This window comes from Typopeltis vanoorti, chromosome 24 (genome assembly GCF_054136105.1).
Source record: "Typopeltis vanoorti isolate ZY-2024b chromosome 24, IOZ_Tvanoo_1.0, whole genome shotgun sequence".
NCBI classification, from domain to species: Eukaryota; Metazoa; Arthropoda; class Arachnida; order Uropygi; family Thelyphonidae; genus Typopeltis; species Typopeltis vanoorti.
In genome coordinates, this window is record NC_143572.1 from 44,759,634 (window position 1) to 45,003,426 (window position 243,793).

The 243,793-nt window shown below is 35.1% G+C and overlaps 1 protein-coding gene and 1 non-coding gene across 2 annotated transcripts; one reads left to right on the plus strand and one right to left on the minus strand.

Annotated features, from left to right (window-relative positions):
* Nucleotides 1-116,010: 116,010 nt before the first annotated feature.
* Nucleotides 116,011-243,556, minus strand: LOC150093144 (uncharacterized). Its single transcript, XM_090413293.1, has 6 exons — nucleotides 243,418-243,556; nucleotides 197,155-202,359; nucleotides 164,906-165,121; nucleotides 139,296-139,513; nucleotides 130,241-130,319; nucleotides 116,011-118,768 (listed from the first exon to the last, which is right to left on the minus strand). The coding sequence occupies exons 1-6, from the start codon at nucleotides 243,451-243,453 to the stop codon at nucleotides 118,580-118,582; spliced, it is 5,943 nt and encodes a 1,980-aa protein (XP_090269419.1). The 5' UTR covers nucleotides 243,454-243,556; the 3' UTR covers nucleotides 116,011-118,579.
* LOC150093145 (signal recognition particle RNA) lies at nucleotides 120,567-120,855 on the plus strand. The gene has a single exon (XR_016550473.1).
* Nucleotides 243,557-243,793: the final 237 nt, after the last annotated feature.

Genomic DNA, 243,793 nt, shown 5'->3' on the forward strand with positions numbered 1-243,793 from the left:
TCAGTAACATAAAGATGACGATGGTGAGACCTCGTTTAAGAGTAATAAATATTTCTGTGAAGTTTCTGTCTAAGAAAATATATTGGTATTTGAAAACATAGGAGAGTAACTAGATTAATAACCAGATTGATTAAACAAGATAGTAAGGGGAAGAGTTTCTGAATTTTATGCAGATAAGGAGCGAATAAACTGATTTGTAAAGAATATTTTTACATCTTATTAGGAATGTTATATTGAGGAAAGCAGTTTTTAGTCCTTATAAGGACTGGCTTAAAGGGGCGAAGCAAGAATGCTTTTCATCTTCCCCGTTATCTGTAGAGGACAGTGTAGGGATAAGTGTTGTTAAGCTATTAAAGCTCTGATCATGGCAAGAGGGTAACAGCAATAGCCGAGCCTCGGTTAGAACTTCATTGGCTACAGCATTGCCATCCATTACCTTCCAAGGGTACCAATTTTAGTCGCCTCGTACGACATGCTTTAGCTAAATTGGTGCTCAAGCAGTTTTTAATTAAAGAAAGGTCACCATAGGCTAGACTTATACAATTATTCTTTTGGTGGAAGAGCAGTTATCAGTGCTATGAACGTCAGGATAGCTATTTAAGGAACGATACCAGAGATGAGACGTGAATTCAGAAAAACGCGTGTATTTGTGGTACTTATTATTACTTAAGGCTTTTGTTAGGGATTATTAGTGTGCTAGTTCATCAAACGGTATTAGGAATTTTATGTGATCTAAATCAATCCCTTAAAGATTAATTCTTGGCATCATATTTAATATTGACACTAACCGTCATTCTTTCCTAATACAATAATACATACGCCACGTATGTTGAGGTGCATTTATCTTTTACACAAACCTCTAAACATTAAACTTTTTTTGTCTATAAAGGTATACAATATAATATTTTATTCTCCAATAGTGTTATGCATCTTATTCGATGATATAAATGTTACTGTAGTTGTCTGCTTTGTCATTGTAACTAAATACTAAATTCTTATTGCTTAACTCACTTCCTTTTTTCGTATTCGATTATTTTCTAAGTGTTCCATAACTCTGAAATTTAAATATCAGAGTTATGGAACAGTGAAGTTGTCAACTTTCTGTTTATGAGGTAATACTGGAATGCTATTTTTCTAGTCATCAGATACATTTCATCATGTCTTATTTGTCATGCGACCTCCACGTCTTTAATTCGTTTATATGCATCCTAATCTTCATTCTGGTAGCTCGTTTGCTTCTCTTTGTCTGGTAGTTCTTTGTTTTCTGCCACACTGGACAGTTCTTTAAAATTCGTTTCTACCTTTTTATATGCCCTTAATTATAATGTCTTCCTTTCTATCTTGTCGTTATTCCCTACTTTATCATTCTGTTTCACATTTTTTAAATTTTTCTTCTCTTCTTTTTTTATAAAAAAATTTGTTTTCATTAACTTGATAGACACACGTTGGCTTTCGCAGATGCTCAATTTGTTCGATGATATCAAGTAAATATAATTTACCGAACTTGTATTCATGTACATGTTTAGAGGGGTTCTGTGTAAAGAAATCCTGCCAGTTAAGCATCCTTACTGTATACCATTCATGAAAATATTTGGTAAAGATTGATACAGTTCTTGCTATGTGATTTGGAAAAGTCTGGGCTTCGAATGGGGAAAAAGTAAGTTTCTTTCACTGAAGATAAATCATCCCAACTTCTGTTTTTGTGAACGATGAACACTAATAAGGAAGCTAGCTGGTTTCATGCTGCCTGAAAGAAGTGAGGATGATATCTTCCTTCATCAGTTACACCACCACCACTGAGAAAATCTAGCTAGTTTACCTCTTGAAGAACATCCCTTTATAAGAGTTCAAATTATTTATTTTAATGTTTTAATCCTCGTCGCAATGCCACACTTCTTTCCATCTTGCCATGGACAGGCATTTCATAGTAAATTTAAATAGAGTGAACCGCCAGCTCTTGTCCGTTATCATTCTTGGTTCCAATCAAGTGACCCTCTTACAATTTCATTTTATTTGACTCCTTTAGTACTTCAACTAAACGTTATTTCAATTCAGTTTGGCTGTCATCCTCTAACTAGTACTTGGCTTTTTACCAGGGGAAAAAGTAATAAGAAACATTTTATTTTCAAATATAAGGGTGCACTCCTCTCTACGTTTTAAGCGTTTTTTTCCTCAGCAAACAAATGCCACGTTTTGTTGTTATAGGTGTATTTTGTTTATCTGAATGCATGTCCTTAGGATCTAAAAAACGATTCTTCTCATCAGTATTTTAAATTCTAGAAACAAAAAATCCGCAGACTGTCTAAAGAGTCTAAACTTTGAAAGTTCATGGACTTATGTGAAAACTCTTCCCATACGAATTCAACTATGGACTCAAAAGAGCACTATTACAGGGGAAAGAAAAGAAAGAACTTTACACAAGAGTATTAGGGAGAATTTCACTGCATTTAGAAAGTGCTTCGAGATTATTAGTTTCACAAGAAGGCTTCAATGCAACCTGAGACTACACACTGACATAATATGTTTTATTATGTACTAGCACTAAGTCGGGAAGACAGACTACAGAGAGAGTGAGAGAAGGGTAGGATGTTTTCGGCGAAGAACCTTTGCTAATGGATGTTATAAAATGATGTACTTGCAAAAAAAGAAGCAGGTAATATTTAGCCTGCGAGTTATTTTGATGATGGAAATAACACTTTTATTGTGATGGGTTCAATAAAATGTTTATTTTCAATAAACAATAGAAAATGCATTAAGCAAACTTTAGGCCTAAGTAGCTGCAAATTTTAAAAAACGTTTTTGTTTTTAAATATGGAATTTTCTTACAGCAATCTAAATTTCACTATTAGGTGTTTATTATCACGTAGGGTATTTTAGTATGACCAAGTAGTGCTGCTCATTTGAAAGAATTAAAACATACATTTCACGCATACAGAATTAGCATTAGTTAAATCATTAGTTTGAAGAATATTTGAGGATTAATATATCTTATATAGGTTTATGTTTAACCCGTCATTCATTGATTATATCAATGTTTCGTAAAAACTTAGAGAAATATTGATATAATTTTTATACAATATTACACTATTATTCTCTCATTATGTATGTGGGTGCTCGTTTAAGGCGTCCTGTAACGAAGAAATGTGTTTGTACTAACAGAGTTAGAACAGCCAACTAAGAAACAAATATCTGAAGGATTTTACCGTGGAAATAATAACTAGATAGCTAATTATTTTGACATGTAAATTATCGCACTTTCAAATAAATTAAACAAGCACTATAGTTATGTAAAGAAAACTACTCATTGAGGCTAGATACCCCTCATATCCCCATTTCCACTCTATTTATTTCATGCAACATTTTTGGTATATTTAGATGCATGTGTGTGTGTGTGTGTGTGTGTGTGTGTGTGTGTGTGTGTGTGTGTGTGTTTATCGTTTTTTTTTTTTAAATTTTGGAACTACAGTGGAGGAATTCATTTAAGAAAATATTCAAAGCAATATGCTGTCATTATCAGAATTTTTCTTTGTTCTTTAATAGAATTTTGATGATTTTAATATGCTGTCATTACTACAGTCTTTTCCTTGTTTTTCATTAGTTTTAGGAAATAAAAATGAAGTAAAGTTATTATCGCAATGATTTAGAACAGCACTTCAAATAGATTAGTGAAATAAGAGATGTGACAGCACACTTTTATAGTCAGATAATCTTTATATTTTCCATCCATATTAATTCACAATAATCTTTATTCATTTTCTTTGTGTCTTCTATCCCAATATGGGTTGAGGTTCCTAGTTAGGAGTTTATGGTCTCATTTTAATGCAGCTGGTTAGTTCTATTGCATTCCTATAAATACTGGTGTATAATATTTGTATGTGTTAATGAAGTTCGCCTGCTTACGGGGCGAAAAAACCCAAAAAGAGAAACACTTTCCACCTTCAGATGAGACTAGGTAACTCGCCTTCAGATGACAAGTCTTATCTAGCGTCATCAACAAGAAGATAGACCCATCTTAATTATATTGCCCAAAAGAGGGAAAGTTATTTCGGAGAATAGATGTAAAATTATTTGTTATATCAGCATATCTTTTCTAAATAGATGTTTATTCCTCTCTTATAAAATAATCTGAAGTTTTTTTAGTTACGAGGGATTGTCAAGTTTTGCAAAGGGCTTTTATCTGTATTTCAATATATTCATTAGCCAGTATTTGGTAGAGTCCTATTTTCTGTGAATTTTCATTCCATTGGCATTTCATAAGATTATGTAGTCAAACTATATGGACTCAGAAATGGTAAAATTGTGTTGTTAGCAAAAATATCAAAAAAGACAATGCTTAAAGAAGCTACTGTTTTCTTTAAAAGTATTTTCTCTTTTTTTTTTTTTTGCGTTGAATTAACCCACAGAGTTTAGACATTATTGTGTTGAAGCATTTTATATCCCTTATCAGCTATTACAAATTCCTTCCACTGATTAAAATTTCGAAAGTTAACTGCATATCTTTAACGAAGATAATCGTAACTGATTATGTTAAGCTTTCAAAGGATTTTTATATATTTACTATTATTGCTCTTTAATTCAATCAGTTACGATTATCCGAAACTAACTTTTCAACATTTATCGCCATTTATTTAGCATAATAACTCAGTTAGAATAACTGAATAACAAGTTAAAATAACTCAGTTTTAAATTTGGTTGTTCATCGTCTGCGCTTTTTACTTCCAAAATAAAGGAAAGTATGCCCAACAAAAAAAAAAAGAAAAAAAAACATCTGATAAGCATTATATATGTATATAATATGGAAAACAAATACGCAATTAAATGTCCAACACAAATCAATGCCAAATAAGATAAAAAAAATTTTGATTACCAAGACACACACACATTTAAAATGTCGATTTTCAGTCGAAGAAATTATTAAAAGTGCAACATATGTATTTCGATGGCAGAAATTATTCGCAATCGGGAGAAGATATACTTTATTTGATTTCGTCTGATAAACCTGAGGTATTAACTTTTAGTTCTATAAATTAAGATTTCACGTGAATAACTCAATTCTAGAAAATTCTAGATATGAACATAGTTATCTGAAATCATAACATCAGATAAGTATAGGTACATATTTTACATAATGTTATAAAAGGACTTGATATAAATACTTTAATAATATTTTTTATTATTTAAAAAATTTGTAACTTCAGAATTCACATCAAGCGAACATTTGTAGTTATATGATAGTTGAAGATACACATATTTACTATGCTTGTTTGCCATTTAGTTTCATTAGCTGATACTGCTTTTTTTTCTTTCGTATTTACGTTTATAAAATAAAATAAAACAAAACATAATTTCGAATTATCAGAGCTAAAAATAGACTAACATATGAAATAACAAGGAATAAGCATTAATCTAAAGACGAAAGAACTTCGTATTTATATTTGTTTATTTTCTTTGGCGATATTTTAAAACTGCTTTGAAAACATTATCTGTATATAGACTAACAAGGAACACCAGCTTTAGAAATAAAGTGGACTAAGAAAAGAAGAGGGAAAATAACGGGAATATCTGAAATCGGGAATTCTTTATCAACTACGCAGCAACGACAGCTGCTATTTATATATTGTTTTACTGAGTGTATAAGGAGAAAAATTATGCTTTCGTATAAATATGTGACCTTAATTAATAAGAGGTAAATATGAAATCCAAGTTAGTTATCACTGTAGCTTACTTAGGCCGTCATCCGACTTTTAAAGAGCAAACTTTGTGGATTTGGCCTGAAATACAGTTGTCGTATTTTAGGCTAGATTATAATGGTTTCAAACGTAGGTAAAAATGAAACGTGTTGCTTTTGCAAGCTACCTATAAAAAAAGAATAAAATGCTTACCGCTGTAACCAGACATTCATGATAGAGACAAATTTCGCCAAGCGTTCTTAATTCCCGACTTTTTTCTTCGTTGAAATTTGCTTCGTCCAATTAAATGTCACGTTTTAAGTATCTTAAAAATGCATAATTCGGTTGGATCAAAATAATGATTTTATTCGCAGACGTGATGAAGTGTTTTATTATTATATCACTGATTTTTTTTTAATAATCTCTTAATCCCTCCTGCCTAGGTTAAAATATCGCTGACTCGACGTCTCCAATCAGTTATTCAAAAATAACCTGTGTCCTCATTTTAATCTTTGTTGGCAATAGCAGCGTAGTTAGGACTATCTAGTACCGCCTACACCGACTTTCAAACAACAGGAGGGAGTGCCTTCGGCGAAAGTAGTTTATTATTGACTTATATAGTTAAGAAACGTGTCAAACTATTGCAACAAGAACTTCTGAACAGCTAAGCAGTAATCATGCGTCAAGATACATAATAAAAAATCACGCGTTGGGAGATTTCTCTTTAGACACACGTGTATTGTCCACCGCACATGTACAGTTCTGCATGCCACGGACGTTTACGAGTCTAGTACTCAGGTTGGCCGCTAGAATGCGTGGTGTATGCTATTTTCCGGCGCGTTTATCTACGTTTGATTTAAGTTAGAAATAAAGCACAAAAAATGTAATTTACGAAGTTGTAATGAAATACAATAACAGAATAATTAATATAACTAATATTAATGGTATGATAATAAGATGAAGAACTCTTACATTATACAAAAACTGATGGTAAATTTAACTTTGTTCATAACATACAATGTTTACAACGATTTCCCAAACGAGCGCATTTCATAATGTACTAATAGTTACAAAGTGACAAATAGAAGCGGAATTTATTGATTTCATTATATTTAGTGTTTAAATTTTTTTAAAAATATTTTAATACATGTACTTATTATATTTTAATTCAAATATGCGGTAATAGAATATTTATAATAACAGAACATAACAGGCAGTTTTGGTTGGAATAAATCCTTTAAATCTATTTTATATTTATATTGCCATTTTTCTGGTCTCAGCAAAATTCAAGAAATAATAATAATAATAAAAATACATACTTCAAAGTGTGCAAAAATCTTTTTTTTTTTCATATATAATATTATTTGGATTTACTAAATGAGCTGATAGAACTGTAGCGTATACAAATTCATATTTTTTTAAAACCTACTTAGCGTTAAAATTTATAGGCACAGTTCTCAGCTCGTATCTATTTATACATAACTATTTATGTCTCTTTAAACGTATTTATAGCGAACTATTTATATCTACTGATACCTGAATGACCGTCTCTTCAGATTAAAATAATATAACAGTTCGAGGTCTTCTGACTTCTTTGGTATGGCATATTCATTTGTTTCTGTCGCTTTTTTTTTTTGACACATGTTAATTGTGTAAAAAATAACACATAAATAGGTGCTATTTTTTATTTTCACTTAATCATTCATAATGAAACATTATTTTATTCCCATCTTCTTAAAGATATATGATGATATTTATAAATCAATGTATAACATCCAATTTACACATGGGAGATGAATGGCGGGAAGAAATAAAGAAGACACATTCAAATACTGTTATTAAATATCATGAACGATATTTTAAATAATTTATGAAAATAAAAAGTGTTACTTTCATAATAAATAGTGCCTTTAATATGAGAACAATGGGCTGGTAGTTTGTTGTAACAGAGTTTTAAATTTAGATTTGTATGGGATTTTATTTTTCTGGGATGTTCTTCCAAATTTTATTTCTTAAGACCTTCTGTAGTTTCCGATTTTTTTCCTGTTCTTGTGAATCGAAAGAATTATGCTCTTTTTACTAAATGCATTTCTATGCAAACTTGGTTAGATTGTAAACGTATGTATTCTAAACATTGGTTTGCCTGATTTTTAAGGTAAAAAATCGGAGATTAGGAAAAACTCTTGATACGATGCCACTTGGGGCACTGGGCGCAAATCCTGGGTCACAATACAGATACAGATGACTTATATATACATATCAGATACATATTAGATCCTCCGTAGCTCAGTCGATATAGACGAAATCCATTGGTTGAAAAGACCTGGTCTCGTGTGGTACGTAAAGAACCTTTATCAAGACTTTTCAACGGAAGGTGAGTTAGGTGGTCTTATATGGCAGTGGAACTTTTCTGAGAAGTTTTCCCTCACGTAAACTCGGGTTTTTCATCCTACAATCAGGCAAAGATAATACACCCAATTTACATACAAAGAATACTTATAAGCATAAGACTAACTGCTTTATCCCAGAATTATGGTTATGAAATCCAAGGATACGTGGAAGGTCGCTTGAGTGCCTGTTAGAGCCGTTGATTAGATGCATATTACATAGCCAACATGACTGGATCTAATTTAATTGAATTACATATATAGATCTGCGTACTAAAGAAGATTTAGATTTTCAGCTTTCATACAAAATTTCAAAATTTGAGTTCAGTTTAATAACAAGAATGAATACTAGATTACTGTGAAACAAAACAATGAGAATAAATCATGAAAGCAGTCAGTTTGAAAATTACTGAAGTATTTCAGAGGGAAAGAAAAGAGAAAAAAAAAAGTAGAGACGCTAATTTTATCAATATTTTCAGAAAATGTAGATAAATGATATCAACTAATTGTAACCAGTCAGTGTATTATTTAATGACATTTAAAATGCAATTAAGAAAAACTTTTAAATGTTTATTTTACGAATCAGATGCCGTTGATAATAGAAGTAGAACCATAGTTACAGAGAGCCAAATGTTCCCCTAATGATTGTTCTGATGAGTAGTCAGCTCCAAGAGTACCTGAATAAGGGTTGCAAGTATCAGGCACTACAATAGCCAAATATTAAGCGATGTACCATTTGTAGAAGAAAGCCGTAGGTTATCTTTAACCTTTAAAAGTTCCCCCCAGCAGTCTTTCCTAGTGTTATATGGATAGATCCAAAATTTTGAGTATGCTAGGGATAGCTAAACACTCTTTTGCCCCATTTTATATAATTTTTGGATTATGTCATGAGAATCGACACACTATTACAAAAGTTTTCATGCCTTCTCATTATGATGGAAGAACAATGATTCATTCATTCTTGGACTAAGTTTTGACTCCTTTGGGTAGTTTACCTAATTTTTTTAGGTTTTAGCTTATATAATGATAACTTTAAGGGGATTTTGTTTCGTTTTTATTTCTTTGCCTTTCAATTTTGTTTCAATGGATAAAAAAAGTCATATTTTATTTTTATCATTTGGAAAATCTAATTTAAAAAAAAATGTACGTACTATTTTGAAACAAATTAAACATACTGAGATGGGCATATGTAAGTAATTTTTAATAAAAAATAAAATTGGTTTTGCATTCCTGTGTAGAAAGTGCGAGAAAAATAATTAATTCTTCAAGAACAGGCAGAATTGAAAACTTTAAAGAAAGACCTAATTAAAATCGAATTAAAGACTCGAGAAACATCCAGTAATCTTCCAGTTTCATACAAATAAGATTTTCTATATTTTCTATCAATATTTTAATTTTTATTTTTAGAAGTATAGTAACAGAAATATCAACGCTTCACCCCCCCCTTCCCCCTAAAAAAATCTTTATTTTTAAGACATCACTTTTCTTAACATGTACATTTAGTATCATAACTCTGCATGGTTCCTGATGCCATTTCTAAATAACATTGGAATAGTTTTCTACCTGACTATATCATTTGACATCAACAAATTGATCAGAACTGTGAATTAGAAGACAGTCACACTTTTATCACAAGGAAATTTGCTTAAAAATATTTCTACATTAAAAATCTCTAAGAGCGTGTCTACCACGTAGAAATAGATTAGAAACGTTTAAAATATGAAACTTCTCGATGACTAAAAGAATCCCATTAGTGTTAATCACCGATGATCTAGAAGCATTTGGGCTTTTTTCCTACAAGAAGCTTTGCCAAAACTTAATCTTCCGAATACGATTTACTGAAACGCTGTTGGTTATTAAATGCATTGGTACCAAACTAATTAACCAAGTTGTCATATCTTATGTCTATATAATGTAAGCAGAAGTTACAAACGAATCATCATCATTTTATTTTTAAATCAATCATTGTCTTGAAGCAAAGATATTTCCAAACAGATTACATCACATGTAGCTAAGCAAAACAACAATCCACCCTTTATCATATTTCAGAAAACTTATGTTTAGGATCTATGATCCAAAATTTGGAAACAATCTACTGTAGTAAGATATCCCTAAATCACTCATTCAGTTATTTAGGATTTGAAAGTTTGAACTGAGATAGAATTATTGTATATAATAAAAAGGACTAAAATCTAGTTCTGAATTTGATTCGTTTCGATAGGATTTGGAGGAAAATGAAAAAAATTATCGGTGCAGTTAAGTTCAGCAATGCCCATGAGAATACTTATAAAAAAATACACCGAAACCACACATATGCATGAGGATCAGGATCGAATCAGTGAGAACTGGATCAGTAATTAACAAACTGCTTTCTTCCAGATCAGATTTTAATATCTCGATTTAGCAAACAAACCGAAATGTAGAACACCATTCATAGTAGAACAGAACGATTTATTGATGTGCACCGAGTAATTTTCAATGTTTTATTTTCTGAAAGAATCCCAGTAACTTTTTGATACTGAAAATGTCAAGTTCAAGATCTGTGAAGTGTTTTTTGTAAATGGATAATAAATAATTGTTAATTATATTTATCTATTATATTGGAGATAATATTTTTATTCATTATTATTAACAAAATTAATAATAATTTATTATTAATATTTTTGCCAAACAACCCATTTTAGAGATTGATCATCAAATTCTGAGGTAATATGAATAAAGCAAAAAATTATGAATCTAGCCAAAGTCTGGAAATATGTTCTTAGGGATCACTAAGAAAGGGAAGGCACGGAGAGGAGAATTCTTCTTCTTGTGCTTGCTGAGGACACCAACTTACCTAGAGCCAATTTCTCTTGTAATCATCGACATTAGCCCCTTCATAATTTCTTCTACAAATTTTGCGAAACAAACGACATATTCGTTAACACGCTGATGCCAATCAACTAAAGTAATATTTGAACGTATTGCCATAATTTATTGGTAAAGTAGTGCATTTCTTTGAGAATGAACCTTTACCTGCCTGTGTTGTGAAAGATAAATCTTTCGAAAATAAGACTTGCAAGTTATGGTCCTCCCCCCCCCAAAAAAAAACCTAAATGATATATGCACGTAAATACAAGAAAGATATTTAATTCACCAAATATTTCGGTTTGGAAATAACAGACCATCATCAGTGGTATTACGAGAACAGTTTTAAAAAATACAAGCTAGAATACTAACAATAGATCTTTAAAAATAGAACACGCCGCGTGATGTTATATCACTAAGTATGAAACGGAATATTTTGAAGTAGAGACATGATTGAAAAAAAAAAATGAATGAGTAATCTTGATTAGACTTTCCCAGATTTTTGATATAGATATACAGTCATTACGATTCAGGTTGGGACGATGGAGCAAGGTCTCCACGCTTTCCTTGAACAAACGTTCAAACCTATAACCGGATCTATGCAAGAGGCGAATCCTGGACCAAAGGATGCTGTGGTCAGTTTCAATCCCGTGTTGAGCCAATCCAGACTTTTCGGGTTTGTTGTGAAGAATGGATGATTGATGTTCTTGTATTCTTTTTTCAAGAGAACGTCCAGTCTGTCCAAAGTAAGAGAGATCACAGTTGCAAGGAATTTGATAAACTCCAGGAAGAGATAAAGTTGAGCGTTTGTCTTTAAGAGAAGGAAAATGAGAAGACAATTTGTTAATAGGTGAATACGTAGCTGTTAAATCATATTTCTTTAAAATTCTTGTGGTAGGTTCTGAAATACCAGAGATATAAGGAATAGGTACTCGACGTATTGAAACTTTGTTGTTTTGTGGAGGATTATAAGAATTGAGAAGATGTTGAGTACTTTTTTCAGAAAAGCCATTGAGTTTCATGTGTTGTTGGATAGTAGAAAGCTCTTTCTGTAGATAATCAAAAGTAGAACAATTAGTTTTGGCTCTTCTGATGAGGCATTTCATAGTTCCTGTTTTTTGACATGGATGATGGGCTGATTCTTTAAGAATATAACGACCTCTGAACGTTGGTTTCTGTATACTGTAGTTGTAAGAATATTTGAAGGTGACCGGATGAGGAGAGCGTCTAAAAAAGATAACTGGTTGTTTTCTTCTATTTCCATAGTAAACTTTATACGATGATGCAAGGAATTAATACTGTTTAAAAAAGAAGGTAAAGAGTTTTTGCTGTGAGGCCAAATAGTAAACATGTCACCTATATTATGTCGTACCGAAAAAGATGGTTGAGGGAAAATAGATGAGAAGAGGACTTTTTCTAAATGTTCTAAATAAACGTTGGCTAAAGCAGGAGAAAGAGGACTTCCCATGGCCGTTCCTTCTACTTGGCTGTAAAATTGATTTTGACATACGAAATATCCAGAATGTATTACGAAATCGAATAGTTTTATAATGTCTTCAGGAAAGATGTCAGCAAATAATTTTAAAGTTTCCTTGAGAGGTACATTGGTATATAAAGATTCTATATCAAAGCTAACCATAAGATCTGTAGGTTATAATGAGACATTTTTTAATTTTTCTAAGAAATCTGAGGAGTTTTTTAAAAAAGAATTAGAGTTGCCAATGTAAGATTTCAATAATTTAGCTAGATATTTGGTAATTTGCTATACGGTAAGTAGGAGAATCATTACAATCTACTATTGGACGAAGAGGATAGTCAATCTTATGGATTTTTGGAAGGCCATAAAATCTAGGAGGTCTTGCAAAATGAGTTTTAAGTCTTTCAATTGTGTCTTTATCTAAACTGATGACTTCATCTAAGAGAGAATTTAATTTCTTTAGTCGTCTGTTGGATTATAATCAATTTCTTGATATGTGGAGCGATCTCGAAGCAAAAGAAACTGACCACAGCATCTTTTGGTCCAGGACTCGCCTCTTACATAGATCCCGTTATAGGTTCGAACGTTTGTTCAAGGAAAGCGTGGAGGCCTTGCTCCATCGTCCCAACCTGAATCGTAATGACTGTATATCTATATCAAAAATCTGGGAGTCTAATCAAGATTACTCATTAAATTTTTTTTCAATCATGTCTCTACTTCAAAATATTCCGTTTCATACTTAGTGATATAACATCACGCGGCGTGTTCTATTTTTAAAGATCTATTGTTAGTATTTTAGCTTGTATTTTTTAAAACTGTTCTTGTAATACCACTGAGGATGGTCTGCTATTTCCAGACTGAAATATTTGGTTAATTAAATATCTTTCTTGTGTTTACGTGCATATATCATTCAGTGTTATGTCACAAGTATCCTTAAAACAGCAAAAAAAAAAATAATAATAATAAATAATAATAATAATAATTTCCCTTCTTAATTTCTTCTGTTTTTTATCTTCTTTATGGGAATTTTTTCAGTTCTGTGTAATTCTATCTGAGCCTCCGTAGCTCAGTCGATACAGATGAAGCCCTTTGATCGGAAAGACCTGGGTTCGATTCACTTCCAAGACATGCGGAACCTTTATGTGGTCTCTTTCGACCACACAAAGGTGAGTTAGCCGGTCTCATATGGAATTAGGGGGTTTTTTCATCTGGAAACTCGGGTTTTTCGTTCCCCAGAACAGGCAAACCGGCCCCGTGAACACACGCATCTACAAACATAGGAACACTGGGAGGCATAAGGCCGACCACTTTATCCTCGAGACGGTCGCGGTTGTGAAGTCCACAGCTAAGAATCTTAATGGTTCATGAGAAAGCTTAAGAAGAATTTCTTAAGTAATTCTTTCTATATCTCATTTTGTTTTTCTTCAAACTTCATTTTGAGTAAATATATTTCCCCCATACTTTCATACTCGATATATAATAAAATGTATTGGACTATAAGTTGCCTAATGTGAGATGACACTAATAAAAGGAATGAGATAAAACATACAGATAGGAGTTGCATTCTACTGTTTATAAATTCGGCTGTTGTGTTCAGTATATCCAGTTCATCAAGACTCTTTCCACGATAATTTTAGATATATTAATTTGGAAAGTAATAAGTTCTTCATTTGTAAAGAAGGCCTTTACAATATCAGTAGTTACTAATCATTAGTATCGAACAATATACCAAGATCTTTGACACAATGATTAATATGGATGATTATACCAAGAAAAACTTAGAATTTGACTTCTTAGAGTTAAAATATCTCTTTAGAAATATAAATACAATGATTTCTCGTTCTTCTAGAAAGTCTAGAGGTCACAAATCTGTTTACAAATAACCAGAGAGGAAACTTTAGAACTGCTTCAAAATCCTTTTCCACCGGACATATCCAACTGTTTAAAGATTGCATAGAAACACATTCCTCCAGTTTCAACAAAAATACCACGAACAATAACACGGTATTGCTATAGGCTCACCTATATTTTCACTTCAAGCCAATTAATTCATCTGAAAGAAAAACCATAGAAAACTATTGTCATAAACCCGAAAGTTGGGTTATATGAAAGATACATTCGACATCTGGGCAGGTTACGAACCAACTGAAACAATTCACAAACTACCTGAACGGCCTACATTCAAGCATCCATTTCACTTTTGAATTTGGAAACAACAGGATTGTGTCGTTTTCGACATATTCCCCCCCCCCCCCCCCCCGAGAGATCGCCTATGAGAACAAAGTCAGTTATTCGGTATACAGAAAACCCACTTATATCGGAACTTAAAGATCTAAGCCACAGCGTACATCAAAATGAATATAAGTACAAGATGATCAGCAAGAACTGCAAACCTGACTCCTCAGACAACTGCAAATAAGCAAGAATTAAAAGGTGGATTATCCCTTCCTTATATCCACAACCTCGATTACCGTTTAAAAATCTCAAACGTCTTTAAATCCATTGTTCATACGGCATATATTAAGTAGGAAAAAACCAAGGCATCATTTTATATCGTTCATCAAGAATGTCATGCACATAGATCCTGAATCTGATGCACGTTATCTTCTGAAATATGATACTTCTATATAATACATATACCATCACGCATCCATTGTTAAACCTGCTTTCAATCATTCAATCCATTCCAGTTTTGATACAATAATGATATCTTGTTTTTTAACTTATATAGAACAAACTCTTTCGAAAAAGTGTACCAAAAAAAAAAGTATAGAAAACGAATAAAGAAACAATAATTTTAGAAATATGCGGTCTTCCGGGAACTGGCCAGAAAAACAATGCTTTGGTTTAAAAAATATTCTGAATTTCTAAGCATATCAAACATACTTGTTTAGTAACAAAGATACACGATGTTTCGTTTTGTTTCCTATCTCTTTTCTATAAGTGAGATACCAGCAATTGCATTGAATTTTATACTCTTTCTAATACTGTATAATTATTAATTTGGAATCCACAGGGGAAATAAAAACATTATTAGCCTTCGTTTTGTTACAAAATATATGGTTTCCTCTTTATTCTAAAGTAATCGACAGTATAGAAATACAATTTTATTAATACAGACCAGTATTTTACAATAAAAACATTTATTCAAACCTACCAGTTTCGACAGTAAACTGTTTGGCTTTTTCAAGGCATTACGGAGATATGAAAGTTAGTAAATGCAAATTAAAATTAAATTAGTCCTTTTAATTTGCATTTACTAACTTTCATATCTCCGTAATGCCTTGAAAAAGCCAGACAGTTTGCTGGCGAAACTGGTAGATTTGAATAAATGTTTTTATTGTAAAATACTGGTCTGTATTAATAAAATTGTATTTCTATTATAAAAATTCCAAAAATGTATAATTTAATCGACAGTATAATACAAAAGTTGTGTATCAAAGCTTAAAAATAGATTTCTATAATAATCTGGAGAAATTTTATATCAAAAAACCATAAATATAATCTACAAAAGTCTCTGCTCTATATTTTATTTGTTATGACGGAAAGAATTTAAAAGATGATATTCAAGCAACAAGATTTATTTTAAAATAGAGGATCGTAATGTATACATGTATTCAGAAGAAAGGAAGCGACTAGTTTCAATGTTTCTTTTCCCATTGTTTTCTTAGACATGGTTTTATTCGTCATAAAAATTGCACTTTTTTTTTTCAAGAATAGTTGGTGTATCTAGACAAGTTGTATTATCGTTCATTTTCTTCTTTTTTCTTTTTGTAAAGTGAATAACATTTTTAAACGAAGAACAGTTTCGTAGTCCATAATAAAAATTGGCACTAACACATTATATTATCATTTTTGTACTTAACTGACTGATTCCCTACGGAATAGAGAACAGGATAACAACTGTATATAAAGAATTTTTAACAGTTTATTATTGTTTGCTTTAGAAGTTTAGCATTACTAATTGGATTTGCGCTATTTAGAAAAATTGTTAATTTAACTAGACGATGAGTTCAAAACCTTTAAAAGTTATGTCATGTCACTGAGATATGTTTTATGTCTTATTTTTAGATTAATCTTCCCCCCCAAGAGAGGTTACAGCTGATTTAGTATGCTTCGAAAATATGCCACAAGTATTAATAATACCCATTTTATGAAATACAACAACAGCAAAATAAGAAAACGTTCCCCAGCAAATATCCATAAATGAAAATGTGGTTTTAATAGCGTTGATTGCCTTCGAATAGTTAGTTTACTATCAACAAACTGTACTTGGAGTTTTGGAGTATTTTTCACCTTTCGAAACTATAAGCATACAGTAATTTTAGTTACTATTAAAAAAGACGTATAGTATTTTTATACATTCACCTCACAGGCTGTTGATATACTTTTTTTAATTCAATTTTGAGAATAGAAATCAGTCGAATATAGCCAGATAGTGAGAACATAGTGTTCTTAGACTATTTGCGTCTCCAAAACCTAAATATAAACTTTGATCTTCGTTGAGGGTTTTTGGAACAATTTTACAAAAACTTTAATACTGAAATTTTTGTTCAGAATTAACATCTTTTCCCCTTCCTCTTGATTCATCTACTATCATTTTAAGAGCTAAATTTATATCGTTTTCAAACATCTTTTTTTCGGCTTTTCCTTTTCCTAATGACTTGAGCATCGAGTTGTTTTCTACCATCAATTATTATTTTTTTGTGTCTGTTTTCAGAAAAAAAAATGCTTCACTCGTTCAAAAACAGTCTAAATACTCATACGACATGATAACTAGGATTTAGCATTTCGGTAATTTAGGAACAGCATTGTTGAAATACAACTGGTAGGAAAACTCATCTTTTGTTGGAAAAATATGCAACAAATAAACCAGTAGAAAATAAACGCAACCGGAAGCATGGCTTATAGTCTTAAATGTTTCTCCATAACGCTTAACAACTATAATTACAACTTTTTTCTTATACAGAAGACAGCCATAAACCTAATTTCCTTTTGTACATTTCAGACTGTCTCTTTCTTGAATTTGTTTTAGTATTTGAGACTTCCAGCCCGGTTCACATGTACAGGGTGTTCGGGATAAATTTGACATATTTATAATTAATTATATTTTTCCGTAAGTTACATGTATTAACACACACTTCTCTTCATTTAAAAGTTTGGACCCTTCTTCATTCATATACAAGATGTCAGAAAGGATGGATAGCTGGAACCCACCTGAATCATGGAAGAGAATAACTTGTATCATGATGATTCGTGCCCGCCATCAAAATAAGGATATTACGACTGCTGCCCAATGCTCCCTGAATACAGTAAAAACAATCAGGCATGAACTAGAGACTTGCAATGGTGACTACGAGGATGTAGCAAGAAGAAAGATCCCTAGCAGACGATCTGATTGCGTTCGTACAGCAGAATTCCTCGCAAATCTGCAGGAACAGGTGTTGAAGAACCCTGGCATTGGAATTCGGGCTTTGTTCGTGGAGTTGCTAACTGTAGTCAAGCCCTGGATAACAAGGGTAGCCAATGGTAGGCCGTATGTATGGCAGCAGGATTCGGCCCCTTGCCACACCTCTGGGAAAAGTCAAAAATGGTTGTCTGAAAATTTCTACGACTTCACCAGTCCAAATGTTTGGCCTCCAAACTCCCCAGACCTTAACCCCATGGATTATTTTGTATGGGGCGCAGTTGAAAAAGACACCAATCGCACTTCCAGTAATACAAAAGCCCAGTTAATGGATAAAATTAAAACAGTTTTTGCGGCCCTTCCCAGGGAGACTGTAGCATCAGCTTGTTCGAGGTTCCGAAGCAGAATTGAAGCTGTGATCGATGCTAATGGTGGTTATTTTGAGTAAATCTTGTTGATAGTATTGTAATTAACTCTGCCTGTAATGTTTTTTTGTCAATTCATTAAATTTAATAGATACAAAGAAGATTTTCTTTTTCCTTACGAAACTGTCAAATTTATCCCGAACACCCTGTATATATATATATATATTGAGATGCCTTTTATAAAGGAAAACATGCTTTTAAATCTTTGTAGATGGTAAGATCCGTTTGGAACGAAGACTCAAAATCTGGACATATTTACTGTTTTAACTAAAAGTAGCAACTAATATCATTCTAAAAAGCCAGTGAATCTTTAAAATACTTTTTTTAATGAATTAATGATCCCATTTAGCCGAGTTGCGAAGCCTGTCTAAGGATCCGAGTTCAAATCTCCCCATGGTATATAGATGTTTATGGAAAGCTTTATAAATGATTTTGCCATCTGTTAGCACACCGTCATTTTTTGTTATGATAAAATCCCACTTGTGAAGCTATATTACAGTATATTATTACTAGACAGGATAAGGGTTAACTTTTTCAAGCTACTTTATTCCTCCGATAGCAGATTTGCAGTCTCACACTGAGCGATGAAAATCATGTATAATCAACGCATATTTAAATCCTTAAATAGCATTTGCTTTCTCTGTTCGACGATCAAGTGTGTTGTACATTACTAAGCTTTAGTGGGCGCGACTCGCACAAAAAATAGTAATCTATTAGATATATGAAGAGCCAAAGGCTTAGGACACCTCATGGTAAAACTCGTAGAAGGGTTGTAAGTTCTGTTCGCTACAAACTGGGTATTAACTAGGTCTACCTACTCACTGATGAGACCTCAATAAAGGTTGAAACCGGTCTGGGTAGTGACCTTCTCTCATAAGGTCGAACAATAATACAGCTCCTAGGAGCTAAGTTCACATTATGGGTAAATATCAAGAATAGTGATCGGATCTTGCTCCACCTTTGACACGAGTTGCCTCAGCTTGCACTACCTTTAGGGTTAGTTGCTGCAGTTTCCAGGTATTTGCTTACGCTTGGAATCGCCGAACTTTATATAGTTTCTACTATATTCGGCATGAAACTCTTTGAGTTTCTTATTCGGCTAAGAAACTATATGGGATGTAATATCCCTTAACTTAAACTAGTAATCTATGATGCTATTTGCTAATTGTAGTTGAGATGCAAGAAACAAGAACAGACAGTAGCAGAGTTCTCGTTAGGAGTGGACTTACAATAACCGAAGACATTTTCATAGATATTTATGTTACTCTACTGTTTATTTTTTATTATTCATGATGATTTATTTTAAAAATTACCACTTTACTTCAATAAAGGGCACCAGTTCTTTAACTGTAACGTCTCTGAAATACATGTGTTAATAATTTAAAGGGGAAAATAGTTTTCGCAAACTATTTCATAATAAAACAAATAGTTCTTTGCTCTACTTTGTTTTATTAGCAACCAATTAAATAATGTTTTGTTATCAAGAAATAATCGCCCTAATAAGCTAAATGTTTTTGCAGATGGGATTCACATGAAAGTCAAATGTGTCATAGCAAATAATGTAATACCCATTAAAATCTTGCTATTTTTGGAACATAATTTTCAACAACTGATTATGAATCTTATTTAACCATACTTTGTCTTATTTTTTAATTATGAATATATATTGATTAAATGATCGTAAATGAATCCACCAATTTCTTACTACTCACCTTAAATTTGGTGCATCTCCTATATCTGGCATTTATTGGTCAACAGGGCATGAGTTTTTGTTGTTGCAGGGAATGTATTTTAGCTTTATGTTTTCATATATAGGATAACTGGAAATGCCGAACCACGCAGCGACGAAATCCTGCAGCATAGGACAACTTGTGAAGATGTAAAGAAGAATATTTTCCTAATCCTAGAACATTATCTTCAGGAAATGTTAAGTAAATAACCCATAAAGACACCCCAAACCACTCCACTTTCAGGTAGACTCTTTTCTGTTTGTGGGGACGAATTATTGTTTGTTCTTATTATCAAGAGAAATATCTAGATAATTAAAAAAAGGAAGGAAGATGGAAGTATAGAGTTGTTCGTGACTTGTACCTATCTAGAAGACAGTTTTGCGATTATTTGCAGTGCTTGAGGGAAATCTGCTCATGTTTCTTGTCCTAGGCATCAGGCAGGTAGGTAGAATTTTTGCACATAATCTTCAGTTTTAACTACTTAAAAATGATGGTTTAACCTTCAAAAAATACTTAACGGACATAACACATAAAACTCGTCATTATCACCAGAAAGTCTTTTATTCAAAACTTATAAACCAACATACTAATCCTGGTATGCTAACGTAAAGAGTCAAGAAATTGATATTTTTTGTTATAAACAAGGTTTATGCATAGCAAATTATCTGCTAAGATTTCCACTAAGAAAAATAAAGTTAATTTTTTATCATTTTTATGAGTGAAACATACTTAGTTTTGAGTTTCAGAATGGTATGTGAATGATAGCTAATTAACTACTCATGTTTTCGGAGAAAAGTGAATGATTATAGATGTAACTTTATATCAAGAAAATAATAACTGTTAAGGAAAGAATCGATGCCTAGAACGAAAGAAAAATACCAGCATAATCTGGACTTTATCATAGAATCGGTGCTGGAAATATGAATGGCTGAAGGTTCCAATAGGAATGAAGGTAATTCTATTTTCCCTGTTGGTAAATTACATGAAGATTAGTAATTAAGCTTACGATATTCTTGAAGGATTTCTTGCGCATTTTTTCAAGAATAGTTGAAGAATTGCTTATGTACTATTCAATTTGTTATGAAGTATTCCAATATAAGAACTTCCACATTCGTACGCAATGAGCAATCCGTCTTTACCTAACTACTTAAAGAGAGTTTTTATCCTTAATTACTGACACTGTACTAATCCCGAATCTTTCCTACCTTCTACTTTTGTTCTCACATTTGGAAAGTCACATCTAATGTACTTTTCTAAAAATTCTTTCTTTAAATAAGAGGTACGTGGGTGATATGTGGCAATAAAAAACAACTGATTTTTTTTCAGATTTGTAAAAAAATATACTTATTTTTTACAGACATTTCCTTAAAATGAAATTTTTTTTTTTTAGAATTTTGAACTGTATTACCCTAACCCTGCTACAAAGCCCATCATATTTTCATATCTTACTATTAAACTTTGCAACTTTCGAGATAATACATCCTTTCTCAGTTCTTGAACGCGAACGAACAAAACTTGTGAATAAGATCCATCTTCTCTTTCCACATTATTCGCGAATTTTTGATGATATTTATTTTTCCTTGGAACTAAGATAATGCCATGGTTTAATTCATATACCTGAGATTAAGACATCGGAAGGGAAAATTCTCAGAAAAATTTACTCCAACAATCGACGTAATTCGAATTCCCATTTTAGAAAGTCGGCATGCAAAAGGCATCGAATTATGTAGAAATTCAATGTCTTAGGAATTCATATGATCAGTATTAAACTGAGATAAAGTCCTTTTTGGAATGTATAATTCAATAATATAAATTGGTGTAATAATAATAATAATAATAATTAATAATACAGATTTTCTGCGATTAGAACATCAATGTCGAGTTGTGAGACTTTTGAATTGCAGATAATGATAAATGGGTGTAGTAATACTTTAAATCAGCATGGATATAGAAGAAAGGTGAAAAATATTACTACTATAAAGTCGTTATATATTTTTATAATAAAGTTATTACGATAAAACAAAACTACGTGCATATCAGCTGTGGTTAACTAAAACTTCCTATCAACTCGCATGCGCTATTGTTCTCTTTAAAATGTAACAACTATCAAAATCGATACCGAACTCAAATCCTGTTTTATGTCAGTGTCTGAGCTTCTATTGTGCATTACAACTCCCGTTTCATATTTCACTAACCAGTCTAAGTTTAAGCATACAAAAATAAACTCATAAAATGCGATAGTACGTTGAAGATAACTATTTTTTTTCTCCGATCCAATTTGTATTGTTTACTTTTGGTTGCTTTAGGATCATTAAGTCATTACATAAGCTCTGTTCACTGCTGTACATTGTTCTTCCGACTTGGTAGCATGCAGTTGTTTCTAATAATCGAAGTCTCCGCATGATTCTCTCATAAGTAGTACTTCGCTAGTCATTTTTCCTTGGTTCGCAGAAATCGCAAAGAGTTCTTTACGACACAATTGCTTCGTTTCTAGGAAGTGCACGTTTTCTATATATTTTTCTTTTATTTCTAAAACAACTTTGATCACGAAGAGTCAGCAATATGTACTTGGGATGGGTATACGATGCGTGAAAAACATTGTATGAATGTATTTAAACTGTTTGATTACTAGGATATAGTACATTAAATAGGATAGTAGTGTATAAATTAAGAAAAAAAATCCTAGCCAAGGTACAAATCTTAATGTCGTATGCAAAAACATGAAGCAATTCGCACAGATATTACACCAGCCAGATTCAGTAAACCATATAATTTATCAAGACATGTTACGATGCCCGTTCTGTTTTAATGTTGTGTTGCATTTCAAGATTGGCTATTCTGTATTTATTATGTATAATAAACTAGTTAAATATGTTCGTAAAATATTTTTTTCCAGTACATAATTTTGAGTGCACTCACGTTCTAAGACTAAATCCATAAACAATTGTTTTGTTCTTACAATACTGTATGAATGTATCGAACACGTTCTCTTTTGCTTGTGTTTGTAGTTACATTGTGATCCTCATAGAAAATTCTCAATATTGATTAATGGTAAAAGAGCCTTCAACGGTGTAATAAATACACATATCGGCATCATAGCAGCATAATTGGGAGAGGGGAAAAAAAGCAGTTATTGCTATAGGATTCTGCATTATTCATTTATATGCATAATTCTCAAAGGTGAATAAATAAAAGGAACCAAGAATACGTTCTGAAACAGCCTTTCATAAACATTAAAATGAAATAGATTTTGGTTATGCTCTCAGAACGAAGAAGCGGTCTCTCTTTCTTTCCAATATTGATGAGGTGTTTGTGTAGTCAGATCCTTAACACACTGTTATGTTCAAGGACATTTGGGACAAACCAATATAGTGCAGTGCCTAGATCGATAAAGTATTCCCTTTTATAATAGCAAAAGATATATGACATAATATTTCTAATTCTTCTAAGAAATATGACCGATGGATAAAAGTGAAAAATATATAGATCTTTAAATCAATAACTTTACTAAAAAATAAAACTCCATTTTATATTCTTTCTCACTTTAGCAAAACTTATAATTCTTTTAAAAAGGTTTTTCCAATTTTATAGAAGCCATCATATTTAACAACTCAAGTATTAATTTCAGTTGCTAACTGTTGCCAAAAGATGACCTTCAAAATGACTCAACTAAACGTGATCAGAAGGAATGAGTAATGTTACATGAGCAAGAGTTTCAAATATATTTCTTTTTTAAAACTTTCCTGATAGTGTAATGTGAATCCCACCTACGAAATCTGCAAACCTCAGTGAATGATGGGATAAAAATTACAGCCAGAATACGTACGTTTTTCAATATGTATATAATCAATCTTAGGAATATAAGTTGAACATGCTTATTCCCAAATAATGAATAAATTTTATTCACCAAATCATTTGTAAAATTAAGTAAAAAATTAAATAATTCAGAAATATGGAATTATTTGATCATGTCAAACCTGGTATTTTTTAAGCTGCTTCACACATCCGATAAGTGAGGTGATGATCTCACACTGGGAAAGAAAGTGAAAACAATTTCTCATTGAAAGCTTTTTTGTAACATCAGGATAAGAATGATCAACTCCACAGCTTGGATGTTTTCTAAGAGATAAAAAAAGGAGCAGTGATAGAATAGCAACTCCGTGACTTCGCTGGAGTCTTTGTATTCGTCTTGGAAGCAGAAGAATGATCGTTTTCGATAGGTGTTTTGTTCAAGATAATCCATTTATGTTCTCTGGCAGACAAAGAAAAAAGAGAGTGTACCCAATTAAACTGACCACTATTCTTGGACGAAACATCAATGGAGGTTATTAATATCCCAGTAATTTTTGATTTAGCGTCTGTGATTCGACAAGTTTTCCAATCGATAAAAGAATCGACTCAGAAAGGAATTGCAGGAAATTCTGCAGTTTTTGAATACGTTGATTTCCATATGTTCAAATTATGAATACTTTTCAGTATATGGACCAATATAAGAATTTTATTGGTCCATACATCTCTTCATGGAAACCAGGAACAATTATGTCCTCAATTAATATAATTTTTGTACTCCAATGCACCCATTTAAACCCTTATGTGGATTTAATGTCGTTGAAAGATTGCATATACCGTTATTGCCATAGCACGACTTACTAATTGATAATTTTTCTGATCATGCCACTCATCATTTTTATAATTCAAGTGTCTGTTCATTTATTTTGGATGTCAGTGATACTATAGTAAGATTTGTTTAGAAATGATGGCATTTATAGCTATATACTAAAAAGTTCGGATACATAATTTCTGAAAAAAAAAAAAAAACACCCTTTAAGTGTTCAAAGTGAACTATTACTAGAGCTACTGTTTTGAAAATTATTTTTTTTTTAAAAAAAAGTTTTCATTAGCCTAGGTGATTAAACCTCGTTTTCACCATAAGCATTTATGAATCACTGATCTAAAGCAGTCGTGCGTAGTCTGATGGTAGAATGCAACAGGTTTTAGTACACACAGAAAAAATCGAAGTGATTATCATATTTAGAGCACTATTTCTTTAATATAAATCATTTAAACGCCTCCGTAGAGTAGTCGGTAAGATGACTGTGCTCTTCGGTTGTAAAGATCACCCATCTAGGACACGTGGGATATTTATAAAAGCTTTTCAACTATATGCGCATTAACATTCTCATACAAGTGGTAATTTTTTTTGCGTTTCCCTTCTATTTCTGCAAAACAGGAAACCCAGTCAAAGAACATACGCATTGATAAGTTAGTTGATTACGGAGATAAGCTTTACTGACCTATTGTAATAAAAATTAGGTTTATATAAGTCAAATTACTTAGTCATATTATGCCATTGGGCCTAATAAGTCACTGGAAGATGGAATGGATATAAAAATACTTTTCTTCTATCCTACATAGAAAAATGTATATAGCACTTTCTTGAAAACTTTCCTCTATGCGGTATCAGAGGAAAATGTACTAAGGCTCATTTTTTATCGTAAGTATTATTTCCTATCACATAATTTTATAATATACTAAATAAGTAGAATTTTGATTAGTCCATTTAATTAATATTTAATTCTAACAATCTTGTATCGCAGCATTCCCAATTGCTGTTTTTTTATTACGTTGTGCAGTCCTTTATATATACATTACTTGTTGCATTCACTATCATTAATTATTATTTATTTACTGAAGGTGCAAAAAAGTATAACTACACCCTACATACGTGATTTATGTTTCTGCATGTGTTTTTTACTGATAGGAGAGCCGATGCAGTATCATAATTTCTTCAGAAGCATAATATTACAAAACTGAATACGGTTAAGGTTATTGAGAATAGTACTTGAGAAGATATATATTGTCGGCTTCACAATAGCAAATCATGAAAACCTTGATTGGAATATCTGTAAGTGCAAAAGAGAAGAATCAAACGAATTACCAGTAGAGTTCAACATACCCAGCAGAAACGGCGTTTGCTGAACCTCTTCTGTTGTAAACAATCGATATCAAAACATGGAAGTGAAGATTGTTTTTTGAATACGCTGGTTCTTTCTCTTCTTTCCTTCTAGATATTTAGACAAAGCGAGCTTAGAATATGTAGTAATTACATATAGGTATGTATTCATTTAATATTCAATATAGATATCTTAGTATGTTGGACTTTTTAAAAGTATACAGAACGATGATGAGCTTATGAAAGGAATACAATTAACATGTGCTATATTCCCTGATGCATATGCAGTGGAAAATTCGTGATAAATTCCTATTATGGTTACTTTTAAAGAATGCGAAATCGACGCTTGACTTTAATTTCCCTCCCCACAAGATTTCTAATGATTTTAGGTGTCTCTTTGATTTTCTGCATTCTGATATTTTGCAAATACTTTACATTATTATTCTCGTTGAAGATGAGAAGTTTACAGATTGAAATTCTAGCGTGTATTTCGGTCGTTAAGAGCACATTATTGATATGCTCTTAAATGGTCTGATCGGAGCATATTTAGCCATTGCATCAACTTACCAACATTGAAAATCTATAATACACTCCAGAACATCAAATCTGTGAATTTACTCACATAACAAATCTATCTAATCAATAAACCATAACAAATCACCTAAATCCAATTTACTGACCAAAATTTTTGCTAAAATTATTTGACTCCGTTGACCTGTGCTGCGTTCATTGCGGCACGTAGAGCTCTATTAAGACTGGAGATGTGTTCTCAATCGATCAACCTCTCTCTTTACTGACGTCATAGCAGGAACACGACATCGTTTACAGCAGTCTGTTTGACGTCATGGGCCCGTTCAATTTGCTCTAGCAACGTCAGATCAGTGCAGAGTAACATACAACCAGGGTAACGGCTCCATTCTCCTCCCTCCTGTACTTGCTGCTCACGTAATTACGGGCTTTGACGTCAAAGCGCTCTACACCTGCTTAGAAGTGTTTCTGACATGCTCTGGGTGACGAGTTTAGGTAAGTGCGGCGTTTGTAGAGAGATTTTTAGCAGTCGATTGTGACGGTGTTACTAAAAATAGCTTCAACTAGAAGTAAAAGATGTCATGGTTAACAAACTCACTTTAAACTTGGCGATTTTTTTCAAAAAAATCAACAGTTCTTTTAACGATAAAATCAGAATGATTTTATGTGACAGAAGCATTCTTAACTTACGTTTCTGTCAACATAATAATTTTACAGAACTATTTCTCATTTAGTATAAGATTTTAGATAAATATAGACATGTTTTAATTCTTTTTGAATACAAATTACATTTTGTATACTGCTCCATGAAATTTCCATGGCAATCACAAATCAAGAGGACATACCTAATATCGTTTGGTGTAATGAAATGTGACGTTAGGCGAAAAAAAAAAACCTATCTCAGCGGTGTTTTGAAATAATTTTCATAGAATTCGGATAGTTTATTGTCTATACATTAAGGGATTGAAAATTCTTCGTATTTTACCATTCTAATACTTAGAAGAAGTTTCGTTAAAATAAGCTAAAACAGACTTTTTACGTGGGATGTACAGTAAGTATAATATATTTTCGACTGACTGTTGGAATTATAGTTGTAAGCTTCTACTGGTAAATAAAATAAAGTTCAGTGAGTTTAAATAAGCTATAAAGTATGCTTTTAAAATGGCTTCTTTTTACATGATATATGTAGTAAGTAAAAGAAAGTTTAGTAATATGAAATATATGAAGATTGTCGAATTATATATTTAAAGTCGGTTACACTTATTAAATAACGATGATAAATACAAGCCCTGAGCTGGTATTAAAAATATTCTTCATATGAAAAAAAACAAAAAAACCGCATGGTTTTGGATAATGATTTTGCTGGTTTCCTGCAATAAGCTGTAGGGCAAATCGAACTAAACGAGGCTTACATTTTTCGAGTGTTACGGTTCTTGACTGACGTACCTACAGTTTAGAAGTTTCTTAACGAACCTGTATTAATTACAACCTTCTTTTCTTAAATGATCATAGTAACAGGAGTCAATATTATAAAAGTATGACTAATAAAAAATATCGCTGATTTCTTGACTTAGCATAATTTCTTCTAATCACAAAAAAAGCAATAAATGAATGCTGAAATGGAAAGCATCACGTTATTTCTAAATTATTTCTTCAATAAACGAGGTTATCTTATAGTCGGGCGCTAGTTCTAACTACACGATGACCAATATTGGTGTACCGATAAAAGCCATTCCTGAAATACTGAAAGAAAATGTATTACACTGTTGTCAAGGGAATGAGAACTCATTATTAAATATAACGAAAATTTCATAAATAGGGGAATAAACATGCGCTAAAAAAAGGAAACAAGTATGTCTCAAATCATTCTTGGAGTATGAACTCCAGAACGAACAACCGAAAACTAGAACAACATAAAACCGAATATTATTGAAAGAAACTACTTACGTTGCCAGCCGTGTTGGCTGCTGTATCCTTCGACGCGAGAGAAACCAATATTTCACCTGAGTTCCGAATATACACAGAGCATAGTAATCAGATCTCAGCTTCCCTTTTTAAAAAGAAATGAGTCTTAAAGTCCGGATAGTTTCCGTCGGGACAACCGCTTCACCTCAGTGGTTAGCCGGGAACTGGACTACGCTCAACCACACCACGTGTGTGCTCCTTCTGATACTCGACGGCCACGCCAACTTCAGCTGATAGGATGCTCTTGACTCGGTCAGTGTGACACGCGAGATCTGGTCGGGAAGAGCGGGGGCCACAAACTCCTGATGTGCTCGGAAGATGCGGAGAAATGAGGACACCTTCAACATCCGAAGATCTAGGTCAGGCGGAACATCCGCACGCGCCCGTAGCACGCCCGCGATTATACTCGAACTGCGTCACCGTGTGTATATATTTCGACGAGCGATCTTCAAACAGCGCTCCCGGGAAACGGTGACGTCAGTCGGGCGTGTGTGTGACGTTAGCAGAGGGCACGTACCGAACGCCGCAACCAATCACGTTTCCATGGGATCACTTGTGCAGACGGTCGACCAAAGATGCAGTAGCAAAGCACATTTGCTGTGACGTCAGTTGGCTACAGGCCGTTGAAAGAGGTATTCTGTGCATTGTCTGTCGCACCCAGCAATGTTACACCAATACGAATACCTTTACTGTAAGATAGAGAAGCAGGAAGAAAAAAATAGTGTTACGCAATGTAAGAAATGCAGTCCTACAGTTGCGATGTCCTATAACACGACCTTGAGGACCATCCCCTGGTTTATAATAAATAAATAAATAAAAAAGAGAGAAATCAAGTACGCATGTTTTGACCTCTTCTTGTGTCATGCTACCGACTACGTTGTGTTCATCACGTAGTAGTTCATAGACACGCTGCATGCGAAAAATATCATGGAAACAGTTTCGCTGCTCTGCGGCTTTTCGTCTTCTGAATCAGTTATTAGATGTTAATCCACATCAGGTGCAATAGAAACATTGTTTTTGAACTTTATATATTAGAAGAAATATTGATTATTATTAGTTTGGTTAGCTGATCTAACAGTATGTTTTATTACTATGTGGTCCAAAACTGAATGACAGTATAACAGCTAAATATATATATTACTAACCTTGGTATATATTAATCAAATTGTCCAGTCTTATTTAATAGTAATAAAACATACTGTTAGATCAGACCTTTATTTTTGATTATACAGGGTGTTCGGGATAAATTTGACATATTTATAATTAATTATATTTTTCCGTAAGTTACATGTATTAACACACACTTCTCTTCATTTAAAAGTTTGGACCCTTCTTCATTCATATACAAGATGTCAGAAAGGATGGATAGCTGGAACCCACCTGAATCATGGAAGAGAATAACTTGTATCATGATGATTCGTGCCCGCCATCAAAATAAGGATATTACGACTGCTGCCCAATGCTCCCTGAATACAGTAAAAACAATCAGGCATGAACTAGAGACTTGCAATGGTGACTACGAGGATGTAGCAAGAAGAAAGATCCCTAGCAGACGATCTGATTGCGTTCGTACAGCAGAATTCCTCGCAAATCTGCAGGAACAGGTGTTGAAGAACCCTGGCATTGGAATTCGGGCTTTGTTCGTGGAGTTGCTAACTGTAGTCAAGCCCTGGATAACAAGGGTAGCCAATGGTAGGCCGTATGTATGGCAGCAGGATTCGGCCCCTTGCCACACCTCTGGGAAAAGTCAAAAATGGTTGTCTGAAAATTTCTACGACTTCACCAGTCCAAATGTTTGGCCTCCAAACTCCCCAGACCTTAACCCCATGGATTATTTTGTATGGGGCGCAGTTGAAAAAGACACCAATCGCACTTCCAGTAATACAAAAGCCCAGTTAATGGATAAAATTAAAACAGTTTTTGCGGCCCTTCCCAGGGAGACTGTAGCATCAGCTTGTTCGAGGTTCCGAAGCAGAATTGAAGCTGTGATCGATGCTAATGGTGGTTATTTTGAGTAAATCTTGTTGATAGTATTGTAATTAACTCTGCCTGTAATGTTTTTTTGTCAATTCATTAAATTTAATAGATACAAAGAAGATTTTCTTTTTCCTTACGAAACTGTCAAATTTATCCCGAACACCCTGTATATACTGTACTTCGCTGATAATAAATTTCAGACAAATCAGTCTTTTTTTTGTGTTTCTCTCAAAAGTGGTAGCATTTTTAACCTATACCTGCCAAAGTATTTTTGCTTTCTTTCTTTATATGTGTGTGTTTGTATTTGTGTGTGTGTGTGTGTGTGTGTGGAAGAAATAGGTCATTATAAATTACGCTTTTATCTCAGGCTTCTTCGCTGCTCATTTTTAATGAGTATTGAAGAGTGCTTGCTAGTTTTCGAAAATATATCTTTGGATTGATTTTCATATAAGTAGTTCTCTTTCTATGCGATTAATATTTGGATGGTGGTAGGGTATAATTAAATCAATTTACTAATGTATTTACCATCTTTCAAAATAGTTTATTTTTATCATAATGCGTTTATCAAATACATGAAAAAAAGGAGAAAAAAAACAGCTGAATGTACTCATAAAATAGTGTTCCTCAGAATGACAACGTCTCATTTTTTATCCCTTCAGGAAATAATATAAAAAAAGTCTCGTTCTCTAATTCTAGGTTCTTCGAATGATTTTTGCAAAAATGGTATGTTATCAACTTTCAAGATTCACCTTGACCGAAGATAGGATCTTTACTCTCGAGTTTTGCTGTATTTGCTTTCGGGTATTAATTCATTCGGTTTTTGATTTAAATGGCAATGTTGATATAGTTCATTAAGTGATGGGCTACTTGTCTTAGAGACTCAACCCCCTTCATAAATATTATATATATTTATGTGAAGATTGCTCAAGAACTATCCTAAATAGGCCTGCATACTTGTGCATGCAGGCTAATTAAGGTACAGATAAGAAAGCGAGCGCTGTATCATACAGCTTTCTTTATCTGTATCAAGTTAATATATATCAAAGTACCTTCTGTTTTTTTTTAATGCTTATCGCAAAACGAAAGCAACAGTATTGCAGCGATCGTCGTTCCCTGTGATGTTGTTCTTATCCTGGCGATACTCTGTGAAGCGACGTCGCAAACGAAGCCTCTGCGTGGACATCAGACAAGAGTAAGTGAACATTGACTGTCACAGCAAATCGTGGCAGTGAACTGCGAAGCAGAAACGAAAGACTACAGTGTCAGAAACCACACACCAATTCCGTGCAGCTTTTAACGGATCGCAAGCGCTATGCGGAGAGGATAGTTAAAGCGTTTGTTTTTATAGTAAGCGGCAACTTTGGGTTTAATATTAGGCGAGCTTTTATACTTAAAACTTAGGATGTTTAGGTTCCCCCTTTTTAGTAACGGATCATTACCCCCCCCCCCCCGGAACTACACTACTGTAATCAGCGTAGTTTGATTTTTAATAGAGCGTAGAAAGACTAACATTTTTATCAGTTGTTTTTAAAGTGACCTCGGCGGAAATCTTGGAGATATCATTAGAATAAAAAAATAAAAAAAAAAGATTTTTCTCATTGAGCAAATATTTGTAGAGCTCGGATGCAGTAACAAAATTGAATTGGTCCGTTTTTGAGTGAGTTCCGTAAGAACGTATTGGCGTATTAATTGCATTTTTACATCAGTATGAGGATGCATTTCACGAAATTTGGCATCAGGATCTTGCATGCATTTCAATTTCTATCTTGAATCGTACAGATTTAGCACATGAATAGACACGAAAAATAATTGTTGCTATCCTCAGATTATTTCCATAAATATTCCGGAACCATACTGCAGTGCTTATATGTGGGAAAGGAGGAAGACCACAGTTTATCAGTTTTTATCAGCAAAGGGAGGATTTCTCTAATCGTTTACTTCGTCTTAGGATCTTTGATCAACAATGCAAAAAATACATTCTCTCTCTCTCTCTCTCTGCTTTTATCCCGAAAATATCACTCATAGATATCATAAGTACATCATTTTATTAAATACATTGGTTACATCCCACTTGAGTGCAAGCACATCTCTGACTACCATCCTTCAGTACTCAGGAAGTCTAATTTGGTTGTCCAAAAAAGACGCACAATTCAAACATAATATTAGAACAATGAACAGATCTTTGGCTGTAAGAAAATTAAGAATGAATTAAGTTTTAAGAGTATCTCAAGAGATATATGGATAAAGATAGTCTTTTTATATGTTTACCCCCTTACCTAGAGAAATCTTGAAAAGGTATGGGTTAGTTAAAGGGAACGAAGGAAATAGTAACGGCGAAGTTATCCGACTTAGCTGGCTGAGAGTGTCTACAGCTTGTGGATTCAAATCCTACTGTGGCGTGGATGTTTACGTAAGTCTTTAGCAGTGGCAGATAAATTTCATCGCTCGATGTCACACCGCCGCCCTGCTTATTGGTGGCCTGCCTGAAGTAGCTTAAAAAATGCATTATGTTTGATCTCTAGAATAGGGTTTTCAGATTATCTAACTCCTAACTCCCCTACGATACCAATGTACTATACATTTACAAACTTTTATAAGAAGGGTGCTTATAAAAAAAAAATTGCTGCTTTAGATGCTTATTTATTTTATTTATTTATTTATTTGTTTTTGTCAAGAGAGGATGGTCTAGTCTTTATGGCTCAAAATCTTTACTGCCGACTCTTTTTTTAGAAAAGTAAAATACTGAGTTACCTAGAAAAAGAAATTACCTTTAGTTGAAAAAAGAATTCCACTGTGAGCCTGGGTGATTATGCATGCCTTAAGCGGTGGATGAATTTCACTCGAAGTGTAAGACTACCACTGTCCTGTTCATTGCAGGACTGAAGCGGGTTGAAAAAATTCGATGTGTGGTCTCTAGAGATAAGGCTTCGGATTATCCAATCCTTAAGTTAGCTAATGTATACACTATAGGTATACAACATTTCGTGGGTGAATTCACATAAAAATATACAAAATTGATTACATAACAGAATCTGTATACTTTTTGATCATGATAACTTACAAAAAAATATTCCTATCGTGTACAGTATACCAAATTATCTGCATTCCGAATCGTTATCATAGCTTTGACATGTTTTATGCAGTCAGCTATTTTCTACTTTTTAAAATTGAATCTCCGTTATGCTTAGGCTTTTAATTTGGACTTTCAACTCTCGTGGGAAGACACTAGGCCCGACGAAGAAAGATAATTACAGGCTGCAATCTAGTCAATGACTAGAATTGATAGCCCTTTCTTTCATCTTCTTCTTCTTCTTCTCCTCCTCCCGGTATCTCTAGTCTTTAACCCCGCAACGTAGCAAACTTGACGTAGATCACACACCACTACATATAAATAAATATTAATTAGGATTAGGAAACATTGCCATCGAACTCGGAAATGCACTCAACCTCAGCGATGGTGAAAGTGAAGACTAGCTGCCCATTGATTTTCAAAAAGGACTATAGAGATTGCCGCTTACTTTGTTGGGGAATAAAAGGCGTAAAATTAGAGAATATTTTTAAAGTTATTTTTAATCACTTATTCGAAACAGAGGTGGAAAATGGTTAAGTAAATGCAAAGAAACCGAAAGTGGTACATCGTGTGTTTCACAAGTGATTTGCGAAATATGATTGCGAATTTGAATACCTACACAAACAATGACGAAAATCTAATTATTATTTAACCTTCTACCGATTGGTTATTACTGCCTCTCCGCTTATTGGAGGCCTGAAGTGGCTTGAAAAAGTTCTATGTTTGGGTCTATAGAGTAGGGTTTCCAGATTATGTAAAAATAAATAAAAATACAAAAATATATAAAATTAATAAAATTGAAAAAATCCTTGTCCATCCATGGTACGAATGTTCTATAGGTTTATAGAAAGTTTTCTTGGGTGGGAGCCACATGAAAGAAAAAAAAGAGACCTCCAATTAACACAGAATTCTAGAAAGAGAATTGAACCAACCAGATTTGGAAGTCTGGTTGGCGTCTATTTGGTGACAGTGTGTCTACGTACACAGAAATCAGGTGGAGGACGTTTTTGAGGAGGCCATAAGCAAGTTTTAGTGTCTGAATTCTCTCTCTTACATGGACGATTTAAATCCAACATTTTTCTGTTTTCAAGTTGAAAGAGAACGCTGATTTCATATTGTTTATGAACTGCAAAAGAATGTGCCAGTAAAACTAAATATCATCACATCAGACGAGTTTCCAAGTTTTTGCAAGGAAGTATGACCATTGGAACAAGGCCATTCAGTCCAGTGGAGATCATATCGAGGGAGTCATGCCTGCCGAACGGGTTGGCCGAATGGTTAACGTACCCACTTTCCAACCAACAGGAGTTGCCATTTCGAATCGCAACGAGAGAGTGCATTTTTCAAATGGCTTGAAAAAATTCTCCGTTTGCGCTCTGAGAGCAGCGTTTTCGGACTATGTAAAAATAAATTTAATAATGCAAAAAATAAATAAAGCAATAACAAAAATCGTTAGTCCGTTAATCGTGCAGATGTACTATAGATTTAGAAACTTTTATCAGTGGATGACACAAAAACAAAAGAAAATATTTTCCTTATCCATATTTTGTCTATATTTACTTTTTTGGAGCAAATTTTTTGCTCCAAAAAATTTATATATATATATATATATATATATATATATATATAGAATTTGCTATTGACAATATATATATATATATATATATATAAAATTTGCTATTGACAATATATATATATATATATATATATATATATATATATATATATATATATATATATATATATATATATATATATATATATATATATATATATATAGAATTTGCTATTGACAATATATATATATATATATATATATACATATATATATATATATATATACATATATATATACATATATACATATATATATACACACTGTATTTTTATTTATTTTTCACATAATCCAGAAACACTGCTCTATGATGTTTGATCCGTCTAGGGAGACAGGAGGGCATGATCTCCCCAAATTACCCATTGGTGGAGATCATGCTCTACACACAGCTAATCTTGGCACATTACTGAAATGTATCCAAAGTTGGTATTATGTTTTTGTAAGGCACTGAAGCACCTGGCAGAAATCTAACCTCAAAATCAGCACAAGACCGAATAACTAAGTATGAGACGAGTCACATACTGATTAATAACCATTATGAATAATAAATCAATACCAGGACACAAAAAAGTAACTATAATTGCTTATTACATTTCAGAGAATGATCTTTACAATTGTATTGAAGTGAGTAAAACTAGCTAACAGACACAATTACTACTTCATATAACGCATCTTGTCTCAAGTTGTTTAACATCACAACGAGGAAGCTGAATCCACGAGGCTGATGTATTATGTTTGTCAGCTTATGTTCTTCGGTCTGTTTCTTTCTCTGTTTTTGCCGTCGGTGAATATATACCGTTGTGAGAGAAATTGACCTAACCAGCGCCCTATTCCTACTCCCAAGACATTCTTTAGCTTGATATTGGAAAAATATTAACCCTGTAAGTTAATATTTTCAACTTGCACGTTGGAACCAGCTAAAAGTCTGTGCTAGCCAGTCAAGGTTTACACGTTTTCCAGCAATGTAATCTGCAATAAACTGCATTGTCTTGGTGAATGAGACATGGGTTGGTTCCATAAAACTGCAACAATACAGGAAACATGGCATTATCCATGTTACGTGTCTGTTGGCATTCATCCTTTCACGCAGTATAACGAAAGGATTGAGTATATAACAGAAAAAAGAATGACAAACTACTAAAGTCTCCTCCTCCAACAGAGACTCCACAATTAGAATGATGCATTTGGGTATAAGGAATCTTGCACACCCACACTGTCTCATCCGATCGGATGGGATGTTGTATGATTCGTTGCATGATATTAAGTACTTACAATGCGCTACTATGGTCTTTACACCAATGAAGTATGCTCTGCTGAATGTCATAACTGGTGTTTGGTTGATGTGCAGATGACCTTCGCAGAAACCGAGATTGTGTAGCTTCGTAGTAGTGTCTGCCTCTAATCTGATCCTCTCTAGACTTGAATGTCTTTGTTAATACCTTCGGTATACGACTGCTGAGATTTCCTTACCATTCTTCAGAACAATTTTACTCATCGGATTTTGCTTCGCGTTTCTTGGCTGAGGTGATAACCCTTTTTTCGATGTCGATAGATTCTCCACGTGCTATTGACAATATACAGACACAGTCGACTTTAGGAAGATTTAGTAATTGCGACTTATCGGCATTATAGCAAATATACAAATTACTAAACTGGCGTAAGCAAAACTGAGAGTTTTCTGATGTCGGGAGATTTGTGGTTACCATTACGCGATCTTCTCAAGGCGTTGAGATGCTGCAATTGGTTATCAAGAATAGCTACAAAATAAGGAATATAATAATAAATACTTATGTCAGATAGAGGTCGCATCCGTTTAAAAATTGTTTTTGTGACAAATGTCTACGAGCATATAAACTGAATAACAATAACATGAGGAGACAGGGAGAAAAGTTGGCGAGTTAAAAGGGGCATTACATAGAAGTGCACAAGAATTTCCAAGAAGAGTACATTACAGAAGCAGGCACAACTCAAAAACAAAAAGTATCAAAAATATCAGTACAGAGATCATCCTCCTTGAACGGCTAAACAGACCCGACAGGGGTTGACCACGCTCGATATAAGGCGTCTATAAGATTCTGTGATAACAAATCTCATTCTTCCACCCAGTGCGCAGACCTTTAGCTCACCAAGCGACCGGGGTGATGGCTTTCGGTGTGCAATGTGATGCCCAAGAGCATGTTCGATCGGATTTATGTCTGCTGATCATGTTAGACATGACAGTCATTGGATATCTTCAGCTTCAAGATATCCTTCCACTACTTGAGCTTATGGGTAGTGGCACTGTCGTGCATGAAAAAAAAAATCTGGACCAATCAAATCCCTACAAAGTCGAGCACAAAGGGTTCGAGAATCTGTTTTCGGCATCTCTGCGCAGTTACGGTATCCCTATCAAAAACATGAAGAGGGGTGCGGCCATTGACCATTAATTCACTACATACGAGAACACTATCAGCACCGTAAGTGTCCCTTTCTCTGATGGTGGAGAGAATGAGCATTCCTCATTCTCTCCATATTAAATTAACGCCTAGAGTTCATTTATAAGGCTAAAACGGGTCTCATCTCAAAACAAAACTGTACCCTATTTGTCAGGGCGACAAGTAACATATTCGTGGCATCAGTTTTGACGAGCTCTGAGGTGGTTTGTGATTAATGGGATACAAACCACTGTCTGTCTAGCGTTGAGTCCACTTCAGCTAAACTTTGTTAACACAGTCCGATTGGAAATGTTTTCACCAGTGGCCGAAGCAATCCACAAGATATGATGGGGTTCTATTTGGCTGTCAGAGCGAGATAGCCGTTGGTTCTGGTTGACGTAACTCTCCAAAGACCTTGGCCAGCGCTTCTTGTAATGGTTTCCTGAAACCAAGTCCATCGTGACGAGGCAACAAAGTGCCACCTTCGCTACCACTGTTCGGCTTCAAGTCTTCCAACAGCCCCATCTCAAATAATCATCTAAATGATGATGACTTGTCATCGTAGAGGTATTGAAGATGTGACTATTGGCTCACTGAGCAAGCTGAAAAACAGGAATGAAGTGATTTAGTTGCAACCAGTGTTTTTATAGGCACGAATAATTTGCATTGTGTGTGTGTGTGTGTGTGTGTGTGTGTGTGTGTGTGTGTGTGTGTGTGTGTGTGTGTGTGTGTGTGTGTGTGTGTGTGTGTGTGTGTGTGTGTGTGTGTGTGTGTGTGTGTGTGGACTTGTTTTGAATAGTGAATCAATTTCTATTGCATGCTGGGAATTTGCATGTCAGAATGCACATAATATTAAATATATGCCTTCGGAGACATTGCTAAAAATAAAATATTCAATTTTTGTTTGTTAATTTTCTAGAGCAATGTATTTAAAGTGTGTTTCTTCATGTCTGTTTATAAGCATATGCAAATTGAGGGTGTATTCGTGCAAAAACAGTTTAATGGAGAAGTTAGTTTAATACATCTTGCTGATGCGTTCTAAATGACTCTGAAACAATCACCTTGGAGCTATTCGTTTAATTATTCTTGGTATTGTTATTTGTTCAATACACTTGATGAATTCATGTTTTGTATTTTTAATTCGACTCCCACCCAGGAAAGGTTGTAAACTTATAGTACCCTTGGGTCGGCTAAGATGTTTTTATTTATTTATTCATTTTTTACATAATCCAGAAACCCTATTCTCGATATCAAACATATCTAGAATAGATCATCGCGCGATGAAATTCATCTCATTAACATAAGAACATTCACAAACATTCATACCTAAGGCAGCATTCGAACTCGCAGTCTGTTGGTTAGAAAGTGTGTACGCTAGCCATTTGACCAACCAGGTCGACAGGGTTTGATTTCTTTGTTGGATTACTATCCAACCATCCGCAGTGATGAAAGACGGTATTACTTTCTTTAGAATGTCCTCCCCATTGCTAAAATATAGTTGCCCTTTCAGCAGACCTTTTAGTTTTGTAAATTATTGGAAAACATTCTTATTCATATCTGGAGAACAAGGTGGAGTATACATTGTGTATATTAAAAACTGAGATGTTATTTTCATTTAAAACACAAATATCGCAAAGGAATTCTTACTAAGAATAAAAATCAACATTTGATTATTGTTTGAAGAATCTGTTTGAGAACGTGATCTGGGAGTTCTACTCATTTTGAGATTTCCATACTTTTCTACAGCAGGCAGAGAAAAACTACGGAAATTAACACAGAGAAAGAATTGATCTAAAACATACTATGTACGACAAATAGCTTTATGGAGTAGTAAATAACATTTTGTGTCACGTATATAATTGATCTTGACATTGCTAGAGAAACACGCATATTTACGATGTGTGCATACAGAAAACGAAGTTGCTATGGAGATAACTGCAAGCAGTTAAGTTCGCAAAACTATATCGTGCTTAACGTTTAAAATAAAACACTAAAATACACAAATAAAGGTGGAATATGTACGTTTTTCTTCTTTACATTAGTATTTATTTTATCATTTTGTTTATTCCCTTTGTTATTTTATTTTATTTTTACTTTTATTATCACTTTTAAGTAAACAGACTGAGAGCAATATTTTGAGTCAAAATTTGATACAGAGCCTTAAAAATAGCAGAATTCTATAATTTTTCTTTCCAATTATTATTTTCTCCCCATCCCATTGGTTCCTAGCCGTACCGCAAGATGAACAAACAGAGAATCTGCATTACACAGTACTTTATGGCATGCACATAAGCATGATTCAAACTTCTACCAGGTTCCTAAATCTGTAACACACCTGTACACTACATAGTTACATTGCTGACGTTGGATGCTGTGACCTAATTTTTCTGAGCTTTCTCGCTCTATGCCTCTGCACCTGTGTGACGTGAAGCGCATTTGACGTAGCTGCTAAGCGTTTGACGTCACTACTCTGAACCCAGGTGAGGGGGAGATTTCTATTTCTTCCTGCGTCAGGAGTGATTAACGGTTTCCTTGACGTCAGAACGAGAAGGCAGCGTCAACGGAGAATAAGACTGTTGCCATGGAAACAACGTCTGTACTATGACGTAAAACTCCAGGCTCACGAAGCCTAATCAATAAGACAAGCGGCCAACCACGTCGTGGTTTTGGGGAGATGCCACGTATATCGCTGTATCCAAGCAGGGTTGTTATCGTTGAGAATGTTAAGCGGTGCAGAGCTAATGCATGTTCGTTATGTTTCCACATCCTTCTTAGCACCCAATCCTTTTCAAATAGTTTCCTATGCTAGCACTTCCGCTAACTTCGGAAACCCTAATGAAAATAAATTACAAAATACACTATTCTGTTAGTATTTCAGAATTAAATTCATGTTTAATACATCTTAGTAACTTCAACATGCTCGTTTTGACTTTTGAGTATATTTTAACATATATTGGTTCCCCTGTACTGGATGCTTCTCCCTATGGCAATTCTGACAAGCAGTGAATTATTTTAGCAATTCCATCTAATGTTAGCATATTCGATTTGTATTAATAATAATAAAAATATAAACAAATAAAAGTCTTTTTATACTTTACAAAGTAGCTAAGAAATCATATTGCCAAACTTCATATGTAAGAAATCTAATTTCAGTTTTCTGTCGAAAGTTTCGATAAAAGTGTTTGTTTTGTGAAACTTCGTGCATTTAGATGACCATTACATGGAAATTTAATTTAAATTATATCAAATAATGTATCCTTTTAAAAGAAAGAAAATGTATTAAATGGAAATCATGTTATTCAAAATCTTCAATGCAGGCTTGTATTTTAATAATATAAACTTTTTTCAGTTGGTCAGAACGCTGCTCCCAGCAACGTTCTGACAAATTGCAAATGTGTTGATGAATTAGATTAATACAAAAGATTTCAAACACTGAAGTATATATATATACTGAAATGTGTGTCTAAAAGCTCTAAGAAATTCGTCATTAATAAAAATATAGAAAACATCATACTTACTCTAAGCTCTTAGTTGTGGTTGGTATAAATAATCAAAATATACATCTGTATAATTCAACTGAAGAATAAGTGAAGAAACAGAGTGATTGAGATCATAACTGTTCCCCAAATATCGCCTGCTGTCTAACAGCATAACTTTATATTTAGACCTTATTGATCACGACAAGGTGGTGCAGAAAAGTGAAGCATGTGGAGCTAGTCATTACGATAAGAAAGCCTAGTGTATCATAACGTGGATTAGGGCGTAGGAGTGTCTCGAATTTGGGTTGCCCATTAAAGATACATCTACAAGTAAGTCTCTCGGGGTTAATAAATTGCTTTCAGCATATCAAGTAGGTCACTCACGTGTCTACCAGCTTGCCGATATGGTAGTTAATTGAGCACGTTGAAGGGTTATTATCACTAAACCATAATAAGAAAATGTCTGCACAAATCACATTACATTTCTTTGGAAAAACGATCATTTTTCATATAATTGATTTAGCTACAGGGCTTTTCCGATATCTCATCTGCCTCCCATTCATGTTTCAGGATCAATTAATTCAATTCGATCCCCATACGTCTTTTTAGTTGTACTTACTACATAGTTTTTCCTAAATATAGTATTTGACTGCATTCATATTCCAGCTGAACAAGTTCTCTTCGAAACCGACTATCATTAATCTGTTGGTTCTCTTTTTATTTTTAAAATATCAGTCTAGCATACGAAATTTTGCATAATCTATAGCGCGATAGTACTGCGTGTTGGTTAGCATCAGCAATTATTACCATTGCGTCTATTAGTGGGGTATTGGATAAGAGTTGAAGAATGCATAGAGCACGCCAGTGTTCTAGTCACAGAATGATCTAAACATTCCCTTTTCCTACATACTACTACTAGAATGTCCTTAAAGAACATTCTAGTTTGTTAGAATGGCATTCATGAGTGGTCTCACTCATCATAATTCATGGAGCACATCTCCAGAACAATATACAAAAGAAGAGAAGGAAGACGTTGGCCACGTCACTTTACAAATAATATTATTGATATTTTAGCAGAAAACGAAGATCACCCACGCTATCATCCGCCTACAGGAGGGTGTATATGTTAATACACACTATAGACATAGTCATTATTTATGTCTGTCGACAGATTATTGATACTGGTTTGAGTTACAGATATATTAAACATGTAATTTATTACTTCTTACTCTACCTAATTATGAATATTCCAGCGATGCTATTTGGAATACAAAGAGTAGCTTACCGTATGTGCAACGCATTCTAGTGACAAGCATCTCTCTCCTTCTGATGTAATTCAATATTAAGAAAGGAAATTTGAATCATCAGTCTATGGTTGACTATTTAATCAACTAGGCAGCATAAAATGCTATTTAAAAGAAAATAACCAGCCCATCAATTACGAACAAGAATGAATTATTTGCATGTGACCTTCAACTCAAGATAGGATGCATACCTATTGCCAACCAGTACCATGAATGAGCTAAGAGGTCGATAACCGGAATCCTGTTCCAGAGAGCAAACATGGTACCATTTCTGGCCCGAATTAAGCAGGATAGTAGTCTTACACAGGATGATGAAATGAATCTGCTACCTGGTGACTTAAAAAAAACAAACATTCATATTTACAGTGGTATTCAAACGACGGGGGAGGGGGGAATAGCTAAGATATATTTAACTGACAATGCCACACGAAAGCGAGGGAGGAGGAAGAATCTTTAAAAAGATGGTGGTATAGCGAAATGGTGCACGCAGTAGACTACAGAGTAGTAAGAGAACACAGACAACGACATAACAACACTATAGCAAGGTTAATCGAAGGAAACCAAAATCTGTATTTTTGCAATTGAACAGCGCTCCATATTACCACACTTGCCATATTTTAATCGCTATCTGTAGATTCCTCCTTATGAAGAATTATGTGATCGTGTATGACACGAACTTTGCTATGATGAATGAGTTTGAGCATCACGGAAACAGTTTTTAACCACACCCAAGATACCAGCAGACACCTGGCGCTCTGCAGAATCCATAACAAAAGTGTTCCGTGGACATACGGTGGTTTAGCAGGCACATTTATTATAATGAAATGAAGTAACAGAAAAATTCTTTATTGCTATGTTAGTAATGTGCAGAACTTTTCCCACCCTCAGCTCAAATGGCTGTCTTGTTATATCATTCTGATTATTAATGGTACTTTAGGGTATAATCTGTGCCAAAAAAGGACGCAACTGAACGACATACTTTATTATGAATCAAACAGCGTTATTCCCCCCTCCCCAACACGCTTTTTTTATTTTTGTTAAAGAGAACTGCGCTCTGTCGAATAGTAAATCGATACGAGTTAGAAATCTTATTCCAGACAGCATTCCAGTCCACATATCTTTTAATTCTAATAGCAAATTCGTAGTTATTAGAGTGTACACCGATGTTAGCAACTTTGTAATTATTGTGGTGCATAAAATCTTTATGGCAGTTCACATCGTTTCCATTGAACAAGAAACGACTGTCTGTTAATTGGTAGAACTGAATAAAAATATGCAAATGTTCTTTTCCGAGTGATAAGGAAGAAGTTGCCAACAAAGCATCGAGGTATATGTCGAATTCATTTGCAGATGATTTCGAAACAGTGAAGGCAAATTTAGGTTTGGAGATCACTAAAAATGCAATCTTTTCAAATGACGCTAGCCACTGACAGGAGGCATTTGGTACTAATATGTGAATCCCACCTACGAGATATTGCAAACCTATCGTGCAATTATCCCTCTGGGGAGGGAGCGAACATAAGAGGGTAGGTAAAAAGAAAAAACTCTCTACCCGAAATTAAACACACGGAACTTATTTAAACCACTTTATACCTTGAGTAGATGGTCTCCCATTCACCGAATGGCACATTACTTCATGGCTGGAGAAGATAATCATCTAACAATTACCGACACTTACGACCTGTTGATTTGAGAGTGGAGACGAGATATCAACTCAACGAACTAGGCCGACAACACATTTACAAATAGAAAAACGCAACTTAAAATCGTTGTATTATTATTATTAGTCTATCACCAGCAACCAAATACGCTTTTGACCACTGGTGGTCACCTAATAATAACGATGGCAGGTTTTGACTGATTTGCGGATCGAAAAATCCAAGATTTCAGAATTAAAATCCCTCTAATTTCCGTATAAGACGGCCAACTCACCTTCATTTGAAAAGTCCAATAAAGTTCTTCGCTTCCCAGAGGGGATTTGAACTCGAGTCTTTCCAACAGAAGAGCATCCTCATTACGGACCGAGCAACGGAGACTTAACATTATATAAAATTCACTTAAATTAACGAAAAAGTTTATTTAAGCCATGTACTCAAAGCAAAACCATCGAATATGTTCGTTTGGTTAAATTTGTGACAGATGAAAGGTGTTTTGCTATTGTTTCCCTGGCAAAGAACATAAAGAACCTAAAATCAGAGATGTTAAATGTGATAAAGTCTTTTTGCCCATAAAGATTTCTCTTGTGAATCCTCCGGTGAAGATATCACAGCGAGAGAAATTTAAATGTTCATTATTACAGTGGTAGAGAAAATATATTGAATTACTTCAATTAATAATTAAAAGTAAATATGGCATTATTTCAGGATAAAAATTGAAAACCGTATCATAAGCACACAGTTTTCATTAGATGGAAAATATTCAGCATTTTTTCATACAGCTTTTATTATTTTATGATAATAAAGTGTAAGTGGAACATTTTAAATATTCAACAAGGAAAGGACTGGTTAAATCGCCATAGGAAAGTCTAATTATTAGGCATAAGCACGTTATGAAATAACTCCAAAAGTGTATCCAAGCAGAACGTACTCTATTTGCTATAGTACGAAGTTTAAATATAAAGTAATTCCATCTCTTTAAGCAAACCAGCATGGGCTAGACCAACATAATAACGGAATAATAGAAAAGAAAGAAATGAAGAGTTACATACATTTTTAGGTTTATATCTCCTGGTGCAGGGAACATTGGTTTTCGGGATGGATTTGTTGCATTTTGCTCAACTTGTCCAAGAAAGTAGGACTGTGAACGCAAGTGCGCTTTCACGTGTTTCATTGTCCTTGCCAATTTCGTACGTGAACGGAGGCTACTATTCCATATATGCATCTCTCTTTCGGACAGCAGCTTTCTCCAAGTAAAATAACCGAAATAAGAACGAGATTTGCCGAATAAGGAGCGTAACTTTTACTTCTACGTTGCGTACTGAATTACTGAGAATATTTTGCACTCGTTATAGTAAATAGCTGCAGGAGACAAGTCGGTCGATTAGTGTGAGTGACCTGTGGTGGTGATTTAGTAGCAGTACTGGCACAAGTCGTTAATACACGCAAGAGAGGAGCTATAAGTTTCTACGACAACCAGAGAGTTAATTATTCCGTTCACGGCACACGCAAGTCAAACCTTTAAAAGAGGAAATATTTGCTCATTACGTTGTTCACAATGTGTCAAAAATTTGTTCTATACCTAGTTTTAAGGGGTGCTAGTGTATCCCCGTGGAAATGGCGTTTGTTTCCATAGGGCACGACTGCCCGATGAAAAAACCGTCATGGACTCGATTCGCTGAATAGAAAAACTTTTTTAGGCCTTTATTTAGCAGGTTCTCAAGATATTTTATCTTTGGCAAGAAAAAGTCGTTGTTTTTTTTCTCCCCAGAAACTCAGATTTAATCTTAACTTACAAAACATTCAACGGCAGAGCTCCCACTGTTAGAGCAATAATAATATCAATGTTAGTTGTTAGGACCACGAGATGACGGCAGTTATAAACTGAACTCTGCTTCTCTTTCTCTTGAAAAACTTTCATTCATCGATAGCTTAAGCCACTATCAGTGAAATGCTGAAAGATAGAGGATGGCTGCCCAAATATCTTCAAAAGTTAATTAGGACTGAAGGCATTCTGCCTGCTTCCTTTACTAGAAGATTCTTTTTATATAGTTTTAAAACTTCTGAATAGTAGGATGAAAAGAGGGGAATGGAATATTTCCATAAGAGTAGTACTTCCGGTTAAGTACCATTTTAATAGGAATTTTTTACGAAGCCGATCTGATGTAAAGTTGAGTGCTGGTAGGTGGCGCGATTGTGAACTGTATTTTAATGTAAAGCTATCAGGCCAGTTTATATGCGTGTTCTTCCGTCTGGCCTTGATGAAAAAACAAAGTTTCTGGGAGAAAAAATCCTATCACTTCTGCATGAGATCGGCACTTACCTTCATATGAAAAGCTCTAATTTAAAAAAGTTAAAGGCTCTTTGCGCCCTAGATGGAGTCGAACCCAAGTATTTCCTATAAGAGATAGTAGTTACCGACAATGGAGAATCTGACCAAAAGTGAGAGTCAAAGTTATGATAAACTCAAAGATCATATGATTCCGAAATGATAAAAGGACAAGCAGTAATGAAACTGTTTGTTTTAATTTATTCATTTTATAAATAATTTGATCGATTATAAATTATAATGAATACTGTCAGAGAGGTTGTTCCTGGAATCAACAGAAGCCTTAAAACATACTCCAAACCTTAACAAGTATGGCTGGCTATATCTACCAAAGATTTGGGAGACAGTCATCTTAAGACCAAATTAATATTTATTACTTTTATTTTATTTCATTTTTTCAACTTTCTAAGACTATCATTTGGACTACTATTTCAAAACTTTGAATTTTTTTTTCTTAAACCTAGATGGCGCCATATTAGGACTTTAGTCTTGTGTTGCACGCTGCAATTACTATTACTAGCCCCACTGTTACACCGGATTGTGGTTGTTTTGCATTTGTAACAAACTTGGTGTTGTGTGCTCTGAAGATGCTGGATATAATACCAGCGAAATATAGGGCGTCCCAAAATTCACGCAAGATTTAAATTTAGCGCCATTTGTGCGGTAAAGTGTTGCCAACGAGAAAAAAAAAGACAGCGTGACAGCTGACAGTTCAGGGTTATTAAAAATGGAACGCTACACGAAAGAACAACGCTTGGATGGATTATGGAACAACAACAAGTGGATGCTTATTTTTCGAACAAAATCATCTTCAGCGATGAGGTTCCTTTTCACCTTGATGGCTTCGTTAATCGACAAAATTGTCGCATTTGGGGTTCAGAAAATCCACGAGTGATTGTTAAGAAATAAATGCATCCCCAACGTGTCACTGTTTGGTGCGGATTTTGGGCTGGAGGTATCATCGGTCCATTCTTCTTCGAAAATGCGGCAGATAAGGCAATAACAGTTAATGGTGCTCGCTATCGTGACATGATAATCCAGTTTTTTGTGCCTAAATTGCAAGATATGGATGTACACGACATGTGGTTTCAACAAGACGGTGCCACATGCCATACAGCCCGAGAAAGAATTCAATTATTGCATGAGTCATTTCCTGGTCGTGTAATTTCCCGTTTTGATCAGAATTGACCGCCCAGATCATGTGACTTAACGCGGTTGGACCTTTTTCTTTGGGGTTTTTTGAAGTCTATGGTTTATGCCAACAAGCTTACGACCACCTACGCCTTGAAGGAGGAAATTCAGCCACAGCCACATTTATGCAAAACGGTCATGGAAAATGTCGGCAAAAGAGTGTGTATGTGCCAGCAAAGCCGTGGAGGCCATTTACCCGATATGCTATTCCATGCATAACCTTATACTGTATACTTTATGAATCAATAAGAAATTACAATTTTTAATTAAAAACCTGTTTTTTCTATCAAAATTACTTCTTGCGTGAATTTTGGGACACCCTGTATTAGCTTTTAAGTTAATAAATAGTTATTTTCTTAATCATCTGTGTTCATATCAAACCGTGAAATCTATTACAAAAATGTCTGACGAACACATAAGCCTATCCACGCGTACTGTCAATTTAGTTTTTTTCCTGAAAAACTTTATTTTCCAAAAATCCCCGCATACATCTCGCACCACGATTTTTTAAATTTAATATTGGGCAAAAAAGTACGAGCTATATTCGAATAAATACGGTATCAGACGAAACTAGATATCTTCATCAGATAGAGCCAAAGTTAAAATAGGTAATACACGGAGGGATGCCACTGAAGAGCGTGCTACTGAGTATTGATATCTCTTCTTTGTTGAATCATATCTTCGATATAGGATGAATTGCACTACATTGATTCTGACCAATGATAACGGGCTTACGTCGCAGAGTTGATCAGCCAACTAATATGTAGGCTGTTAACAAGACTGTTGTAAGTATGCATTTCCATTTTCTAAGACTGCCTAACTTTTATTTATATTTACAACCAGTGATACCATACCGATATGCAGCGACTTACTCAACGTGACCATAGGGTGCCGCGAAGGATAGTATGTAAAAACTGCCAATCGTCGGCCGACACGTTGAATAAGGAGTTCCGGGCATCGATTACAACACGAATATGCACAAAAACATTCAGAACCGAGTCTCACAACATAGGCTTCCATGATAGGACGGCAATATGCAAGCCCTACATTATCCGAACCACCATTCAGCGTTGTCCTCAGTGGTGCAAAGAGCGTGTACAGGGACGTAAAATCATAGAAAGCTGTTATGAAAAAAGGAATCACTCTGCACCCCGTCTACCGAGCAGATGGACGGGTGTGGGTGTGGCGGATTCCCACATCTCTTACCAATACTGTGTAACGCTAACTATGAAATTTGGAGGTGGCGGTGTGATGGTATGGTCCTGACTTTCCTGGTTTGGTCTCGGACCTCTGTGGTGCCACGAACATTGAACTCCGAAAGGTATCTGGAAAATGCAATGCTTCCTGCTTTGTGGCGTTAGGAGGTCCTACATCCTATTGAGGTGGTAGCCATGGCTGATTGTTCCTCACACCATGGTGTCCATTGGCTTCTTTCCAAGCAGTTTAATCGGAAAAGTTGAATATGGACAGAATCCACTTATTAATTTATTTATATGACGATTTCAAGATGCGTTAAGGCAGATATTACTTTTATAATTAACAAAGGTACTAACACAGAAATAATGTTATCTAGAAATTTTCTCGTGTCATTTTCCTCTAACGTGTTAGTCTCAATGGCTCGTCACGGCCGACTATCTTGGTTTCATATAAATTTAATTAATGCTCTGTTAGAGTGGTTAATGTTAGCAGCATAATCTGCTTTGTTAATGGTGTGCTTTCTCTAGTGGTCTGTCTATCTTCCGTGATAAAAAAACGTTTACATTCATACAGTATATGAGACTTGCTAACTCACCTTCAACTGAAAAGATCTTTATAAAGATACTTCGCTTCCTAGATTGAAAATTTTAAAGGAAAAAATCATGTGTTTAAATAATTATAAATAAACTTTTTCACATTTGACGTTCCTAGACGCCGTATGGTCACTACCGCACCTCACTGGGTTTTGGGAGTAAAGTCTTCTGCGCAGAGTTTGTAGGACAATCACAAAGATCCATGCCCAATGCGGGATTCGAACCCGAAGTCTCTTGGCTAGAGAGCGGACACGTTAACCACTTAGCCAACAAGGCCGGATTTTTTATTTATTTTTTATTTTTTTACATAATTACTTGCTTTAAATAAAATTAATACTTGTATGATATGAGAGCAGGAGAAAGAGAGAAAAGTGCCTCCGTAAAAGTAGTTAAAAGAATGTTGCGACATACGCCCTTTTAGTAGAAAAAGACCTCCGTTCTTCTTGGTAAGAGGTTTCGTACTGCAAGCAGACAAGCTGGTGTGAGAACATACAACGAATTCTATGGAGAATATCGGGGGAGAGATTCATTGAGCATGTGAAAAACTTCAATGTAGGATACTAGATAGGGTAATCGAAAGGATTGGAAGAGAAATCTTGGGCGTTGTCTAAAAAAGGATCTGGATTTGAAGTCTAAGAAAATATATGAACCCATCTAGAGGCTAAATTGTTGGAAACCTGCGTTTAAAGAATATAAAATATGGGAATCTTGAACAGCGAGGTGCGAACTGAAAGTCAACCTAAGTGTTGCGAGTAAGGATCAGAATTTCTCTCCTCCATCCAGTATAATCATCTAGAACAGAAGTAACCCTGATAGCGTTTTTATTATTATTATTTTCAACTGAAGGTGAGTTAGCCAGTCTCATACAAAAACAAACCGACACGAGAGCGTAATATACTGGCTTAGTTAGTAGGTTTCGTTGCTTCTGCTGAAATTCTAAATAACAACAAGAATCCTATTCAACAAGCAACCAGCAAGAGAGAGAGAGAGAGAGAGAGAGAGAGAGAGAGAGAGAGAGAGAGAGAGAGAGAGAGAGAGATGCATCAGCAGCTCTGTGAGAAAACAGTGTCATATTATTGAAGATTAGCTACCATTAGAGAGCTTTCATATACTTAGACGAATTTTTCAAGATACAGTAGCTGTAAAGTGGCATTAAAGATAAAAAAAATTCATCACAGAACAACGATCTCTACAAAAGATAGTTGTTGTGTGGTGAATCCATTTTTTAAGAGAAATCAGTCCACGTTCTTAAATTTGTTTTTCATTTTATAAGTAGAGGTATTGAAACTAAAATGTTTTTTTTTTGGAATATTAGTATTCTAAATTTTGTATTTTTTTTGCTATTACATATAATTTTGGAACATTGAAGGATTTAAAGAGGATGGTAACATCCTGAGTAACTCTATTTCCTGAATACTCTCCTTAATACTAAATGTTCTGTGACAGCGCAAAAACTGCACGACATTTTGTTGTGTATTTCATATTTTTAGGTCCATAATTTACTTTAGCTCATGGCTTCTGAGATTTTCTTTAATTCAAAAACAGCTCATTTTCCTAACTCGTTTGGTTAGAATGGCAGTTGTTTGTGAAGCAATTTTTTATTGTTTGCTTTGGCTACACGACATAGCTTTCTGGTGATTATTTCCTCCACCAACCTGCTACACAGCTCTCTAGAAACGCCTGCTTTTAGTTCATTTGAATATTCCCCGACACAGTTCAGCCACACCCAGTGCGCTTTCTCTTTGTTGCAATTTACATAAATTATAAGTCTCGATCATCGGACATCACAGTTACCCAAGCGAATCATTGAGACTTGTTGAATGATGATCTCATTTGCACAAATACCTCAAGGAGAATTTTTTTTAGTTATTTTTCTTTTTTTCAGATATAATAATTCTCAGCAAAAGCATTGACATTTGGGCTTAAGGTTCTTGGACTCGATGCAAATAAAGAGCAAACTCTCCATGAAACATGCAATGTGATTCTTTACTCAATTGTTCTGAGTCTTGCAGATATAAAGATATTCTATAATAAGGTTTTAGTCACTTTCTTCTCTGGGATTAATTTCCAAAGAACAACAACAAAAAAAATATATAAATCTGTCTTTTTATTATATTCTATTCTGCCGGGAGCATGAATGATGCGAATGCCTTTAGATGGATAATGAATTCACTTCAACTCTAGGTTTTCTTTACACCATTGGCGATTGTTCCAGTCCAGCTAAATAGTACGCTGCCAGACCATTAAAACCGACGGGATAGCAAAGTCACATTCTTTCCATACAGGTGATAGGTCATTGAAAAATCCAGTTCAATTCGGTTTCATTTTGTCACCATATACACCAAGACAGAGATGGGGCATAGTACGGTACTTACCGCTAGACACGAGATTCTGAAACTGTGCTTTTGCGCATGCGTCAAGGGCAGGTGAGAGGGAAAATACGATTGGCCTGTGCTTACTTGCTTGCTTTATTCGAAGTAAGCAGAAGTGATACCGGAGTTGCAGACTGCGTATTACTTTGTCTTTGTATATTGCGTGATAAACAATATGGATGCATGTGGTGGTAAATTAGCATAGTTATATATATATATATATATATATATATAGATAGATATATTAGGGTTACCAAGTAATTTTATAAACTTGGTTATTTTACTCCTAATCCCAAGTAAGCAAACAGTTAAATTTGCGCCTGAACGTAGTTCAAGTCTAAAGGTGGTGCAACACCAGGGCAGCTCATTGTAAAGGTGGGTAAAGATCTGATCACTATTTTTAGTATTTTCCATAATGCAAAGCACATCTCACTAAGAGATGTATACTACAATACATTATGGTGGGGTCACTACCCAGACCGGTTTCAACCTTTATGGCTCTGTATTACTAAAACCTTAGTATTTAGGGTCTAGCTACTCACTGAGGAGACCTCAAAAAAGGTTGAAACCAGTCTGGGTAGTGACCCCACCCATAATGTATTGCAGTATACATCTCTTGGTGAGATGTGCTTTACATTATGGAAAATACTAAGAATAGTGATCAGATCTTTACCCACCTTTACAATGAGCTGCCCTGGTGTTGCACCACCTTTAGACTTGAACTACGTTCAGGCGCAAATTTAACTGTTTGCTTACTTGGGATTAGGAGTAAAATAACCAAGTTTATAAAAAACATAAAATTACTTGGTAACCCTAATATACATTATTCCCAAGGTAAAAAAAACTTATATATATATATATATATATATATATATATATATATATATATATATATATATATATTGTCCATATTTTTTTTAAACTTTTGTAGCTTGTTTATTGAATGATGAATTTTTGTGAGGTAGATTCAGTGTGTAATTGAACTATTATTAGAAATATGCTTCTCAAGGAGTATTTTATTTTTGATCTGGTTATTGAAACATTCACAATACAGTAAATATCAAATAAAATTTTTCAAATGTATTTTTCTCCTCATGAAAATCGATAGCATTTGCGAGAGGTTATTATAAAGATTATTGTTATTATTATTGTTGTTGTTGTTGTTGTTCTTCTTCTTCTTCTTCTTCTTATTATTATTATTATTAATATTAACAATAAAACTGACATTGTGGTGTGATGCTAACCCAAGTGAAAAGTGCACGATTTAACAAAGTTGCATTTCCTTCAATGGAAGTGGTCAAATCATTCTGATCTACATGAAGTGTTTCCTAAAGCACAATTCTCCATAGCTTAACACCCAATTGACCCATCTAAATACATATCTGCAATATTTTTTGTCTCTGAAAAGAATTCTTAGCGAGCAGTGAATGAAAAACAAATGCGACCTCACTATTTTTCAGAAGACAAAACATCAAAACTTGATTTTCAAGATAAAATTTATTCAAAACTTATCAGAGAGACGGAATAAGAAAAAATGTTACCTTGTAAAAGAACCTAATATGATATTGAATTACTGTTATTTTAATTTGTACAAAGATAGTCTGTTTTTATATTAAAATGAAACTTTAAAATAATCGTATAATAATTCAAAATAAAAAAAAATCAAGAAGTTATTATTTACTACAAACTTCATATAAGTTGTCGACTGACTGTTGAGTTGTCTTTGATTGCAAAGGTAGGAGCTAGAATTCGTCAAGGAGGCCAAGAAATATTTTTTCTCTTTTTTATAACAAAAAAGTGAATTAGCTGAATCAAACAAAGGTGATTTTTGTGAGCGTGGAAGATAGCTGGTTTTTCCTCAAAAAAAAAAAAAAAAATCCACTGACTCCCAGCAAATAAGCATGAACACTAGCGTCATGGTACGCGTTCATTCTTAAACCAAGCAAGCATCTGTCTTGAAAAGGCTTAGATTCAAAATCTGTTAAACATGACAAGAACATCTGTGCGCCTCTTAAATAGGAAATATGAACTAAGAACGCATACACAGCTGAAAGATATAACACACTTCTAAATAATCATATAAGTTAGAAACAGTCAATTACTTTATATTCTAGATAGCAATGACTTAGCAAATTTCTCCCCAGGAGAATTTCATTAAGACACTGTGACATCGCGGTGGCCTGGAAGTTACGCGTGATGGGTTACAATCAGTGAGTGCATTCAAAACTAACTACATAGTAGAGTTTATGAACAGTACCAACTAAACAGACGTCATGTGTTGTTTAGCTGTCAGTCTACCTTTTGATAACTGGCTTCAAATTAAGAAAAGAAACTCAATGTACTTTCGAAATTTATCATCCAGCTGTTTATTCCTCTGAGTAGCAAAATGTGTGTATGTAAATCAACTCAAGGTGTCATTATTATTAAAACGAAGCGCTCCATCTGTAATGCTATAACAAGGAACATATGCAAGGTGTGATCCAGAAGGTTCTTAGACTAGTGCTATAATTCCGAAATATTTTCATACGAAATGTTAGAATTATAGCTGTGTTTGTCCTCAGATTGTTCTCTTTTTGCCATTCAGGCGCTGTCAGTTACTCGTGTTCTGACATCGCTTTTGTTATTTATGTTTATTAATGTCAGTGCATTTCAACGTATCAATTTCATGGGGTAAATATGTATATCAATTTTGTTTAACCTGACGAGCTTAAACACCCTTTTATGCATATATGCAGTTCTTGCACCCTACCTGTTGAGTACATGATGGTTACAGAGTTCGGGGGGAAATTTTCAAGTAGAAGGACGCCTTCCATAAAGGAAGATATCAATAAACGATATCATACCAGTATGATGATCATCAGCAGACTTTAACAGTAAATCTGTGAATGTGGCAGGTGGCAAAATTCGTTCCGTGGTTTCCCATAGAAGATAGGAAAGAAAATCGCTTGATGGTGATGTGTTACTCGATACGACTTCTGTTTCCAAAATGGAAGATTCATCTTGAAAGAGACTCGAACCATTGAACCATTTGTTTAATTTGTGATCGAAGGACTGGAATTCTCTCAAAATGAAGAGACGGAGTAACCTACTTCAGGAAGTCACAAGGTCACACTAGAACTAGTGTATATGCCAAAGAAAACAACTTCGAAGATGACAGTTAACATTAAGAGATAGGCTGCCAGGTTTGTTTTTATCACGACTGTTAGGTTGGAGAGTGAAGCCTATCCACTCGGATAGGCTTCGTTCTCCAACCTACAAGCTGTAGTTCTAATCCTACTGCTATGTTTCACAAAAATTTATCGGAACGCTTTTTAATCGAATGGCAATTCTTTAGAAGTCGGTTAGTCCTGATAAGTGCTAATCACGATGCCAACTAAATGTCGTCGTTTCGGATCTGTTTCTGAATTTTAAAAATATCACTCACAGTGGAAAAAGACTTAAGTTCGGGAGGAAAGTAGAAGATATTGACAAACGTTTGTGAATTTGTTTTTATTATTTCTTGTGTTATTAAATAATTTACTTCATTTTTATAAATAACATTTCTTTTATTTTTTTTATCGGTGTTATAATTCCAGAAAGGTCACGTGACTTTCATTTTGAGTGAAGCAGTCACACTGCTATCTTTCTCATCATATAGATCCGCCATTGTTAGAGAGTACGATACATAAATAATATATTCAATTTTGTCTCGATAATGTATAAAACATTTAACAATATTTAGAGCGAAAATTAATGCGTCTATAACAATTTAAACTTTTAAAAAAAATTAAAGTTATGAATTTTAAGTATTTTAAAGAATAATTCCTTTTATTAAAAATCTGCTCTATAAGCCGAAGAGATATAGAAAGTTGCTTTTTATTGTTACATCTCTTTCATTCAAGTTCGAGTCTTCACAACACTCGTTCGTAATAACTTCTAAGCTTCCTTTGCCAGTGAGGGAAAGTCATTACACAGTCATCCTCCTTTTTTATATATTTTATTTTATTTTTTTTTGCGCTTACGCGAAGAACCGCACTGTACTATGCAGGCTTTCGAACCCAGATACGACTGAATAGTGTAATTAATCATTATTTCCGTGATCTCCTATGTCTGTATATTGCGAGGTGTTCTTCTGGCGGTTTGCCTGTTTTGCTGGATGAAAAACCCGAGTTTCCTGCTAAACCTCTTCTGCCTTCTTACGATCCCAGACAAGTCATCTTCAGATTTTTAAAATAAAAAAAAAGATAAAGATTCTTCGTGTCCTAGACTGGATTCGAATCCAAGTCTTTCCAACCCAAAAGCATTGTGAAAAAAAAAAACGAATGACTTACGAAAGCTCAACACAGTTATACTTTCTTTATTTAAACAGACTATAACAAAATAACTTTTCTTATAGCCTGTTCCCAATTTTAGGTCTCGTTAAATCAATGTCTTGTTTTATTGACCAGAAAATTGACTTTCAGTTCATTTTTTGGTCATTTTATTTTTCCTATGAATTGTAGATTTTATTCCAATTGTTTTCCAGTGAACTGCTTTTTCAATTAATTGTTCGATGAATATCTTTTTCAATTAATTGTTTGATGAATTTTTTGCTAAAAAATGTCACTGGGTGAATTATCGTTCAATGAATGGTGTTGAATGAATTTGGTGGATTTTCTGAACATGTACTTTGGCATAAATCTTTATAAATGCCTTCTTTCGACCTTGGATATTATTGTCCGGTGTGTGAGACCGCTACTTGTTTATTGAAGGGATAAGATGATTTGAGAAATACCCATGTTTGGTCTCTAGGTCAAAGTTTCTGAATTATCTAATGCTTAAACCGGCCGTAGTAATAATGTGGTATAAATACTTTTCTCTTAGAATCGCTTCCTATTTTAAGTCTCTTTAAATCACTGTCATGATAAAACTTACTTTCAATTCATTTTCGGCCAAGTTCTTTCTTCGATGATTTGTTGCTTTCCATGAATTGTGATTTTTTGACGTTTTTATGGAATAAAATCGGTGTTTTGGAATAAAATCGTTGATTTTATTTCAAATGCCTTTCAGTAAATTGTGGATTTTCATCCAAATGTCTTTTGGTGAAATGCTTTTTTGATTAATTGTTGTGGAATAAATTGCATTTTCGGTTAAATTCTTTGATGAGATGCTTTTCAGTTAACTGAAAATTAATATTATTTTTAAAAATTGTCTTTCAGTGGATTATCATTTGATGAACTGTCTTTCGATGACTGTTTTCGGTGAATTTTCTGGATAGCCACTGCGGAATAGCTGTTTGTGAATGCCTTTTGGTGAGATGTTACTGTCTGGGTAAGACCGCCACTTGCTTATTGGAGGCCTGAGATGGCTTGAGAAAGAACCGTTTTTTGGTCTCTAGTTCAGGGTTTACGGATTATCTATTATTATTTTTTAATCGGCCCATTGTACTAATGTGTTAGAGGCTTACAACTTTTCGTGGGTGGTAATCCACCTATGAAAGTTTGAACAAAAATATTCACCATCTTACACTATGCACTAAGAGAAAAATTTCTGAACTTTTGTGTTACCCCAAAGTTCATAAGTATTCGGTATTTCTTCAGTGGGACGACTCACAAATATATACAGAACATTCTATTTCTTGCCTTTAAAGAATGTTATATATTTTTATAATTAGTAAGGTCTTTCTTATCGGAAGAGCGAATGGACAGAATCATATCATCCATATGATTGAATTCATCTTGGGACAACGCATTTTCCTTTAAAAGAAGAACTCGAACCATGTATACATTCCAGGTAGTTCTGATATCACAAACGTATTCAGATTCTCAATACCAATATCGGAATATGACACCTTTTTTATTTTAGGACAGAACCGTTGCTTTATCATTGATGATAAACTTAACATGAATCTTCCATCCAGGAACCAAAGCTCAAAATCTGGGAGCAAACGTTTTCAAAAAATGTACGCTCCAAAATGACTGAAAAATAAGTAGTATATTGACAAATCGAGAATATGAATGCTCCTCCTTGGCATATCCCCAAATTTCAGGAGATGGATGCTTAGTAAAAACCAGCTCCTTTTCTTCAATCTATTTCCGGCTGTTTCTGAAGTCACAGCAGAAAACATATCTATTAATGATTTTCAGCTGTTAAAATTTTGTTTTTAGACATTGTTTTTCAAGAATTTTTCGTATTATCTTCACTATTACTACTACTATACCTTTAATGATCTCTTGAAAGTTTGAAAAATTGAAAGTTTTCAGTTATCCTCTTCATGATTTTTTTATTTTTTTTTTATTTTTATCTTCGTAGACAAGCTTAACAAACACTCCCGCATTGTTGTCATTGACGCCAAATATACTGTCTCTTGCTTTTTCTCACACATCCGGTCATGTTTGAGCGTTTGATATCACATGTAAGTGAGGTTTCTGGGGATCATTCTTCAATACTCTGTTTATGAACGCTTGGTAATAGTAGACTTTCTTTTCATGGAAAGAGGGCAGGCGAAAAGGTTTTTCCATTGTATTGCGATTGTGGCGCCACCTTGGGAACAAAAATGGTACAGATGCACAGTATACAAAAATTATGAAATTTTCCTTTACTCTGTTCATTTTAATATGACTACATATTTTTACTGTAATTAATAAGGTGTTATACATAGTAGTCATCATACTCAAACTAATCCCCTTAATTATAGTTTTTACCTGATTCTGAACTTCATAGTCAAAAATGAAACGAAATTCTACCGCCAGAATACAAAATAATTACTATTTCTACTTTGTTTTTCTTTCAGAAAATGTGATAAACCCTAATTCAGTATTTATACTTATTTATGTATTCATTATTTATTTATTATGTCTATTATTATTATTTTTCTTGTAAAAATATAAAACCGAAACCGATAATATCTAAAGAATACCATATTTAAGACTAGTGTATTTTATCGTCATTTTAGACAATTAAATTAACATAATAAAACAATGTTTTGAACAGATATATTAAAAAAAAAACATTACAGTATGGAAATAAATATAAAGAACAAAATAACGCAGACATTACTTTACCAATATAAAATTTCTAAATTTCTAAATATACATACCGTGACTATTCCAAAGCTTCGGATTAAGCTCGAAACAACAGAGTTAACCTGTTCTTTACTCAATATTCGTTCCATTCCTTTATAATTTTATATACTTTTGTAAATTTCGTAAGAAAAACGTTTATAAGAACATACAAAATGTACGGTGCGATGGCACTAATTATATAGAACAAATAAGGTAGCCCTAGCTGAGTAGTTAATTTCGCATTGATATATTGCCACCAGAAGGCAGCACGTGCTAGCGGTTCACTTGTGCAACAAAATTAGCAAAAGTAATACAACCCATTATTCTATCACTTATGGATTGTCAGCATTCGATTATCAGTTAGAAATGAATTTTCATCGAGTACAAATAAAAATAGGAATAGTCTTGGTAAGCGTTACTTTCTAAACATCCTAATAAGTAAAGAGATTAACATAAACGTCAGTAAATAAACTGGAATGCGTAATATCAATTTTACATCATTTATTCAGAGAAATTGCTTGTTAATCTCGCTCCCAATCTTATATGCAATTATTCTTTGAAATATTTGCTTAGAAGAGCAATATTTTAAACAAAATGATTACATGCAACTCAGTAGTAGACAAACTTTTCTTATATCGCGTCACTCTGAAATGAAGGAGTGTTTATTGGGAACATTAATACCAAGTAGTTTTTATCCCTTTAGCAATAATTTAAAGACGAACACTATAAACTGAAAAATAAAATACGAATTCATAATACGATTACATAATAAAATTCAGCAGTTTAATTAATTAATTAGGCACAAAATTGGCATTTTTTATAATGAACTAAATAACCAAAATATAACTTTTTATTTTATTTTATTTTTTTACGAAACCAAACCTTTTAATATAAAAAGTTAGATTTCACGTTATGGAATTGACTTAGGAGTTAGTCTGCTTTTAAACAGGCTACCTTCAATTGAGTACATGCTATTAAAAAATACACGATTCTATGAAAGAGAAATATATATCGCTTTGATTCTAGTATATTTTAAGATTTCATTAAAAGACAATCTTTTCGTGTCTGTCTGGTTCCTCATCACTACCAAGGTAGAAGCCTCATGTCAGCATAATGCTTCAAAGTTCCCAAGTTTTTTTGTTTTTTTTAATTTTAATTTTATACAGTAAATTAGAAATACAAACCGACAAACAAGTCTTTAAGCCTCAAAATATTTCAAATTAATTCACTGGTGTTTGATGTGCGCATAATAAATGAATCAAATGAGAAATATATATACATAAAAAGTAAATATATATACATAAAAATTATAATATAATTTTTAAATGTTATGATGTCGTTTTCATGTTACGCGCAGAAACTGTATATACTGTATATGAAATAAATGCTATCAGTGAAAATTTAGTTAAATTTTTTAAAAGTAAAATATCTAAACATTCATTTGTAGTTTTCAGTCACCCAAAATCTTAACAACGACTTTTCTTTCCTCATTCGTCTCTTACTCTGAATATGAACTCTGGGTCCGGATCTTCATTTAGGAAATTTTGAGAAAATTCGGTATATTTTGCACGCACAATAATTTTGTAATTTTTTTTTTTTTTTTTTTTTTACAGCTGTTAAGGTAGTAGTAACTACCCTAAGTAGTGAAGTTACAAGGTGTTGTTAACAAAATCTAGTATAATATAAGCTGGTGTGTAGTGCAGTTGGTTGCTGTGAATTCATCTGGTTGGAAAGACCAAGTATGAATCTCGTCTAGGCTGCAAGAAACATTTAAAGGGCTTTTCAACTGAAGGTGAAGTATTTGGTCTGATAGATAGATGGTAGAGTTTTCCCATATCGAAATGTAGAGATTTTTCTTATGCAGATATCAGACAAATAGAGCACAAGCAACGATAGAAGATTATGGAGATAAGATAGAAGATTTATAAAAAAAAAATATATAAAAAGTCATTGTTACATGGTCATAACAGGCTGCTGGACCTAATAATTAAAAATAAAATCTGATGAGATAGAATAATATGTGGTAGTTAAGATAAAATTGTGTACAAGCACTTAATAACGACTGCTTTGTTTTTTGTTTTTTTAAATTTTCCCCATCCGATGTAATCGTTTTGAATCGAATATTATTATTGGATAATATTCGATTCCAATGTCTGCCATGGTTGCCCCATTCCTAATTCCAGTCACTTGGAATTAGGGTGGTCTGAAAAGTGCTCGTCCTCGACCATAGATGGCAACACTACCGGCAAGGGTTTTTTTTTTTTGGTATATCTGTCATAAGCATCCATGTGAAATCGCAAGTCATTCTATCAAGGAGTTTCATTATATATATACATATACAGTATATGTTACGGTTAAAGTGATAAATCCGGTTATTATTAATAATTACCGGTTAAAGTGAATAATTAGAATTAATCACTTTAACCGGTTAAAGTGAATAATTCCTAGAGGAGTCTGTAAATGTAATAAAAACATGTTTTATAAAAAATATTTTATTTAATAGCAGATAGAAAAGGAGATAAATGCATTATTATATGATTATATTGTTGTCCGGTAAAAAACAAATTACATATTTTTGCAGGAAATACCCCTCTGTGGCACTTGGAATTACAAAGGATTTCTGACTTTTTACATTTGCAACGATTTGAGTTACAATGGGCTATACAATTGCAATCTTGGAAACCTTGACCACCCAAATTAGAATTCTTGCGGGCACATTCTCTTAGACTTATCTCAATGTCAGGAACTTCATTAACTGAAATGAATGTTTCCTTACAAACGGTAAATTCGTTCCTCGAATAGAGTTGGTTTAAAATGCCATATTTTGTACCTAATTGATATAGCTGTTATAGAAATTATAACAGCTATAATATTCCGGTTATCGGTCTTAGCCCTGTCTACTTCTGGAATTCTTATCCGAACATTTTCTCCTACATTTGCAATTGGAAATCAGTCATTGAAAGCCATAAAATTTTTTAAGTTTGCTTCCTAAGTGAATGCTTAGCAGAGTTTCGAGATTCTTGAATTTTTTCTGTGATTTCATTGAGTGCAAAAGAAGAACAATCCTTACTTTTTTTCATTATTTTCTAATTCAACATTAGTTATATTTTTTATTTTGTTATCTTCCTTGTCGATCGTTCCTGTTTCAGAAAACTGTTGTTTTCTTTCCATTCGGCTAACACTCTTATTTCTGTTTTTGTTTGGATCTCCAGCAGATAAGTCATCACTCGTATCATCTATTTCCACTTCCACATTGTCACCGCTTTCTGTCCTAATACCGCTTTCCTTCTCTGAGATTATCTTCTGATATTCAACATCCTTATTAGTTTGATCTTTTAATATCATCTCGAAATCTTCTTCACTCGTGATTTCTGACAAGGTATCGACTGGTATGTTTTCAAACCTACCTTAGCTTTGCAGCCAAACATAGCTTCATAGGAACTGCGATCTATTCCAGAGTGATGTGCTCTGTTTTTCATAAACTGAATAAATTTTATCCCTTCCGACCATTTTGTTGTTTTATTTGTTTCAAGCCATGTGAATAACATTTTTTCAATGTCTTGGTTTGCTCTTTCAACCGAGCCTTGTGATTGACTTTGCCGTGGTTTCCCATGAACAATCTTAAGCTCATTCCACATTCCGCAGACTTCTTCAATAATTTTATTCGCGAATTCCCGGTCATTGTCACTTTGCAAGATGCATGGGGCTCCAAATATTGTGAATACATCCAATAGATGATATGCAACTTCTTCAGCTCGTTTTGTTTTCAAAGCTCTAAGTTGAAATAATTTCGTAAGATGGTCTTGATAAACCATTATAAATTTATAATCGCCATCAGCTTGTGACTGCATATCAATTAAATCATTCTGACATCTAGAATTAAATTCGCTGCTTTTAATTGGTTTAACAACGAGCCCTTTTTTTGGAATGCTCAATTTCTTTTGGCAGAGTTCACAAAGATTCAAATATATCATAACAATTTCAACTGTGATGTTCTTATACTTCTCTTTAAGCTCTTTCATCATTCTCTTTCGTCCTCCATGGCCGATGGCAATATGAGTGTCATGAATTAACTGAAAATTTTCCTCCAAGAAAGTGTAATACATAATCGGATCTCTTTCATTTTTAACAGGTACGAAGAGTTTTTCAACATTTCCAATTTTTACGATATCAAATCTTGATAACCGTTGATAATCTTCGGGTGTTTTGCCGGAAACCTTATCTTTGTTCTTTTTTAACTTTCGCTACAAACGAATAATACTCTTCTCTTGTAAATAACTGATTATTTGTCCTTTTTTTCGATCTCAACATATTAACTTGGTCTTTAAATCGTGTTCTCATTATTTCTAAATCTCCCATTATGCTTATGGGTACATAAAATCAATGAAAATGTGGAGAAATGTACACACTTAGTAGCGACTGATGTAAATAAGAAAAAAAGCAACCTCTCCTATTAACGTAGTAATCAGTACTTCTTTCAGGACTTGTCAGATATGGTTATCTACAGAGCCGGTCCGAGATTATTGATGCCCCTAGGCAAAGAAATTTAATGAAAATCTATATATAAAACCTGCGAACATGTTTTTATTACATTTACCAGACTCATCTAGGAATTATTCACTTTAACCGGTTAAAGTGATTAATTCTAATTATTCACTTCAATCGGTAATTATTAATAAGTAACTTAACCGGTAATTATTAATAATAACCGGATTTATCACTTTAACCGTAACATATATATACAACTGTCTGAAGCAAAAGTGTTGTTTGTTGAATTTTTTATCCATATCCCTTGAAATGGATAAAACTGAGTATCGTGGGGTTATAAAATTCTTTGTAAAAGAAGGTTTAACGCCACAAAATTCATTTCGAAGTTCATAAAAATTTATGGGCACTCTTCTCCTTCGTTTTCGAGAATTAAGAAATGGGCTGTCGAGTTTAAACACGGCTGTATCAGCCTTGAAGATGATCCACGTGAAGGATGTCCAAAAAATGTAACAGCACCAGAAAATCATTGATCAAGTGCACGACATGGTATTGGATGACCGACGAGTCAAAGTACGTGAAATTGCTGAGACTATAGGCATTTCAAAAGAACGTGTATATTTTGCATGAAGAATTGCAAATGAAAAAGCTTTGCGCAAGATGGGTGCCGCACTTACATAAACGCTTGCATGAAATTCTCTGAATAGTGCTTGGAGCATTTTAACAAGAATAAAACTGATTTTGTGTGTCGATTTATTACTATGGATGAGACTTAGATTCACCAGAATCCAAACAGCAGTCAAAACAGTGGACAAAAGCCGGTTATTCAAAAGAAGACAAAGTGGGTTCCATCAGCAGGAAAGGTCATGGCATCGGTGTTTTGAGATGCTAAAGGCATTTTGTTTATTACTCATCTTGAAAAGGATAAAACAATAACCGGGGAATATTATTCCGATCTTTTAACCATACCAGACGAAAAAAATTCTTGAGAAAAGACCCGGTGCATCTGCCCACAAAGGTGTTTTGGCAATGGGAAAATTAAGGGATCCACACTATGAATTGTTGGAACATCCACCCTATTCCCCAGATTTGGCTCCCTCTGACTTCTATCTCTTCCCAAACTAAACTCCTCCTCGCTGGTCAGCGTTTTTTTTTTTTTTCCGAATCAAGAGGTGATTGCAGCTGTAGAGGGGTTTTTGCAAATCTTACTGAGAACCACTCAGGGACGGGATAATGGCGCTGGAATAAATGTATTAGTCTTAAGGGAGATTATGCTGAAAAATAAAAATAATTTTGAAATTATAAATTCGTTTATTCATTGTTAGGCCAATAACTTTTCAGACTACCCTCGTATATGTCTATTTTGCTTAACGGAAAACAAACAACAACAAAAAAAAAAACAGGTTTCCTGAGAAGAAAACTCTAATCTCTATATGAGACCGACCAGTTCACTTTCACCAGCTGAAAAGAACTTTCATATAGACTTCTGTCCACTACTATATGGGATTCGATCCAGAGTCTTTCCAGTCGAGGAGCAAATGTCGCGCTTCGTTGCGACTGTGATACGGAGGTTTCATGGAGCAACATAGAAGTGATCTCTTGGTAATGGCTAAAAGGACTGCATGTAGGCGCATAGAGTTTGAAGTTGTATATAAAAAAAACAACAGATTTCTTTAAATATATTTGATTGAAATGACAACGAATAAAGGAAATTTAGAATTTACTTAGTGATATAAAACAAGTTTATTTAATTTAGTTATATACAAATGCTGCCGGGATGGGAGTGGATACTATATCTGCTCTCCAGCCACGGTTTCGAATCTTGTAGCAGATGTGTAGTATGGAAAAAGGAACCTACCCACAATTTCTCCTCATTCATTTTATTCGGATTAGGCTACATTTCTGAGAGGAGGGAGGTTATGCAACGTCAGAAACCATCTTCCCAATTTGGTCGGTTAGACGATACCACTTATAAAGGTGTCTACACGAGACACAACCTTACCCTCTCCCATCTCTCGCTATAGAACTTCATTTTATCTGTTGGACTGGAATTCAACAGATAAAATGAATACAACAACAATGTAGAAAAACGATATTCTAAGTTTAGTCGAACGAGACAAACCGCATAAATGTATGTGGAGAAAGCTTAAATTTCTCAGAGGACCTTTCGCAACAACGCAAGAAACACCTTGTAATATACCCGTTTTATATTACAGGATATGTAATGAAACACAGCGCAGAAAATTGTCATTTTTGTACGTTGCTTGCCAATTTCTGAATACTCGAAATATTGCATATGCCATTAGTGCAGATACTATTAGTTGTGAATATCAAAATTTAACAAACAAAAAAAAATTAACAATATTAGAATTCTAGGCGTGAAAAAAGGAGTTCACAAAAGATAACACTGGCGAGTAAAAAAAAAAAACTTTTTTTCTGCTGATTATGATCTGACACTTGTTTTTTACTAATTTGGGTGCGCTGATTTCAAATATCAAACCCATTTTTCTCTATCACGTCAGGTTTTTCCTATACGGCATTTTCTTTTTGCTAATTTGTAAATTTTTGATAGTTTTAAGGAGGCAGTACTATTTAGAGGATCAAAAAAATCGATTTTTTTTAATATTATTTTCTGAAAGTATGTACTTTTAAAAATCTGTTCCTAACTTTTTATCAAGAAATTCGAAAAATTCCCGAAGATATAGCCTATTATTCAAAGCGGTGCGCAGATCAGAATCGGAGCGCTCACCGCTCTCGCTTGTTAGTAAACGAATAAATGCGTAAGAACCTGCAACGGCACGTACTGGCGCTTTGAATGCGAGAGAGGCCGATAACCGACCTAATACATTTAGGTGATGAAAAGTAGGCGATGACAACTGCCTAAAACAAATGAATGCTATATGCGTCATAGCGGACAAAGAACGATCGAAATCAGTCAATCGTTAATCGATCGTGAAAGTATAATGAGCGCTTATAACGTTTCAATAAAGTCTCTGGTTTTTTTTTGTCTTGTTAATTGCATGTTAGTCGGCAGTGAAGAAAGTACATCATGTCTACTACCCTAAATTGTGTCAATAGTGTAGATTCCTTCTGCTACATTTGTGGCAGCTTTACTGTTCCCAGTCAAAGGACAAATATCACTGATTTCGTTAAGAAAGTGTACTTTGCATGCTTTGGCGTAAAAATTGCAGATCAGGACAAGTCATGGGCTCCAAATAAAGTGTGTAAGTCATGTGTAGAAAATTTACGACAGTGAAGCAAGGGAAAACGCCAAAAATTAGCTTTTGGCATTCCAATGATTTGGCGAGAACCGAAAAATCACGTAGATGATTGCTATTTTTGTTTAGTTCAGACTTCTGGTTATAATAAGAAGAATAAGAAAAAAATTGTGTATCCAAATCTCGACTCAGCAATTCGGCCAGTTGCTCATTCCAATGAAATAGCCGTGCCAATTTATAAAGGACTTCCTTTACTTGAGAACGAGCATGATCGGGATATGCCAGATGTTCTTGAGGAGCAAGACCCGGATGTTTATTTAGACAATGAAAATTTAATTTCTAGTTCTGGACCGCAACGTTTTTCTCAAGCGGAATTTAATGACTTAGTAAGAGATTTGGGCCTATCAAAGGAATCAGCGGAATTGTTAGCTTCAAGATTAAATGAAAAAAACTTACTGGAGCAAGATACGAAGATAACTTTTTGTCGTAGCAGGGAAAGTAATCTTGTACAATATTTTAAACACGAGTGTGGGTTTGTTTACTGTAACAATGTGTCAGGTTTACTAACTGAAATGAGTGTTGTACGATATCATCCAAATGAGTGGCGTTTATTTATCGACAGTTCAAGCAGAAGTCTCAAGTGTGTCTTACTACACAATGGGAATGTATATGGCTTAATTCCTATTGGCTATTCAGTCCACTTAAAGGAAACATATGAGGACATTAAAAAGGTTCTGAAGTTATTAAAATATACAGACCATAACTGGATCATCTGTGTGGATCTTAAAATGGTGAACTTTTTACTTGGCTTTCAAAGAGGATATACAAAGTTTCCGTGTTTTCTATGCTTCGGATAGTCAAGTAGAAATCAACACTGGAGTCAGAAACATTGGCCTCTGCCTCTTAGAATATCCTTAAATGTTGGAGAACAGAATGTTATAAATCAACCTTTAATCGACAGAGAAAAAATCACTTTCCACCTCTACATATCAAACTAGGTTTTATGAAGCAGTATGTTAAAGCTTTAGATTTACAAGGTGACTGTTTCCACATATGTGAAAAATTTCCACGACTTAGTTATGAAAAAATTAAAGCCGGTGTATTTGATGGACCGCAAATTATAACTTTAATGAGAGACCCAAATTTCATCAACTCTATGAACGAAATTGAGAAAGAGGCCCGGACTTCATTTACGATGGTTGTGAATAATTTTCTTGGAAACAAAAAAAAGCGTGCAATTACAGAGATCTAGTGGAAACAATGCTTGAAAATTTCCAGCGCCTAGGTTGCAACATGAGCATAAAGCTTCATTTCCTATACAGTCATCTTGATAGATTTCCCGAGAATTTAGGTGCTGTAAGCGATGAACAAGGCGAAAGATTTCATTAAGACTTAAAAACTATGGAAGATCGGTACCAAGGAAGATGGGATTCTCACATGATGGCCGACTACTGTTGGAGTATTCAAAGGGATTGCCAAAACAGAACACACAGCAGAAATTGCTACAAACAAACATTTATTCCCTGAAACTCATGTGTAAGTAAAATTGTTATTTTTTTTTATAAATATTCTTGTAATTTTTAATGAATATTGCTAAGTAGTTATGTATCTAATTATCGGCCTTCAAAGCGCCAGTACGTGCCGTTGCAGGTTCTTACGCATTTATTCGTTTACTAACAAGCGAGAGCGGTGAGCGCTCCGATTCTGATCTGCGCACCGCTTTGAATAATAGGCTATATCTTCGGGAATTTTTCGAATTTCTTGATGAAAAATTAGGAACAGATTTTTAAAAGTACATACTTTCAGAAAATAATATTAAAAAATCGATTTTTTTGATCCTCTAAATAGTACTGCCTCCTTAAAACTATCAAAAACTTACAAATTAGCAAAAAGAAAATGCCATAGAGGAAAAACCTGACGTGATAGAGAAAAATGGGTTTGATATTTGAAATCAGCGCACCCAAATTAGTAAAAAATAAGTCTCATATAAAAGTCAGCAAAAATTGTGTTGGACTGTGTAATTGCTGAAGGAACGCATAAGCTGTTTCTCTTAAAGTCTGCATGGAAACGTGCAGATTTTGAAAGCTACGTTCGGGACACTTTTTTTCAGAGAATTCAAGTTTAGTCATGAGTCCTGCAATTCTCCCCCCTCCCCCCCCCTCCCCCCCCCAAAAAAAAAAAACGACCTCGTCCTCCTCGTCGAAACTTTACACTGGCTATGGTTAGCATAAAGTTTTGAGTTAATATTCATTAACTAAAATTAATTTAAAATGAAAATGTCTTTCTAGTAGAGCAATATTAGATAATTCTTAAAACAGTGCTAAGAGCTCCTTTATAATCAAATCTTATAATAACAAAAAATTATTATTCAGAAAGGTGATTATAACATTTATTTTATTTGAAAACATTATTTTGTTTTTTCTTTCTTCTGAAACTTTTATTTGTATTTAAACTAATAGGGTGTTGCAGGTAATAATATTTATCTTCTGAACCCATGCGAGTATTTTCGATGTTCTACTTGCCATGCTTTATTTGCAGGTGATCTGCATTTAGTACCATGTGATTGTAAATGCAATGCAGCCTGGATTCCAAGATTATCTACAAGAATCCTTCTCTAGACATGATATATTTTTTGCACGGCACTTTTACGATTCCATTAAGCAAAGTAGTGTATCACACCAGGCGACCAAAATGATTTATCACCTAAACATTATAAGCATCCATGCCATGTTGGGATTGAAATTTATATCATGCTGGTTGAGAACAGCCATGTGACTACTCTTCCAACCAGACCGCATTCATTTTCGGAGGCTTTCAATTTATTTATTTTTTCTTGTAAACTTAGTACAGTTTATAAATGCCCAACACTAATATATCAAATTAATGAGAGAAAAGGAATAAGAAAAGATATAACTAAGTGATAGATGATTTTCATTTTTCGGTGTGAGACCTGAAGTGGATTGAAAACGTACCATGTTTGGTTTGTAGAGTAGGGTTCCGGATTATCTAAAATGGATGATATAATCATAAAATAAAGTCAATATTTTGTGCTCGAGATTATAGACATGCTTCAAGTTCAGTTTTCTAACTGAAGAGTATCATACATCTACTATCAGAGAGAGAGAGAAAGAATTTCTGTAAGTTTTATTTAAATATTACCCTCCTTTCTGAGACCTAGTTAACATTATTTATATGAATCGGTCGATTGATATCTTCATTAAGAAAGTATCTAGTTTGTGTAGATCACACGTGTCAGTCATGTCTCACAGAAATCTATTTTTATATATGCAAGATATGATTAAAAATTGCGCTTCAGTTTGTTTATTAAGCTCTTTTTTAAGGCGTTTCATTTGAGATGATATCCGAAAGTGAGTAAATACATAAAAAGACTGAAAACTAATTTTTGATCGATTCCTGTGGATAGTCCGTTTTTTCAAAAAAACCTAAGAAGGTATATTGTATGCTTGAAATGTTTTAAATTCATGTGTCATGTGATATCGCTGACTTCCAAAGAGTTCGCAGCATTCCTAAATATTGTTTGGGAATTGAAGTATTGAAATCGGAAGTATTAACACTAAGTTCATATGCGAAGCACTGTAACTAGTTAAATTTTATGTTAGTTTATACTGTATTTTGTACATAACCCCAATATATATATATATTAGGATAACCAAGTTATTTTTATAAACTTGGTTATTTTAACTCCTAATCCCAAGTATGCAAACAATTAAGTTTGCGCCTGAAACAAAGTTCAAGTCTGAAGAGGGTACAACACCAGGGCAACTCATTGTAAAGGTGGGTAAAGCTCTGATCACTATTCTTAGTATTTTCCCATAATGTAAAGCACATCTCACTAAAGATGTATACTGCAATGCATTATGGGTGGGGTCACTACCCAGACCGGTTTCAACCTTTTTTGAGGTCTCCTCAGTGAGTAGCTAGACCCTAAATACCAAGGTTTGCGCTATTAAAGCTCTGATCATGGCAGGAGGGTAACAGCAATAGCCGAGCCTCAGTTAGAACTTCATTAGCTACAGCATTGAACTTTGTTTCAGGCGCAAACTTAATTGTTTGCATACTTGGGATTAGGAGTGAAAATAACCAAGTTTATAAAATAACTTGGTTATCCTAATATACAATATCCCCAAGTTAAAAAATGTATTACATCTATATCTCCTCCAGAGATTTTTATTAAAAATAAAAACATCTTGTTGTAACTTCTATAAGTAAAGTTGATAAGGCTCCGTATTACTATAACCTTGGTATTTAGGGTCTAGCTACTCACTGAGGAGACCTCAAAAAAGGTTGAAACCGGTCTGGGTAGTGACCCCACCCATAATGCATTGCAGTATACATCTTCTAGTGAGATGTGCTTTACATTATTGGAAAATATGAGAAAATACTAAGAATAGTGATCAGATCTTTACCCACCTTTACAATGAGTTGCCCTGGTGCTGTACCATCTTTAGACTTGAACTTTGTTTCAGGCGCAAGCTTAATTGTTTGCATACTTGGGATTAGGAGTTAAAATAACCAAGTTTATAAAATAACTTGGTTATCCTAATATACAATATCCCCAAGGTAAAAAATTTATTACATATATATGTATATATATATGAAGAGTCACAAAACCTACAATAAATACAAGAGTATCATATGTGGGTAAATTGTTAGAGAATTTGTTGACGCGTTTCCTGAACAACTAGAGTTCATAGTTCATGGGGAAAAACAGTGAAAGGAAGGCTGTAACAAAGAGAGATGGAATGAAACAGGAAGAAGGAAAGTCAGCTTGAAGCTGTGCTGTGTACGAATGCTGAGCAGTCGCCGCATGTAGCTTTAAATGCTGATGGCCAGTTCGGTAGAGCAGCGTCCATGAAAATACTTGTGGAAAAGACATAACGCAGAAACAAGATGTTGAGAGCTAAAGAGAGAGAAAGAGAGAAGGGTGATATATTTAGGAGGAGTGTCCTCCTCTGGATACGAAATTTTCAGGAAGCCTCTGTAGCTCAGTCAGTATCAATGATGCCTTTTTGCGAAAAACCTTTATGAAGACTTTATTACGAAAATAAGACAGGACTGTGTTTTGATAGCTTTGAGGTTTGCTAAGTTGTCCTAATCCCACTGGAGAGTGACCAGATCAGGATGATATGGCAGATCTTGATCAAGTGTACTTCCATCAGCAAAACTGAAGACAGGATTTCAAGAGGAGTGAAGAGAAGGCAATGGAATGATAACTTGATTCTTGACTTTTTTTATTTCCCCTTTTTAGGATAGACCGAAGGATAGAGTTGAATAGATGCTAGACGAGCCTGACAACTACTGTACATCGACTTCTGAATCCATGAAGAATGTCAGTTATTATTACTTAGTATTCTGTGCATACAATTAGTATGAAACACGAAGTAGTGTTGAGTGGAATATTTGAACTCAGTAATTCTATAATTACGATATTACTGATTTCCTACTTATAATTGAGTATTCATAACTCATAATAATTATGAGTATTCATAATTCTGATGAATAGAATATCAAGTTTAGAAAAGAAAATTTTCTCGGAGATCATTTAAAAGCATGTCCATTATTTTCTGAAATGTTATTGTCTTGATTATTTAGGAAAATTAACATCGAGATGGGTTTTAAACGTTTATTTTTATGTAATTTATTTAATTAATGATTTTTAATGGATCCCACCCACGAAAGGCACATGATAGACTAAACACAACAGGGAATCTGCTGACAGCCTGAGAGTATCCAAGAAGGCTAAAGTCGTTTCATTTTCTATTTTAAAGATATAATAGATAATTTAAAGATAATTAAGTTTAGGAGGGAGAATGCTAAGAAACTGTAGAAAAGCTAAAGAGCTTCATGGCAATGAAACCAAATTGCAAACTGCATTAATCTGTATACTTCAAACTCACTTTCGGTTTGAGGGAGTTTCGGTTCAAGTTTGTTTATAGAAGTGGTTTTCTACATGTAATTATTTAGAAGCGGTTGTATAGTTGTCTGTTATATATATATATATATATATATATATATATATATATATATATATATATATATATATATATATATATATATATATATATATATATATATATATATATATATATATATATATATATATATACATGCTACGACAGGCATTGCCATCATAGTGCATTTGGGACGCAGTTTGGATGGTTTTGATGGACAATAATTCACGATAATTAGGTATTTAGAATATATTCTGTTAAACAGTATTAAAAATTAATATATATATATATATATATTTTTAAATAGATTTAATGACTTAAAAACCGAGATTACTTATAAAGATTTAATAAGAATAATACAACTAGTTTCGGCTTATAATAGCCTTCATCAGGTATTCTTAAAGGAAGAGAATAGTAATAAACATTGAAGTATCTAAAAACTGGAAAATACAGTTAAAAAATCGCCACACATAATTGATACATAAGAAACGTTGTATTTTTTCAAGTTGTTCTAACATGCGTGCCATTGTTTACTGCAAGTATGCGTGCAGACTCACGTGAACGCCAATATTGAATAACTGCAGCATGGCTATCTGGGATGTTATAACTCAAATTGTTGTTTAAGTGGACAGGATTCAGAAGGATTTCCCTTGATTCTATAATTTTTCTCTCAAACTCATCATCACAGCGAAAAACATTTTCTCATCTATCCCAGCAAACGGAGTGACTTTGTTGATCATCATTAGGATTATTTGAAAAAAGAACATGACTGGATAACGCAGTTGCATGCGATCTTTTGTAAGAAATGTCTCTTTTATGCTCTTCTATACGTTGCTCAACAGATTTGTTAGTTTGTCCAAAATAAGGGATATTGCAATCGCACCATAATTTATATACTCCTGGATATTTTAGGTTGTGATGAGGAGGCTTTGGATGGCTGATTAGAGAACGGATTTTAGGAAGTGTGGTGAAGAACGTCTTGATGTTATATTTTTTAAGGACTTTTGCTAATTTGTTAGAGACTGTGCTAATGTATGGGATGGAGATGCTGCCTTTAAAATTAATAGTTTCTGTGTAGGAGGATCTAGAAGAAATTTCTTAATCGTTTTTTCAGAGTAACCATTTTGTTTAAAGATAAGAGAGAGTTGATTTATTTCTTTTTGTAGTTCATCTTGTTCATTCAAGAGAGAGCGTGCTCTGTGTCCTAAGGTAGATATAGTTCCAAGTTTTTGTGGTGGAAAATGATGAGAAAGATTATGCAGATATCTATTGGTATGAGTAGGTTTTCTGTATATAGAGATTTTTAATCTTTCAGAGCAACGTGTAAGCATGACATCCAGGAAAGGCAAGGAGTTATTATTTTCTAGATCAGCAGTAAATTTTATATTAGGATGTTGGATGTTAAGATGATTAAGAAAATCTGTGAGAGCTGTGTGCCCGTGATTCCAAACAATGAATATATCATCAACATATCTTTTCCAAACTTTCGGTTTAAATGAGAAGGAAGATATGGCTTTCGTTTCAAAATCTTCAAGGAAGATGTTAGCTAGAACTGGGGACAGGGGATTGCCCATTGCCGGGCTTTGCTTTTGTTGGTAAATGGAGTCCTGATATTTGAAGTAACCAGAATGAATGCAATGTTTTAATAAAGCAAACTTTTTTTGGATAATTTGTCCTTTAGTAATGTAAGTACCTCGTCTGTAGGAACGTTAGTAAACAAAGATATAATGTCAAAACTTGCTAGAATGTCATTTTCATCGATGGGAATATCGTTAATATGAGAAACAAAATCTTCAATTACTTGGAGATAGTTCGACATATTCAATTCTTCAGGAAGATCCTACAAGAGAATTACAAAACTGTACAAACAACTTGTTAAAGACTGCGAGTGAACTTCCTCATAATGTTCGCCTCTATTCACGCTCTCTACATCCTCTTATCCCACGCATCTATGGAGTTCCCAAATTTCATAAAGAAAACATCCCTCTTCGCCCAATTGTGGAAGGAATTGATTCACCTACATATAAACTTTCAAAATATCTAGCAAAGGACCTCAAGTGTTTCTCCAATAAATCTTCATCTTTCATCAAAAACACTACAGATTTTGTTTCTCATATTAACGATATTCCCATCGATGAAAATGACATTCTAGCAAGTTTTGACATTATATCTTTGTTTACTAACGTTCCTACAGACGAGGTACTTACATTACTAAAGGACAAATTATCCAAAAAAAGTTTGCTTTATTAAAACATTGCATTCATTCTGGTTACTTCAAATATCAGGACTCCATTTACCAACAAAAGCAAAGCCCGGCAATGGGCAATCCCCTGTCCCCAGTTCTAGCTAACATCTTCCTTGAAGATTTTGAAACGAAAGCCATATCTTCCTTCTCATTTAAACCGAAAGTTTGGAAAAGATATGTTGATGATATATTCATTGTTTGGAATCACGGGCACACAGCTCTCACAGATTTTCTTAATCATCTTAACATCCAACATCCTAATATAAAATTTACTGCTGATCTAGAAAATAATAACTCCTTGCCTTTCCTGGATGTCATGCTTACACGTTGCTCTGAAAGATTAAAAATCTCTATGTACAGAAAACCTACTCATACCAATAGATATCTGCATAATCTTTCTCATCATTTTCCACCACAAAAACTTGGAACTATATCTACCTTAGGACACAGAGCACGCTCTCTCTTGAATGAACAAGATGAACTACAAAAAGAAATAAATCAACTCTCTCTTATCTTTAAACAAAATGGTTACTCTGAAAAAACGATTAAGAAATTTCTTCTAGATCCTCCTACACAGAAACTATTAATTTTAAAGGCAGCATCTCCATCCCATACATTAGCACAGTCTCTAACAAATTAGCAAAAGTCCTTAAAAAATATAACATCAAGACGTTCTTCACCACACTTCCTAAAATCCGTTCTCTAATCAGCCATCCAAAGCCTCCTCATCACAACCTAAAATATCCAGGAGTATATAAATTATGGTGCGATTGCAATATCCCTTATTTTGGACAAACTAACAAATCTGTTGAGCAACGTATAGAAGAGCATAAAAGAGACATTTCTTACAAAAGATCGCATGCAACTGCGTTATCCAGTCATGTTCTTTTTTCAAATAATCCTAATGATGATCAACAAAGCCACTCCGTTTGCTGGGATAGATGAGAAAATATTTTTCGCTGTGATGATGAGTTTGAGAGAAAAATTGTAGAATCAAGGGAAATCCTTCTGCATCCTGTCCACTTAAACAACAATTTGAGTTATAACATCCCAGATAGCCATGCTGCAGTTATTCAATATTGGCGTTCACGTGAGTCTGCACGCATACTTGCAGTAAACAATGGCACGCATGTTAGAACAACTTAAAAAAATACAACGTTTTTTATGTATCAATTATGTGTGGCGATTTTTTACCTGTATTTTCCAGTTTGTTTTGATACTTCAGTGTTTATTACTATTCTCTTCCTTTAAGAATACCTGATGAAGGCTATTATAAGCCGAAACTAGTTGTATTATTCTTATTAAATCTTTATAAGTAATCTCGGTTTTTAAGTCATTAAATCTATTTTTAAAAATGTATCACAACAACCGAGTTGAAGCATATAATCACACACACGGATACCGAAATTTCGCAGATAACACAACATAGAATAAATTGTACGTGTACCACTTAACAAATGCATCCTGTAAACACCGGAGAAATGAATTGTTAAGTTGTTTGAGCCAACTAAGGTGATAAACTTACTGCAATGCTTTTTGCGTGTGCCTGCCTGCTTTCTCTGTTTTGTAAGATGAAAAACCCAAGGATATATATATATATATATATATATATATATATATATCCTTTAACCAAACTCAAGTTTGTTTGAAGAAGAATTAGCTGTCTCAAATGAAGGAATGAGGGTGAGGAGAGTTTCCTCAGGAAGCTTGGGTTTTTCATCTTACAAAACAGAGAAAGCAGGCAGGCACACGCAAAAAGCATTGCAGTAAGTTTATCACCTTAGTTGGCTCAAACAACTTAACAATTCATTTCTCCGGTGTTTACAGGATGCATTTGTTAAGTGGTACACGTACAATTTATTCTATGTTGTGTTATCTGCGAAATTTCGGTATAATTTCACTTCATTCTGCCTCAGGAAATTTGTAGTAAATCACGATTCTTTCTTTAAGAAATCTGCCGTGGACGTAGCCTATTGCAATCACTTTCTTTAAAAGTAATTGGTAATGATTGGAACTTTTTTTTTTTTTTTGGTTGGCGGGAATGCAATACATCATGGTGCATGGTCTCGCTAGTATTGATGAGAAAATGTTAAATTCCATCCCAGAATATGAAGGCTACTCATTTTGGAACTTTATCGGCGGATTACACAGACACCTTAGCAACTATTAAGATATATTAATGCCATCCACAAAAGGAAATTTAAAGACCTTACTAAATTTATTTTCATTCCTTCTTTCAGGAGAAGGAGGATGGAATCGTCTTCCATATTTCTGCAACAATAATGACCCGTGCAATACTTTCTTTCTCCAGTTATGCCTCTGATTTAAAAATCAATTTTATTGTTGACATTCCATTCTGGTATGAATAATCCGCTTATAACAAGTATACCAATATAGCAATGCACCGATAAATCAGACTACCTTATAAGTTAACTTATAACTTATAGAAGTATTTACTAAATAAATTGATCGATACCAGATACTTGTTTATACTTCTTTACCAGATACAAATAACTATCCAAATACCTTAAGTGAGCAGAGAAAAGCACTTAGCTACGCAAACTTTCCCTTACCATTAGCAAATTATCAACTAATTTATTAGATTACATTTACATTACAGTTTTTGTCTCATAAATCGGAATTGTATGACAATACAGCGGACATGATACCATACTATAAATTAAACCTAAATAAGGTGCTGTGTAACAATCAGATAGCACTGTTTTTTTTAATGATGAGGGGAAAGCTAATGTTAAAAACCTCACCAGAAGGATATTGATACGTCAATGGCGAAAGCAAACGAGATTCCTGGTGTGGCGATAAAGACAGCCCCGGACAAGAGATATCTAAATCGACACACTAGGGATCACTGGTTTGTGGATAGTTGCAGGTAGTCTTTTGACCATCGTGTTATGATGAAACTTTATGAACGGTGGCAGTTGTTCTAGTTATGGTTATCGTAACCATGTAACCAGAAGAATTGCAATCAGACAAAACAAAAAAAAAAAAATTCAGCGACCGATAAAAGCCTGTAGGATTGTTCCTCAGAAATCAAATAGCTAGGGTGAAAAATTGCATTGCAGACTTTAATATAGGTCAGAGGTTATGGATGGCTAGGCTAGCTCAGCAACCTTCGTCGGGAGATTAAATTCCATCGAACAGTGGGCACTTCGGATTGGACTGAAACGGCATTCGGAACAGTTCCTCATTAAGCAATTTTTGCGTTCTGATAACTTATTTTCAATTTTATGCCTACATAATTTCGCGACTCCAGAATTAATTTTTATTTTATAATCTGAACGGTTTTAACTTTCTAGTCTTTTTTTTTTTTTTTTTGAGTGATGACTTCCTGTTAGATGATGTGAGGCCGTATTTAACTGAAGCCAACGGACCCTTGCCTTGTCTACTCATTTTAATGATTCTATGCATTAACGTGAATAGAAGGGATAATTTCTCGCATCCCCTCCCAGTAGTCTTCTGCACGCAGTAGTTTGTATTCGGTAGTTTTCGCTAATGGGTATTGCATCTGCTACATAACGAACTCAGGAATGCATTTTACATGAAAGAAAACAAACACACCAATGTTCAATATTTTTGTATCGATTACGCGTTTGAACTCCAATTATTCTTTGCAATTTCTTTAATATTATTCATTTTACATATTTCTTGATGTTTGTGTTCCGTAATTTCGTAAAACCTATAAAAGATATAGCCACCAATCTTAATATGGTTCCCTTTTAATAATCTAGTTTAAATAATCGGTTTTTAATCTGAAGCATGAATAGAAATGTTTTTATTTCCTACAACATTCAGTGACATTTTAGCGATTTTCTTGGATACCAAAAATATGCTTGCATGTACTGCACTGTACCGATTGACAGATATTGTAAAGCTGTCGAAATATATAAAATGATATCCAATCAAAATCTGCGTCAAAGCACAGCTTCCTCTCATAATAAACGATCCAACGCCAGACATTCAATGGACATGCAATTCCAAACTATTTAGATGCAGATTTTCAAAAAATAACTTCTGCTCATATGTTGCATTTATCGATAGTTAGTGCGCAACCATAGAAATAACGGATTTAACCAAATAACTCATATAAGAACATATGATACACGAACATACGTGTATCATATGTTCCTAGCAGCTCCAGTTGTCAGAAAAGCAGTCGAAATGTGCATTTAAGAAGAAATAAATTTCAAGCTCGCATTGAAACTTAGTTATCTGAACTGGTCACAAACATTTTTATTACTTGAATTCTTGCTGTTTTCCTAAAAATTATTAATAACGTCTTTAAATCCAAGCTACATTTTTTTTCGACATCTTCAGTGTTCTTTCGAACTGTTTGCAAAAAGTGAGTTTCTTATCTGAGGACCCACCCTTCCTCACAAAAACAAACAAACAAAAAAACTCAGTTAAGTTTTGCTAATGAAAGAGCAGATAATTTAAATCTCGATTTTTGTCCAAAGCGTTCTAAGAATTGCTTCGTAAAGCCAGTTTAAGTCCAGCCACTAAGCTTTGTTCTAAGTAATCCAACGACAAAGAACATTGTCGTTACCGGCTGAGCTCACTCTTCAGTCTTGGCATTGGAAGATCACTAGTGCAGTCTCGGTATCAATAATGTGCAGATTTCATATAGCATCATTGACCACACATGCGAATATGGCGTCGTTGGTATATAGAGTATAACAAACTATCCATCTCATCAGAAGCATCTGGCAAGATTATTTTTCATGTACGAAAAAGACATTAGTGAAGGTTTAGTCTAAAGTGAAAAGGCGTAAACCTCTTGCACATTTAGCGTTCATAGGAAGGCTATAACCGTAGGTTAGATAATCCAGATGTAAAATAGAAATACCTCTTTATATCACAATTATTATACGAGTATAGATCAGGCGATATATTTGCGATACTACATGTGACGCCACGTGTTTTCAGGAAGCACGTAAATACTAAGATAATTATTACTCTGCAAGTTTCATGTACCAAGAAATTGCATGTAAATATAATATGTATATCCGCATACACAGTTATTATTTTTTTTTAATTTCACATTTGACGTCCGTAGATGCCGGATGGTCACTGCCGTACCTCACATGGTTTTGGCAATGATTCTTCTGCTAGAATGAGTGGTGGAGTCGCAGATTCCCCCCCCCCTCGCCGATTCCTTCAGAAACTGACCTAGTTGCTTATTGACTACAGCAATAAAGCTATATTCTCCGCCTCCTAATCTAGCCTGCTCTGGGTTTAAAGCGTTAATCCAGAAGCCTCCGTAGCTCAGTTGGTTTTTCGACGACGCCCTTAAATTGGAAGGACCTGGGTTCGGATCCCATCTAGGGCGCAGACTTTTCAACTGAAGTGTTTCAACCAAAATGTCTTTGAATAATTATCAGATGCCTTTTCCAGCACGAAGGTGTGCAGTAGAAAACACCATTCATCCCATTCTTTACATGTTCTTTTACTTCCTATTTGACCAATATCTAATATCATCTGTCTACTTCTTATTTCTTTTTCCTGTTTTACTAGCTGGAAAGACTTCAGTTTCTGTCAAGGACGCAAACAACTTGTTGAAGAGCTTCTGAATGTGAAAGTGGGTTATGCAGTCGTACACTGCGGAGAACAGAGTTTTCTCTCTGGGGGAAACTCTGCTTTTGCATCCTGGCAAACTGACCAAAATACGTGCAATTAACTGGCATAATAAATTGGCTTCACTGTCTCAATCTGAGTCGTCGGCAATCCAAATAAAACCAAGTTTCCTGTTTTGACTTCTATGTTCAGTTGGGATATTTACCAGCCCCTCCCATCTCTCATATCACCACAGCAGTTTTTTTTTTTTTTGCATTGTACAGTTTTTGAACAATTCTTTCTTCCTTTCACGTGACCCAAGAATAATAGAGAATTATTGATAATGCTGATGGACGAATAACACTTGATAATCTAACAATAAAAAAAAAATTAATTCACAAAAATGCATATCATTGGCGGTGTAGTTCATAGAATGAAAGATTGATAAAGTCACACACACACACACACACACACACACACACACACACACACACACACACACACACACACACACACACACACACACACACACACACACAACACAACACACGGTAATTCATTACATTTCAGTAAGCGTGTTTTCTTATGAAACACCTGAAGGAAATTAGCACACACTTATTGGCTAAGTGCCAAAAGTCTGGGAGGTGGAAAGAGGCTACTATTCCTAGAAGGAGAAAAAGCTATGTTCAAAACAATTTTTATAGCATGAAATAACAAGCCAAACACCGTTTCCCAGGTATTAAACAAACTGCATTTTATATATATATACACTGAAAAACTGGTTTTTAAAAAAGCAAAGGAACAATTATAAGCTCTCAGATCCTTCAAAATATTTTTAAGATACGGTCCCCTTGTTTAGGAGTTGCATTTTAATTAAAAAACATACTGCTTCTCTCCGAACCAGATTGTAAGAAGTCAATGAAAACCGGAATATTAAATTATCTGATTAGCATTTTACCAAAGGAATTTAAAATCTCAATTAAGCAGTAAGATCAGGAAACTGGCGAATACTCACAAGACATATTTATTGTCACAAAAGTGACATGTAGGACTGGAATGAACATAACGAGATATAAACTTGGTTAGGTTAGAGATCATACATTAACAAAATTCTGTTTAGTTTAGTACAAATTATACTTTTCCAAAATCGATCTAAGTGTACTTCCAAAAATTATTGAAACCTATCATGGGCCATTTTATTTACTTCTACTGACTGAAGTCATTTAAAAATATCTTTATTTCACTTCAGTCTAATATTCTTTCGTCAAAAACGATCGGTGCAGTCATTTTAAGCGAAACAACTGAAGATTAATTATAACAAAAACTCCTTATATATATATATATATATATATATATATATATATATCTTAAATTTGAATATCTTAAAAACTAGAAGGAATCTAGTTCTGATGAGCGTTAGTGTTCTTTGGATTGTTCATGTATATTTTCTAAAAGTATTTGTACTGAGTTATGTAATGTAACTGATATCGTCTCTTCGTATTGGCAAAGTCAAACTTATGAACTAGTGACGTAAACATTGTCATGTTCTGCACTTATGTATGCAGTGGTGGTGGTCATGACAACCTCGCCAGTTACAGTACCTTTTTCAAACATTAATGGATGGAACAACTTCATATTGCATCTGTGATGTATATATAGCTTTTAGAATGTTGTCTCGTATGGAATGATATTGTATCACTTGACACTTTTTTAAATTTAAGATGTGGAACTGTGTAGATTGCACATTTCTAGGAATATTCCTTAGACATTCTTGCATATTCTTGCACGCTAGTTAAAAACAGAACTTTTCCCTTTGTTGAAAGAGTATTTCGGTCAAGTTCCTGCTGACTTATAGAAAACGATCAATGCATTTTGAATGGGATATTCCCCCCCTCCCGTGATATTCATATATAAACGTCATCAGTATAATAATTTTGTAGTCCAGATATCTTGAGTGTGATGGTAGTCACTGAAATGAACAATTCACTTATACATGACGATAAAATTAATGGAAAGGGTTGTTTTTGATTTGCATAATTGTCTTTGAATCGATAAGGTTCCAGATAAGATCAATTTAGTAATTTACCTGCAATAGTATATTTATTCCACGGCTTTTGCATAAATCTGAGAATTCGTAATTGGTATTCTATCATTTCATAATACTTTTGCTTGCATTTTTAAATAGTTGCATAATTTATACTGAATTTTAAGCAATTTTCATTTACTGAGACATCGTGATTTTATGCTCGTGAAATTACATTCGAATAAAAATGAAATTCCAGCTTGAAATAATGTAAAATTCAAGTATAACTAAAAGAAATAAAATTACACACAATTATAAAGAAAATAAAACATTTCAGGTGGGAAATGATTTTCATCACTTGGTGTGAGAACACTGCCATGTTTTATTGGAAACCTGAAGGGGCTCGAAAAAGTATGTTTAGTATTTTCTTCTCAGATGCCATCTCCTTCCAGGAGATTAACTACCACGAGCTTCCACCATGTATGGTTTTGTGCTTCTCGTTTACATTCTTCATAGGACAAAAAAGGCCCAGCCCTTAATATTTCCTATCCAATCTGTTCTTTGTCTTCCTCTTCTTCTTTTTCCTTGTATCCTTATAGAAGTGTTTTTGTAGGGATTCATGCCTTAGTATGACCTAGGTAGGTGGTTTTCCTTTACTTAATGATTTTAAACAGGGGTCTATCTTCTCCAATCATCTCTAATATTTCTAAATTAGTTTTTTTGGCAGTCCATGGGACTCTAAGGATTCTTCTGAGGATCCACATCTCAAAGACTTTTCGTTTATTTTCACAATATTTTGATATTGTCCTGGTTTCTGCTTCATATAGCAGTGTTGAACCATACGTAGCATTTGGACAGCCGAATTCTTGTTTTTGTGTGAAATTCTCTTGAGGACAGAATGTTTTTCCTGCTAATGAAGATTGATCTAGCAATTTCTATTCTTCTTAATATTTCCTTATTACACTTTACATTTTCTGTAATTAGGTGACCCGAATATATATAACTCTCTACTTGATCTAAGGTACGTTCTCTGATCTTATTTATAAAAAGAGAAAAAGGGAACTTTCCCTTTTTCTCTTTTTACGAGCATGCTTTTGGTTTTTTGAAGTTCAAATTAAGTCCATATTTTTCACTTAGTTTCAACGTCTCTTCTAGTAGGTTTTGGTCTTTTATAGTGTTGCTATTATCTAGCCATATTATGTATTATATAATACTTATTACCAACACTTATGTATTATAACTTTAATGGAATGGGACAGTCCTAAACACTTATTTTTTCCTCACAGAACTAAAGCTAAACTACAGTAAGGGACACCTTTTTTTTTAAAAAAAAATACGTCATCAAAACTTTCGCTGTTAATTGTGCAACAAATATAACGTTAGAATTCAATAACAAGGGATTGTTTGGAACGAAGCGTGTCCTATGTTAATTGAGTTAGTATCGTAGAGTAGGTAGGGCACTGAACATCGTATACATTTTGGGGAATTTTAAAGCAAAGTTTTATTTTACATATAATTAAACGATTTTCAGTTCAAAGGAAACAGATAAGTCCGTTTCTAGAAAATTCACTATTTTGTCGGAACTGGTATTCGATTCCTTCTTCAAATTCATTTTAGATTTTATTTTTATACTGCTTCAAATACCAGGCATAGAATGAACCTCTGGCAAACAGTCGTGTATAGGCACAAACCTGATACCTACGTATTCAACCTGTCTGAGCTCCAAATTGGGGCAGCCCACCTTATGAACGTCAGTGCAGTGCTTTGCAATCCAAGTACCCTTGGATTAAAAATCCAAGTTAAATCATCCAGTGTACCTATTTCGTCTCATCGCAGCCTACAGAATGATGAATATCCATCACCTAATATGAAAAATTCTTTAGCATCTTGTTCGTCCTTTAACTAGCACTGGTAGACTTCGTGAGAAAAAAGTCTGCATGATTCACTCTCTTCAAGAGGAAATTCCATCGCTTGAATTGACATCATCAAGTTTCCAAAAAAGACGTCAGTATTTTTAATAAGTGATATCTCCAACAGGTTGATTCAACGAATCAGCGATGTCTCAGAAGAGGATTTTCTCAAGAGGATTAGTTTAATTCTGTATTAAAACTACGACAACTTCCGAGTAAAGCCAGTAATGACAATGTTAGGCGACTTCAATTACGAGGGGTGGAGGGAATAATGCGAAAAACCCATTCATTGAGTTTTTCTTTTCAATACCTGAATTGCATTTTGATTCACCCGTTTGATAAACGGTATTTCAGTTTTCGTTTTGCCACAGAATTTTTAGTGGTTCAAAATGAAAAGCTTTCACTTTGTTCATCAAGAAAATTTATTTTACGTGCAAGAAAATTATATGTAAAATAAAAAAAAAACACCGGAAGAATCTTCCCTTAAGACTACATACATCTTTACAAATTTCAGCATACTAATTATTATTACCGTGCTGGACTTTGTTAAATAGATTTTCTGCATTTTAGTGATATTGAAATGTTAATTGCTCATCTTTCTTTCTTTATTGGAAACACTGATCCAACAAACTTTCATCATCCAACACATGAATATCAATCTTTCGTTTCCTACATTGCTAAAAAGTTGCTGAAAGACTAAGTAATTTCGGTCTAGTTCTGAAAATATCCTTGAAATTTAGTAATATCAATAAATATTTTAAAAAAATAAAAGAAGTTTAATTTAAAAAATTTGGAAAGTATGAAGATTTAATTTAAATATCGCTGATTAATAACTTTAATTTGTCGATTTTCAATGAGAGAAAGTTAGTAACACCATGCCAGAGTATGATGATTGAATTCGCTCTTGATCCACGTTTGTCTTCGCGAGCGTCGTACGCACACACACACACACACACACACACACACACACACACACACACACACACACACACACACACACACACACACACACACACACACACACACACACACACGAGTCAAATTTGAAGTTTCAGTTCCAATATTTAAATGAATAGCTTTACTTAGTCAGAGAGCTTCAAATATCTCTGCTTACTGTCTTGATTGATGATAACCATTCTGCTGTTGCATCTGGCTTTAAGAGAATGAATAGACTCCCTTAATACGCTTCATTGATATAAATCTTGGAATTTTTATTTGTAAGTTAACTGAGACATGTCCACAGTTCTGCACACAGTTAGACCTAAAAAAAGTAAGCATTCTAGCCTGTTCAGTTGTTATGATTATAACTGTTAGGATTGTCTTTGCTCAGAATAAGTTATTTGGAGATAGCAAAGCTAAGAGTATGACATGGGGATAATCTAAACCCTATACTTTAAGTTTAGAAGTCGATTAAGGAAAATAAGAATCCATAGTTTTGGAGTAGAGCTTCTGTGTTAAATTACAAACCGGAGTGTATTCTCGTTGGGGGAGGGGGGGGGGGGAAATAATGCGTTAAGGGAAGGATGGGTTAAGGAAATAGTAAAATGGTAGAGAATTGTAGGCTGAAGTTATTTTCCCGTTGAAGTTACAAAAATTCACGTTGGCCGCTCTGATGGTGTTAGCTTCGGTATTTCAGAAAAGAAAAAACTAAGAACGTCTTGAGCTCAAACAGAAATAGAGGAGTTCAAACTATTGTTAAACTATTACGTTATAGAAGTGACATTTTAAATCTCCCAGAGAGAGAGAGAGAGAGAGAGAGAGAGAGAGAGAGGCTGAAATGTTAGCATTCATGCTGCTGTCATATAAAAGACTATATGAGGCTCTGTTAGCAACCCGAAACATTTATGGTTTGTTAAATATCTGCAAATATCATGCAATGTTTTTGCCTTTAGTGGTTGCATAAGAATTAGTTTCTCCGATTCTTACTCTAATATTCAAGCGATATTTAAGTCGATTTATGGTGGGCACGATTAAATGATGTTAATTATTGGCTCGCTATAACTACTGCACACACGGGACATATTTTCCATTTCATGAATTTCAATTAGAAAAAAAAAAACACGTTTATTTAAAAATATATTAAAACGTCTATTTCGACATGCGCTAATAGAAATAAGTGCCTTTGAAGGTATTCTTAACCAAATTGAAGTGCAGTATTCATACAAGTGAAAATATGCAGACTATTCTGGTATTATAACATCGAGACAGTTCAAGCAGTCTCGTGGCGCTTGACAGTTAAAGCAGTCTCGTAGCAAGCGCCACTTTCATATATGAACCAGTATGTCATACAGTGAAAATACATATGCAGGAATGAGCACTCGAACTCACATAAAAATACTCGTCAACGCTATTGAAAAAATTAACAAGATTTGAACTCATATTTTACTTATACAAATGCTCTATAACAAAAATTTTATGCAAGTTAATTTGATATTTTGTCTAAATTTACAGAATTGAGAATTACGTACGTTTACGTCACAAAAAATGTCAGTTTGCATCGCGTATTGCAAGTGCCGCGAGTTCTTTTGTTTATTAAATTTGAAATAGCTGACGATCAATACGCAGTAACTGTCTCAGTAAAGTACATCATTTAAATTTATCATTAGTACTTGCATTCGAAAGCTGACAAATACGACAGACAAAATCGCGCCTGAAACCGTAGTGTACGAAAAGCCATTTGTGGGATATTCGACCATAAAACATGTGACTGTGGTTTTCTGTGTGTAGATGTCGTTTGCTAAAATGAATTAGCAGTTAACTACACTGAGTTTATTTCCAATGAATCTTTAAATTTCGAATGCTAAAAGAATACAAAAAAAAGCAAACAATGAATCAGAATTGCAATGTTTTACAGTATTTACGAACATCACTATAATTATTGATGAAATTAAATAGATATTCTCTGCTATAATTTCAATAAACTTTTGGTTTATAAACGACTAGTTTATAAACCAAATAAACATGCAGTATTGTATCGAATATTTCCCGATTCACTTAAAATAATCTCATTCATTATTACCTTTCTGTTGTCAAGGTTTGCTAATTCATTCATAGCATCCTTGGGAGATCCTAAATACTTCGTCCAGGTGCTCGCCGATGAACGCTGAAAGATTACCGTAGCCGTCAATAGAGGATGTAGCTGGATGAGGCAATGGAAACGGTTATTTTCCTCCTGCAGCCAAACGATGTGAACCTCGAAACACACGCCGCTCATGATGGCAACTACACCTAACAATAACGGAGGTCAGGGATCGTGTGGATCTGAACCCCTCAGCAGATCACCTATATACTACAAAGCAAAGCATTGGTCAGTGTTCATCTTTCTCATATTGTAGCTGCAGTGACGTCAAATTGACGTCAAAGAGTGCCTCTGTTACCTAGGTAACGGAGCAAGTTCAAAGTTAGCTGAATCTGTAACGTCACGCGGATTGCTTGACGTCAAGAAAAGCCGGGTAAGGTGGAATAATTCTCTGTCCAGGAATAACTGATATAACAGTTAACCTGACCAGCAAATGACGCCAGAAATAGATTTACTGTTTTATTTTTAGAAAATGCAGCAATTGTAATAAGGCTAGAACGCTGGAACCTAATGACTAGAAATAGTTTACTAATTAATATGCAGGAAATGCACAGTCGATGACGAAATTGCTGTTTTAGTATTATGATTTGATTTATGCGAGTTTTAGAAAGACTGCGAATCGGTGATGCAGTTTGTGAACGAAGATTTTACGCAATGCAGTTGTCATGGCAACTTCCAACTGTGTACGCGTTCGCATGTGAGCCAGTATGTCATACAGTGAAAATACGTATACAGGAATGATACTGAAATGAGCACGTTAACTCAGATAAAAATAAACGTTACTACTAATATAATAATAATAATAATAATAATAAAGGAAAGATGTAACCGATATAGTTTCGTTTTTGCTGATCGTAATATTTGGTCCTAAAACTTCTGGAGAATTCGTCATATCTAATTGCTTCTTTATGAACCTCAACATTCTCAGAGGAAAAAACACACCCTAAAAAGTCGTTATTATTTACTTAGACCTATAATTGTTCATTCATGGGGATGTTTAGATATTATTGTGGCAGCAGCGAATATCAATGGTTATTTTTAGAACTCGGAATCGATTTTTTTCGCCTTTCTGTTTCTTACGCACATGATCATATCCTCTCCGCTTTTCTTGAATCGCGCGCTGACCGAAATGACAAAACTGAATGAAAGTCGGTTAGCTTCCGAAACGAAATCACTTTTCGCAGAATAACTGAACCAAAGGAATGGAAATTCTTCGCAGTCGTTTAGATTGTCAAGCGATGTAAAAATACAGGCTGATAATGAAGAGTTTTATTTCTTTTGAAATGAGAAACTAATTTTGACACAGAAATAAGAAAAACAGAAAAAGAAAGAAAAGAAAACGTCGTAATCTTAGACAAAAAGAAATCTAGTGTGTGTAACTTCAGAATTTTTGGGCAGCATTTAGTAAAACTGAAGACGCACTCATCATGCTAGACGCATATGGAGGTTCCTCCCTGGTGAAACCGCATCTCATGCAAGCCAGCGAGGGCTTCATGAAATAGTAAGTTTCGCCATTTGAGTTTATCAACGGATTTATTTTAAATTATTTGCATTTCTAGTTTAAGTGATCGGATTTCAAAGACGCATTTGATCATCATTATGGGTCATTTTTACATGCTAGGGATGGGTTAATACCATTTCATTTTTAAACATAATTTTTAAATTAGTCGAAAAGAATCGAATTAACCCCCCCCCTTTTTAATATGATGTAATTTTCGCATTGTTTCATAGTCTCGTCGAAGTTGTTGCGTTGTGACTATATTATTAGCTCAGCGCTCCTTCCATTGTCAAAAACATTTACTAAAGTCCTGCGTTTTGAAGACGACATAATACTTACGCTTTTTTTTTCTCGAAAAAAAAGCCATATCAAATGATGCTATCATCTCGTTTTTGAATTAGTATTTTCTTCTTTTTTTTATCTTTTTTTTTCAGTTCGAAGTAAAACATGATGCATACGACACATATGACTTTTTTCGAAGTCTGCTACTCTTCGAGCAGAAACCGCAACACACAGTCATACTTGACATGACAGTGCTTCTTCACGCAACCTACAGCTGGAAATAAACTTCGAATGATACAACAGATACTCACTGTGTTTGGTATACGATCGAAGTTGTGTTTCTTATGCTATCACGTACACGATGGACGAGTCTCATAAATTCGTTGAAGCAGTAAAACAGCGCTTTTTGATTCACCAAAAGACGGAGTAGTATCAAAATTCTTTGCTGATAACGAAGTGTTTACGGTGAATCAACTGTAGAAGTATCGCACGGCATCACTTGACACGAAGAACAAAAATGACCGATGACAGCGTTAACATTAATGACCGATCACGGAGTGAGACGAAAGTTGGATTCATCATCGAAACTCCGAAACGAAAATTCAATTTATTGTCACTTTAAGTCACCGAGGATAAAAAAAAAAATAAAAGTTCAGAAATCAACCTTCCATCGAAAGTGCATGGGATTGTCTTTTGGGACAGCAAAGGTACCATTCACCAGAACTGTATGGGGAAAGGAAGATAGTGCATCAAATCAGCTAGCGTCTTTTCATTTTCCCCTATAGGGAAAACGAAAAGGGAGTAGATGAGACCATTTTAGCCCTAACCTTTTAGGGAGTGAGGAGGCAGTTCAATCTCCACCAGTAACCATTCAGAGATAACTGGCCCAAGACCATCACTAATATAAACTTCATCCGGTGAAGAGAGGCGGCTGACACGTGCCGCCATCTTGTGGTCTCTAAAATAGTGTGGGTTCTACGGTCGATTTTCTTGAGTTTACGGAAAGAAAAACACGCCTGTCCGTGCCAGAGAGCGACTAACTCGGGAACTTGTCGAAAAAAGGTTTAGTAAAAGTACTTGTAGTCGGTGACTAGAATTGAACTTACGACGTTCTTTCTTCGTGCGATCCGAGGACGGCACACGCCACTTCCACTGAGCTACACAGACAGTAAGAAATGATGTATTCATAAAGATATGCAAAGACCTCGAGAAAGTTCCCTCCCTCGAATATTTAATTGTGTTCATCCCATTGATTTTGCAACGCAAGACGAGGTCACACATACAAGCGCGTTCATTTCAACGGATATAGAAGACATAGGTTTCAAGTTGTGGAACACTCTACAACCCGGACTTGGCTCCATCGGACTTCTGTTTTTTTCTAAATTAAAGACACCATCGCGAGACTATCTGTTTCGAAAATGACCGAAAGGTCAAAGCTGGGATGTGAAAACAGTTCCTAAAACAACCTGAAGAGTGTTACTACAACGGATTTGAAAAACGTGTTATGGTGTAATCAAGGAATATAATTTAATCTGGGCACCGTAACCTCCCTGGTGGAGGTTATGTAACCTCTCAACTCTGTTGCGTTTGACTCGTTCCGCTCAGCTCTTAGTTTCTCTATCGCCTCACTAGAGGAAATTCCTCAGGTCCTCTTGTTGTGTTGGTGGTTTGATTTAGTCGATCTATGGTACAGATAAGTAGAATTTTTTTCCGAGACCATGGGTTTTCAACTTTTAACTTATGACAAAAATCAGCCGTAGACCACGCACAACATTACATACACAGTATAATATTAATCGGAATTAAAAGCACGAAACAGCATTAGCTCTCTGCCATATTCTCGTTTCTTTTCGCTTATCTCGTTTGAACGCTGGTGTTCAAAACCTAAGGACAAACACCATTTCTGAAGATTTCAACTGCAAATTCAGACGAATCAGCTTGTGGCAATTTGTATAACTGACGATCTCGAGTAGAAAGCGAGTACACATTCAAATTTTCGAATCACCAAAAAAAAAGGGGTCATCTGATAGTACCTCCAAAAGGATAAAAATTGGAAACTTGGATGTCTTGTAATGTCTCAAAAACATCATATAAATGATTTTACGCGGAGAAAAATTATTGCAAAGCTTGAAGAAGGCTGTTGAATTATTGATATTGCCAGAAAGTTTTGGACTCTTACATAGCGTTGCATGTAGGCTTTGTGCAGCTTTTCAAAACAATGGAATGTGTTCCACATGTCTGCTAAGAAGTCGCCGTCGTTCTACCACGGAGCATGAAGACAGATGTTTGGTTATAACAGCAAAATGTAATCGACTCACCATGACAGGTGAGCTTGCGAGTCGGCTCCCTTCAAACACATGCACGCGGATATCTCGAAAAATGTGTGGCAAGACGTCCGCGACAAGTAAGCGTATACGCCCGAATGCCTGGACTCTGCTTGTTTTTTTCCACAGTTCATCATAAGGCATGTTTTCCGTGGTGTTGTATTCATATGAATCGGACAAGACAACAATGATCTAATGTACTCGTTACAGATGAGAGGCATTTTAGTCTTTCCTCCGATTCTAGATGACACTTGATCTGGCGTGAAAGTGGTACTGCTTATCATCGCAAGAAAGTTCTTGAAAGGGATAGATTTGACGGCGCTGGGGTCATGACGTGGGGAAGCATTATGTTTAATGGATTCACCAAGCTACAAGTGCTGGGAAAAGGGGACTACGAGTGGTAAATGATGTTGGAACGAAGTTCTTTAACGTCATGTTTGGTTGTTCCGTGCTGCTGTTGACGAACAGTTTTATGGATGACAATGCCACACCACATGGTGCACGAGAAATGGAGATACTTCTGGCGATCGAGGATATTAATCGAACCGAGTGGCCAGCACGCTCCCCACATATCAATCCCATGAAACACACATTTGGGACAGAATAGGGAGACGCATTGCTGCTTGAAATTCTCCATCAGATAACAAACAAGGCATCCTTATCCAGTTTGCCTCAAGAACACTTGAATTATTTGGTGCTGAGCATGGTACGATGTTGTGAGAGCTGCATCATAGATCGAGGTGGATATATTCCATACTGAAATGTCTCTTTCCCACAGTTTTCTGTAAGCACTGTGCATTAATTCCTTAACTATCTCCTTAGAAAATTTTTAATTTTTGCCCAAAACATATGGCAGTTTAATTTGTGCGAAATTTATAACACATTTTTGTGTAATATAATTTATTAGTATGCTGGCAATAAATTTATGTCCACATTTGGCTGTAGTCGTGAAAATGTTTTCATCTACAGGTAAAAATGTAGTTCGTCGTTAGCTTTTGGACATCAGGGTATTTATCGTTTTTACTGCAATTATTGCTTTTGAATTACGGAAGAAGCAAACAAGGTCAGTCTACTATGTCGTTAACTCAGTGTGTTTTTCTGGCCGGTTTGGCTATTTTTTTCTGCTGAACAAAGAGACAGAAGGTGAAAAAAAACAGCACTGCTGGCAGTTCTAAAACCAAGAATATTATAAATAATGCATTCATAAAAAATAGCGAATAAAAATTAAATAAATAAAATAAACAGTAAAACACTTGATCAAATTTCGGAGACAACAGATATTTGAGTTTGGAGAAAAATTAGGGGAATGAAAATATGCCATCAGTGCAAAAGCATATTAAAAATGGTGATATTAGGAAGTAACTTGACATTATTAGCATTCAAAAATGTGTAACTACAGCTAATCCAAGGCGGCACGATCATCAGAGGAAAGATTAACAAATCAGGTATTTGATGCAGTGATGCTAGGAAAACACCGAGTAAGACCAAAATCTGGGTAGATTGATGTAGTTAGAAATGACTTTGAAGACCGAAATATAAGATCTTGAAATATTGGAATTCTGACAGATTAACAAACGAATTTGGAGATTATGATGATATATATTAGTTATATATCTAAACATATCCTTATCCAGTCCTTATCAAGTATATAATTGGGAAAGAAGTAATCTGGAAGCCTTGAGTGAAATTCAGCCCTAAAAACGAACAATATGTTTAAATTATAATGTTAACAGTATATTTTAGGGTTAGAGTCTCTGCAGTTAAGTCGGTTTCACGATGCCCTTCGGTTGGAAAGACCTGGGTTGAATTCTTTCTAGAATGGGAAGAATCCTTATCAGGGCTTTTCAAGTGAAGGTGAGTTCCTCCTGAAACTTGAATTTTCATCCTACGTAACAGGCAAACCGGCCAGAAGATTATGGCAGACAGTATTAACCGCCATATCAGGGTATTAATTAGGTGTAAGAGAAGCCAAGTTTGGCCGTGACAAGCCATTTAAGCCTAACATGTAATGGAGAATGAGAAAAATATTTTGAAGTGTTTTTTTTTTTTTCATTTTTTTTAGGCAGTAGAGGAATTCATCTATTATGGACCATCGCCATTCTTACTGGATGCCGGAAGTAGCTTGAAAAAGTTCCATTAGAGGCAAGTTTCAGAATTTTTTAACCTTTACTTTACTCGTGGTATATATTATATTGTAACTTTCCTATGTAGGACTAAAAAAAAAAAAACTAGCTAACGCCTTTTATTCCCTTATAGGAAGTAAACGTTGTCGATCATAACTCCTGTTGCACTTTGGGCTTTTCTACGAGTGTGGTGATTTTTTCGTACCGTCCGCTGGTTGCCATTCATTATTAGGCTACAAACGTATCAAACCAAATTTTTGATCCTCCTCCAGTTTCAATCCATCTACCTGCGCTTTAGAACAGTTTTCCTCAAAATCCACCCTTAACATTACAGTGCTTTCCTCTTTCTTATTGACCCACACGCAGTACTGATGCGCTATTGGTTTTGAAGCATTTTTAGGAATAGTGTATCATTTTTACACCATCATCGAAAGAGAAATATGATCTTATATGGATTTCTAGTATTAACAAAAAATAAGAATAAGTCAAATTAAATTATTTTGGTAACTTTGAAGCTCAATAAATTATTCTCACACCACTGGAGAATGGGAAAGAGGTGAATGGAGAATGCTGTAGTCAACGTTATGGTACACATATGGAATAAGATTTACTTCTGAAAAAAGTATCTGAAGCACAGAACCATGGGACAGCCCAACACTGATGCAGAAATTCAAAACAGGAAATCATCTGCATAAAGTGCACAATCAGAGATAAAGTGGCAGCCAACCCATAAATGAATAAAGACAGGTCATGAGTTGGTCGTTAGGTAAGAAAGCCTCTATTCCCTGATTGAATACCCAGGAAATGTCAAGAGTAACACGAGTTTTTTCAAATAATCTTTTCTTGTCTTGTTTCTAAGGATGGGTAGACTGCCTTGAATATGTTGGTGATCAACAGTTAACTGGTGAGTCTTCTCATAGTAAGAAGTTGAATATTGAAGACATTAATATAATCTTTGTTTTCTACAGAATGCTTATCAGTTGTTTTCTAGAGGATTGAGGTGAAGACAGTAGTGACGATAGTTTTGACTGATCATTTCCCTTTTTAGGTAGTAACTGGATGTGGGCTTGCTCTCATAGCGTTAGAGAAATACCAAATAAGTATGGCAGTTAAAATAGGTGATATAGGAGTGGTGTTAAGTTTGGATTGTAAACTTTGATTACAGTTAGGAGAGTATGGGATACGTTCTAGACTAGAAGACTTATTGGTATGCAGAATAACGATATTTTTTCTGTCTTTCTGGTGAAAAAATAGAAGAGGCATGCAATAAACTGTTCATACCATAGTGGGAAGTAATTACCTTGTTCTTTCTATAGAAGTAGAAGAAGAGTAAAGGAGAAGCGGTCAGTCTTTCCGTGAAGTTACCATGGTATCATTTGGATATGAAAGAGGAGGAAGCACAGACGGTAGAAGTTATATTAAATAGCTTTAGCGAGTACTCGCAAACCTTACCCTGATGTTTTGAAGTGGAGATAAATTTTACACATTTGGATATTTCAAAGTCTGATTTGTTGATTTTTTTAAATGTTGTAGGTCGTATTGTAGGATGAATACGAAACTGGATATTTTGGACATGAACCATTTCTGATATGCTAAATTTTTGTCATCGGCAGGTTTGGGCACTTTTTTTTTTAGGAAGAAACCAGACATGAATAATGATAAGTGGTTTTGTGTAAAATGGGGAATGAAGCCCCTTCTAGTAAGGATTATTTGAATTGACTACTGCTGAAGTGTCTGATGACACAGCGTTGAGCTTGGATGTGTAAAGAATCGATCTGTATAAAAGAAAAAAGAAAACTGTAATCTAAAGCCCCTTTTTTGGGGCGTGGAGAACACAGTGAAAGAATGGTCAAGGTTGTTGGAAGAATAATGATGATTATCGGATATTGTGCTTGGTTAGATTGACAGTTTGCGTTATGTCATCAATAACAGCAAATACTTCAACATCTTTTGAATGGAAGTCAGTTTGAATTATGAACTGAAATTTTCGATAAAGATGATTTCATTGTGTGCATAATTAGAAATAGGATATAAAACTTCAGAGATAAGTAAAGAGGATAGAGTAGCTATTGGAATGAGAAGAGAGTAATGGCTGCGAACGAAAGCAACAAAGTGTGATAAGGAAATTTGAGCCAGAACAGATCTTAAAGAGAGTTTCAGAAATATCTGACGATGGAATATCAGATCTCTGATAAACGCACGTGTGAGCCCAATCTTACGGATGGAATGTAGTTTAAATAGTTAAATTGGTGAGTTGTTGTCGAAGCTACAAGATAGTGAGAAATACCTTAAGAAATCCAGTTCTAATGCATGTAAACGATGCTTGCGTCATTAAAGTCCGAAATAAGTCACGATTGTGTTTGAAGTGGATGTGAAATGTTTTTCTTGCAGTTTTACTTATTTTAGCGTGTATTTAAAAATATTTTTGTTATATGCTTGGTATTTTTGTGATTTTTTTTCGATTTCTATGATCTACAGTGTCAACATCTGATTTAAATTTCATTCATGGTAAGTGATTCCGAGAAGAACGACCATAGCATGAGTAATCTGGTCAAGTGGCAGTAGGGTTAAGCGCTAATAATAATAATATTCGTATGATGATACAGGGCCGTGAGTCCCCTTTACGGGAAGGTACGGCACCATCTCAGTCCCCCCAAATTTTATCCGGGCTCCAGAACCGGCATAGCTAACGAATCAGACCTATAGCTGGGTCAGTATTCCTGACTATAATCCGTGTGTGTTCACTGGACCGGTTTGCCTGCTTGCGGGATGAAAAACCCCAGATAAACTGGTGGAAAAAACCCTGCTGTCCACGCCTAAGACCGGCTAACTTGGCTATGGCTGAGGAAGATCCTTAAGCTCCTCGCGTCGTCGATGGGAATCGAACCTAGGACACTCAAATCCCCAGGATGGTTGCGAAGCCCATAGCTACTAGGCTAACCGCGCGGACAGGGTTAAGCGCTATCAAGTTATGATAAGTTACCATTTGGGTCGGTTTTGGGTAATTTATACCAACTAACCTGATGAACCATTTCACTGCTGAATTGGAGAAGATACTTGCTCCTTACTTAAATACAGCGCGTTGGACATGTCCATAAAGGATGTCATAAGTTAGGAGATTGATATTTCATAGTCCGCGCGGTTAGCCTAGTGGCTATTGACTTCGTAACCATCTGCCTGGGGAAGGAGTGTCCTAGGTTCGATTTCCATCACCGACGTTTGGAGCTTAAGGATCTTTCTCAGCCATAGCCAAGTTAGCCAGTCTTGGGCGTGGACAGCAGGGTTTTTCACCCCGTAAGCAGGCAAACCGGCCTCGTGAACACACAGGATTACAGCCATGAATATCGCCCTTAGGGATGCAGCAGAGGAGTGACGAACCATCTGCATTAATACGCCAGTAACCCCTCATTAGGAGGGGACTCAAAGTCCTAGATGGATGAGAAGGATAGGACAGATATATTGATTGATCGATCAAAGTCATCTATCACCTTGACGTCATTTCCTTAAGCTAGGGAAGATCGTATAATGCTGTAGTACTTGCCGGAAAATGCCGGTGCCAAGTTTGTGAAATAGGCCGCACCACAGGAAAGTAGGGACGGCTTTTTCTTTTTATTGTGTGAGAGATTGATCATCCCAGAGTACATAAGTATACTGGCGGATGAATAGGTCGAAGAGAAGTAAGAAATCTGCTAACACTGAGTTTGAAAACAATAGTTTTTACTCTTTAACACTTTCATTGCCAAGCTGAAAATTGGAATTTTGTGTGGTGGCCAAATTTTTTATTTTATTTTTTATTTAGTTAGCGACGTACACGCGATAACGCGTGATTGGCCGTTTGGTGAGGACTCGCATCACGCGTATCGTTCATTGCCAAGCTGAAAATTGGAATTTCGTGTGGTGGCCAATTTTTTTTTTATTTTTTTATTTAGTTAGCGACGTCAACGCGATAACGCGTGATCGGCCGTTTGGTGAGAACTCGCATCGCGCGATATCGCGCGATTGGCAATGAACATGTTAAGAATATATAAGACGGAAGATTGTTCCCGTGTTAACAACTTTTAAAGTGTTTTAACGAATTTAGAGGGAGGGGGAAGGACAATTATCGAAGATAATTCCGGTGAATAACAACAACGATGAAAGCATTTGTAAAAAATGAAAGTAGAAAAAAAAAAACAACTGAAGCCATTGAGAGCACTTCACACTTTGCCTATTTTAAAGACAGTGGAGTGAACTGGTGAGGAATGGGGTATTAATCAACCTAGCTTTTTGGGATGGTCTCTTATCGATATCATCCCAAACAGGAGAACAATATTTGATAGCTGGATATTGATGCTGAAGAGGCAATATTAACGTGTTATTATAATATGCAACTGTAATACGTTTATGGTAATTCTTTTTCAGGTATTTGGGTTTTGTCAATAAATAAGATTGAAAGCAGGGTTCTCTTGTCAGAAATAAGATAGTATGGGAGTTTATTGGCATTGAAATTAACAAGATATCAGAATCCCGCTATTAATCAAATATCAGAATTTATTATTGCAGAGGCCAATAGTCTTGTATTGATTTGTATAGTGAAAATTCCCCAAATAAATATACATTACATCTACTCTTCTCAGTTGTATTGCCAACTTCCTTGCTGGTTGTTCGCTGCATCATGATTAATGAGTTCCAGATTTCCTGACCAATGGAATACAGTGCTCTGTATTCTCACCCATTCTTCCTCCTATACATAAATTACATGTAATCTCAAATCCTATCTTAGCCTATGCTGAGAAAAGTAAACAAGGTTTGTCAAATGAAGAGGAATCAGATAAAACTTCTAGGGACTTGTAATTTTAGCTTCTTCTAGCACAAGAACATCTGAGCTATAACTTCTATGGCCTCAAAGAAATTTGGCATGCTTTTCTGCTCAGGACACTACTTCTCACTCATACAACTGTTAATGCTACATAAATCCTAAACGTATCCAATATTGAATACTCACAATTTTGGGACAGTAATATTCTGCTTATGATACCATAAACCAGGGGTTGAGAACCTTTTGGAACCAAAGAGTCATTCCACCAAAAAGAAATTAATTAAAACAAAATTTTGGGAGGCGTAACTTCAATTCGATTTTTCCTGGTGACTCAAAGTTGCAGTTGGTTCAAACTTAGGTAAATTTGTTTTTAATTCAGTACATCCAGATATCAAATACCACTTTTAGGTTTGCATATAAATTTTTTATATGTTCAATAAATAAAACAACATTAAGTTTGATTAAGTTTTTAATCACAAAAACTTGTTTAAATAAGTACAATATTGCAAAAAAGTCAGAATTTGTACTGCAAAAAGAATTAGTCCGAACAAAAATACAATATTATGTATTTTAATAGATATTGGATTGTTTTAATTTAAAATTTACTAACGAGACTTTTGATTTTGCATCTTCTCAGCCAATTTACTTAAATCTGGATTGTATGTCGTGCACTTTAATAGTAATTTGGCGCTTTCAAACTTTCATCAATCAATTTGTTTCTGTACTTATTTTTAATGTAATTCATTGAAGAGAAAAATTGTTCGCAATTGTACGTTGATCCGAAAAGAGTCAAAACTCCAAAAGCAAGTCGCCTGGCAGTTGAATAATTAGTTGGGAAAGAATTCCAACATTTAAACATAATATCCTGTGGTGTTTCTTCCACAGTTTCCTCATTTTCTTCAATTTGTGCTACCATTTCCTGAAGTTTTTGTACCCAGATGCTTTTATTCTGAATTTCCAGAAGCTCCATTTGCAGTTCTGCAATTAATATTCCGGGAAAAGCTTTAATATCTATTAATTTTAAAATTGCTCAATTTAACGGATGTAATATACATTTCATCATCTCCTGATGGTTTTTAAAATCCTGAAATCTGCTTGTAAATGAATCTAAAATTACAGTAATCATTTCAGCAAATATTTTGCAATCAACGTTTTCTTGATTTAAATTCAATCTATAATTTTTTATATTTTCAAAATACATAAATGTTTCTTCTGTAACATCTTCGAAAAACACGCTTAGTTTCTGTTCAAAGGTAAGGACTTCCTCTAGTAATTGTAATGATGTGTTTCCCTTCCTTTCCCTTGCAACTTCAAATTTAGCTTACTAAAATGTTCTGTCATATCAAGAAAAAACAAAAATTTTGTATCCATTCCGGATTACTGAGAAGTTTCACATGATTTACGTTATAATTTTTAATGGTTAAGAAAACTATTACTTCTTTTAAGCACTGAAAAAAACGTTTTAATGCTTTTCCTCTTGATAACCATCGTACAGATGTAAATGTCACCAAATCTTTATGTTGGCTACCTAGTTCCTCTAAAAATGTGTCAAAAAGTCTATGATTCAACGTCTGAAATCGGATGAAATTGATCATTGGCACAACAGCATCCATCACTCTTTTTAGTTGTGATAATAATCCCAAAGAATTTGCAACTAAAGCTTCTTGATGCAAAATGCAATGAAATGAAATAACTCCATGTGGAATATGAGTGGAGAATAATTTAACAAACCCCTTATTTTTCGCAATCATAGAAGGCGCGCCATCGGCCGCAATGCATACTATATCATTAATATTTATATTTTTATTCTGTAAACTTGTTAGGTTTTCTGAAATACCTTGACCTGTAGAAGATCAAGATGTTCTTCTCGAATACTGGAAGATGTGATATATTTAATCATCATGCATCATTGTGCCATATCACAATGCCGAAATGTCATTTGATTCATCAACCGCAATAGATATAAAATCGGCAGAAGTAATATCCATAATTTGCATATTTGAAACTTCTGCAGAAATTGTTACAATCCGTTCCTTGACAGGTCTAGTCGAAAGAGGTAAATCTTTAATTTTTTTACGTATCTCGTCCTTATTTTTCATATCCTTAGATAGAATTTCAGAGATATTATACAGGCAATGTTTTAGAAATTCACCATCGGTAAAAGATTTTCCCGCTTTTGCTATTTCAAGGGATAACAAAAAACTTGCTTCAGTAGTATTCGACGAAGATTTCTCCAAGTTGACAAATTTCTTTGCTGTTTTCTTTTGTAATTCTTCAATAGCTTTTTTTTTTCTATCATCACCCTCAGGATATTTTTTACTGAAGTCTAAATGTTTTCCTCGGAAATGTCGTTCGACATTACTTGATTTGTTATTTTGAAGTGGTAGATGATAAATTATACATTGCAGAATTCCATTTACTTCTATAAATGCAAATTTCTCTATCCACATTTTATTGAATCTTCTGTTTTCTTCGATTATTTTTTTTCTTGAACTCATATTAGGAGGGTTATTATCACAAATTTTCCTGCAAGTAAAAATACAAATTCAATAGAATAACGTAATAAAAATTAATTTGTGCATTACATTACCTGACACTAAATGAAACACCACTTTAGTACCACAATAAATAAGTTAACTAACAGAATATTTATTTTGACAGTTAAAACCCGTATGTATCTAAAAACCGAGGTGTTTGACGGGACAGCTGATCAATTAGTTCAAATTTTCGCCCTGGCGCTAGTTACTTACGCAGGGTTAACATTTAGCGGTATTTCAAATGCAACATAGTCAGGGCTGCCACTCACATTTTTAGAAATTCCCCAGATTAGACCTCAAAAATTCCCCAGGTAGTAATAACTAGGGCTCGGATTTTTATGTTGTGAAAAAGTGCAAAATATGCGTCCAAGTATACACTAAAAGCATTTAAAATATCCGAAATATGCTCTTAAATATGCAAAAAACTCAAACTATGCACTTAAATATGCCTCCTTTATTAATTTATAATTCTGCATGGTTTAATTAAAACATTACACATAAATTAAAAACATAATATAAAATACAAAAAATTGACATTTAAATAGTTGCCTACTAACCGACCAGAAAAATTACTTAAAATTTGCTCATTTTTTTTATTATTAATTCTTTCTTTCTCTTTTCCTGTAACAAAGTATGCTTTCATTAAAAAATATATATATATAAGTTTATATTATATGAAGAATACACGCTTACCTTACTTTAATTGACATTTTCTCCCTCTTCTTCTTCGCCAATATCTTCTGGTAATTGATCACATTCCCTTTGCTGCTTTGCGGTATTAAGTCGATTTTTATATCTATTATGAACTGTGTGACTTTCCAACTCCTTGATTAATGTTTTCGGTGGCTCCCAAGAAGTACACGTTGCATTTTGTCTAGCTAAGCACTGCTTTGCTAGGATTCTGTCTCTCACAGTTTCTGTTTTTAATGAATTAGCTAATTTTGTTTTTATACAATTCACTTGTGAGAAAATTCACTCCACGCATGCAGATGAATGCGGCAGAAGAGTAAGATTTGTCATAAAATGTGATAGTAAACCATATTTATTATTATTCATGCCATCTTTTATGTCAGTCAATGAAAACAAATATCGAGGAATGCCAATATCTTTAGGAATTGGTAGATCTAATGCTACGAGACGATAACTTCTCCACTCATCATCTATTTGATTTAACCTAATATCATCAACAAGTGATGGGAATTGAGCAACAAGAAGAATAATGGTAGACGATGACTGGCTAGGGTCACTAGCAACTTTTGGGTCCAAGATTCGTAATTTTGCAACAATGCTGTCTTCTTCGAAGACAAATCTTTTCTTTTTTTGCGAACTAAGTTCCACAAAAACCTTTAAACAATCATTTTTAAATCTCAACAAAATAGAGTTATCTTCTAAAGGGTTTCTAATTAAGTGTGCCATTGCTCTCCCACCGAAGTAAATATCACTGGCATTTTTATAGTTGTTTTGGTTTCTTGGATCAATTTCTGATAATTTGGCTGTTCTTAAAATCTCATTTTTAATGAAGCAACTAAGTAAATTGAGATATTTTGTTGATACATTTAGGAATAGTTGGTGTAACCTGAAATGCTCTGATTGAAAATCTATATCAAGTATATTTACTTTTTCAAGAATATACTGAAGGAAAAAAAACATTGGTCTGGTTCCAAGGTCAGTAAGTGTATCATAATTTTTTTTTGGCATTGTCAATTTTATCTGTCCTTGATTCATTTTGAAAGTATAGAACTAATGCATCATACTGTTCTAAAATAGTTGATACCACTTTTTCCCTCGACAGCCACCTGGTTTGAGCAAGTTTGGGAATTTTATGTGTAGCTATATCAGCAGCTTCTTGAATGAGTACAAAATCTCTTTGCCGCTTAGCACTGCAGGAGAAGTAGGAGGTTAAATCCTTTAGAAAAGCTTCTAAAAGTATGAGGGTAAAACACTGACTGCATGACTAGCACATAGAGCAAACGAATGACAAACGCAACCCATCACGAAAACAGATGGGACGTCATCTTTCAACAGTTTCTGAAATCCACTGTTAACGCCCATCATGGAGGAACAATTATCACTACCAAACCCAATGATATTGCTAAGGGGAATGCTATGATCCAGCAGAAGAGTTTTGACAGCACTGTAAAGACTTTTAGCACTTCCGTTCTCTACACATACTAGGTCTAGTAATTCATCAGCTACATCTTTTTTATCTGTATCAAAATACCGTACAACATCATCTATTATAATTGAAAATTTTCGATTCTTGCATATTTCGGTAAGTTGAGACTTTTCATGGAATAATATTCCATCCTGAATAACATAAGAAAGTTTAGTTTTCTTCATTGCCAACTTTCCAGCAGTTTGGCTATCCGGAAATGCGCGTTTACACATCGTTACAAAATGATCAACATGAGAAAATGGGACGTTATGCTCAGAAAAGAAGCTAGCAATTATTAACTCACTCCTAGCTAATTGTTTATCCTCTGTTGATGCTTTCTTATTAAGAAATTGAGTAATAACAGCTGTCGACTTAGCAGCCTGATAATTGCTTTTATGTTTGGCTGAATCTTTATGCTTTATTAGCGCAGATTTGTTTGCGTTTTTAAATGTGATATTACAACACTTACAGTAACTGGTATCTTTCCTGTTTACGTCTTGCTGCAGCCAATCTTTTAATTCAGGATATTTTAACCAATCTTCTTTAAATGCTTGAGAATACCACTTCTGTTTTTTCCTTGATGGCTCCATATGGTTGGATTGGAAGTACCGTAAATATGAAAATAAGTAAAAATATTGGTAATTTAAACAATTTGTCAAACAGTGTACAAGCACAAGGATATTTACGATAACACTGCAAGAGGTTGCGCTATATCTATGTAACGATGTAAAACCTGTGTGATAAGAAAGGGAAAACGAAACCAGAACAGAGCAAAAACGGTTTATTTATCATATTTATCAAAAAAAAAAAAAAAAAAATTCGTGAATATAATAGTAAAATATGACAAAAATATTAAAATTCAAACTTTTGTTTAAATTTCCCAAGCTTTTGGGATTTTTTTTTATTAAAAATCCCTGCATCCCTAGGTAGCGGCTAAATTCCCTAGATCTTGGGAAAAATCCCAAGGAGTGGCAGCCCTGAACGTAGTTGTTCTTGTCATAAAATTTCATGTGTAACACACGTCACATGCATAGTATCTAGCACCACGAACAGGCAGTATCGAAAAACAATATTTAGTTGTTTGTATTAATTATGTATCTTTTAATTCAACATAAAAGAACCGCACTTTGTTCAGCCAAGATCTGCCGGTTCCCGACCATAAATAAAAAACAATGGCATAAATAATCTTATGTTTTGCCAGTAAATGGCAATCCGATTAATTGACGATTCCTCTCTCATACACATTCTCTTTATGACTTCTGTTTAAATGTTATATTTTTTAAGGACAATAATATCGCCCTTCCTGTCAGCCTACTGATTTCAGCTTTATCAAAGTAGTGTATCCGGTTTATGAAGGGGAGAGCTGTATATTCTTTCAATAACTAGATCTTTCAACTTCAGCCTGTTATTTTTATCCAAGTGTTTATCCCATTAATGGCGATATTCCATCTGAGTTCAGTTCAATCTATCATTATTATTATTATTAAGAGAGACCTCCAGGGAGTCAGAGACTCATCGAGGGAGGCCACATACTACACACACACTGGCTATCATACTTATTCTTGAATTCATTCACACTGCTTGCACTCACAACATCCAATGGCAATCCATTCCAATCACGCACCACCCTCTGAGAGAAAAATCTGGCCCTTACACTCTTCTTGGCAGCCTTCATTCTCAGCTTCCAAGGATGCCCTCTCGTCCTTTCCCCACCCTCCATAAATTGAAAAATCCATCAATTGAAATCCTGTATGACCCTTTCAGCAGCTTGTAAGTCTCAATCATGTCACCCCTCTTTCTCCTATTTGTAATCTACAAATTCTCAACCCGTCTTCATAATCAGTATTCCACAATCCTGATATCATTTTTATCACTCGCCTTTGTACTCTCTCCAATATATCAGAATCACATCGGAAACCAGACCTGCACACAGTAGTCCAAGAGAGGTCTTATCAAGGCCTTGTAAAGACGCAAAATAACATCCTTATCTTTACATGTGAACATTCGTTTGAGCATAGCAATTATCTTCTGAGTTGTATTTGCAATCTTTGCCACATGGTCGCTGAACTTCAACTTCCTATCTATTAACACTCCAAGATCCCTAACCTCATCAGTTTCTTCTAGCCTAATCCCACCAATATAATACGACATTGGATAGGTAATCATGCCGAAGTGAATGACTACATTTACTGACATTGAACTGACACCCATTTTCCCATGCCCACAATTCCAGCCTATTCAAATCATTTTGCAAGGACTGCATATCAGCAGCATTCATGATTACTCTGCCTATCTTTGCATCATCAGCAAATAACTGTATGTCACTTGTCAAATCCTTCCCAATATCATTAATGTACAGATTGAATAACAGTGGACCAAGCACTGTTCCTTGTGGTACACCATTTGTTACCTTAAACCTTGCAGACTCAGATCCCCCGTATACCACTTTTTGATATCTGTCAGTCAGCTATCCTCTTATCCATGCTAATATTGTATAACCCAAACCCATTTTCTCCAATTTATGCAGCAGCCTGTCGTGTTGTATTCTGTCAAAAGCCTTAGCAAAATCCAAAAGTATCATGGTGTAACCATTCCCCTTCTCTGGTTCAATGATAACATTGTCATAGAATGTGAAAAAGTTGCTAAAACATGACCTTCCCTTAGTAAACCCATGTTGTTCATTGCAAAGTAGAAATTCACTGTCAACCCATTTCTGAATGCTGGCTCTAACTAATTTTTCTAAAATCTTTACCACCACTCCTGAGATACTAATGGTCGATAGTTTGATACATCGGTCTTTGCACCACCCTTATGCAATGGAATTACCATACGTTCCTTCCATTCCTGTGGAATCTTCCCTGTTCGGAGACTCATATTAAATATCCTGGCCAAAGGAATGATCAATTCAGCTGAACACTGTTTTAGCACACATGCTGATATTCCATCAGTCCCTATTGCTGAATTCTTATTCAGTTTGTGCAACAGCTCTAATACCTCGACCTCACACACCTGCATTTCTCCATTTAGTGGAGAGGTAAAAGTGAGCTCAATGTTGCGTTCACTAGGTTGATAGCTTTTAACGAAATGGGCACTCATTAACTGAACAACCTCTTCTACATTAATAACCCTCACTCCATCTGGATTTAGAAGAGTTATTTCATATTCATTCTTTCTTTTACTTGCAGCATATTGATAGAATTCTTGTGGGTTGTCTTTCGCACGCAGACCCAGTTTTTTTTCATAATTAGACTTTGCTTTCCTTACAACAGTTGTGACTATTCTAGCCTGCTGCTTATAACGTTCATAACGGAAGTCATCCTTATGCAAACAGTATTCCTTCCACATTGTCCTTTTCTTACGAATCTCTTACTTAATAAGATTACACATCCATTTGACTCCTACTCTATTTATTCTTCGAACTCTCGGGACACATTCTGATATCGAATCATTTAAATATTTTTTAAATGCTTCCCATACACTGTCGATATCCTTTCCATCCAGAAACTGACCCCATTCCTCTGAACGCAGTATACTCCTCAGTTGGTCATAATTTCCTGCTTTGTATTTCAGCATGTAACCTTTTCTGAATGGAACATTCATAAACTTAGTCATTTCCCAAGTGAGTAACGCATGATCACTGTCACCATCAGTGGAGGCAGAATAGTTACGTCTTTAACTGAAATGCCCTCTGACACTATAATCAAATCTAGCACTCTTTGACCTTGAGTTCCTTCTGTCACATGCTGGGTGAGAAAGATGTCCCACAACAGCTCAATAAATGCATTTTCATTCTTCTCTTGAGATTCTACTGCTACCCAATCAATATTTGTATAATTAAAGTCTCCCATTATGATTACTCTTTTCGCGCTCACCTTTTCTATTTGGTGATGAATTTCTTCATCACCAGCAACCGATCCACCAAGTCTGTAACAACACCCCACTGTGTAATTTGTCTTAGATTCCACCTCACACCAGATGGCTTCAAACTCACTGCCACGTGAAATATTTTTAGTAGTATTACTACATTCATAGGTCTCAACTCTAACTGGATTTAAGTCATCCAATATCATTAGCAGCACGCCCCTTCTCTCCTATCCACTCTATCCTTCCTAAAAATACTGCAGCCATGACACTCGATACCAGTTAATTCTGATTCTGATAGCCAGGTCTCACTAATTCCTACAATCTGAGGTCGCAGCATATTGACTAAGGCAATAAACTCTACCCCTTTGTTTCTGATACTACTAGCATTCGTGTACAGACATAATAATCTACATTCATGTGCTTTAGTATACCCTTGTTTGCAGTCTGTCTGACCCAATTGGACAACTTGCATATCTCTGTTCTTCTCTAATGCTTTACACATGTAGATATCTTTGCACACATATGATTGGTCCGAACCGGACGAACACAAACCCGAAATCGTTCTCACCTCGTTAACATTCCCATTCCCATCATTAACACAGTTATATACCATTTTCACTCTTACACTCACATAATTCCTCCCTTTATAATTTAGTTTCCCTGACTCTGTGTTAGGTCTCATACCAGGTAATAGTTTTTCCAGACTCCTGCTACGAAACGAATTCAGGTGTAGGCCATTCCTCTTATACAAATTCAATCTTCCCTCAAACTCATTCCACACATCCAAAAGCTCGCATCCATTCCTTCTACGTAGCCTACGCATTGAATCGTTTGCCATCATAGCCCTTCTTTTTGATTCATTTTTGTCATAGCGAGGTAAAATACTAACGATTTTCACTTTTTCACTCTCGCCTCTTCCAGCAACCCTTTCATGTCCTCTCTCCTACTGAACTTATCGCCAGTTAAATCGTTCGTACCTGCTACAACTACCATTTCATTTACTTTTCATTTCTGTTTTTGAATTACTTGAGTTATATTTTTAATTTTCGCTCCAGGAAAACTCATTTTCACGTTCTGGTATACTGCATAGTGATGTTCCTACAATACAGCAGAAAATAACTATTTTTATATTGTACAGTAAGACCGCGTTTAACGCTGATTCGATATAACGCAATTTTTCTGAACCGTAAAACAGCACTAATTTACGCTGATTCAATTTATCGCTGTATTTCCCTTGATTTGTATATAATACAATTATTCCTGAATCAATCAGCGAAAGGTGAGAATTCGTTCGTAGCGCTGTAATTCCCCAAAACCCCAAATCTATTTTGTTCTGTGCATTTCTTTTCTCTGTATATTGTGTAGTTGTTCATTGGCAGTGAAAGTGTCTACGCTATCAATACGATTTGGAGTGCTGTGTAAAACGTTATTTATGCGCTGTTATCATCGATGTAACGTAGACTGCTTCCTCGTGGTGCACCCTGGATAACGCTAAATAGTCTACAGCAAGAGATGGATCCGTACTCTCCTAGCAAGACTCAGGAAACACAGGCTCTCAGATAACCGACACACACCTACCGAGGATCTGAGAATCAAGAATATGGGCTCACTCTTAAAAAGATGTCAATTAAACATAGAAAGCATAAGTAGGGCTAAATGCGAAGTTCTTCCTAAGATCCTGAATTACCATCGAATAGATGTAGTTGTAATACAGGAAACTCACACTAAGGACGATCTAGATCTACTAACGAGAGGGAAAATATATGGTTACAATATGATTAACTGCATAAACCATCCCAAATATGGTGTGGCAACATATATAAAAACTGACATTTCTAATTATAAGATCTGTGAACCAAGCACCAGCAAGGACATATACAGTGTATCTATTATGATATCTGGTTATACTATAACCAACGTGTATAAACCTCCCTTGGTTAAATGGCCTGATCAAGTACTGTCCCAGTAACAACATCCAAGCATAATCCTGGGAGATTTCAATAGTCATCATTCCCTTTGGGGGTATAGAAGGATGACCTAAATGGTACTCTACTAGTGAACTGGATGGAAAATCAGAACCTATCTGATCTTTGATGCCAAAGATAAATCGAGCTTTCTCACCTCTAGGTGGGAAAGAGGATATAACCCTGATTTGTGCTTCTGTACTGCAGAATAATGGGCAAAATTCCCATCTCTAGGACAGTATTAGACAGTTTTCAAAGTAGCTAACATCGACCTATAATCTATAAAGTAGGCCTAAATATTCCAATAATAAGAACAGTATAAAACCTAGGTGGAACTTTCTCAAAGCTGACTGGGACTCTTTTAAGAAACAGGTTGACACTGTAATAAGATTTATAAAGTCCACTGTAAACAATTACAATAGATTTGTTGGCATTATTATTGGTGCTGCCAAACGAACTATTCGAAGAGGTTTTAGGGGAGATTATATCCCGGGCTGGAATAGTGACAGTGAAAAACTGTATAAAGAATTCTCTACTAATAATAACCCTACAGTCGCCACTGAGCTACTGAAGTCTCTTGACAATACTAGAAAAGACAAATGGATTAAAACAATGAACAATTTTAATTTTACTCTCGGTCCCTGATTAGGAAGCTTGACCCTAATACAAGGACTTCTGGTAAACTGTCTGCCATAGATCCAAAACACATTGCAAAGCATATAGTCTCAATGACTAAATATCCTCAAGATAGAGTAGCTAAGGGAGGTGAAACAAAAACTAAAAAATCTTAAAATAGATCTTTCACCATCATCACTATCTCAAGCTTTCACTTCCCAGGAACTTACCCAGGCAGTTAACTCATTGAGGACTGGGAAGGCAGGTGAACTCGATAACATCTACCCTGAATTCATTAACTGTGGACCAAAAACTATTAAATGTCTTACTGCTATGTACAATAATATCCTGGACTCTGGCATACTTCCATCAATTTTTAAAAGATCTAAATTCATTGCCATCTTTAAATCTGGCAAAGACCCTACAATTGCTTTCAACTACATTCCTATCGCCTTGTTAAGCATCTGCCTGAAACTTCTCGAAAGAATGCTATACAATAGAATTTCTTCAAGTATACATAACAAAACTCCACGGGAACAGGCTGGCTTCAAACCTGGCAGAAGTTGTTGCGATCAAGTACTGGCCTTGACAACCTTTATAGAGAACGGTTATGAAAAACAATTGAAAACAATAGCGGTATTCGTAGACCTCTCTGCTGCCTATGACACAGTGTGGAGAGAGTTTTATCTTAAAAATTCCTATAAACTATCCCATCACCAAAACTAGCCAACCCAATTAATCAAATACTAGTAGACAGATGGATACAAGTATCTCCCAATGAATCCAAAAGTAAATTCTTTAAGATTAAAAATGGCCTACCTCAGGGGTTAGTTCTTGCCTCATTGCTCTTTAACTTATATATTAGTGACATCCCAGAGACAGCATCACAGAGATTCATGTATGCTGACGATATTGCCATTGCAACTCAACATTCAACATTCCAAAAAGCTGAGAACACCTTAACTGAAGATCTGGATACTTGCAATTCTAATTGATAAATACTTTAAACGATGGCGATTACCACCTAACCCAACCAAAACTGAAGTAGCATCCTTTCATTTAAGTAATATCCAGGACAACTACATTCCAAAAGTTTACTTCAGAAATAAACAGGTGAAATTTAACAATCATCCAAAATATCTAGGAGTTACCCTAGATAGAAGTTTGACATTTAAATATCATCTAGGAAATATTACTAGAAAATTAAAAGCTCGTAATAATATAATGCATAAACTTGCTGGTACTTCTTGGGGTGCTGATGCCAACACACTGCATACTACCGCACTGTCTTTGGTCTACTCTACAGCAGAGTATTGCGCTCTTGTATGGCTGAACAGCACACACGCTTCTTTAGTCAATGTCCAGCTGAATCAAACTATGAGAATAATCTCTGGAGCTTTAAGATCTACTCCTGGCTCCCAACTCTCAGTAATATATATAGCCCCTCCCTCACTCTGCAGGATCCAAGCCTTAAGCAAATCATGGACAAAAATAGTTGGAAACAGTTCCTTGCCTATCCACCAAGACATTTCCTTCCATACTTCACAAAGACTGAGATCCAGACACCCTGCCTGGAGGAGTGCAATACAAATAAATCACCAGAACTTCGACCTATGCGAGTCATGGGGAGAGTATTGGTTTCGACGTACTTCAAATCTTCAAATTCCCATTTCAAATCAGACATTTCATCTGGAGGGCTTCAATCCCCTAGACATGTCTGGACCACTTTAAATCGGATCAGAACAGGACATGGGAGATGTCAGCATCTCTTGCATAAATGGAGCTGGTCTGATACTCCAAACTGTGAATGCGGAAGAGAGATCCAGACCAACAATCACATTGTGCACGAGTGCCCTATCTAATCATTCTCAGGTTCTAAAGGACTTTTTTAAATTGACCCCAGAATCCCTGGAATGGATCTGGGATTTAAGGATTAAGCTCTGACTCCTAATTCTTAATTTTGATGTTTAATTATTTCAACCTAGTGTACCCCTTTTAATATGATTTTTATAATTGTTTTTAAGCTGTTTTATGTAATTTGTATGAGTGGATATAAAGATAAAACAAAATTGATATCAAGAGGCCATTGCTAGAAACTATAAGGAGGGAGTGAGAAGCAGGTTCTTTGCATGGTGAGTGGAATGCATTGCCTGAGTGTGTTGTGGATATGGACACATTGAATCAGTTTAAGATGAGGTTGGATGAGCATTGTATGCAATAGTGAGTACCTCCCACGAGGAGTCTCCGACTCCATGGAGGTCAAATGTTAATAATAATATGAAAACGCATTTTGCTCAACATTAAAATGCAGGTACTGAGGCGATTAGAAAGAGGTGAACGTCACTGGAGCCGCTTTAAATTTGTCTTCTACTATACGAATTATTTAAAAAAAAATAAAATAAAAAGTATTCAACAACCACGTCTTCTGCAACAAAGGTAATCCGATCCAGAAGCAATGTTTTAGAGGAAATAGAGAAATGTCTTTCGATTTGGATTGATGATGAAACCAAACGCAACATGCCATTAAGTCAGGCAAGAAACACGAAAAGGTCAGAAGTATTTTTAAATCATATTCAAAAACAAAGAGAAGATACGATCGAAAACTTTGCAGCTAACAGAGGTTGGTTCGACAGATTTAAAAAGCAACCCCTACAACATTCGAATCACCGGAGAAGTGGCAAATGCAGATATTGACGATGCTTGTCTTTCCATCAACTTTAAGAGCCATAACTGAAAGAGGAAATTATCCTCCCAAACTAGTTTATGTTGATGAAAGGGGGCTCTTCTGGAAGAGAATGCCAAAGCGCACATTTATATTTATATCGCGCAAACAAAAGCGAGCACCAGGATTCAAAGCTGCAAGACGTTTAAACCCTTCTTCGGGGCAGTAAATCGAATGGTGATTTCAAATTAAAACTGTTGCTTGTGTGTCATTCCAAAACATCAAGAGCCATGAAAAGAATTTTCAAATCGAGTTTACCTGTGATTTAGGAATTTAATAAGAAATATTGGATCACTATGGACATTTTTCAAAATTGGTTTGCCGCACATTTTTGTCCATCCATAAAATGCTACTGTGAACTTAAAAAATTGAACCAAAAGCGCTATTACTGATTGCTAATGCTCCAAGCCACCCTACCCACTTGTGCGACTTAAAATCTTGCATTCTGGTTGCAGTTTTCCTGCCACCCAACACTACATCATTAAGCCAGCCAATGAATCAGGGAGTCATATCAATTTAAAGCATTTTATCTTCGTCGCACATTTCAGGCAACGTACTGATAAAAGAAACTGCGAAAATAAAGAATCAATCATGCAATTTTGGAAGGAATATAACATCATGGACGCCATAGGCAGAATCGAACCCGCTTGGAAAAAAGTGACTGATAATGTATGAAAGGATTGTGGAAGAAGGTACCAGAGGTGTCCAAGGATTTTCAACAAGAAAAGTCCATTGTTGACCAAATTGTCAACCTAGTCAACACAGCAGGACTAGATGTAGATTTGTAGGCTATTGAGGAGTTGCTGCAGGTTTCTGGTGAAAGCCTTACCAACGACGATCTTCAAGAACAGGCAGTACAAGGGAGACATGCAGAACCTGAAAACGAAGAACCTGCTACAGATTTCCATAGTAAAAGGCAGTTAGCCGAGTGGCTATGCGCTTCACAACCACGTGCCCGGGAAAGGAGTGTTCTGGGTTCGATTCCTGTCGCTGACGTGAGGAGCTTAGGATTTTTCTCACACGTAGCCAAGTTAGCCTGTCTTGGGCATGGACTGCAGAGTTTTTCATCCTGCAAGCAGGCAAACCAGCCTTGAGAACTCAACGCCTCTACAGAGATAGGACACACCAGGAAGCATAGGGCTAACCACCTTATCCTTATGTACGGTTGCAGTTAAATGAATAGCAAACCCTTGACACCATAAGGTAAAAGAGGGAAAAAGGAAGTAGTAGTAGTTTGGTGATGATAACCGAAATCGTTGATCAATTTGTAGCAAATGATCCAGATTTTGAAAGTAGTACAAAAGCAAGATGTTGTTTTGGATGCGATCTCTTGCTACTGACAATTGCTTAATGAGAGAAAAAGAAAACGACAAATAGCACTAGACGACTTGATCACTAAAAAAAATCAAGAATTTCAGAAGAACCAGAACCTCCGACAGCACAAAAATAAACTTTGTACTGTATTTCTGTCTACGTATGTATATGTTATGTATATTTCAAGTCAATATAAAATTAACTTAAAATTAAAGTAAAACTTGATTATTGATCGTGTGTTCCCCTATCCCTATTTACTGTGTTAAAATGACCCCATTGAATGCTGTTTCGTTTAGCGCTTTGTCTTCTAGGAACGCATCCTGAACATTAATCAGGGTATTGCTGTACATGCTTCAGACTCAGATGATATTATGTTAACATACTTGATCTTAAGAATCACATTTTAAGAATTATTTACTGACTTTGTATTTGATCCCAGTAAGGTTTCTTCTGGTATACAGGCAGGCTTAAGGACAACATTAATGTCATATTTCTTGAAAATATTTGTAATTCTTGACGGCATCTATAGCTTGTGTCAGGCTATAGATGCCTTCAAGAATCTGTTCTCTACATCCTTATCATATTTGTAACACTGTAACATAGGTAGTATATAGCATGCCAGGGAGCTTGTATAACCATTCATAGCTGAAGTATGCATTTTTTATAGGGTTTTAGGGTTTCTTCTCTGCTATTTCTTACCTCATCATAAAGAACAGACAGGTTTCATCTGCATCAAGACAGCCAAGGTATACTATTAATCAGTAATGTCTTTTAATACTTTAAGTTGAAGCATTAAAAGCTTAAAGCAAGATTCTGCTCATTATTATTATGTGACACCTCCAGGGAGTCCAAAGACTCATTGAGGGAGTGTGCCAACAGCATCGAACAACGGATTCTCTTCCAACTACTAACCATGCTCAAACTTGCTTAACTTTTTTCGTCAGCCATTAGTAGCAGTGGCTTTACCATTTTCCAGACTTTGATAGATGAAAAGTTCAAGGCTAACTTACAGTGATTCCCAGAACTGCTCAAGGGCAGTTCTCTCTCCCTCCCTCTTTTATTTGTAGCTGCAACTGATTTCCAAAATTTGTCTTAGTGATGAGGAGAAAGCATGAGAACAGCAGACATGAAAAAAAAATTTTTTTTTAAAAATAAATAAACACTGAAAAGGAAATGCTTCTCTTTCCAGCAGTGTAAGTTTCATTTACATTTACAGTATGCCATTTACATTTTAAATAAATTTTTCAAAATGTTCAGATAATGTGCTCGCCTGTATGTATACATATAAAAACACTAGAATAGTATTATGATAATTTGTTTGAATGAGACATTAATTTGTACAATATGATTTGAAGTAATGTCTCAAGCATAGTCTAGAAATTTTATACTAAAATCTTAATGGCTTTTGGATGCACAATAACATGAATGTTTTAATTCAGTTAATTTTAAAGATTATTTTTTTAAAAGTTTGGGCAATACTAAGTTGTGATTACATCATTTTTTTTTTTTCCACACATAAGACTTAAAGCAACTTTGCCTCAAATAACCCTAATTAAAGCTACAGTAGGGTGGTTTATATAGTTTGTGTGTTTTGTCAGTTGTGAGGATTCTCTATTCTACAAAAAACAAAAACATGTTAGTTTCTAGGGGGGAAAATAAATAAAACTACTAGAAAAGCATGTTTTAAAAGTCATCAAATAAAGGTTTTATGCATCCTACATCCTAGATAATATATGCATCCAGATCTTTCCAGCAAAAGGATATAGACAGTCACTGTTAACAGATTGACGGTGGCTCCCAAGATATATAATTATATTCTCTCTGCTCATTTTATAGCAGTCTGGAAGAATACTATTCAAAAATATATCAGGGAACTGCTTTACCAATTTTAAGTGATATTTGCAATTACTGACAGGAATAAGTATTCATTACCTAGATACATGGCGGCTCGTGGCTTGAAATCGTGGGGATGCTTCAACTTTCAAAATATACATACACATTGTAAGTACAGTGTACACGTTTGAATAAAATATCAAAATTATGGTAAAAATTTAAAAAAAAATTAAACATGAAACAATATTTTTTATTATTGATAAAATTGTTTAGTATAACTCAAAATTACTTAAAAATAAAATCCATTATCATAACCCCAATAATGTTCTAAAATAAAAACTATAACAAATGTTATGTCTTTAATTGTAATGTCCAAATATTTAAAGAGATGGAGTAAACACGATAAGCACTATGAACACTCTACTACTGGTGCAAACTGCATATAAACAACAGTGGAATGGCACGACAGACAGTGTCGCATTACACTAATAGCTCGCATCTCACTATGACGTGCATATGCTTGCGCGTGTAGCAATATGAACTGTGGTAAACACAGTGCTGCTAGCATCCTTTACCCTCCTAAGTGCTACAAGATGGATTTTTATTTTTTATACAAAATAAGAGAATTGTATAGGATTGTTGATGATAAAATTAAATATTACAAGCAAATATAAATAAATTAATAAATATATTTATATATCAAGAAAAATTGGGGGTGCTGCAGTTCCGCAGTGCCTATACACGAGCTGCCCCTGCCTAGATATCAACTAAAATAGATAAAGGAGACAATGACAGTATTTATTTTCATTGGAAAAACAGTTGTTTTTTAATATAGGAAGACTTATTTACATGTAAAAAAAAAAAATACAAAGTTACCTATGAAACTTTTATATTCTATTTACAGTTTGCACATCATGCAAGATTAATATACCAATAACTATTTGCTTGTAAGCTACAAGAATAGAGCTATTCATTCCCAAGGAACAAATACCCATTTAAACATGCTTTCCATTAGCGAGTTGAGAAAAAAAAATCTATAAAGATAACCAAATGAAACTGCATTTTCAAAATTAAACACCTAGAAAAAAAGCAATGTGAATAAATTATCGAAATGAATATGCATTCCAGCAGATGAAGCAGGATAAGGGTTTTTTTTCTTAATTGAAATTTCCTTTTTGACTAATGTTATTTTCCGTAATCCAAAAAAAAAAAAAAAAAAAAAAAAAAAAAAAAAAAAAAAAAAAGATACAACTTTGGTTTCCTGAACATGATTAAAATGCTACAGATTTCTTTCTTTATATATATATACACACTGTGATCAAAAAGTAACAGAAACAGTAAAAATTCAATAATTTGAAAAGTATAGACAGTAGAACAATGTGGTTCCCCCCCCCCCCCCCCAGAAATGCACAGAAAGACGGGATTTTTTTTAATAATGAAATATTTTATTACCGGAATAGTTACATTTGCCACCGACAGGTGGCGCTTAAGTTCTGTCAGTAGTTTGTGCAGTGGCACAGCACAGTTCGCAATGCAGCTAGGATTACAAATGTTCAATGTGACGGCCATCATTCGTGAGAATGGACGTCAAACGTGGCACGACACCCTGCACAGCATCGAAGAGGGCTTCAGCTGTAATTCCTGTCACATGATGGCGAATAGCTTCTTTCAACATGCCCAATGACATCGGCCGACCTCTGTACACCTGTGACTTCAAGTAGTCTTGTAACCAAAAGTTACAAGGTGTAAGGTCTGGAGATCTTGGTGGAAAAGAGCGACTGAGGACATGTCATCGCCAAATGTCGATTGCAGCAGGTGCTGGACAGGACCTGTGATGTGCAGAGGTGCTCCATCCTACATGATGTTACACTATGGAGCGCTTGCCTCTCTCTTGCACATTCGGAGTTCTGATAATACAGCTTAACTAAAAGTGCTTTATCTCGTAATGATAACATGCCTCACCTTGGCAGAACATTTAACTTCAGTAATAAACGTTAAATGCTGAAAGTTTAACTTCAGTATTCACTACATCTGAAATTTACATACCTCACCGTTTAAATAGTGACAGGTAGCAGCTCCGGAACCGCTACAGCACCACCTGTCTGTGACAAATGTAACTATTCTGGGAATAAAATTTTTCATTATTAAAAAAAATCCCATGTCTTTCTGTGCATCTCTGTGAAAACTGCATCATGCTACTGTCTATACTTTTCGAATTATTGAAAATTTTTTATTTTTTTTGTGACTTTTGGATAACCCAGTATATACGCGCACACACGCATGCACACACACACACACACACACACACACACTAGGGGGTCTTTATCACTTGTGCATAATGAGAGAATAGACAGAGCTTGTGTAGCGAGATATTCTTTTCATTTCATAAACATATGCACAATACATTTTCACAAATTAAATAAATTTTTTTTTCTTATTAACTGATCACTAGCAAATTTTTTTTTTATTGGTTGTCAGTACTTGATTTCAATAAAAATGCATGTGCAAAACCACCAACTACATAACTCTGCTAATATTAAACAATAGATACTTTGTAATATCAAAATAAGAGATAATATTACAATAAATGTCACTAGAAACAAGAATGAAACAAATTTGGAAGATTTCACTGTAATTCCTATTTAAACAATTTCAATTAAATATAGTAATAAATGAAGAAAATACTATTTACAATAATATATGTTAATCTGTACATATTTAATGAGGAATGAAGTTATATTCCACAAATTTTAGTGGACGGATTAATAATGCTGCTTTTTTTTTTTTTTTTTTTTTTTTTTTTTAACGAATAGCTAACTGCAGCAGCCCATGTAAATTCAAGTCAGAACCATGCCTATAAAACAGGGATAAAATGCTGATGTGCTATCTCAAAAATCATATGTTCATTTTGGAATCTACAGATTCAAGCACACCTAGAGAGATAAAATGTAATGACATAATTTAATTAGATATAACCACGCTATTAAAAATAAATATTTGAAAACATCTGAAAACAAGAATGAAACAAATTTGGAAGATTTCATTGTATATTCCTATTTAAACAATTTCAATTAATTATAGTAATAAATGAAGAAAATACTATCTACAATAACATATGTTAATCTATACATATTTAATGTTTAATAAGGAATGAAGTTCTATTTCACTTTCTTCAATAATTTCAAAAATAGATGATGGCACAGCAATTTGAGAAAATGAAAATTCATTACAATGTGCATCAACAAAAGGACAACTATAAATATGCCATCTGATTTCATAATGAGAACAAAGATGAAGTTTAATTTACCTAATTATCATAATGGATGATGAAATGAAACATTGGCAGTACCCGAGAAAGATTCTTTTTTCTTCAAAACTACATTAAAAAAAAATCTTTGCTTTAGTTTAAAAAAATATATGTACAAAATATTATTAATTGCATTAAGTATTGCAAGGACAGTATGGAAGATGACTATACACTTTTTCAGCAGACTTGAACACCTGTAAACATAACCAGCACATGTGAGTTCCACATCTTACACAGGTCATATGATTACAACCACCAGTTTTCTCTATTGGTGAACTGCATTTCGGACACATTTTGCAACCTGGATTCTGTGAAAGCCATACCTACAATATAAATTTATAGTTAGTTAATAAATGTTCATAACTTAGAACAGGAGTCGGCAAACTATGGCCCATGGACCTAATTTGGTCCATGGGCCATAGTTTAATTTGATCCATTTTATACATTTTGTATGGCCTGCAAGCTACAGATAATTCTTATATAAATTGCGTGACAGGATCATGAAACTGATGTTTCAGTACCCAAAAAAAAGTATTAATGCAATGCAACCATGCCCATTCATTTTTCTGAGTTGGATGAGTTACGAGTTCATGGCGGCTAATATTGGTACACATTAGTTTATATTTAAATTCAACAGCTTGGAGGTTTTGTGGAAGGGGAACCAATTTTAATCAACATTTTATCACTACCAGTTATAAAAAAATGCTTGTCTAGCAAACCCTAAAATATATTCTATCTAGTCCTTCTCAGAAAAGTTTGTTGATCCTTGACAGAAAATCAGAGATAAACTGCTTAAATATTGTTTTCTATGATTATATATCTAATTTTTTTTTTAAATAACTATGATTAGCAATTTTAACTATGATTTTTTTTAAATGTCTTTAAAAAAAAAAATTAGTATTATTTCTGGACTTCTGTGGAGTGAGAAAGCTTTATGGGATTTATGAAACAATTATTACACTTATAACTATGAGATTACATTGGAAAAGAAAATAAGCCCTGATGACAATTAAATAAATTTACTTTCACGATCAAATAAAACAATCCTTCAAAATGGTTAACACTGTTCATAAAATTCTTTCTTGAGAAATACCAAGGAAAAGTAGGCAGTTAGCATTAGAGATAGATGGATTAAAGAAGCCGACGAAAAGCTGGTAAATTTGAAATTGGACTGTTTATATACATGAGAACTAATGTGTGAAATTTTCAGGTGTTCTGAACTAAAGGGAAAAACTATTATGAAAACCAATTCGCTTGAACAGTATTACTGTCAAGAAATGGCACGGAGTAAAAATACAAAATCTGTGGAAGTATTATTATGGAGAATTTAAGAATACTATGGATGTTTTAGAATTAATGAAGAATCTGGCTAATACAAAAAACAAATATGTCTGTCAATTGCATGTGTTGACCATACTGGTTTGTCTGTTTTCTAGAAAGAAAAAACCCTTTCACCTCAATCTAAAACTGGCTAACTCAGCTTAGTCAAATAGCCTAGATAATGTTCCATGTGCCTTTGATGATATACAGACCCAGGCCTTTCCAACAAAGGTACATGTCATGCCTACTGGTCAGAGAAATCAGACCACTTTCAAGCTTCTACAACTGCTGAATAAATTTCTGCACACAGTTATTTTCCATATTACAGTTGACTTTCACTATAGCAGTTTTTGCAATAGAAGAGCTGACTATATTTCCATTTTTGCTCCAAAAGAAATATTTTAAGCTAAAACTATTTTTTAAAAAAAATATAAAAATATGTAACATTCAATAAAATAATTGACCACTTAAGAGAATTTCATCTCATGGTTTTAAATAAGAAGCCAATATGGGGGGTCTTAGAAAATGTAAATATACATCCACCCATTAAAAAAAAAGCTACCTCAAGTATCATTAAATTAACTTGTAACCAATGAAATGGCTGAGTGATCTGCTAACAACAAGAAATTTAAAAATTACATGATACATAGTTTTATTTCTAATTTAAGACAAATACAACTAGAGGAAAATAGCCGGTTTTATACTTTTCTTCATTTTATTTTACATATAAATTTCACAGTCATCTCAGGAATTAAAATCATTCATATATGAAAGTAATGAAATATATGATTGTATATTTGTGCTGGGATTGTGGTGACCTTTTGTATCTAGCTGCTTGGAGGCCTGAACTGGTAGATGGTTTCAGAACTGGAGTCCTCTTTATCAGCTTGTGTTGACTGGCTGCCTGCATTAAAGAATGATGTCAATATTGACTTCAAGAGAGCTCAGAGTTACCAGGCTGATTAATGAGAAGCAAATTGGTCTGGAACTAAAAAGCAGCAGGCAAAAGCTTCTGTGTCGTGCAGTAGTGGGATCACATATGTGAATAGGCATTGTGAGATATGTAGCCAGCAGAAGAAAAAACGATTATGGAAGGATGATATTGGTTGTTGAAAATGGTAAAAGGATGACCACTACAGAGGATAGAGTTGAGATAATAAATGAGCAGTTCATAAAAGTATTTCATCCTTATGAATGTGACATCAGGCAGAGTTCAAGTGCAATGGAAAGAGAAAAGGGATTGACTGAGTCAGAAAGAAGTAATGGGGAATTGAGTAAACTTGATGTCAATAAGGATGGGATTTGATAACACCGAGTTTTGAGGAAATGCCAGAGAGTTGCCATCTGCCTCGACATACTAGTTTAACACGAGTCTGACACCTAATTACTTAAGATTGTACCATTTCATAAGGGAGGTAATAAGACTCAAGTTTCAAATTATAGGCCAATCTGTGTAAAATGTTGTAAAGTTTTGAGAGGTCAGTGAGGACCAAGATCCAGAATTGGGTTGACAACAGTGGCATTCTCTTTGATGGACAGAATGAGTTTGCTGAAGGAAGATCACATTTTAGTAATCTACTTATTTATTACAATAAGGTGAGAGGTACATTGACTATGAAGATGTATACACAGTGATATACTTAGATTTTGCAAAGGCTTTTGCTAGATTGCCACATTATAAGCTGACAGTTAAACTGGAATAAATGAGGTTAGATAGGAGATTAATGCTATGAGAGTTGCTGAGAGGTATCAGCAACTTGTTTATGGAGGAGCAATATCCTGGAAGAGGAAAGTCAAGGGTCTGTTTTAGGGCCATTCCTGTTTAACTTTTATATTAATGGTATTTAGGGGAAGGTTTGAATGGAGGATATTCAGTTGTTTGTAGATAATGTGAAGTTGAGAAAAGCTAATGAGGAGTAGAGCAGATGTGGCTTTAGAAGAGGGCTCGAATAGACTGAGTGAATGGACATGGAAGTGGGGTTGCCAGTTCAATGTTGCAAAGCATAGGGTTTAAAATTTGGATAATATATATGGGATATATTGTTGGAAGTGGAGGAAATAAGAGATCTAGGGATGATGATGGATAGGGACCTAAAATTTAGAAGAAATACTGCTAAATTTGTGAAGACAGCAGATTAAACAAACTCTGGCAATGATGTGGAGGACACTGACTTGAAGTAAGGAAATTATGGTTGCATTGTATAAGGACTTGATTAGACCACATATGGGCTACCATGTAGAGATTTAGTCAACTGGTTTTGAAAAGGATGAAGAGACATTGGAAAGGGTTCAAAGACAACTGACTATGGTGTTCTCTAAGATGTTGAGTATGAAGAAAGGGCGAGAAAATACATGGAGAGTCTAGTGGATAGTAGGAAGGGGGGACATAATAGAGACATTAAGTTTGTAAAAGGTTATCAGATTAAAATATCAGTTAAGAGGTTATCAGTTTTTATCAGATTAACAATGGTGGGATATAAAATAGTGGGAGATGGGGGGGGGGGAGTCAACAAGAAGTCTGGACTGAAAACTGTATAAAGAGAGAATGAGCAAGGGAGCGACAAGCAGGACATGAATGCAGAAAGTATTTTACCTTGTGTATAATAAATGTTAAAGATACCAAGCTATTTTAAACCTGGTTTTACTCCATTTCCCAAGTAAGCAAACAGACAAACAAGTCAAATTTGTGTCTGCAAGTCTAGCTGACCATGCACGTAGTGCAAGACCAAGGCAACTCATGGTAAAAGTAGAATAAGCTCTGATCACTAATCTTAATATTTACCCTTAATGCATGCCCATCTTGAGGAGATGTATGATGCTATGTATTAAAGGCAAGGGGCCACTACCTAGACCGGTTTCGACCTTTATTGAGGTCTCATCAGTGGGAGCCAGGCTAGAAATACCAAGATAAAGGCAAGGGCGACTACCCAGACTGGTTTCAACCTTTATTGAGGTCTCATCAGTGGGAGCCAGGCTAGAAATATCAAGATTTTAGTAATACAGAGCTTATAAGTATTTTACCAGAACAAGTTACCATAAGGTGTTTTAACCTTATTAAATAAAAATCTCTGGAGGAGATATAAATGTAAAAAGTATTTTACCTTGGGTATAATAAATGTTAAAGATACCAAGCTATTTTAAACCTGATTTTACTCCATTTCCCAAGTAAGCAAACAGACAAACAAGTCAAGTTTGTGCCTGCATGTATTGGAAGTCTAGCTGACCCTCAAAGTAGTGCAAGTCAAGGCAACTCATGGAGTAAAACCAGGTTTAAAATAGCTTGGTATCTTTAACATTTATTATACCCAAGGTAAAATACTTTCTACATTTATATCTCCTCCAGAGATTTTTATTTAATAAGGTTAAAACACCTTATGGTAACTTGTTCTGGAAAAATACTTATAAGCTCTGTATTACTAAAATCTTGGTATTTCTAGCCTGGCTCCCACTGATGAGACCTCAATAAAGGTCGAAACCGGTCTGGGTAGTGGCCTTTAATACATAGCATCATACATCTCCTCAAGGAGATGGGCTATGCATTAAGGGTAAATATTAAGAATAGTGATCAGAGCTTATTCTACTTTTACCATGAGTTGCCTTGACTTGCACTACTTTGAGGGTCAGCTAGACTTCCAATACATGCAGGCACAAACTTGACTTGTTTGTCTGTTTGCTTACCTGGGAAATGGAGTAAAACCAGGTTTAAAATAGCTTGGTATCAGGACATGAATGCATTGGCTGAAAGTGTAATAACTGCAGAGAGAATAAATGAATGTATTTAGGGCAAAGTATGATGAGCACTGTGTGTGTGACCTCTCATGTTAAGTCTGACTGCACAGGAAAAAAATATTTAAAAAGATGTAACTATTTCTGACAGAATCAGTCAGTCCACCTTCTGTGTAAACTAAGACTACAAACTAGTTTAAATGAGTAAAAATAATTGGTAACAACCAGCAAACCATGCATGCTCAATCACCTGAACAGTCAGCCATTCTCACTTGTTTCAACCTAGCATGTCGTTTTGGTTTCACTGAAGATGGACTAAGTGATTTTGTCTTGAAAATATATGATAATTATAATAATTAAATGATTTATTTTACTGCACCTATGTTTTTATAATAGCCACATTACTATGAATGTTGGATAATTAAAGATAAACTGACAGCACATTTTATTGGTTTTATAAATTCTAAAGAAAGCATTTGTAAAACTCATATTATAAATCCATAATATGTTTCTATCTCTAAATTAATCTGTAAATTTTTAACAAAGAAAGACTTTTTTTCATAAATATACACTTTAAATTATATCAAAGTAGGCAAGATAGAGGCATGTTTTTTTTTTTAATTTTTTCCTCTCTCACAGTAGTAATGTGCTATAACTAGTAACTAGCAGATGTACATGTGTTCATCTCTTAGATCACGCATGGCCAACTTCATTCTATGCGAGGGCCAATATATGATGAGTGGTAGCATCACGGGCTGCACACTTTTAGACAGAACTTAAATAAAAATAAACTATGCATTTTTTCAAGGCAATAGTCATATGTATTGAATTACTATATTTGTTAAATCATTTTACTATTGGGAGAACAATATAAAATACTTGATTGATTTAAATGCAAGTTGTTAAATTAAATTTAATTACATATTTCTGGTTTTTTACATGTAACACAACTCAATGAGAACACTGTGGGCGTTCATGTGCGACAACAAGTTTGAAGTCGATTTTCAAAGAAGATGACAATATTCGTAACAAATCCTAAAGGTGGTCATCAGTTGGTCTGCTTCTTTGTGACGATTTAACCACCCTCATAGTTGAGAAAGTGCATTCACATATGTGCTTCCAAACGTAGATACAATTATCAAGCTGAAATCACTCAATGCAGGATATTTTTCCCTTGGTACCAGTTTCCAAAAGTCAATGCATATCTCCACCCTTGACTGGAAAAAGGGCTCACTTTGAAGGTCACACAACTCCAAATTGAATAGTGTCATGCTACTCTGAAATGTCGCATTTCATTGGGTTGTTAAATAATGTTAATTGTGGCCACATGTCACTGAAGTCAGAAAATCGCTTACTGAATTGCACCAAAAGTTGGTCTAACATTGGCACAGAAAACTTGAAGTCAACATCATGGCTCTCCTCCATCAACTCCCTGCAGGAAGGGAAATGTACCAAGTTTCCTCTGACTAGGGTGAATTTAAAAACCTTCAGTCGACTTATGAACCCATCTAGGTGTCCAACTAAATCCGAGATTGTTTGGTTACGTCCCTGTAATTTCACGTTGAGTTCATTCATGTGGTGTGCGATGTCAGTTAGAAAGGCAAGTAAGCTGTTAAAATGAGGATCACATAGTTTTGTGATTAGATCTTTGTCTTAGTGTTCCTCTAAAAATGTTTTCCTTTCTCAAAGCAAAAAATCGTTTCAAACAGTTCCCTCTGCTTAGCCAACGTACTTCTGTGTACAACACTAAATCATCATAAGTTTTAAAAGAGGTATACCGTGAGTAGACATATCGATACAAAATTAATAACGGAAAAAACTCATGTACAAAGATTATTTAATAGTATAATTTTTGCCTGTGTGTCACAGGCATCTTCAGTATATATTAAGCTCAAATTAAACAATAACTGACAATTCCTAATTTTGCTATACGTTCACTGACATCAGTGAACGCATAACAAAAGTTTTAAACCCACTGAATATTTTTGTTGCCTTTCAACCGTTTAGAAAAATCTCCACCTTTCTCACTTCTCCTAAGGACAAGCTTCCACATCTTAATCATCCAGGTGTCTATCAGATTCCGTGCTCTTGTGGATTATCTTATTTCGGACAAACGGGAAGATCTGCCTCCATTTGGCTAGAAGAACACCAATCTTATATTGAATACTTTAAACCTGAAAAGTCTGGAATTGCAGAACATGCCATCTTCATTAGACAGAGTTCAGTGGAGAAAGACAAGAGTTCTTCACAAAAGTCAGTTCCTCATGGAACGCCTTTATAAAGAAACATGTGAAACTCTACTTCATTCTCCTAACTTAAACAGATCCGACGGCTTATGTCTATCCCCTTTATGGAAGATAGTACTTTACAAATCAGCTAATCTTTCTTAACTTTTTATTGTATTGATTTTTTTTTTTTTTTAAAGGAAATTTATTGACCTTTTTAGTTATCTTACAACAGCTACTTAGGTGACGCTTTTTGGAATTGTCAGTTATTGTTTAATTTGAGCTTAATATGTACTGAAGATGCCTGTGACACAGGCGAAAATTATACTATTAAATAATCTTTGTACGCGAGTTTTTTCCGTTATTAATTCTGTAACTAAATCATCATATTTTGCCTCCATTTCTGTTAGAAAAGAAAGAAACTTGCGGTGTGTCAAGGCCGGAATTCTGTCGTTAATTAGATTCACACACTTCATTACAAATTCATAACATCCTCTAGCTCCAGAATTTTACCACACAGAGCCTCCTGATGTACAATGCAGTGCAATACAGGGCAATTGATTCCAGCCTTCCTTAGTAAGCCAACTAAGCCTGTTTGAGTACCACGCATCGATTTGGCACCATCTGTCACAATAGCTGTGAGATTGTTGATGTCACCAATACCATTTACAACTTTCCTAACTGCATCATAATGTCTTGACCTTTGGATGTATTATGCAATGACTCTAATGCTAGTAGCTCTTCATTAATAACAAAGTCTTTGGAAACAGTTCGAATGAAAATTAAAAGTTGAGCTGTATCTGTTATGTCAGTTGATTTATCCAGAGCCAATGAGAAGTAAGCTGAATCTGTAATAAGACTTTTTAATTTATTTAATATGTGCGAATCTATTTCCTCGACTCTTTTTGTTACAGTTTGTTTTGATAGTGGGACGCTTTCAAACTCACTGGCAATTTTATCTTCCCGAAATGCACATGCCATTTTCACAGAACAGTGTTTTACAAATTCACCATCAGACAATGATTTTTTTGATTTTGCTATCTCTGCACTTACAACAAACGATGCCAAGAGTGGGCTTTTTTGTATTGATGTTGGTTTAGTAAAAATAGATTTCTGAGCACTAACAGTTCTCTTCAAATTACATACAATTTTTGTACGTACTTGTCCAATGTATTCTTGGTATTTAGCGGCATGGTGCTGTATGTAGTGGTATTTGAGGTTATATTCCTTGTGCACAAACAATACTTGTAAACACTCAAGACACTGTGGTTTGTTGTCGTTATTGTTTATAAACAGAAATTGATTTTCCCATTTCTCCTGAAATGACCTGTTTTTTTCACAGATCTTACGTTTCTTACTCATAATACACAAACTGACCATGGGATACAAACTTCAACAATAACACTGTTAACTGATCACTGTAACCAGAGCAAGTGACTTTCAATGATGAGTTACTCTGGAGCGCATAGAAATCTACCAATCTCACTACTACAACTCGCACAGAGAAGCAGTAGATTTTATAAACTGAGTAATCTTTTAAAAGTAATTTATATTCTCAATACAGAATCAAAATTTTACAATTTTGATTCTGTGTTGAGAATATAAATTGTTTCAGTCATCAGAAATAATGAATATAACTAGTATATCAATCAGAAAATCTGCAGTCAAAACTAATAGCTAAATCGAATATATATAATTTAATATAGTTTTTATCTCCATGGGCTGCACAAAATTGCATTACAGGCTGTGCGGCCTGCTGTGTAAATGCAGTGTAAATTTGTCTTATGTGAATTAAAATTTTGTTGTTTAAATATTAGATAAGTGTCGCCTGATCCTTAATTATTTGATGCACTGTTCCGAAAAAATATTAGAGCCTATTAGCAGGAACCCAGGAGAAAGGATAGTAAAGGATAGATAATAGACCACGACTGCAGATACTAATTAAATTAGGGATATTCTGAAGGTAAAATGGAAAACTACTGGATGCATTTTTACACTTCTTGTTAATAGAAAACGAACATCACTGGCACAGCTTTTAATCAAATAAATTTCCTGGTGTTCGAAGAATAAGAAGGCAAGTGCGAAAGGCAGTTTAGCATAAGGAGATATTAAAGATATACCAAAGAGTGATAAGGAAGAATAGTTAGAAGTACATAACTAAAGTTGCATTTAACGTATATATATATATATATACGAGATTAAAGAGTGATAAGGAAAGCGAATTAATGTATAAAGAGAATAATTAAAGTATATATATAAAAAAAGATAGAATAATAAATAAGATAATAGACTCCCCCACCCATTTACACAAGCAGACGAGCTGCAATATCACCAGTACTGTATGTAAAGTCAACCATGGATTGTTGAACAACTGCTTTATATGTAATTTACAGTTAAAAAAACTTCTAACACTTTTTATTCCCCAAAGAGAAAACAGGTAAGGCTGTTTAGTCCTAACGTTTTGAAGATCAACTGGCAGCTAATCTCCACCATCAGTGATAGATGACACAAAGCTAACAATGATATCGTAGACATCTGGGTAAAAGAGAAAAACACAAAACCGCTACCATCTCTTGGTCCCTAATATTATATATTATTTGTGCGAAATAGAGCAAGTTATTATTATCATACAGTTATAATACAGGAGCCTATGTAGTTAAGTGGGAGTGGTGTTTGCACTCCTCAGTGCTAAATCACCCAACGATAGACTTAAGTTCAATTCTAGTCACTGACTAGAGGAACTTCTAAGACTTTTATAGATTGGTTCCCGAGTCAATTGATCTCTGACATGGGCAAGCAGACTTTTCCCCCTGGACGCTCAAGTTTTCCTGTAAAACTCAGGAAAATCGGCTGTAGAACCCACACTATTTTCAGACATTAAAAATATTGTTAGAGTCAGAGACCATGAGATGGCAGCACTTGTTGAGCAGTCTTTTCACTGCAGGCTGCTTAAATTAGTGATAGCCTTGGGCCGGCTATCTCTGATTGGCTACCAGTGGAGACTGAACTGCCCACTCAGTCTCCAAAGGTTAGATAGGGCTAAAATTGCCTCTCTTACTCCCTATATAGGAATAAAAGGCATTAGCTGATATTTTTATTTATTTATTTATTTTTTTTTACAGGTATCTCTTAGGAGTCAGAAGACTGATAGTGGGAGATCCATTTATTACACACTAGCATTCATTCACACAATACCTATCATATTTCTCCTTAAACTCATTCACTGATGAAGCACCCATAACCACCTCTGGCAACCCATTTCAGCTATTCACCACCTTCCAAGAAAAAAAATCTAATCCTAACATCCTTGCTCACCACACTTTTATACAACTTCCACTGGTGATCCTTTGTTCTCTCCCTTCTTGTCATGTACTGAAAAAATTCTTCCATGTCAATCCTATAAAATCCTTTAATAATGTAAATGCTATCATGTCTCGTCTTTTTCATCTATCGGCTAATTTCTGAAGCCTACAGACTGTCAATCTATTCTCATAGGGAGCATTCCCTATGAGAATAGGGAATTCTCATAGGGAATTGTGACAGGTCACAAAGATTGTGACCAGTCTTTGTCACTTGCCTCTGGATCCTCTTCACAACTTCATCACCACAGAATCCTGGAATTCAGATGTGGCCTTATTAAAGCTTTATATCGAGGAACAATAACATCTCTATCTGTGCTTTTTAGTGTGCTCTTCAAAAACCACATAATCTGATGTTCTGTTTTGGTTACCTTCACAACATGCCCTCTAGACTTCAACTTCCTGCCCACAATCACACCCAAGTCTCTGGCCTGATTTCCTGCAGTTCAGTTTCATGAATATAATACACAGCTTTTGATCTCTTCCCAAAGTGCATTACTTTACACTTGGCGATATTAAACTGGCAGCCACTTATCTTTGCCCATACTGCTAGTTTAATTAAGTATTCCTGCAGGATTTTTGCATCACCTTCATTTACCATTACTCTTCCCAGTTTAGCATTGTCAACAAATAACTGAATATTTCCTGTCAAATCATTTCCTGTATCAGTGATATACAAATTAAACAACAGAGGACCAAGTACCGAGCCCTGCGGTACACCACTGGTCACTTGCCTTCTCCTGGACTCAACTCCTCCATAAACCACTCTTTGATATCTGTCTATCAGCCACCCTCTAATCCAAATCACCAGATTTATATCCATCCCGATTTACTCCAAGTTATGCAAAGCGTTCTATCTGGAATATTGTCAAATACTTTTGCAAAGTCTAGTGATATTGCTGAGTAGCCATTTCCCTTATTCAACTTCATTGTCACTTGATTATAAAAAAGTAAGCAAATAACTTCACAAGTTCTACAGTTCATGTAAAAATGTAAAAAACTAAAATGTGTTTCCAACTTCATGCCTACCAAAAATTTGTTTCCCTAAAAACTTAATGAATTCTCTTGTTTAAAGGAAATGATTTTTTCACAACAAAACATATTTCTGTATATGTTGACAGAGAATTAACATTTTGATTATCATAAAAATGTATAGGAAATTTACCTTTAATGGATAGTCTTCATCTTTTTTTGTGTTTTGAAGCATATCACAACTCATTCCATGATGGTAAATGACACTGCATCTAAAATAAATAAATAAATAAACCAAATCCTTCTGAATGTTCACGAGAAGATATTAATATGATTATTATACTTTAGATCTCATGCAATAACTTAAAATCCAGAATAACTTGACAAATGGAAAATTTTGAAAACGATACTTGTGTTCTGCTGCAAAACACACTGATAACTTCAATTTGGAATCATTGGTATAGCTTGTCAGGAAATTGGAGTTTTTCTTTCTGTGCAGAGTGAAAATCTGACAGAGATGCATATGGTTCCCTAAACTGCACAGTGTTAAACAGTATGGTTGAGTGTGTATGCCAAGATAGAAGGAGGTTATGATATTCAAGCAATGTTATCTACAACAGTCCCAAGCTTGTACTGAGATCTCTGATTAACACAACAAATGGATGAGAATGTTCAGAATATATTATACATTTTTTCCCATCATGGACAGAAGATACTTGTCTATGTAAGGATTCTTCCCTAACAGGGGTTTTATTTTAGTAGCATATAATAAAGAAAACTGCTGATCAAGCAAGAGTGATAGCTCATTTGCTTCAACATAAAAGCTAGGGGTGAGATGTGTGAAACACCAGTTGCAATCATGCATTTAGGCTTAAGTACTACTGGTTGAATTCATAATTTATGGGACATTAAAAGGTTTGTGATATGCATTATACAAGGGGAAAGGGGCTGTAAAGTTCTGATAAACACCTAGAACAAAAATGATATTAAAGCAACTGATAAAACCACTTTTTTCTCAGAGGATTGCAAACGATTCAATATCAGAATTGGAGGTATCAGACTTAGTTCTTTGCTTTATATAGTTCCTAAACACATCCAGTGCAACTTTCTAGGATTCTCTATCTAAATTGAATAACAGCTGTAACAAATTTGGCATAAAAATCAACAATAAAGACTAAAAAACTATAAAAATAGGCAGGAACATAGAAAACTTCAGCTACATTCTGAATGGAGATCCTACAGAACAAGTAAAACATTTTAGCTATTTAAGTACAGTTTTTATTGAAATTTATTATTTTCCTGACCTCCAATGGAGTCACAAGATTCATCATGAGAGGTCAACAAAGTCTATCATACTACCCTTGAAATTCATCCACAATCTGAACATTAACTACCCTCTCAGGCAAAAAACTTACATCTTATCCTTTTACTTACCACTTCCTTTTGCAACTTCCAGGGATGGCCCCTTGTCTTTGCTCCTTTCCCCTCGTTCTACCATATGACAAATTTCCTCAGTGTTAATATGATAATACCTCTTCAACAGCTTAAATGTCTTGATCATATCCCCCCCCCACTTTGTCTTCTATCCACCAAACTCTAGAGTCCACATGCCCTCAGTCTATCCTTATAATCAATGTTGTAGAGTCCTGATATCATTTTTGTTATCTGTCTCTGCACCTTCCTCAAGTTACTTCATCTGCTTAAAATTCTGGTGATCAAAGTTGCAATTCTCTTTGAAATCTTCACAATTACTGCAATATATCCAAGGAACTTCTTCATAATCACTCTCAGATCTCTTGCTTCCTGCACTTCTTCCAGTATAATTCCACCAACTGAATATGAAACATCTCATTTGGAGGAAAATCGTTGATAGGAGATTAATAATATTGTAAATTTAATCATATAGTGCTGTCATAATACCCTGAACATTCCTTGATGGTACATATCAGGAAATTAATGATGATGAAAAATGAGTGTCAGTGATTAGAAATCAGGAATGAATCAAGGTGAGTGTGGTGTGAAAGATGGCAGAACAAATATGAAGAAGGGGATATGAATGATGAGGAATGGAATAATATTGATAACAAAATTAAAGACAAGAAATTATATTCTTGGTTTAGTCTTTATCCAAGTGTAAGCAAACAAAGTTTGCACTTGATTGATTGCGCTTATAATGCTATGCATTATGGGAAGGGTCACTACCCAGAAGTGATACCAAGGTTGAAGTAATGCAAAGTCATATTTCCATATATGAGTAGCCTAATGGTGTCACACCTTATTAAAACACTCTGGATTAGAGATAGATGTTGGAACTTTTTTTCACTTAGTTATACTATAAATTAAAGAAGCCAAGAAATATTCTTGGTTTAATCCTTTATCCAAGTGTAAGCAAATAAAGTTGGTGCCTGAAGTAATTTCAGGACTGGGCAACTCGTATATAGAAGCTAATGACTTCATATCACATGTCAGGTCCTGAAATTACTTCAGGCGCAAACTTTGTTTGCTTACACATGGATAAAGGATTAAACCAAGAATATAATTTCTTGGCTTCTTTAATTTATAGTATAACCAAGTGAAAAAACTTCCAACATCTATCTCTAATCCAGAGTACTTTAATAAGGTGCGACACCTCTTGGCTACTCATACATGGAAATATGAGTTCTGCCTTGGTATCATTTCTGGTATCACTTGGTATTTACTTCAACCTTAGTATTACTTCTGGGTCTGGCTCCCACTGATGAGAACTCAATAAAGGTCAAAACCGGTCTGGGTAGTGACCCTTCCCATAATGCATAGCATTATATTTGTATGTTAGGATATGTGCTTTGCATTATGGAATACTAAGGGAAGTGATATGAAGTCACTAGCTTCTATATACAAGTTGCCCAATCCTGAAATTACTTCAGGAGCAAACTTTGTTTGCTTACACATCGATAAAAGATTAAATGAAGAATATAATTTCATGGCCTCTTTAATTTATAGTATAATCAAATGAAAAAACATCTAAATAATAACAAAAGAAGCATTTTGCTTGAGTGGAGTCTTATACAAGGCAAAATGTGAGCTTGAGAGACTGAAGAAATGTTTGGAAAGTAGTGCTGTTGAGAAAAGAAAGAAGTGTTTCAGGTGGGAGACAGGAGAGCATGAAAGTGTGTGAGAGGAAGTGAAAAGAAGTGCTTTAATTGCAAATTCCAGAATCCAAGATGCACTTGAGAGAATGTGATGAAATCATGTCTTTCCTAAAGCAAAGATTAGAGAGGTCCATGAGTGCATTTCAATAGAACCTAGAGGGGTTCTATTGGAATGCAAAGAAAGTGAAAGAACTGATAGTTTTTAGCAAGCATGAATGATTTGCCATAATATTACAGAATGACCTGAAAAGAAAGGCTATGATAACATGGCCCTTCTTCTCAACATAGCTGTGGAGGAATTCCATACTGTTCACAGAGTGGATGAAAAGACATATGTGAATGACAAGAATTGCATCTAAATGGAGATGGGTGGAGGAAGCATTGATTAGAGAAAAGAAGAAAATGGCACATATAAGCAGAGAAACTAGAGGCTAATTGGGTAACATTATGGATAACCATCCTTCATTGGAATGAGTGTGAGAATGAGAAAAAAAATGCTGAATGGAATTTCTTCAGTTTCAAAACTGAATGGGCAATCATTAAAAGCTCCATGAATGTCCATGAATACAAGAGAATATTGCAATGTATGTATACTAATTCCAGAAGTATTAGGAATATGAATGAAGAGTTTGGGCATTGTTTAATTCAACTTCGCAAAACATTTATAGGCAGCAAGACTTGGCTGGCAAAGAAAGAATGTAAGGGGAGAGATAGGAAATGTACAGGGATAGAATATAAAGAAAATTGCATTTCCATAGCAGATACAGAAAACAGAATGGGGGAAAGGTACTGTTGATGAATTACAGCCCAGAAGAGTAAAAGTTTGGGAAGAGGGTAGGGTCATGGGAGGCAGCCCATCTGAAGCTTTGTGTGAGATAGAAGCCAGTAAAACAAAATATATAGTTGGTTCCAGATATAGGCCAAGTGGTTCAAAGGAAAATGTTTATTAAGTCAGCTTAATAAATTCAGGGCAATTAATTATTATGGGAGACTTCAACAATAGGGACATAACTTGGAAGGAAATGGAATTTATACAGTTACTGACAGATGAAATAAAACAAACAAAGAAAATAAGAAAAGTTTAATAAGGAAGTTGGAAATCTTGCAAGAAAGAAAAATCTTCAGAACTTTTATCAGACAAGGTAATTCCCAACTTGTCAGATTACAGACTTTTGGACAATGAAATCAGTATTCTAAGCAAAGAATTTAATTTTGCTATTACTCTAGTAAAAATTCCAATAAATAAATAAATAAATTCAGCTAATGCCTTTTATTCCCTTACAGGGAGTAGGCGAGGCCTTTATACATTATCTAGCTTTTGGAGACCGAGTGGGCAGTTCAATCTCCACCGGTAGCCAATCAGAGACAACTGGCCCGTGTCTATCACTAATTATAGCAGCCACCGATGAAGAGGCTGGTAAACAAGTGCTGCCATCTCTTGGTACCTAACCCTAACAAGATATGTTGCTGTCTGAAATAATGTGGGTACTACAGTCGATTTTCTTGAGTTAACAGGAGGAAAAACCTGCTTGCCTGTGCCAGAGATTGACTAACTCAGGAACTGGTCGAAGAAAGACTTAGAAAAAGTTACTCCATTGGTGACTAGACTTGAACCTAAGTCTAACTTTGAGCGACCAAGTGCAAAAGATGCAAGTGCCACTTCCACTGAGCTACACAGGCCCTTAAAAAATTCGAACGTGCGCAGATAATGGCAAACATCAAATTCACCACCCAAACAAATGCTGGCAGTTGAAGCAGATGTGATTAGGCTAAAAACCCTCTATCTTACTTAAAAATGCAAGCCCTTCAAAGAAGCAACACCTCTAATGAAGAAAAAGTAGCTCTGAAAAATTTAAAACTAAACCAAAAAAAAAAAGTAATTGTGAAAGCAGATAACAACAATGCTTCAGAGATTACAAACGCAGATGACTACAATAATAAATTCAAAGAATTATTATCTGATACACCAACTTATTTGTCTATAAAGAACCTTACAGCATCAATTAAAAACAAAACCGTAAATCATAACTGGTAATTAGCTTACGGAATTAACAACGCATATGAAGGATATTGATTAAAGGCAACTTTAAAGAATAACTTCTATATTTCGGCAACGTCACGTTGCCATCTTCAGGAACATAAAAATATGGTATGTGTATGCAGGCACTAACAAAAGCAAATGAGGAAGAAGGCAAGAAACTAATATTGTTCCTAAAGTCTTAATGGTGCCCTCTGGCGGGCTAATTTTGCTGTCTTGGCCATTGGACTGAAGTTCTCATAATGTAAGTCTCCCAAATTTGGGGTAGTTTCATGCACCCAAATTTGTTGAGGTTTGGAACGTTTTTTAGAGCTGCTGATGATTCCTTGAATAATCTTTCGCACTTGAACTTGCTGCGGTGTATTATTTTAGTTTTCTTCCAACGAATTCTATGGCGGGTATCTAAGGCATAGTCTGCCAGTCCAGAGTGGCTGTACTGGTGAAACCAGATGTAGTCTGTGTTCTGAAATCCTGATATTTGCTGTCCTGCCTGTTTGGCCAAAGTAGGACAATTCGTTGGAAGAAAACTAAAATAATACACCGCAGCAAGTTCAAGTACGAAAGATTATTCAAGGAATCATCAGCAGCTCTAAAAAACATTCCAAACCTCAACAAATTTGGGTGCATGAAACTACCCCAAATTTGGGAGACTTGCATTATGAAAACTTCAGCCCAATGGCCAAGACAACAAAATTAGCCTGCTAGAGGGCACCATTAGGACTTCAGGAACAATATTAGTTTCTTGCCTTCTTCCTCATTTGCTTTTGTTAGTGCCTGCGTGCACATACAATATTTTTATGTTACTGGAGATGGCAACGTGACGTTGCCGAAATATAGAAGTTATTCATTCAAGTTGCCTTTAATTAATATCCTTCATATGCATTGTTAATTCCGTAAGCTAATTACCAGTTATGTATGACCAACGTATAAGCCTTGCTACTAGAATTACGATCATCCATGGAGATTCCATCGCACGAAAGGCCCATCAATACGGCAAAATGAAGTTGAAGATATCGAGTCAACTAAATCGTCTGACGTTCCTAAAACGCTGCCAGGATAACAAGGTAATCCCTAATTGTGTTAAATTGAAGCACCGTTTTACTTCACAGAAAGCTCTGCGTATTTATAATCACTAGCTTCGCCCTATTAAGAAAACAAATTACCGCAACACGTGTTCTCCTTGCCAACGAAAACAAAACTTTATGGGCGCTAGAGGAAGAGCTTTCAGATACGCTCGGCCATGATCTTTGGACGATTCTTTACGACGTCTCATGCACTTCAGCAAGAAAAGTATTCGAAAAAATACGTAGTCGGCCTTTGAAAAAATACGAAAACCTGATAAAGAATTCTACTTCCTTACCACAGCACCACTCAACACTGTACTACTCAATCTCTTGTCCGTAGTTTTAAAGCCTGAAGCACTCACCGCACTTTCACCCTAGCTCCTAAAAGAATACCTGCCGAGGAAATCATGATCCAAATAGAACGTGGGATTCATGACCTTCCTAACCATATCGCCAACGTCAGACTGGATGTAGCCGGTGTTCTCACCAAAGCAAAACCTCCAAAAACCAACTTATCCAAAGACAAATATGCAGCCCTACTAGAAATGAAGAAAAACAAAAAAAATAGTAATCACCAAAGCGGATAAGGGAAATGCCACTGTGGTGCTCAATCAAAAGGACTACAAAGGTAAGCTTAATGCTTTAGTACTAGACTGTACTACTTACCTCCCTATTTTGAATATAATCCTACCAGCTCTCAGATTAGAACTCCCCACAGACTCCTTAAGAAAGTCACTTCTTGGCCTGTGGAAGTCACTAACAAACTAAAACCTTATAACTCTAGACCCCCCTCCCAGATTATATGGACTCCCAAAAATACATAAACAAAATGTGCCATTACGTCCCATAGTGGATGGCATTAATTCCCCAGATATAAATTAGCCAAACATTTAGCCAAAACGCTCACACACTATACTGGCAACACACCGTCACACACAAAAAACTCAGCCCACTTTAAAGCCAGTATAGAAAAGCTCTCACTCCAACACACTGACATAATGGTCAGTTTTCACGTCTCCTCCCTATTCACTAATGTCCCACTCAAAGAACTAAACTCATCCAAGCCAAGTTTCCTCCTGATATCTCAGCCCTATTTCAGTTCACAATGAACTCAGGCTATTTCGTTTGGCAAGGAAAATTCTACAAACAGATAGAGGGGACATTCATGGGTTCACCACTTTCCCCACCCTTGGCCAATTTCTTTATGGAGACCTTTGAAGAGAAAGCCTTAAACTCTTCCCCACAAAAACCCACTATTTGGCTTCGATACGTGGATGATGTGTTTGCTATTTAGCCACATGGCTCAGATACACTCCACTCCTTCCTAACACACTTAAACAACCAACACCCCAGAGTCCAGTTCACCTTAGAAAAGAGGAAAACAATAGCCTCCCCTTCCTGAGTGATTAAAGCTAGACACTTTAATCACTCGCCAGCTTGATGGATCTTTGGTTTTCTCTGTTTACAGAAAACCTACCCGTACTGGCAGATACATTCACCAGCAATCACCCCCCCCTCCTCCACAACAATATGGGGTTATAAAAACACTATATAACAGGGCAAAATTAATCTGCTCAGATGACAAGGCCCTAACCACTGAACTAAACCACATGCTCAACACTTTCTTAGCCAATGGCTATAACCCCCCAAAAATACTAAAACCAGTAAACCACAACCCCCTCCACAATAAAGATTACACCAAATCTATCACCATCCCCTACACCCAGGGCACCTCTGAGAAAATAACCAATATCCTCAAAAAATATGACCTTACTTCTTGTTACAGACCATATAAAAAGTTGGCATCCCTTATCCGCTCTACCAAAGACCAACCACTTCCCCTTGACCTACCTGGTGTATACCAGGTCCCTTGCAGCTGCAAACTGTCCTACTTTGGCCAAACAGGCAGGACAGCAAATATCAGGATTTCAGATCACAAAGACTACATCCGGTTTCACCAGCACAGCCACTCTGGGCTGGCAGACAATGCCTTAGATACCCACCACAGAATTCATTGGAAGAAAACAATAATAATACACCGCAGCAAGTTCAAGTACGAAAGATTATTCAAGGAATCATCAGCAGCTCTAAAAAACGTTCCAAACCTCAACAAATTTGGGTGCATGAAACTATCCCAAATTTGGGAGACTTACATTATGAGAACTTCAGCCCAACGGCCAAGACAACAAAATTAGCCTGCCAGAGGGCACCATTAGGACTTTAGGAACAATATTAGTTTCTTGCCTCCTTCCTCATTTGCTTTTGTTAGTGCCTGCGTGCACATACCATATTTTTATGTTCCTGAAGATGGCAATTCATTAAAGTTGCCTTTAATTAATATCCTTCTTATGCGTTGTTAATTCCATAAGCTAATTACCAGTTATGTATGACCTATGTTAAGCTAATTAACAGTTATGTATGTATAGTCTTCAATTAAAGGAGATCAATCACTCAGTGAGCTTCAATATATTGTTGGAGCTTAAATTCTACATCCCATCTTTGTTTCCCAAATTTTAAAACTTGACATTTTGCAACATTGAACTGACATTCCCACTGTCCCGTGCCCATTCACTCAATCTATTCAAGTTTTCTGGTGAGGCCGTAATGAAAAGGTTTTGATTACACCACATCTCTTTATCTGGATTTTGGGGACAAATGAAGAAATTATGAAAAAGTACATGGCATCTAAGAAGAGCTAATATCAGGCATGTGGAATGTTTCCTAGGAAAACAGATTGAGAAAATGTTATTTGCAGCATTTTGAGAGGGAGAAATAATACAACAGAAACAAATCAGTTGTTGAGAAGGAACTTATATGGACAATGATGTGATTCTCCAATGGTCACAAGGGAATGGAAAAAGATTAATTTCCAATGGAATAAAATTGATTTCATTAATTTCAATTTCAGTGAAGTTTGGATAATTTCCTTACAATGAAATATTATGAAGACTAACAATAATTCGCAAATAAACAAATACAAAATAAAATTTTTAAATTGCTAATGAAAAAATTTACCTCAGGCAAATTTCATTATCACAGGCAACACAATAAACCTTTGATGATGACTGTGTTGATCGATGCAGCATTGAGCAATCAGGTGTTGGACAATAACAAAAGTCTGTGTTCTGTAAAACATACTGTTTTACTGATGCTTCATACAGCTCTTTAACCAAAGAAGAATTACCCATCAAAATTTTCCTAATATCTTCTAATACAAAGGGCTGACCACATCCCTAAACAAATAAATGAATAAAAGCTAAGGTATATATATCTTTAGTCAGATTAAGTACAAAATGAATAGCACATAATTTTTCACTTATACTTTGCAACTGAAGGCATAGAACTAAAATAAAAAATAAAAAAAATCAGCTAATGCCGTTTTGTTCCCATATAGGCAGTGGGCAAGGCAGTTTTTTAGTCCTATCTAACTTTCGGAGGCTGAGTGGGCAGTTCAATCTCCACTGGTAGCCAATCAGAGATAGCTGGCCCAAGGCCATCACTAATTAATTGGCATACAACGAAGGAGGCAGCTAGTAAGTGCCACCATCTGGTGGTCCCTAACACAATATTTTTAATATCTGAAAATAGTGTGGATTTGACGGCTGATTTTCTTGAGTTTACGGGACGAAAAATCCGCTAGCCCGTGCCAGAGATCGAATAACTCTGGAACCAGTTGAGAAAAGGCTTAAAAAAAGTTCCTCTAGTCGGCGACTAGATTCGAATGCCTTTCGTCGTGCGGTCAATTGCTGTGGAGTGCAATCGCCACTTCTACTGAGCTACACAGGCTCTGGCATAGAATTCAAGATGATATTAACTAGTTACATTGAAATAATACCAAAATAAAATATGTGAAAATACTATCAAAAATGGAGGCCACATTCCATGTACAGATAATTTAAAATCATGTCAATCATATCAGTGCTTGACAGTTATGCCCTTACAAAAACATATTACTAATATGCCATTAGTTGTGCATCAGTAAATGCTAGCTATACTTATTATTATTACGAGACACCTCCAGGGAGTCCACAGACTCATCGAGGGAGGGCACCTACTCTACGTCTGTCTCTCTCTACCATTCAATCCACCAACTAGAACTAACTGCAATTACACCAATGCTATCTACCGTCCACACCACTAGTATTTCCACACACAAACTAAGTATTTTCTGATAAATGACAGCAATAGTGAAAATTTATTGGCATCGATTGCCTCAGTATCCAATAATGCACAATACATCCGATTGCAATACTGCTATACTGTTGAATGTATATAAATAGTCAAAAACCTCTATATCCAAATAGTATAGCTGTAAAAATTGCTTCATATGCAAATTTTTCTTTGCTTATGCTGGGGTAAAGGATTAAAACAAGAATATGTGGTGCCAGGGCTGCATTTACCATTAGGTGCATGAGGCGAAAGATGGGGGCCCTCATTTTAAAACCTTACTCCTCACAAAGAACAATAAAAAAACAGCGTATAGTTGCAAAATAAAATACTTATTTTTTTTTAAATATTAAATTCATAATATAATAACAAGAGCCTGTGTAGTTCAGTAGAAGTGGCGTTTGCACTCTATGGCACTTGACCGCACAAAGAAAGGATTTGGTGGTTCAAATCTAGTCGTCGACTAGAGGAAATTTTTCTAAGCCTTTTTTTGACCGGTTCCCGAGTTAGTCGATCTTTGGCACAGGCTAGAGGGTTTTTTCTCCCAGAAACTTGGGTTTTTCGTCCCGTAAACTCAAGAAAATCGACCACCATACCAATGAATCAGTGATAGCCTTGGGCCAGCTATCTCTCTGATTGGCTACCAGTGGAGATTGAACTGCCCATTCAGTCTCCAAAAAGTTAGATGGGGTAAACGGCCCCACCTACTCCCTATACAGGAACAAATAGGCATTAGCTGATTTTTTATTTATTTTTTGATTAATATAATAACTAGAGGCCACTGAAAAATTTGTGAGGCTTCCTGCTTCCATTTAAAATACATTGTTCTTTCCTTAGAATATAAAACTAATAGGAACTCTGTATTCCATAAAATTCATGTATGCAAGCGTACCATTTCTTTGCTGGACATATATACACGTCTAGCAAACCTGGATAATATTCTGTCCACCTGCTGAAAGAACATTGATAAGAAGTGTAGTTTGACTGTCATGTCCATTAGAAGGTGCCATAATCATTCACGCTGAAAAGAACACTTAACTACATTACCTGGCATACATAATAGCTACATTCTGTGGCCTACAGCAAGAAACGCAGTTACTTGCCATTTGCTCGGTAACCAAAATCTAAGTTATATTAGACTATATGACTATACCTATGAGTTATATTCATTTTGCTACTTGTTTTTATCGTATAATTATAGCTTTAATGCCAGCATAAAATAAGAAATCCTTTCATACTTTCTTCACTTCATATTGTATCACTTTGGAAGATCAATGTCACTATCAATTTTTTCCTAATTATTTTAATTGCCAATACATTTTAAAATTCCCCAAGAACTCGACTGAAGATAATTATTTTTGTCAAACAATTATTTTATAAATTCCTGAAAATCCGAATCTAAAACTGAATACAGCCTCCATCTGTTCCAAATTGAATCATATCATATAATGCATAATTTTTATAACGTAATCTGTAGGTTTTTGCATTTCAACTTTCTTGGTTTCCACCCTAATCACTCACTACAAATCAAAATAAATGGCAGTTATGAAGTCAACTGTTATGTACATATTTTCAGCTAATTTCGATATTATGCGGCAGTTTTGCAGTAGCGATATTTTCGCTACAGTTTATCTTTTGAAAGATGTGTAGGCGTATACGTCAAAATGAAATTTTATTTCCAAAATTTTCATAACAGAATTAATTCGCCTTTAATGGCTAACTCTCCCTCCCAAAATTATCACCACACACACACACAAATACTGCTAGATAACATGTGCGCACTTTCTGTTTGAATTCGTTATTTTTCCAAAGTAATTGTACTGTTGCAGTTTTAAGCAAAAGACAAAAGGTGTAGAATCTATGATAAAATACCATTGGATATAAATTAAATAGACTCACAATCGGAAACCCCGAGTAATGCAGTTTAACACCATTTGTTGTTCATAAAAATAAATAAATAAACAAATAACTCGTTCCTAAAATTGAAATGTGCGACCCATATAATCTTATTTTGCAAGGAAAGGAAACAACTTGTCATATTTATTTCGATAAATGTTATTTAAAAAATATAAATATTTGACATAATACTGTCAAAGCAAACAAACATTTTGATTATTTATTTTCGCACATGTGAAATTCGTTTTTATTTGGGAAGAGAGACACTAAGTAAATTGCGCAGCAAAAAAGGGTCAATCCAAGAAATATAGTGCACATAACTACAAAAATCCGTTAACGCCATGGGGGGGGGAGGGTAATTGCATTTTAACAGAGAATGCTGATGAAGTTTCATCAGCATTCTGCCTTTTTATTAGGTCAAAGAAATTTTGAGAACAGATATATTCAACATAACTAAGCCAGTTTTGTTGTAAAAAGTGTCGCATTTGAAGAAATATTAGCAGCATAATAATAATAAAATAGCAAAATTCATAATGCTTCAGAATAACTTGATAATTTTGATAATACCAAAGCAAGATGAGACACATCTGTAGAAATCTATTATTATTAGAGTCCTTTTAATTATGAACTCCATAAAGATATACTTAATAAATTTGTATTTTTATGTTTTTAAATAAACTAGTTTAATTTTGTCACAGATAGTTTTCGCTGGACTTTTAGACTTTTGTTATTATCACTATTGTAAAAACTCAATTGTAGCTTAAATATTCCAAAGCACATTACATCGATTTTTTACTTAGGTCAAGTCCCATAAGAATGTTGTAAAAAATAACTTTGTTTGTCTCTATATATTTTGTATTAGATGTTTTCATAAATAGCCCTTTGGAAATTAACTATATATACTTCTTTAATAAGAATATGTTAAGAGTGTTAAAAACAAAGGCAATATTTTTCGCCGGAGCTGTATGTAATAGATCTACATGGCAGCATTAGAAAGGTTGTTTATTAAATTTTGTGTGTATGAGAAAGGCTTACAAGCTCTGCACATGAACACCTCCGAAGTCGGTCAGAAAGGTTCAAACAACTTTCTGATGGTTGGCAGCTTACAATCAAAAGAAGGCACAGAAGAGAACAAAAAGTGGGCCGAACTTGAAACTTAAGATGAAAGAATCATGCTGAATTCTTCGGGGATTACAAACTTCGTGCGAGGTCTCAGAGAAGGCATATTAAAGTGGACAGAGACGAGCATAAAGGGTTTCCCGGATCCAGAAGTCACTAGAGAGAGAGAGTGCTTCCTGTTTCCAGACGTTTCTAGAGAGGAGCTTTCCAGTTCCAGTCTTAAGAGAAGGCTTCGAGTTGCTGAAAGGAGATGTTCCCATTGCTGAAGAAAAGCTTCCAGACCAGAGAGGAATCCCGGTTGACAGTTGGCAGCAATTCGAGTTACTGGAGGCGGCAGTCGTCCAGGCATTTTTGGTGAGCCCAAGCAGAGGAGAAAAGGCAAGACAAATTACCGAAGCACCTTCGCTCAGAAGTTTTTCTTTTCGCCTTGGGAGAATAACTTTTTGCCGGAGCTGTATATGAGTACCACAGGGCGCAGTTCACAGTCCGCTATTTTCCCAATGAGATATTTCTGAAGCCAGATTTCTTGAAGGAAGCTCAAGATCTCAGATAAGAGAATTGCCTTAGAACTTTTTGTGTAAGACCTTTGACTGAATGTGCGATACAGAGCTTTTGTAAGTTATATACCTTTGTACTATTCCTCTTATGTGTTTTAGTTGGACAATTAAGATTTAGATTAACAGTAACAAGAAGTGTCATTAAGAGAATCTATTGGCATATTTGAAGTTGATATGCAGTTTTCAAAAGTAACTTAATAGAGAGTTAGCTAACCTCTTTTCAAGTATACTAGAAGTTTAATAAGTGGAAATTGTAAACAGAGTAAATAAGTTTTTGCATTAAAGAAAGTTTTTTTGATCATTTTGAAACACATTCCAGAGACAACAGAGATCTTTTGTGTGCTACTGCTATTTGTATTAATTAGTTAGGTAAGAGCAGTTTCTATATCACATAAATAGAGTATTTGAATTTCAAGTTTATTATTATTTATAAATTAAATCGATTTTTCAGTTCATTTTTTGTGCATCAAGATTCTAGTCATTTTAGGGTAAAATGTTGAGTAAAAAAGTGGATGTTAGCGAGCATAGCAAGTTATCGTTACTATTTATTGCCTCTACATTTTAACTAAAGCTGGAATTATTATGCTTATTACTGCAACTTAAAAAAATCAAAGCTGGAGTTGAATAAATCTTGTAATAAATAAATGTTGAAATTCCATAAAATATGATGATTTTTGCTATAATGTTTATTACTGTAAATTCAAAATTTTTATTTTTATTTTATTTTATTTTATTTTTAAAAAAAGAAAACTTTTAACCTTATACTAAATTATTACCATACCTTTTTTTTCAGTATTCAAAATTTTTGTAGCAACTATGATGCTTGTCAATGAAGCTTGTCAAACAAAATCAATGTTCTCAAAATCGATAATCAACACTGCAATTGAAATCTTTCACAGAAAGATTTTCATTACATCTTTCTTTAAATTAATTATGATTCAATTACATGGAATATTTAAAAGTGTAAATAATATATATATTTAGAATTACATTAAAAGATTTTAAACTATTTAGAAAATTTAATATTAAATATAAAGTATCGTAGAAGTTGCATAATTATTTATAATCCATCGATATAGATTAGTCATTTATTTATATAAAATTACTTACAAGGTTTCTAATTTAATATTACCAAGTTTTTTTAATATTAATATTTATTGTATGCATGTGAAATTCGTTTATATTTTTGGGAAGAGACAATAAATAAATCATTCACCAAAAAAGGGTCAAATATCATAGAACAGTGAGGAAATTCCAAAAAACGGTAATTAAACTGATAGTTTAGTTACCGTTATTTGGCTAGTACTTGTAAAGCAGTATACTGTATACAAGTAGTTGTCGCAGTCAATAAGAATATATTATTCAATTAATTATTATTCTTATTTTACTGTTACTCGTTTATTTTAACAAAATCAAGATACTACTGTTTCTACAATTCAGGATACTACAATTACGTTAAGCTTTTAACGTAATTGTTTATTTTATTTATGTGTTTATTTTGGATTTAATAAATATTTATTTCGCTTTTGATAGATTAATACACATAATGATGCCAAGAAATGAATCCGGAGCTAGTAAAAGAAAACGACTTAGAGAAAATGAAAACAGCTAAATAGTCAAAAGAGGGCAATTTTGTCTTTCTTGCGTTCTGAAAAATGAAGAATTTTGTAGAACTGAAGTTGTACTTCACAGTTCTCGGAATGAAAACGAAACATTGGTATCATTATCAGGAGGAGATAAAAGTGAAAATGAAGAACATCAAAATGATGTGGAAAACATAGAAGGAGAGAAAGAAGTAAATGAAACAAATCAAGAGGATTCTGAAGAAAATCTTCAATCAGAGTCTGTACTTACCAGCAAGCAAGCTATCTCTTATCCAACCGATATAGCAGTGTGGCCACTTACTATTAACGAACGGTTTATCGATCACATTTTAATAAATATGCCCCAAAATGTTGGTAAAATCGAAAATTTAAAAAAAGAATACACAAAATGCACTAGAATATATATGTCGGAAATGTAAATATATCACATTTTTACTGTAAAAAGGCAAATGGAACAAAGGAGAAACGAGAGCAGTTAATTTTTTCAGAAACCAGCAAAGCAATTTACTGCTTTGTTTGTAAATTGTTTTCTAAGTGAAATAATAGTTAATGAAGGGTTTTAAACTGGGGAAATATAACACAAACCTTATGTGATCACGAGCATTCTACTGAGCATATACGAGCGATGCGCACATATCGCAAAAGAAAATCAAGTTCTGTAAATAGTCGAATTGATCAAACAAATACAATCTGAAGAAAATTATTGGAGAGAGGTTTTAAAAAGAATAATAGCTACCGTTAAGTTACTGAGTAAACTAGGGCTAGCATTTAGAGGAAATAAAAATGATATTTTTTCTGATTCTTGCGGAAATTATTTGTTGTGTTTAAATTATTTAAGTGAATTTGATGATTTTTTTAAAATATCACATGAAAATGTATGCCAACTGTGGTTCTGCTAGATCAAATTATTTTTCTTACCATACTTGTGATGAATTCATAGCGTTAATAGCTAAAAAAACAAGAGAAATGTTAATATCAGAAATTAAAGGAAGCTGCTTATTTTGCAATATTACTCGATCCAACGCCAGACATTGCCCATAATGACCAACTAGCTATAATATTTAGGTATGTATGTCTCTAAGGTATCTATACAGGTTTACAAGCTAGGCTGAAAAAACATATTCCCTCTGCACATTATATACTATGCTCTAGTCATTCCTTAAATATAATTGGCAACTATGCCGCGGAATCTTGTCCAAAAGCAGTGCAATATTTTTGTTTTATTCAAAATATATATAATTACTTTTCATCTTCAACAAGAAGATGGGGTATACTCCTTAAACATTTAGAAAAAAAAATCTTTAACAGTTAAAAGACTAAGTGAAATGAGGTGGTCTGCAAGAGCTGATGATATATTGGCTTTGAAACATGGATATAAAGAAATTAAAGACTCATTACTTGAACTATCCATTTCTCCTCATGAAAAACCTATTTCTAAATTAGAGAGTTCATCATTTGCTGAACATTCTGACAAACCAGAAACAGCAATTTTAACAGTTATGTGGGACAAAATTTTACAACGAATAAATGCTGCTAGTAAATCTCTACAAGATCTCGATATGGATTTGTTTTTAGCTAATAATTTGTTACTCTCTTTAGTTGGTTTTATTTTAGATATAAGAAATAGTTTTGCTGCTGTAAATGAAGAAGCGAATTTATTAACAGATGAGACAAAATTTAAAGATGAAAAAGGAGAGTTAAAAAACGAAAAAAAATGAGTGACGAAGTTTCACAATCTAACAATGAGATTATATTACATGGGAACGAAAATTTCGCTGTGAGCACTTTTAGTGTCATTTGTGATAAGCTAATTTTGGAAATTAATGAAAGAACAAAAATCTATTTCAACATATTAGATATGTTTGACATTTTTTTGAAGGAAGATATAGATCAAGACAAGTACAAGACTAGTACCGATAAAATTTTACAAACTTATGGGACTGATATTGATCCAAAAAAATTTACTGATGAAGTTAAGCAATTTTTAATAATGATAAAGGAAGAAAATTGTTCAATTAAAAATATGTACAAATTTATAAACGATAGGTTAAGGTCTACTTTTCTAAACGTAGAAACAATTTAAAAAACATTTTGACGATGCCTATTTCAAATGCAAGTGCTGAATGCTCATTATCAGTGTTGAAACGAATAAAAACTTATTTAAGAAGCAACTTGCACCAAAATAAAACAATTAACCTGTCGTTATTATGCATTGAATCAGATATAATGGACTCGATCAATTATGACATTACAGATATATCTGCTAAAACCAAAGCCAGAAAAAAAAAAATTTTAGTTATTAATTTTATTTAAATTTGAACTGATTTATTTTTATACTTTTTTAAAATGCAAATTTATGTATACCAATGTTGTATTGTGTTATTAAAATGAGTTATTATGGAAATGTTGACTTTTATTTTCAATAAACTAAAAAAATGCTTATTTTTGAGGGCCTCATAATGATGTTGCACCTCGGGCCTCCAAAAGTATAAATGCGGCCCTGTGTGGTGCTAGTGAATGTAGCAGAAGATTTGAGCTGTGCTAAAAAAAAAGTGTTTCTAATCAGTGTATAGCATGGCTTTTGACACAAATTGAGCTGCATTTTTTTCCAGTTTGGATACAAGTATCCTTCAGTGATGTTGAAAATTTTTGTTGTTTATATTGTGTTTTGCTACTTGTTTGTTGTACTGCTTTAGCTTCTGAAGATGGCGTCCACCAGCAGCACGTACATCAAAGAACGTACATCAGCAGCAGCACGGAACGCTTCTGTATGAAAGTCTGGCTCTGCCTTGGATTTTTCACAGTGGATGCGTTGCGAAAACTGCTATATGTATGCATCGAAAAATGTGAAAGATCTGTGGACTGTTCAGTAAACAACAAGAAGAAGGAAAGTGTTAATGTACGTGAAAAGTGTCTGGATAGATTAGAGTGATTAGAAATGGAAGCAAACATTGGGACCATAGTAGAAGAGCTTCAGCAGGAGTTAGTGGAAATGAAACATCTGGAAGAGGATATTAACCAACTAAAGGAGAGATTGGTTAATGATAAAAAGGAGGAAGTTAATATTAAGAAAGAATCAAAGGATAGTTGTATATCAGTGTATGGGGACTCGATCATTAGAGGTTTGATTACTAATAAAGTGCACAAAACATGCTTTCCTGGTGGAACAATGAAGCAAATAACTGATGTGTTGCAGAAAAGAAAATACTGGGCATCAAAATGGTAGTTGTGGACACAAATGACTTAGTTGGAAAGAAAAAGAATGTTGATAGAAACTTGAAGAAGTTGTTGCAGAAGACAAAGAAGAATAGTGTTGTTAGGAAAGTTGTAGGTATGTTGCCCAGATATGATAACAGTGAATTTAAGAAGGAGAGCAGAGATAATGAATAGTAAGATGGCTGAGTTGTGTGAGGCAAAGGGGGTTCAATTTGTAAATCTGTGGAGTGAATTTGAAAGGAAGTTGGAATGGTATAAATCTGATAGATTACATTTGAATAGGTTTGGTGATGGGCATTTAGAAAATGCTACTGTTTTCTGAGAAGGCACAGAGTCAAGAAGTTAATGTAGCAAATGATCAGAGTATACCTGTGACACAGGATAGCATAAATCAACAGATTGTACAGCAGGAGGAAGATGGATATGAGGTTGCAACAGCAGGGTTCAATTTGAAAATCTGTGGAGTGAATTTGAAAGGAAGTTGGAATGGTATAAATCTGATAGATTACATTTGAATGGGTTTGGTGTTGGGCATTTAGAAAATGCTATTGTTTTCTGAGAAGGCACAGAGTCAAGAAGTTAATGTAGCAAATGATCAGAGTATACCTGTGACACAGGATAACATAAATCAACAGATTGTACAGCAGGAGGAAGATGGATATGAGGTTGCAACAGCACAATGTGATGGAATGCATAAAGGTGAGGATGAGACTGGTAGGAATGGAAATCACAGTCAGGATCAGGAAAACAGGAGTCGTCAAATCGAAGAGAGAGGTGTAGTATAGCAGCTAGAACAGAGAATGTTTGTGCTGGTAGATAGGCCTCAAACACACAGCAATTGTTATGTTTATACATAAATGTGAGAAGTATTCAAAACAAGAGAGCCAAGTTTGTTGCATTGATTGAGATGGTATGCCCAAAAGTAATTGGAATAAGTGAAAATTGGTTGACTGAGGAGGACGTGATGTCAGGAATAGAATTAGAAGGATATATAATTTTCCGGAAGGATAGAGATGTGAACACCAAACCCATTCAAATGTAATCCATCAGATTTATACCATTCCAACTTCCCTTCAAATGCACTCCACAGATTTACAAATTGAACCCCCTTTGCCTCACACAACTCATGGAGGAGGGGGGGAGTGCAGTTAATGATTGTAGAGAAATTGTGTCAGCAAAGTGTGGAAGTTGATAGTGCATACACAGATTTTGAATCTGTGTGGTGCAAAGTTGAAATAAACAGATTAATATATCTGATAGGATGCTATTATAGGCCGGGGAATGCAGAGAATACTGATTGTGAAATGTTTAGGCATATTAGTTGGGCATGTAAAAAGAAGGTGATCCTGATGGGAGACTTTAATTACAGGAATATACACTGGAAGGAGGAGATAGTGTATGAGAACAAAGAGAGCGAGTTTGTGGAATTTCTGAGAAATAAGTGTTTTAAGTAGCATGTGACTGAAGCAATTAGAAGCTTTAATGTTTTGGATTTGGTGATAACTTCACAAGATGTAGTTTTTAATGTCAGTGTTGACATTAAAAAGTGCTGACACTGCCACCAGTTGGTGAGAGTGATCATGAGGTACTTGTTTGGGAAGTGATGAAACAAAAAAAGGTCACTGCCAAAATTGGATACATGTGGAAGTGTAAAGCAGGTGATTGATAGGAAGCTCTGTAGTCAGTTAGCATGTATACATTGGGCAGATGAGCTGAGCTGAGTGGAAAAGATATTGACAATGCATGGAAACTCACAAGGCAGTATCTGATGGAAGCAATGTATCACTACATACTGAAGGTTAAGCAAGTACACAGAGCAGGAGTGAAATGGATGGACAGTGAAATCAAGCAAGCTGTGTTGGAAAAGAAAATGCTATGGAGGAAGTACAAGAAAGACAGAAGGTGGTGATCGAAGTATACAGTGCAGGCTAGAAAGGTGACGAGCATGGTAAAGAAAGAAAAGGTGCAGTATGAGAGGAGATTGGCTGGTCAGGCCAAGGTTAACTCAAGGGAATTTTTCTGCTAAATGGCAAGCAAGAAGAAGAATAATTATGGCAGATTAACACTGGTGGATAGTCATGGCAGCAGACCAACAGCTGCAAAGTATATAGTGGAATATTGGACAAGCACTTTATTAGAGTATATCACACTGGTATAAATGATCCGGTGCAATATATAGAAGAGAGGCAAGTATTAGGAGAATTGGAAGTGAAAGAAAAACAGAGGTGAATCAGATGTTGGTTGAGTTAGATGTGAATAAGACTGTGGGAATGGATGACATATCACCACGTATTCTTAAGGAATGTGCACCACAGTTGGTTATGCCCTTGGCCTGGTTATTTAATGAAAGTCTTGCAGTGGGTAGGGTTCATAAGGAGTGGAAAGAAGGCAAAATAGTACCACTCCACAAACATGGTTCTAAGACAAAAGTCTCCAACTATATGCCATCAGTATAACTATGGTTGTGGTCAAGGTGGAGAGACTGATAAGGAAAATAATACGGAATTGGGTTCAAGGACACAGCATTCTTTATGATGGTCAGTATGGATTTGTAAGGGTAGGTCCTATATTAGCAACTTACTTGCATTTTATGATAAGGTGATAACCGTGTTAGATAAGGGAGAATCATATACAGTGATATTCTTAGCCTTAACAAAAGCATTTAATAGATTACCACATGATAAGTTGATGTACAAGCTGCAGAGGAGGAGAATAGATAATATATTGGTTAGATGAATCAGAGATTGGCTCTCTCTCTCTCTCTCTCTGAATGATACCAGCATGTTCTATATGATGGAGTAGTGTATCAAAAGAGAAGGGTAACTAGTAGTGTGCCCCAGGGTTCTGTTCTTGGGCCGCTGCTGTTTAACTTGTTTGTAAACAATATATCATGTGGACTGACTGGGGATCTTTAGTTACTTTGCTAATGATGCAAAGTTGAGAAGAATTATATGTAGCACTGCTGATGTTAGATCCCTTCAAGAAGATTTGAATATACTTTTTACTTGGACAAACAAATGAGGTTGTAGTTTTAATATCAATAAGTGCAACGTGTTGCATTTTGGAGTGCAGAAATATAAGGCTGTGTACTATGTTGATGGTTCCATACTGAAGGAAGTGGATGAGATCAGAGATTTGGGAGTGATGGTTGACAGTAGACTGAGGTTTAGAGAGCATATTGCTAGTGTTGCAAAGGTTGCTTTTTATCATAGTGCTGCTATGATAAGAAGTACTATAACATGCAAGGATAAAGAAGTGGTTATGCCAATGTATAAGGCACTGGTCAGATCACACTTGGACTATTGTGCTCAGATCTGGTCACCTGGTTTTTAATGTGATGTGGAGACATTGGAGAGGGTCCAGAGATGAGTGACTAAGACAATATCAGGAGTTTGGAATGCTGGCTATGGAGAGAGTTGAAGAAATGTGGATTGCAGAGTTTGATTGATAGGAGGAAGAGAGGTAATATGATAGAAACATTTAAGTTAGTGAGAGGATTTTATCAGATTAATGCAGAGGGGATTATAAAAAAAAAGTAGACGGTAAGAGGGGAAGAACCAGAGGTCATTCCTGGAAGTTATGTAGAAGTGTGATGAAGAGGGGTGTGAGGAGTCGATTTTTTACATGGAAAATTGCCAGTGAATGGAATGCATTACCAGAATGTGTTGTTAATGTAAGGAGTGTTAAGAATTTTAAGATTCCATATGAAAAATATGTTGTCAATTGAATGAACCTCCCACAATGAGTCTGTCGACTCCATGGAGATAGTAATAATAATAATATAAATTCTTGTCCAGTATAATTTTTTGCATCATCCTTAATAGCAGCTGCTGTACACATATTGCTTAGATAATCATTATTTTTTAGTAGATATCAGCGATATTCCTATATATTATTGGTGGTGTTTTGTTTATTTTTTGACTATGTTGTTAAGTGGTGTGTTGTTTAGTCAACTATTACTATGTGATATACTTTCAGAAACGTTTTTCATCATGGCACCGATGCATACAAGAAAAATTGCTGCCAAGACATCGATGGCGACTGATATCAACGTGCAGGATTCAGTGTGATGTAGCGTGTTTAATGTATTCATTGCCAAGAATCAATGGAGTGAGAATGGAGAAAATATTTGTCAGAAATGTTTTGTAAGCAAGTACAAGAAATGAGAGTCATATCAGGAGTGAAAGAATGAAATGACTGATATTATTATTATTATGTGACACCTCCAGGGAATCTAAGGGCTCATCGTGGGAGGGCACACTACTCTACTTTGCTAAATACATCTCATCCTCTCCACTACTACTTAATTATCCAACTACAGCACTACTACTACCATCAGTGCCATCTATCACTCATCATCACCAACAACAGTATTTTTTGTCTGTAAATTGCGTGTGTTCTGAAGGCCAATTTGTCTATACGTGGGATGAAAAACCTGAGTTCCTGGGAGAAAAAATCCTGCTACCACCATATGAGATCGGCTAACTCACCTTCAACTGAAAAAGCCCATATAAGGATTCCTCTCATCACGACGAGAATTGAACCCAGGTCTTTTCCAATAGAAAAGCATAATGTTCCACTATTCTTCCAATTGTGCTATGGCAGCTACACAGTTATGAATATTATGGATATAAGACAGGATTGTTAAAGTGTTGTGGAGAATGTAGTGAAAGCAGTGAATGACAGTACACAAAATCTGAATGAGAGTTTGAAGGAAGTGGTCAAAAGTTGAATCCGGATGACGAGATGCTAGCATGGAAAGAAACTGCAAGCTTATGCAGACTCCTTCACAGGACAAAACGTGAGCTTGAGCCACTGGAGAAACAACTGATGTGTGGTACAGAAAGACAGAGAATGAAAGAAAGAGTGAATGGGAAAAGCATAAAAGTGAGAGACACTGGAAGGAAAGAGATAGTGTGGTAATTTCATGATAAGAGGTATACTTAATAAGAAAGTGACGAAGTTTTCCAGGTGCAAAGATAAAGGATGTTAGTGAAACTGTAGGTATGCAGAAGTGAACGAATTGATTGTTTTGGCAGGTACAAATGATTTGAAAGGTGAGAAATATACAATGAGAGAAGATATGAAAAATTTGTTAGAAGCAAAAATGAAGAGTAAGAAAGTAAAGATTGTGAGTCTGCTGCCTTGGTATGATAGGACAGAATTGAGAAGAGCCACAGTTGCCAATGAGAAGATTGTGCAGGAGAAATGGTGTGCAGTTTATAGATGCGTGGATTGAATTTGATGGATGCAAGGACCTGTATATGTCTGTATGATGTAGCGTGTGTTTAATGTATTCATTGCCAAGAATAAATGGAGTGAGAATGGAAAAAATATTTGTCAGAAATGTTTCGTAAGCAAGTATAAGAAATGACAGTCATGTCAGGAGCGAAAGAAAGAATGAAGCGACTCCAAAACCATTACGTGCTTGGAGAAAGTGTTGTTCAGTGAAAGTCTGGAAGTGAAAAACCAGGGAAATTGCTCCCCCCCCCCCCCCCAGAGATATTAGGTGGGATGTTAAAGCAATCAAGCATGTGTCTAGCCACCACCACCCCTGGGATAGATAAGTAGGAGTGCAGGCATGATTATGAAAGCTGGGTGCAGTTTCCCAGGTTTTGAATATGAATGGGAGGGTAAAGACATTATGTAAGGTTAACTGCAGGCTGTTGTGTACATGTATTTCAACATCCCCTTGGATGTTGAAATGAATGTACATGAATGCCCAAAGTATGAGAAATAAAGGAGAGGAGTTTTTAGCATTGGTCAGCTCAACTTGGCCAAAAATTATTGGCATCAGCAAGATCTCATTGTCAAAGAATGATGTAGTTACAGGGATAGAATGTAATGGGTATTTTCAGAGAAGATAGAAGAAATAGGGCAGAAAGAGCATTAGTATTAATAACTGAAGAACTTCCACCAACAAAAATAGAAGTTAAGGACGATTGTAGATCTGATGGAAATGGTTCATTTCATGCTGTCTAGTGTGAGATAGAGGCCAACAGGACAAAACATACTGCTGATTGCAGCTGTAGATCTGGGAGTCCAGAAGAAAATATGGACATGCATCAGCAGATTAGCACAGTGAATGCATGCCGAGTAATTTTCATGGAAGACTTTAGCAATGGTGATATAGATTGGAAGAAGGAAAGAGCATATGGCAAAATGTAAAGGGAATTTATACAGTTACTAAGAGATAATTACCTGAAAAGCACACGTGATGGAAGGGACCAGGAACTTGAGAGTGTTGTATCTCATAATAGCATCAAAAGATCTATCTATAACTGTAGTAGCAACTCTACCTCTGATCAGGGAAAGTGACCATGCAGCCTTGTGCTGGGAGGTTGCTCAACATGTGGAAATGTCAGTCAAGAAAGGTTTATGCTGAACCACAAGCTGACCATTATGGGAAATTTAGGGAGGAAGAGAGCAGTGCAGTGGTACAGAAACTACATGAAATGAATGTGATTAGTACATGGGATGTGGTCAAGGATTGTTTGAGCGAAGAAGTATCAAGAGTGCATACCCAGAGTCAGAAGGATAAACTATCTATCCCAATGGCTTTAACAGGCCTTTAAGGCCCACAACCTTCCAAGCATGCTTGGATTTCGTAACCGAAATTCGAGGATAGAATGGTCACTCCTATGCCTCAAGGTATTCTTGGCTGTATCCCTGTGAGTTCATGGGGCCGGTTTGTCTGCTTGCGGGATGAAAAACACCAGATAAACTGGCGGAAAAAACCCTACTGCCCGCGCCCAAGACCGGCTAACTTGGCTATGGCTGAGGAAGATCCTTCAGCTCCTCACGTCTCCTACGGGAATTGAACCTAGGACACTCCTTCCCCAGGCATATGGTTGCGAAGCGCAAAGCCACTAGGCTAACCGCGCGGACAGAAGGATAAACTGAGTAAGGATTAAGTGGATGACTAGCAATATAAAGCAGGAGTTACCAAAAAAAGCATTGTGGAAGGAATATAAACAAGGTTATGAGCATGCCAATGAGAAGTATAAAGCATAAGCAAGAAGGATAACTAGTATAGTAAGGAAGGCTAAATCAGAATTCAAGAAAAAATTAGCTAAGCAGGCTAAAGTAAATCCAAAAGAGTTTTTTGCTACATAGCAAGTAAGAGAAAGAATGATTATCGAAAGATAACATTACTGTATAAATTTTATGGCTGTGGCATCGCCTGGTTAAACAAGGCCCCCATTGTTTTAGTCAGGGAACCAAGGCGAACAGCAAAAAGTCAGCTACTGGAACAAAGTGCAACTCAACATCAGCAGAGATAAAGATTAAACCATTAACATAAGAAGCATTAATGGAAAAGAAATGGAACTAGCAGAATAATTGGATAAGTACCAGATCGACATAATAGGTGTTACCAAAACATAGAAGACAAAATCAGGCAAGATCTTTCTAAGCAAATACAAGAAGTTATGTTTAAGAAAATAACAATCAGGGTAAAGAGTAGCTATAATATTAAACAGTAAATATGAGGATAATCTTCTTGAATGGCAGGTAATATCAAGTAGAGCGATGTGGGCTAATATCAGAATGGGGAACTGGATAATGAGACTTATTTATGTTTATGGTCTGAGAAGATTCTAACAGGGAAAAAAATGGAGGAATTTTTTGAGGCATTAGAAAAGGCAGCTGACACAATGGAAAAGGAAAAGTTAGTCCTTGTTGGAGATCTAAACAGCAGAGTAGGAAATGATTACCAGACATATAAGAATGTTTTGGGAAAATTTGGAGAAAAGAGCAAAGCTAATAATAATGGCAAATACCTGTGGATTTCTGCTCAGGACATGCACTGGTTATTACTAACACCATGTTCCAACATAAAAATGTATACAAATTCACATGGAGAGAAAAAGCAAGGAATAAGAAAAGTCTCATTGACTATGTTATTGTTTGCAGTGATGTATTCCTACTGGGTCATGACACACGAATATGTAGAAGATTTGAAATAGGAAGTGGTCATTTAGTGTTGAGGAGGATAAAATAGAATGATATATTGAAAAGGGCATATAAGCAAGTTTTGAAATGAATCAAAGTTGAACAGCTATCAGATGTGAACTGTAGACTCGAATACACAAACATTATTCAAGAAAAACTGAAAGAGTTTGAAAGCAAGAACCAAATCTTGGAGATTCAGTGGCAAACCCTAAAGAAAACTGACTGATTCAGTCAGAGAGGCATTATGGTGAATTAATCTGCAAGGATAGAAAAATTGAACTCCATGGTGGACAAAAGAAGTTAAAGAGGCAGTCACATAAAAGAAGAAAGCATATCAAAAGTTCCGGGCAAGTAAGTCACCTTATACTCTTAGGCAATACAGAGAAAAATGAAAGAAAGCAAAGCAGTGTGTAAAATTAGCTTAACAAAAGTAATGGGAAGAGTTTGGTAAGAACATAGAAAATATCAGGAAGACGGTAAAATATTCTGGAAGCTATTGAAAAAGCTCAGAAATGGAAGAAACAGTAATGTAGAATACTCTACGATGGAGGTCTGAAAAGTTCTCGGCCTAACAATGAAAAACTGATTTATAATTTCAAAATTTTTATTTTTCAACATAATCTCCCTTAAGACTAATACATTTATTCCAGCGATGCTCCAGCACCATTATCCCGTCGCTGTAGCAGTTCTCAGTAAGATCTCCAAAATAATCCTCTACACCTGTAATCACCTTTTAATTCGAAGAAAAACGCTGACCACCAGGGAAGAGTTTTAGTTTTGGAAAGAGATGGAAGTCAGAGGGAGCCAAATCTGTGTAAAGAAGGAACTATGATACAATTCATAGTACAGATACCTTAATTTTCCCATTGCCAAAACACTTTTGTGGACAGGTGCACTGTCCTGATGAAAGATGATTTTTTTTTTCTTCTGCAAACTGGGTCTTTTCTCACGAATGTTTTCATCTAGTCTGGTTAAAAGATCAGAATAATATTCCCCAGTTATTGTTTTACCCTTTTCAAAATGGTTAATAAACAAAATGCCCATAGTCTCAGCAATTTCATGCACTTTGACTCGCCAATATCATATTGTGTACTTGATCAATGATTTCTGGTATTATTACACTTTTTAGATGTCCTTCATGTGGATCATCTTCAAGGCTGGTACGGCCAAGTTTAAACTCGGCAGCCCATTTCTTAATTGTCAAAAACGAAGGAGAAGAGTGCCCATAAACTTTTATGAACTTCGAATGAATTTCTTTTGGTGTTAAACCTTCTTTTACAAAGGATTTTATAACCACACGATACTCAGTTTTATCCATTTCAAGGGATGCAGACAATACTTTTGCTTCAGACAGTTGTATAAAACAAACTACTTGATAGAATGACTTGAAATTTCATATGGATGCTTATGACAGATGCACCAACTTAGAAAAAAAATCATGCCGATAGTGTTGCCATCTATGGTCGAGGCCGAGAACTTTTCAGACCACCCACGTAAAAGGCATTACAGATGATAAAGGTGACATGAAAACAGGAGAAAAAGATATCCTTTAAGTATGGAGTAATTACTTCAAAAAATTGATAAATTAAACAAGCAGTGATGACAGCACAGTGGTAAAAAACACTCAACAGGCATACAGTCAGGAATACATATCCATACTTGAAGTAGAAAAGCCATCAAAGGCTTGAAATGTGGAAAGGCAACAGGAGTAGATGATATTCAACCAGAAATGCTGAAGTATGGTGGTATAAAAGTTTTACAGTGAGTGCACTGCAGAGTTCAGAAGGCCTGGACAGAGGGACAAATTCCAGATAATTGGAGTAGAGCTCTCATAGTACCCATATATAAAAAGGGAAATAAATCTGAATGTGAGAATTACAGAGGTATTTCTCTATTGAGTTTCCTGGTAAGATTTACACAAGTATATTTGATTAATTGTTGAGAAGGATTGTGGAAGAAAAGCTGGATTCAGCCAAATAGAGGCTGTCAGGATAAGATTTTCACTTTACGACAAATAGTTGAGAAATCATGAGAATATAACAAAAGATATGTATAATATCTTTTGTAGATCTTGAAAAGGCATATGACAAAGTGCCAAGAGAGAAGCTATTCAAAATGCTAACAGTTATATGGTCTCAATGGGACATTATATTAAGAAATACTTAGTCTTTATTTGAGTTGTAAGTCAGCAGTTAGAATTGAAAGAAGTACAGGAAGATGGTTTAATGTTAAATCTGGTGTCAGACAAGGATGTACATTATCCCTTCTGTTATTCATTATCAAAAATGGATCACATTATGAAGTTCAGCAGTATTAAACCTGATATAAAAATTGGAGATGTTAATCTCAGCTCTTTACTCTATGCAGATGAAGTTATACTTAAATCCAGTACAAGTCTGCAAGATTTCCTGACTAAATTGAATAACTGTTGTAATAAATTTGGCATGAAAATCAGCAATAGCAAGACAAAGACAATGAAAATAAACATTGAAAATATCAAATGCATCATGAATGGAGAACTTATAGAACAAGTAAAACATTTCAGCTAGTTAGGCACAATCTAGACAACAAAATTAACAAAGCTGGTATGGTAGGAAGTCAACTAAATAAATTTATATGGAATAAGAGAGAAATTAGTCAAAACATTAAATTAGCTGTATACGATAGTGTTCAAACCAATTTTAACTTATGGATCTGAGAACTGGGTTAGAAATAAAATACTTGACCAAAGACTACAGACAATAGAGAACAGATATGACAGTCCTGAGAAACATTAGGGGAATGAACAGATGGCATCATATATCGTATTAAAAATGAGGATATTAGGAAAGAACTTGATATTGTAAGCATCCAGAAATGTATTAGCAGAGCTAGTCTAAGGTGGTATGGTCACTTAAACAGAATGGGAAAGAAGAGATTAGCAAAAAAAAAAAAAGTGTTCTTTGCCAGGTTGGCAGGAAAAAGACTCAGAGGAAGACCAAGATAAAGTAAAATGTGCCTTAGAAGACAGAAATATAAGATATGATAATGTTGGAGTCTTGACAGATAACAGATTGTTTTGGAGGAAAATTGTTGATAGGAAGTTAGTAATGATGTAATTTCTTCATGTACTACTATCATAATATCCTGTATACCCCTTGATGGTACATGTCAGGAATTTGATGTGATCTTTTGACACCCACTGTGATGACTGAGCTTTTGTTTCAATGTCAAAGCCACAAACCCCTGTCTCATTTCCAGTAATGACGTTCTTTTAAAAAGTTTTCATCATCGTAAGCTCAACTGAAAATCATTTGGCTCACATCAACTCGAATTTGGTTTCGATTTTCAGTCAAAAGGCGAGGCACAAATTTGGCTGCAATGCGATGCATGCCTAAATTTTGCATAAGAATCTCATTACAGACAGTCTTTGAAATGTTTACTTTCTTCAGCTATCTCACAAATAATTACATGGCAGTTAGAATGGATGATTTCACAAACATTTGCAATATTTGTCAACTTTTGATGTTGACAGTCATCCTGAATGGGGATTATTGACGAATGATATTCAGCCATTTTTGAAACGTTTACACCACACTTGTATGTTTGAGTCTGGCCTAAAGCCTCATTCCCAAATGCTGTTTTTAACATTTGAAATGTCTCCATGAAACATTTTACCAATTTGAAACAAAACTTGACACAAATTTGTTGATCATGAAAACTGCTCATTTTAAACACAATAGATTTCAGCATACACATGTACGGTACTAATGTACTATAGGTTGAAAACGATTCTACATTATTTTTGACCATCTAATGAATGTGAGAATTAACATAAACTGGGTTGTATTGGCTAAAGGATTTTAATAATTGATACTAAGTAAAAAACACCAACAAGTTTTGCCAACTTAGCTGTCTGGCTTCGTCAGGGTGTATAAAACAGATACAAAAGAACTTAAACTGTTCGTGAAGGAATGAACCGTATACAATTGTATTTTTTTTTTTACAAATACAGAAGAACGCATACATCAAATGCATGGAGCGTGTATGATATCAACTGTTGTTATGCAGGAATATTCTGTAATTAGCAGCAAAAATTAATTCTGGGTGCTTAGTGATCTTATGAGGGTCTTTCAAATGTCAGCTAGAATTAATCCTTGATTTCTATTGAGGTTGCGTTTAGAATGTCATAGCAGTCATCTGTTCTGTTAATTTTATGTTAATTCTTGCATACTATAGGTTGATCAACCTCTCGTATATGGGCCCAACATATAAAGTACACAGCTAGTAGTGCTTTTGGAGTGGTAATTCAAAAGATGTTCAAGAATTTCCTGGACAAATCTTGTTTATGGAAAATATGACCAATGCACTGATTTAGCTTTTTGTATCTCAACAGTCTAGCTCTTACTGATAAAACTTCAGTAATGGATCTCAGAAACATTCCCTTTGGACTAACACCCTCAAGAGGGCTTCTCACTATATGCCATAACTTCCTGCTCAGCTGTACATAATTAATATTACAGATATCATAAAAGCTGAAGATATAGTTGTATAGTAACATCCTGCAATTTTTTGTTTGTTTGTTCAGCTAATACAAAAAAAGTTAGGGAATTTCTTCAATTATCAAAGAAGAATGGAGGTTTGGGGCTTCCAGTATTAAAATTCTGTTATTTAAGCAACATAACCTAAAAAAAATTTTTTAAAAAAAATCCTTAAAATATTACCAACTAGCATTTCATCTCACACTCTCTGAAATAAATGATTACAATGGCTAAGCGCAGAATATGTTCCTGAATACCACATATTCTATGCCTAACCTAATGAAATATTTAAACTCTTGTGCCATGAACTTGCACACTAACAATGACATTTATAACAAATTAATTATGTTCCAAGAATATCCTTGCAAGAGAAACGTTGCTTGGAGAATCATGTGTGGTCACATTCCAGTAATTACCATCAAAGGGAGGCACGTTAACACTGGAGATCCAATTCATAATATGTTACATATTAGATATAGCAGAACATATTTTATAGCTGTCTCTTTGGATTGGGCATTCCATTACTCAGAGAACTTTTTTTTTTGTAATGTCCTCTACCAGTATGTAGTGAGAAAGGAATTTTCATATTTATAATTAATGAATTAAAATATCATTCATGGAGAGTTTAAAAAACAACAACAACATAGTTTTGAAAACCAGAAATATGATGAATTCTGCTGTTCAGTCCATTGATATTGACATTTAAAAAGAAGCATCATAGAAGATACCAAATGTTTTGTCTAGGTGGTGCAGATCATCCACATTATGCAATATTCATTAACGACAGTATTACGGAAGTAAAAAGTTACAGCAGCTCTGGTTATAGTGTTAGCGAGATTACTGCCTTTGCTGAGAGCAAACCACAACTATTTGAATCAAGAGACAATTACAGGACACTCCTTGAGTTGAAGTTTGAAAATTCCTAAGGCACTTCTGATACATTTCAGAGGAATTCATCATATTTGTTATTTTTTTTCAATGACCAAGTTTCTTTTGGGATGAAGTGAAATACTGTCAAGGCTTTGAAGAAGTCAAGAGAACATAATTCAGAAATAGAGTGCTTACGAAAAAGTGACTGGAGGGAGTCTGCGAGAGAGAGAGAGAGGGAGGGATCACCTATTAGGCAAATTGTCCTCTTTTGTATACAATCAAAAATTCAAGGTACATATTATACTTGATAAAGATTATATTCTTGTTTTAATTCTATAATCAAATAAGTCTAAGTATGAGGTAACTTCATGACTAATCTACCTGTATACAGAGGCTGTTGATATCACATCAATTACCTAAATATCCCCTAATGCAAAAATGTTATGTTGAGGGTCACACCAAGACTGGTTTATACTTTGATGATGTCTCAATCAGTGGAATCATATTCATAATCTGCAATGGGATGAGGATAACCTAGTGAATTTCAATGATAATAAAACAAACACAGTCCCATCTTATTAGGAAAGATCCTACTTCACTCCTTACTTCTGATAATGTTCAGTTATCCTTTCATAATCAGTTTCCACTTCTTGCACTGACTTTCACATTCAGCTAATTCTGGTATAAACATATTGCATGAATAGCTGTGTCAGTAATTTTTATGTCTCAATCATATCACCCCTTTCCCACCTGTTATTTTCTTTCAAAAACACTACTTTCCTCCTGCTCAACTCTTAACAATTTAAAAATCTCAAATTCAACCAAACGTGTAATATTACTCTCACATTTGGAGTGATGAAACTTTGCTCTGCCTTACTTACAATGCATATTACACTTGACAAAAAAAATTATATTTCTGTTTAAATCCTATACCCAAGTGTGAATGAAGTAACTTCATGATTAGTCTATTTGATTAGTATAGAGGTATGTTAGTCTACATGATTAATATAGAGGCCATTGGCTTCACATCAATTGTCTTAGTATTCCATAATGCAAAAACATTATTATTATTTGACCTCCATGGAGTCAGAGATTCATTGTGGGAGGTACACACTATTGCACACAATGCTCATCCAACTGTTGTGCCTTAAACTGATTCAATGTGTCTACCCCCCACACACACACTCAAGCAATGCATTCCACTCACCAACCACTCTCCATGAAAAGAACCTACTCCTCACACCCTTCTTATACAGTTTCCAGCGATGACCTCCTATCCCCCCCCTTCATTCTAGAAAAATCTCCATGTTCACGTGATAACAATCCCTGACTAGCTTATGTCTCAATCATACACACCCCCCCCTCTTCCTCCTATTCACAAGGCTCTGCAACTTACATTCTCTCAATCTATCCTCATACTCCACATTCCAAAGACCACTGACCACCTTTGTGAATCTTCTACTCTGGACCCTTTCCAACGTATCCTCATCACCATGAAAACCTGGCAACCAAATCTGTGCACAATAATTCATGTGAGGCCTCATCAGGTCTTTATACAATGGTATCATAACCTCTATTTCTGCATGTCAGGGTTCTCCACATCATTGCCATTATCCGATGCAACGTCTTCACAAATTGTGCTGGAAGTTTACTTTGCACTTGGTTAGACTATAATAAATTTTAATAAATTTAGTTTAATCCTTTATCCAAGTGTGAAAACAAAGTTTGCGCCTGAAAATATCTTCAGGACTGTAGCAAGGTGGTGCAACTGTTGGCAACTTAGTGTCACCACCTCTGGGTCTGCCTCCCACTGACGAGACCTCAATAAAGGTCTAAACCGGTCTGGGTAGTGGCCCTTCTCTCAATGCATAGCATTACATTATACATGTCTGCAAGGACATGTGCTTTGCATGGTGAGAGATACTGAGACAAGGGGTGATGAGAGCTTGGTCCACCTTTGCTCCGAGTTTCCAACAGTTGCACCACCTTGCTATACTGCTGAAGATATTTTCAGGCGCAAACTTTGTTTGCTCACACTTGGATAAAGGATTAAACTAAATTTATTACAAATTGTGCAATATGTCCCCTGAATTTCAGATCTTTGTCCAACATTGCTCCTAGATCTCTCATCTCCTCTGAAAAATTCCTCTGTATTAATCTTGTAAAAACCTTTTAGTAATTTGTATGTCTCAATCATATAACCCCTTTTCTAGCTGTCAACCAATTTCTGTAACTCACAAATCTTCAAACTTGTCTTCATAACATTCATTCCATAGACCTGATACCATTTTGGTCACTCACTTCTGGATACTCTCCACCTCATCCCTAAGAAACCAACTGACCAGATCTGTATGCAGCAGTGAAGATGGAGTGTTAACAAGGCTCTATAAAGAGGTATAATAACCTACTTGTCAGGTATTCTTCAGTAATCAAGTAATCCAATGGGCTTTTTTTTTTCTTTTTCACAAGTAAGTGCCTTGTAAATCCACCTTCCTGGAATTATTAAATTAATGAATTATTATTTTAAATAACTTAACAAATAATGAATGACATATTTTAGCATCTGAGTTAAGAAATTTAGCTTCAATTCATTGAATTAAAGCTAAATTTCAAATTTAGTTGTTTTTTTTAAATGTTTATAACATTAAATAATAGCATAGAAAATTATATCAATAAAAATAAAATTTCCTTCTATTTATAGTTAAATAACAAAAAAATCTAACCTCTTTAGGACAAACCAAAGGAAAAACATTGGATTCAATTTGCATTACAAGGCACTCTCTACAACAGGCATGTCCGCAGTACTCTAAACGCCAAAAACTAATATCTCTGTATCCCAAACAAATGGGGCATTCATCATCATCATCCTCTTCTTCATCTTCCCCTTCTTTCTGAATCTTAATAAGTTCAACACAAATTCCCTCAAGATGTTTCAATACCTAATGCACATAAAAATTGTTAAATACTCAAAAGAAATTAGATGAATAAAACAAATTGGACAAGAGCTTAAAAATGTACACTTTATTAAGAAAGCGTAAAAATTTACATTTCAATTCCTTTCATACCAAACATAGGCAACATACATAAAATGGTGCATTATGAAATCAAAATTGTGTAAAACAGTATTAAAAATCTTCAGGTAGTATTCAATATAGAAAATGTGGAAAAGGTAGTTTCATATGTCTCATGCTTAAGGTTACTGGTAATGATGACTCTATGATTTCCTTTGTAGATAATTATTAATGGTAAAACAAAGTTTTGTGAAATGGAGATACTGAGTTCTTGATGTCTCCTGTGTCTATTCATTAATAAGTTCTCATACTATGAAGTCCTGAGTATATTTGATTCTCGTCATGACAAGAGGAATCTATATATAGGTTTCTTCAATTGAAGGTGAGGTAGCCGATCTCATAAGGAGGTAGCAGATTTTTTTTCCCCCAAAAAAAACTCTGATTTTTCATCCTGCATATAGACAAAATTGGCCTGAGAATACACAATTTACAGACAATGGATACTAGTGGTGGTTGTGGCCAATAAATGGCACTGTGTGCTGATGATAGGAGTTGGAAGATTAAGACTCAACTGTAGAGGAGTATCCTTGGACTCCATGGAGGTGATATATAAGATAATAATAATAAATGACTTATTATATCATAAACAGGGAGCCAAAGAATTCACTAACAGAAGTCCTTCCCAAATCACTTAATACCCACCTATTAGCATTTCTCATTGAATACACTCACTGAGGATGCATTCACTACACAAGGAGTCATTCCTGATTTCAGAAATGCCCCATGTGTGGTGTCAAAAGATGTGGAGAAATTATCTGCAGAAATTAAAAACAATGACAAAAAAAACTTCATGGTGGGCTCAAGTAGTTAAAGAGGCAGTCCTGGTAAAGAAATGTCAAAGTTTCCTGGCAAGTAAGTCAGCAGTGCACTCAGAGAACAGAAAAATGTAAGTAATCTCAGCTATGTGTAAAAGTAGCTAGAATGTCAAGAAGGTGATAAGATGCTTTAGAGGGTATTGAAAAATCTCTGAAATAGGTAGGTGTGCTGTAAAATGAATCAAAGACAAAGGTAATGTAAAAACTGAAGATATTTTGGATGTGTGAAATATACTTTGAAAGATTATTACATGAAACAAACAGTGAGAGAACAGTGGTAGAAAATATTCAAGAGAAATGTAATCAGGAGCATACATAACAATACTCAGGATGGAAAAAGCCATCAGAATCCTGAATAGGGAAAGGCTGCAATAAACCAGAAATGTCCAAATAAGAAAGTATTGTTTTCTTGGACATGTCATTACAGCCATTGGCCCAAATAATGGTTATTCTTTATCACACTGCTCCTTGAACTCATTCACTAACAAAGCACTCACAACAACCAGTGGCAACTCATTTACCACCCTCCAAGCAAAAAATTAGTCCTTGCTAGCCACACTTATAGCTTCTAGGGTGACATTATTTTTAATAATCAACATTCTTTCACTTCTTGCTTTGTACTGAAAAAAAAAAGTTTTCTGTGTCAGTCCTATAAAATTCCATTTAATAACTTATGTTTCTATCATATCCCCTCTTTTCCACCTATCATCTAATCCTTAGACCTTCAAATCTGTCTCTATAGAGAACATTCAATAAACCTGTTACGATCTTGGTCTCACCTGTTTGTAGATCCTTTCCACCATCTCATCCTCAAGGAATCTGGATATCCAGATCTGTGCATAATAATACAAGTGTGATCTTATGAAAGCTTCTCCATCTTTCTATGTGGTTAAGATACACTGATGATGCGTGCTTCATTTGGCTACATGGCTAAGATACATTAGACTCTCTCCTTCTCCACCTCAACAGCCAGCACTCGAGAAGCCATTTTACTACAGAAAAATAAAATAACAATAACCTGTCCTTTCTAGACACTCTACCTGTTTTCCCAATGGTACTCCTTTCTCAGTTTACAGAAACCTTCTCACATGGGTAGATACATTCACAAACTTTCCCATCATTCCTCCCCTCCCAAACAACATAGTATCATTAAAGCCTTGTTAATAGAGCCTCCTACCTTTATTTCAACCAGGCTTCTCTCAAGTTAAACTAACCTTTATCTGCCATAACTTTCAGTTCAATGTCTATAATGCAAACCTATAAAGAAAATAGTTGTTTCTACTGTCCTCCCTCTCACATCACTCTCAACATACAGATTTCGGCAATGTTATAACTATTCCTGGAGTACCTTCAAAAAAACAGCCAGAGATTACATTAAAAAAAATGTAATCTCTGTACTGCTTTCAAACCTCGCATGAAGCTGGCTGCCCTTATCTGCTTTGCTCTCCTAAGAATCAACTCCCTCTGTATCTCTGATCAAAGTGTGTACAAGATTAAATGTTATTGCACTTGTCACATTATGGACAAACTGGGAAATCTACCAACATCAGTCTTGAAGAACATAAGAGATACATCCGCTGCCACAACTATGTTCAGTCAGTTATAGCTGATTATGCCACAGATACCTTGAACAGAATCAAATGAAAAATAAAATAAAACTATTATGTCATATAGATACTAGTAAGACTTTTAAAAAAAACAGCCCAATTTAAATAAACATGGTTGTGTTAAACTTCCCAATATTTGGGAAACATTAATTCTTAGACCTCCCACCCAACAGCCTGGTACAACTACCAGCACCTATTGAAGATGTCTCTCTTAGAACTTTAGGCTTTTAGTCTGACATCGTCTAACATCAGCCAGCATGGTTGGCTGAGTGATTAGAGTATCCGCTCTCCAGCCAAAAGGCTGTGGGTTTGAATCCCACCGTGGGCATGGATGTTTATGATTGTCTGTGAAAGTGGTGGTGGTAGTGGGCAGTAGATGGCACTGGTGTAGATGATGATGGTAGTTGCAGTTCACTATAGTTGGTGAATGGAGTGGTGGAAATGGAGAGCTGTAGAGTAGGTGCCCTCCCTCAATGAGTCTTTGGACTCACTGGAGGAGTTGCATAATAATAATGATGATAATCTTTCACTATTTGTTTTTTGCACATGTGTTATTACAATTTTTATTTTATACTGTATCTCAGAAGATGTTCTTGTGACAGAGATGAACATTGGAGCTATTAAACTCTTGTTTATTTCTTTGTGCTGTTCTCTTGTCATTAAATATAAAATTCATTTATGAGTCCCTATCCTTGATTATCAATGTGTTCAATCCAAGTAACTTGATGAGGTGTTTTAGCCCCCCCCCCCTTTTACATCCTCTTAACTTCAACTCACTATCAACAATCTTGGCCAAATCCCCAATCTCATTAATTTCCTGTAGTCCAGATTAAACTGATAGCTGTTATCCTTTGCCCGTATTGTCAGACTATATCATTCATCATATAATATCTCTATATCATCTTCATTGAGTTTTGTGATATCAGCAAACAACTAGATATTTTGCATTAGATCATTTCCTATATTTATTTATATTTATTATTAATATTATTCATTCATTTATGTATTATTTGTTTATTTATTCTTGAAGTTACTATTTATTATCATTTATATTTATTTATTTTTTATCCTAGATTTATTCATTTTTGATAGCTTGCCAACTGTGTGATTGTGGAGCCTTGCAAGCTATAAAAATTCAGTAAAGAACATCTTTACCGATGTTCTTTACTGAATTTTTATAGCTTGTAATGAACAACAAAACGGAAGTACGCAGCATAGACTTTCTGAGAATGGTTCATTGTGGTGAATGCAGCATGTATACAGGATGAGAAGGATGTGTATGAAGAGAGATCGAACAGGAGAGGAAAGAAGATGTGGGTCTGGAAAGTGATATTTTGTGGGACAATGAATTATCACAGTGAATGTAAAACAGACTTATGGAATGAAAGCTAACATAACTGCAGGAACCAAAGACTGTATAAATCATGGAATGAAGAAACAAATGCAAGTGTAGAAGGAAAAGAAACAAATGACAGAACGAGAGGGAATAAAACTGTGACAGTGTGCAATTGCTGGGATGCAAGATGAGAAATACGTGCAGTGAGAGTAGAGATAAAGAAGTACAAGTGACTCAAGAGCAGTAATGTCCAGAAATCTCATTATTAAAGGTGTGGTTAATGAGGGGGTCGACAAGGCTTATTGTCGAAGGAGGAGCAAGACAACTGATGCACTGGATATGAGAAGAAAATGAGCAAGAGAATTACTTGTAGCTGTAAGAAAAATGATTTGGTTGGGCATAACGAGAATGCAATATTGATGTAAGATGGTAACTGAGGTGGGTGCAAAAGATAAGTATGGTAAGAAAGATTGTCAATGTATTGTGGAGGTATTACAATGAGATGTGAACAAGAATCATAAACGGTATGTTGGCAAAGCTGTGCAAAAAGAAGATATCCTATAACACCCAATTAAAGGAACTGGAGAAACTGTTGCTACAAAGAAGTAAATGAGTGATACAAGCAAGAGATCAGAGGATGTAAGAGGCAAAGCAAAAGATCAGGAGGGTGAAGCAGGTTAGAATGAAGTGCTTGTTAACAGAAATAGTAGTAGAAGTGATGATGAGAGAACAGGAATGCAAGATAGACAAGGATATGGGAAAGTTAAGGTGGACAGGTAGACATAAAGAGAGTAAATAAGATGGTCAGCACAGGAATGGAATGGCTTGAGATGTAAATCCTTTCTTTTAAGCTTAAACGGTGATCCGAATGCATTTTTGAAAATTATGGAGACAACTACCGTGTATGAATAAAAACTTTAGTTTAATATAACTAAAATCTACATTTGATGTTTCGACCTTTATGTCAAGGTCATCTTCTGGAGCATACAACTATACACAGAAAACAAGCTACACTACAATCAGACTGGTTTGTTAAAGATACTGACCAACCGCTACAACAATTGTTGGCCTGACCTCTGGTGGAAAAAAAATAAAATAAAATATATATATACACACACATCAACGCTAGAGTCCTATTATTAGTGTTTAATAATATAATAAATTTAGTTTAATCCTTTATCCCAGTGAGAGCAAACAAAGTTTGCACCTGAAAATATCTTCAGGACTGAATATAGTGTTGTACTATCTTACCTTGGTAAGTAGTACAACACCAGGCAACTCGTAGCAAAGGTGGAGCAAGCTACCAAAGGTAGCCTGCTCCACCTTTGTGTTCCACCATCCCAGTATCTCCCATAATGCAAAACACATCTCCTTGTGGATATGTATACTGTTCTGCATTAAGGGATTGGCCACTATTGTTGTACTACTTACCAAGGTAAGATAGCACAACACTATATTCAGTCCTGAAGATATTTTCAGGCACAAACTTTGTTTGCTCTCACTGGGATAAAGGATTAAACTAAATTTATTATATTCTAACCTAGTGAAAAATAAACTTTCAACTTCAATATTATTAGTGTTATCTGTTGGTTGTAGAAATACATTGGGCGCAACAACAATTATCTATCTATATACATATATTAACATCATGATTATACTTGTACATTCCAGCCAGTTGGTATGGAATGGTTTCTAATACTAGCTGAAGATTGGCTAGAGTCCTGACTTATGCTGGATCTTATATATTAGGTAGGCTAAATGTGTGCCATCCAGATCCTTGGAATTTTCATGCCATCTTTGTTGTTGATATTTCAGTGGTTAATCAGGATTTCACAGGCTTCCTTAAATTTCCCTTCCTACCAGGTTTTTGTGTGGTGTAAAGAGCAGGTGCTTTTCCAGTTGATTTGGTGTAAGGTGTTGAGCACGTGGTCTGAGAGGCCTGCGTCACCATAATGGTTATATTTAATGTGTTCTTTTTTGCATATAGGGATTGTCCGTCCTGTTTCACCAATGTACGGTAAGTTACAGGTGCAGCAGATGCAATAGACTCCAGGATGGGCTAATGGGAGGAGAGGATCCTTAGAGGAGTTGAATATGGTTTTAAGTTTAGTGGGTGGTTTAAAGGTGGCATTGAGGTTAAAATGTTGTAGGATTCTGTTGATTTTTTTCTGATAACCCTTTAATGTATGGGATGGCTATGGTTTTACTGTAATCTAGATTTGTTTTTGTTGTTGTTTTATGGAGTATTTTATTAATAGTATTTTTGTTATAGCCATTATTTATGTGTTGCTAATGATTTTTAGTTCTTGTTTCAGGGCTTGCTGGTTAGAGCAAATAGTTGTAGCTCTGTTTTTAAGGGTGTTAATGACTCCGTATTTTTGTGATGGGTGGTGGTATGAATTAGCATGTATGTATTGGCCAGCGTGTGTCGGTTTTCAGTAGACTGTGATGGATAGACTGCCTGAAGGAAGACGTGTGACTAGTGTGTCTAGGAATGGGAGCGAATTTTGATTTTCGATTTCGATGGCAAATTGTATGCGTTCGTGTTGTTTGTTCAGGTGGCTAAGGAATGTTTTTAGCATTTGTCGCCAGTGCGGCCAGATCGCGAACACGTCGTCAACGTATCTAAGCCAGACTGTCGGTCTTAGCGTGGCGGAATCAAGAGCCCTCTGCTCAAAGGCTTCTATGTAGAAGTTAGCGATTGGAGGGGATAGTGGTGAGCCCATGGCTGTACCTTCTTTCTGTAGGTAAAATTTGTTTTGCTACACGAAGTAACCGGACTGTAGTACGTGGGCAAAGAGGGCCGTAATGTCAGGCAGAAATTTGTTCTCTAGTAGGAGAATTGTGTCATTGATGGGGACATTAGTGAAAAGGGCAGAAACATTGAAACCGACTATTAAGTCGTCTTTGTCGAATGTTATGTTTTTAATTTTGTTTATAAAGTGTTGTGTGTTTTTTTTATATAGGAGGGGGAATGACCTACCAACTCTTTGAGTGTTGCTGCTAATTTCTTGGCTAAGTGGTAATTGGGACTGTCTATTCCTTCCACTATTGGTCGAAGGGGCACATTTTGTTTGTGTATTTTCGGGACTCCATATATTCTGGGAGGCGGGCATAGTGGGGTTTGAGTTTTTTAACCTTGTCTGGTGGCCAAAAAGTGATGGACTTGAGTAGTTTCTCTGTTTTATCCTTTATCTTTTTTGTTGGGTTATAATTTACCAGCTTATGTGTTGTTATCGGCTACTAGTTGATTCATTTGAAGTACATATGTTGACCTATCAAGGACGACAGTGGCATTGCCTTTATCTTATTTCGTTGTTATGTTTTGTTTGGCTTTTAATGATTTGATTGCTGCTAGTTCTGTTTTTGTGAGGTTGTTCTGTATTGTTTTCTTAGTGTTCAGGACATTACTATTTCTAGTCGTATTTTATCTGCTATATTGTTAGGTAGGGACCTGATGCATCTTTCTGTGTGGTAGATAAAATCCAATTTGTTTACCTTTTTAGGTGGTATTGTATAGTTAAGTCCTTTATTCAGTAACGTAAGTTCGCCGTTGTTCAAGGTGTGGCTTGATAGGTTGATCACATGGTTCTTACTTGCCGGTGGTTGGTCGCTCCTTGTCTGTAGTTCATTGTTGGTGTTTATCGGGGAGGAAGTCTTCTGATTGGATGGATTCCTGTGATTGGCCGCCATATTTTGCTGTTGTTTCAAACTGTGGAATTTGGTCTTGAGTTTTTCTTTATTTTTTTTCCAGGGTATATTTGGCTGAATTGTCAGCAATTCTTTCAAGTACTTGTAGAATGTCTGGATTAATATAGTCCGAATGGCAATTTTGAAACCAGATTTTGTAGCTAGGTTTTGGCGGGCTGTTTGAATCTGTTCTCTGAGCATTGCTTTATCTGTGCGGTCATAAATACGGAGTGCCTTAGCGGATGTAAATTTATTTTTTTCTTCATTCATTCTAACCTGCTTCACCCTCCTGATCTTTTGCTTTGCCTCTTACATTCTCTGATCTCTAGCTTGTATCACTCATTTACTTCTTTGTAGCAACAGTTTCTCCAGTTCCTTTAAGATGTAAAAGGTGTGGGTGGAGTAGTTGAGTCTGAGGAGATATATTGGACAATTGAGGATAAAGGCAATTGAGCATAGGTTGGTATGAAGAAATCACAACTAAGAGGTGGTATGAGTAGGACTAGTTATAGACCTAAAAGTGAATTATTATTATTATTACGTGACACCTCCAGGGAGTCCAAGGACTCATCGAGGGAGGGCACCTACTCTACAACTCTCTGTCTACACCACTCAGTCCACCAACTACAAGGAACCGCAACTACCATCATCACATCTACACCAATGCCATCTACTGCCCACTACCACCACTAGTATTTTCTCAGACAATCACAAACATCCATGCCCACGGCAGGATTCGAACCCACAGCCGGTTGGAGAGCAGATATGCTAACCACTCGGCCAACCAGGCTGGCACTACTGTGTGAACTACCGTGTTTATTTACTAATGCAAAGATCATTAGAAATAAGGGAAATGAAATTGTAAAAATTTCACAATCATTATACTTATTATGCTAGTTTTTTTTTTCCCAGCATTAAACAGATTATGGAAAATGAAAGAGCAAGATTATACTTGTTTATGAATTCATTATAATGAATTCATAAACAGAAATATTTTTACAAAAATATACACATAAGTTATTATTATTATCTGAGATCTCCACGAAGTCGAGGACTCATAGAAAGAGGTTATAAATCACCCAAACCAGCTGTCATACCTTCCCTTAAATTCATTAACACTAGATGTACTCACTAGCCCCCTCAAGGCAAACTATTCCACTCATTTACTGCTCTGTGAGAGAGAGAGAAAGAGAAATACCTAGTTCTTACCCCTTTCTTGACTGTGAACAAACTTGACTTTTATGGATGCCTGCGTGTTCTCTCCTCACTTTCCATATAATGAAAAATTTCATCAGGAGATATCCTATAACACCCAATCAAAAGTTTATAGACCTCTATCATATCACTCCCCCTTTCTCCTGTTAACCAGAGTCTGTAATCTACATACTTGCAATCTGTCTTCATAATCTAAACCCCATAATCCTGATATATATAATCTTTGTAAATCTTCTTTGCACCCTTTCTATAGCTTCTTTATCCCCTTGGAACCCAAGAGATCAAATCTGCACATAATAATTCAGGTGGGGTCTTATCAAGGCTTTATAAAGAGACAAAATGATATCCTTACATGTCAAGGTTCACTTCAATATTGCTATTATCCTCTATGTTGTATTTGCAACTTTTGCTATGTGACCTTTGAACTTCAAATTCCTATCCACAATTATGCCAAGATCCCTAGCCCCCATCAGTTTCTTATAGCATAACCCCACTAATATAATATGCCACTGGAAATCTCATTACACCAAAATGCATAACTTTACACTTACTAACATTAAACCGACAGCCATTTTTATTTGCCCAAATTTCCAGCCTATCAAATCATTTTGTTAGTGCTGGATACCCTGATTACCCTGCCTACCCATCAGCAAACAATTGCACATCTCTTGTCAGGATGTCATTTTGTCTCTTTATAAAGATCCTTCCTAATGTCATTAATGTATAGACTGAACAACAACAATGGCCCAAGGACTGAACCCTGAGGTACACCAGTGGTCATCTTAAATCTGGCAGATTCACACCCACCATATACCACTTTTTGAGATCTGCCTGTCAACCATCCACTGATCCAAACAAATTCCTTAGCAAAATCCAGTATTATCATAATATATCCATTCCCTTTATCCAACTGTCATAACATTGTTATAAAATATGAGCAAATTGTTAAAACATGACCTTCCTTTAGTAAACCCATGCTGCTCCTTGCAGAGTATAGCTTGTTTGTCTACTTCTTTCTGTATGCAAATTCTTACCAACTTCTCTAAATTCTTCACTACCACACCAGAGATACTGACAGGTGGGCAGTTAACACATGAGTTTTTGCACTGCCCTTGTATCATATATTCCTTCCATTGCTGTGGTATCATTCCTGAGCTCAGACTCAAGCTATACAAACATGTGAAAGGCCTAGCCAATTCGAATGAACATTCCTTTAGAAAAGATGCTGATATTCCATCTATCTCTTCTGACAAATTCTTATCCAGGTTATGCAACAGCTCCTCAACCTCATTTTTATGCACCTCTAACTCTTCATCCAATGTAGCGGTAGCATTGTGCACCATGTTACATACACCTGGTTGATATATCTTAGTAAAGTGAGCACTCACTAATTGAACAATCTCATGAGCTTCTTACACGAGAGTACCATCTGCATTCAGTAAAGTTATTATTCCACATTCATGCTTTCTTTTGCTTGCAACATAAAAATAAATAAAATTCTATGCTGCAAGCAAAAGAAAGCATGAATGTGGAATAATAACTTTACTGAATGCAGATGGTACTCTCGTGTAAGAAGCTCATGAGATTGTTCAATTAGTGAGTGCTCACTTTACTAAGACATATCAACCAAAGGTATGTAACATGGTGCGCAATGCTATTGCTACATTTATACATGTATAGCTTGAGTCCAATTTCTTTTCATACTCCAATTTAGCTTTCTGAAAAATATGCATTACTTTTCTGGCCTGAACTTTATATATTTCATAACTTATCTCACTCTTATTCTCAGTATATTCTTTCCACATTATCTTCTCCATGTGGATCTCTTGCTTATTAAGCAAGAGATCCATTTCACTCCCAACTTATTTATTCTTTGAACACTAGGGATACATTCAGATACTGCCTCATTTAAGCACTTTTAAAGATTCCCATGCATTGCTGATATTTTTCCCATTCAGTAACTCATACCATGCAACCCAAGATAGTATTCTCCTAAATTGATCATAATTTTCAGCTTTACATGTCACAGGAAAACTATCAGATATTTAGGCACTATGTATGTACTGTAATACGACACATCAAAACAATAGCCCATTTCTTGCCAGACTCTCTGTAAATGGTCGACAGTTATTCAGGCTTCCATGAAGTCAAGAGACTCATCATGGGAGGTCCTTCTTAGGAAACACAAAGTCTATCATACCATTCCTTGAACTCATTAACCATTCTTGCTCTCGCCACTCTCTCAGGCAATGCATTCCATGGTTTAACCGTCCTTCAAGCAAAGAAACCACTCCTCACCCTCTTGCTCACAGCTTGCTTTTGTAACTTCCAGAGATGACCCCTTGTCATCACTCCTTCCATGCTGTTCCACCAAGCAAAAGAGCTCGCCAGTGTCTGCCCTGTAACTGCCTCTCAACAGTTTAAAAGTCTCAATCATATAACCTTTTCCTCTATTCACCAAACTCTGCAGTCCACCTTCCCTCAGCCGATCCTCATAACTAACATTGTACAGTCCTGAAACCATCTTTGCTATATGCCTCTTTACCCTTTCCACAGTTAATTTATTCCCTTCAAATCTTGGAGACAAAATTTGAGAACAATAGTCTCAAATTTTGGTGGTCTGATCAGGGTCTTATACAATGGAATGATAACTCTTATCTCTGCAGGTCAGCATCCTTCTCAGTATTGCAGCAATCCTCTGGGTTACTTTCACCACCTTTGCAATATGCTCCCTGAATTTCAGTTTTCTATCAATCATCACCCCAGATCTCGTCTCCCCTACTTCCTCCAGTACAGCTCCTCCAATCGAGTATGCAGCCTCCCATCGATGTATCCCAAACTTCAAGATTTACAATTTGCTGCATTAAACTGATATCCCCATTCATTTGCCCATCTGTCTAGTTTATTCAAATCCTCTTGCAGGACTGCCACATCTACACTATTACTGATAACCCTTCCCAGCTTCACATCATCCACAAACAACTGAATATTCTCTTGCAATCCATTAACAATGTCATTGATATAAAGGTTGAACAATACAGATTCCAGTACTGAGCCCTGTGAAACCCCACTTGTAACCTTCTGCTTCTTTGATGTTGCCCAAGCATACACAACTCTCTGATACCTATCAGACAGCCAATCCTGAATCCAGCTGACTAACCTGCATTTAAACCCATGTGCTGCAACTTAAATATCAGCTTATCATATGGCACCCTGAATTTACTACTGCTACAATTCAATGCCAAAGTTCCTGCAACATGGTGGGTAGGGGTGGCATGTAAATGGTATCTTTAATGAATCCCCAAAGATAAAAATTGCAAGCAGAGTTCAGCACCTCATCTTGCATGAAAATTAAGTCAGCAAAGTCATCTTCGAGTTGAGGGAACTAGATATGTAACATATCTGGATATAACATTCCAGTTACTGTTGCCTCAACAATAGTGTTTTTTGGCGAGTTTCTTGCATGTTCAATGTTTGCATGTAGATGTTCTGTCTCCTATATTCTCACATTATGATGATTCACTTAGACACTTAAGAAAAAAGTTGATTCATCAGAAAAAATTTGTCATGCTATAAAGGCATCATCCTCTATATCAGTGATGGCGAACCTTTTTACCTAGGTGTGTCAAACAGTTTTTATTATTAAATATTGATGTTGTTGATGTGCCACTTGCATACATGCATTATAAATTTAACTACATAATCATAGATGGTGACTTATATCATATTAGGCAATTTATTTAATAGGACATTGATATAAAATCTATGAATTCATATTATACAATTAATTTAATAAAGTGAAATTACAAACTTACATTACATTTAATGACTTTTCTGTTGCTGAGTACTGATAGAAAGCTGCTTTATAGAAGGGCTATAATGTGTACATTTTAATGCTACACAGGCAGTGCTCAAATCATTGCTCAATCTATTTCTCCCTTTCGATTTGATATTATTTAAGGCAGAAAATAGAGTTTCACAAGAGTATGTAGAAGAGAAAATTGTTAGAAGAGCTTCAGCAAAGATTTTAAGAGCATGAAAATTTTTGGGAAGGCTATTCCACACGCTTAAATTTCACAGTGTGAATTTTTACACTGTGAAATTGTAAAAGATCTTTTAAATCCAACCACTCAAAGCTATCTAATTTAAGATCCATGAATTCTGTTTCATCAGAATACTTTATGAATTGGATTGTTCGTTCCAACATTTGAAATTGCTCAAATCTAGAAGACAACTGCTCAGTTACTGACTTTTAGAACTATGATAGATTGGTTGATACGTTGTTCACGATTTTTGGGGCTGGCTTCGTTAAAAAAAAATTTTCACTCTTGGGAAATACTTAAAATTGTTACTTTCTAAATCATGTTGAAATATTTTGAGTTTATTCTCAAAGCTTTTGATCGTGCGAAACATAACATTGACAGATTTTCCGAAACCTTGTTCATTCAGGTGAAATGAAAAATGAAAAAACATCAGCTTACTGAGCCAAGCAGAATCGTTCAACTGAGAAAATTCGTGCTCCATGCCCTTCGTATTTAAATATAATTTAATTTCATCATTAAACATTCAACAAACCATTCAAGTACTTGGCCACGACTCAACCATCGAATATTATTGTACATTAATAGACCATCGTACACTGATTCAACTTCACTTAAAAGTGAATTAGATTCTTGTTTGTTTAAAGCCCTGGCAGCAATAAAATTAGTTACCTTGTCACAATTCTCATCACATCATCCAAATCCTTTAAGCCTGATTTCGCACTCAGTGTCTCCTGATGTATAATACAATGGAAACAAACCAGGGGATGACCAACATATTCTGTAAATTGTTTCATAAAACCGACATTACGGCCAACCATATTAGGTGTGGCATCAGTTGTAATCAAAAATATTTTCGATAAATCTGTTTCTCACAGAACACTTTAACAACACAGTCGCATATGTATTTACCTGTCGTGTTTTGAGGCAAATTTTCTAACTTTATCAATTCCTTGTGCATAGAATCGTCGTGAACATACCTTGCAATAATGGCCAATCGAGCTGATGACGTAATATCTGTAGTTTTGTCAAGACAAATGGAAAAACAATGGATGAGTTCAAGTCTTGTTGTATTTGATTTTCTATACTAGCATTCATTGATATAACTCTGTCTTTAATAGTATTCCTACTTAATGGTAACTCTTTCATGTGCTTTACAATAGCTTCCTTATTATGAAAGTCCTGAAATAAAAATGGTGCACACTTTACGAAAGCTTCTTTAATATAATCAACATCACTAAGTGGTTTCCCATGTTCAACAATAGTATGTGAAATACTGTAACTTCCAGCTAATAATTTGAATGTCCTGAAACAAATTTAATTCAAGTCCCTGATTGTGATTCTGCCAGTTTTTATTACTATTATTCAGGCCTCCAAGGAGTCAAAAGACTCATCGAGGGAGGTCCTTCCTAAGACATAAAGTCTGTCAAGACTCACTGAGGGGAGGTCCCCCCCCTGAGAAACACAAAGTCTATCATACCACTCTTTAAACTCACTGACCGTTCTCGCTCCCACCACTCCATCAGGCAATGCATTCCACGGCTCAACCACCCTCCACACAAAGAAACCACTCCTTACCCTCTTGCTCACAGTTTCCTTACGTAACTTCCAGGGATGGCCTCTTGCCATCACTCCTTCCCGCTGATCAACCAAGCGAAAGAACTCCCCAGTGTCAACCCTGTAACCACCTCTCAACAGTTTAAAAGTCTCAATCATATCACCTCTCCTTCTTCTATCCACCAAACTCTGCAGTCCACATTCTCTCAGCCGATCCTCATAACTATCCTTGTACAGTCCTGAAACAGTCTTTGTATCCTTTCCACAGTTAATTTATCCCCTTCAAATCCTGGGGACCAAATCTGAGAACAATAGTCCAAGTGTGGTCTGATCAGAGACTTATACAACAGAATGATAACCCTCTTATCTCTGCAGGTCAGTGTCCTTCTCATAATAGCAGCAATCCTCTGTGTTACCTTCACCACCTTTGCAATATGTCCCCTAAACTTCAGGTTTCTATCAATCATCAACCCCAGATCTCTTGTCTCCCCTACTTCCTCCAGTATAACTCCTCCCATAGAGTATGCAGCATCCCATCGATGTTTCCCAAACCTCAAGACCTTACATTTTGCTGCATTAAACTGACACCCCCATTCATTTGCCCATCTATCTAGCTTATTTTAAATCCTCTTGCAGGGCTACCACATCTTCACTATTACTAATAATCCTTCCCAGCTTTGCATCATCTGCAAACAACTGAATATCCCCCTGCAATCCACTGGCTATGTCACTGATATAAAGGTTAAACAATATAGGTCCTAGTACTGAGCCCTGTGGGACCCCACTTGTAACCCCTCTGCCTCCTGGAAACTGCTCCACCATACACAACTCTCTGATACCTATCAGACAGCCAATCCTGAATCCAGTTGACCAATCTGACATCCAGACCCATGTGCTGCAACTTAAATATCAGCTTATCATGTGGCACCCTGTCAAATGCCTTCGCCAAGTCTAAGAAAATTGCAGTATATGCCTTTCCCTCATCTAATGTTCTTGTAACTTTATTATAAAAGGCTAGCATATTGCTAAAACAAGAGCGTCCTTTCACAAATCCATGTTGATTCTCACAGATAACATTACCCTCATCTGCCCAATGCTGTACACGGTCCCTCACTACTTTCTCCAAGATCTTAACAACTACTGATGACACACAGACTGGCCTATAATTAGACACTTCCAGTCTGTTACCACCCTTATGCAATGGCACTATCTTACCTTCCTGCCATTCCCTGGGCATCTTTGCCAAAGCCAGACTTTCATTGAAAAGCCACGTTAAAGGTACTGTCAATTCCCTAGCACATTCTCTCAAAACTCGTGGCGAAATACCATCCAGTCCCACAGCTTTACTGACATCCAGAGTACTCAGTATCTGAAACACACTCTCCTCCTGTACCTCCAGACCTCGTACCAGTCCTATCCCTCTAGCATTAAAACTGACTCCTCTAGGATGAAATACTCCAATAAAGTGTTCATTGAACAATTCCACTATGTCCTCTGCATCAGTCACTCTATTCCCATTTTTATCCCACAATATCATTCTTCCACAGTCATTTCTCCTCCTACTGGCCACATAGCTAAAAAATTCCCTAGGATTTTCTTTGGATCTTAGGGCCAATCTCCTCTCATATTCCAGTTTCGCTTTCCTTACCACACTAGTCACTCTTCTGGCCTGTGTCTTATATTCCTCATGCATCTCTTCCTATCTCCTTATATCTCTTCCATAGCCTCTTTTTCGCATGCAATTCCTGTTTAATATTGTTTGTCATCCACTTTACTCCAAATTGCGTCCTCTTCTTCACTCGTGGTATACAACTTACCATTGCTGATAACAAATATTCTTTCACAATTTCCCACGCACTGGTGATATCCCGGCCTTCCAATTCCTCCGTCCATGAAACTTCCCGAAGTTGACGTCTAAGACTATTATAATCACCTGCCTTATAATTCCACATAAGTTCCCGTCTCTTTGATACTCCTGCATGTCTATTCATTTTCCAAGTCAACACTATATGGTCACTCTCTCCAACTGGTGGGAGAGACGTCAACTCAGTTATTATCAACTCTTCTGATGCTATAACCAAATCCAAAATTTTTGAATCTCTTGTTCCCTCTGTTACATGTTGCCTAAGACATTTGTCCCTCAAGAATTCTAGAAATTCCATTCCCCTATTGCTACATGCATCTTCCTCTCTCCAATTTATACTACTGAAGTTAAAATCTCCCATAACAATCATTCTTCTTGCACTTGCCAAACTTAGCTGTCTAAACATCTCCTGGTCCCCATCCTCTGTGCTCCTGGGTCTGTAGCAACACCCCACTAAATATCCTGTCTTGCCTATCTCTACCTCACACCATACGCTCTCAAAATCATTTGTCTCACTTCCTTCCAAATTCTCCACTCTTAGAGGACATAGGTCATCACTTATCATAAGCAGTACCCCAGAGTTGCGATATGTATTCTTTGCGTTCTTCAAAAGTTTTTTCTAGGAGCCATTTGTGCTTAGTTTCAAAATGTCTTCTTACATTCCGAGTTCTACTCACAGATAGCTCACCACACAATTTACAGAGAACTTTATCGCCTCTATCAATAACACCATATTGTTCAGTCCAGGCATCTTGGAAATTTCTTCCACTTCCTTCCTTTCTGTGATAATTTTAGTTTCTTATTAGTGCTAACTGCCATTGTAAAAGGGTTCACAAATTAAAAAAAATCACAATTATATACAGTGGTAATTAAGCAGTAATAATTAATAAGAAATAATTACTGGAAATGAATTATATACCAGCAACTCAAATTAGTTAAGTGGCAGACCATGCAAGACCACTAGTTCTTTCAGCAGGGTTCCCAGATTTATTACCGGTATGTTCGTAGCAACCTTGTTACGTTTTACTCTCTATCATGCTACTAAATAGCAGCTATTTAGTAGGTTTTGTTGCGACGTCATCGTAAGTTGTTGCTATTTGCATTATTTAACAAAATTTACTGAATTTATTGCAACTATAAAAATGTTTTCATTATTTAGTTAGATAAATTCAATATTTAATGCTGTGAATTATATTTTCTGTTAAAGTGGTTTTAAATATGTTTAGAACTTGTATTACTCAGTCGAGAGACTTGGAATGCATGCATGAACGAATTTCACACAGAAGTCAAATGAAAACTTTAAGTTTATAATATATAAAGCACATATTTATAAGTTTGTATCGTATAATACTGATAATAATTTGTATAAGTTTGTATCATATAATAGTGATAATAATTTTATAAGTTTTTATAATATCATATGACTATGCAGAAATTATAATGATTAAGAAAGAAAATGTAAACTTAAAACGCTGGTTGTTTATAGGCTAGTTAGAAAATAAAATTGAAATAAGCTAACTAAAAATAAAATAGAAATAGGCTAACTACCTTCGCCTTAACTGAGAGCGATCTTACACGATTTATTGCAGTTTTTTCATCAGAATACCAATATCTTTTAACATCCAAGGTGTGTCACCTGAAACCCTCAAGTGTGTCAGTGCTGGCATGCGTGTCATAGGTTCACCATCACTGCTCTATATCATCCATTATTTCTAAGCATAAGTAACCTTTTTTTTTTTATTCCCAGGGTGTAGTCACATGCGATCATTTCCTCAGAATGCAGCATACCACTGTTTGAGGCATTCCTAATCCCTTGCTTGAAGCTTATGGATTTTCTTGGGCTGCATACAAATGTTTGTTGAATTTCTTAAACATTAACTTTGGAAACACACGGACGACCCAGACTCTTTCCTTCACAGATGCATCCCTCTTCTTGAAATTGTCAGTACCATAAGTAAATCTGCTTATGATGAGGAGGTTCTTTCTTAAGTTGAGCATGGAATTTACACTGAACAGTAATTATGGAATTACACTTTGCAAATTTGATAACACAAAACACTTTCTTGTGAAGAGATGCCATTTTTGTTAACTCTTTGAGCAAGCAACTGAAAGATCTTTTTGTTTCAAGCACTGACAGTGCACTCTAGTAGCAGTGCTCTTGTTACTAGAATGTGGTGAAAAGTGAATTCTCAGGGTTTTTCTATCAGGTGATATATATATAATATCACACGATATATAATAATACTTGTTTGTGAATTTTATATCCAGTCATACAATCTACTTCTTCATTCAGAATAACCCTGTATATACCGAGTGAAAATTTAGTAAATCAAATCATTTTTTTGTTATTTGATAAAGTAATTAAATATACATTTGTTTGCATTTAGTAATGAAACTGTACATGTTAGTATTATCTCAACTGTCATGTGGTTAAGTGGTAGCCTTACAAGGGAGACTTAAATGTATTTTAGTAATAAATTTGTTTATCGTATGTCAAAATTCTTAAGGATTTACGTAGAAATAACATTGCATGTATATCATTGTATGTTCATTTACAGTAGTTTTCTTATGCCACACACTATTACAATATCAAGAGTTGTAGTAATAGCAAGAATATTGTCACTAGTTTCACTTTGATTTTCAGTAAGAGACATGTACATTAGTTGTGAGATTTTAGAATGGGTGTCACTGAGTAACAAGAATGCTAGCAAGTAAGTATGAAGTAGGCAAGCAAGCAAGGATGGAGCTAGAAAGAAGGTAAAAACTGCCTATTTAACTTCTGTGATCTCAGAAAAGTTTTATATGAATCTTTAACTACTCTCTAAGGAGGAATTGCAAAGTTAATAATCTAAGGACAGTTCAATATATAAAGCCTTCATATATTAGTGAAAATGTTATGTGTCTGAGTGGTAAGCAAGCAGGACTATTCGTTCAAATATTGTAAAATGCAAGGTTCTGAAATTTGGTGGACAACAATAGCATACAAAGTATACACCATGTGGAAGAATTCTGAAGGAGGTAATGGGGACAAGAGTTAACAAGAGTTAACCCTGAACTTCAGGTCCTTGTCTACTGTGCATGTTGAAGTCATCACATTGGATTATGGTAATGAAGACAGATTGGATTATGGTAGGAAGACAGAGGAATGCAATTTGCAAAGCTTTGTGAGGAGGAGCAGGAGAGAGAGATATGGCTGAGACATATGTTGATAAGGAGTTGTCACCAGGTTAATGTAGAGGAAATATTTCACAGAATGAGAGAAGGAGTAGAACAAGAGGCCATTCCTGGAAACTGAATAAGATGAGGAGCAAGTTCTTTGCATGGAGTAGCTGGCAAGCAGAATGCATTGTCTGACAATGTGGTGAATGCAGATATTGTCAGACAATGTCTGCATTCACCACACGTTTTAAACTCATTCACCATACTGAATGAGTTTAAAACACAGTTTGATGAGTCTAAGTGTGTGATGGTAATATGATATACAAATTAAATAACAGTAACAGCCCAAGTACAGAGCTTGTGGTATACCAATAGCAATATGTCTTCTACTGGATTTAATTCCCCCATACAGTACTCTTTGATATTTATCCATCAGCTTCCAGTCCCATTTGCTCTAACGATGTACCAAAGTTTTATGTGGGGTCCTATCGGATGCTTTTGCAAAGTCTAGCAATGTCACTGAGTAGCCATTTCCTTTAACCAACTAAAGTTTCGCTTTATTACAAAAGAGTAAGCAGATTACTAAGGTAAGATCCCACGCTTCACAAAATCATGTTACTCCTATATAGTATCATATTCCTGTCTACAATTTTGTTGTTTATCAATTTCTCCAATACTTTAACCACCACTCTTGAGATACTGATTTGCCTATTGCTACTTCTGCTTAGCCTCATTTATACAAAGAATTATTCTATCCTCTTTCTACTCTTTCGATGCCTTCCCAAAGCCGAGATGTCAATTAAACATCTTGGTTCAAGAAGCTACTAATTCTCTTCTGCATTCTTGTAATACAGATTAATATCCCATCTAATGCCATGGGTGTGTTTGAATTCAGATTCTGTAATAAAGCACTTCCAATTCGCCTACTTCTATTCTCACATCAATCATTAGTCACTGCAATATCTCTATCTGGATAGCATGCCCTTGAAAAGTGATCACATGGTTTATTTATTTATTTAGCATATGATGATACAACAGCTGTGAGGCACTTTTTTTACAGAGAAGTAGAGCATCATCTCAATCCCCCCCCCCAATTTTATCCGGGCTCGGGACCAGCATAGCGACGAATCAGGCCTATGGCTGGGTCTTAAGTATTCCTGACTGTAACCCATGTGTGTTCATGGGGCTGGTTTGCCTGTTCTGGAGGATGAAAAACCAGAGTTTCTGGGTGAAAAAATCCCCTACCTCCTATGAGACCAGCTAACTCACCTTTAGTCGAAAAGCGACCAGATATAGGTTCCTCACGTCACTGACAGGAATCGAACCCAGGTCTTTCTGACCAAAGGGCTTCATCTATACCAACTAAGCTACGGCAACTCATTACTCAACTATTTTGTTTGCTTCTGTTATCTCTCTACATACCACTCGTTCAAGTCATCCTTCCACAGTAGCTTTCCTTTTATTTACCACATAGAAAAAAAAACTCTAGGATTTTGTTTGGCCTGCTCAGCTAGCCTCCTCTCATAATATGCTTTTGAGCTCTTTACCACACTAAACACCATTCTTATTTGCAGCACCTTGTACTGCTCATGAACTTGCTGACCTCATCCCTATATTGCTCCACAGCTTTCTTTTTTTCTGCAACTCCAGCTACTATTCATCCATCTAACTCCTACCTGATTTATCTTCCTGACTCTGAGTATACAGTCTGAAATGCTAAGTGCTTTCTTTTGTGCATTGCTCTAAGATGACCCCACAAGTTTGTCATAATCATCTGCTTTGTAATTCCACATATTCTCTTTCTTAACTGAAAATTTCAGATGATTGACAATCTCCCAGATCAAGATTGCATGATCACTCTCTCCATTGAGCAACATTGTTACTATAATTACAATGCCAAGTTCTGATGCTGTCACCAGATCCATCATTCATCCCAAGTTCTCTCTATTACATGTGTTTCAAGTAATCATCTCTTAGCAGTGGCAGAAATTCATTTACTTCAGTCCCTTTGACCATTCCTTCCAATCTATGTCTCTTGTTGGATCCTACTTCTTCTCAATCTATACTTTGGATCCGACATGATTACTATTAAGATGTTCTTAACTAATTGATAAGTTGATTTCTAATTCAAATATAAAGAAAATTTATATTTAAAGACTGCGCCACTTTATATCTGAATTAGTTCAAGAATTGAAGATAAACCAACTCTCAACTATTTCTCCTTTATATGTTGTTATTATATATACTGGCCGAGTATATTTGACTTACTTAATTCACCCGCTTTGGTTCGAATATTTTATGAATGGTGCAGTAAAAGAGATTCAGGCAAAATACAACTTTTGATTAACAAAAACAAACATTTAATTTTAGAATCACAAATTTTACACTTAAGATCAAATCACTAATTAAGTTATTATAAACACTTCAGCCTTTCTGATAATACTGTCATACAAACTCTGACAATGGTAAATTTGTTATCTCTATAATACAGTCTTCTCACAGTTCCTTAAGTTCCAAATACAATAAAATCGCAGTAACACCACTTTACAAGCAAACACTTTTAAATTTACACTTCAGCTAATCTTCGCAATAGTTACTGTTAACATAAGGAAATTCTAGGATGAAACACACTCACATCTCTGCATAGAAATATTAATGGTTGGAATAATCTTACCGATAATCTTCTTTCTTCATAAACTTACACACAAACATTTTTTTTAAAACTGTAAACAGTTTTAACAATAAACGGCACTTATTAAGATAAATCTTCTAAGCAATAACTGAATTAATCATCAGTCACAATACACATAAACAAACGTTCTTGCATGAAGTACTACTGATCACTCATGAATTAAGGCAATACACAATAATTCCTTATCTTGAGGTTTTATATGCACAGTTGTTCATTCCTCCTGCATTCAAATAATTCTTTAGGCACTATAATTCTAAACACAGCTAACGGTAAACTTCAACTTTACAGCCTCTACTATTCTCTAGTAACTTCATGCTTTGCTTCAAGGCTCCGCATGTCCTTGAAAGGTCGGCGCTGAAATTAAATCTCAACTCAAGTATCACTAGTCTATTTAATAGTCTCTCAGTTGTTTTCCATAGCTATAATTGTTATTCTACAACTTATTAGCTAACTGCTTCTCAACTAGTAGACTTAAATTAGCTGCTTGAATGACTTGCCGACGCTCTAACATCGCACTCTGATTTCCCGAATGCTGAATACTCAGATTCCAACCGAATGCCAATCTCTCTCTTTCACTCTCTAATCACTATATTTCAGCGTTCTTCCTTTTTATATCCATTCTTCCTGCCTAAATTGTTCTCATGATCTCTTTAATTAAAATTCTTTCCAGTCTTTCAGCTTTCTCCCTCACGCCTTGTTCCAAACTCGCGCTCGCTTACTTATATGTCTCCATGACAACAAAACAAAACATAATAAAATTGAGCTATTGCATAACGTTAAACTTCTACAAATAGGAATAAATAGAGAATATTAACATTTCAATTAATGCGCAGTTAAATTATGAAATACAAGTTCTTATAGTATTAACATAGTAATAATTAAAATAGCTTAATAATAGTTAATACAGTCTTTTCATTATTAATACATATATCTTTGAATAATTAATTAAATATTAGATAAAATTAAAGGTAGTTATATGAATATTAAATTATAAAATAAGTTATTTACATTAAATAATGTTTACAAGTCTAGCCTATGTGATGGAAGATCATGTTGGATTCTGAAGCAAATAATTATTTAAATCTCTATATATTCAGAATTCAACACTCTATACTTGACACCCCCCCATCACACACACACACACACACACACACACACACACACACACACACCATATAACTACTTGACCTGACTACATTGGCAATTTAGCATTAATACTAATTTGCTGATACGTGCCATCTATATTCTTCCCTGCACTCCTTGGTCTACATAGCAACTATATTGATAGTCTATTGATTGTATCTTATACCATATATAGCTTCAAATGCACTGCCCTCTGCATCCCTGTCTTCTTAGTGAATTACTCTTTTCTTTAATTCTTCTACTATCATCAGCAAAATCCTTCTCCCATCTGCTTCCTCTGTCTTCTTAGAAAATACTATACCCAATGTATTTTATCCTTACATTATTCTCTATCAACAAAGTCTCACTCAGTATACTGCCTTTAACTTTTAGTCAAGTTGAACTAATACCCAAAACTCCTTCCCTTAGTTCTGGATGCCATGCCTCTGGTATCAGTATACTGCAGTACTTAGCTTTTATCATAACTCTCCCAATCAACTTCAAAACCTGAGGAGATATATTCATCATTTGATCATTATTCCATTCATCTCTCCCCCCCCCCCTAGTTTTCCTGACTTTGCACTTCCAAATTCTCAAGACTCCAAATCCATTCAAATGCAAAACATCAGCCTTATATAAGTCCTTTCATCCACTGATCATTCTCTACATCATTCTTCCTATACAAACTAAGCACTGACTGATTTGCAGTCATGGCCCTTCTTCTCAACTCACCTTTATCATACTGTAATAGAAGACTAAAACTTTAGTCTGTCACTGTTCTCATTCATGCCAGTGACTCCATATCTTTTTGTGTACTACACTTGTTACTTGCTAATATAATCCTCTCATTCACTTTCCCTCTGTGCATCTTAAAAATTTTACAATGGCTATACCACATAATCTGAAGGCCTAGTCATAAAGATGAATTCCAGATGACCAGCATAAAGCCATAATAGCACCTATAAAAAGAGAAATTATGCAAGTATATTTGAGAAGAGCTAAGAAAAATAGTGGAAAAACAAACTGCAAACTGAGTTTAAGCAAAATAGGTTATCTGGATCAGACACTTTAAGACAAACAGTTAAGAATCTTGGGAATATAAAAAAGGATTTGTAGTTAAGTTTTGCCGATCTGGAAAAGGCATATGACAAGGGGTCAAATAAAAAGCATTTTCAAACAATATTGGCACAGCAACACATATTCTGTAATTAAGTTTTAAGTCAACAGTCAGAAGTGAAAGGGGTAATGGAAAATGGTTTGATGTATCAAGCATAAGCAAATCTTTGTAAGACAAGAATGCATACTAAATCCATTCTTTTCATTTGCATAGATAACATTAATAAGAAATGTGGCATTATACCTGATGATGTTTTTCTGCATTGACCAGGCAAATCTCTCAATAGGGGAAAATAGTTCCACTGCATAAAGGAGGTTCCAAGACTGCTGTTGTAAATTACTGACCGATTAGCATATCAGGAATCATTGTCAAGGTCTTAGAGAAATTAGTCAAGGAAAGAATACAGGATTGGATAGATGGAAATGGGATATTGTATGGGGGACAACATGGTTTTGTGAAGGGTAGATCATGCCTCAGTAACTTGCTCACGTTTTATAACACAGTGACGATACTGCTGGACCTGGCTAAGGCATTTGACAGGATACCACATGGAACTCTAATCAGTAAACTGGAGTAGATGGGGATGGATATAGGGTTGGTGAGATGGATAGGAGGGTGGTTGATGGAGAGATACCAGAGAGTGGTTTATTCAGGAGTTGAGTCTAAAAGGTGGCTTGTGACTAGTGGTGTGCCGCAGGGCTCTGTTCTTGGACCACTGCTGTTTAACTTGTTCATTGATGATATAGGAAAGGATCTGAGAGGAAGTGTTCACTTGTTTGCTGATGATGCAAAGTTGGGTAGAGCAATTGGGAGTGCACAGGATGTCAAAATTTTACAGGATGATTTGGATAGTTTGGAGGACTGGGCTAGGAAAAATGGATGTCAATTTAATGTGGCAAAGTGTAAGGTTATGCACTTTGGAATGAAAAGAATAGCAGCAGTATATCACATTGGTGGAGCCGTACTCCAGGAGATTAATGAGGCCAGGGATTTGGGAGTGTTGGTGGATAGGAAATTGAAGTTTAGACGGCACATTGCAAAAGTGACTAAATCAGCTCATCAAATCACTTGGCTTCTGAAAAATACTTTAACATGCAGAGACAAACAAGTTGTTGTTCCTCTGTATCAAGCCTTGATAAGACCTCATCTGGACTACTGTGCCCAGTTATGGGCACCAGGGTTTCTTTGTGATGGGGAGGAAGTGGAGAGGATCCAGAGACGAGTGACCAAGATAACAGAAGGTCTGTGGAATGAACCTTATGAGAATAGGTTGAAGATTTGTGGGTTGCAGAAATTGGTCGATAGGTGGAAAAGGTGTGATATGATTGAGACATTCAAATTACTGAAGGGTTTCTATAAGATTAATCCAGAAGATATTTTTGAAAATAGGACTGGTGGTGGGAGGAGTAGGGGCCATGCATGGAAGCTGGGTAAGAATGTGGTTAACAAGGGTGTTAGAGCTAGGTTTTTTTACTTGGAGAGTGGTTAATGACTGGAATAAGCTGCCAGAGTCTGTTGTGGGTGCTACGACCGTGAATGAGTTCAAGGCAAGGTATGATAGATACTGTGTGAATGTCGAATAGTTGTTCTTGACATGATGTTAGGGCCTCCCTTGATGAGTCTGTCGACTCCTTGGAGTTGCCCAGAATAATAATAATAAACACTGATTTCGATAAATTAAGCAACAAAGAGAAAACTATTATAACTCAGGGGAAAGGGAAAAAAACATCTGAAAGTGAGGTAAATTATGTAAAACCTGGTGAATATTCGTTCATCACTTCACTGGGAAGGGGTTTACACTGAACTACCTCCCAACTTAATGGAGGCCTGATGCAATGAAAAAGTTCTATGTTTGGTCTTTAGAGCAGAAAAGCTGGATTATGTAAAAATACAACATAATAATAAAATTTAAAAAAAAACAGATTAACATTTACATTATGAAAAATCATTTACTATTTGCAGAATTTTTGGCTAGGTTTTCTAACTATTATTAATGAAGTTGAAAAGAGATAAATAACAATAAGAACAACACTTAAATTGTAAGCATGTGACAATATGCATGCTATCAACTGCAGGAAGATAACTCCATCTACAACTATTAGACTTCAAAGAAATAAAGTCAAATAATTACAGTTTTACGACATAAATGAAAAGTGTTATTTAGGATGACTTCCCAAAATTGAGAAAGTTTAAGGGAATCAGGGGCGAATGCTGATCTTGAAATTTACGCTTGCTCTTGCTATCATTCAGGGAGCGAGAGGTATGATTGAAATCTGATTATCAGAATCATGAATTACAGGCAATAACCCTCGTATAACATGGATGTTAGGTTCCATAGAAATGCCACGTTATATAAATCGTGTTATGTGAGACTCAGATCACATACAAAAAGTAGGGTTATGTTCTGAAATCGGGTTTTTTTTTTTTTTTTAAATTATATAAACAACAATGACATATCCAACAAAAATATATTTTTATTTAATTCATGTAAGCTAAGAAAACATAAACTATGACACAAATACATAGTATAAAATTATAAAAATTGTAATTAAGCTTCATTGCACATAATGCATAAATGTTTTAGGCAGAATAAAAATAAGTGCATATTTTAATCTTTCATAGCACGAGGATTTGTGGATCGGTTAATAAACATTAGTTTTGTCATGTAATCACCTGATGCATTACTACAAAACAGTAGAGTAATTCTATCTTTGGAAACTTTGAATCCAGGAGCTGATCTTTCATTTTATGAAATATAGGTGCGTTCTGACATTTTTTTTTCCAATATAACCTGGATTCATCAGCATTGAACACCTGGTCGGCATTATAAATGTTTATAAACTTTGAGAGTTTTTTTTGTTTAATAGGATTTCCATCAAAGGAATTTTCTTTTGAGTGTATCTTCTTTCCAAATCATTAAAGATTTCTTCATTTTTCTCTTAGAAAATTGCGTACACGAGCAACGGGCTTTGCACTAACCTTTGACCCAGCAATAAACACTTTCTCAGGTTTTATGTTCAAAGTGTTTGATTGTTTAAATTCAAAGTCCTTGCAACAACTCCTGGTTTTTCTCCATTTTTCAACTGATCCATGATTTTAATTTTTTTCTTCGAGACGAATTTTCTTTTCAATATTCATTTTTTCCCTTTCAATGCAATTTGTGGCCATTACTATAAAAATAATTTGTTTACATAAAAAAGCATTTTTTTTATGTAAACAAATTATGTAAAGTTACATATTAATTATGTAACTCACCAGAAAATAAAGTACTCAGCTTGAGATAACACATGATTTTTAATGTGCTTTCCTGGCAGAAAACGAAGACAATTTTCAACAATAAACACTTTATACGGTATACAATTGATGTACATGCGTGCTAAAGGGTGTTCCCCCTAATATAAATTTGCAACTTATAACTACCTGCGCGATATGGGCAGACACAAATTTAACGAAGATAAAATTTGATTTTTAAGTCGCATGGTGAAAAATATATGAAAAGATAAAGGGTTACTACAATTTCTAGACTGTGTTTTTGTCAAAACAGTGTTGTATAAGTACTGCATTGAACAAAGGTTACTACAATTTGTAGACCACGTTATATTGAAACCGAGTTGTATAAGTACCTCGTTATATGAGGGTTACCTGTACTGACTATTTAAAACTATATATTTAGAAATTTATGTACATTTAATCATACAAATACAACATTTATTTTACAAATGATATTCTATATTTTTCAATTTAGCTATTTGAATACAAATTCTACCCTACGGTTTATTATGAATGGCTCAATAACATAGTCATAAAAAGTTGATTGTAACTTAATTTTCCTAAGCAATATACACACTTGTAAAGGCTGCTGAAGCTCACTGGCTAGAGCTATGTTGACTGCGTATAGCCTGTGGTTTAAGCAACAGAATGAGATGACGTGAAATGGCTATACATGCACATGAAATCAAAGTGCTGCTGTGAGGACCTGTAAGCTCCTACAACCGAGCAAGCCTACAATCCTACAAGGTAGCTTTGACTAGATGAGTAAGCAGCAGCCTTCGATACACAAGGCAAAGCTCAATTATTGCCACGCAAGCTTATGACTTCTTCTGTCTACAAAAATAAAAGCCTAAATGGAATGATTATAAATGCATGCATTTATTAACAAATAAATAGTATTTCTTTCTCAATTAATGAGCTTGCACAGCAAGCATGGAGAATTCTCCACTGAAGGGAATCATTTTTGTTGAGTTAGGATTGTGAACATGGGCTTCACAACTTTCTTTATACAATCTGTCCAGAAGAAAATGAATTTTGTATAGGACATAAATTAAAGATAACATGAAATTATATTATATACTTGGTTTAATCCTTTATCCAAGCATAAGCAAACACGGTTTGCACCTGAAGTATTTTCAGGACTGGGGCAACTCGTATATAGAAGCTAATGACTTCATATCACTTGCTTTAGTATCCCATAATGCAAAGCACATATCCTTGCTGACATATATAATGCTATGCATTATGGGAAGGGTCACTGTCCAGATCAGTTTCAACCTTTATTGAGGTCTCATCAGTGGGAGCCAGATCCAGACATAATACTAAAGTTGAAGTAATGCAGAAGTCACATTTTCATATACAAGTAGCCAAAAGATGTCACACCTTATTATTAAAATACTCTGGATTAGAGATAGTTATTGGAAATTTTTCCATTTGGTTATACTATAAATTAAAGATACCAAGAAATTATATTATTATTATGTGCTACTCCATGGAGTCCTTAGACTCATTAAGGGAGGCCTAAACATCATGTCAAACACTATCCAACATTTTTTGCAGTATCTATTATACTTCGCTTTGAACTCATTCACAGTGCTTTCATGCACAGCAGACTCTGGCAACCTATTCCACTTATTCACCACTCTCCAAGCAAAAAATCTAGTTCTAACACCCTTGATCAGTTTCCAAGGATGACCCCTAGTTCTCCTATCACCAGAACTATTCTGAAAATTTTCTTCTGAATTAATCTTTTAAAAACCTTTCAGTAATTTCTATGTCTCAATCATATAACCCTCTTTTCCACCTGTCAACCAGTTTATGTAGTCCACAAATCTTCAATCTGCTTTCATAAGGTTCATTCCTTAGACCTCCTACCATATTGGTCACTCACCTCTAGATCCTCTCTCACTTCTGCCTCACTGCCAGGAAACCCTGGTGCACAGATCTGCATGCAGTTGTCAAGATGGAGTCTTATTAAGGCTCAATAAAGAGGAATAATAACCTTCTTGTCAAAGTATTCTTCAGTAACTAAGTAATCTTATGAGCTGCTTTAGCCACTTTGCTGTGTGCCCTCTAAGCTTTAACTCCTATCCACTAACACTACCAAATCTCTGACTTTGTCAATTTCGTGGAGTACAGTTCCATCGATGTATACAGATAATCTTTTCACTCTGATAATCTTTTCACTCCAAAATGCATAATCTTACACTTTGCACATTAAACTGCTAATCATTCTACTTTGCCCAAACTGCTAGTCTATCCAAATCATCTTTCAAAATTTTAACATCATCAGTATTAACTATTGCTCTATCCAACTTTGCATCATTGGCATACAACTAGACAGTTCCTCTGAGATCCTTTCCTATATCCAAATCCTGTGGCCTCCTCTCTTTGAGAGGGTTGCAGCTGATTACTAGGGAGATAGTGATGCCAGGTGGTTTCCCGTTGCCTTCCTTGCCGTAAGTATTTATGACTGTAACCTGTGTGTTCACGGGGCCAGTTCGCCTGCTTGCGGGATATGAAAAACCCCAAATAAACTGGCGGAAAAAACCCTACTGACCATGCCCAAGACCGGTTAACTTGGTTATGACTGAGGAAGATCCATAAGCTCCTCACGTCGTTGACGGGAATCGAACCTAGGACACTCCTTCCCCAGGCATATGGTTGCGAGGCGCAAAGCCACTAGGCTAACCGCACAGACTTTCCTACATCATTAATCCTTAATTAATCATTAACCACCTTACAGGCCATTATGTATCAAATATGCATCTTCATATCCATCATATGTTTCAATGTAATATCAATGGTAATACAATTTTAAAATGCACTTTGCATCCATTGTAACTTAGACATATATATACATCCTGGCCAGTAGCATGGTTAATCCACAAATCTTCAACCTGCATTCATACGGTTCATTCCTTATGAAAGCAGGTTAATTTGAAGTGAGAGAGGATCCAGAAGCGAGTGACCAATATGGTAGCAGGTCACTCGCTTCTGGATCCCCTCTCACTTCAAATTAAATATTATTATTATTATTATTTGTCACCTCCAGGAAGTCCAAAGACTCATCAAGGGAGGGCACCTACTCTATAACTCTGTCTCCACCACTCACAATCCACCAACTGACCGTAACTACACCAATGTCGTCTACCACCAACTACTACCACCAGTATTTTCACAGAAAATCACAAACATCCATGCTCACAGCAGGATTTGAACCCACAACCTTTTGGCTGGAGAGCAGATATGCTAACCACTCGACCAGACAGGCTGGCACTTATATACTTGCTTACACTTGGATAAAGGATTAAACCAAGTATATAATTTCTTGGTATTTTTAATTTATAGTATAACCAAGTGGGAAAAACTTTTGTATAGGACTGTAGCTTTATTCCAAAGAATTCTATGCCTACTTGACAAGACATAGCTAGCTAAACCAGACTTAGAGCTGAGCAACCTGTCTGTCAATAATAACAAACACCACAAGAACAAGGGATCCAATACTCTACAGGATAAAATAAGCCCACATTCTAACCTCAACAAAAGTCATCCTAAATAACACTTCTCATTCATGTGTAATTCAAAGCTATTATTTAAATTTATTTTTGAATTATAACAGTTGTCAATGGAGTTATCCTCCTGTAGTTGATAGCACACATACTGTCATGTGTTTGCAATTTAAATGCTGTTCTTATTGTTGTTTATCTCTTTTCAACTATACTGATAATTGCTAGGAAACATAGCTGATTCTACAAACATTAAATAATTTTTCCTAAACATAAGTGTCATCCATTATTGTAACTTTCTTATTATATCATCTGGTTATGTCTTGATTTTTAAATCCATACGGAGAAATATAAAAAATATATATATAATTAAAAAAAAAAAGGTAGGAAAACTTCTTAACTCACCCACAATACTAATACCCTATCCATTTACAATCACCAATTCTTTCAAATGAAAGAATGATGGGACATTGCACTCACTGACTGGAAAAGACCTGAGTTTGATTCTCATAGTCATAAGAGAAATATTTATATGCTTTTTTCAACTTATACAGGTCTTATACAAAGGTAGCAAGGTTTTTATCTTTAAAATTTGGATTTTACATCTCACTCACAATCAGCCAGAGAACACATACAATTTACACACAAACTATTAGTGGGTGGCAGACAACAATGGATGTAAGTGATGGATAGTGACGTGGGGGGGGGGAGTAATGGAAACAACAGATTGTATGGAGTACAGTGCCTTCTTATGATGAGTCACATAATAAGAATAATTTTTTTTTAAAATACATAAATATAATACATAAAATTGCATACTTGAAACTAGAATATAAAAGCATACAATATATGGAACACATACAATATAACTTATGACATATTGTATCACAAAAGATTAAGAGCCATACCTTGTGTACTGCATCTTTGTTACCAGTCACCAAAACTGCACGCTTCATACAGTCAACTTCAACCATAGTTAAACTGAAGTTCTTTTGAAGGTGCTCAAGCCTAGAGCCATATTTCTTGATTAACTCTCTCAAAAGTCCTTTTGGTCTGTTATCACCTATCAACTGAAACTCAATGCAATTAGAAAGATTTACATTATTTACAAAGGCATTTATTTCCTTCCTGATATTTATGCACTGATTTTCAGATCCAAATATGGATATTAATTTCTTTCTATGATCCAAGTATATACATGCGCCACTGTTTTTTCTTTCTACACTTTTTAGAAATGCTTTCCCACTGTTCAAGAACAGCCTCTCCAACTCTTTATGGCCTTGACAGTATATGCGATCTCCTTCTAATATTTTGATAAATGATGTACGAGCTGTATTTAAATCATGAAAAGTTTTTCCTATAATCTTAATCAAAATCATATCCCCATTATGTTGCATGCTAATCTGTAATGATTCCTGCAACATTTTCATTTTTAAATCTGAAATAGATTTTTCTACTTGATCTCGAACAGCAGTAAAATATTTTGCACTGCAGTATAATTCTGCTTGAGCGATGGACTTTAAAGTAACCATGTGTGAGTCCACAACTATTTGTTGTTCAAGTGTGTTTATCATATTCTGTCCTTCTTCAGCATTTTCAAATTGAATCAATGCCATCCAATGCACATCTTTATCGCTTGGCCTTTTCAAAGACACTTTTAATCTATTTGATACGAAATGTTTAGAAAATTGCTGCAAAAGTTTGATTTCTAAGTTTTTAATTTCATGTTCTGTTGAAGTAAATGGCTTTTCCCTGTTGATAGTAATCCTGCTAATACTAATGCTTGGTGTAAGAATACTTTTCAGAACATCTTGTATATCATGCTCAGTTGCATTTTTTGCCAAATTCTGAAGAAGCAACTCACTACTCTTGTGTGTAACATGAATTTTAACATAATTTCCTTTAATTGAAAAATAAGTAGATGACAATACAGCTGAAGCTTCAATAAAATCTTCTAGAGAAGCAAATTTCACAGCAGCAGAGCCAGAACATTGCCTACGACTCCAGCTGGCTTCAACTTGAAATACAGGTAATGTTTTGTTTTTGCTGAAAGACAGGAAGTCTGGCTTATATGCAACATCATTCTGATTTTTAAGCATTTGTAAAGCTTTCCTAGCACTTTCTGATCGCTTAAATACTATTCGAAGTTTCTGCTTGCCAAACATATAAAATTCTTTGTAATTTTGCAGTTCTCCATACTGTGCCATTTTGTTCACTATTTTTTCTGGTAATATGGCTAAAGTTTCTCCCTGGGAAGGTTCTATTACAATCTCTCGAAAATCTCCAGGAAGCAAAAGTTCTCTCACTTGTGCTCCACAACCTATCACAGCTTGCAATGAAGCAATACCAAATATAGTAGAAGTATCTTCTTCTTTCATCATTTTGTTTCGTGATTCAGCCACAATTTCACGTACCACATTTAGTCCAACATCCTGAAACTGATAATTAGTATGAATCAGAATCTCTCCCTTTGGGATATTTAATTTTATAAAGGACTCCTCATTTGTAATGTTTCTAATCTGTTCTTCAATTAATTTCACTTTGCACCCATGTTTGCCTAAGATATCACGCAGCAAAATTGTTTCACCCACTGGCCATATACGTTTGGGTATTAAAAGGTTCTTGAGGGAATGCATATCCACAGGTATTTGTTTGCTTTCAGCCACATCATTAATGATCTCTTCACTTACTGGTGTAACATTCAACAAAAATGCTTTTGAAGTTTTCAGGATAGTTTCATACACAATATACTGTGATGGTCTCTTTTCACGATAATCAACTGTAGACGATGGGTGGATAAAAAATAACTCTGAGTGATGAAGTGATATGTATCCAAGTCTAGCATGACCAGAGAAAATACACAAGTTCTCACTAAAACATTCAAATAAAAGTTTCACAATTTTATCAGATTTAGTATCAGTAGCAAAATTTTTATTCACGTGTAATGATAATTCATTCTGAATAATATTTCTCAGATCATGGACTGTATGAAAAGCAATTTTCATTCCTTTTGCACTGATAAAGTTACTTAAACACCAAGATAATCTATCAGTATATGGCATTTTAAACCATTCTTTGTAAATGTGTAAATAGGTTATAAAATCGCCATCCTTATGAGATAAGAGTTTTTTCTGATAATCAGCTCTTTTCCTGTCCTCTTTGTTTCTCATAAAAATGTTGTCAATTAAAGACATAGCTGCAATAATCATCATTTCCATACCTAGTCCCTCTTGAATTCCTCGTAATATAAGCTTAGAAAATCGTGGATCTATTGGAAGCTTAGCCATTTGTTTTCCAAGTGAAGTTATACAACTATCTTCAACAGCTCCAAGTAATGTCAGATTTTTCAAAGATGCAGCCAATGATTCAGGAGATGGTGCTTCCACAAATTCAAAGTCTTGTGGAGTCTGAATACCCAGTTCCATTAATTGAAGAAGTGTGAATCCTAAATTAACTCTCAGAATTTCAGGAAGCATATTTTCATCCATGTGGTCATAATCATTTTTACTATATAGACGAAAACACTTTCCAGGTTCTGTTCTGCCTGCTCTTCCTTTCCTTTGTTCAGCAGAACTTTTATTAGTAAAAATAAGTACCAACTCATTACCTTTCCCTGGTCTATATTTTAACTCTTTAACCATTCCACTATCAACAACATACTTTATTCCAGGTATGGTTACAGATGTTTCAGCACAATTTGTGGCAAATATGATTTTCCTCGTTCCTCCTATTCCAGGTGAAAACACTTGCATCTGTTCTTTAACATGCTGCTTTCCATGAAAAGAAAGAAGTTTCGGGCATAACTGCATATTGCCAGTTTCTTTAGCATAATGGAGATCATATATTTCAACTGCTTTTTCCGTTTCATATGGTGTTGCTAAAAACACAAGAATATCACCTGGTGCTTCCGATACATGAATATTAAATGCAGTTTCTATTGCTTCTCTAAGATAATCCCCACCAAATGTTGCATCTTCTTCTTTCCACACTACATCCACAGGATGCACTCTTCCTTGTATTGTTAGAACTGCACTGCTACTTACATCAAAGAATTTTATAAAAACTTTCGGATTAATAGTTGCAGAAGTAATAATAACCTTAAGATTATGTCTATTTGGTAAACATCTTTTAATTATCCCCAGTAACATATCAGTAAATGTACTTCTTTCATGGGCTTCGTCAACAATAATCACTGAAACATCTGAAAAATTTGGATCTTTAATAGCTTCTCTTAATAGCACATAATCTGTTACATACATAATCTCAGTTGCATTTGAACTCTTTGAATTTAATCCAATATTATAGCCAACGGTATGTCCAACTGCTTCTCCTATTTGCCCACTCACATACTGAGCAATACTCCTTGCTGCAACCTTACGTGGTTGAGTGCAAAAAATCTTCCCTTTAGCAGAATAACCAGCTCTCCATAGGTACTGTACTAACTGAGTACTCTTACCCGATCCTGTTTCGGCAACAAGAATTAATACCTGATTCTTGTGTACCATACTTAAAATTTTGTCTTTTTTCCTATAAATAGGTAAACCAGTTAATAAACACGCGCATTCTCTTGCAAAGTCCTTTTTGATTTTTTTTATTTCATCAATATAAGATTTACAAGGTGATGTGTATAAACTGTTTATCTGCTTTAAAGCCTCTGTAGCATGTTTCACAAAGACAGCTTTTTGTTCTTCAAGTTCTCTAATTCTCCCAGAAATTTCTTCATTAGATTGTATAGTAGTTGTTACCTGAGATCTAATTAGTTGCTTCTGCAAATTTTCAATTTTTCTTTTATGACCAGCAAGATACTGATTTTTTTTCTCAATAATTACATCATGACATTTATGAATAATTTCTTTTCTAGAAGTCAGTGCTTTTGTATTATTTAGACGACTCACCTGAGATGTGGGCTTATACCTACAGATTTCTAATATTTTATGGGTATCTAAATTTCTTATTTTTGATTTCTGAAGAAGTTTTTCTGCTCTTTTTGCTTTATTCAGAGTATTAAACACTATTAAAAGAATGTTGTTTCCTGAGTTACTTTTTTCAATAAAGAAATCTTCATGGTGAAAAAAACCTTTAAAATAATTTTTCCAAAATGACAGACCATTTGTTATGTCAGACACATGAACAATTAAATGCTGTTTTCTGTCTACTGGCACTTTAGAAGAAGTTTCAGATTTTGAAAATACATCAAAATCATTAATGTTACAATTTTCTGAATTTCTAGTATGAAGTATTTCACATGCATTATGCTTATTTGGCAAGCTTTCTATATTTAAATTATTCCTATTATTTTCAGGGGAATTTTGATGTATATCTTTTGTTTTATCAACATTAAACATTCTTGAAGATTGTTTACCATCATATTTCTGTTTGAACTTCTTTGGTAAATTTCTATTATAGGTAGCAGTATTCTTTGAAGTAATTTCTGGTGTACGAGTATTAACTTTGTTTGTATCAGGAAAGGATTGATAATCATAACATTCTAGTACATTACTGCTTGCTACTAAAGGTGCACTTGTATTTCTGTACATTTTTTCAGTTTTTGTAGAATCTAGAGAATATTTTTTGGGGGGGAAAGTTGGAGTTCTGTGCCCAAAAGGTTCTTTAGAAAAATTGGAACATTCATAATATTTACCTTTTCCATGGTTTACTTGTTTATGAGGACTGAAGTTTTGCTCTATATTGGATGAAACATTCTTTGAATAAATGGCTTGATTTGGTCGATGTATAGCTTTGTCTGCATGCTCAAACTTTGTTTTGCTTGTGTCATGCAGAATGTTGGCCTGTGCACCGTTTTGGGAAGCATGGGAGAAATAACCACTTTTAACTCTATTTTCTTCTCGAGTGAAATCTGAGTATTTTTGGAAACCACGGTTATTTTGGAAGGATGATTTCCATGTTCTGCTCCTACCACGATTTGCAAATGATAAGTGATCTGAATCATTTCTAAGCTGCATTGGATGCTTTCTACTGTTAGAAGGCTGTCCTGTCAGATATACAGACTGGTCCATAGGTTTGGGTGTTTCATTATAGCCTGCAGCATGCAAAGGTTGTACAACTTCATCAGCACTTTCCACTGAATGATGGTAATGATTATATCTCTTTTCCTGAAAAGAGAAAGCATATGAATCATTATTTGAATGACTTACTTTTCTTCTAAATATTGGAAGGACTTCTCCTATACTCCAATGAAAACTCATTGTATATTAACTCATTCATACTATATCAAGATCATTTCCAACAAGGCCACTTAGATTTTATTATTATTATTATTTTTTTTGTTTTTGTTGTTCTTGCTGGAACTAATTTTTTTAAAGACAGCTCTTTGAAAAATCACCAATAATACTTTTTTAAAATAAAAAAATAAAAAGAAAGAGTGCAAAACTTTCTAAAAAGAAACAAAGTAAGTTCTGAATTCCCAGAACTTTCAGTATAAAAATACCATGAGAAAGGAGAGAAGAAACTGTGGAACAGACAAATTGGCAAACTAAACACAAGAGGGAAGTAGGAGGCAACTAGAGTATGGCAGTAAAATACAACAAATACTAGAGAAAAAGTATATGCATAGTTGATGAAAAATGGAATGGAATAACTTTTCTTTAAAAAAAATATAAGGCATAGAATGTAATTATTAACAGAAAAAGAGGAAAGCATCTATAAATAAGAACAAGGTAGTGGATTTCTTATTTAAAGCATATGGCAATGTAATTAATCTAACGAGAGATGATTAAAAATGAATAACACCAGTTATTTATAAATGCTATAACAAGAGTTACAAATGTATCTACTTATGATACTTAACAGGCTTGATATTCTGCAGTAAATCAACAAATACTAATAACAACATAGTGAAATTCTAATTTACCATTAAAAAAGGTAAGAAATTGCATGATATGCAAATTTTGAAATTTCCAGGAGAATGCAGACTACTACTTCGTCGGCATCTTTATTCGCATTCGAAAACATTATACAAATTGCCAAGTAAAATAAAACTAAAAATAATAATAATAATAAAAAGACAAGCAGGTGAGAAATATTGAAAAATATCGAAGCTAATGCATGCACTGTAAATTTCAAATAGCTATTAATTTGTTTTAATCTCAAAAACTGTTTTCAATTAATGCGAATGTACGGTACGTAGAAACTTTCTAGTGAAGAGCGTAGTTTCGGTTTCAGCACGTGTACCGTAGGACTATTTCTTCTCCGAAGAAAAAGCCCACTTTTCCTTACCCGTGTCATTCGTTACCAATAAACGCTAATTCCACATAGCATTATTTTCTTTGTAAAGTTTGATAAAATATGGAAACTATCATCATTATCGAATCCCACTCTGGACATAAGCATAAAAATAACTACTACTGCTACTCATATATCTGTTTGAGTAGCAAAACTTCCACAAATCTTATATATCTGTGGTTTCACAAATATATAATTAATGGTGTCGATGCCTAAAGTGATTATTACATTATGTTTTGAGCGTGCCAAGAGTATCTAATAACATATGCCAAGACTACAATAAATTAAATAAATACATGCTTAGACGTTGTTTACGCCTTCCAAGTTAGATGCGAAACAAATGGCTTCAGGGTGACGTAAGAGAACAGACGCCATAAAGCTCACTCCCTCTCTCTTCTCACTCTACTTATATAACTATTTAAATAAATAAGCAATGGAAGAGAATATTAAGTTCCATGCAGCATGGTAAGATTTTATTAAATATTATTATTTAAATAATTATTTTATTATGTTGTGCATTAGAAAGTCAACTGGTTTTTGGTACTTCGAGTATAACAAAGCCACTACCGTTGGACTGTAATTACAATTACAGTAATTTACCTGGGAAAATGTACACGTATAACGTGAACGCGATAACGTCATATAGAACTGTTATAAATTAAGTGGTTATGCACAGTACAAAGGATAAGAGGATGGCAAAAAGTAGCAATATAAGATAGAGGACAAATACTGTTGAAATGCAGCGAATGTTTACTGTCGGTAATAGTTTTTCTCTATTTTTCATTAAGGATGAAGCTAAGGAAGCTGTTTACACATGTATCAAGTGTAAAGAAAGTATAAATAATCTTATATCTATGATTTCTTTACACTTGATCTCAATGTTTAATATCGATAATAGTTTTTTTTTTTCCCCATTAAGGATGAAGCTAAGGAAGCTGTTTACACGTATATCAAGTGTAAACAGCTGCACTATTGGAATTTATTTTTTTAGAAGTAAATTGTTTAGTAATGCTGCACTGCGTTTCAGTACAGTACAAAAAAGGAAAAAGAAAAAAGTCATGTGAGCAGTAGTAAATTGCAGCAAATAGGGGAATGCGAGTATAATTTTTTTTTTCTGAATTGCAGCTAACGATGAGGTTAGTACAGTATATTGTTCTGTAAATTGCGTGTGTTCTTCTGGCCAGTTGACTGTTTTGTGGGAGGCAAAACCCTGCCATTCGGTACGAGACCGGCTAACTCACCTGAAGGAGAGCTAAATATGCAATTAATAGACATAATACACTGGCCTCGTAGACTCAGTTGATTTGGCTATAAATGACAACACCCCCCCCCCCCCAATCTGGAATATGTGTTATGAATCTGGGGAAAAAAAAAAAAAAAAAGGGAAATGTACGGGATTAAATTTTTCCAAGCTACTGTAAATTATGAGGATCTCAGAGAATCAAATAAGACATTGAACAAGCTAAATGTTAACGATAATTGGGAAATGTTTTGAGAAATTATGCATTCAGCTGGTCGTAAGCTTTATAAGGCTTACGACATATCACTGTAGAAAAAGTCCCAAAATAGATAAATGAATTCATAAGGCAGAAATAAAAAAGAAAGCATCATATAATAAATATATGCCTTCAGGATATTCATTTAGTTATAAAAATATATTTAATTGTTGTCACTACAAAACAAAAAAAAAAGTATTTGTAATAGATTATGAATACATATATATGAATAAACATGCATATTTAACATCAAAAAGGAAAGGCGTAAATCACTGACCGTTTAGAGAACTTCACAGATATATTCATAACGCATATGAGGTTCTTGAAGCTTCAAAGCAGTAAAATAAATCTTGTAATTGCATTTATTCAAAGACAGATCTCTGTAAGCACTAACTTTTGCCACCACGGAATTCTGCCCATGGACAGTAATGAATTTAAAGGCATCCGATAAAGTGTATATCCGACAACTGCCACCACCTTGTAATCTTTAAACCCTAATTTTGTCGTCTGAAATAGTTCTGTGGTCGAACTGTTTCATAAATAATCTTATATTTCTGAATATAAGATTTTCTATCAAAATTTTCTAATATATTAGATTATATATAATTTTTTAATTATATTAGAAAATTATAAATTATAATTTTCTAATATAAGAATATAGTTTTCTATTAGGTGCAGAGTTAAAACTCCAAGTTTCAGGGATAATCAACCCTACTTGCCTTGAGTAAATTATTTTCATTAATTTTTACACAACGGAAAATTCTAGTCATAAATGACGGTAATAATCTTCCCTTCTCCCCCCCACACACACGTATCTCTTGCTTAACGTGGGATTTGATTAACTCAGCGAAATTAATTGTGACAATCCATTCATATATGCGGCAAGAGTTTTAATTAATGCGCCTTTAAATTTATGGAGAGAAAGAAAGTCGTCAGCATGATGACGTCATTCCTCCCATTAAACATTAATAGTGGGTGTATTACAAGCTCCAGTTGTTCTGCTGCATTTACAAATTACGTCCTTCGTAAATTTTACAGTCCATTAATCATGTCACAGAATTTCGAAACTTTAAGGCAATGCTTGTTTGTGTTGCTCAGTGAAGGCGTTGTTTGTACTCCTCAGCGCTAGACTGCCTGAAGAAAGAGCGGCATAAGTTCGATTCTAGTCGCCAACTAGAGGAACTTTTTCCAAGCTTTTTTTTTTTTTTTTGACTGGTTCCAAAGTTAGTCGATCTTTGGCACGGGCAAGCAGGTTTTTCATCCTGTAAACTCAAGAAGGCTTGAACATTAGTAATAGCCAAAGGATTTTAGAAATTTCTGTCTAGATTAAGTCAGAATGTTGAAAATAGTGGTAGAATGTTCATGGAATGAACATTCTGCCACTATTTTAATTTGTAACGGCAGAATGACGAATAAAAGAGGGGTGAAGTGAAAAACAATGTAGTTTTATTGCTTCCACCTTCCCTTGCTGTTTTGTCAGATTTGAAGTGAACATGTGTTATCCACATGACCACATTTCAACCAATTGCTTGTTGTTTATGATTTTTATTGTTGAAGGTTTTCCTCCTTCAACCAAGGCTCAATATATCTTCAGAAGTGCTAAGTAATACTTAGACAAAATGTGTTGCGAGTTAACTCCAGTATTTATATATTTGTCGGAAATCGCGCAAAAAGCAAGCTGACAATTGAGTTGAAATGCTAACTCTCTTCAACCGAATTCCAATAATATGTGAAACTGCCATAACAGCATTCACTAATATATATACAGGGTGTTCGGGATAAATTTGACAGTTTCGTAAGGAAAAAGAAAATCTTCTTTGTATCTATTAAATTTAATGAATTGACAAAAAAACATTACAGGCAGAGTTAATTACAATACTATCAACAAGATTTACTCAAAATAACCACCATTAGCATCGATCACAGCTTCAATTCTGCTTCGGAACCTCGAACAAGCTGATGCTACAGTCTCCCTGGGAAGGGCCGCAAAAACTGTTTTAATTTTATCCATTAACTGGGCTTTTGTATTACTGGAAGCGCGATTGGTGTCTTTTTCAACTGCGCCCCATACAAAATAATCCATGGGGTTAAGGTCTGGGGAGTTTGGAGGCCAAACATTTGGACTGGTGAAGTCGTAGAAATTTTCAGACAACCATTTTTGACTTTTCCCAGAGGTGTGGCAAGGGGCCGAATCCTGCTGCCATACATACGGCCTACCATTGGCTACCCTTGTTATCCAGGGCTTGACTACAGTTAGCAACTCCACGAACAAAGCCCGAATTCCAATGCCAGGGTTCTTCAACACCTGTTCCTGCAGATTTGCGAGGAATTCTGCTGTACGAACGCAATCAGATCGTCTGCTAGGGATCTTTCTTCTTGCTACATCCTCGTAGTCACCATTGCAAGTCTCTAGTTCATGCCTGATTGTTTTTACTGTATTCAGGGAGCATTGGGCAGCAGTCGTAATATCCTTATTTTGATGGCGGGCACGAATCATCATGATACAAGTTATTCTCTTCCATGATTCAGGTGGGTTCCAGCTATCCATCCTTTCTGACATCTTGTATATGAATGAAGAAGGGTCCAAACTTTTAAATGAAGAGAAGTGTGTGTTAATACATGTAACTTACGGAAAAATATAATTAATTATAAATATGTCAAATTTATCCCGAACACCCTGTATATAACACTTTTGGTTGAATTTTATTGCTGCCGAGCGAACTCACACAATCTAATTAATAACAATAGTTTTTAGTTAGATACTGTGTTTGCCGGTGCAACATATGGTTTTGCTTGAGTCTATATATACAGCATAGTTTCTGTATGAGGGAACGTGATTTATTAATTAGTGTCGTTTTTATCCCAGTTGTGTCTAATTGCACTATTTGTTGAGAAATATATTACACAGACTGCTTATACCTTATTCACTGACATAATAAAAATACTTGTTTTTCTTGCCTCTGCAATATGGTGGCTATTGGCATGTTGTTTACCATGGGAGCAAGTTATTATCGCCCTGCTCTGAACGTATTTCAGCTTTCTTCGTTTGCAAGGTATATGCAAAACTTTTTAATTTCTTTTTTTCGAAAAGTAAAATCAGGGGTGAGAGTTATATGCGAGTAAGTACGGTATTTCAATTATGAATAAGTACCTTCTTTAAACACGGAAAAATATCTCGGATGACAGTGATAATACAAAACGAGTTTGTAATGACAGTAGTTTCTGAAGAGAAAGAGGTCTGTAACGAATCCACAGAAACACAGAATTCCCATCAGTTGCAATGCGATAATTATTAATACGCTGAACGAAAGGAAAGATTTGCTGATCTGCTGGACACTCGACCAGTGGATCGCATTTAAAGGTAAATACAGTTGGTTATTTTGTAGGAATATTCTTCTGTTTGTGACTTTTCTCCCTTTACGGTAATTATGCTTATATTATTGTGTTATTATTCAACAATTGTTTACAGGTTTGAATGTGTATATAAAGTCAATATCAACAGTAGCCTGATTATGAATGCGTGATGAAAGGGACGGGGAGGTTTGGAGCTTCCTTGGATAGTATTCAAAAGGTAAATACGATTGTTTATTTTGTATAGTGGCCCCGAAACTTAGTTTAGAATTTAACCACTGGGAAAGGGTTTGTGTCCACCTCAAAACTCTGAAACAGAATTTGGAAACATTTTCCGAATAACTTTTTATAGGAAATTTCTGTGATTTCATGATCCATTTCAGGCTTGCAGTCACGAAAACGACCTTTCGTTATCGAAAAAACAATTTAGCTAATTGAGCTTTCAAGTGACGGTGGGCTTAAAATGCAATTCCGTGATCGTGGTTTGGCTCGATTCTGGATCTCGCCTTCAGTGAGAAGTGAATTTCCCGAATTATTTGAAGAAGTCGAAAATCGTCATGCAGTTTTCTACAACCTATCTTTGAGAGAAACGATTTTCATCGCTCCTTCAAATAAAAACAAAATACAGAATTCGTCTTAGTGTGTGTGTGCCGATCTTCGACTGAAGTTGACCAATATTGAGCCAAATATCCAGCAACTCTGCAAGGCCGAGAAACTCATCCATCTCATTAAAAGTAAACAGTAACATAATTATATCATATTATTTATTTGTTTAATAAAAATTAAAACTTTGTTTTAATTTTTATCCACAAAATTTAATTTTTTATCTATATATCAGGCCTGGTTGGCCAGCTGCGAGTTCGAATCCCGCCGTGTGAATGGATGTGGTCGGCGGTAGACAGCTTTGGTGTAGATGATGATTGTAGTTGTGGTTGGTGAAGACGGAGAGTTGTAGAGTAGGTGCCCTTCCTCGATATGTCATTGGCCTACCTGGAGATGTTATGTAATAATAATATCGACAAGCTTTATATGTTCATTGTGCATCACATAGTTTGAATTTGGCACTTGGAAATGACAAATAAGAAACTGCATTGGCATAATTGAAAAGGTACACAATTTCTTGAATACCCCTAAAAGAGGGACGTCCTTGTTGTTTATAATATTATATTATTAATATCTTTTAAGATTTATAATATCTTTATTTAGCTTGCAAAAAATATTTGCATGCACCTTACCACCATTGTCTAAAATAATGCAAAAATCCGACCTCTTAATTGCCCCAAATTTTGTTGATGATGCTGTGGCACAATTTAATACCGTTCGTGAAACACCAGATTTTTCATTTAAAGATATTTACGATGAAGCATGGATAAAAGCCAATAATTTTAATATTGACATTAAAAAGCCAAGGACTTCATCAAAACAAACATTAAGGTCCAATGTTCCAGCCGATTCTGTAGAAGATTATTTCAGAACTATTTCATTCCATTTATTGACTAAATATTGACTCAACTTCATGAACGTTTCACTCGGCACTGCAACATTTTGATTTTTTTTTTTTTTTCTTTTCTACCAAATGGAAAATATGCTCCAACAGCAAGTGCAATAGAAAATTTTCGTCAATTGTGTGAATTTTATGACGGTGATTTGCCTTATACAAATCCAGCAATTTTGAACGCGGAATTCAAGCTGTGGTATAAGAAATTTGAAAAATCGTTTGCAATAGCTCCATGCAAAAATGCCGTTGATGCAGTTTCAAAGTGTGACAAAATGATATATCCTAACATCTATCTTCTTCAACCTTTTGATTCTGTCCACTGCTGGACGAAGGTCTTCCCATGATTTTCCAGATCACTTGGTTTTCTGCTTCTTCCATCCATCTCACTCCTGCAATTTATTCCAGTTCATCTCTCCACCTTTTTCTCGGTCTTCCTCTTTGTCTTGCTCCATAACTTATCAAAACTATTTGCAACGCTTCCGGTAACAACATGCGTCAGTGAAAGGTCATTTTCTAACTTACGCCTTTTAAAAACCTACTTAAGATCTACCATGGCACAATCACGATTGAACGGACTGGCTTTGCTATATTACACAGAGAGAGAGATTAATATAACCACGACTGAAATAATTCAAGAGCTTTGTAAAAAGAAAATAAAACTGGATTTTATTCTTTAAATAAGTTTTTATAATTACTTAATGAATTTTATTGAATGAATGAAATTTAACGAATTTCAGTTGAACGGATAAAAATATTTTTAATGCAAATTCATTGTATTAAATATTTTTATCCGTTCAACTCTGCCCCCCCCCCCCCCCAAGATTAAATTCTGGATGCGCCACTGCACTACGCCATTACAACTCACAATCTCCCCCTCCCCCCAACACACAATTTAAACACTCGATATTCCTTGAGCGCAATAAAATACATCAGAGGATTTATTTTTGCTTCTTATTCTTCGAAATATACACGTAGGAAACCAGATGTTGATAAAGACGTATTTTTTCTGTGTTATTGCATCAGACGCTACGTTTTTTTTTCCCCTCCTCCCTCGATACTAGCCACATGGAACGTTTGTTGTTGCTCTTTGAATTTACTGATGAATCATAGAACACTTCTCATCTCATTATATTTATGGAACATTATTTAAATTAAGGGGATATTAAATCCTACATTATTTCAAAGCCGAGTAAGAAACTCAAAGATCAGAATCAAAGAGTTTCATGCCAAATATAGTAAACTATAAAAATTTCGGCGGGTTGTAGCGTAAGCTAAAGCACATAGTCCAACACTAGGGAAACTCGTTGCAAAGGTGGATAAAGTTCTGATCACTATTATTATGGTTGGAAGGTCACTACCCAGACCGGTTTCGACCTTTTGAGGTCTCATCAGTGAGTAGATAGACCAGGTAATACTGAGGTTATAGCGAAAATAACTTATATACTTTGCTATACGAGTTGTCAAAAATGGTGCACCCATAAATTTAAATAAAAGAGCCAACAGGCTTCATTTCGGCGATGTAACATTACAACCTGTTATTTAAGTATTTATGGAACATTTATATTCTCCGCACCATCAGCACTGTAAATATGCAAGAACGTATCAGCGGAAGGCTACTTTGTTTCCTCCACCCTAAGGATAGACGATATCGGTTCGCTTCCTCCCTCTTCTGTAACACGTGTACTATAAGCTAAATCACATACGATTAACATATTAGATCACTACATTGTTATTTTTTCGTAATGACATAGCCACTACGCATACTTCACTATCAAAGCCTGCCAAAAATCGCGTGTACCCAGTGGTGAGTTATGGAAATTTTAACAAAGGACTCGCATCGTCGGAAAAAAGGTAAAAATAACGCATGTGCTTATTTTATTTTCAAAGTTAGGCGCATTCGTTATAGAGTTGAAACAATAATTCCACATAATCTAATACACTGCCGAATAGACTAATTCTACATTTTAATGAAATGATAAAAACAGTTATGCCCATCTTTCCTGAATTTTTCGAGACGATTACTGATTTCAGATTTTTACAGAGGTCAAGTCTCATGAGAATGTTACAAAAATAACCTTGTTTGTCTCTGTTTTATGTTAAATATTAATGTAAATAACCCTATGGGAAATGACTGTATTTATTGTTTTAACTAAAATTTCTAGAATGTCAAAAACAAAGGCAATGCTTTGCCATCGGAACTTTGTATATAGCTATGTATAGGAGCACAAGAAAGTTGTTTATGATTAAGTGCGAGAAAGTTGTTTGCTAGCTCTGCGCATAAACACCCTCAAAGTTAGTATCAAAGAGATCCATTAGGTTCAGACAGGGTTCTGCTGCCCGACAAAATAAGAAAAAAGGAATGCACGTTGGAGAAGAAAGATGGAGCGGGTTTTATTAAAAGATCAAGATGTGCCGATTTCTTAGGAGGTTACAACCCTTTGTGCAAGGTCGCAGAGAACGGGAAATAAAAAGGGACTGAGCCGAACATTGGAAGGAAGGGGAGGCCCAGTTACCAAAAAGAGGAGAGGCAACATGCAGTTACCAGAGGGAAGAGGCAAGGCGTAGTTACCAGAAGCAGAACCAGTTGGATCCAGGGGACCAGACGTTACGGCGAACCCACGCCAGAGGAAAAGATTGGGAGTGAGCAGCTGATGTAAATACCCAAGCCAAGTGTCGGTCGGAAGTCCTTACCCGCAGGAGACCAACCGAAGCCAATACCGAAATTTACAGTCCAAGATCCCCATTAAACGCCCCTGAAGCAAGACTCTCCAGATGGAAGCTTAAGGCCCGAGATGAAAGAAAAAGCATAGAGACTTTAGTGCAGAACCTTTGGAAGAGTGTGCAACACAGCCTCTGTAAGTTTGCTCCATCTTTTGTTGTGTATCCAGGAGATATGTTTAGATGGACTGATAAGAAATAGTAATAAGAAGTATTACTAAGAGTCCTCTGATTTGTTATTAATTGGAATATAATTTGTGAGATAACCTGGCATAACTAGCTAACCTCTTTGTGAGTAAATTGGTTTCGGTAATTTTGATTTAAATAAGCAGAGAAGTAATATAGTAAATATATTGTATAGTCATTTAGTGTTGAAAAGCAAAAGTTTGTTTCTTTATACTAAAAGTCTAAAGGATAGATAGAGAGAGTAACCTCCCTATCCTTTATTTAATGTACTTTGTTATTAATTCATGTAAAATAAATGTGTTTTAATTATATGTCAACAGAGTGCTGCCTGATCTTTTATTTTACAATGCACTGTTTCTAAAAAAATCGGACTTGTGAGCGGGGAAACAACAAAGGCATTAAAAGCGCAGTTTAAGTACTTGAGAACCATGACTGTTTATATAAACTTTGTGGAAGGAATTTATGCTAGTAGGAGAGAGAAATCTACCGGTCGTTTTACTGAGTCTTGTGCTGATATTGATATACTGGTGGCACAGTCTAAATAAATAAATTTTCTAGTGTTCTTAGGCATACAACTAGTAAATACGAAAGGTGGATAAACATAGCATGCAACAGAATAAGTAAGGAAAGGTTACGAGAGAAAGCGCCACTGCTATAAAGAATAGAGTAAACATATTACAATAGCGGGGTAACCAAGCAGGCTCATAAATAGCAATTAATAGACACCGCTACAGCGCTTTGCAACCATATGCCTGGGGAAGGAGTGTCCTAGGTTCGATTCCCGTCGACGACATGAGGGGCCTAAGGATCTTCCTCAACCATAGCCAAGTTATGCGGTCTTGGGCAGCAGGTTTTTTCTGCCAGTTTATCTGGGGTTTTTCATCCCGCAAAGCAGGCAAACCGGATCCATGAACACGCTTTGACAGACATGGGATACCACTAGGAATAAGGAGCAACCAACCTATTACGCAGGATTATCGGTTACGGAAGCTTATGCAGTAGAATATACTGCATAAGCTTATATGTAGGCTTGCGCGAAAGCGTAACATACGATGACAGGACATGCACAACCAAAACACGAATGTGAATACAATTCAATTTTATCGAAATTCTACTGATTATAAATAATTCTCCAAGGTTATACTCCAGTTTTAATGATATAATATATCTCTCTCTAAAACCTTCTGTATTCAAAAAGGCATATTTAAATAAACTTAAGCACTTTTTGAATACAACAATCAGGCTGACTTTTGCAATTTTATAATTAAAAGTTATGTAGTTAAACGCGAAGTTAGTCCGACTGCTGTGTTTAAAAAATAAGGTGACTGTAGGAAACCTAGTATTCCAGTTCCATAATGCTAGATGTCAGTAGAAAGAATGGCAGTTAGTGGGATTAATGTTTCTGACATTATAGTCCATCAAAAACTGTTGGAAGCGGGGAGGACTGCTCACAGAGCAAAAATGAAACAACTGTTGACAAAGACTATGCAGAAAAAGAGGCTCCAGTGAGCAAAAGTGTACAAAGACTGAACGGTTGAGAAGTGGAAGAAAGTCATATTCTCAGGTGAGAGCCATTTCTTTGTCCAAGGAGAGCGAGTACCCTATGTTCGTAAATCAGCGGCTGAGAAGACGTCTCCCGCTCACCTTCAACAAGAACCTAAACACCCAGTTAAAAAGATGTCCTGGGATTGTTTTACACATGGCGGTCCAGGATCACTTGTACCTGTTGACAGTATGATGAAAGGTGACCAATACATAAAAATATTGGAGAAAACAGTGGTCCGACAGATCCAGAAAGACAAAGAACTCATCTTCCAACAGGATTTCGTTTCATGTTACACTTCAAAAAAGAGCGTAAGAGTTCCTCGAAAATCACGACATCCAATTACTTTAGTGGTCAGGTAACGCTGACTTTAATTCAATAGAAATTTTGTGAATCATAGTGAAAATGAGACTTGGGATATTAAATTGTGAATAACTTAATACAATCCATTATAAAAGTATGGCTTCAAGATGCAGAAATAAGAAATGTGTTCTACGTTGGTAGAGTCCATGCCTAAGCGAATTAATTAACTTATTAGGAATAGAGGAGAACATAAATTATTAGGTAAAATCAGAGTTTAATTTTTATACTTACTTTCTTGCGAAATTAAAAATTTTTTCTTTCAAATGTGAGTGTTCGAATTCATTTCTTCGCTACTGTACATCTCAATCGTACCTGTTTTTATGAAATTGCTTCGCATCATTTTTCGGTGAATTCCTCATTCAATAAATTGTAGTATTCCGTTCGATTACTTTCCTTTCAATAAACTATTTTCGGTAAATTTCCAATCGATGAAATTTTTTTGAGTAACTTCCGACAAACTGCTTTTTTACTATTGTTCGATGATTTTTTCCCCCCGATAAACTGTCTTTCGATAGACTTTCTGTATACCCTGCTACAATGGTTAAGTTTTGATGACATCAGAGCAGACTTTCTAGCCGTTAAAGTTCGAAGAAAACACACACACAACTTACTAATTTAGCAAGCTTTTAACTTAGACCAATCCCATTAAATCAAACCCACATACGCCGATATAGATATTTACAAAATGTGTGAGTATATATATATATATATATATATATATATGAGAGAGAGAGAAAATAAACATACTTTTCATTTATCCGCTCGCTTTTATGCTTTTATAACCCAATTAACAGTTTCAAACATAATGTCAAAAGGAAACAACTTTTTGATCAAGTGCTATTGGAAAGGGAGTGTTGTAAATTCAATCCGAAAGTTGTTTATTGCGAGTCTGATACACTACAAAAATTAAAAAGCATAGTGAAGCGAAATTCCAACCAAAACGAAAGAAAAAAAATAATAATTAAAAAAAAAAAAACATTCTAAAATAAAATGTGAAAACCGAAACACAAAACAGAGATATCATATCCTGTTCATGGTGTAGCCGTTTCCATGGTTATCGTGGACAGAAAAGAAGTAGTGTGCTGCAGTTGCATGCTTCTGGAACTACTTACTGTCGAAAAACACTACGATTAGTTAGGGAAAAAGGTTATCTAAAAGAAGTTAAAATAGATCCACTGTTATTTCTCCCCTGATTTTTTATTATTTGAGAATCGTGTGACACAAATGAATACTTGTGTCACACGATCATCGAAACAGCATCTTTACAGGATGTACTGCCTTGAAAAGGAAGTGATCGGGTATGTCACACGATAAGACCAAGGAAGTTTCCTAATAATAACAAGATCCTTTGCAGATGTTTGTATTATAGCGATGGCTTGGCCAAAATTGCTAGTGTTGTTATATAGTACGAGTATGTATATTAATTGTGTGTTTTCTTAAGGTCTGCGTGTGTTTGTTGTTTTCCTCCCAATAGATAGTAACCCTAACAGGAGGTAATTTATTCCTACATACTCCATTGCATATATTACATGTAGCTTCCAGTGCTGATTAACATTTATATTTCCAATTTTGTATCGATATTCATATATTTACATTTATACATCTATATGTACATATCCCAACCTTTACATCCATATACATATATTTACACTATATAATATCAGTAATTTATGCTACATTACAGCGACTGGAAGTTTATCTTTTCGATAAGTCTCTGTTTTGACACTGGCCACTTGTTTCCATTTAATGACGTGTTATATTATGGGCATCTGGATGGAGTCCAGTAGCTGACAGTCGTAAAGTATGTGATCGACAGTCTGTTGAAAGTGTGGACTACAAATGCACGATAGTGATTCCAGGATATGGAATCACCATCACGCATCCTGGTTAAGTAGTGTCTTGGTTTTCATATCCCGTTAGTAGCTTGGTTAAACCCGGGAAAATGGCGTTTGATGATGCTTGGCAAGAATTCTTTTGTTGTTGATCCGTTATTTTATTTTTTTTTCATTCTTCTTCCCACAAGTCTAGGCTTCTCTTCTGAAAGTGTTTTTATAGCAGATTTTGAGTAGTTTTGGTAACTTGTCTCTAGCCGCTTCTTTAGCCAGCTGATCCTCACTCTCTCTCATTTCCTACTATTCCAGTATGCGCGTTCACCCAACATAACTTTATTTCCAATCCCGATAGATGAGATTCCAAACAAGATTTCTTGTCTGTTCTATTAACGCTATATGGTTGCTCTGGTTTTTATGCCGTCTATAGTGCTTCTACCACTGTAGCATTTTACAATGGATTCCTATTCATGTAGGCATGGATTACAATGAAGAGGCTGATAATTTAGCAAAAGAGGCCAAAGAACTCAACCAAGAAACTGACATGATAACTCTTGCTGATGATAACGCACTAGCAAAAGCTAAACTAATTCCACTGAAATCCGTGATACAACATCAAATTCCCGAAATCAACTGACAGAAAGACCACCACGACAGCAAGACTACGAACGGGACATTATAGAGGAATGCAGATCAATACAGATGATACAGAATATAGAGAAACTGCAACAACTGCCCTAATACTGAACTGACACTCACAATTTTACCTGTCCAGCAATTACAGCAGCCTTGCAAGAAATAGACCCTAATCCTCAACAACAGCTCTATACAAACAAAATCGACATAGCCAAAGAAGTCCAAGGAGCACATGGAAACATCTAAGACTCTTCAAAGGACCAAGACAACAACTATCACTGTAAATTGCTATCTGTCATCAAAAGACAACACCTGTCTTTTGATGACAGGTGTTGAGTTCTAATTCCTGGAGGTATGTAAGTGAATGAACATACATTCTTTCTTGGAGGTATGTATGTTCACTCACTTGATTGAACCATAGCAAGTTGTTCAAGCTCGGTGGTTGTTGTTATTGTGGAGGGGGGATGAATTGAGGAAATATACACCTGTAAAGTGAAGTAAAGATAGCAGAATTGTCCTAGGTACGCGAGTATGAAATATGCACCAAATGCACACGCCACAGAGGACAATGTAACAAAATTAAATTGTCACTAGGAATTTTCTGATTTGGTTGGAATTCTGGTTTGAAGCAATTAATGTTTTGAGGACAATACATTGTCTTTTAATTGTATTTTCTCGAGAGCGTTCTGGTTTCTTTTGAAAAATCCATGATAAAATTCTGAGGGAAAAAAAAAAAACATCTGCATATGATTGGCTGCAGTTGAAAAACCATTACTCAGATGGAGTTCCACAAGCGTAGGAGGAAAGTATGGTAGGTGCAAAACAGATTGAAAATTACAGATCTGTTACTATCTCAGGAATGGTAGTTAAAGTTTGGGAAAAGTTGAAGCCAGAATTCGAGATTGGGGGAGGGGGGGAATAATAATTTTACTTTTTTAAAGGTTCGGCATGGTTTTCTTAAGGAAAGTAAAACTAAATAAAGTAACACAAGAGTTCGATAAAAGGTAATGCTTGTACTGTGTTATTGTTGGACTTTGCAAAAGCATCTGACAGAATACTACAAGCGAATATTAAGAAGTTAAGAAAATGGATACTAGATTAGTAAAATGAATAAGCTGGTGGTTGACAGATAAGGATCAGAGAGTAGCGCAAGGAGGTAATGAAAGATCAGAAAAGTGACCAATGGTATACCACAAAGCTCTGTTCTAGGTCCATTGTTGTTTAACATGTATCTTAATAATATTAATATACAAATATGAAGACAATTTGAAGAATGATATCCAGTTGTTTGCTGATGATGCTAAGTTGGAAAGAGCTATAGTAAATAAAGGCGATATAGAGATCCTGCAGGATGATTTCGATCAAGGTGTCATTATGATCAAAGGATAATGGTCTTTCTTTTCATTTATATATAGTAAATATGTAGTTATTCACTTTGGAATGAAAAAGTTTCAATCTGTGTATACTCTATTGAAGGGCTTTCATTGCTGGAAATGAAATTCAGAAGTCATATTACAAAAAGGGGCAAAACAGTTTAGAAGTTCAATTGGATTAAAAAAAAAAATCATTGTTCCTCTTTAAAATTCTCGGATACATCCACATCCGGACTATTGTGCTCAGATATATTTGCCCGGGTTTCTTGGAGATGTGGAGATGGTTAAGAGGATTCAGAGGTGGGTAACCAAGATTGTTTCCGATTTCTGGAATGTTTAATATGAGGATAGACTGAAGATTTATGGGTTACAAAAATTGGCAGATAAAAGGAAGGAGAGATGACATGATAGAAACATTGAAGCTACTAAAAAACGATTTTATAGAATGGAGGTGAGCGCAATTTTTCAATATGCATTGGAGAGGGGCAGAACAAGAGGTCATCATTGAACGTTGAGTAAAATGTCAGCAAGGATGTGAGGTCTAGATTTTTGCTATGGGGATGGTGAATGAGTGGAATGGGTTGCCTGAAGTGGTTTTCAGTTCTTTATAAATCAGTTTAAGGAGAGATATAATAAATTCTGGTTAGTTTCTGCCTCCCATGATGAAAGTCTGGAAGCACTGTGAGATGTGACAGGTACATTGTGAGCTATGTGAGTCACCCCACAATGGGGGGGGGGGAACTCCATGAAGATATTCATTTATCAACCACAATAACAATAAATATGAAGCTGCGTTCATAGACGGAATTCAAACCTGGCTCTTTCAAAACATAAGGAGAATTTGTCACATCTTCCTCGCGCTTCGTAACGAAGAGTAATAAAAATTTAATTTAACATTTAACAAAAGTACAGGGTGATCAAAATTAAAGTATCCTTGTTTCAGGCCTTGTGGAGCGCCATCCGGTGATCCAAAAATTGCGAAACTTTGCAAGAATACATTGTGCATCATGAGGAAGCGATATCTGAGGAAGAAAATAGTTCCAAAATTCACCGAAGGGGAGGAGCATTGAAAACATTAAATGCATAGAATTTCCATATCAAGCAACTTACAGGCACCATGATTTAAAAATACGGATACGGAATTTTTCCCTTCATTCTTTGTTAATAACATCCACATGATGGCACTAACCTTACCTCAACGTGTTTTGCTCGTGAAAGCTGTACTACCTAAACAATTGAATATTTAAAATATGGAGTTATTCCGTCTATAAATAATGAGCAGTTACCAATGTGCTTAATATGTGAAAAAACTTTCTCAAACGAAGGAAATGAAGCCTTCAAGAGTGATGAGCATTTAAGAACAAAGCATCCAAATAAAGCAAAAAAGGATGTGGAGTACTTTTGCGAATTAAAAAAAAGACTAAATTTAAAAATCGTCCTGGACTTAAAGGGTTGGTTACAAAACAAGGTAACCAACAAGAGAATTCATCTATTGTGTCTTACAAACTTTCAAAATTAATTGCCAAATATGGAAAGCCACATATCATTGACGAAACTTCATCTTACCGGCTATAAATTAAGTTTTAGATACGATGATTGTCCCGGGTAAAAATAATATGACGTCGTCAATTATTCTCAGCAATAGTTCAGTATCAACAAGAATTGACGAAATGGCAAAGGACATTGAAAAAAGCTTTGCGATGATTTAAAAACCATAAAATTTTCTTTGCGCCTCGACGAGACAACTTCACGTGACAACGAAGCTTTGTTAATGGCCTATGTGCGTTATATAAATACTAATGAAGAAATTATTGAAGAGTTTCTATTTGCTGAACTGAAAATTTATACAAAGGTTCTACAATTTTTAAGGTTGTTTTTAATGCTAAAAACAACCCTCTTACAAATATTATTGGGCATGCAACTGATGGAGCACCAACTATGATTAGTTGTCACCGTGGATTTCCAGCACATTTTTCCAAATATCTTTCCAATTCACTGCATCCTTCATAGACAGCACTTAGCTGCAAAACATATTAGCGGTAAATACACAAGACTTTGGATGATGTTATTAAAGCAGTGAATAAAATAAAAGCCCAGTCATTGAATACTCGTATTTTTCAGGAGTTTTGCCATGAAAAAGAAGAATCGGAGTGTATTTTGTTTCACACTGAAACTGTCTGCGACGCTTTAATGATCTCTACGATAACGTTTTGAAATTTCTTAATTCATGTGATGAGAACTTTTCCTTTAGAATGTGTAATGTTCTAAAAAAGGAAAAGATTGACATCACATATCTTTCCAATATTTTCACCAAATTAAATGAGGTTAACATCATTGCAGGGAAGCAACATGAATCTTGTTAAAGCAAAGGGAATTATGAATTATTAATTTGCTGATAAATGCTTTCATCAGCAAATTAATATTCTACAAGTAGAGCATTGCAAGACGAGATTTTCTGCAGTTCCCACAAATAATTGATAATTTAATATTATATACAGATTTGGATTGTTATTGTTCCCATCTTCTGATAGTGAAAGAAGACTTGATGATCACATTCAAACTTTGATGAGCTTAAAAATACCCGATTGGGTCATAAATCCATTTCTTTCTGATGTCACTTCTGTTTATCAGAATTTGTATGAAGAATTTATTGAATTAGAAAAATGATTTTGAAGCTCAAGTACAATTCCAACAGAGTGGGTATGAAAGATTCTGGCCAAACATGCAGAGCAAGTATCCTCAGCTTTAGCAAGAAATAAAATTACTGCTCATTGCTTTTCCTTCTTCATACTTGGTCAAGAAAGGATTCAGCGTCGTGTTGCAATTGTTAGCTAAGCAGCGAAATGGATTGCAAATAAGTGAAAGAGACTTGAGACTTCGTTTGTCGAACATTGAACCTGATATTGAAAAATTAGCAGGATCTCATCAGGCTCAGGGTAGACATTAATGATTGGCTTATTAAATACAATAAGTTTATATATCTTTTTCGAATAAAAATTAATGTTTATCAAAGTCATTAATTTTTAATTAACTATCAGTTCAAATATGTTGATGGTAATTTAGTTAACTAATACTATATCATAATTATCATATTGAGTCATTAACCTAGTGTAAAATTAAGCAGGGAGCGCCAGGCAAAAAAAAGTTAAGAACCATTGGCTTAGATATTTGTGTGTTATATGCAGTGGTGAGCTATAAGGGGCTCGCGCGAGCCCCTTGTTCTTGTTTATTTTTTTTAATTTTTCCAAAAAATAAAAAATAAATAAACAAACATTAAGCGACAAAGTCATATGGTAACCTAATAAAAACTAGTCTATTCGGCAGTGTATAGATTGCAAAAAGATTATTTGTAATTATTGTTTCAACTCCTCTATAACGAATGTGCCCAAGTTTGGAAATAAAATAAGCGCTATCTCTACTCTTCTCGTAGCCAATCAAATGTTTTATAAAAGATTTCAGAGGCCCCTAAAAGAACAACTCAGCAACAACAGTCTAGGACATTTGCAGATGTAACTCGCCCTGGAACAGCCAACATCACATCCAAATCAGACAAATTCAAATCTATCATTACTTCTTCCTTGGCAAATATGCTGTTGGATTTTAGCAGATCCAACCCCTCACCATATTCTACAAATAGATTTCTAAAGGACACACAAGTCATTATCTCAGCGCTCACTTATGAACAGAAATAATATAAAACCAGATTCTTTACAGATCATAGCATGGAATGCGAAAGGATTAAGAGGTAGAATCCTGGAACTCCGGGAGTTCGCCCAAAGGCGTCAGCCGGATATACTCTTGATAAGTGAAACCCATCTCCGACCATCAAATAATCCCAAAATAAATGGATACCAGATGTACAGAACTGACAGATTATCCTGCAGAGGAGGCGGCACTGCTATTTACATTAAAAATTACATCAATCATCACTATAAATATTCCATCCACCATTAATCTTGAGATTACAGGCATAGAAATTCCCACGTGCACGGTGGGAAAACTAAAGATTTTCGCAACATATAATCCTCCGCAAAAAACATTATTGTTTTCAGATCTGAACGCTGTATTGATCAACAGGGAGCCTGTCATCATGGCTGGCAACTTAAACGCCAAGCATCCTATCTGGAATAGCCGTTCCACAAATAAAAATGGTCACATCCTCGCTAACTACTTTGGATCCAACAATGTGGTTGTGGCAGGCCCCACAGCACCTACCCATCACAACACATACGGTCGGGCTGATGTACTAGACATAACTATCCTAAAGAATGCAAGACTCCAGTACAGTGTAGTGACTCTAAATAATCTTTCATCTGACAACAATCCCATTCTATTAAAGCTGGGAAACCAGGATAACCTGTCCCCCCCGACTCATATATACCTTGGGATAAGCTATTCAAAGTATTCCCAAAATATATCGATCCTGTACCACTGATTAAATCCACAGAGGAAATTGAAACAGCTATAAAGGATCTAACTAAACAAATCAACACTGCCGTTGCAGCAATAACTATTTCCAGAACTACCCCCAGATATAACCACTTACCAGAAGACATTAACTTGATCAGAGAAAAGAACTGAGCAAGAAAAAGAAGATATCACAACAGGCGAGCACTTCAAGATAAAAGAATCTTGAACAGATTCAACTCTGCAGTTAGAGATGCCCTCACAGCGCACAGAAATCAAATTTGGGAAGGAAAATTGAATTCTATCTCTTCTGACAATCACTCTATATGGAATCTTATCAAAAACATCAAGAATAAAAACAAACCTCTTCCTCCTCTCCAAACAGATACTGGCCTTATCCATACCGACGCATACAAAGCCAAGGCAATAGTAACATCTCGAGAAAATCAATGCAATCCCTCATATGACCATCTCGACTTCAATCACATATACAAAGTCCATCGACATGTCAGATCTTCGTTCAAACTTTCTGTCACGTGCTCTAGTCAAATTGCACCCACATCACCTGTAGAATTATATGACATAATCAAGAAGCTTAAAAACAAAAAAGGCTCCTGGACCTGATGGAATCACAAACAGGATGATAAAACTACTACCCCATACAGCTATTGTGCATCTGACTAACATTATAAACTCCATCTTACACTACAAATATTTTCCTTCCCACTGGAAACTAGCAGATGTAATCCCAATCCATAAACCTCAAAACTACAGACCAATTAGCCTCATCTCCAACCTAGGCAAAATTGCCTAGAAAGTCATTCTCACTAGACTCCAATAACTAGTGCACAAACTAAACATTCTTCCTGAGGAGCAATTTGGATTCTGAAAATTTCACAGTACCACACAACAAGTATACAGATTAGTAGAATATGTTACCACGAGATTTAACTGGCGTCATTGCAACTGGGGCTGTTTTCCTTGACATAGCCAGTGCATTCGACAAAGTCTGGCACTACGGCTTGCTATATAAAATGATAACATCTGGAATACCATTGGAAGTGGTTCATCTGATCAGATCATACCTCTATGATAGGTGCATGCAAGTTAAGTTAAATGGCACACTCTCCATACAAAAACGTATCTTGGCTGGTGTCCTACAAGGATCACTACCGGCACCGACACTTTTCTCCATTTATATGTGTGATATTCCGCACAACCCACTGTCATCTATCAAAGCTTTATATGCAGATGATACAACGATATTAGCCAGATCTTTAAAACCGCACATAGCAATCAAAAGAGTGCAGGAAATTCTACTGATAATTGAACAATATTTCACCAAATGGCGACTCAAAATAAATCCTCAGAAAAGCGTAGCCGTACTGTTCGTCAGAAGATCAATGCTTCCTACTGGACACGTTCTCCTGTTTAACACAGAAATCCTTTGGCAGTCTGAGATCAAATATCTTGGCAAATTGTTGGACAGAAAATTGACTTTCAGCTCCCATATCAAGTCTCAATGTCTAAAGACATCAAAAATCATTGCACAGCTCTATCCTCTAATAAACCGAAACAGCAAATTGAGCACCAGAATCAAGCTACTTATATATAAATTGATGATTCGTCCTATACTCATCTACGCTTCTCCGGCTTGGAGAAGCGTAGATGAGTATAGGACGAATATCCTCAAACTACAACGTGTGCAGAATAAATGTCTCAGAATAATCCTGAACGCACCATGGTTCATATGCACTGTGCAACTTCACCGGGACACAGAAGTTCCCTATATTTATACCTCCATGCAGACTGGAGCAACTAAGTTATTTTCAATAGCATCTGTGCATCCTAATAATCTAATTCAACTATCTGCAAATTACGACGCAACAGATTACACCAAGTACAAAAGACCAAAAGCTATTTTAAACTGCAACCTCAATGATTAATCCTCAGGCCTACTCAGGGCGAGCAACAGGCTCATTAATATTTTCCCTCTCACAGTTTTCATCATCAGACAGTGGGGAATATGAAAAGCATCTGCTTCACCCTTTAAGCCAATAAAGTTGAAAGATATTTTGATAGTTAAAAAATGTTTTTCTTATGCAAGATAAATTAACACAGTTGATTGTGTGCAAATATTTCATGTTTAGATCATGAAATATTTCTTTAAAAATGATAGCTTTTAGAGGTTGATTGTCCTTTCATTTACTTTTTGATTGGAATTTATAAACAAGCTGTATTAATAAAAGTTTTTGTGTGAAATACTGCTTTTTTTTTTTTTTTTTTTTTTTTTGCTCAACGATGCGAGCCCTTTGTTAAAATTTCCATAGCTCACCACTGGTTATATGCATAGTTTAAGGTCATGAATGATAACGAAGTTTTTTTTTTTGGTATTTATTGTTGTGGTTTTTGTGCATTTTTTCTATCAGATTTTTTCCCCTCATTTGCAATGCTACTGCATTTATTTATTGTCTTTTGCTACTGATGATGGAATAGAGTTAATCAAAGAGCAGGGATAGCACTTTGGCGATCAAAAACTTGCACACATCTCCTACATTAAACACCCAGCTGACAGAGAGAGCATCCGGTATCGAAGTAACGGGGAAAACAAGAAGAGAGAGCTAATGGAAGTTTAACGCAGACTGGAGGAATTTTGTTCTTGTGAAGTTTATTTAGTTTTATGTGACAGTCGAAAGAATATTCATAGTAGATTCCAAAAATTAATAGTAAAACTGTGAGTCTTCAAACTGGAGGAGTTGAGACTGTCAAACAAGTAATTAGTAAACGAAAATATTGCAGTCGATGTTCTAAAGCAGTGTTTCTCCACCTGTGGTCCACAGGCAGACTTAAATTAATTAAAGAAATATTTTTTTTAATTATCCAAACAAATTAAAATTGAATAAGTAAAAATTATTGAAATCAAATGAAGACTTAAAAAAATAAATAAATAAAATAAGATAAAAATAGCGTCAGAATTTTCAAAGGTAGGGACAATAAAACGATATTGTTGTTCGCTTCACTGCTCTTTTATTACTCGTCATTCTGACACTACAATACTTTGTAGTGGTAGAATGACGAATAATAAGAGGGGTGAAGTGAACAATATAGTTTTATTGCTTCCGCCTTCCTCTGCAGTTTTGTCAGATTTGAAGGAAACGTGTTATCCACATTTCAACCAATTGCTTGTTGTTTATCGATTTTTATTACTGAAGGATTTCCTTCTTCAACCAAGGCTCAGTATACCTTCAGAAGTGCTAAATGATACTTGGACAAAGTGTGTCGTGAGTTAACCCCAGTATTTATATATTTTTCGGAAACGTTTTTAAATAATGGAAAAGTGGCTTAGAACTAGGACTTTGAAAAGAAGAGCAAATGAAACAGGTGATGCTAACCCTAATTGTGATACAAGTGTTGTAACGGCGAGTAAATCTGATACTATTAAAGTAGAAGAAACAAGCAGTTCAAAAGAAAAATACAGTAGGAAATATGACAGTTCATATTTGGAATTTGGGTTTACTTGGTGTGGAGATGAAAGTGAACAGAAACCTCAGTGTCTTTTGTGTTATGAAGCATTATCGAACGAGTACATGAAACCTGCAAAGCTCCCGCATTTAGAAACTAAACATTGTGATGGGAAAAATAAGCAAATTGGAAAAAAAAAAAAGTCAATTTCAGTGATGCTTAGCAACATTAAATCACGGGAGATGTAGTTTCGGCCATGGGTTCATAGCATGGCACGGAAGCATCTATCTCTTAAGTTTGCGAACAGCGAAAACAGGGAAACCTCATTCTATTGGGGAAAATTTACTACTTCCAGCTATAAAAGATGTAGTAAAAACTATGTTTGGCAACAAGTTACTAAAAGATGCTGATTTGATTCCTCTTTCAAATGACACTGTCGGTTGCAGAGAAGGTGACGTAGAATCTCAGTTAACTGAAAGAGTTAAGAAGAGCCCTTATTATGCGTTACAAATAGATGAGATTACTGATGTTACAGTTAATGTGCAGTTAATATGCTACGTAAGATATGCGCCTGATAACAACATTCACGACGATATTCTGTTTTGTAGAACTTTGTCATCCCGAACAACTGGAGAAGAAATATTTCGCACTCTCATTATTACATAATGAGAGTGTGACATATTTATTACTATCATTATTACATAACTCTCAATAATTACATAATACACAAAGGGATCTAGTGGGGAAAATGCATTGGCTTCTGTTCGGATGGAGCTCGCACCCTTACAGGCAGGCATAGTTGGGGGCCGTTTCTATGGTCAAGGAAATGGCTCTGGATATGAAATCGCACATAGGGAAAGGTTGACTTCCAAAGGAATGCCACCAGAATTTAAAACTGTGCTATACAACGCTAAGGCTAGTTAATTTTATTAAGGCTCGACCGCTAAATAATAGGTTATTTTCAATATTCTGCGATGAAATGGACAGTGAATATATACAACTTTTGCTTCATTCTGAAATTCGCTGGATTTCCAGAGGCAAATACTAATAAGCTTATTTCAATTAAGGCACGAAGTTTTATTGTTTGTAAATGAACGTAATTCTAATTTTGCATCACTCCTTGTTGACAAAGCATAGTTATCAACACTATCCTATCTTTCAGTTAATTTAATTTCGAAAAAAAATGTCTAAATCTCTCCCTTCAGGGAAATTCTTTAACTGTTCTTGATGCCTATGACAAAATAAAGGCATTTGAGGGGGGGGGGGAACTGGTGTTGTGCATTAGTTATGTAAAAGACATAATTTGCACCTTTTCCAACACTGGAATCCTTTTTAGTGGAAAATAATCTTTTTGTTGATTGAGTTTCTGGAAAGGGTTTGTAACCACCTCAAAACTCTGAAACAAAATTTTGAAACATATTTTTTGAATAACTTTTATAAGCAATTTCTGTGGGTTCGAGATCTATTTCAGGCTTATAGTCACGAGAACCTTTCGTTATCGAAAGAAGTACAGTTAACTGAGCTTTCAAGTGACATTGGGCTTAAAATGCAATTCCATGATCCTGGTTTGGCTCGATTCTGGATCTTGTCTTCAGTGAGAAGTGAATTTCCCGAATTATCTGAAGCACTGACTCTCGTCATGCAGTTTTCTACAACCTATCTTTGTGAGAAAGGATTTTCATTGCTCCTTCAAAAAAAAAAAAAAAAAAAATCGTCGTAGTGTGTGCCGATCTTCGACGGAAGTTGACCAATATTGAGCCAGATATCCAGCAACTCTGCAAAGGCTGAGAAGCTGAACCATCTCATTAAAAGCAAGTAGTAACATAATTATATCGTATTATTTATTTGGACTACAGTTTCCGATTATTCTCATTACTGGTTTTGGAATTAATCCATTTCCAAAATCAGATAAAATCGGGGATGAAAACGAAAGTTACACAAAGTGACGTCACGGTGAGGTTCAGCTCTGCTGGCATGGAGGATAGTTGCCTGCATCCAGTTTAGCGAAGTTCCATATCTCGTACCATCGCTTGCGAGAATATGTGGCTGAGGCACACCAAATCCGTTGCATGCAGACAACAACATCCATTGTATACAGAAACACACATCACAACTTAACGAATACAAGCAGCACACAGGACGGATATAAATAAAACCACCACATACATGATTAATGAATCTGCCAGATTCATTCAATTCCTTGTCATTACAAAGGAGTATCCTATCAACAGCATTCCTCAGATTACTTATTAGTCTACCATCTATCCTAATTCCTGTCTCAAGCTCATCCAATGCTACATACATGATGTCCTTAGCATAGATACTAAACAAATGAGGAGAAAGTAGATATCTTGTCTAATTTCTGTTCCAGCCAGAAGCAATCAGTTAATCCAACACCTATTCTTACTGTGGCTTCTTGCTCACTATGCAAGTTAGTTATTGACCTAATAATGTGTTGAGGAAAACCCATTATTTTCATTACTTCCCACAGTTTCACATGCTGAACATAGTCAAAAGCATCACAGTAGTCTATAAAACATAGGGAGTCTAAATTCTTCATAATTTTCTATGATTTGTCTAAAGCAAAGGATCTGATCTCTGGTACCTTTACCTTGTCTAAAACCTGCTCATTCTTCAGACATCTCTGCTTCAACTTTGGCCTCAATCCTATTTAGAATGATCATTAATAAAATCTTGCTTTCATGAGAGATGAAATTAATAGTTCTATAGTTCTTGCAATCCTTCATATCTCCCTTCTTATGTAGTGGTATGAAAACTGACTTCTTCTAGTCATGATCCTATCTCCCATATCCTTGTAATCAATCTATGAAACACTCTTATCCCTTCATCTTCACAATCCATATTTGTGATACCATCGCTAAAATTTTAAACAACTCACTTAATTTTATAAATGCATTTTCTTGGAACCAGTTTTGAATATTTTCAAAATTCTTGGAATCCAATTTGAAAAATTTTTTTATAAAGATTGTATTTTAAATATCATTCATTAAAACAATGAAAGCTATCCATTGTTACATTACACACACTTATACGATAAGTTGCTTTTGGGTTTATTCTGCATATTATGGAATCAATTTCTCCAGGAATCTTCTGAATTTTAGTTTGCTAGTTATTCAGAAAATCTTTATTTTTCTGAATAACAATGATGCTTGAATCAAACACTATAGCAGATATTTACGTAGTTCATGCCAGTCTGTCCCTAGAGTCACTTTGAAGTAAAAGCTAGATAAATAGGAGGAGACACCACACAGATGTAAGAAATATGGAGAACCCAGCTAGAATTCTCCAAAGACTAATCCTAGCCTTCCTGTGATTCATCAAGAAGATAGTGCCTTCAAAGGCCTTGAGGAAACATTGAGCAAAGATCCAAGCTCATTACAAATTTACTTTGAAAGCTGGGGACTATTAGAAGATAGTCCCCAGCTTCTAATTCCAGCAAAACTGTTTCATTTCTACCTAAATATCCACAAGGCTCACACAAAACTAAAAATAAACTTCTGTGAAAGGACCGTAATCACAGAATAACCACTGTTATCTGTTGTCATACTTGACTGGAGTCTAACTTACTGACAACATCTGGAAAAAACTAAGTTAAAGATATCTATATCATAAACAAGCTGATAAGTACAAGTTGGGATTTTAATGCCTTGACTCTTAGAACAGTAGCCCTGACTCTGGTCTTCATGCTGTAGAGTACTGTTTGCCAGTTTGGAACCGAAGTCACCACATGACTCTTGTAGACATACAGCTTCTCATAACTATGAGAACCATCTCTGGTGCCTTAAGATCTACTCTTCTACCATAGTTACCTGTTCTTTCCCACATTACTCCAGAAGAAGCTACCATCAAAGAAATAACACGTACCTTCCTATACATCAAGATATCTCTCCACATTTTCAGCTCACCTACATGGCTTGTGAAAATACCAGATGCCGCGACTGGTTGAAAAGAATGGAATGAACTATAAACAAGTACCTGATTACAAATCCAACTATCAATCCTCCAGGATTCAATCTATGTCAAACCTCTGGAGCCAGCTAAACAGATTTAGGACCAGACAAGGCAGCTGTGCCCACTTATTACATCGGTGGGAAATTTCACAGTCACCCTTTTGCATATGTGTGTTATTGTGCAGAAAATGCATCACATCACTGATGACTGCCCAACACACGCTTCTTGCCCTGGAGGCTTCATGAACTTGATTTGCTCCCAGATACTGCTATTGATTGGTTAACTGAACTGTCAGTTTATATAAGTTATGCTCATTCATTTCTTGTATTTTCCTCCCATATGCTAAATAAACAAACTCAAGTAAGAAAGTATACCTGCCTAGATACTGAAATATTGAAAAATTTATACTTGAAAATAAAGTATATTTTTGTTCTAATCCTATACCCAAGCATAACTGAAGTAACCTCACAAGTACAACTCATCTACTTGTATACAGAGGCTGTTCACTCCCCATCAATTGCCTTAGTATTCCATAATGCAAAGACATGGGAAGAATTGTTATCCAAACCAGTTTCGACCTTTATTGAGGTCTCAGCAGTGGAAGCCAGAGCCAAGAACATACTAGAATTTTAAATCAATGCAGAATTCATATATATTCCATATACAAGTAGAAAAAAGGTAGATCACCTTATTATTAAATAATCTAGATGATAGATAGTTGTGGAAATTTTCCCTTTCAAATATAATGGGAAAGTCCTTCCAATTATACTTAACAAGTAATTATATTACTTGTCAAGTATAATACTCATCCATAGTATTTAATAATAGTGGACTATGGTCTCACACTGAGCCTTCGTAGCTCAGTCAGTATAGATGAAGCCCTTTGGCCGGAAAGACCTGGGTTCAATTCCCATCCATGATGTAAGGAACCTTTATCTGGTCTCAACTAAAGGCAAATTAGCCAGTCTCATATGGAAGTAGGGTTTTTTTTCACCTGGTATGAAACTCTGGTTTTCCATATCCCAGAACAGGAAAACTGGCCCTGTGAACACACACACACACACATGGATTTACAGCTATGAATACTTATGACAATATGTGGAAGAGATACAGTTCTCACCTCATGTCATTACACCCATAATAAACCATGAGTTACATCATGGTAGCCAACCTCCTAGATAGGTGGTGACACATAAAGAGAAGGCATGGTCTCACAAAAAAGTTTTAAAAGGGAAGAAGCAGTGAAATTTTTTTCAAGTCATATAAAGAGGACAGCTGACAAAGAAAAACGAAAAGCTGATTCTTATTGGAAACCTAAACAAGAGAATAAGGAATGAACTCTAGACAAAAATGTTCTGGAAAAAGTTGCAGAAAATGAGCAAAGCCAATAGTAATACTTGTTGGTTTCTGTTGAGAATATGGACGAGTCATTAACTAGCATGATGCTTGACAAAAAAGTGCATAAATTCACAGAAAGAGAAAAAGAAGGAAAAAAGAATAGGCTTACTGATTATGCTGTTGTTGATAGCAGTATTACCAGACTGGTTCAGAATATAGAGTATACAGCATTAGTGCAGAATATAACAATTTGAAATAAAATGTGCTCACCATTTAGTTTTAACCCCCCAACCGGCCACGACATCTATAGACATCAAGATAAATCTGGATACGAAGCTCTAAAACCCATTGAATAAGATGGATAAGAAGTGCAATTTGGTGTCACTATTTCATCCACATTGGCCAGTAGGGAGGTTAAGCCAGCTCAAAACATGTACTGCAGTGGAAAAAAAAAAAAAAAAAAAAAAAAAATTAGTTCTACATCTTTTGCCTATATTCAAATCTATGGGTTACCTCTGACTGTAGATTAAAATAAAAATACTGTTGAAAAAAAAAAAAAAATCAAAGAATTTGAAAGACCGTAAGCCATTCAGACAATGAACAAATCTTAAAAAAATTTGATTGATTTAGCCAGGGAAACATGTGCTGAATTACTCCACAAAGAGAGAAAAATAGAAATGTATGTGAACACAGCAAACTAAAAAAAAAAAAAAAATCGGGGGTGGGGGGGTACAAACAAAAATATGAAAACTTAGTGATGTGCAAGCAACAAAATGCTTTGGAAATTATTAAACAAGCTAAGAAATGGAGAGAAGAGCACTATAAATGGAAATCAGGTTATAAAAAGACCTTAGGATAAGAACATTCAGGATATATGGCATAATTATTTTCCAAAATATTAATTTTGAAGTAATGCAGTCAAGAGTGCGTATCATTGTTGCAGGTAGAAAAAGCTGTCAGGAATCTAAAATATGGAAAGGGAGCAGGAAAAGTCATGCTGAAACAGAAATGGTTCAGTTTTACAGTGAATTATTCAGTGGCTATACTGAATAATTCAGGAGGCTGAATTTCAGATAACTGAAGGATAGCTTTCATAGTACCCCATTATGAAACCAGAAATAACATAACACAGTGTACGTTATACTGGAATTTTCCTTAGCAAGTGTACCAGGTGAGATTTATTATTACAATGTATTATATGGCGCCTCCAGGAAGTTAGAGACTAATTGAGGAAGGATCCTTTGTGGGTAATTACCTCTGAGAGAATTCACTGAACATGTGCTCAATTGTCCCTCACACCTTATTTCAATTAATCATGAATGTATATTCATTAACTTCCACCAAGTTCTCTTCCCAACAACCTGAAAAATTTTTCCTTTTGATCTATACTGTAAGATTCCCTTACAAAACTTATATTTCATATATCATATCTTCTCCAATTTCTCAAACTGAAGACCACATTCCTTCAGTCTGTACTGATATGCAAAACTCCATAGATAATATTATCTAGTGACTATATATATCTGAGCACAAATAATCCACATGTGTGTGTGTGGTCTTTATCAAAACCTTGTAGAACAGGAATAGTGCTGTAAGCTCTAAACTGACTCACAATTCATTAATCATACTCTTAGGTCTCTAGCAGCTTCATTCAGAAGAGCTAACAAAAATGCAAAAGAGAATAAACAGCTGACACCCAAGTTGTGAGCACTAAGCGTTGAAGACTATCCCAAAAGATGATTCAGTATAAAATCAGATGCAAGACAAAAGGTGCATGCTATCCTCACTGTTATTTAATCATTATCTATGCTGAATGACCACTATTAGAACAGCATTTAATAACAATTTAATAAAAACCCCTTAAGCCTTTGGCCTATATTCTCTTTGGCACTGATTCAACTAAGTGTTTAAAATGTTCCTCTTGGATGTTTGCCCATGCTGTCACCAAATTGTTGCAGACCGGATGGTGGCACATTGTTGTTTCAAACTGCTCTTGTTCCACCTCATCCCAGAGATACTATGTTGGAACATCTCTGAGATGTTCCAAGGAAACTCACTGTCGTGTTCCTGAAGCACTTCAACATGCTATGCACTTTGTGGCATAGCCCACTGTCTAGCTGGAAGTACCCATTTGACAATGGGTAAACTGCAGCCATGAATCAGCAGTGATGTTAAGATAGGCTATGGCATTCAGGCAGTGTTCAACTGGTATCAGGGGATCTATCATGTGCCAAGAAAACCTTCCCCACATCATTAACTATCTGCCACCAACCTGAGCTGTTGCTGCTTGGCAGGAAGGGCCCATGGCCTCATGTTGCTGCTGCCATATTCTTGTTCTGCATTCAACATGATCCAGTACAAATTGGGACAACTCAGACCAGGCAATGTTTTCCAGTAAATGTTGACATTTACTGAATGTGCCAGTAAACAGATATCCAGTGTTGGTGATCATGATGGATGTTTGTCCATGCTGTCAGAGTGCATTGCCCAATTGTTGCAGATTGGATGGTGGCAAATTGCTGCTGCGAACTGCTTGTTCCACCTCATCCCAGAGATGTCCACTGAAGTCACACCCTCTTCTCCTTAGCTGACAGCACTGGGATCAGGAATGGTCACCTCCTCCTGCACTCCTCTGTGATACTATGTGACAAACTGTGTGCTCCAAGATAATGTTCTGACCACCACTGCTGTACTGAGCTGTGATTCAGAGAAGAATGGCAATCCTTGCCATTCTTCTCTGACCTCATGCATCAATGAACTCTTTCTGTCCACAGGATTGCCATTGGCTTGAATTTATCTGGTTATTACACCGCTCCTGGTACACCCTAAACACTTCTGTGTGTGTGTGTGTGTGTGTGTGTCAGAAGTCCAGAAGAGTAGATGTTTGTGAGATAATGGCACCACTTGGCAGTAACAATCATACCAAACTCAAAGTCACGCTTTGTTACCTATTCTGAGGCATCAAACACAAAAACGTTGGATGCCTGTCTGCCTGATTTATACAGCAAATGAAGCATGACTCAAGATCTTAAAGAACAGGCTACTTTCCTAAATAGGAAGGTGTTCCAAATAATGTAGCCACTCAGTGTGTGTACACACACACAAACACGGATCACCTTAGGAAGTAGAGTACATTAAGCAGGATATCAAAATCACAGATATTAATCTCAACTTGTTAATTTATGCAGATACTATACTTCAAAATAAATCTATTACGTGTCTTCAATTTCAATTTGATTTCAAATTGAAGTTATTCAATGTTATTCAAATTAGTTAAATTTGAATAACATTTCCAACAAATTTAGTATGAAAATCAGTAATAATAAAAATCTTCTGCAAAACAGGTAGCAATGTTGTAAAATGTCAGGAAAGGGTATGGGGAACTATATTCTGGTGATTATGAAAAGCTTAGAGACACCTGGAAGATAGAGCAAGGAATAAGTTAAGCAGAAATGCTGCTTGGGCACTGATCAAGGACTATGGAAAGCAAACAATGTGTGGCTATATTCCAAAGATTAAAAGGCTGAAAATGGCAGCCTTTGGAAATGGATGAATGAAGAGATCAGGCATGCAGTGCATAAGAAGGAACTCTAGAGGCAATATAAATTAAATACTGGTAATAATCAGATGCATGAAGAGTACAGCAAATAAACAAAGAAGGTGACTCAGTTGTAAGGACAGCAAAAGTGCATTAGCAGTAATCAACCAATAAAGCCAAGAAAAATGTCAGATTTTTTATTGTGAGTTCACAAATTGTTTCTCAGTATCAGATTATGGCAATGATGAGGAGGACCTTGACATGCAGAAGTAAAAAGGTTATGGTTCTATTATATAAGGCTTCACGTGGATTACTGTGCACAAATTTGGTCAACTGGTTTCATGGGAATAAGGATATGTTTGAAAGGGTCCAGAGAAGATTATAGTCTGTGGAATTTGAAGTATGAGCAGGATCATTGTTAGGTTATATGCTAAAAAAAAAAAAAAGTTACCAGTTATGACTAAAAAACTGTATTTGTATGGTTGAGATACAATTTTGCCAGTCTCTGCTGCTCCTAGGCACTGCCTTATTCAGTAGATTATTTTATTGTATCCAGAAGAATCCTATATACTAAAATTGGCTGGCAGCTCAATGTGTCATTACTGTGTCCATCAGTATTCACTTAGGCTATAACTTCATCTTTATATCTTCAAAGCAGTATTATCATTTTATCGTGTGTGATAGGAAATGTTTTAGATATGAATGTGTCATTTTTTAATGTCAGCAAAATTAATGAAAGTTGTTTGTTGTCATTTCCTAATGTCATGATTTATTCTAAATCTTTAAGTGAAGATTAATCCCATGATATGAGTGCCATTTTCTATATTTGCTATGGCTCTTTACTAAGTGCTGGTAAACCAAATCCTTCTCAATATCTTAAAATGATGCCCGGCTAATTTGTATTTCATCAGTTGCAAAGTCTCAATATAGATTATAATTGGAATGGCAAGTTTGTTGGTCATCATTATCATCATGCTTTTCAAGAATTTAGTTGTAATTTCCTAATGTCATGATTTATTCTAAATCTTTAAGTGAAGATTAATCACATGATATGAATGCCAATTTCTATATTTGCTATGGCTCTTTACTAAGTGCTGGTAAACCAAATCCTTCTCAATATCTTAAAATGATGTCCGGCTAATTTGTATTTCATCAGTTGCAAAGTCTCAATATAGATTATAATTGGAATGCCAAGTTTGTTGGTCATCATTATCATCATCATGCTTTTCAAGGATTTAGGCCTGTTCTGACCTTAGAACTTATCACTGAATCTCTTTAAAGGAAATCCTGGTTTCCTAATGGTTTGTAATTTAAGGCTTGTTTTGTTAATCTTTCTGTTTTCATTTCCTTTGTGTTCCATCCATTTATGTTTATATTTTTTAATTTTTTCTATTACTGATTACTGGTTTAATCTTTCATAATTTCTTCATTTCTGTTGCGATTGAATAGAGTATATTGTGCAGTTTTTCTTATAAACTTCATTTCAGCTGTTATTAATCTTTGTCTTTTTGTTTTATTGTCCAGTTTTCACTTTCATACAATAGGACTGGTAGGCAGAGGCATAGCTAGGGAGGGGAGCAGTCTATCCTGGGCAGCACTTTAAACCTTTTGCAGTTAATTCTAAAATACAGTCTGGAGAACTCATTTCCAAATATTGTAATACTACTGCGAATTTTCTTCACAATTGCTGTAAGTGTTGCTAGTAGTGTAGTAGTGAGAGGAGTTTTTCTAAATAAAATTGATTAAGAATTACCTAGATTACTATGAAATAGACTTTGCCAATGTCATCGACGATTCTGCTAACAGAAAAGCAAGAAAAATAACATTTTAGAATGTTGAAATTAAAGTTTTACTTCAAAAATAAACATAGTGTTTTAAGTTATTTCCCTATACGTCGTTTTGACTTTTTGTAGTATTTTCCGTTGTATTGAGAGAGGCGGCAAATTCAGGTACAGGCCAGGGCGACAAAAGCTCTAGCTACACTACTGCTGGTAGGGCTAATGTATTGTATACTTTTAGTCTGGTTTGTTTTTGAACTAGGTTAGGTTTAAATATAGAGTTAATTATACGTGCTATTTTTTAAATATTTTACAATTTTTAGGTTTAAATTATTATGCGACACTTCCAGGGAGTCCAAAGACTCATCGAGGGAGAGTGTTCCAACAGCATCGAACGATTGAACCCCTTCCAACTACTGACCATGCTCAAACTTGCTTAACTTTTTTGCATAAGAGTTAAAGGAGTGGTATGATAGACTGTGTTTCTTAGGGGGGGATCTCCCCTCGATGAGTCTTGTCAGACTTTATGTTCTTAGGAAGGACCTCCCACGATGAGTCTTTTGACTCCATGGAGGCCTGAATAATAATAATAATAATAATAAAAGCCATTAGTAGCAGAAGCTCTACCAATCGACCAGCCCCTTTTTCATTTTCATATGTAATCATAGATCCTAGGTAGTTAAATGAGTTTACCTGTTCTAAAATCATGTTATCTATTACTGTTTTAGTTCTAATTGAATCTTGTCCTTTAAAGACCATCGGTTTTGATTTTTCTGTTGATATCATTCCATAATCTTTGGCTGTTTCATTTAAATTTAAAATATCTTTCTGTAAGTTATCTTACAGAAAGATATTTTAAATTTGTAATTATTATTTGGTCATCAGCAAAAGAAGAGTGTTTAAGTTCACAGTAGGAGAAAGTTGAATACTCTGATGTAAATTTTTATTCCATTTAGACAAATATTAAAAAGAGTTGCTGAAAGGGGGACATCCCTATCAGATTCCTTGGTTTATCTCTCTTGTACACGATAGCTCATGATTTGATCTTATTTGTATTTGATTGTTTTCATATATATTTATGATAGCTTTTAGAATATTATTTGGTATTTGGTCTTTCTTTTAATAAGGTAAATAAAATGCTTCTTTTAACTTTGTCAAATGCTTTTTCAAAGTCAATAAATGTAATATGTGTTTCTAAATTTTATTCTCTTCTTTTCTCTATTATTAATTTTAGGCAAAAGTCCAGTCTATACATGATCATCCTTTTCTAAATCTCTTCTGTACCTCTAAAATAAAGCTTTCAGAATATTTAAATTAAGGGGATATTAAATCCCACATTATTTCAAAGCCAAATAAGAAACTCAAAGATCCGAATCAAAGAGTTTCATGCTGAATGTTGTAAACTATAAAAGTTTTGGCGGATTGTAGCGTAAGCTAAAGCACGTAGTTCAACACTAGGGCAACTCGTTGCAACGTGTTTTACATTATGGGTAATACTAAGAATAGTGATCAGAAGTTGAAAGTTTATTTCACTAGGTTAGACTATAATAAATTTAGTTTAATCCTTTATCCTAGTGAGAGCAAACAAAGTTTGCACCTGAAAATATCTTCAGGACTGAATATAGTGTTGTACTATCTTACCTGGGCAAGTAGTACAACACCAGGCAACTCACAGCAAAGGCGGTATTCATTAAGGGTTTGGCGACTACCCAGACTAGTTTCGACCTTTATTGAGGTCTCTTCAGTGGGAGCCAGGTGCAGAGTTGGAGATACCATGCAGAAGCAGTAGTAAGGTCATTTTTACCGATAGGAGTTGCCAAATATCTTCAGGACTGAATCAGTCCTGAAGATATTTTCAGGTGCAAACTTTGTTTGCTCTCACTGGGATAAAGGATTAAACTAAATTTATTATAGTCTAACCTAGTGAAAACTAAACTTTCAACATCTTTCTCTAAATCCAGAGTAATTTCATAAAAAAAAAAAAAAAAGGTGGCAAACCTTTTGGCAACTCCTATCGGTAAAAATGACCTTACTACTGCTTCTGCATGGTATCTCCAACTCTGCACCTGGCTCCCACTGAAGAGACCTCAATAAAGGTCGAAACTAGTCTGGGTAGTGGCCAATCCCTTAATGCATAACAGTATACATATCCACAACGAGATGTGTGTTGCGTTATGGGAGATACTGGGATAGGAGTGTTGGTAGCTTGCTCCACCTTTGCTGTGAGTTGCCTGGTGTTGTACTACTTACGCAGGTAAGATAGTACAACACTATATTCAGTCCTGAAGATATTTTCAGGTGCAAACTTTGTTTGCTCTCATTGGGATAAAGGATTAAACTAAATTTATAATAGTGATCAGAACTTTACCTACCTTTGCAACAAGTTGCCGTAGTGTTGAACTGTGCTTTAGCTTACGGGCTGATTTCTAATTCTTCTTTAGATATTTCCTTTTCATTTTCATTAAATGTTTGCGAGTTAATCTTTTTTAAAAATATGATCATCATTGTTTCATTTTATGCTTTCTTTAGTATCTGTACTTAAATGTTTCAAAATCTTGTACACATTGGGTCTTGCCAGCAAAGGTTGGTCGATTGGTAGAGCCTCTACTACTAATGGCTCAGTTAAGTAAGTTTGAGTGCAGTTAGTAGTTAGAAGGGGACCAATTGTTCGATGCGGTTGGCACACTCTCCCTCGATGAGTCTTTGGACTCCCTGGAGGTGTTAAATCATAATAATAATAATAATAATACTCTAAAAATCTTGTATACATTGGGTCTTATTTTATATAGATCGTGTTCTAAATTAGAAATAAATTTGTTCCATGATTCTCTGTCTTTTTCTGACTTCTCATTTAGCTATAGCTCTTATTCTCTTATATTGTATTTCATCTTCTAATCTTTTATTGCTTAACAATTTATGATATGCTTCTTTTTTCATTTTAATTATTTCTTTTATTCTATCATCCCATATCTTCAGTTTTTCTTTTTATTGAATTTTTTGGTCTTTCCTAAGCTTTCACTTGCTGCTGTATTTAGACATTATTTATGTAGTCCCACAAGGATCCTTATTGGCACCGATACTGTTTTCCATATACATGTATGATATCCCACACAACCCAATGTCATCAATCAAAGCCCTATATGCAGATGATACAGCGATATTAGCCAGATCTTTAAAGCTGCACCTAGCCATGAAGAAGCCACAGGAAAACCTCAGAAGAGCATAGCTGTGCTATTCTCCAGAAGATTAATGCTTCCTAAAGGAGACATCCTCCTATTTAACACAAAAATTCCATGGCTAACTGAGATCAAATATCTTGGCATACTATTAGACAGAAAACTAACTTTCAGTCCTCATATCAAGACTCTCTATGTAAAAACATCAAAACCCATAGCCCAGCTCTATCCACCAATTAACAGGAACAGTAAGCTGAGCACCAGAATCAAACTAATAACCTGATGGTTCATCCAATACTCACCTATGCTTCTCCGGCCTGGAATCATACCGCTAATATTAATATTCTTAAGTTACAACGTGTGCAAAATAAATGTCTCAGAATGATCCTGAATGCCCCATGGTCCGTATGAACTGTGCAACTTCATCAGGACATAAATGACCCCTATATTTGCACTTTCATGCATACTATAGCAACCAAATTCTTCTCAAAAGCATCTGTGCACCTTAACAAACTGATTCAACTGGCTGTGGATTATGACACAACAGATTATTTCAAACATAAAAGACCAAAAGCCATCCTAAACTACAATACTGAGGACTAATCTTCAAGCCCACTCAGGGCGAGCAATTGGCTCAAAGTTTTCTAAACTCACAGTTTCTCTCCAGATAGTATGGAATATGAAAAGCATTTGCTTCACCCTGTAGGTGAGTAATGTTGTAAGTTGTAACTTGGTATCACCTCTGGGTCTGGCTCCCACTAACGACCCCAATAAGGGTTGAAACTAGTTGGTGACTTGATTCTGAGGAAGCAGAGTTTCAGCCCAGGGTAATGGATGGCAATGCTGTAGCCAATGAAGTTTTAACTGATGCTTGGCTGTTGCTGTTACAGTTCTGCTCAGTGGTGGAGTAGGCCTACCAATCCTGAGAGTTCTCAGTGACAGGGTGAGCCTGTTGCTGAGTGGAACAATGCTGAATTAAAAGATCCTTCAGGTCACTCATTGTTGGGGGATCACGAGTTTTTGGAGAGGTAACCCTGCACATAATACAGGGAAACCAGTCTGGATAGTGACCCTTCCCATAATGCATAGAATTATACATACCTGTAAGGATATGTGCTTTGCATAATGGGATATTAAGGGAAGTGATGTGAAGTTATAAGCTTCTATGTATGAATTGCCCCAGTCCTCAAAATAATTCAGGTGCAAACTTGTTTGCTTATACTTGGATAAATGATTAAACCAAGTATATAATTTCTTGGTATCTTTAATTTATAGGATAGATCCAGCTAGAGGACCACTGGGGTGCCACTTCCCTATCGAGATGACTGGCCCTGTTGGTCCACGAGTCATTCAATATATTCGGACCACCTCACCATTTCTTGTGGACTCCACTATCCATCACCTAGGGCAGTGATGGCAAACCTTTTTACCCAGGTGTGTCAAGCATCTTTTATTTTAAATATTGATGTTGTTGATGTGCCACTTGCATACATGCATTATAAATTTAACTACATAATCATTGATGGTGACTTATACATATCATATTAGGCTATTCATTTAATAGGACATTGATATAAAATCTATGAATTCATATTATACAATTAATTTAATAAAGTGAAATTCCAAACTTACATTACATTTAATGACTTTTCTGTTGCTGAGTACTGGAAGAAAGTTGCTTTATAGAAGGGCTATAGTGCGTACATTTTAATGCTACACAGGCAGCGCTCATATCATTGCTCAATCTATTTCTCCCTTTCGATTTGATGTTATTTAAGGCAGAAAATAGAGTTTCACAAGAGTATGTAGAAGAGAAAATTAGTAGAAGAGCTTTAGCTCTAACTACAAAATAAAATAGACTAACTATAAAATATAATTCTTTCAATGAACCAAAACCTACCTTCGCCTTAACTGAGAGCGATCTTACACGATTTATCGCAGTTTTTTTTCATCAGAATACCAATATTTTTCAACATCCAAGGTGCGTCACCTGAAAACCTCGAATGTGTCAGTGCTGACACGTGTGTCATAGGTTCGCCATCACTGACCTAGGGGATGCACTCTCTAGAGGTTATTTGGTCCCACTGAAAGGTTATACAAATGTACAGAAGAGAAACTATTTCTTTTGATAAAGAGAAATAAAATTTAGGCATCTGTGATGAGGTAACAATTTTTGTAAAAATGACAAATCTTTGATATACATCTTTATTAAAAAAAAAGTAAGTTTTTTTTAGTTGGTTGTTTAATTTCAAGATTTTTTTTTACATGTTAATGGTTACTATGTTTTTCATTGCAGTTCCATCCCACAAGCCGCTCCAAATGCATAGCATATGTTAGCATTATGAATGGGCTCAGGGACCCAACATAGTATTTTTATGCTACTACATGGTAATAAAAATCATCCACCATCTAATGTCTAACCAGACTTCATTTATGGTAGCTTATGCTTATCATACGAGTATGTTGCAACTACTGTTAATACAGTATATTGTCAGCAAAGGTTGGTCGATTGGTAGAGCCTCTGCTATTAATGGCTCACGCTCAAACTTAAAAAGTTAAGTTCGAGAGCGGTTAGTAGGGAGTCCAAAGATGAGTCTTTGGACTCCCTGGAGGTGTCACATAATAATAATATTGGGTTACAATTTCCCTGAAGTCCGGATATCACATCCGATTGCGAACGGAGACTGGGTGTCGTTCACCCCGTCTCCGTTCCCTTCCAACGGGAACCGCCTGTTGGAAGGGAACGAGTCCGATTTTGGAAGTGGATTCATTCAAAAACCAGTAACGAGCTGGAATTTTTATTGAGTTGCACTGTTATTATTAAAAGGTAAGAGATTGCCTGATATTGTACGTTTGTGATATAAAGGAAAATGATTCCAAGTAACCGTCACTTTTTTTTTTTTTTTTTTAACACCCTAGCAACTTGCTGAAACATGCAATCGAAAATTTTTAGTAATTCGAGAATTAAAGATCATATTGCGTGCGATCAGCGTGTTCAGCGCCCTCTATAAAAAATTAAATAAATTTGAAAATGTCTGCACGTTGAACTAGGGCGTAAATATAAATATTATTTAAAATTAGTAAGCAATTTTTCGAGAATATTTTGGGTTTTAAGAAAAGTACTAATCGCACAACAAATGGTCGGACGTGAATAATTACTAATGGAAACAGAATGCTAAAGGCATCAAGATATGACGATAAACAACACATATTAGGAAGTACCGATATCCTAAAGCTCGTATGAAAGAAGAGATGTTTCACTTACCGAACCACGACGAACAAACCTTCGACCGCGATTCATTTTTGATGCTTTACCTATGTGGGATAAATGTTCAAACGTGTAATGCTATATCGTTCTTTCCATCCATGGAAATAATATTGCACTGCGGCACGAGTATGTTGCACGGAGACCAACATGGAGAACTTCTCACTAGCGTTTCCACATACTGAAACAGTTTGAGCGTGTTATCGATACTGTATATCAAATGTTTATATAATAACCGGAAGTTTTACGTTGAAAGTGCATGATCGTATGAAAAGTAATGATAATTATTATTATAAATAATATAATATAATAAATCATTTTAATCTGTATTTAATTATCAAAGTATTTACTTTTATAAAAAAATAATAAAATAAAA

Bases quoted from the DNA above. Each gene is read 5' to 3' on its own strand.
- LOC150093144 (XM_090413293.1), bottom strand. From the start codon at position 243,453: ATGAATCGCGGTCGAAGGTTTGTTCGTCGTGGTTCG. The intron at 202,360-243,417 runs GTAAGTGAAACA...TTCTCTTTTCAG, and splicing joins GGTTTGTTCGTCGTGGTTCG to GAAAAGAGATATAATCATTA. The intron at 130,320-139,295 runs GTAAATTTTTTC...TATTTATTTTAG, and splicing joins GATAATGAAATTTGCCTGAG to ATGCAGTGTCATTTACCATC.